The sequence below is a fragment of the Ursus americanus genome, chromosome 11 (genome assembly GCF_024610735.1).
Source record: "Ursus americanus isolate L20-20 chromosome 11, mUrsAme1.1.p, whole genome shotgun sequence".
NCBI classification, from domain to species: domain Eukaryota; kingdom Metazoa; phylum Chordata; class Mammalia; order Carnivora; family Ursidae; genus Ursus; species Ursus americanus.
Window position 1 is genome coordinate 58021241 of NC_142137.1, and position 243793 is coordinate 58265033.

General features: G+C 35.4%; 1 protein-coding gene across 5 annotated transcripts; it reads left to right on the forward strand.

The window, feature by feature from the left end:
• The first annotated feature begins 77026 nt into the window (after nt 1–77026).
• On the forward strand, nt 77027–241303 carry STXBP5 (syntaxin binding protein 5). 5 transcript variants are annotated; one of them, XM_045805295.2, is made up of 28 exons: nt 77027–77312; nt 78594–78691; nt 102584–102665; nt 106170–106270; nt 128801–128935; nt 130670–130733; nt 135624–135707; nt 145851–145974; nt 157262–157340; nt 168337–168491; nt 169476–169548; nt 172624–172771; nt 172981–173048; nt 173317–173357; nt 174539–174759; nt 175652–175830; nt 179268–179393; nt 181078–181229; nt 187598–187663; nt 192526–192585; nt 192683–192730; nt 206726–206776; nt 212622–212861; nt 214322–214691; nt 215740–215905; nt 226043–226154; nt 233708–233928; nt 235681–241303. In XM_045805295.2, the coding sequence occupies exons 1-28, from the start codon at nt 77160–77162 to the stop codon at nt 235720–235722; spliced, it is 3459 nt and encodes a 1152-aa protein (XP_045661251.1). In that variant the 5' UTR covers nt 77027–77159; the 3' UTR covers nt 235723–241303. The 5 variants fall into 5 exon arrangements, with proteins under 5 accessions (XP_045661251.1, XP_045661252.1, XP_045661253.1 ...); XM_045805296.2 differs by having other exon boundaries at nt 187601–187663; XM_045805297.2 differs by lacking the exon at nt 192683–192730.
• Nucleotides 241304–243793: the final 2490 nt, after the last annotated feature.

Below are 243793 nucleotides of genomic sequence, written 5' to 3' on the forward strand. Positions count from 1 at the left end.
CCCCTCCCACACTGCACGCTTGCGCACTCTCTCTTTCTAAAATAAATAAATAAATCTTTAAAAATAAAGAATAGATTGTTGATATAGAAGACTAAAATACAACATGGGGTCAATGCAATGGGATAAAGATAGCTCCAATTCTTTGACACTCATTCCTTTGACAGGAGGGATCTATTTCCCCCTACCCTTGAATCTTTGTTCTGTGACGCTCTAAGAGTATGGCAGAAGTGATGGTTTGCCAGTTCTAGGCCTAGGCTTTAAGAAAACTTGCAATTTCTACTGCCTGTTCCTGTGTACATTTTCAGAGTTCTGAACTGCAGTGTAAGAAGGTTCAATAACTCTATTGGAGAGGCCATGTGGAGAGGCCCTGTGCTACATGGATGGAGGGAGAAACCCATCTGAGCTTAGCCTCCCTGGTTTCCTTGCCAAGGCATCAGGCACCTGAGTGAAGCAATCTTTTTATAAAGATTTTATTTATTTATTTATTTGACAAAGAGAGAGCACAAGCGGGGGGAGTGGCAGGCAGAGGCAGAGGGAGAACCAGGCTCCCCACTGAGCAGAGAGCCTGGCATGTGGGACTGGATCCCAGGACCCTGGAATCATGAACCTGAGCCAAAGGCAGACCCTTCGCTGACTGAGCCACCCAGGCGCCCCCTGCCTGAAGCAAACTTAGCCTCTCCAGGCCACACCAACAACCAACTGAATTCCACCACATAGAACCAGTCAAGACTGCAAGAAGCAAAAGAATGACCCAGGCAAACTCTACCTGAATTCTTGACCCACAAAATCATGAGACAATGAAATGGTAGTTGTTTTAAACCAGTTTCTGTATTGAGGGTACTTTGTTACACAGTCAAAGATACATGAGAGCAATAAATAAAGCCCAAGTTGGCTCTTTGAAAAGACTGATAAAATTTGTTGATAATCTCTAGTGAGATTTTCCAAGGGAAAAAAAATAAAACCAAGAAAACTAAGAAAAAATATATTAAGAAAAAAAGGATTATACAACAGGGAGATGATTCTGGATTCAAGCCACCAGGCAGAATCAGGACAATTTGATGTGGTAGAACAAATACTTGGTTGAGGTACGTATTCTCCCACCACTTAACTTTGGGCAAGTCATTTAAGTCTATTGGACCCCAGTTTGATTACAAAACAAAACAGAAAACAAAAGCTCCTTTCACACATTGATTTCTGGATGTAACTTCTCAGTGTATGTTTAGTCCCTGCTATTTAGTGGAATTGTACTTAGAAAATGGTGGAATATAGAGCAAGGGACGAAGTGGAATTCAGAAGGCAACCAACCATCATGGCTTCCTCTCTTTGCTTAAGATGAAAAAAAAAAAAGTGGAGAATGACATGATTTTTTTTTAATGAAATTTCAGTATGCATATTCAGGACCTTCTCATGGTAATAAAGTCAACAAAAATCTGTTGAATTAAATTCACACAAACACACAAAAGAGCTTTTTCCCAGTGTAAAAAAACCACCCCATTAGCTTGTTTGATAAACATAATGCCTATAATTAAAGAACTAATACTTACTCTTATATATTCTATAAAACACTGTATTTGAAAGATTTTGCAAGATTTGGGGACTCATACAAAAGACTTGTGCTGTGATACGATGTAGAGTACAAATGGAAGTAAGTACTTATCAAAAACAACTTCTACCTTGCTCTACATTTTCAATGGTAACTTAAACTTCTTCTAAGACTTGACAAATTATTTATGTCTTTCTGAGGGTTATTTAACATGGAATTTAGCTAATGAAGTTTTGTAGCGTGTTCAATCTTTGCTGATATTTTGGAATGATTTTGAAACATATGGATAGAGGGGGTGGGAAGGGCCATAGTTCTATCAAAATGTTCTAGCTTGTTACCTTAGATAAAATTAAAAGCTACATCATGTTATCACCTTAGTTTCTGGTGAAGAAGTTGATTAGTTCAAATGCCTTTTCAAATTCCAAAATGAACTCAATTCTGAAATTTACTGTATAATAAAAATCTAGACCAACTAACATAATGAACAGGTTAAAGGCTGCAATGGAAAGATTAGGCCTGTCTAAAAAAAGTTATGATTAAAATTTTTTAAAATTTCATTTTAAATTAGCAAAGCCATTTCATTTATTCAGTTGTTTTCTAATGAGGATAAGCATTTGCATGGTAAAATAAACATTTATGATTTAATGTACACAGTATAAACATGAGAAGCATCATACCCATTAATAGATACAGATTAATCTTTAACTTCTCCACTCTGAAACATAAAAAAAGTCTTTAAATAGACACAGCTATACAATATGACATATTTATGTAAGAGTTCTCCACATTCTTATTAAAATTAAGATCAGGGCATCCATCATATCCTTTACCCATTACTATTTCAAAAAATAAAAATAAAAAACCCTAGCTATATGCTTTTTTTTTTTAAATTTCAAAGTGTCTTTATCTTTGTGAGTTACCTAGGTACCTACTACAAGGCATTAGTAATTCTTTTCTTTCCAAGTTATTTTTAGGGTGCTTAAGCTTTATCAAGATGTCCACCAAATGCTACAACATTAAACACTGAGTTTCCTCTTCTATGTCTACCCCACAGAGAGGAGATTTCTTGCTTCAAACCTCAGTGCACACATGTAAACACAATTACTCAAAACAAGGCAACAAGTGAGAAGCAGGGTTAAAATAAGAACTCAGACAATCTGACTCACAATCCAGCATTCAACTCCCTATAACTTGCTGTTTTCCTTTGTCCTCTTTGCTGTGAACCAAGATACTTGTTCTTTAGCAGGGTGTTTCTGCTGCAAATCCAGTTGCTACTGCATTATGCAATGAAGTCAGAAGCCTGAGCTTGTGACATCAATATAGGTTGCTATGGTAACTCTTTCCATAAGTATTACAGGTTCATTGTAGGCTCAAAAAAGAGGACTTCGGCACAGTAGCAAAATAGCTGGCATTAGTCAGCCTAAATTACAACCATAATTGAGGCAAAAAAATGTTTTATACTAGCTATAATAAATACAGATTTTTATATTTATGCTTTGTGTCATTATCAAAAGTCGTTTCTCCAATACATTAATTTTTTTAATGAAATTCTCCATAGAAATAGCATTGCTACTGACCTTCTGATAAAATAGATCCAAAGATCCAGGAAGAAGAGAGTCTCACCGTAACATAGCTTATTATTCCTTGCCTAGTGTCATTCCAGAAGTCAAGTAATGTTATGCATTATCTGTTTGAAATTCATTCATAATAGAATGATTTAATTCGTTGTCAGATTACAGAAATTATAAAAAGATTCCAAGGAATTGCACAAATGAAAGCAACTTCAGGTGAGAAGTTTTCCCAGGGAATGTGTCCATTTTTAACATAACAATAGTAAAGATCACTTTTTATTGCACCTGTTCACCCTTATTTCCCTAGAATATTTTTTGTCAATGCCTCAATTCAAATGATTAAATCCACCTCCCCGCGTAGGAGATATTTAGAAAGATTCTTTTACCATTACATTTTTTAAATCTAAATTCAAAGCACACGGCCGAATAATTACAAAGCCTGAATTCCTTTCTTCCATGGCTCCTTTTAGGTTGTTTAGCACCCACCCTCAGCGGCACAAGGATCTTAGTTCAGTTCTGTAATCACGCCTGGGCTAGGCATTGCAGTGACATGTGCTGGGCTTTAGGTGTAAGATGTATCAGATACATCCCTTCCATACAAAGCTCATACAGCTAATGGCAACATCATAACAAATAGTACTTACTGAGTACCTGCCCTGTGCCACACACCATGCAAAGCGCTTTCCGTTCATTATCTTATTTAATCCTCACACTACAGTGCGGGAGGGGGGTGCTGTTATCCCCATTACCCAGATAAAAGAACTGAAACTCGGAAGGATAGTCACTGGTCTGAAGTCACACCTGTAGTTAGGAACACAGCTGGCATTTGAATTTAGGATGAACAGGCTCCAAATATTTATTTTGTGACAGATATTAATGATAATTTCTTGTTACCATGGTAAAAATTGAAAATTGGATCATAATCCCACTGAGCCGGGACTGCTTGACATAGAATTCACTGAAGCAGACAGCAGACGCTAGTCTTCAGATGGACTTCATAAACACTTTCCATGACTGACTTCTCTGTTTTTGTAACACTCAGCAGTTTGGAAAGTGTTTGCCTGCAGACATTCTTATTCCCCCAGGGTTATAAATGAAAGTATCTCTCAAGAGCATTGGTTCTATCACTTTTCTTAGACAGCTGCATTGCTAGTGTACTATGCTCCAAGCTACTATACTATCTCGAGATCAGGTGAATATATCAGCACGTTAATGCGTACAGTGTGTTGCATTTTACAAATCCTACCAGTTACCCATTCAGCACAAATGTATTGAGCCACTATTATGAGTCAGGCACTGCGCTAAATGTTAGATAGGACCCTACGGCAAAAAGTTGAAAGGAGCATGTAGTCTTAAAGGAGAGAAAGTCATTGATCAAAGAATAATAGAAATAAATGTAAAATTAAAACTGTGTCCATAGAGTAGAAAATAAGAAACACTGAAAATAGATCATCTAAGCATTCAACCCTAAATGATACAAAGAGAACAGAAGAAACACAAAGAAGCAGAGAGAAGAAAAAAAGAAGAAGAAAAGTAAAGCCTAAGGAAATGCAATCCAACATACAACAGGAATATCAGCAATTTCAAAATGTTCTCTGAAAAGGTGAATAAAATTGACAAACCTCTGGCAAGATTGCTCAAGAAAACAGACAAGGCACAGGTAAACAACATTTGAAATGACATAAAGGGCGGAGAGATACAACGGAGATTGAAAAAGGAAATAAGATCAAATGAACTTTATGCCAGTTTGGAAGCATAGATAAAAAGGACAGACAAAAATTGATCAAGAGGAAACAGAAACTTGGATAGACACAGACAATGAAGAAATTGATTTAGTGTGGGTCATAGGTCAGTTCTCCTTTTATCTTTTGAGGAGCCTCCATATTGTTTTTCAGAGTGGCTGCACCAGTTTCCATTCTCCCCAGCAGGGCACAGGGTTACCTTTTCTCCGCATTCCAGCCGCACGTGTGTCCTCTTGTCTTTTTGATAAGAGCAGTTCCAACAGGTGGGAAGTGATATCTCATTGTGGTTTTGATTTGTAGTTCCCTGATGATTAATGACATTGAGCGCCTTTTCATGTATTTGGCAGTTTGCATATCCTCTTTGGAGAAAGGTCAGATCTGTTCAGGTCCTTTGTCTCTTTCTTTAGATTATTTGATTTTGTTGTTCTTGCTGCTGCTGCTGCTGCTGCTGCTGCTGCTGCTGCTGCTGCTGTTGTTGTTAAGAGGTATGAGCTCTTTATATATTTTGGATATTAACTCTTTATCAGATAATGGCTTGAAAATATTTTTTTCCATAGGTTGCCTTTTAATTTTATTGATGGCTTCCTCTGTTGTGCAGAAACTTTTTAGTTTGATATAGTCCCGCCTGTCGATTTTTGCTTTTGTTACTTGTGTTCTTGGTGTTATATACAAAAAAAAAAAAAAAATTACCGAAACCAACGTCAATGAGCTTTCCCTACGTTTTCTTTTAGGAGTTTTATAGTTTCAGGTCTTACACTTAAGTCTTTAATCCTTTTCAAGTTAATTTTTGTGAGTAGAATAAGATAGGGATCCAATTTCATTATTTTGCTTATGAATATTCAGTTCCCCCAACACCATTTATTGATGAGACTATTTGTCCCCATTGATCATTTTTGACTCTCCAGTCAAATATTAGTTGACAATACATGGATGGATGGACTTCTGGGCTCCTGATTCTGTTGCTTTGGCCTATGTGTCCGCTTTTTTATCTAAGTATCATACTGTTTTGATTACTACAGCTTTGTTATATAGTTTGAAGTCAGGAAGTGTGATGCCTCCAGCTTTGTTCTTTCTCAAGTTTGCTTTGGCTATTCAGTTTTCTATGGTTCCAATCAGATTTTAGGATTATTTTTTTCTCTTTCTGTGAAACACATTGGAGTTTTCACAGGATTTGCATTGAATCTATTGATAGCTTTGGGTAGTATGGACATTTTTAATGATATTAGCTCTTTTTGATCCATGAACACAGGATGTCTTTTTATTTATCTGCATCTTCTTCAATTTCTTTCATCAATGACTTAGAGTTTTCAGTGTACAGATCTTTTATCTCCTTGGTTAAATTGATTTCTAAGTATTTTAGTCTTTTTGATGCTACAGAAAATGAGATTGTTTCTTTCTTAGGTAGTTTGTTGTTAGTGTATAAAAACACAACTGATTTCTGTGTTTTTGATTTTGTAACATTATTAAATTGATTTATTAGTTCTATGAATTTTTTTGGTGGAGTCTTCAAGGTTTTCCGTATTAAGATCATGTCATCCATGAGCAAAGACAATGTTACCTCTTCCTTTTCAATTTGGTTGTTTTTTATTTCATTAACTTGCCTGATTTTCTGGCAAAGACTTCCCGTACTATGTTGAATAAGAGTGAGGAGGGTGGGCACGCTTGCCTTATTCCTGATCTTCAACCTTAGAGGAAAAGCTTTCAACCTTTCACCATTGAGTATGATGTTAGCTATGGACAGGTCATATATGGCCTTTATTATGTTGAGTACATTCCTTCTATACCCACTTTAGTGAGACATTTTATCATGAAAGGATGTTGAACTTTCTCAAATGTTTTTTTCTGCTTCTTCTGAGATGATTATGTTATTTTTATCATTCATTCTATTAATGTGGTGTATCACATTTTTTGAATGGCATTATGTTGAACCATCCTTATATCCTAGGAGTAAATGCCACTGGATCATGATGTTAATCCTTTTAACGTGCTGTTGAATTTGACTTGTGAATATTTTGTTGAGAATTTTTGCATCTTTATTCATCAGAGATATTAGTCTGTAGTTCTCTTTTCTCGTGGTGTCCTTATCTGGCTTTGGTATCAGGGTAATGTTGGCCTCAGCAAAATGAGTTTGGAAGTGTTCCCTCCTCTTCTATTTTTTGTAAAAATTTAAGCAGGATTGGCATTAACTCTCTCCCAACAGTTTTGTAGGGCTGCTGACTTGCTTCTCTACCCTGCTACCCACAGGATATACTCCATAGACCCCCAGCATTTCTGGTCAGGTTTCTTGGTTCGGGGGGGCTGGAGGCTATGCTCAGCAGTTGGGCAGGGCTGGTGAATTACTTCCCTGTTTATGTGTGGATCTAGAATGGGCTGTGAGGTCAGAACAGATCTATAGTTGGGGACCTAACGTAGGCAGAACTGCTCACCAAGTTCCCCAACCAGACGGGGCCATCTATCTTTACCCTTAAAGCTTTGTTACTTGTCATTCTACCCCAGTCATAGTCTCTGTATTCCATTTCTGTACAAGCTTGATTTCAGAGTTCCGCCTTTTTTAACTCAATTCAGAAATTCAGGCAATATTTTTAGAAGTTTCCTTTATTTTAAGTTTTCATTTTAATTCCAGCTAGTTAACATATAGTGTTATATTAGTTTAAGGTATACAATATAGTGATTCAACAATTCCATACAACAAGTGGTACTCATCACAAGTGCCCTCCTTAATCCCCACCAACTATTTAACCCATACCACCCACCCCTCCTCTGTTAACCATCACTTTGTTCTCTATATTTAAGAGTATGTTTCTTAATTTGTCTTTTTCCCTTTGCTCCTTTGTTTTGTTTCTCAAATTCCACATATAAGTGAAATCGTATGCTATTTGCCTTTCTCTGACTGACTTATTTCACGTAGCATTTACTCTCTAACTCCATCCATGTTATTGCAAATGGCAAGATTTTGTTCTTTTATATATATATATATATATATATATATATATATATAGAGAGAGAGAGAGAGAGAGAGAGAGAGAGAGAGATCTCTATATATTCCACTTCTTGTTTGTCCATTCAACAATCAGTGGATGCTTGGGTTGCTTCCATATCTTGGATAATGCTGCTAAAATATAGTGATGCATGTATCCCTTTGAATTAGCGTTTTCGTATTCTTTGGGTAAATACCCAGTAGTGTAATTGCTGGATCATAGGATACATTTATTTTTAACTATCTTCCACAGTGGCTGCACCAGTTTGCATTCCTGCCAACAGTGCATGAGGGCTCCTTTTTCTGCACATCCTCATCAACCCCTGCTGTTTCTTATGTTGTTGATTTCAGCCATTCTGACAAGTGTGAGGTGATATGTCACTGAGGTTTAGGATGATTTGATAGTTATCTAATTGTATTCGTGGGACAAAGCCAGCCTCGGGTCCTCCTACTATGCCACCATCTTCTCTCTGGGAGGTTCCTTTCATAAAGTCTCGTTTAGTGCCTGAGGAACATACTCATTTGGCTTCCATCACACTTACAATGCAAAATTCTCCTGAATTTCCTACTTCTGCTCTCCCAAAACTCTACTTTCATCTCAAAACATTGTGTTTTTGAAAACATTGCATCTTTCAGCTCAAAATCTATTTTCTCATCTCCTTTATCCAGTCTGGTTTGGGGTTCATGCCCATCCTTTCAAATTTGCGATCCTCCCTCATGTATTTTCTTCCTCTCTTCTCTTTGCTACTAACCACATCTGAGCCCTCATCACTTCATGCAACAAGTGTCTCAATAGCTTCCGGCAATGATTCTCTCCTTTAGCCTCTACCCAAAGAGTTCAAGGTGCAGATAACTATAGATTTACTTCCTGAAACATCTAAAAATTTAACTTGATCACATTGGAGCTCCTACACCATCCAAATACTTTTAGTCACTCACCTTGCCAGGAAGTTGAAATTTTAACCCTTTAACCTGACATTCCAGGCTTTTAAAAATCTGACTACAGTCTAACTCTTCAGTTTTTGGAACCATCACTGGCATGTATGAATTATCTCCCAAACCAAATGCATGAATTACTAGTCTCTAAATATGCATTTTTTCACCTCTCTGCTTTGTCCATGCCATGTCACCACTAGAATGTTCCACCCCTCCTCCCCACCTCCCTTTACCTTTTAAAATTCTAAACATCCTCCTAAGCTGAGTATGAATTATTGACTGGAGAGTAGTGCCGTCCTTTTGTTTGTTTGTTTGTGTGTGTGTCTGTGTATGTTTCATCTTCTCCTCTAGACTGTAAGTTTCTTGAGAAAAGAAACTATATCCTTAATCTGCTACAGTATGATACAAATATTAGTTATCACTAATTTGATGTCACATCCCAGAACAACAAAAACTTATTCAGATATTTGCTCAGGCAGATATTTGCATCACTAATTGTGTGACCATGGCGTCCTTGGAAACTTACAGATTCAGATTCTTCTGTTTGTTTTATTAAAAGCCTTATATTTGGGGCTCCTGAGTGGCACAGTCATTAAGCATCTGCCTTCGGCTCAGGGCGTGATCCTGGCATTCTGGGATCGAGCCCCACATCAGGCTTCTGCGCTGGGAGCCTGCTTCTTCCTCTCCCACTCCCCCTGCTTGTGTTCCCTCTGTCTCTGGCTGTCTCTCTCTGTCAAATAAATAAATAAAATCTTTTAAAAAATAAACAAATAAAAGCCTTATAACAGTAGAACATAGAATAAGATTTCCTGCTTGACTACATAGAGCAAATAATTTACCTGATATATATATATATGACTTTCAATGCACTCTCCCAAGAAAAGATAGTAAGAACTATGAATTATTGCTTGTATTAGTCAAGATTCTTGCAGTTAAAAATAAAATCTAACTTACAATTAGCTTAAGCAAAAAGGATAAGGTATTGGCTCATGGAATTGAGAAATTCATGGCTATATCTGGTTTTATTTATTTTATATATTTTTTTAAGATTTTATTTATTTATTTGACAGAGACAGCCAGCGAGAGAGGGAACACAAGAGGGGGGAGTGGGAGAGGAAGAAGCAGGCTCCCAGCGGAGGAGCCTGATGTGGGGCTCGATCCCAGGATGCTGGGATCATGCCCTGAGCCAAAGGCAGACGCTTAACAACTGTGCCACCCAGGTGCCCCTAAATTTGGTTTTAGTACCAGTTAGATCCAGAAGATTCACTGGTTTTAATAAGTCATACTCTCCTTGTTCTGAGTGTTCATATTATTCTCTGCAGCTGCAGATAAGCCAACTGTATGTGGTAAAAAGCAATGCTAACTACAATTTTGATTTCACATTATGCCAAACTGGCAACCCCAATTAAAGAAGAATTTCTCTCTATCTCTTTCTCCCATTCCATAATCATAGAGAAAGTTCAGGGACAACTGTTGAACCTAAATAGGTCATATACCTATCTTAATAAAGTCACTGGGCCAGAAAGAAGAACACCTGAGAATAATTCAACGTGAGCATGAGTTCATGCCAGTGGCCAAGATGGTAGCCAAATATATTGACAGCGTGTGTCTCCAAGACCACATGGTGTTGAGGAAAGATAAGGACCAGTTGCTTTCCAAAAGGAAGGAAGGAAGGAAGGAAAAGGAATGGAAAAAGAAAAGAAAAAAAAAAAGGATAGCAAAAATAATCATTTCTCCCTTTAAGTCAGGGAGATCCTTTGGGTCCTGAATTATTTAGATTGACTTTAAATTCTGAGGTGTTAGTTCATTCAATTATCCTCCAATATTTATACTGTACCTAGTATGTGTCAGTCACTCTATTAGGCACTGTTGAGGATAAAAGATTATTAGCTTTGATTTACAGGAGTGATAAATGTAATATACTAATTCTGATCCAAAGTAGGATTTGGTATGTGTCATAAAAGTGGGGCTAAAGATAAGGATTTAGGAATCATACATATAGAAGCAATAATGTAAGCACTGTAAACAGATGACACAAATTTTGAGGGAGAGAATAAAGATGCAAGAGAAATGGAGACTAAAGAGAGAAAGAACTTAGAATAAACTTTCATATCCATGTTCAAGTTGTATTCTATAGAATGTGAGCTCCTTAAGAGTTAAACTTTAATCTTGGGGCCCCTGGGTGGCTCAGTCAGTTGAGCATCCAACTCTTGGTTTTGGCTCAGGTCATGATCTCAGGGTCATGGGATTGGGCACCACATTAGGCTTCACGTTCAGCGGGGAGTCTGCTTGAGATCCTCTCTCTCTCCTTCTGTCCCTCCCCCACCTCTCTAAAATAAATAAATAAATCTTAAAAAAAAACTTTAATCTTGCTTTGAGCAACAAAAATATTAATAGCAGAGAAATAAAATAACAATGTTAATACTGAGTAATATTTATTGTTTACCATGATAGAAATTGTGCTAATTTTCCCATTCAATCCTCAAAACAGTCTTATGAATTAGATAGTAATTTTAATGCTCTAATTTTATGGATAAGAATACTGAGATCCAAAATGTTCAATAATCTGCTTAAGCAAATGGTAGATATGGCTTCTTATCAAGTCCAGAGTGTGACTCTTTTTTTTTTTTTTAAAGCTTTTTATTTTTTTTTAAGATTTATTTATTTATTTATTCGACAGAGATAGAGACAGCCAGCGAGAGAGGGAACACAAGCAGGGGGAGTGGGAGAGGAAGAAGCAGGCTCATAGAGGAAGAGCCTGATGTGGGGCTCGATCCCATAACGCCGGGATCACGCCCTGAGCCGAAGGCAGACGCTTAACCGCTGTGCCACCCAGGCGCCCCCAGAGTGTGACTCTTAATCAGTATATTATAGTAAACATTTTCAAAGATTGTGTCTTCTCACATGAGCCAAGGAACAGATTCAGATTAAATTACCCAGAAATGGTGTTCTTTGAGCTTTTAGGTAGCCTCATGTGATCTCAGCTTCTTGCCCAATGTAAATCTCAACGTCATTCTCTCCTTAGATTCATCCAGCAGACTTTAAAATCATTCAGGAACTCTGTTGTTTAAGAGGAGAATGAATGGGAAGACCAGAGGAAAAAAACGTGGTTATAGCATGGTTGAAGCTTTGCCTTTGTAGTAGCAAAATAGAACTCAGAGATACTGTTATGGATTGATATATCACCCCAAAATTAATATGTTGAAGTCCCCACCTCAAGTATCTCAGGATGTAACCTTATTTGGACACAGAGTCTTTAAGAGATAATCAAGTGCAAACAAAGTCTTTAGGATGGGCTCTAATCCAGAATAGCTGGTGTACTCAAACCAATGGGAAATTTGGACACATGAGCATTCACAGGGGAAAGACTACATGAAGAGATATGAAGGAGAACACCATGTGAATCTGAAGACAAATATTGAGGGTGATGTATCTACAAGGCAAGAAATAGCAAAGATTGCCAGAAAACCACCAGAAGCTAGGAGAGAGGCCTGGAACAGATACTCCTTCACAGCTCTCAGGAGGAACCAAACCTGCCAACACCTTGGTCTTGAAGTTCTATCTTCCAGAATTATAAGACAATAAATTCCTATTGCTTAAACCACCCAGTGTGTGGTGCTTTGTTACAGCAGCCCTAGGAAATTAATGTAAGTATCTTCAAGAAACCTGAGAACAAATCTAGGGTTCTTGCAAATGAAAAAAAGCAATTCCCAATTCTTTCTTTCATGGGGGTGCCATGTTAACAGAGCCAGTTCATAATGAAAAGAGTTGGATCAAACTTCTACCTGTGATTTTTATAGCCTCATGGGGAATGTTTGCAAATAATTTTACATAGATTATACATTTTGTGTTTTCTAATTTGTTGCCATCATTTGCTAAAAGGTTAATATTTTTTCTGAAGAGAATGCTTTTCTTTCTTCCAGAAAGCTGACACCTGATTCATAAGTGACCATTTACATTTCTTATTCTGGCTTCTAGGACACATCTAGATACTCGGAATAAATTGTTGACCCATTGTTCATAGGTCAAATTCACACTAAAATGTTCTCAAATATCAAGAAAATGTTTTTATTTTAATAACAATCAGCAGCTCATCTAATTGCTAATTATAAGGGGTCTTTTGATAACCATGGTGGAAGATCCTTATTTGAGGTTTTGTGAAGAAGTTAAAATATGGCATGAATCATAGTTGGGATCTATATTCATAGCCACATTACCAAAGAGCATACAGAACGAAAAGTTTAAACATTTACTATGTTCTTGAGTAAACTGAGAATGTGAGTAAAATGTATCAAAGTTGAACACCACAGTCCCCTGAAGGAAAAAGTCATAAGAAAATGTGCCCCTGTGGGCTTACTTTTCTAGACTCAGTGGGACTTGATGGACATTCTAAGCCAGCAGAATTGTGACCCATGTGCACCCTCAGAAAGAAGCATGGCTTGTAGCAAAATCTAACAGAGTCACTGATCCTGTTCTTGGACCTGATATGTTTGCCTTCCTCCCTTTCTGCCTCGCTTCTTCTTTCCTTCCTTCCTTTTCAGTATAAATATGTTTTTCCTATTAAGGTAATGCATGTTTGGAGTTATAAAGAAGCCCCATTGTTTTGGGCCCAGCTCTACTAGAATGAAGGAGCATTGTGAAGCAGGAAGCTTGTCTCTCATTTTCTCAATGCGGAGTATGAACTTAGCAGCATCACGTATAGGTTAGACGCTGATTTAGAAGTCAAATGGCCCTTGTTTTAAACTGACAAGTCCTCTTATTAGCTGTATATAATTTTAGGGGTACTGCTTAGCTACTCTATGCTTCCTCACCTGTAAATTAAGGATGATCATTGCACCTCTCTCACATGGTCTGAGAACAAAACCAAACCAAAACAAACAAACAAACAAACGTGGCACCTGAAGAGCAGATAGCATAGGGATAACCCACCTGGTGAATACTTAATAAATGTAGGCTAATAATTATGCTTATCAAGAAGAGTAATTATATGACATTCTGGAAAAGCCAAAACTATAGCAAGGGCAAAAAAGAACAATGGTGACCAGGGATTTGGGGGAGGAGGAGAGTTAGGTGAGCATTGAATACATGGAACACCTTTCAGAAGGTGGCAAAACTCAATTCTGTATGATACTGCAAAGGTGGATATATGACATTATACACAACAAAATCCCCAGAACTTTCTAGCATAAAGAGTGAAACTTTCTTTATGCAAATTAAAAAAAAATAGTTTGGAGGTCAGGGTACCACAGGATGGAAAGCAGAATTCGATAAAACTACGTCTATTACAAATGTGTGAAATAAATCTAACCATACTACAAATATATGAAGCAACCTTAAGTGAAGGGGGTGCAGGGAAAAGGTAACCTAAGTAATTTTGGAAATGAAGGGAATCTGTGAACTAAAGGCAAAATAAACTATATATAAGTACTGTGGTCAGGTTGATAAAACTGTTTCTCTAGGGGATACAGTTAATTTTGATACTGCTGTACAAATACACTGGAACTGAACAATTAAGTAACTGGGTCCTAGATGTTGGGAGCCAGGTCTATCAGTGTTGCAGTGGAAGATTAAAGAGAGCAAGGGAGGAGGCTAGAATGAACCACGTGATGATTGATTAGACTTGGAGACATCAGTATGAACCCATGACTAGCTTAGGATACACACAGATGATTACATATAGAAATAATTATAGGTATGCATATATGAACAGGCTGATACCCACACATAGAACTCCTTGCTCTGTCAGTGGAGAGGGCTTAGAAGCAGTGACATCTCAGTACCAACAAGCACACCTACCACCCAGATCTTGTTTTCTAATGCCATTTTCCAATGAAGGGAATCAGGGTTCCCTGGGGAAAGGGCCAACTCTAGGACTGGGGCAGAAAATATATAAGATGAGCTCAGAGTACCTTGTAGTGCCAGAAAGTAAGGAAATGCCTTTTAAAAAATGGTGGTGTATGCAAAGGATATATTAGACAGTTAAAAGAGCCCCCAGCGGTTAAAGCTACAAAATTTGAGCAACACAATAAATAAAGTAGTATTGGCTTATAATTCAAAATAAAAAATAAATTTTTGATTCCATACTGATTCAGATAAATAATCAAACAAATAATAAATAAGGGAGAATAAACAAATCTTCCATGCAGAAGAATTCTAAATAATTAGTGGTACCCTGTCCTCAAGGAGGTGAAGTGGAAGTCCCCACCGACTTCCTTCCAGAGTACATATAGAAAAGGGAAAAAAAGAGCAATTTTACAGTGGATAAACCTCATAAACACTAACTCAGTCAGCTGGTCAAGGTAAACATCAACAGTGCTAAGCCAAGTTGATAGTATGTACTCTTATGATATGATGTGATGAAAATGGTACTTTACATGTATGGTCTTCCTCCCAAAAACCAAAATCAGACAAATACCAATTGAGGAACATTGTACAAGACCGTACAAAATCAACCAGTAATTTTCTAAACTGTCGAGGTCACCAAAAACAAGGAATATTTGATAAACTATCACAGCCAAAGGGAAACTAAGGACACATGAAGACTAAATGTACTGTAGTATCCTGGAGAGGACCCTCAAACAGAAAAAGGATATTAGGTAAAAATCAAAGAAACCAAAATAAATTATAGACTTTAGTTAAAGTAACATATCAATATTGATTAAACAATTGCAAACAAATGTAATATAAATGTACAAACATAAGACATTAATAATAGGAAAAATAGGTATGGGGTATATGAGAACTCTGTACTATCTTAAACTGTTTTGAGATTTCAAATTTCTTTTAAAAAGCAAAAATGTAAAGGTAAAACTATTGTAGTAAACCTGAAAACAAAAACATTAACCAGTATTACTAAATATTATTATTTTTTATTTGGTAAACTATTAGTACAAAAAATACCTGGCAACTATTAGAACTTTATTAAACCTAAATGTTTTTAATTATTGTTCCAACTAACCCTGGTTCAATTCTTATACTTTATTCAACTCATGTTGAATCTCTTCTTAAAATTAGACCCTCCTTGAACTTGATCTGGTACATTCAACAACTTTACTGCCCACTCAATTTACCTATGAGGAAATCTTGTGGATGTCAGTGACTTTTATATTCAATAATCAATTTCTAACACTCTAAATGCTCCATTATTCCACACTCTTTGATTTATAGATTAAAGGACAAGTTGCCCTTTTTAATCAGTGAAAAACCACCCAAAAGTAAGAGGTTAGTCACAAATTACATTGACCTATTAGTCACACAAATCCCTCCACGACTATTTTTCCTAATAAAAGTAGATTTCACATCATTTATGTCTCCCATGTTTAGTTCTTTGCTTCAGAAGTCAGAATTTACAGATTTAGCTTTTTTTCAAGTAAATCCTCTTCTAACAAACTTCCCCATGTATAGTAGATTTTATGTGTCACTGTTTTCTTTTAAAAGATAGGTAGGTACCAATCCAGGCTATAATAGGGATAACTAAAAGACATTCTTAAACAATATGAGTGGGGCAACTGGGTTGCTCAGTCAGTTAGTTATCTGCCTTCAGCTTGGGTCATGATCTCAGGTCATGATCTCTGGGTCCTGGTCCCGGGATGGAGCCTCACGTCGGGCTTCCTACTCAGCATGGAGTCTGCTGCTCTTCTCTCCCTCTGCCCCTCCCCACTGCTCATTCTCTCTCTTTTTCTCTCTGTCTCTCAAATAAATAAATAAAATCTTTTAAAACATAAAGAAACAATATGAGTTTTAAAAACAATCATATAATAGTTTCCTGTATACTCCCAGCAAGTTGCCCCTTCCCTCCCTACTACAACATAGAAATGTACGTCCCTGAATCAAAGTGTTCTATGAATCCTGTGCTTTGAGAGCTTGAAGGTGAATAATGGGGCAGAGAGATTACAAGAAACAGTAGAGACAGGTAGTTGAGCTCCTCCCATCACATAATGTCATGCCATAAATCCCAGTCAGCATTCTTAGGACTTGTGTATCAAGATCTGATATGAGAATGATATAAGCATAATCTAGAATTTTATGGTTCCTCACAAGTTCCTAAAACATACAGTGACAATGGCCATTGATGCAGATGGGGCAGGTGGAAATACAGATGAAAGAAAATTAAGAAATCTTACCACTTCTCAAAGTGCTCAAAACCATTAAGTTCAAAGACAACTCATTTACTCTTGAGCTCAGTGGGCTTTCGCTCTACACCAAAAGTCTCTGTGTACCTACCACCCTGAGCCAACTTTAACCTGTATTTGGAAGATATGGACCATTATTTTATTCAGTATGAGAGTTCCCTTTGCTCTTCATAGTAAAATATAAAGTGATGTGGTAACTTGGTGATCAGCTCAAGGCTCCTCCCTACAGAGTGTGCGTCCTGAGAGAAACGGGAAAAGCAAGTGCAGCCAATTTATATAGCTGATAATTCTTTAATATATCTGGTAATTCATAAGTCTTACAAAACTTTATGCACCTGAAAGTTTGGGGTCTATGTTGAATGTGTGTGTGTGTGCGTGCGCGCGCGTGTGTGTGTGTGTGCGTGCGCGCGTGTGTGTTGGGCTGGGTTGCCTTTTTATGCATCTAAAAGTCAGGTTCTGGGGTACCTGGCACAGTTGGTTAAGATCCAACTCTTGGTTTCATTTCAGGTCGCGATCTCAAAGTCAGGCTCCACGTTCAGCACAGAGTCTGCTTAAGTTTCTTACTCCCTCTCCCTTGCCCCTCCCCACCTCTCTCGCCCACGCTCTCTTTCCTCCCCCTCTTTCTCTCAAATTAATTAATTAATTAACTAAAAGAATTTCAGAGGAAGTTAAGCTATGATGTGGTACTCAAACTTTTTCGACTGTAGTATTTGTGACAACTGCTGTGTATTTTATCAAATGGCATGGACTTAAATTGAGATATATTTTTAAGCTGCTGTGTCTTTTTGAGTTTAAATGTAAAAACAAGGTTACACACATGGGAGCTGTTGGATCCCATGGAACCATAAGGCAATGTGGTAGAGTAGACAGCATAGCTATTTAAACCTTGCCTCACCTCCAATTCCGGAAGCTGTCTTCTGGTCTCAGGTATCTCATTCTATTCCACAGACACCCTGTAAATCTTACTTCAATCTCTGTAAGGGTGAGATTATCTTATAGTCAAACCTCAGAAATGTGTCTACCCTGGGACAGACTGAGCAATCCAAACAAATTTAACACCTCAGCTTTCCCAACCATACCAGACCTAACCTAAAATTGCATTTGAAGCTAAGACCTAACCTAAAATTGCATTTGAAGCTAAGACCTGTTGAAGTCCTTTGGATACATGACCGTTCCTTTATAATGCAGTTCTGAGGTTGGCTTTTCCACGGGGTGAATTTGAAATGGATATTTATGGAGATAGGTCTTACCTCCAAACCTCTCTCCAGGTTGGTTTGTTTGTTTTTTCCCAATCTTTTTTTCCTCTGTCTCTCGTTCTAATCTTCCGCTCTTTCTACCTCTCTGTTTACAGGTCACTCCCCTTTTCCTCTCTTCCCTTCCCCTTCTCCCTATGTCTTCCATTTCACTCTCTTTCTACCTCTCCCCCATGGACCTCTTGCATTCCCTGCAACGTTTTCCTTGACTTTCTAAAAATCTGTCTGTCTGACCCACGGTGCTGCCAGAGCTTCTGCTCTGACACTTCCCCTATTTCTCTTCCTCCTGCGAAACAAATTGAAGCAAAACTGTATTGTTTGTGGAATTTAACAAATGAAGTCTTATATTTGCTTCTCTAACATAGTTATATCATTCTTCGCTTACTTTGGTCCCTGAGTTCTCTTTCTGTGGGTCTTACTGAGAAAAAATTGAGGTATGCCGTGTTATACACATACATAATATGTAAATATTTGAAAATTTTTACTTATTGTAATTCTCTTGAATGTGTGTCAACGTTTTTTGTTTTTGTTTTTCTTTAGAGAGAGTGCGTGCGTGAGGGTGGGGGAAGGGGCATGCGAACTTTAAAACACAACACTGTATTTTATACTTGGAGGAAGCATGTGGCCCAGTTAGAGATGAATTTTGACTCTGATATTTTCAGAAGCAACATTTTAGAATTTATACGAAATGGAAATGAACTTTCTTCATCATATGCTTTTAACTGCAATCTCATTAATGTGTTTCAGTTATTTTCTCTACAATAATAGTATGCAATTATCTATACTTATTATTGAAGCCATCTTAATAGAACTTTTATTAAAACTGGGAAGGCTTAGACATAATAATAAGACATACTGAAAATATTTATTTTCAGTGACAGCCTTTATTAGAAAGAACATACTTTTCCTCAGAAAGGAACTCTGTACAGAATTATTTTGTATTAATTTCAGTCTAATAAAATCAAAGTACATTTTACAAATTAATACATAAAGTAACACATTCTAGTGGATTATTTCTAAATTTAGTTTCGATTTTCTTCAATGAAACCAGAGGTTTGAAACGATCCTCAAATTTAAGAAATGACTTGAAAAAGACTGAGTAAAGATAAGAAAGACCAATATTCTTTACCCAATGACAAAAACAGTTAAGTAACGTCCAATGAGACTCACTGTAAAGGCATTTCCCCCCTTTCTTTCTCATTTCAGAAATATGGTAAATACTTGCCTATTTATCTGGGAAGCCATTTAGTGACAAAACACATCCTCAAACTGATGAAACTCCTCCTTGTTGAGATGGTATTATGGCAGACATTATTGTTGAGCCAGAGGCTTCCTTTGTATGCTCATGCAGAGCATTCTATCTTGCTTATAGCTTTGACCTATTGGAGGTCATATTTGACCTTGTAGCCTGAACAGATTTTTTTTTTTTTCCTTAAAAAGAAATGACCAAAGGTGAAATCAAGAGTCCAACACTTACGGGACCAACCACTCAGGTGCCTACCCCCTTTTTTAAATATCTCATTTGGTTTTGATTTACATTCCACTGATAACTCATATGATGAACACCTTTTTGTATGCTAAGTTTTCATCCGCATGTTTTCATTGAGAAATATCTGTTCAAATCTTTTGCCCATATTTTAGTTGGGATATTTGTCTTTTTATTGTTGAGTTGTAAGTGTTCTTTATGCCTTTTAGATACAAAATCTTTATCAAATATATAATGTACAAATATTTCATCCCATTCTGTGGTCATTTTTTTACTTTTTTGTTAATATCATTTGAAGCACAAAAATGTTTAATTTTGATGGAGTACATTTATCTATTTCTTTCTTGTGTTATTTATGCTTTTTGTGTCATATTTTAAAAACTATTGCTTAAGCTTAGGTTACAAGTATTTGCGCCTATGTTTTGTATCTAAGAGTTCTATCACTTTAGCTATTTGTATAAGTTTAATACATTTTTAGCTAATACTGTAGATGGTGGAGGCAGGGTCCGGCTTCACTCTTCTGTGTATGAATATGCAGATGTCCTAAAGTCATTTGCTAAAAACACTATTCTTTCCCTCATTGAATTGTCTTGGCACCCTTGTCAAAAGTCAGTTGACCATAGATGTGTGGGTTTATTTCTGGACTCTCGGGTTAAATATTATGTGATCTTTATGTCTATCATTATGCCAGTACCACACTGACTTGATTACTTGGTAGTAAGTTTTGAAATCAGGAAGTGTGAGTCATCCAACTCTGTTTTATTTTATAAGATTGTTTTGACTGTCCTGGGTCCCTCGCATTTCCTTGTGAATTTTAGGATTAGTTTATACAGTATTGTAGAAAAAGGAGTCGGAATTTTAACAATATTAAGTCTTCTGACCCTTGAACGTGGAATGTCTTCCCATTTGTTTAGGTCTTCTTTAATTTCTTTCAATAACTTTGTGATTTTCAGTGTACAAGTCTTGTCCTTCTCTAGATAAATTTATTCCTAAGTATGTTATTCTTTCTGATGCTTGTAAATGAATTGTTTTCTTAATTTCATTTTAGGATTTTTCATTGCTAGTGTACAAAAATATAATTGAGTTTTGTGTATTGATCTTATCATGCAACTTTATTGAACTCTTATTAACTCTAATACTCTGCACGTGTGTGTACGTGTGTATTCTTGGTGTTTTTATATATATCTGCAAATATGAAGATACTTTTACTTCTTCCTTTCCAATCTGGATGCCATGTATGTCTCTTTCTTGTCTAACTGTCCTGGCTCAAATCTCCAATAGTGAACAGAAGAGGTGAGAGTTTACATCCTTCTCTTATTCTTGATCTTAGAGAGAAAGCATTCAATCTTTCATACTGACTATTATCTCAACTGTAGATTTTTTTGTAGTTGCCCTGAATTCAGTTCAGAAATTTCCCTACTATTTCTAGTTTGTTGACTATTTTATTCTGAAATGGTATAGGGTTTTGTCAAATGTGTGTTTTATTCTGTTTTTTGTCTATTGACATGATCATTTTTTTTATTCTCTTAATATAGTATATTAAATTGAATGATTTTCTTGTGTTAAAACACTGTTGCATTCTTGGAATAAATCTCAAATGGTCATGTGTACTCTTTTTAGAGTTGGTTTGCTAGAATTCTGTTGAAGATGTTGGCTTCCATATTCATAGGGGATATTGGTCTGTACTTTGCTTTTCTGTAATGTCTTCGTCTCATTTTGGTATCAGGGCAATACTGGCCTATAGAATGAGTTAGAAGAGTTTTCTCCTTTTCTTTTTTAGGGGAGAGAGGTGGAGAAGTATGTGAAAGGTTGATGTTAGTAATTCTAATGTTTGCTAGAAATCACCAGTTGTAGCTGCTTGTTTGTTTAGTGACATTTCTGAACTAATTCTGTAAAGTTCTATTTTTTTGTCATGTGAAAACTCTATTTAGTTTAGGGATGAGCTAGTGATGAGACAAAATACCAGAAACAATAAATACCCCAGTGTTTATTGAGATTTGTGGACATGTTGGAGCACACCTCCAACACTCAGTTTACAACTCGGCCTTTGCTTCCTCTTCCTGCTTGTGCAGAGTTTTAAGGTAAGCACAGGTGAGATCCTAGGGCCTTCTCAGGTCCTTCCTGAGTACGTACACAGCACTACGCATGTGAATGAAACCCAGATTCCCAGGGAATATGTCAGAGCTCTCCAAAACCTGTATGGACACCTCTTTCCTCAGCTTTTTCTTTTAAGCTTTTTGGTTAGCCAGTTGTTTGTGCTGATTGTTAACCATCACCTCAGTCATGGTAATTTTAAAGCATTGCCTGGAAATACTTTTCATAAATGCCCTCTGGGGAGAAGCTTTTAGCATTGGGCAAGCTTGAGTCAGGTGAAATAAAGGCAAACCTTTTCAGTTGGGTCTTCCAAGGAACCATCTAACAGAACAAGCAGTATCAGTTCTTTGGGAATGAAGCTCTGGAAGAGCTCCAGCTCTGTTCCACCCCCTCCAGTATTGGGAAAGTGGGTTTCCCCCCCCTCCCCCCGCGGCAAAGGCTGAGCTGGAGAGTGAAAGACGGGAATTGCTGTTTTTACCAGCATTTGACAGTTTTTCTTAAATAAATGCTTCCTGCGTTGCTACAAGCCTTTGGCTAACTTCCAGAGATCTGAAAAAGTGGATTCTGACTATTTTGCTACTTTTCTGTTGTCGCTTTTATGGAGAGATACATTTTTGGATGTCCTTTTCACTACACATAACTATTAGCAGTAAATTAACCGTACCAAAATTGAACTGATAGAGTACAGTCAGTTCACCAGTATTGACCAGTAATTTTGTGACAACTCAATCTTCAGTACTAACAGAGGAAGAAAATAAACTAAAATAAACAAATAAAATAATAAAATAAAACAGATGAACAAATAAAGAAACAAGTAAATAAAGTACGTTGAAGCAAATCAGGCATCTCAACCTCTAAACTCTGAAATATGACTGCAGGTAATAACAAAAGAATATCTTCTCTAAAGGTGAAGAACAGTGAAGTGTCTGCAGACAGGTGGTACGTATTTGGGTCCCTACTTAAGAGAAACATTCTCGGATGACAGCTCCAGGATCTGAAAGATTTCATCCCCTTGTTTTATATTTGGACAACAAATTAGAAGATGCAGCTAATGAATTAAGAGTAAAGTCTACTTGTAGGGGCGCCTGGGTGGCACAGCGGTTAAGCGTCTGCCTTCGGCTCAGGGCGTGATCCCGGCGTTATGGGATCGAGCCCCACGTGAGGCTCTTCCGCTATGAGCCTGCTTCTTCCTCTCCCACTCCCCCTGCTTGTGTTCCCTCTCTCGCTGGCTGTCTCTATCTCTGTCGAATAAATAAATAAAAAATCTTTAAAAAAAAAAAGAGTAAAGTCTACTTGTAGAGTGAACGCATCAAAATGAAAGCAAAGGCTCTTTTTAGGAAGAGGCTGTGTAAGAACATCAAGATCACTTTGCACTTAAACTCTCGCCAAGGATGATTGATGATACAAGAAGAAACTAAGAGGTAACATGTTTTTGTGGCTGTACTTTTATTTGCTGACACTACAAAAAGCCACATCTCTACTACACAAAGAATGAGTTCACAGTGGAAAAACACCAAAGCACCTCCATGGGCGTCTATACGGTACTAAGACAAAAGCTAACTCAGAAAACGCTTTCTGTGAATACCAAGTTGCCTTACTCATATCGTGTTGATATCTCCGCATTTGTTTCCATCTATCAAGTAGTTTTATTTTTAAATCCAGTCTTCTCTCACTGCGATAAGGTCTTTCAAATCATATTCTTCTTGTGTGTCCTCAGAGCAATCGATGGGGTAGATGAGATAAATAGGACTATTCTGGGAGACACGGAATTCTTAATTATAATATAAAGTATGTCTTAAAATGACAGGGACTAAGTGTCTTTCAGTTGGGTCATTCGGTGTTTAAAAGGCCACTTTAATTTGGTACCTGTTGGGGCACAGACAACAAAGACATTTAGTTAATGATTGTGCATCATTATAGAGGGCAATTTAGCCGTGTATACAGAGCCAAACCCTCCCCAGAGAGTCGTCACAAACCCCACGATTATACTTAGACGACTACCATTGTCCTTTAGATGACACCGCTTGGCTTTAAAAAGCTCATGTTCCCTGGAAGAGTTTGCCTCTCTCTCGGGCTATGGGTAATCCTTAATCACTCATTTATCTGACTTCCTATTGCAATTACAGTAATTTCTACACAAACGAACATTCTATTATCCATGTTAGCTTTATGTGCTTTAACCCGGTCTTTTATTTAGATAATCTGCAGCTAGATTCCTGAATTTCTGTATCCCCCTCCTCCTTTCTTCTCCTCTCTTCTTTCATTCACGGGCTCCTGTCCTGATTCCATCTCATCCCAGCTCTTCACCGGGCAACAAATGCCACATCGCCTCCCTCTACTGTAGCAATTCATCTGAACTGTCTTGAAACCATCAAGCCTTCCCCAATGAACTGAAAGAAATTGTTCAACTTTACACTGTTTCTGCCCTGTTTAAAGATAATTTTGAGAGTTTCTCCTTATTTCTTATTTTTAAAAACTAACTGTCTGGTCTTACATCTGTAGAAGGTCGTATGTTTTGCTGTCTCCACTCCTCATTATTTGGTCACTGAAATACGGATTCTATTCCAACTCTTCCACAGAAACAATGCACACTTTACAAACTTTATCTTATTGGAAGTTTCTGTAGCACTTGAAATATTTGACCAATTTGTACCTTGAACAATAGTCCTTTCTCCCATATACTGCAGACTCATCTCTTGTAACTCTCCATCTTGCACTTGCTTACTCCCGCCTTCCAGAATGTCTTCTTGTCCTTCGAGATCACTGTGCCCTGGGCTCCTCTGTGCCTTGTCATATGCTCTTCTGTCCTCTCCCACCCTAGCCCCTTCCCCGTTGCTTGGACTGTATCTATTCATCTCTAAAGTTTCTGTTTAGATGCTCCCTCCTTAAGGAATTCTTACCTGATCTTCCAGGTCTGGGTTTGTGACATCCTGTGAGTTCTCAGAACACTCTTTACTTCCCTTACAACAGCACTTCTGTTATGATATTGTAATTACCTCTCCTCATCTGTACATTTTGGGAGATCAGAACCATGTTTACCTCATCCATCTCATGAATCGCTCCCATAATGCTTAGGACCACGTTGTCATCATCATTATCATCATCTTCATCGTCTCCCCTCCTCTTCAGCTAAAAAGGAGACACTGAGCTAAGAGCTTGACATATTTAAACTTCCAACTACCATATTTTGCCCATCAGGAAAATGAGGTTCAGAGAGATCAGAAGAGGGGTCAGCTAAGAATGAGAAAGGAGGATTTGAACCTGGGGAGTCTAACTCTAGAGCCCACTCTCTATTCTTCCTTCTTGGGATAACAGTGTTAACAGCACCCAATTTCCCTCTGGAAAACCACTCCCTGTCCAACCATTCCCCACCTTCCTTTTTCTGAGATTTCACTTTTTACATTACCCCCCCCCCCCATGTACCTGTGGCCACACATTTTGTGGCCTATGGGAAAGATTTGATTGTGATCTGCAGAAAGGTGCAAAGCCTATCACAGGTACCATTCCCAGTTCACCCAAGCATCTCCCCACCATTCTCTGGAGAGACTATCCCGGGTCCTTTTCATGGCACGGGCAAGAATGGGCATACATTAGAAAGAGAAGAGCTATCCTTTCTAAGGATTTAAGTGATTATGCCTCCCTCCAAATTCAAAAATCACTAGGTTTTAAGAGTAAAAAGAAGAAGGGACTCCTGGGTGGCTCAGTCGGTTAAGCACCTGCCTTTGGCTCAGGTCATGAGCCTGGAGTACTGGGATCGAGTCCTGCATTGGGCTCCTTGCTCAGCAGGGAGCCTGCTTCTCCCTCCCCCTCTGCCCTTCACTTTCTTTCTCTCAAATAAATAAACAAAATCTTAAAAAAAAACAGTAAAAAGAAGTGTAAGTGTACTATTTAAATTTGATAAATTAATAAAGCTAATAGGAAAACAAACAAAACTTATCTGAAATATAAAAACGAGACGTACAGCTGTTCAACTATAAAGTCCATCTCCAGGCACTCCTGACACTTGCACACTCCCTGTTGCTACACCAGTTACTACTCTGTTTCCTCAGCATTTGACAAGCTCTGTAACTCTTAAGCCCAAAGACTGTTTTCATCCCCGGAAGCTCAGCCTCCAGAACAGTTCCCAACATTACAGTGGTACTCAAAAAAAAAAAAAAAAAAAAAAAAAAAAAAGCAGTTGTAATATAATACAATGTAAGCCAATGAAGAAAATATATATTTCCATCAAAGGTTTTTGTTCCCTCTTCACAAGATAGTTTAAAAAGAAATGTGGTTGAATAATTTTAAAACTGAACTTGAATCTGTCTGACCAGATGCAATTGTGAGTATTTCAGAACCAAAAGGGAAAGTTAAGTTGTCCTCTGTTCTGTCATCTTCAATTCTCTGAAGCAGAGATTTATATAAACTGTCACGCTGCCCCATATTCCATCCAAATTTCATTTTGCTGCCGTACAGGGCTCCTCTGCCTTTGGGGTAGAGCTCCCTTATGCCTCAGTCAGCTTTCTTCACTCTGGGACAGGCTGTGTTCAGCCCCTCCTTTTACACACAGGCAGGCATCTTAACACCGGTCAATATTTCCTAGCGACAAGGGCACCAGCCCCCTCCTACGGTGGAGCAGAGAGCAAGGGTAAGGTGAAGGACAGACCCCAGGGCCTATGTGCCATCACTCGCTCTCCTTCCTTAACCAGGCAGCGGGTTGCCCTGGAGAACCGGCGCACAGATGCTTAGCCCCCTGCAGGAGCAATCTATTCTTGAGACGGATGAAGTTTTTTTTCCAGTCAGCACTGTGATACTATAATGAGTAGACTCCGGCCTCAAAATTAAAGCTTCCTGAGAAAAGAACATCCTGAAGATTGTTTGAACTATATTACTGAAATTCTTCTTAATGCATGGTGACTCAACCCTGTTTGTTCATTGCAAACATAAGCAGGGATGATTTTGAAGGGTGTGCCTGGTTAAACATATTGTATACACCCTCTATATTAAGACCAACACCTGGTTAGAAGCTGCAATTTATTTTGTGTAGAGTGTTTAGTTTTCACATAGAATAGAAATTGAGAAAGCAGAAATTAAATAAGGTTGGCAGATGTCACATCATGAATGTCCTCCTATATCCTGCATTTTTGCTATAAAGGACATTATTGGGACAATGGGCAAAACTCAAATGGAGTCTGAAGATTAGAAGGCAGTCATGTATCATTGTTAATGTCCTGATTTAGGTGGTCGTGTCATAGCTATATTGGACACAGATGACATTCAGGAACTGTGAAGTACAGAACAAAATGTACAAGAATTAACTCAGGTTGCTAACAGTGTAACAGGAAAGATATCAGGGGCATGGAAAAGATGTTGAAAAATACAAAGCACAGTGTCATAAGGACCAAAATCCAGACAAGAATCTATAGTTGTCAGTATTTCTCTACCAACGACATTGACTCTAATACTCACTCTTGGAGATTCATGGAGGTCTAGACCCAAGTCACTGGGAGATGGATATAATCCCATTCCTTTCCTCTCTGCTGAATGAACACTGGAAGAAGCAGGAGTAGCATTATTCTAATATTAGTTTAGAATTTATTCTAATTTAATATTAAAGGGTAAATGACTGACCATCTCGGTGACATCATCTCTACCTAATTCATCTCAAAAACATTTCAGTATACTCAAATTAATAAATGTTGAGTAAGGGCTGATATTTAAATGGGGCAATGAGTACCATTACCACCCCTTCCCACTGTCCCCCTCATTAAGAAGAAATTCCTGCCCACTCCACCTCAAAAAGCAACAGCCACAAACTTTACACTGGTAAATCCTACTACCTCCCACTTTCTCAGTAGTGCTTTCCATGTGTGCCAATAACACCGTGATAATAGATTCTTGGACAATTCTCAAGCTTGACATGTATTCGTCCACAATTATGGAGAGCGCTAAATAGTGAGAGAAAGATGCTTACAGTTTAGTGGAGGGAGATCATAAGCACAAGCAAACTCTGAAATACGTACTCACCAAATACACGCAGATCCCCTTCCCTTCGCCCTCACTGCAAGATTCGGAATGTCCCAGCTCACCTTCTCTCTCCTCTGACTTGTAACAGAATCTCATTTGCCCCCAGCAAAAAAAATGGGGAAATCAACTTACATGGGGTCAGGGAGATGCATTTTATAGTAGTAGCAAGTTTCCTGACATCCCTGAGTCTATTTCCACATACCTAAAACTGGGACAAGCAAACCTAGCACCTGGAGAGACTGGATCAAATGTGATCATGAGCATGAAATACTATACTCAAAGTATTCCTCCCAGCTCTCTTCTCTGCTTCTCTCAGGGTGGGTGGGTCTACAACCAGAAATGCAGTGTATAAATAGGAAAAAAACCTGATGATTAGGAGGGGAAGTGCGATGGGGGGGCTAGGAGAAGGTTGAAGACCTCTCTCCTCCACCATGGCTTTTGGTACTCCTAACCCCAACTGATCTCTCCATTTTTCACTTCCAGGGAAGAGAAAAGCCTCTCTGTTTCCTGGTCTCCGTCTGCCCTCCCAGCATCAGAAGTAGAGAGGCATCTGGCCACCTGTTCAGGTGCTTTTCAGTTCCTTGATTATCAGAGAGAGCAGGCTCACTCAAGTTGGGTGGATATTGATTTGCCCCAGAACGTTCGGATTTCTGAACTGGCATGTTCTCAGAATCCTCCCCATTCCTTCCCCCAGTACCCTCCAGGGCTGGACTCCAAGCTGTGGTCCAGTGCAAAGACAGGAGTCATCTGTGTTTCCTGTCAAGCCACCCAAGGATCCTGGAGCCCCACCTAACACCCAGATACCTGCCTGCCCCAGCCCCAACCGCAGCTGTGCTCAGGCAGGTGGATGGGCTGCATGTTGGAACTAGGTGGGAACAAGATGGTATAACAAGGCTGCATCTTTTCCAACTCATCAGCAAACTCCCCGTAATTCTTAATTCTTGAATCTTCTTTTCCTCTCCCATCCACTTTCACCAAACCCAAGAGTTACTTCTATAACTTTCCCAAACTGCTGAACCCTTGGGCCCTTCTCACATCACAAGCCAAATGAACCCTCCTTAGAGAAAGGCATGAAAGACAAAGAGGGAGGGAGGGAAAGAGTGAGAGTAGGAAACCAGAAGGAGTATAAGTTGGAACCCCTCATGTGATATGAGATTTCAACCAGTCACAAGTGTCACTCTCCCTCTTCCTTGAATACTGCCAGCATCATCCCCAGACCCCCACATTGGCACACACTAGTTCTCTGTTGTGGCGGAATGTCTCACTCCCAGTGGGGCAACAGCAGGAAATCTTGCATAAATACTCTAGAGTCATTTCAATAAAACAGGTTGAGAAGGAATTGATCAAAGACTTATCTTTGCCCTCTTCAGAAGTTTCTGGATGTCACTTCAGGTACTCCTGAGAAAAACTTGTCTATAGTCTATAGTTATATATTTTGTGCTATTTCAAGGTACTTACAGAGTTTGGTTTGTTACGTTGGGAAAGAAAATACATACTACTGTATTTTAGTGGTATATTCATCAAAGCCTGTCAATTCTTCCTTTGGTTTTCTAAAACAAAATAAAGAACCAGCCTGTATAACATTATTTTGGGGACCCCAAACTTGGACTTATGGTACATGAGCTGGCCCAGTCCTTACTCTATTAATAAATTACTTGTCATGCAAATTTTGGGGAACATTGACCTGTCTCCTTCTTGAGGTTATCATGAAATCATATTAGATGATATGTAAAAGTAGTTTGACAAAATATAATATGCAATATAAAAATAAGGTGTTATATTTAAAGAAATTACTAAAATAGAGAAAATCAATGCAAAGCCTATGAAAAAGAACCCATGAGACCTTTTGCCTAGAATTGCCTGATTTTTCCAAAAGCTTTAAAGAACTCAGAATGGGAAAGTGTCTCTGAATCTTAAATTCTTCCTTAAAAGTACAAAACCTTCCTCTTTTACCATGTGATATTTGAATTACATCTGTAAGTAAATCTAACCCAGTAGGTGTTAGACCGCATTCTTTATTATTTGGTATAAAGATCCATACCACAGTTGGAGTTGAAGCTATTCTCTGGATAATTTGATCAATTATTTCTTAAAACATTTAGAAACGAGATATGATATAACCCAAAGACTGACTAGCTGGCTGGTTGATAGACTAACATCACTGATGGAGGGAGCCTAACTGGATAACTGGGGACCAAAATGGATACAAGCACGTGGGCTCCATTTATTTTTTCTGTACATAAAGCTTAGTTTGTATGTTTCAGCCTTTCACATCACTGAAGTAACTCACAAGAGAATAAGGCCGTTACTAAAAGATATAGGACATTGTTCACGCAGCACACCATAACCATTTTAGCCTTACATTTAATGCACTATTCCCTTTTAGCTCATACAGTAATCCTTAGCTCCATTACCAGAAAACCACCATACAACACACTATGTATTTGACATTGTTATCTTTTCTTCTGCGATGCTTATATTCTCAATATTACCTATTGTACCATAATTCTCAAAATTTTTAAAGATTAAGAACCTTAGGTTTTGTGTTTTTTTTCTTTTGGTCTAAATATTGAAGACCAGTTTATTCAAGTAGCATAGGTTAGATGAGTTTTCTGAATGATTTATTTCTTTTTCTTCATGTGCTTTTTAGTTTGGCCAGGAAAATGTATAAATAATCCACCAAGTCACATTACAAGTCATTTGATTACTGGTAGCTGGCATGTGGAGCAATGAAAATGCAGTTTAAAAAAAAATTAAATGCTGAGCGGCTACTACCAAGACACCAGGCAAATATATATAAACAAGAATCCTGTGATTTTACCATAAGGAGGCTATTTGTCTTACTTATTTCTGGCTTCCAGAACTGTGTCTGATCATAGTAGCCACTAAATAAATATTTGTTTAACATAAACAAATGAATAGAAACACCCAGACAAAATCGCTAGATCCGAGTGTGGACTGAAATAAGTTTTCTTGTTTGCTGTTTTTCGTTTCTTTTCTAGAAGCCAGAAATGGTTTCTACACAGTTCATTCACTATAGCAAATTTCCAAATAAACCTAAGTCTCCTTAGAATGTTACATGGAGAAAGTCACTGTTCACAGGAGTTAGAAAGCATGCTGATAATGCAGACCACAGCTTTTTGAAAGGGATGTGAAGAAATCCGAACCCTGCACAACAGCCTCTTACCCCAGACTGCCCTGTACAGAATTGCTTCTTACAACACTCTTTTTGGAGATGAACAATCACCAAGAAAGAATAAACTAAACATGCCACCATTTTGCAACGTGAGTTGTTTTTATATCCTGATCGAGTTTCTCTAACAGACAATTTATAATACTCTCTAACTTCACTATCAACACTGAAAAATGAACCCTTAAATATTTCTTTTTCCAGACAGTATGTAAAATTGATGCAAGATCTTTGCTGACTGTGGTATGAATTCATCTAATGATACTGCAAATTCTTTAATTTTCTTCCCATCTCCCCACAAAGCATTATCAAACAAGAAGAATTTTCAACTTGAACATCATTATAAATTTAGGGGAGGTGGTAGAGACAAATGACAAATCTGAATTAAAATGCAAATACCGGGGCCCCTGGGTGGCTCAGTTGTTAAGCGTCTGCCTTCAGCTCAGGGCCTGATCCCAGGGTTCTGGGATCAAGCCCCACATCGGGCTCCCTGCTCTGCTGGGAACCTGATTCTTCCTCTCTCACTCCCCCTGCTTGTGTTCCCTCTCTCACTGGCTGTCTCTCTCTGTCAAATAAATAAATAATCTTTAAAGTAAAATAAAATAAAATAAAATAAAACAAAATAAAATAATAAAATAAAATAAAATAAAATAAAATAAAATAAAATAAAATAAAATAAAATAAAATGCAAATACCGACAGAAGGTCTGGAAACCATTGCTGTCCATTTTTCATTTGTTTAGGTGGATGGTTGTAGGTTGTGAGGCCGGGAAGGAAACGCAATAAGCAATGTCATGATGATCCAGTTATGGCCAGAACATGGAGAAGTCGGAAGCCTTACCAGACAGGTGTGAACAGGAACCATCCAAAGGAAGGCTATTCCAGGCTTTGAAAATGCTGGTGCAAGAAGGGAAAACCACAGAAAACAACTGAGTAGCAAATAGAGGCGGAAAACAGAAAAATCAAAGATAAATATGTCCATTCTAAAAAGAAATTCCCGGGACCAAACACAATAATCCCACCCAGTACATGGCCAGGAGTGGCCCAAAGCCCTCCTAATTTATCTTTCAATTCCCAGGGGCTTACCTTCTCATGACCCTTTGTCCCCAACCCTTGCATCTATGCATGATGTGTTTATTTCATCCATGGCAACCTAAGCCCGAACCTTCCTATCAAGCATCGTCATCAATTTTCATAAAAATAACACTCACCCTTAACATTTTTGAGTTTAGCAGAAACTGACTGATGCCCCTAATGATCAGAGATGACTGATGAAGAGAACAAAATCCACATCACATCACACTCTGGCATTTTACTGGCCTCCGCCTGTCTTCCTATCATCTCTTTCTTTTCAGGAGCAAAACACAAAATCCATTCTCTGTCTCACTCGGAACAACTTACCAAAGCCTCTGAAACCTTTGTACTAACAATAATCAAGTCTCTGGATGTTGGAGAAAGGAGAACGTTGTAGGTGTCTACTTTCTATCAATAATTGTCAATGCTTTCTTCCATAAAAAGTAGAATGGTCTGAATAATGCATCACATCATTACATGTATCAAACAATTCTTAGAGATCTTTTGCAGTCACTAAGATCTTACTTTCAAAGAATATTTATGAACGTAAAATGCTTATGATATGGTGAGACATAGGCTATACATGTGATACAACATTTTTTACAGAAGTCATTTATATTCATAAAAATGACTTCAGAAAAATGTAGTAAAATATTAAAATATCTTTGAATAGTGGCATTATGGATGATTATAACTTTCTCCTTTATAGTCTCTCTATAAATGTTTTGTCATGGAAAGGAACTGTTTTTAAATCAGAAAGAAAAACATAATTCTTATTCTTAAAGATGTCTTGGAGTCACACTCAGTAAAATTGCTTTTAGATTAAAGTGATATCTGGTAAGTTTGAGCTACAAAAGCAGGTGAGAGCATTGTGAGTCTCCTTTTAAATGTGAAATACATACTTCACTTGTCCTTGAATCCCAAGCAATTTGATTCTTTGAGAAACTGAATTTGATTTCTCCTTGGGGAACTCAATCTTTTTCAAAATTTAAGTCACACTCTTATGAAATTAATACATTAGGTTAAAGGAACAAGAAAAAGAGATTATAAAAATAACATGAATTAAAGATACAGTAGCATATGTATTTTAAACACTTTCTTTCAATAAAAAAAATTATTAGGAAGGATTTAAACAAGTTATTTAGTTTTGGGACTTGCATATGATCTTCTGAAGTTGGGTACCTGAGGGCCAGGTTTTTAAAAAGTTACTTTTTAAGTGCATGCTGTATTATGATGGTCTTCTGTTGATATTTCCTGTCTCTTTAAATGATGTCATGATTACCTGTGACGCAAGGCAACTACCACAACTTCTCTTCCTGTCTCTGAAATAGAGATCCAATGTACTCTGCCTAAACCCCTTGCTAAGAAATAAGTGCCTGAGTATCTTCAATTTTTAAAATAAACATATTTAGGATACGCTACTGCCATTGATTCATGTATTCACATATTCACAACAAATATATACCTGTGTCTAACATATACCAGGCACTGTGTTAGGCTCTAACAATAATGAAGTGAATATGAAAACTCCCCGCCCTTAAGTACTTCATATTCTATGGGAGACACTCAAGATACTGGTAGAAAACCAAACTACACAGTTGCTTATTTGCCCTGATTCCTTAATTGCGATTAATGCTTTTTCCCTCTGAAAAAAATATTGTTACTGCTTTGATGGAATCATGCCCAGTTTTTTTCTCTTTTTTTCTTTCTTTAGCTCTCTTTTTTCCTTCCTTTCTTCCTTCATTCCTTCATTCCTTCCTTCCACCCTTCCTTCCTTCCTTCCTTCCTTCCTTCCTTCCTATAAACCCTACCAGCGCTGTGCAGTAAAACAGCCACTAGTCATGTGGTTACTGAGCATGTGTGATGTGGCTAACCCATATTGAGATGTATGCTAAGTGTAAAATACTTCATTTCAAAAATTTGGTATTAAAAAATGCAAAATATCTCATTGTTAATTTTTTCATATTCATTACATGTTGAAACCATAATATTTTATACATAGTGAGTTGGACAAAATATTTTAATTAAAAGTATTATTTTATTATATATTATATTTATTATTATATTATATTTATATATTATATATTATTCATATAATTATATATTATATTTATTATTATATTTATTAAAATTTTTATTTAATTAAAATTAAATTCGCCTTTTTATTTTATTTTTTTTTCCAACTAGGAATTTATTTTTTTATTATAATAATGTTTTTTAATATATTATGTTAGTCATCATACAGTACATCCCAAGTTTTTTATGTAAATTTCCATGATTCATTAGTTGCGTATAACACCCAGTGCACCATGCAATACGTGCCCTCCTTACTACCCATCACCTGCCTATCCCATTCCCCCACCCCCTCCCCTCTGAAGCCCTCAGTTTGTTTCTCAGCGTCCATAATCTCTCATGCTTCATTCCCCCTTCTGATTACCCCCCCTTTCTTTATCCCTTTCTTTTCCTACCAATCTTCCTAGTTCTTATGTTCCATAGATGAGAGAAACTATATGATAATTGTCTTTCTCTGCTTGACTTATTTCACTTAGCATTATCTCCTCCAGTGCCGTCCATGTTGCAGCAAATGTTGAGAAATCGTTCTTTTTGATAGCTGAGTAATATTCCATTGTATATATGGACCACATCTTCTTAATCCAGTCATCTGTTGAAGGGCATCTCGGCTCCTTCCATGATTAAGCTATTGTGGACAATGCTGCTATGAACATTGGGGTGCACATGGCCCTTCTCTTCACTACTTCTGTATTTTTGGGGTAAATACCCAGTAGTGCAATCACCTTTTTAAATTCATTTTAATAAAACTGGTTAAAAATTCTTTTTTTTTTTAAGATTTTATTTATGTATTTGAGAGAGAGAGGCTGAAAGAGAGGGAACACAAGCAGGGAATGGGAGCGGGAGAAGCAGGCTTCCCGCTGAGCAGCAAACCTGATGCGGGGCTCGATCCCAGGACCCTGGGATCATAACCTGAGCCAAAGGCAGACACTTGATGACTGAGCCACCCAGGCGCCTCAAAAATTCTTAATTTTGTATGTGGCTTAAATTATACCGTAGCGCATGTGAATTGAACTAAATGCACTCAGTTTCTTACCCTGGGGGGAAAATAGAGAAGCTTACGACTTCCTAAATCATATTTGTACAAAACGTCATGACATATACTTTAGTTTTAGTAGTCAATTATGAGGGTCAGCCCATGTGAACATATAAACACCCTTCAGGAAAACAAAAATCAAAACCAAAACCAAACACACTAGTGTGTGATCACTAATAGTTTTTGTGTATCTTGTAATCATTATAAAATACAGCAGCATCTAGTAACTTCCCTCTAATTTTTACCTTTGGAGTGGAAGAGACGTTCTTTTCTACCTCGGTAATTTGTTTCATATTATTCATATCACATACTCATTACATAAGTACTATATAAACAGATCCATTTTTGTGGGTTTTGTAATTTACACTTTGTAATAGGATTAAAAGATATTTAATCTATTAAATATGTAAGAGTCTACATACATCTAGACATGTGCTTATACCAGAGAAGATGAAGAAAATATTATTTCTATTTTCTCCTTAAGAGTTGAATAAATCTAATTCCTTTCTTATTTGCTGTGATTCCGTGTGTTTGTAGTCTCTAGGTGAAATGTGTGGAGCTCAATGAAATATCACTAGAATTTTTCAAAAGCCTCATTATACATAAAAAAAAAGATTTTAGCAAGATGATTACTAGAATAATACCTTTTATTTAATGTTTTCTTTAATTTTCATAAAAGGGACAGTCACAATTTTAAATTTAAGTTTAGTTTAAAAATTTTAAATGGCTTATATTGTTTTTCTCAATGATACAACTTACAGTGTCTATTTACAATGTATATCACATTATAAAATATCCCACATAACTTTTCAATGATCATATTTTATAACGATATATCTGAAATATAATAAAGGTGTTTCTTAAACGATTTTGAATATAATAAAGTTTGAGCTAAACACTCCTAAGTGTATCTCACCAGAATCTACTCATCACATCTCACCTTAAATTACTTTGCAATGAATCATAATAGCATGCCATATAGTACACAGCCACACGTCCATTGTATAAAAGATACATGTAAAAGGAAAAATATATGCATACTTTTCTGTCTAATGGTATCATTGCCTTTAACACTAGATCACAATAAATATATTGGTTTTTTGTTTTTCTAATACATCCTGCCATCTTTCTCTCTTCGGAAGTCCAAAACTCCTAAAATTTCCATCTCTATGATTTAGCCATTGAAAATTTGATTAAAATATTGCTTTCATTTGCATAAACATTGAACAGAAAAACAACACCTTTATTCACTTTTCCCACGCATTCATCCATTGAATAAATTTTTACTGAGCAGCTACTATGTGTCAGACACTGTGTTAGGCCCCCTTGGATATGATGATAAGCAACATATTATTTTCCTTACTTTCATACAACTTAAAAGGATAATTAGACATTTCACAAATAATCTCACAAATAAAAACACAGTTATACACCCTGAAGAATACAATGAAAGAGAAGCACAGGTTTTATAAGAAAGCTTAGGGACCTGTATGTTCTTTCCTTGTTTCCTTTTGAATTTCAAAACATGGGGATGTATTACCCGTTCAAAAATCAGTCATTAAAAAACAAAAACTAGGGTTGCCTGGGTAGCCCAGTCAGTTGAGCGTCTGATTCTAGGTTTCGGCTCAGGTCATAATCTCAGGGTCGTGAGATCGATCCCCCCTCAGGCTCTGTGCTCAGGAGGGAGTCTGCTTTAGATTCTCTCTCTCCCTTTCCCTCTGCCCCCCCCCAAGTGTATGCTCTCTCTCTAAAATAAAAAAAATCTTTTATAAATAAGTACATACATGCATACATAGTAAATCCAGCAAAAAAAAAAAAAAAAAACTGAAGGAAACACAGGAAAATAAAAGTGGTTATTGGCATTAAGAGAGATGGTGAACTGGGAGGATGGACGAATAAGAGGAAAATTTTTCACTATATCTCATTTATTTTTCTTTTTATTTCGAACTGTGTTAATCTATGTATTCAAAAGTTTAAATAAAATATATTAAAAAGCTAAAATAAATAATTTTTTTAAAAGAAAGCTTAGGGGGATTACTTTAGCTGAGAGAAGTTAAGGAAGGCCTTTCTGAGGTAGTGACTAGTTTTGGCTGGAAGAAGAGCTAGGTTGCGCTGAGACCATTGGAGGAGTGTTTGAGGCAGAGGAAACTGTACATGCAAATACCTCAAGCCAAAGAACCGCACGCATCTGAGGTACTGAAAGACAGCTGGGGGATGATGGAAGATGAGGCTGGGGAGACTGGCAGAGGTCAGGTCACACCTTGCCTCATGTGCTCTTTTTTGAGACAATGGGCACCATCTAAGTGCTGATTACAGAGTAGTAATGTTAATTTCATGGTTTTGATGGTTATAGTTCGATTGTGCGGAAGAATGTCCTTGTTTGCAGGAAACACACCCTTAAGTATTCAGGGTTGATGAGGCATCATATGAGCAATTTACACTCAAATAGTTCAGAGAGGAAAAAAGTTCTTTGTCTGATACTTGCAACTCTTCAGCAAGCTTGACATTGTTTCCAATAAAGAAACCAGAAACAAGATTGGATAACAAAAGTTCCTTTCTCCTCATCCTCTAATAGTTTTCCATTCCATTTTGTTTTTTTAAAACAAAACAAAATATCTGAATGAAATAATTTGGATGTATTCAAGGAAATACAATTTCTGGGACAACTTATCTTTCTTATTAGATACAGATCCATATTATGTGTTTCGCATACAACCAAAAATAAGGTATTGGGAAGCAATCATTTTCAGTTTAGTCCTAGAAGGGCTACAGCGAGACACACACATACTGTGGGTACAGGTAGTTTGGGACAAAGAAAAGGTAAAACAGGTTCTTCTCGGGTGAGTTACTGGTACAGCCCATTTCTTTGGCCTGAAAAGTTCAGTCTTCCCTGCTTCCAGCCCAAGCTCAAACACAGGACGGGCTCTACCAGGCCTGCTCTGATATGTGAGGAACAAATAGGGGCCCACATACCAAATGTTGAAATACTTAGAAATTATAAATCAAGCTAATAAAGTTAATTTAAATATATTTTTGTCCTTATCTTGATAGTATACCTTCATAGCCATCTAGAAGGTGAATTCAAAATTTATAAATAAAAATTCAAAATTCCAACTTCTTAGACTTCTTTCTGGAATATGTAGTTCAGGCGAGAGAGGCCCACTCCCCTTCTCTTCCCACATCAGGCTCCCACCCACCTGCAAAGCCCATCCCTCACACATGTATGGACACCTCCACAAAGAGCTGCTCCCTCTGCCACCACCCCTTGGGTCTAGGAATCAGGTGCAGGTATTCCTTCAGTGTCTCAGTGATTCTCTTGAACTTTCCATCATGTGATTTTTTTATATATTGTTCCAGAACTTCGCCTAACATATATTCACATCTAATATTTGCTAAACACTAGGTTTGCTAAACATCTATAGTATTGTTGGCATAAGTTTTTATTTCTTTTTACATGATATGAATCATAACAGATGTAACTATTATCTTCAGCTTGTTTTGTTGCTCTACAGTAAGTCTTAGAGATCTACCCAACTTTATCTATGACTTTGCTTTGAGAAATCATAGCCATCATTGTGCATGTGAGACTGAATGTACAGACAATGGTCAGACCATATACAAAAATGGAACTCTGACATATAATCTGCAGCAACCAGCTCAGGAAACCAACTCATTTGTTACAATATCCATCCGAGAAAGCCAGCCTACCAACTATAAGTCAGACTATTATCTCCAACAATTGGTCCAAGAAGACAAACAATAATCCCTGTAACACTGAAACCAAAATGTCCAGGACTTGACTAATAACTGTCAGTTTCCTTAACTTTTGTCCTCCTTCCATCTTAGGACCAACCAGAAAAAGCCAAATATGTACTCCTAACCGATCACATTGGATTCCCCACTTCTAGTTAGCCTACCTACAGCTTCCCATGCCAACAGCCCCCAATCAGGGCACACCTGAAGTCTTCCCTAATTCAGTATAAAGCCTTCCAGCTCCTGTGCCTGTCTTTGAGTCTCTGCCAAACACACGTAATGGTGGCTGATTCCTTTGTAATAACAAGCTTGGGGTAAATAAAATGTTCTCATTTGTTAGTCTTTCTTTATTTCCACATGTAGCAACCAATGATAGTTTTCATGCTTAACATCATTGATTGCAATGAAGCAACTGGCAAATTTAACTGCAATATCTGTTTGGCTAATGTGTATTTATAATTTGCTAATTTAAGTAAGTAATTTAATAAATAACTTTATTATTTTATCATTAAAATTTCAGTTGGACTTGTTTCTTTTATAGAACTAGCTGTGGCTCTAAAAAAAATGGAATGTAGACTGATTCAGGAAAACATTCACAAGGCTTTATTCATTTCCTGAGTTAGCAGCAAAAGCAAATGTTTCATTAGTAATTTATGCAGTAAATGGTAGATTCTTTGAGTTTTGCATATAAGGATGAGTCATCACCAAAGGGTATTTTATATGGTGAAAAACAATGTTCATATCTGTGAAGTCTTTTTACATAATTTAGTTAACAAAAGGATGTTAAATCTGAGAATATAATTGATTTTATTACTGCAAAAGCATTTGGTAAGAGGAAGAAAAAGGCATGATACTTAGAGCAATAGAATTCCTAATCAACAGGGTTGAAAAGTGATATAAGTTCCCAGATATCTTCAGTCCTTACAGTAGGCTGTTTTTGAGGTCTGTGATGTGAAGATACTTTAAAAGTCAAACCATGAATCAGAAGTCATTTTGAAGACAGATAAAGTAGCTGGCAAATTCTAATTCCAGTGTTTTCTGTTTTCTGCAGAGAGCAGGAGAGCCATTTCCAAATGTAGCTCTCTGTCCCTCTCTCCTCCATTGAGTACGCATCTTCCTCCCGCCTTCCAGGTCCCTCCCAAGTTCATTTCTCCAAACTCTTCCTTCTCCCGTCATGCCAGTAATTCCTTGAGGTGTAGATGTGAGCAATCTAGAGCAGAGCCATCAAAAGGTGCCTGTCACAATGCAGATTCCTGGGCCCTGTCCAGACCTTCTGAATCAGAATCTCAGGGAGCAGAGCCAGAGGAATGTGTGTTTTCACAAGCTCTCCAGATGATTCCTATATACACCTGAAGTTGAGAATTACTGTTTAAAGCATTTATTGACCTCAAAAATCTCACCAAACCTCTTGGATTCAGAGAAGGCCTAGTAGGCTAATGACAATATAATCTATATTTTTAACCTTAGCTTCTCATTTGAAACTCAACTGGTTTCTCTAACTTCTGATAAGAACAATTTATCAGATAACTTACAGTCAATCCACAGCTCAGGAAGAATAAAATCAACCTTGCATATTTGCCACAAAAGAAGCTCCTCCCTTTTCTTCTATCGGTGGTCCATCAGCCTCCTAGTTATTGACTATTTAAAAATTTAAAAGTAAGAGTCATCTTCGACCTTTGTTTTCACATTGTAAATCCAATTGGTCACTAATCATGTGGCTTTTTCTCTCATTAAAGTGTCTAACTGTAGCCAAATCTATCTTCAAGGCAGTAATTGTTAACCTGAGTACCTACTATGTGCTAGGAAATAGTGATATGAAAATAACCAGACCTTATTCTTGGTTCGAGATACTTCTACTCTAACTACCATGAGAGTCCAATAACTAAATCATCCTCTGTGCTAAGTGCTATGGTGTAAACATGGCAAAAGAACTGACAGTACACAGATAAGGTACCAATGAATGATTCCTACGTGGTCTGTGAAAGGTACAGAGAGGAGGCAACATTTAAGCTGGTGTTTACTGAAGGGTAAGTGGCTTCCCAGGCAGCAAGGAAAGGACATTTAAGAGCAAAAACATCTGGGTGGCTCAGTCGGTTAAGCATCTGCCTTCAGCTCAGGCTGAAGTTCGAGTTCTGTGTCAGGCTCCCTGCTCAGCGGAGAGTCTGCTTCTCCCTCTCCCTCTGCTGCTCCCACTCTCTCTCTCACTCTCTTTCGCTCTCTCTCTCTCAGATAAATAAATAAAATCTTAAAAAAAATAAAAAGAGCAAAAACAATAGAAGCAAGAACACCAGGATGTGAAAGTGAGTTGGACAGAATAGTCCTTTGCCTGATGAGTGCTGGGGAGTGATTGTGGTAAAGCCAGAAAGGTAGGTTATGCCCAACTTATTGAATATCTTGTGTGACATGCCAAATAGCTTGGACTTCTTCCTTAGGCATTGAGAGTCACCAAAGGGTTGTTTTCTTTTTAATTATTATAGTTATAAATATATATATATATATAGGATTTTCAAATTCAAATATTACAAGGCTTAAAATAAAATCAAAACATTCTCTATTCCATCCGCTCCCTCTCCAGGCCCTGTTCCTCTCAGGCATCTACTTTCCATACTTAAAGCTGTTACTTTTAGTATTTACCGCCTTATTTCAAAATAATATGGGGCGTTGAAGAAATTTCATTGTGAAATCAACAAATATCGGTGTCATTGAGTCTTTCCTCTCAGCTGATCTCTTCTGTGAAGAGGAATTTTCTGGTCTGCTGCCTGAAGGCACAAGGTCAAGTGCAGGAGGCTTCACTGCAATCACCCTATGTTCTCGTTACTTGACTTTTCCCTGGACAGTAGTCTTTGAGGCTTAACACATCCAGAAGACTTTCTTTGATCTGAGGTTATGTCAATTACTTCCTATCAAATAAATCATTACATTAATTTTAGCTTTATACTTTGAAGATCCCAAGCTACCTAAATTTTTTTGTAGCAGTTGAACCTGGTTTCTATCAGACAGATGAAGAAACTGAACAGACTGAAGTGAGGGTAAAAGTTGGTGACTATTGAAGTCTTCTAAAGCAGAGGTCAGTAATCAACAGTCCATGGGCCAAATCCAGTCTCCCATTTTTGTACTGCACACAAACTAATAATGCTTTATATTTTTTAAGTAGCTAAAAAAAAAAAAGCCGGAGGTGAATACTATTTTGTAATGCATGAAAATTATATGAAATTCTGATTTTAGAGTTTGTAAATAAAGTTTTATTGGAATCTTACCAGGTTTAGTTTTTACATTTTGTCCCCAGCTCTTTTCATGCAGGAGTAACCATGTAATTGTGTAGTTGTGATAAAACCCACGTGGCTTGCAAAGCCTAAAATGTTTACTCTCTGACTCTCTGCAGAAAAAGTTTACAGACCCTTATTCTAAAGCAATTAGCTGGGGCAATGCAAAGAACATCAGGTAAGAGGATTAAAGCCAGGTAGTCTGGCCAAGAGAAACAGAGAGAGCCCTATTAGAGAAAGTGGGAGGAAAGAAAGTAAACGCGTTTTCTGCCTGTAGGACTTCCTTCAATTCTGGGTAATGGAGGCCATAGAATATTAAGCCTCAGCAAATTTCAACTGTTAATACTTCTCCATGGAGTTTCCCATTTCAGCTTCCTATCTCACTCTCCTAAATCATTATTGTCTGTACCACTTGCCAATATATCTTTAATTATCGGCATAGGTACATGTACACGATCTGTTCCTCAAATAAATTTTAAGCTCCTGCTGACTTTAAAAAGAAAGAGAGAGGAGATGCTTTACAGTCCCTTGTATTCCTGTTTTCCCAAGACCTAGAACAATGTATCATGATCCCGAGTGCTCACGAATGTTGAGGATGATTATCTGCCAGGCATTATCTTCACTTTTCTTTCTCTGGAAAAAAGAAAATAAACCCCTACAAAAATGTATTTCTACATTCAAAGAATTTTAACAAGATAGACTTTGAGGCAGCTTAAGCTATCAGATGCATAGCACAGTCTGGGAACTTGGAATTCCGATAAAACGTGTTCTTGGTTGAACCCATCAGTTCAAAAAGAGACCTTTAGAGCTCTCTCAATTTCCTTCTTTTCTGGACTCCACCTTCTCCAACACACACTTGCACCCGTGCCTCAACCATCCCAGCCTGATATATTCAGAATCAGAGGATAAACTTCTTGACAGTGAAAAAAAGGTAGAGAAGAGATGTCAGACTAGCATGTGCTAAACCAGAGCAGAAAGAAAACAAAATCGGAAAATACTTGAAGCCAATGCAGTTTGCATCTCTAAATTTCACCCCAGGCTCTGGGGAAAGGGTGAACGGCAGGTTTCATTTAATTCAGTGAGACACCATTCGCAGGGTTAACCTTTTCCCGTTTGTGTCTTAGGTGATACAAATTGATTTCATTAGGGCGTTAATGGGCTGGTAGTCTCTATTGTAACCTGTTGCAGGAGTTCAGTAAACAAGTGGTCAAGATGCCGTTAACTGTGGTTTAATGTTAGGGGGGGAAAAAAGGAAGCAGGCCTATAAATAATTGCTTAGAAGCTCTGTCTGAATAGAAAATCCAGAAACTTGAGCGATCTAAACAGAATCATAGATTACACACCTTTTTAATCCCCGATGAAAGAATTGAAGATATTCTCGAACCTTACTCAGCAACATCATCTATGTATTGTCTGAAGTAAACCTCAGTGTATTTGACTTTAAAACATTTCTCTAATGTGACCAAGGAAGGGTAAAGTTGGAAGAAAGGGAAAAGAAGCGTGGCACATGGGCTGAAGAATTCGCCAGACAGAATGCAGCAGAATGCCAAAGGCTCTGAGACAGACTCTGAGGAATGAGAGGAGGGGAAGAACAAACTGGCAATTTTTCACAAAGAATAATAATGAGTACTTTCAAATCTCATCATCCCTTCCCCTGCAGTGCCAGCAGACTGATGATGCAGAGAGCCTAAGTGACTAGGGAGACACTTATTCTAGCCACAAACAGTGTGCAGAACAACATACATCTAGGACGCTTGCTACTTTGCCAGTAATTGTGGAACTCAAATGTGAGGCAATATTCCTTCGGTAATATCGGTAACCCCATTCAAACCACAAAATAGAACAACGAGCACATTGAGCACCCTCCGTCTCCATGATAACTTTGGCTATGCCTCATTGTTCCGAGCTTGTAAATTACAATAAGGAAGCTGAGGAGCTGGCATTTACTAGGCACTCGGTACATATCTTCCGGATGAACCAATAGGTAAATATCTGGGGGTTTCAGTGTATGGCTGCACAAATCCTGAAGATGCAGATAAAACAAAGCATAAAGGACTTTGTATGTATCACGGATAAAGGCAAACGTTTTAAGGACTCAGTGAAAAGCAGACTTGGTTATAGAATTCTGTGCAGGAGAGTTCTTGGTGAACACATCTTCTATTCCAGAGAAGATCAAAATGTTAGCCAAATAAGCAGAAGAGAGTTTCCAAGGCAATATTGTAAATCCCTCTCTCTGAGAATGAAGTCATCGAGCCTCCAGTGACTACACACCATGGTATAAAAATATTTCTTTTTGTCATTTTATCATGTAAATAGGATCCAGAATTTGGAAAATATGGTAATCTACATGAACGTTGGGGAACTTGCTCAAGAGCACATAAAAAATTAGGGAAGGGCCAGAATTATATGCCCCAAGGTTTTAACCTGCTCTTTAGTTCTTTAGCTCAGAATGATGCTCTGCATTCATCCTAACCTTGTGGATAACACACCAGAAATAAATGCCCTTCTCACCTAAGAAACCACCCTTCTGAAATTCCCTTTTGTAAGTTTGAATAATTCTTCGTTTCCGATACTCTTTGGAAACAATATTTTTGTTCAAATGTCACAAAATCACATGTGTACAGAAGCCAGGCAAGTAAAATACACAAAAGAAGTGGAATGTATGAGGTGTGGCAAATGGTGAGTGACCCTCGGCCCTGGTTTCTGGGGACTCAGATGCCGAGGACTGCAGGAAATTCAAGACTCAAACCCAATGCAGAGGCTCCAATTTTTTGAGAAAGAACAGAAGTTCAGATTGGTATATAAGGCATTTAAATTTCATTGTGTTTATTTTGGTAACTAATTAAAATGTAAAACACTGGCCAGGCCAAAACCACAGACAAAACCAAGCATGTCTGTGGGCTGCGTCTAGCCAGAGGGACAGCTCACTTCCTTTATATGTTGCCAGATGGACCTGCTGGGGGTATGTCACTCTGTTTGGATTGGCTTCTAATGTATCAGCAATCAGGCACATTAAGGAAAGTCCAAGAACATTTTTAATAATGCCAACATAGATGGAATTATACAGCCTCCCAGGATGGCTTACTCTGTAGGACAAATAATTTAAGGTTGAGAGTTACGTTGTGTCCTAGCTAAGAACATAGGCTCTGGAACGAAGTTGCCTGGGTTTGAATTCCAGCTCTTTCAGTTACCAGCTCTGTAACCTTGGGCAAGGGATGTGATTTCTCATTGCTCAGTTTCAGGTCTGTGAAATGTAGATAATGACAGCTACATGAATATACACATATGAATATATACATATGAATATATACACGTACATATATACACACAAACACTTAAAATAATATCTAAATTAGTGCTATTTAATTACTTGCTACTATTATTCACAAATCATAACATCGGTTAAAACGACAAACTCTACATGTCTATCTCACATTAGACAGCTACTGATCCCATGAGTGACCTCAGGAAGCTTGCTTCTTCAGACAGAACAGGTGGGGAAATCAGGTTCCCTGTGGTAAATTCCCACTGCTTTGGCCTGAGTACTGATACCATCACTTCTTGGAAATGGCATAATTGCATATTTCAATGAGATGAATATACATAGCAAATTTTTGAAATACTAAAAATGCTAGCAGTTAATAGTATGTCAATCTATCTTTCCATTTTTTCTTTCTTGGAGATCATCCATTTTAAAGTCGGGGACATTCTGTTCCAGAGTTGGAAGGCAGAAAAATCAAAGGACTTTTATTTTCCTCTTTTATGGGTTAGTGAAGCATGAAACTTATTGGCAGATGCTTGGGCTAGATAAGTTGCCATGCTATTCATTCAAGTTTATTTTCACATTAAATGATTCTAGAGGTTTTTGTATTTTAAAAAAGGTACCCCAATTTTTTTGACTGCCTAGAAATAGAGAAAACAGATGGTCACATGACATCTTATCTACTTTACTGAAATAACCATATGTTTGTGAATCGTCAGTGATGACACAAAATTCACTTTCTGTGGCACCAGCATATTTTCTCACCAATGAAAATCAAGATACACTCTGCCCTTTAAAGATTCCATAACTTTTCTTTTTCATTTCCAGTATTCTGACAAATAAATAAAAGGCCCACCATGCTTTCCCTCCACCCAATTCTTCCTTCCTAAGGCAGGAGAAAACAATTGTGAACTCTCAGGAATAATCTCATGAAGGGCTGTTTGTGGCTTTGTGCTCACATGAAACCCAACCCAGGAGCTAAGAGAAGCCAAAGTGCAGAAGCACAGAATCACAAACGATGGGAAGGCATCGTAGAAAGAATGTTGTCTACACGCGACCACCACCACCATCCATTTAACAACAAGGGGTCAAAGCTCAAAGATAGGATATACAAAATATGCAGCTGGGTACACAGGAGCCAGAAGCCAAACCTAAAATTGTCAATGAATTGAACTATCTCTGTATTCTGAATTCTGTGTCTATTAGCTTCTAGAAGTATTAAAATTAGAGATGCATCATATAACATTTACTGTTTTTCCTCTTATAACTATTTCAAAATTCTCAGTTTTCCTCAAATATGATGGAAAGATCACCAGCCTCAAAATCACCTGAGGTCTACGCAAATGACAGATTCCCAAGCTCACTCCAGACCTACCGGGTGAATTTGGGTACTGGCAGTTTTAATACACAACTCAGAGGATTGTTACAAACAATAAAGTCTGAAAACCACTAAAATTCAGAATCTGGGATGTACATTAATACAAGTGGAATTATTGGAGTAGGGAAAAACTTTCCCACTTCATTTATTTGAAAAGTGGATATCCTTTAAAATCTCAAACTTGCAAGATTAATTTGCTATAAAGAATCCTTGGGTTATAAATTCCAAATGCGCTTTCACATATGTGCATCAGTGGTTTTTTATCATAGAGTCACTTCCTCGTCTGGCTTTGTATCCTGGGGACTGACCCTAGAATGAGTCTTATTCAATGTCAGTGAAAGCACTTGGCTTATGTTAGGTGTGATGAGTTATATTTTGCTGCATTTAAAACAGAAGTACAGCTAGCGTTTTGTCTTGTGTTTCTGAACAAAGACTGTACCTACAGGGCTAGGGCATTTCAAACCCAAAGAATGACATAGAAAATAATGTGTGTCTCCATATTCCCATTTAATTTATTCTTTACGCTAAAAGGAAAAAAAACAACTAAAATTAAACATGAATATAGCTTAGAGTTTAAATTGTATAACAGATTTAGAAACATGACAACTTTTAAAATGCATTAAACCAGGAAATGGCATTTCAAATATAGACGATCCACAGATAAGCTTCTAGAATTTTATCTTAAGTTTGGTTCTCTTCCTTGTCCTACAGCCACTATTTCCCCCTTAACATGGTTCAGTACTAGCCTGGCACTCTACATACTATGTGGGTGAATTGAGGCTTTTTCGAGATTCTATTTTAAGACAAAAAAAAAATCTGTTTTAATTTGAAACAGAAATCTGCTTTAATTTGAAACAGTAATGATGGTAAATCCCCAAGGATTCATGCCCAATGTTTCATTACAAAGGAGCTATTTCTCCTTGTTTTCTGATAATACTATGTTGTTGTTGTATTATTATTATGCTGCAATAACTCTGCCTGTTACATTGTTTCGTATGCATAGTTCATTGTTATTATTGCCACATTAAATTGGAATTGTGTTCTCCACGGAAGCTACTTTTAGTCAACCAAATACCCTGTACTCTACTACTCCTGGTACTTACATCTTATAGGAAATTATCAATGTCCTCAGAATAATAGTAAAAATTAATTTAACAATAGTCTAGAAAGATGAAGAAAGTGAAAATTATCCTTCTGAACTATTGTCACCAGTCCATTTAAGATAACGAATATCTAGGAAGTAGAACTTACTATCCACTAAGTTTTCATTACTTTTTCTATGCACTTCTTGTCCATTGTCATGTAAAGCTAGATCCATATGGTCATGCATTTCATTCTCCATAATATTAGGACATAGGTTAGGTTTCAATGATAGCTTTAGGCAAATATTTGTGGAAAGACTTGAAATAAACTAGGTAGGGCTGGTTAAATGTTTCCTAAATTTGTACTAGATTGGTTCTACAATGATTCATCAAAACATTGGTTAAAAATCTTGTATCTAAAATTTTGTTGAGAAACGACAGGCAGAGAAATGCCATCTGATTGGCTGATATTTGCTGGAAATTAATGACCAACGATAACCCACCCCCATGAGACAAACGCAAGGAACCAGATCCTTTCATACCTGGACGGTTCTAGGAATGCAGAGATGACCTGCTGTGAAACGCTACACCTGGGACCACAGTTTTACACCTGGTCAGCTTCACACCTCTTATCAGTAATCCTTTCTCCAAAGTCCATGCTGAGCTAAAGATCAGAGCTAACATTTACTTCTACATTTCACATTCTTTGGGTCCTTATTTGGTGCCAGGAGTCGTGCTAACTGCTTTACGATTCTGTTTGCTTGTATAATTATTAAATCCCATTTTACAGTTGAGAAAACGTTTAGCCTGTGCTTTTAATAACTTTAGCGTATAATTGGAAACATCTTTCTTTTTTAGTTTGGTAAATATTTTGATTTGCTATTCTTTTACATTTAGTTGAATTCTTTTTCTTGTGTTAAAAATCTTTCCTAGGTGCATATGCATAGATACATGCTACCATATTGTAGACAAATAATTTCACTTGTCTCTCCTAAATTCCAAAAGTAGATATTTGTATCTTTCTGGGAAGGGGAAGCACCCTTTCTTATGTAGACAAAACTAGTGGCTACTAATGGCTACTTCGGACTGAGAAATACTTCCAGTCAATCCTAGCCAATATTCTACTGTAGAATATTAATAAGGCCTTATTGTATATAAACCCTTAACATTTTCAAAGCGAATATTTGATTATTACAACTCCAAGGTAAGCAGGAAAGAGATTATGATCCCTGCCTTAGAGATGAGATAATTGAAGGGAGGGGAACGCCAGTCAACTGATTTACCCAAGATTATGTAGTTAAATAATGGCAGAGGTTCGTCTTAGAACCTTGGCCTTCTGATGACTCACTCAGTGTTTTTCTAGTAAAATGTCCCTCTAATAACACTGAACCTTCTGGTCATTCAAGTCTTTATAGCTCACAACTTTTATGAATGTGTTCATTTCTCCAGAAATAAACAACTCTATGTGGGATACGAAACTGAACTGAAAGAAAAAAAGACATGGAGATTCAAAACAAAGATGTAATAAGTTCCAAACTATGTCATAAAAAATCACAAAAAAAATATTACCTGGAGAATTAGGTTTCAGCCCTCAAAAAATTTGTTAGACTGACCTTCAGAAGACAAATTCTTTAATTTATAATTTGTCTAATAGCAGCATTTGAAACACAGACCATCTTTGCAAATACTTGCTTTTGTTATTCTGTGCTAGCTGTGAAAAGAAAATATTTGTGTATGATAACTAGTTTTTGGACATTCCCATTCTGGACCAAATAACTATAAGAAAATCTTAGTCTCAGTCAAAAATGATGTCAATTTCAGCTATTTTAAATATTTCAAGATGAATATGTGTAAAAGACAGACCAGCATCAGGATTCCTGTGGAGTTACTTTCTTAATCAGTGCCATTTGAGTTTTTATTATTTACTCTAACTTCCTACAGTTAAAAAGCAAGTCAAAATACTATGGGAAAATGGGGTTTTTTTTCTGTCATTTACAGAGATTTTCTGTAAATGTAATTTACCAAAATGTTTGAATGAGTGAATCCAAGCTCTAATTCACAAGACAGCTGCTCTCTTGCTCGGTTGAATTGAATAGTCTCCATTCCGTTTCTCTCCGATCATCAATTCTATTCTCCTCTCTGAAGACCCACTTTCTCTGCTTATTCATTATCACTGTTTTTCCAAATTTTGCCTTTGGTTTTATATCTGAAGGGTCTTCTTCTTTTTTTTTTTTTCCTTTCTAAGGTAAGGCATGGACTCTGGTCCTAAGTTTTGATGCTTTGCAAGTCTAACACACATATTAAACCAGCCATAGTTTTGTCTCTTAATTCAAATTTTCAATATATAAGACAAACTGACTCAGCCCAATCTGGAGTCATGTTTCATCAGATATGATAAATAGGGTGAAGACTCATATATAAATAATGCCACTAAAGCCTAACAAGTCAGGATGGAAAGCCCACCAAGAAAGGAGAGTAGGCCAGGAAAACACCCTAGTTTATTATTAAACTATCATCCTAGTTGGCCCAATAAAGAAAAACACAGGGTGTTAGAGATACACATAGAGCGTGCACTTAGCCTAGACCGGAAAGCATTGTGGAAAGTTCCTAGAGCAGGTAATATGTGAGCTGAGATTTGAAGGATAAATGAATAAGAGTTGGGGAGAGACAATGAGGTAGAGTATTTAAAGGTTTGGAATCAACATGTACAAATATAAGAGGTATAAAAGGGTCTGGCCTCTTGAGGGAACTGTAGGTTTTTCAATGGGACTGAAGAACAAGGTTTGATGGAGAGAACAACAACAAATAAATCTGGAGAGTTTGGTAAGGACCAGATTATGGGGTATTAGTTAGGCTTACTGAGGAATGGGCTTTTATCCTAGAGGCAATTATAATCCTTCAAGGAATTTTAAGAAGAGTTTTGACATGAAAATGCTAATAATAGTATTAGCAACATATTTTTGAGTACCCCTCTATCTCAGGAACCACAGACAATACTTGGCATGCATTATCTCAACTAATTCTCACAAAAACTTAGTGAGGTAGACACTGTTAGTATCTCTATTTTTCAGATGAGATCATTGAGCTTGTAAGTAATAGAAATGAAGCCAAGGAAGACTTTGAGGCGAGCAAGATTAGAAACAGAAAAACCAGTTCTTAGATGGCTGCATTAATTCTGTCTGAGAGGGACTGGGACTTCATCTGAAGCAGACAAGAGGAAGAACTAGATGGGTGAACAGTGAGGGAGTCAGAATCAAGAAGTTGTGGTTCAGGTTGGCTATGGCCAAAAAGGGAAGGAAGCGGCCAATAACAACTCCCAATGTTCTGTATTGGTCATCTGGGAAGGCAATAATTCCTGAAAGGAGAAGCAAAGTTGAAGAAAAACAGGTTAGATTTGAGGCATCTGTGAGATACAAAAGTAGAAATATCTAGCCTGCAGTTGAATGAATGACTAGGGTACTCAAGAGAGACACAGAAAAAATGTAATCGCATTTCTTACTTCTGTAAAATTCCAGAGCAGGTATTTCAGGTTGGAGGGTGGCTCTCCCTCAGAAAATAAGAGTGAAAGTTTGAGGCCAGACATTTCCTCTTAAGCAAGTGTGGAGGAAGTTGCATGTATCACTTCTAATGCTAGAACCACCATGTGTCCATACCTACTGCAGTGGGGCTAGGAAATGCAATCCGTAGCTTAATTGACATAAAACGGTTAAAATTCTATTATTGTGGAAGAAGAAACAGCTATAGGATAGTCATTGGAGAGTTTAGAGCCATGGTAATGCATTAGATTACCTAGGAAGAATGTTGAAAGTGAGAAGTAAAGAAGGCCAAGAATGAAACTGACATATTTATAGACCTTCTCAGGCTACATAAGAGCCATCGGGGAGATTTCCTTGGTTTTTTTCTATCTTGAGTTGCACTTCTTATCTTGCCCTCCCCTCACCCACTGCTTTTTTTTAAGCATTTGATAATCTGACTCATGATTGTCTACTTCGTAACATAAAATACTGTGGTAGGAGATAACCCCGTTTCCAGTTACGATTCCAGGGTTCCCCCACTACCAACAGCACACTGCAGTCCTGACCTTCTGCTTTATCTGTGGAGATCAGCCAAAGCACATAGAAGGCATATTATAAAACTTTTTATAACAGATAATTTGTAGGGACAATTAAGTATAAATAAACCAGAATTAAAAGAGTTTGAAGGGAATGAATGATGGTCTAGTACTAACAAGATACAATTTTATAGGAATATACACAGTAATGTTTCAAAAAACTAAATTCATGAAAAAAGAGGTAGCTTTGCTCAATAACAGTTAATAGGAATACTTCAATATTTGCTGAACAACAGTTAATACAAATACCTCAAATTTTATTTGACCACAAGATCAATGTTCAGGAACACTGTTATACAGCTGCTAAAAAAGTAATGTCATCTCAGGTTTTATTGGTAGGCTTGGCACACACAACAAAAAATGGTACACAAAACATTTTATACCGAACTCTTGGGAATGCCATATTAACATTATGGTCACCTGTGAGTTCCTTCTCTCCCTTTACCCCACATCCAATTAATACCAAGTCCCATCTCTTCTACCTTTTAAATATGTTGTGACTCTTGTGGTATTGAGCTGGAATTGGAGACATCAGTATAAACTCATTGTATTTATAATAGGTATATTATATATAATCTATAATTATGGAGCACACATATATTACATATACAATTTCACAGAAAGAGGTATATACATATGTACCTCTGTGTGTGTGTGTGTATGTGTGTGTATATACGTTTCTTAGGTCTGTCAAATAGGTGGGCCCAGAAGTAAAGATATGAAAAGAGCAAACAGCACACGTAACACCCAGATCTTTATTTCTAAAGACGCTTTTTCACTGAAAAGACCAGGGATCCTTAGAGAAATAGTTGAGTCCAGAGTTGGGACAGGGAAACTATAAAATGAGGCTGGAACGTTTTGTTGTGCCAAAAAGTAAGAAAGTGCTGAAATAGAAACATCTCAAAAAAGACAGGATCCAGCTTAATGAATACTAAAATTAGTGGATGAAATTTAGTTGAACAAAAAATTTACATGATTTCAGAGTAATCACCAGAAATTACTTATTAATGACAAAGAGGAAAAAACTATCCTGGGGATCACTTCATTATGCTTAAAAATATTGAATAACTTTGATATATACCTGAAACTAAATTAGATGCTGTATGTCGATTATACTTGAATAAAAAAGAAGAAACCCAAATAAAAATTTAAAAATAAATATTCTCCCTAATATGATTAAAAAAAAGATTCACATATAGAAGATAGGTCATTTAAATCTTAGCAACTTTTTTTTTTAAAAGATTTTATTTATTTATTTATTTGACAGAGATAGAGACAGCCAGTGAGAGAGGGAACACAGGCAGGGGGAGTGGGAGAGGAAGAAGCAGGGTCCTAGCAGAGGAGCCCGACGTGGGGCTCGATTCCAGAACGCCGGGATCACGCCCTGAGCCAAAAGCAGACGCCTAACGACTGCGCCACCCAGGTGCCCCAAATCTTAGCAACTTTTGTCTTAACCCAGGAGAAGCATCAAAATCTATGTGTGTATATAATATTGTGTATATATATATATATATATATATATATATATATATATGCATGTATTTGTGCATATATATTTCATTTTACATATTTCTGTCAGAAAATATTTACATGGCTAAAATACTTCATACTGTGCTATATATATATATATGTATTTACTGTGCAACTGTTAACAGAACAAAAATAATTTTTTTCTTGTTTTCAGGGGTTATATTTGAAATATAACCTAATTTGTTTGTTGCATGCATATCTCAGAAGGAAATTGTACATAATTTTTAGAAAGGTTAAAGCAAAAGAAAAAAGAAAATTTTAAAAGGGGAAAATCAGTAACTTTATAGTAGATTACCTAACAAACACAAATTTCTTTAAGTTATCAAGGTCAACATTGGTAATAATGAGGCAAATCGACATTATGTGCTTCCTGATATGATATGCTGAGGACACGACATCGCTTTAATGTTATTACAATCAAAAATACACAACCGAAAGCTACTTGTGAGGAAACATCAAAGAAATCCAAACTGAAGGAAATTCTGCAAAGTTACTGGCTTTACTCCTCCAAAACGTCAAGATCATGAAAGGAAAAGGAAGGCTGAGGACCTGTTTTTAAATGAAAGGAAACTAAAGAAACAACAATTAATACAACCTGTGATCCTGGATTGTATCCTGGACAAGAAAGCAAGCTATATAATATATTATTGGAACAATTTGTGAAACTTGGAGAAGAACTATGAATCAGATAATAATATTGTGCCAATGTTACATTTCCTGAGTTTGATAAAAATACTTGGGTTATGTAAGAGATAGTCCTTAGGAAATAGATATTGAAGTATTTGTGCATAAAAAGGAGATAGAGGGAGGAAAGAACAAATGCCACCCTAAATGAGGCAAAATGTTAAGAATTGTTTGGTAGAGGATAGAACAGAGTTCTTTACAATATTTTTTGCAAGTTTTATGGAAGTAAGGAATTGCATCAAAATTTGAAGCTAAGAGGAAAAACTCTCAAATCCAACCCAAGCAGTTAGCAATAGATCATTTTCAGAATCTAGTAAATACTTCTAATGCAAGAGGACCCATTCTTAATCCACTAATCTAAGAGCTTCCATCTGCTATATAAAAAAAAATGGAAAATGTTTGTAAAGTCTTTTGTTTACATTAATGCTGTGCTGTTGTTTGAGATAACTTCTGTTTTAACATACACCGAGGAGATCCTGTTTTCATCCACAGTCATTTGGGAGGTCAGCTTTCAATAATGGAACTTCCGAGAGTAAGAAAATTATAACACTAGATCTAAAAGATGTTTTAGGATACTAAGTGTGATCTCGAATAAGCTAAAAATATGCCATAAGTGTCACAACGTCTTGGGCAGTTCCATCCTTAGGATAAATCTGCCATAGCTAACAGCGAATGCTAAAAAGAGAATTCTCAGCAGAGCGCTCCAGACTTAGAGTTATAATTCAGCTCCACCAGTCACTAGCTGAATTTAAAAAGATACCATTTATATATTTAGTATATTTGTATTCCTAACAAGAACACTACAAATACTATTATCCCAATTTGACAAATAAAGACACTAAAGTGAAGAGATGTTGAGTAATTCTCCAAGCTCACACAGCCTGCAAGAATTTGAACTAGGACTCAAACCCTAAAGCCACCAAAAATAATGCCTTTTCCTCTATCCCCTTTCTACTGCTGTGTGAACGACATAGAGACCCTAAAGACTATGAACATTCCCGAGAGAGAATTTGCTCAGGCATGGTAAGTTAAACAAACAAACAAACATATAGAGTTAGAGTTATTGTGGCTATCCTCACACCCAGGAATGCTCTTCTAGGAATTTACCTTTAAGAAATAATCAACATTTCAAATCAAAATTTATATTCAAGAATGTATTCATTCTGGCAATTCTATATATATATATATATAAAAGCTTTAACTATCCAATAATTGGTTAAATAAGTCATGGTAGATACAATAGTATAACAGTATAGTATATAATCATATAAATCATCAATGACTATATGAAAATGAATACCATATAATGTTTCATAAAAAAGAGCTTAGACAGTATGGTTCAAATATATATACCTGTATAATATACTTAGTATATATGTCTATATATACATACATATGTAAGAGGAAGACAGAAGGCTATAAATCAAAATGCTAACATGTTTATCAGTGAGCATTGTGGGTGACTTAGGTTTATATTTAATATCTTATCTTTATTTTCAAAACTTTCTATGATTAGTTTTAATCACTTTTATAATTTAAAAAAAGCCACTAAGTAACATTTAAAAGAAGATTCAATGCAGCCTTTGAAAAGATAAGAAGGAAAATAAGAAAGAAAGTAGAAAGAAATCTGGTGGACTGGGTGCCTCCTTTTGCCTATATTCGTCAAAAAACCATGAAGCAAAGGGAGTCTCACCAGCAGTAGGCTCTCCAATGAAGAGATAACGGTGAGTCCCTGATCAAAAGAGAGTGAACAATATAGGGGAATTGCCTATTTCACAATCACAGTCACACAGGTTGCCAACGGCGCTCCGGGTGCTATATTCTAATAAGGGATGGCAAAAAAAAAAAAAAAAAAAAAAGAAAAATTCAGGAAAAGTGTAATGCATTCACGGTTCATAAAAATGTTCAGGGAAGGGGCACCCAGGTGGTGCTGTTGGTTGAGCGACCGACTCGGTTTTGGTTCAGGTCCTGATCTCAGGGTGCTGGGATCCAACCCTGCTTAAGACTTTCTCTCCCTCTGCCCCTGCCCCACCACGCCCCCTCAAATAAATAAATCTTTAAAAAATAAAAATAAAAGCATTCAGGGAAAAATACTGAAGTAGTAAGTCTTTGAATCTAGAATTTAAAAAGAAATAAAAACAGAGCACAGAAACTAATTCTGTACAGTACGATAATGGCAGATACATGTCAGTACGCATTTGTCAAAACCCACAGAACGAATAACACCCAGAGTGAACCCTTAATGTAAACTATGGACTCTGGGGCATAATGATGTGTCAATGTCGGTTCATCTATTGTAACAAATGTATCACTCTAAAGTCAATAAAAGGGGAGGTTGGGTGTGTGTGTGGAGGCTGGGTGTACAGGAACTTTCTGTACTTCCCACTTAATTTTGCTAAAATTGTTCTAAAAAATAAAGTTCATTAAAAAATAAAAAAGAAATGAAAATGGAATTTTCTTTAAAATCTAGCACAATTCTCTAATCATTCCAACTTTAAGCTGTGAAATCACTGAAGGAGATTTCATTGGATTAATTTAATTTAAATTTATGTAATCCAATTTGATTTAATTTAATTTAAATTTTAATACAGGAGTCTCCGCTCATCCTCACACTATCACAAGAAGGGTAAGGACAGTACCATAAGATATTTTCAGAGAGAGAGACCACATTCACATAACTTTTATGACAGTACATTGTTATAATTGTTCTATTGCATTATTACATAATAGTTATTGTTAATCTCTTACTCTGCCTAATTTATAAACTAAATTTTATCACAGATATGGCTATATCAGGAAAAAGCATGTTGTAATTTCAGGCATCAACTGGGAGTCTGGGAACATATCCCCTGAGGATAAGGGGGTACTACCCTCTATGCCCCTATATTTTATGCTTGTATTCCCTAGGAGGTGGAAAAATTAATTTTTTAAGGAAAGTATGTGGCAGGGTGTGTGGGTGTATATGTGTGGCAACATAGATAAATGAGAGAGAGAGAGAGAGATAATAAATACTATGCATTTACAAAACACCTGGCTAGGCACTGATACTAACTCCTGGAGATAAAAACAATTAAAGGCGAATTCTTGACCTTTAAGAGACTGTAGTCTAGCAGAGAGACAGACTTGCAAACAGACAGGGCCCCTCTCTACTGACATGCATGCTGTGTACTGCATTAACCCCGGGGAGGGGGGGTGTATCCTCATAGTAAACTAGGAAATGGATGATACAACTTGGAGTTGCTTGGCAGTCCTATGAAAAATTACAAAACAAAAAGGGATGGGTCCTGGGGGCATAAATGACCGGGCACCCACTTTCTCTGTGGAAGTGATGGAGCCTTCATAGATTAGATGACGCAGTACTTGAGACTAATGGGATATGAAGAAGGAGGGCTTGTTCCAAGTATGAGCAAAAGCAAGATTACAAAAGAGAAGATAGTGTTCCATGTGTCCGGGAAGTAAAGTGCAAGGTGAGTAGTGACAAAACATAAACTGGAGAAGTAGGCAGAGATCCCGTGGGGAGGATACAGAGAGTAACAGTTTTCTACTGGAGCAGGGAGTGAAGAGACCTGAAGTGCTTTGAATAAAGACATGACATGATCAGATTTTTATATTAAAAAAAATAATCCTTGGGTAACAAGGACAGACTCCATACTAAAGACAGGAAGATAGTGAACTCAATACTGCAAGAATCTAAGGGAAAACAATGAGGGCCCGAACTAAGGGTCAGGGGTGGGGTTGGGGTGGGGGCAGGGCAGGGGGAGGAGGTAAGAGACCAAGAGCTATTGAGAAGGTGGAATCCGGGGAGCTGGTGTCTAATTGAATATGGTGGTGAGAGAGAAGAAAAAATCTCCAGTGACTGCCCAGGCACGGGACCTGGCGGCTGGATGCCATCTTTCTGAAAGGAAAATAGAAGAAAGGGATCACGTTCCAAGGAAGAGATGAGAAGCTTCGTGTAAAACATGTTGAATTAGGAGTGCCTGTGTTGGGCATCCACACGGAAAGAGTCAGACAACAGCTAGATGTTCGGGTTGTTTCCTTTTCGCTGACATAGAAGAAGTGGTGCTTTCAGGATCTATAGCTCCCCTGTATTTGCTATGCGGACAGACATCCAAGGACCATTCAATCCTGTGGAGGGAAATGTGCCTGTCAGCTCAGAGTCAGACTTCACCCAGAGGGCAGGGAAAGACTGATGCTGGTCCCGAACTCAGGTGAGCAGAGTTTCCTCTCTTCTAAGGCATCATCCCTTTGCTGTCAGCCTGCTCTTCTGGAGAATCCGGCAGTACAGAGCGGGTGTCGTATCTGATTAGGAGTGCGCGTAGCGGGTGTCTTCATACATGCAAAGAACACAAATGAAATTGAATATGTATACATTCAATTAAAAGCATCCAACTAAGAAAAACAAATCATTAGCTATCTTCCTATACTGGTGTCAAAAAAATTATTAATAACATGGCCGGATAAAGCTGTCCGGTAGGCATTCCATAAAAGTCATGAATGTCCATCATCCAGGAGATTTTAGAGAACAGCAATTCAAATATCAAACGGCAAACAGACATAAACGTCCACCGTCAGGCTTACCGTGACTCAACATGGACAAATATATAAATACCAAAGTATGTAGTCTGAGGAACGGGAGCTCAGAAAGTTGCGCAGGGAGGCAAAAATACAGAAAAACGGTCACCTCCCTTTTAAACCATCAGGGAAACCTCCACTGAGTTCACAGTAATTTAGTTGTGTGTAGAATGGTGAGCTTGAATTTCTGAGAATAGAAGTTTCTGCATCGAAAAATAGCCTGGAAAGATTTGTAGGAAGGAGTGGGATAATTTGGTGATAGGAGAACTGCGTTTGTTTTCTTGGGGAGAGGTAATACACTGGATCTTGGAGGTAGGGGGTGGAGATTACGGAAGAAACTTTCCATGGGAAGCCATTTGGTTGCCTCCTGCCTTAACATGTGCATTCAGCAACAGCAACGGCTACCATGAACCAAGTTAGGAGCAGGTGCAAAATCACCCCCTATTGTGGCTTATGAGATAGAAGGGAATTTCGACCTTGTCACAGTTTTATTATGCATTCTTCCCAGGCTTAAGTTGAATGTTGTTATTTCTATTGTTGTAAGTTTCCAGTTTTCAAGTATCATGACCACGTGCTTATGCACGCATATTTTAGAAATTAAAAATAGATTTCTATTACAGGTGAGAGAAATAAACTGCATGGGAAGAGGAACTCCTGAACAGCAAGGAAATTATTTTCATCCAAATGTCCTGAGTGATTAAAAAATGAAAAGAGATTAAAAGGAATCCAGAACAATTGCAATACTATAGTATTTCTGCCACGAAATGTTGATGCAATGGGCACTGTTTTAACTGCTACCAAACCACCTTTACCACAGGTAACTATGAGCACAGGACAGGTTTTGCAAACTACAACTTGGAAACAGAAATTTCCCACGCTAGAATTCTTTTAATACGTGTAAAAATTAGTTATGATGTATATTTTAAAACAATACCCCCCAACAGGCAGTGATTTAAATTTTTTAACGTACAAGTCAGAAGGACAACATCAATCCCCATTTAGAATTTTTAAGTCTTCCTCAGTCTGACCTGGGGGGGATTCATTTCCGTACTCCACTGCATGCCAGATAATAATGAAAATAACAGCAGTAACAAAACAATTATTACTGAGCACGTATTATGTGTAAGGCATTGTTCTTAAGTGTTTTTCATGTGCCGGGTTATCTAAACGCCACAAATCTCAGTGAGGAGGTACCTTACGTGATGGAAAAAGTCAGCAGTATTTACAGTTTCAGACCCTGAAACTTTTCCAGTAAAGATTATTTAATGTGTGTTGAGTATTAACAAGAAACAGGACACAGTCAGTCTAAAGGAACCAATTCCTGAATTCAGATATTCAAAAAGATTTTAAGAGTGTACTATAGGCTCGCCATATTAATTGGACTTGAAAAAGGATTTTAAGGAGGAAAGGAAAATTTGGCAGGTGGAGAATAAGGAAATTTTACAGCTGAGTTAGAGTTAGAGTTGGCCTACAAGAAGAATCCGCAGGAAAAGAGATACTGAAGGGAATAGGGAAAATCTGGTTGAGGACCGGGACCAATCTTTAAAGCCCAAACTCAACATGTTCTCATAATCCTGTGTTTTGTCTTTTTATTTTTATTTTTTTTTAAAAGATTTTATTTATTTATTTGACAGAGAGAGAGAGACAGCCAGCGAGAGAGGGAACACAAGCAGGGGGAGTGGGAGAGGAAGAAGCAGGCTCATAGCAGAGGAGCCTGATGTGGGACTCGATCCCATAACACCAGGATCACACCCTGAGCCAAAGGCAGACGCTTAACCGCTGTGCCACCCAGGCACCCCTGTGTTTTGTCTTTTTATAACTCAGACTAGTCACAAAGGCAGTGTGGAGCGGAAGAAGGGATTCTGCACAGAGAGAGGATCCAAGGGGCTGAATGTTCACCTTTGTTCTGCCATTTAGTTGTTGTGTGACTTTTACAAGCCACTCTTCCTCCCTGAGCTTTATTTCCTCAATCCTGAACTAGGGGCAATGATACGTAGGTATTGTTGTGAATATTAAACAGGTAATATGCTTTCAAGAGTGCAAAATACTATACAAATGAAAGATATTGGCTGTATTATTTTCAGGTTCAGTCACTGAACATTATTCTTCCTTTTTTTGATCTTTTGCCTTGTTGGCATAACAAGGTATCTTGGCATCAGCTGAGAATTCAGTTATGAAATTCTTAAGTAAAAAGGCAGTTAAATGACAGAAAGAGAACATGGTTTTGAGCCTGAGGCAGGACTGAATTCCTGAACGCACACTTCATGACTTATACACCAAGGTCACCAAGTTCTAAATCAATGGACTCTTTCAGCCACCCCAGCCCATCAACCATCATGGAACTCTACCCTTGCATAGCCCCAGGCAAGGGATGAGCATGAATTTGGACTCAAATACAACCTAAATGGAGATAATGCCAAAGACCAGCTTAATAAATCTGTGTGGTGGTAAAAAAGATTTTATTTTCTGATCCCAATATATAAATCTTGCAGGAGTTTAGGTGTACGTAGGTGTACTGGTTATTCTGGCTAACTGAAGTTTATAGGTCATAGGTCAATCTTCCTTCTCACGGTCATGTCATGGGGAACTCAGCTGCAACAGTCTCCGAGGTTTGGTGTGGCAAGTAGGGGAGGCAGAGGTGGCCCGTCTGTGTCTCCCTAGTTACAGCGCTGATAGCTGGAGTCAGTAGAAAAATATGGCAAGTTGTACCAAAAGGAATGTAAGTCCAGAACTAGGGGTAACTAGAGAATCACGCAATGTATCCACTGGGGGCAGAACAAAAGCCTGAGCCAAGGCCCAGAGGGAAATAGGACTGAGGAATGCAGCCAGTGAGGGTGGGATGTGACAGCTGGTAGGAAACCAGCCTAACAGAATTTGGGTTTTCTGTGCTGGCACCTAGAGTAGATCCATTAAAAGAGGCTACGATAAAAGAGGGAATAACTAGAGTGAATATATATATGTGTATATGTATATTCCTTTTTCTAACACTTTTAATAAATACCTCTCTATATAGACATTACAAGAAATAATTAATTATGAAATTATTGGTAATGGGGACATCAGCATTAGGTACTGTCTCAACATCACGACAGCCACCAGATATGATGCTGAACCTTAGGACTGTTACAGTCAGTTGAGTCTTCTAGTCATTTGGATGGTGACCAGTCAAGGGAAAATGCAACATTTTCAAAACTACTGATTTAGAAAAATCAGTCATCAAAAAAGTAAATAAAATGATAGCTCCAACAAAGTAAAATCACAAAGACAGAGATAATAAGATATTAGGAGGAATGATATTTATTCCAGTACTTGGGTAGAAAATCAACCAAAAACTTTGACCAGTGAAATACAATGAAAATCTGCAAAAAAAGATAACTGGCCCCTGGATAATGGTTTACTAAACCTAGGAGGAAAGACAAAGTCAAGGTGAATTAACGGAATATTTGCTATTGATGTAGCTTATAAATTTGATTCAGAATCTTGAAATTTTCATTGATAATTTGTATCCCTAAATTCTGATCATCTCTACAAGGTTACAAACTAATGTAAAAATTTGGCACAATGTTTTAAAACAACACCTCAAATGATAGTTTTTTAAAAATGCAATGGGAGACAGAAATTGAAAAGTGGATAAAAAGAGATAATGTTCATTCATAAATTCCTACCTACCCCTATCCTAGGTAAAATGAAAGGGAAATGATGAAGGCCTAGAGAGGCGAATGAGTTAAATTCTCCAGAGGAGCATTGTCTCAGAGTTACTATGTGGAGGAGCTGGGCTCTCAGGCAGAAGTGACCACACCGTCAATGAAGAAAGAATCTTTCATTATTCATGTCAGAGCGTCTTGGTCTGTTATGGAAAAGGAATGGGATGTTATGTAGCTGAGAGCAGACCTTACCTTACCTTGAATCCATGAATTTGGATAATCTGGATGTTGATATTTTTCCCCCAAAGGGAAAAAAACAGAGTGACACTTTTCAAAGTATGTGGGAGAGAACCACACTGAATGTGGGTAACTCTTAGGATTTTTATAATAATACTTTAAAACAAAATTGATGACTTTCTTCTTCCTGGAGTCTATAAAAACTTACACCAAAATAATAATAATGATATTTATAAAGATGTGGAATACAATGTCATATGGCAGGATAAGAAAACTCAAATATTTATCAGCATGATTTTTCTCTTACTCATCATCCACCCCTCCAACGCCCGCCCCCCCCCCCCCCCCCCCCGCCTTTAGGCTCAGAGAAATGTGCCCTAGTTTTCCCCATTGGGAGATTATGAAAACTTTGCTGGCAATCAAGTGAGACATCTCAACGTGTAAGCTTTAATTGAATTTAATTTTTTTAAAGATTTTATTTATTTATTTGACAGAGAGAGAGAGAGAGCACAAGCAGGCAGAGGGGCAGGCAGAGGAAGAAGGAGAAGCAGGCTCCCCCATGAGCAGGAAGCATGATGCAGGACCCTGGGATCATGACCCAAGCTGAAGGCAGATGCTTTACTGACTGAGCCACCCAGGGGCCCCTGTAAGCTTAAATTTTAAATAGAAAGATTTAAGAGGCATACAAAAATGGTCAGGGGGGAAAAAAAGGAATTCTCTCTGCTCTCTCTGTCCTCCCCATGGAGATATGAGAAGGGAAGGCAGAAGAAAAAAGTGGAAGTTTTAAATATAAGTATGGAGAGCCCTATGCCTTGTACCTCCTTCCTCAAACATAATGGACAGTTGGGGGTGGGCACCCCACAAACATAGTTGTCTCTTCAAGCCTCTTCTTTCTCCCTTTGTTCCCTTTAGGTCTGATGAGCCACAAGTAGAGAATCTGTGACTTCTGCTCTAGGGGAGGTCCAGGGAAACTGCAAGCTGCCCAGAAAAGAAAGCACCCTCTTCCCCATTCAGTTGGTGCAGGCAGTAAACTGCAAATGTAGCGGGACAGTAGGCAGGAGAGGCCCCTGCCCTAGTTTGGGTCTTCGCACTGGACCACAGGATGTCATATTGGAAGGATATGGCATGGACGTGGATAGGGCATGTGCCTTGAAATCTGTTGAGTCCACTGCTATATCTTGGCTGTCTCCTGCGGGAAGTCAAATTGGCTTCCCCAAACTATCTTTTTGCATTTTGATGGATTGTGATTTATTACCTGAGCTGAGGACGTGGCAAGTCACACCAAGGAGAGAAGAGTGAGAAGTCAGTACACAGTTTGCCACCATGACAGCATTGTAAGACGGGGGCAGAAAGAAAACATCTTGAAAGAACTGAGTGTAAAACCTGAAATGGCTTAAAGAAAAAGAAAAAGCCCTAAGCTTACCTAATGTGATAAGATCGATTTTCTACAACAGGTTAAAAAAAAATTGAGGGTAAGTTTCAAGTCGGAAAATAATTGTAGTCTTTTAAGATGAAGAAAGTTTCACTTCTTGCACACTGTGAACTTTGTGCCTGCTGTAACAATAATGTATCAAATATGCTCTTTGGAGGATCTCTGTCCCTCTCTCAAATATGCTCCTGGATAATGATTTGGCTGCTGCTAAAGCAGCAATCTGAGTTGTATGGCAGCCAAGAAAATCTCGGATCCTATGTTTGCTAATTGGACGTAACAATTCATGCTCAGGGGCAGCAAGCAAAATGGGCTTTACTCTGCCAGAATTGTTTTGGCTTCCATTTTTTTGGTTAGCCCCAATCCCTCTTTCCAATTTCTCTGAGGCCTGAAACTACTTTCCCGGTGAATAGTAATTCCCTACCCAGGTGTAAGAAACGCTCATTCCACTGTAGCCGGAGAGGCTAAGTCTTCCTGTGTGAGAAGATGAGGGTTAGCAGTTGGAGAGAACTTTATATTTCTCTGAAACTTGATCACTTTAGAATTAATAAGAGCAAATATTGGAATTAATTCACAAGGAAGTAGAAGTCATAAACACTAGACAATAACATTCAGGCATATGACCTTTCCATTTTAGGTAGCCTATAAATGTAAGTCATAGCTTGCAAATCAAATGACTAAGAGAAAAGGTGGGTCAATGATACAATTCTAGGTTTAAGTAATTAAAATTTAATGATATTTGGCTCTTAAATTATAGAAGAGAGGGCCAAATGATGGCCTCTGCCTGATCTCTGCAGTGGATGTTTAGATTATTAAAAAATGTTTGGGAAAGGGGAAATCAATTAGATTGAATCTTCATAAGATCTCTGAAGATTTCAGTTTTCCCCCCTCTATATGCGAAGTCTGAAGCTGAGAAAATGACCAGGAAGAGGAAATTACTTTGGTCATTTAGAACTTTGAATAAGTCAAAGTTCTTTGATTTGAAGAGTTCTTATATTTTTCTGAAAAGAGATTAGGGTACAACCATTAACAAACACAACTTTTATTTCTATTACTTTTTACAGTTTTTGTTTTTGTTTTGAATTTACCATTCGATCTGATCTCTATAGCATGCCTTATTTTTTCCCATTTTAGAAAGGGACGTTTATAATGTGAGTGGTTAAGTGAAATGTTAAGGGTTATACTGACTTACTAGAAGCCAGAAGGAACTCCTGCCTTCTGGCCCAGAGCCCATTGATTCATTCTTTTGCAAGCAACTGTTCTATGCCCCAGGGACACAGCAGAGAAGAAAACAAAATCCCTTACAAAGAAATGTCGTGTGTCAGTGGCTAGTGCCATAGAGAAAATGAGGCTAAGTAAGGAGCCTGGGGTGGGGATGGGAAATGCCTGACTGTGTGTGTGGGAAAGTGGGGGTGGAGAGGTTAAAACTGCTCCTATTTCATGGGAGAAAGTCAAAAAAGGCCACAATGTTAAGGTGACATTTGTGACAACTGGGCAGGGATATGAAGGTGTTGGGGAGCAAGAATGTCCTATCCCCTTCAAGGTCCTTCTAGTTAGACTAAGAATCAAATTGACATGAAACAGATTAATAGAAGAAATTCAAATTTATTTTTGTACATACTGGGAAACCACACAGGCATGGAAATTCTAAAGATAAGCAAAATGAGGTTTATGTGTAATTCTGAACTAAGAAGAAGGTGGTAGGGTTCTGGGACTTCAAAGGGAAGAAATGCAATTCACAGGAAGATGAAAAAGAGTAAATGTTTGATAAATAAATGTTTGCTGAGCCACTCAGAAACAATGGGACACAGAAGACTTTCATCAGAGAAGCCTTGGTAGGTTTCTCCCTATCTACCATCCTAGTTCATAGAATAATGTAGTTATCTATGGTGATAGCTCTTTTCCTGCAGCATGTCCTCTAAGTCTTTAGGCAGGTGTGAAGGAGCTAAAGAGCTTTTCCTAAATCTGCTGGGGTTTGATTGCTTTTTAACTAAAAATGATCTTCATAACAAAGTGACCCATCTAGGAGTGGCCTGCCTTTGGCCTCTACAAAGGAAATTTGGGAATGTATCACATGTAGAGATCAAATGTGAGAGAAGAGAAGTATTGGCCAGGGGCGGGCCAAATTCTAACCAATGAAGTTTTATTGGAACACAGCCATGTCCAGTGGTTAACATATTATCTATGGCTCCTTCTGTACTACAACGGCAGGGTTGAATAGTTGTGACTGAGGCCATATGTGGCCCATAAAACTGAAGATATTTGCTATCTGGCCATTAAAGGAAAAGTTTGTGGACCACTTGTTGATGCAGAGAGAACAACAAATGCAAAGTCCTAAGGCACAAGTGTGTTTACCATATTCGAAGAGTAAAGAAATCAAGTGTGGCTATGGTGGAGTGAACAAGGAGAGAGAGAGGACAAAAGGACAGAAGCAGCATAGGGAGCAGATCTTGCAGGGCTTTTCTAGGCCATTCTAAAGGATTTTGAGCTTTACTTAGAGACAGGAAACCACTGGAGGTGATTGAGTACAGAACTGACATGATCTGATCTACCTTTTAAATTGTTCACTCTTCTTAGGATAGATGAGAGGAGCTTAGTCTGGTATATAGTCCAATGATCCAAATAAAACATGGTTCTAGCTTGGACTAAGGCACGAGAAATGGAAGTTGTGAGAATTTGTCAAATTCTGAATATATTATAAAGATTGAGCTGATGGGATTTGCTGATGAACTTGAAATAGAGCTGTGTGTGTGTGTGTGTGTGTGTGTGTGTGTCTATGTGTGTGTGTGTGTGTGTTGGGGGATGGTGTGTGGGGAGGTGAGACAGTAAGCGTAGTGTTTACTTGTGTGGGCCTTAACATGTAGAGGATAGGAATGCCATTAACATACGAAAGGCAGATTGTGAAAGATGTAAGGTGTAGTTTACTCCTGGAAGTGAACAATTCAGTATGCACATTAAATTTTAGATGCCCTTTGAATATCTAAGTGGAAATGTCAAAGAGGCACACACACATCACATCGGGGGTTCAGGGGAAAGGTTGGAAAGGGACAAATAAATTTTGGAGTCGTCAATGTTGACATAACATTTAAGTCACAAGGACAGAATAAAATCACCTAGAAAGTGGCTGTTAGCAACACAGGGGAATGATTTGAATAGCTACCATTTAATTTCAATATATGCAACAGGCCCTGAGCTAGGAACTTTATACTCTTACAACATGTAGGTAGGTACCTGTACACCTATTTTACACATGTGGAAATGAAGACTGTAGCATTAAATGACTTGTCTAATGCCACTCAGCTAGTGACAGAATCCAGATATGCCTGCCTCAGTGGTCTGAGCCATCCCTCTCTCATGACATAAGAAATAGAAAAAACAAAAGACTGAACAACGGCTCTGCATGTTTAAATAGTTAAAGAGGCAGTCAAATTACCCAAGTGGGTTGCACATGAACTCTGCTCGAAGTTTCAACTGCAGGAAGATGCCTCTCCAAGGAAACCGCTAGACTGGTGAACCATGATAATAATATCGTGGAACTTCCTCCTCAATTTCCTGATTTGAACAACAAACTCTCTTGTCACGAATAAGCAGAACATGCCTAGTTTATGAGCAGATGAAGAGGCAGCCACTGCAAAGGAATTCATGCATCGATGCCATGCACATTTTAAGGCAAAATAAGGTTCTGGAGGTTAGATGCTCGTACAGGACACTGGACAGATCCTTTATTAAATGAGAGGAAACAAACCTCCTGCCTGAAAACCAGGTATGAATCACATGAAACAGCACTGAGACAGAGAATATTACTTAGCAATCGATGTGACTCCCCCCTCCCAATGTCATTACATCCTTCTAGTGTGACATTTAGCCTCACAAATGCACTAGGCCTAAGTGAAAGTGTTTTGGTTGACTGGTAGTCTCAAACGACTCTGCTTCCATGGGCTTCTCAAAAGTACAGTCACTCCAGCTGTTAAAAAACAATGAGGAGCCACAAAACGCCTGGTATCCTCCTTCCTTTTCTTCAGATACGCCCGTCCTGAAAGAAATCATCACAATTTTCGCAGCAGGCATCAAAAGAGACTCATCACGTTATGCTGAAAGGTAAATAGGAACTGAACTGTAAGCAAATGTGAGAACCTCCACTTACCCCAGTTAGAAAGCCACACCTTGAAGTTACACCCGCATCGTGGTTATAAGGAAACCAAGGAAAGGAAGCTGTATTGGGGGCCTGTTGAACAAGATTAAGTCTTGGTGGAAATATGTGGGTCATGCTGGTCTGGAGGAAGCTTAGTGGGAGTAGCCAGAGGTTTGGAAAGCATCACAAGGAATTGAGTAATCCCAGCGTCTTTTCTCCTCCACCCCATGTTTCCCAAACCCCAGGTTTGCCTCTAGGGAAGCCCATTCCCTGGGACAAGGTGCCACAATGATGAGTACATATTCAATGGGAGAGCATTACTATGGAGGGTTTAAAATGATATATGGTGATAAGCCTCAGGAGAATGAAAAGATGCGTTCAGCATTGGTTCCTACCGTTGTTTTTAGGGATTTTGCTCCCTAATGCCCTCTTACCGAGTGCCACAACCAAGTTGTACCATCTTTGTATTCCCGGAAACACCCAACAAAACACTTGTCACACTGTGGGCATAGAGTCATGTTTCTGGAACGGAATAGTAATGATCACCCTGTTGGTAGATAAGCATAAGCGCCAGGATGCAGATTCTTGATCTTCTGTTTTGGAAATTGCACCAGTACTGCGCTCTCCTTGTGGTACTCCCTTGTTTTATAGACTACAGTCATTTTGTGTCCTCTGGATCTCTGGATGTATTTCTGGAGCAGGAACAAACTGGAACTAAACTACTGAGGTATACATAGTCACATTCATTGTCCCTCCCTTGTGAAGAATAGTCTTTGTGCTTTTGGGTTATTCAGGACTTTTTTTTTTCTGATTAGATGAGAATACTAGCCGAGTGTCAGAGAGAAGGGAGTAGACAGTGCTACATAAGAAAGTATATGGAAAAGAACTGTCTGTAAGGTTTGAGGAGGGGGAATTTGGAGGTAATGAGTAAGCCATCCAGCAAAGGCTGGGCTTTCTAAGGAGCCCAGGGCCCTTTCTAAGAATCAGGGTATTGGAATAACTGCCATGAGGTAGGGAAGAATGAGGCGAGGGGGGTTATAAATAGGTGAAGAGAATTTTGAGGAAGTTGTCTTATGCTAAGTGTTTTATCTTCCTTCTAAGGTTATCTTAAGAAATCATTCAGAAAATATCCAAATTATTATCCAATTCTTTGGGACTTTGGTGTGTTATTTTGCTGAGAATAAAAAGGCTCTGTCTTATTTGGGGTATAATCATTATCTTTTACACTGACTTGACTAATGTTTTAGTTTACTAACATGTTAGTGGGTTACTGAATAGAGATATTTCACTAAAAATTGCATGCCCAGGGGCTCCTGGGTGGCTCAGTCCTTCTGCCTTCGGCTCAGGGCGTGATCCCAGAGTCCTGGGATTGAGCTCTATACCGGGCTCCTCCGCTGGAAGCCTGCTTCTTCCTCTCCCCCTGCTTGTGTTTCCTCTCTCGTTGGCTGTCTCTCTCTCTGTCAAATAAATAAATAAAATCTTAAAAATAACTAACTAACTAACTAACTAACTAACTAACTAACTAAATAAATAAATAAATAATAAAAATTGCATGCCCAAAGGAACTTAGTTTCTGCCATTGGTCAAAGGATCAGGTGGAGTGCAGTGGCCACTGGAGGTAGAATTGAGACTGTGGGTGTGTGAAAAGAGAATAAAAGGGTAACGTCAAAATAACAGATGGCCATGAGGCCAGAGGTTACCTAAAAGCTGAAGATGGTTGGCCCAGAGCTGGGGAAAGCAGATAATAGTAGCTCCTCCTACCGTTGGGGGATGTGTTCCAAGACCCCTAGTGGATGCCTGAAACCAGGGATATTATCAAACTATATATATATATATATATATATATATATATATATATATATATATATATATATATATATATAATGCTTTTTCCTATACAAAAATGTCTATAATAAAGTTTAATTTATAAATTAGGCACAGTAAGAGATTAATAATAATAACTAACAATAAACTAGAACAATGATAACAGTACACTATAATGAAAGTTATATGAATGTGGTCTCTCTCTCAAAATTTCTTACTGTATTGTACTCACCCTTCTTCTTGTGATGATGTGAGATGATAAAATACCTGTGTGACGGGGTGAAGTGAGGTGAATGATGTAGGCATTGTGATGTATCCTCAGGCTACTATTGACCTTCCTATGTTAAGTCAGGAAGATTGTCTGCTTCCCACTGTGGTTGACCACGGGTGACTGAAACCACTGATAAGGGGTGACTATTGTACTACAACTGTAGGTCTGTCGACACATTGTTGTTAGACTAAGTGTATGGTGTTGGCTAAAAACACAGTCAAGGAATCCATTCTGAGTGTAAAGCTAGATACCTGGTTCTGTTTTGAGGAATTCCATCCCTGAGGTTGAGACTGTGCTTACCCACCTATATAAAACCTCTGAGAGTTAGTATCCCTTGCATGTTTTCATGTTCAGTCCTAGTATGTTGCATGTTAGTGCTATTCTCTTGCCTCTGATAGGTCTTTGGAGAGAGGATTGCTCCTATTCTCCTTACATTTGATCCTTTTTGATTTCTCAGGGTGTATTCCTTTTTTTAAAAACGATTTTATTTTGTATATTTGAGAGGGGGAGGTGAGAGGGGGAGGTGAGAGAGAGAGAGAGCAAAAGAGAGAGAGCAAGAGAGGGAGCAGAGCAGGGGGAGGGGCAGAGGGAGAGGGAGAAGCAGACTCCCCACATCAGGGAGCCCAACGCAGGGCTGGATCCTAGGACCCTGAGATCATGACCTGAGCCAAAGGCAGATGCCCAACTGACTGAGCCACCCAGGCATCCCGGGTGGTGTTCTTTAGGGTTGACCAAAAAGAAAAGAAAGTCAGCATCTAAAAGTTCTATAGCCAAATGACTAAGAGATGTGACACAGCTCTATGTCCAGCTCAGAGTCTGAGAAGGAAGGCCCTGTCACATCAGTCAGCTGCAATTGACATTATCTCATTGGGCTGCCATGTCAAGCAACTCTGTCTGAGGTAAAAAGTGTTCAGTTTTCTGTTGGTATGCTAGCATTTAGTTATTGACCTGGTGCTGAATAGTGTTTCATTGAAAAAAAAAGTGTGGCTTGGCAATTCCCTCAGATTCACACTTGGTATGTATGCTTGATCCCCACTAAGGGAATACTTTTTAGAAGTGTTATGATATACAATTCTCTTTTGTGTGTGTGTGTTGCAGGAGTTGGAGGGGGCATTGGGGGGGGATTCAAGGGTGGAGCAGAGAGAGGCAACAGGGTGGGAGGATGGAACAAAATACTCACTTTAACTGCTTTTCAATTCTTATTCAGTCACTACGGTGTATTAACCATGAGTAATGGCATAAAGTACAGTAAAGTACAAACTTTGTTGCTAGCTCTTCAGTCCACAAATCAAATTATAAGGAGTTATTTGAGAAGAAGAGCTGAACTTCTGGTAAAAGTTTAGCAAAATTCTCAAAATTTTTACAGTAGTATTTAAATCCTAAAATTAGGTACTGAAATTGAAACTACTATGAGTATCATTCCTTAGCTCAAATATTGTGCCCATTGTAGAAATAGCATTTGAAATATATGAGAATTTATTGAAGAACTCCTGATTATCCAGTGTCTTGGTTTTAAGAATTTGATAATATTTTTCACTCTTATCACATTAATGCCTCATATTTTACATTTAAGTATTCATTTGGTCTAATTAGTTTTGTTTTGCACTTCTGGAATTTTCACTTGAACTTACTGGTCTTTATTTAGACATTTTTATATACGGTTTAATGATAGTCGTACAAACAATATTAAGTAGTGACGGGGTAATCTATGGAATAATGAAAGCTCACTAAAATTTTCCTTATTTGTTTTTCTAGAAAGGCCAGAGCCTGACAAAGAGCACAATGTAGTGGATCCTGTTTGTTCCCAGACATGGCTTGTTTATTTAGCTGATGATATTTGTCCAGTCTACTCAGGTACAAATGGTAATAAAATTATCCAGGATTCATAAATGTGGAAATTAAATTGCAACACCACTCTTCGAAGGGCTCAGTCCAAAACTCCGAGGCATCATCCTTGTCTCTTCCTTTCCCCCCGTACTGTCAGCAAATCCTCTTGGTTCTACCATTAAAGTAAAATCCAGGATCTGACCCTTTCTCACCCCAGCCACTACTTTTAACCATTCCACCCTAAGCCACCAACTCCTGGCTGGATTATTGCAGTGTCTTCTTAACTGTAGGGAGAACTGTGAGCAGAAGGTAAAATTATCAGTGAAAGATGGCTATAGTATACTCTATAAAGTATACTCTCGTATACTACATTCCTTTCTATTTGAGGGCAGGTTGTGTCTAAATTTCTGTCAGAATATTTGACTGTCTAAATTTCTGTCAGAATATTTGTCAGAATATCTGCTAAGAACCAGAAACCCATTCAAACTCATTTATACAAAGAAGGAAAGAAAGAGTAGCCAGTTTTCATAAGGAATAAGGACTGGGAAAATGGAAAGTCAGGAATGGAGACTCTGCTCTCCACTTCTCCATAGAGTCAATTCTCTGTAGGTGGTATGTCTGCTTCATTCTACTATGTGCCATCTAAGTATGGGCACACTTATCTTCAGTCCCAGCTCCACATGACTTCCTAGTTCAGACTGATTAGCTTTGTCTGATTCAACTCCAAGTCCCCAGAAGAAGATGATCTCTTGGCTTGGCTTACTTCAGATGTCTGCCTCAATCTGTTTGGACCAGAATACATGATTATCTGTTCAAAACATCTGGTCCAGCAATTTTGCAGGACTTAGCGGACCCATTCAGATAAGGGGGCCTGAACTGGGCAAACTAACTAATTAATATCTCTGCTGCAATTTACGAATAATTTAAATTCAATATTCTGTTAAATGGTGTAGTGAATCAATCACTGTCACACATACATCCTTTGGGATTCAATAAATTGGAATGAAGTGGATATAAATAAATGCTGGCAGGTAAGGTAGATTTGGTCTACTTCCAGAAAGTTTATGCTGGTAACATAATTTCTTATTAAAATATTTATTTTCAGTGTCTTTTTTATTCCTCTCGATCAGCATCCAGCAGCCCCTATGAGACCAATCACAGAGCTTTCGTTAGCCTGGTAGCCTTTAAACAAGGCAATGAGGAGTTGCAGATTCTGGAATGTTATAAATCTCTGGTCTTTGGCTTTCCATGCTGACTAATTAAATGAGGTACCTTTCTTTTTCTATGTTGATTTTTCTTCTTCTTTTTTGTCTTTTTATTTTCATTGTATTAGTTGGGTATTGTTTCCAGCTGTGTTGACTCCGCTAAATGTAACATAACTACCTATAATTTGCCAGTGATATATACTATTACATCATCTCCTGGTCCATTCTTCCAGTGGGTAAGAAAGAATTCCATATGAAAGAATACTGCTTGCCCAAGGGCAGAAGCTACTGAATTGTTTGGAATCAACACACTGATTCATTCATTAAAACAAACAAAAATAAATCTTTGTTGAGAGATTATTAAGGGTAAAACTTTGTGCTAAACTTTAAATGCATAATATAAATTAAAATTTTAATCATTTAATTCTTAACTTAAATTTTTAATTAATTTAATTTAATTCTTAAATTTTATATCTTAATTTTTTCTTTTCTATCTTAATTTTAAAAATCAGTTGATCAATTGGAACTGACTTACAAGAAAAACTGTGAGTTTGAGGATCCATTATTTTATTTTTGCTATCATAAGGTAAATATTTTGGGGCACTGTTGTTTTTTACCTAAAATAATTCTGGATATGTGCTGGTCTCCTCGAGCTTGGAGAGGATGGATTGCAAGACCACAAAGCTAAACGCCATTAGCAGGTATGCCCCACATTCATCTAAAACATCATGTGTCCTCTATGAACTGAAGTTTTGGGAATGCCAGGATGAATTCATAATCTGATTAGAGGGATGAGGCATGAAAATCAAAACCAAAATTATAGAGTAAAAAAATGGGGGACTGGCTTAAATTGGTGATCTCTTGAACTCCCTTTCACCTCAAGGACCCTGACAATAGGATGGAAAAACTGACATTTTTGAGTATCTACAGAGTGCTAAGCAACACAGTGCAAACTTACATTTGTTTCTAGTTTACCCTCACAATACCCTAAGAAGAAGGTAGTATGAATTTCATTTTACATATGAGGAATCTGGCCCTTAGGAAAAGTAAAGAATTTGCTGAACGTTGCACCTTATCACCAAGGCCTGGATTGAAATCCATGTCTGGCAGACAGCAGAACCAGGATTTTTCCACTGCACCACAAGTCTTCTGGGCAAGAAGCTGTCCCTTCTCCGAAGAGTTTTGTAAATTTATTTCCAACTTAGATGAAAAGGTGGATCAAAAAATTATGTGGGGGAAATTATCTCTTTTGCAATTTTCCTCTGTGGACGTTTTGGTATTTTAAAGAAGCTCTCCAGGTACTTTTGATAACCTCCCCACCTACCTTCTGATGCCCTTCCTCCTCTTCACCTGGTCAACTCCTATTTATTCAACTGTCGTGTGTATCACTGCATCTAGGTCTTCTCTGGCTGGTTAAATCACTCTCTTTAGTCCTTGTGCAAGATTCCATCATCTTAATGTACGATTTCTCTTTATGTGAGGTTTGTCCCCTTTAGGCTGTGGTGAGTTTGTCGAAAGCAAGTATTGCATTTTTGTGTCTTCGTTACCTAGCACAATGACTCAAACTCAAAATGTGTTTCAGAGAACTAAATTAGTAAACAAAAACTTCAGAGCCACTTGGAAATGGCTTAAGAAAATTTGTTTTATTATCCGTTGTACCCAGTGAATTAACTGAGTGATTCAATAAAAAGTAAGCAACAAAACAATTTTACAGGTTCTAAGTGTCCCTTAATGCGGAAGCTCCAGAGAGAACTACATTTCCCCAAATCCCTAAGCCCCCGTCGTAGTTGGTTTGCTTAATATTAAAGACCTGTCACATCAACTAATAGCGTGGCGAGAATTTCCCTGAACCCGGTAGGAGGCCGCCAATCACAAAGAAGAGGGCGGGCGCTTCTGATTTCGGTTCAGGAAACCCCTTGTATCTTTTCCTTGCGTCTTCACAGGACCTTCGGAGGCGAAGTTAATTAACCCGAGAGAGTGTCCTCCCTTCCCACCCCCACCCCAAGAATTAGAATTAGTCTTTATGCGCCTCCGTCCTTTCTTACGTTTTCCCGTTTCCACATCCTTTCCAATCAAATGCCTCTTGCTTCCCATCCACATTTCTTTCTTTGAACACAGTCTCCGGGGCGGGGGGTGCGTAGTATTCCTAAGCATGAATCTCTACCTTTTCAAACTTGAGCTAGACATTTGTCTCTACACCTCCAGCGAGGGGGGCCAGTGAAGAAGCGGAAAAGTCTGAGCAAACACTTCATCCTTCCCTCTTCCCCTCGCAAGAGTGGAGAAGCTATTGGGGATTACTTAGTGCATAATCAGTATTACAAGGAGGATTGTAGGTTCTGAAATTGAGTGGCAGTGCGGTGTTTACTTCTACCTTTGCTCCCGCCTCCATCCCCACCCACCCTAGCATGCGGACTGAATCCAGGGGTGGTGTGCCACTGGCCCGGGCAGACACCCAGCCTTGGATCTGTTCCTCTCTGGCAGTCTGTTCCACTCCAGCAGCTACCTGCCATGGCCATGCTTTAATCTGACCAACAGTAATAGATTCAGGAAATACCCACCCCCCCCCCGGTTTATCTCCTTTCTTTTTCTAGTACCTAAGTCTGTCATCCTTTTACCACAGACATAACCGTTGTCTAGAAGCTCTTTTTCAAAAATCAGATCCAAAACAATCCAAAACAAAGCCCAACAGTAAAGCAATATTGGACCCAGCTACCAGGAGCGTGTACCTCCGTAAAGGGTGAGAGCATAAAACCCCGCTTTAATGACCGAATTTAAAATAAAGGCTTCCTGCTGCTCGTTAGTCAACATTTTTACTATCTCAGCTGCAGGAGAAGCAGCTGCATACTCTGGCCTGGCTATTGGGGTGGGAGAAATTTAACCATGGTCTGGGATTTTCGCAGAGGGTAATTTAAGCCCCAGCTCCGCTCCCGCGGAGGGGGGGCACGCGGCTGGCGGGGGGGCTGCGATGCGCGTGCGCATGCTCAGCGGCCCCGCTCCGCGGAGGCCCAGCTGCCACCACCGCCGCGGCCGGCGCTGTAACCGCGGCTGCCGCTGCTGCTCGGGGCGGGCGTTGGTGTCGTGTGCCGAGGCGCCCTGTCAGGCGGGAGGGAGCGGCGGGGCGGGAGCCTGGGCGGCGGCGGCGGCGGCGCCTGAGGAAGGCAGCGGGGGCTCTGAAGGAGCGAGGGCGGGCTGGTCCAGCGGCGGAGGAGCGAGGCGGAGAGCGCGGGGACCCACCCCGGGCGCCCTGCGTGCGATGCTGGGCGCGCAGCGGCGCTGAGCGGCGGGGAGGCCGAGCGGCGGCCGCGGACGGAGGGCCAGCGACCCCCGGGAGGAGGAGGAGGAAGCGCAGGAGCGGGAGGAAGCGCCGAGGGACTGCGGGACCGGGGCGGGCGAGAAGTGGCGGGGCCGCGGGCCATGGACGCGGCGGCGGCGGCGGCGGGGGCGAGCCGGGGCGGCGGCGCGGCGCAGAGTCAGCCCGCGGCCAGGTGAGGCTGGGCAGTGCGGGCTCCGGGCGCCGCCGCCACTGCTGTGCTGCCCGGCCGCGGAGCGAGGCGGCGGTGGCGGTGGCTGAAGCGGCGCCACAGCAGCCGCAGCGAGCGGCGGCGGCCTCGGAAGAAGAGGGGTCGCCGCCCGGGGTTCTGGTGGCCCCTGCTCTCTCGTCGTCGCAGTATTTCCTGTTTGGATTATCTTGTGCTTCTCCCCAGCTGCCTCCTTCCCCTCACACTCCCACTCTGCCCCACTCCTCCGTGTCCTCGGTGGAAGCTGCCCTTGGCTCGGGCTCGTTTCCCGCGCCGGGGGACGCCCCTTACCTCCCCTCGCGGGTTGCGGGGGAGCCCCTCCGAGACCATGAGGAAATTCAACATCAGGAAGGTGCTGGACGGCCTGACCGCCGGCTCGTCCTCGGCCTCGCAGCAGCAGCAGCAACAGCAGCACCCGGCTGGGAACCGGGAACCCGAGATCCAGGAAACGCTCCAGTCCGAGCACTTCCAGCTCTGCAAGGTGAACGGAGCGCGCAGCCCCGCGAATATTGGGGTCGTTTTAGGGGGCAGCTCGGGCATTTCATGGGAGTGCGGGGGGAAAAGAACGGCAGTAATAATTATATCTCGAATGAAGGGCTCACTCCTCAAGCAAACATTTGCTTAGTGGGTTATTTTGGAGATTGACATCATCTTACTCTTTTTGGGGTTTTTTTTTTTTTTTCCTTTCCTCTTTTCACATGCAGCAGTCATTTCAAGGTTGCTTCTAACGTATTTTACCGACCTTTATTTACTATTCTTAATAACCTTAGGGCCTTTATTTTCAAGCATTTTAATGTAATTCACCAACTTCGAAGTTTCCTTTGGAAACAGTGTCTAATGAATATTGTTCATAGAAAAGCCAAACCTGTTCAACTGGATATTTGCTTATCACCTTCCTCTTAAAATGTGGTAGGAAGCTTAAAATACGAAATCACAGGGTCCTTTTATCATTATGTTTGATTAAAAAGTTGGTACTGTGATTTTAGCCCATTAATGGCACCATTCCCATAGCGGTCTGTAATTCGGAAAGAATGATGCAGCGAATTAATTCACTGGCTGCTCAGTGCGAAATACAAACTTGTCTTGATATTAATTCCTGCCATAAAATACCATGTGTTCCTATGTCAGCTTCTTAAAAATGTCTAAAAACATGTTTTTGCCCTAATGCCCTAAAATTAAGGGTTTAATAACAAAATGCAAAAATATATGTTGTACTTATTTAAATTCTGTTACAATTGCAAAATTTGGGTATAGATGTTTGATAATTGCTTTACTGAATCCTTGACAAAAGTAATTGCACGAGAGCTTTTTTTTTTTTTTTTTTTTTAGCAGTACTCGGCATTTAGCATCCAAATAAAGTAACAAAGTTATCACACTTGAAATAAAGCATGAATTGCATTTTTACATTAATTTACAGAATTTTTGACTCTGGAAAACTTTAGTATTTTGGTCTCAGACATGATAGTATAGAATGTTAATAAAAATGTTTCTTCTATATAATATCTGTATTATGGAAAAGCAGAAATTAAAGTGTAACATTGGGAGATATACACACACTTTTTTTGATTTCGGGTTCTATGTGAATAAGTTTTGTTAATGTAGATTTTATAGTTTTGTTTTTTTTTTTTAAGGGAGTAAGTGCATGTGTATGTGTTCTCCATCACTTATAATTGGTTCTAGATTCTAATGCCTGTATTGACTTTTCTGTTTTTAAATTCCGCTTGCTGCCTTGGTTGCTGTGATGTCATTTGCCCATCCCTAGACTGTTCGCCATGGATTTCCCTATCAACCTTCAGCCCTGGCCTTTGATCCTGTACAGAAGATCCTGGCAGTCGGAACTCAGACTGGTGCTTTAAGGCTGTATCCTTTCATTTTTCCCCCCCACTATTACTGTATTCTCTGCAGTCCTTCTGTACTGCTGATTTGTTGCTTTTCCTGTTTTAATTCCAAAGAAATGGTATGATCAGGTATATATATTGTGAAATCGTGTGCTGTTGGCTTTTCTCTTGATTATACATCTATTCAGGCTGTATGTTGCTGGGGTGTTTATCATCTCTAGGTTTATAGTAGCTAAATACGTATCCACATACAGTTCTAAAGTTTTGCTGTAGTAACTACTGTCTTTGCAAGGAGCTAGAAGTTTCTAATGGGAAATCTATCTGCTTATATATACTAGAGGTATTGGGTATTTTGAATGTAATATGGTTTGGAATGAGGTTTAAAAGCAATAGCGTAGGACACACCTTAATTGCTTTTAAAGAATATTATGCATTGGTAGGTATTGAATTTATGACCTATCATACTAATGAATTAGAGGTTGAATTTGATTTAATTGTTTCTGACTTGCCCATTCAGAAAAAAACATTAGAAGACAAATCCTGTAAATTAATTTTATATAAGTAGTTATGAAGTGTTGATATTTCTAGAAGTTGTAGAGCATTTTGTTAGTATAATGCAAATGGATAAGTATATTCTCTTGATGTTTTCCCTTTTGTAGCCTACATTTATTATGTATATGTAAAAATTGTTAAGTTAGCTGTACTCTGAAGCATTAATATAAGGAGAACTATTTTTCCTGACTATGCATGAACTATAATAGCTTTGTCATAGCATAGTTTTTCCAAATTCCTATTCATTCTTCAAGATCAGTTTCTTAGTCTGAAGAGTGGAGAATACTTCTCACTTTTATACTGTTGAACTTCGAATAAAATTGTTTGCTTTTATCATGAAATTTAATCATACTTTACTAAAATACCTTTATTTTTAAACTTAAACATTAGACTTTTAAAAGTAAATGCTTTGTTTATCTTTAGGATATCTGCTTCTACATATTGAAGTAATGTGTTTGTAAATTAAAAAAATCACTAGATGATCACAATAGAATTACTGTTGTCAGTAAAATAAAGAGAAGGAAGGAGCTTTACCCCTTACCTTTTAGATTTATCTGGCTCCTGAGAAGAGGGGAGAGGAACCTACATTTTAGTTAAACATCTGCCTTGATTTTCCTTATAATCTTTTAAAATCTTTATTTCAAAAAATACTGTGTATGGTGTCAGGATATGCCTTAAGTTTCACTTACGTTGTGTGTTATCTTTCAAAATACTTATGAAACTTTTCGGATGGGCCATTGATATGTATTATTGAGAAGTCTACATTTATAGTAAATACCAGTAGTGCACACATTCCTGTTAAAATGGTAAAATCTGACCAGGCTAGAGCTGAATCTGTGAATTTCTAAGAGTATGTTTAAAGGGCTCTTGCCCAAATATCTAGATACTTGAGATTAGAATATTTTTGGCTGCAAGTGTTAAGTTGTTTTTATTCCTGAACCCAGTGATCATTACCTTCTAGTTTCAGGTTCCTATTTTAGTCTCATGAAGATGGGACAAAAATTTAATTTTGTCAGTGTGGGTACAACGTATTCAGCAAAAATCCATGTAGTGACAAGAATAATGCATTGTTGGATCTAGGTGGACTGTTTGGAACTAAAAGCAGATTTTTTTTTGCCCCCCCCCCCCGCAAAAATATCACTGGATTAAAAGAAAATAAAAAAAAGAGTTAAATTAGTTATTTTTAGATTTTGCTTTTCTTTTATATGGGCTCAGCTTTTACTCTTGTCTCAGTGTAGTCTCAATTTTCCAATGGTATATAACTTTTTTTTCTTTTAACAGTGAGTCTGCCCCTTTTATTTTTAATGCAAGTGAGTACCACCAGTGAGTCCAATTTCATAAAACCAAATATTTTTCTTAGACAAGACTGTTAACCTTAATGCATTTGAGTAATTAGCAAGTTGACACAAAGAAGTTAAAATATAGGCCTGATTCTAATTGCCAAATAAAAGCAAGGATCGGGTGTCTAAAATCCTCACTTGTACATGACTTGCTTATACATTTTAATAGCTAAACACTAACTGAAAGTGAACCTGTAATTATAGTTTACAGTTTTACTCTAATTTTTTTTTAATTTTAGAATCTCTCTTACTGTATTGAGAATGAAGTAAGGAAAGCTATTTACCAAACATGCTTCTACTTTTTAATGAGATTTATATGAACATTCCAGAGTGATAAATTGGTTTGCCTACCAGTAAATACCAGCTAGTCATTTCTTCTGTTTGGTTTAAGTATTAGATAAGCTTATAAGCTTTATTTATTGTGGCTTTGATTTATAGAAAATGACCAAAACCTTTTTATTTTTTATTTCCACATATGTAATTTAAGATCTGTGTTTCTATGTTCTTTGTTATTTTCAAAGCTAAATTAAAATTAATAGTTTCTAATTTCAAAGCTTTATATTGGCTTAACATGCAGACTTATTACAGGTATATTCTGTTGCTCTTGCTCTTTTATATTTCTTGTTATTTCAGTTGGTTTCTTTTAGTCCTTTTCTTTATTTTCTTCTCATATTAGGCTCTCGGAGCCTGTAATAAATTTGTCCTAAAAAGTGACTTTGAAGCAGAAATATACTTGTAGATAAAGTGTTTTCGTTCCTTTGATTGTGGAGCAGAAAGTAGGAGATGTTTTCAGAAGTAGGATTGGGCTATTAGAATTTGCATTACATGTCTAATCTGACTTATAGAATGTCTTCCTGAATGTTGGACTATACTAAACTAATCTACTTAGAGGTATTTAAAAAACTAGATGAGAAAGTTACATCTGATATCTAATGTTTGCAGATAAGAATTAGTGAAAATCTGAATTTTGGAATAATTTTCTAACCAGTAATGAGGCAAGATAAATTTAATAGGTTTCCTGCATTAACATATAGCAAGTGAATGATACTGTAAACATGCTTTATGTTCAGTTTTCTTGGCTTCTGGAATGAATATGAGGTTGGAATGTACTGATGGGAAGCAGGAAAACATAATTTTATATTCTAAGTCATATAGTAGTGATGTGATTTAATTATCTTAATTCCTCTTCTTTTTGTTATGTAGAAATAGGTATAATTTGATTCTTATGATTAATCCAGGTTTGAAAATTATTGGGATAAAATATATAATTATTTTCATATCAATGTCTACAAAGGGAAAAAGAGGTTTTAACTAAAGAATGAAGGCATTTCTAGTAATGTTATTGTTGTCCTTATCTAGACTCCTGGTTTACTAGTATAATTTTGAATTACTGTAACCAGGGGCTACCCTGATATTTGTAATGTATTTTTGTCTAAATACAATGAAGTCATTTTATGTGTGACTATTTCAAGGACTAAGCAGAAAAACGAAACTTCAAATTTATTGAATTTTTAAAAAAATTGTATGACTTTTTGTTATATTTATCAACATTATTTTAAAACCTCATTTATTGTCTTCTTGACTTGTGGAAGATACAGTAAAATAGGCATCTCTGATAAGGCTTGGATTATCTTTTTTATTTTAAGGCATGGATTGTCTTTTAAACTGCAGTGTAATGTTGCTGAATGCAGGCTCACAAGTTGATTTTTGTACATTGGAGTTCATTTAACCAATACTTATTAAGTGCTAACATTAGATTATAAACCTGAATTCTGGTTCTTTTCTTGCCACTAAGGAATTAGGTGTCTTTCAATGTGTTTTTTTTTTTTTTTCCTTTTAAAATGAAGATGCTGTATTAGATGATTTCTTCAAGAAACAATTCTGTAATTTCAAGTGGCTACATATTGTTCTAGGTGATTATACAAAAGAAATGGAGAATGTGATTCTTCAGAAAGTTTCCAGCCCTAACTGAAGGACTAAACTAGTTAAACAGTTGAATGTGGAGTATTATTTAGGACTCTACTGACATTCTGCAAAGTCAGATTGCAGGAAAAGTCATTGCATTTGATGACACATTAGTAGATACGGATCACATAGAGTAATAGGGAAGGGGGTCTAGGAAAATTATTCTAGGCAAACAGTATGGGCAACAGTAGAGAAGCGAATTATGATAGTCAAGAGGAGTACTAAACAGCCAGTTTGGAATAGTGATCCTAATTGAATTGGAGACAGAAGTAGGAGCCAGTTGGTGGAGAACCTTGAATGTTGACCTGAGTTATCTTGAGTGTTATTCGGTGAGGAATCATTGTAATTATCTATTTATTCTTGATCAGTGTCTCTCAATAGTGGTAGCATTTTGGACCGGATAATTCTGTGGGTTTGTCCAGCACATTGCAGGCTATTTAATATCCCTGGCATCTACCTACTAAATGCCAGGATTGCGCCTGCTGTCAATATGGCAGCCTAGCCTCACATAGTTCCAGGTGTTCTGCTGGATTTAGCCCAGGTTGTTCACCAGTTAAATAGGATAATAATCCTACTGAGGTCATGAGGTTAGCATCAGGATTAAATGCAACAATGCGTATGTGTAGCTTTAAAGGCCATGCAGAGACCGTTTTGGTGAATATTCAATATATGATATTATGAAAGTTTTCTGTAGTTTTAATATTCAGGTCTGTCATTATTTTAGCAATACTTGCTGAGAGGCAACTAGGTGCCAGGCACTATTTAAGAAGGCCTTAATTTCATTTATTTTTGTAACTAATGCAATCTTTTAAAAACATCTTGAAAAAGTACTGTTCTTTTTTTTTCTTTAAGAATCATTGAAATGACTTTTTTTCCTCAATCACAAGGTTGCAACATTGCTCTTGAGATATAATAGGATAATATATGTGAAAGTTTCTTGCGCATAGAAGGCGATAAATGTTTAGTGATTTTGTACTTGTAAGATAGCATTAGAATGTTTGACTTGCTGCTTATTAGTTTTATTTTGCAAAACAATTACAGTATTGGAAAAATTTAGAAATCTGATTTTTGTTCAAACTAGTTAAAAGTGAAACAGCTAAAAGTGAAATTTACCTAGAATTAAGCCAGATTTTTATCTCATCTTCTTCCCTGCCATCCCTTTTGTCCATGGAAGAATTCTAGTCATTTGGAATGCTAGCTCCAGAGGAGAAAGGAGGACTTCGAAATACTTTTACTTCTCAACTCTTAGCTCTTTATTAAAGAGGACTTTGTATAAAAGGAAGAATGAGTACTGTGTCAGCAGCAGTAGGTTGTGATTCTCAGCGTGAACTACTGCAGCAGGAGGAATAGGCACTTTTACATTAGAAACAACCAGAAAGGATGCCTGCCTGGAAGCAGTTACTTTGCAGTGAATTTCTTTTTGAGGGAAACAAGGTATGATAGAATCTGAATGGAATTGAAAATTAGTAGGGAATCAAGTCTGCTTAATAAGCCTTTCTGCCTTAGGTAGATGGGTTTTTATTTGTTTGGTATTCTTTGTTTTCCATTTGTTTTTTTAGTATCACTTACTTTTAAAATCATAACCTGATTTTGCCATCCTGAAGGGAAAAGGTAAAGGAATTTTCAAAGGATGACTTTATCTTTAGAGGATTTGTGTTCTAGTGTTCAGACTAATTTTGGTGAAGCCAGGCAAAATTTAGTCTGGGCTACAGTCTCCTTTCCTATAAAATGGGGAAATTGGGATGTGTGATATCTGGAGTCTTTCTAGCTCTAGGATCTTAGAATTTCTTTTTCTATGCAGGATTTGGCCATGCTCTGAACCATTTCTGTTTAGAGCCGTCTTCTGATTGATTGTTCTGAGTGCCTATTAAAGAGGATAAAGTACTGGACTCCATCCCATTGTGGGGCCTTTTACTTTGTGTCCATTGATTGCATTCAAAATCCAAGTCAGTAGATGCACAAATGTAAACCTTTGTTTACAAAAGGGAGCAGGAAAGAGCATATGAAAAACATGCATTTTTTTCATTGTTGAAGCACAACTCATGTTGAATACTTAAGATACTAGGTTATTGCATTTTTATTGTATGACAGGTAAAGTGTCATTATGACATAGGAAACGTGGGTATTTTAAAAATACTGTTAACCAAGTTTACTTACTTTCCTATCTTGGGTGTAAATAGTAAGGATATAAAGTTGAAATGAAATTACGTAAAATTAATACTGAGTTTTGTTAACCTTAAAAGTAAAACTGTCAGTTTTTTACCAGTAACAGATGGGTTTATTAGAAAATAAAAGAATTGCAACCTGGAACAAACCAGCTGCTGAAAAACTGTAGGCAGGTGCAGGGAACAAAGGACAGGAACACTTTTTTAAGGAGATAAGGGGTAAGTTGGGAAGACAGGAAGTACCTAGTCCATTGGAGTAAACCCAAGAGTTCAAAGTGTTGTGGCTTCTCATTTGTGGAGCTGTTGCCTTAGGGGGGTGATGAGGAAAGTGTCTCCTTCTCTGGCTGAAGTAGTAGAGTAGTATCCACTGCATGGTCAGGTGCATCTCTTCCTGTTAGCTCTGCAACTAACCACAAGTGGTAGGGCATGAGAACTTCCCTGCCAAAACCTTCCAGCTCCTATTTTAGTGAGGTTTCCCATTACTAATTTTCACAGTTCCTAATCACATGATTTTATTAATTTTTATATGAGATTTAATATAGAGACTATTGAATTGCTGGTATATAATTTGAGTGCTAAATTTGGTGATTGTTTAGTAACTTGAGTAGTAGTAACTAGTAACGTATGTGTAAATAATTGGGCTGTAGGGGTGAGTATCACTAAATAAAAGGTAAGCTTTGGTTGTTTTTGTTTGGCTTTAACTTCATGCATTGGAAGTTAACATGTTATTTGTAAGAAGAAAATTAGTAAAGCGTCAGTATTGTTTCGTAATGTTTAAATGAGAATTTCCTGCAGTGATTTGGCATATTATCATCATCAGAAGGTACAGTACCTTGGGATTACAGATAATGAAATGTTTTTGGTTTGACGTAAACAGATCTGTTGAGAATATAACAGAATGATACATGGAAAAGGGCATTTTACTATGTACCACCTTTTATGTTTGAATGGCTTTTATTAATATAGATTTTAATCATAATAAAGTACCTCGAAACTTCTTGGGAAGTAAAACAAGGTAATTATTCCCTTGATTTGTATGAAATAAACTAAGATTTCATGAAGGACTGCTGAAAGGTACTTGATACATCTCTCTTCCCTTAGTCACATATGACCTAAATAATTCTAAGAAGCAGTACCTTCTGATTTAATTACTCAGACTTCTTTCTATAAAGATGGTTATGTTTATAATATAATTATATTATACTTCAAGGTGAACGTATTTCTAACTTTTGTTTGCAACAATAAAGAAGAAAGATAACCAACTTATCTTCCATATATTAACGTTATAACTTTTAACATTTTTGAAGAATTTAAATACCTAGTAGTTACTACTTTTGGATTTAGTAATCCCAGTTGCTTTAATCTCTTGCTTTCTTGTGTCTCATTTTGAAGAAATTTTGGACACTAGTTTTGTTTACTGCATAACTTTTTTTCTCTTTTGGCTGTGGAGGGTAAGTAGGGGAAAGAATTGTTGACACAGTTCGCTTCTTACTACTTTCTGTTCCACAAAGGGCCATGTGTTTAGTGATTCCTTCAATCTAGAATATTTTTTTCCCTGTTAAAATAATTCTTATCTTTAAAACTCAGTGCCTTTGTCTTTGTGATTATATATTTGATTTAATTCATTCCCAGTTCCACCCATGTAGCCATCTTTTTCTTAATTCAGCATTTAAAATCTAAGTTTCCACGTTACCTGTCTTTATAAGTTATATGTAGACATTTTTAAATAGCTCAAATTAGACCTTTTTGAAATTATAGCTATAATATTGAGTGGTATTTTCTTTTAAAACAAACTGTCAGAAACATTTCCACATATGAGAAGATGCAGTGGAGTTTAAAGCAATGAGAAACAGAATTAACCAGTATCGTTTGTTTTATCAAGAGTCCAGAAACTGGACAGTAGTTGGTATACAATTCTAAAATCACAACGGAAGGAACACAGAGTCTTTTTTTTTTTTTTTTTTTTTTTTTTAAGATTTAGCTATTCTAAAGTGAGGAGGAGGGGCAGAGGGAGAGAGCGAGTCCTGGAGCGGACTCCCCGCTGAGCGTGAAGCCCCACGGGAGGCTTGATCTCAGGACCCTGAGATCACCACCGGAGATCAGCCGCTCAACAGACTGAGCCACCCAGGCACCCCAGGAACACAGATTCTTAAATGATCAACTTAATAGGTTCTCTACTAAAGATCATATAGAAGATGGGTGTGTGTACGCGCGCTTGCATGCATTTAAAATCATGAAGATCTAGATTCTTAGTTCAGGAGTCAGCAAACTTCTTCTGTAAAGGGCTAGAGAGTAAATATATTAGCCTTTTAGTTTCTGACACAACTACTCAACTCTGGCGGTGTAGCACAAAAGCATCCATAGACAATATGTGAAGGAAGGAATATAGATGTGTTTTAATAAAACTTTATTTATAAAAACAAGCAGTGGCCTGGATTTGGCCCATAGGCTAAAGTTTGTCAATCCCTGTTTTAGTTCATCAGGCTGCCTTGCTTTTAAGTCAGTAGTGGTGAGGAATGCTCAGGAAGGAACTACTACAGGCATTTTTATAGTTAATGCAAGTATAATTTGTGAAACTTATACGTTTAAATTTAATCTTTTAGTCATAAATAGAAAATGGTTTAAGAAAAAATAAGTAATTCTTAATGATACATAGTACTTCTATATGCCAGGTTAAATTACTTTCATAAATATTTTTTGGTCCTATGGAAAAGGCTTTTTTTTTTGGTGGGGATTAACATAACAAAGATGCTTAATTAGGCATCTTTCAGGGACAGTTCAGTAATCATTTCTATTAATGAAGTATTTAGCTTGAGACCCTTACTACCTAATTTTAATTAAAAATGTTTGCATTGTAGCTTTTTAATATTTTCATTAATATTATATAGAGATGTAGATACATTTAGATAGATACTTCTATTTTTTTATTTTTTTAAAGATTTTATTTATTTGAGAGAGAGAGCACACAAGCAGGAGGGGAGGGTCACACAAGCCGGAGAGTTGGGGCAGAGGGAGAGGGAGAAGCAGGCTTCTTGCTAAGCTGGGAGTCCAACGAGGAGCTCTCAATCCCAGGACCCTGGGATCGTGACCTGAGCCCAACACAGACACTTAACTGACTGAGCCACGTAGGTGCCCATAGATAGAGAACTTTTAAAGATAAAAGTGAATGTAAGCATTTTACTAAAATACTGCAATTTTGTAGTTGTGTGCAAATTTTGATGAAAAAAAATAATCAAATTTCATTTGTGGAAGAAAACAACCTGAAAAATAATGTATTAAAAAAACAAACAAACAAACTCATAAAGTTCCTGGAAGCAAATTCAAGTTAATGATTACATTCTTAGAGTTGGATATATTGCATGTCCCTTGGGAAGAATGTGTGATACTTTAATTGGAAACTGAAATTAGATCTGCTTTTTGAAAAATTTTTGTAGTTGCTCACTGCATCATTTTCAAGTAGCAATAAGTATTTTATTCAGTAAATAAGGCTAATTTCTACTTGATTCTGTTTCTCTAACTGGTGTTAGTCACCAGTAGAAGTTGTTACATAAGACAAATAATGATGGCATGCTGAGCATATTTCTTTACTGGTGCTGTGATTTAAAAATGAGTGTTGAGGGGCTCCTGGCTGGCTCAGTCAGTAGAACATATGACTCTTGATCTCAGAATTGTGAGTTCAAGGCCCACATTGGGTGTGGAGCCTACTTTAAATAGATAAATAATATTAAAAATGAATGCTGTTCTAAAGTAATTTAGATTCCCTTAAAATGGAAAAAATAAAGCGGTTTGAACTAAAAAATAGCTAATACTTTTGGTTTTATGTTCTTCATTTGAAAATTAAGGTTTGCTTAGCACATGTTACTTGTAAAATATATAGTCTTAGAAATTATATGGTAGTTTCTGTTTAAATAACAAGATTTTTAAAATTTTAAATTAGGGATTTTGTATATCCCTAGTTTAAGTTTTGTTTGTGTTTCCCTTTCAGTAAATGCTGTCTAGAATTTTTGACGTTTTCTTGGTGAGGTTGTCTATTGAAGAGTGATTAATCCTACCCTTTCTTGAAAGTACATAATCTTTCCTTGTAATAGCGGTACCTCTGCTTTTTCACAGCAGTACTCTGTCAGAGGTGACTATAAATCTCGTGGCATCAGCTATTGCAGTACTTTCTGCTAAATTGCTTTCCTTTTGTGTATTTTTTTTCTTTTTGTCTTTTGAAAAGGAGAAAAAGTGTTTCAACAGACTTTCCCATCTATTCAGTCTCTGTACTATATTTTTCATAATGGGTTGTATTTTTCTTTTAAAATTCACTTTGTCATACTTGAGAAAAGAACTTAGCCATTAAGCATCTGAGAATGGATGCTGGGATGAAAGATTGTTTTTACCTGATATGTCGGAATGTACATTCTTTCTTGTTTCTCTAACCTAGACCACTATTTATGCCTGTATTTCTTATAGACTGAGCAAGTGGTTCATTTCAAAGTATATTTATATATCAAAAGCTATTCTAAATAATTGCCTGTGATAATAAATGTAATTCATTTTACCCCTGTAGAGACAATCCTAACCCCAAAGCAAGGAATAGTAAGAATGAATATTTTTCAACAGCTCTAATTTGTTTACCAATAATAAAAAATTCTTACTCAAAGTAATAGTGGAAGAGGTAACTAGTGAATACTAGAAGTTAGTCTAGATGCTGCAGTTACTTTTTTGTTTTGATATTACTTTCATTCACATGAAAAGAAAGCAGTTAACTGACATAATTTTTCAAGTACCATTGGAAATTTATTGTAAAATATTAGTTATGTTGCATTAAGGAAGTTTTAAGTGTTGATCTATGCATCTTCCACAGTTATTTTTAGCATTTTATTAAATTTTTACTGCAGAATAGTACATTATAATTTTGCTTAAATAGCAGACTAGCAGAATGTTAAAATTGTGAGTCAGCAGTAAAATTATGTCCACCCTTATAATCATGAGTTAGCCACATGACTAATTTCATTTATTAGTATTAATTTTTAAAATAGACTATTTTTTTGAGCAGTGTTTGGGTTCAGCAGAAGGTACAGAGTTTTCCCACATTTCCCTCTCTGCACTCAGCATAACCCCTCCATTATCTACATCCCCCACCAGAGTGGGACATTTGTTATAATTGATGAACCTACAGAGAAACATTATCATACAAAGTCCGTGGTTTACATTAGGGTTCACTCTTGCTGTTATGCATACTGCGGGTTTTGGCAAATATATGGCATGTATCCACCACTATAATATCATACAGTATAGTTTCATTGCCTAAAGATCCTCTGTGCTCCACCTATTCATCCCTTCCTGCCTTTCACCCCCCAACTCCTGGTAACCAATGTTCTTTTTATTGTCTCCAGAATTTTGCCTTTTCCAGAATGTCCCTGTAGTTGGAATCACAGTTTTTAGCCCTTTCACATTCGCTTCTTTCACTTATTAACTTTCACTCTGTGTCGTTTCATGACTGATAGTTCATTTCTTTTCAATGCTGAGTAATATTCCATTGCCTGGATGTACTACAGTTTAGTTATCCATTCACCTACTGAAGGGCAAATTGGTTCCCTCCAAGTTTTGGCAATTATGAATGAAGCAGCTATAAATATCCCTCTGCAGGTTTTTGTGTGGATATAAGCTTTCAGCTTCTTTGGGTAAATACCAACAAGTGCAATTACTAGATTGCATGTATGGTAAGAGTGTATCTGGTTTTGTAAGAAACTACCAAACTGTCATCCAAAGTAGCCGTACCATTTTGCATTCTCACCAACAGTGAACAGGAGTTCTATTGATTTACATTTTTATCAGCATTTGATGTTGTCAGTTTTGGAATTTGGGTATTTTGCTAAGTTTGTAGCAGTAACTCCTTGTTTTAATTTGCATTTCTCTGGTGACGTATGATATGGAGCATCTTTTCATATGCTTGTTTGCTATCTGTATATCTTTGGTGAGGTGTCTATTAACGTCTTTGGCCCATTTTTTGATTGAGTTCATTTTCTCCTTTTTTTTTTTTTCAAGATTTTATTTGCTTATTTGAGAGAGAGAGTGAGAGAGAGCACAAGTACGGTAAGCGGGAGAGGGAGAAGCAGACTCTCTGCTGAGCAGGCTCCCCCTTCCCCCCCCCCCCCCCCCCCGCCGCAACGCTGGGCTCTATCCCAGGAATCTGGGATCATGACCTGAGTCAAACCAACTGGACTGCCCAGGCACCCCTCATTTTCTTCTTGTTGAAGTTTGAGTTCTTTGTATATTTTGGATAACAGTCTTCTATCAGTTGTGTCTTTTATAAATATTTTCTCCAAGTCTATGGCCTGTGTTCTCATTCTCTTGACCTTGTGTTTTACAGAGCAGAAGGCTTTAATTTTAAAGAAGTCCAGCTTATCAATTTTTTTTTTCATGGGTGGTGCTTTTGGTGTTGTAACTGAAAAGTCATTGGCATACTCGGGGTCATCTAAGTTTTCTTCTATGTTATCTTCTAGGAGTTTTATAGGTTTGCATTTCACATTTAGGTCTGTGATTCATTTTGAGTTAATTTTTTGTGAACAGTACAAGGTTTGTATCTAGATTCATTTTTGGTGGTAAGGTGTGAGGGGAGGAGAAGCGTCCTGTTGTCCTATGATTAGATCTTAGTCTTTCAGTGAGCCTGTGCTTCTGAACTGTGAACTTCACAAATGATTCTTAGTCACCCCTTCCCCCCACCCCCAGGTGAGTTAGGATGGCTGGAGTGGGTTGGAGGGGGGTATTTCCCTTCCGCTGTGTCAGTTCAGCTCTGACAAACCCCCAGCTGTTTAGGCTCCCATTAGTTTCTCCTGAGGGAAGATCTTGTTAAGAACAGAATGCTCAGTGTATTTAAAAATCGTTGCTTTTCCCCACCCATTGCTGGAAGCAGGAGGGGAATTTTCTCATATGTTTGCTGTGGGAACCCGGTGGAGCTCTTGGAGGTAAAACTCACTAAAGTGTAAGGATTCCCCGCTCTCCCTTCATGAAGAGGTCCCCCTGGAGTCTTCAGCCTCTGAGGTCTTGCAGGCAGGCGGTCGTCACATGGATCAGGTGGAGGAGGCAGGGGAAGCGATCCCAGATGAGAAAGCTGCAGCGCACATAGGTTGTCGTGTTTAGCACAGATCATTTGAAATATTTCCATTTTTTTGAATAGGATAAATATATGATGTACTGCTTCTTTTATTTGTTGACTCTCACTTATTTCTCATATTGTGGAATAACAGAAATGAAACCTCTCAGCTGCTCAAGGATTGTTGTTTATGTTTACACTAAATGGTGGGGTTGGTGTGATGCTGAAGTTCCTCCTCTTCATTGATAGAATGCTCTCATCAATATTCTTTGACCACATTGTGGTGGTGTTTAGATTTTAACTTTATTATTGAAAATCATCACACTGTGGTTAAGTTTCTTCAAGACTTAAGCCATTAAAAATAAAAATCATCTACTGAGCTTTTATTCAGAGTATTAAGCCGGTTGAGAGTAGCAGCACCTTGAAGTATAAGAATGCACTAAAATAAATGGTAACAGAAGTTAGTGGAAATCATCAGGGTTTATGATGGATAATTTTAATCAGGGAGGAACAGTTTACCCTTCAGAGTCATTCTTGGTTTGTTAGCAGAATATGTGTTCAATGAAAGTTACTTTCACACAATATTATATAATTGAATTTATGATACTGTGGGGTAATTTATTAGTCACTTATGAGTTCATGAAAAGTTCATTATCTGTATCCTCATCTTTAAACTTTGCAGAATATAAATGTATTTTCAGAAACTGCACAGGTTATCAAAGTTCTCCAGTTGCTTTTCATTTTATATGTATTCCAGTCTTCTATTCCTAGTTTGGAAAATTGAATGTGTCACTTCTGTATAGGTTGGAATAATGCCAATACTATCTTTGGCCTTTTTTTCATTGACAGGAATTGATGAACAGATTCTCTGAGAAGATATATAATCTTTAAAAATCTTACTAATTTACTAAATATATACTGTCGTGATATTACCTCATTCTTCATAAAAGCAGAGGTTGCCAAAATATGTGCACAAGACACAGTGGTAGTAAGAGCAGTGAAAACTTGCTTAGAAGCTGTACTCTCAGAATTTACCACTGGCTGGGGTCCCATTGCCTGCTTCTTTGACTGTTTTTTTCTTCTGCTTTGCTGACAGTACGGTAGAATTCCCAGAAGGCGGAATAAACAGAGGAACTATTGCTGTGATTGTAATAACAGCCTAACAAATGATTGGAAGGTAAAATGAATAGGCTGAGCTTATAGATTAATGGAATTTTAAAAGCTTATAAAGGGTCTTCTTTGTTGTGTCTCATCTGTTAAATACTTCCTGTGTTTAAATCTTGAATGAAATAAAAATATTTAAAAATTGAGTGCAAGACAGACGGAAATAAAGAGCTTAATTGCAAAAATGCTAAACTGTAGTGTGATTTTTTTTTTTTACCTGTTACTATGCTGCATTTCAGTTAAGTTGCTAAATAGTTAAATTCATTCACTGCTTGTGAGAGATGCTTTAAATCCTAGACGAAAGGGATTTTTAAAACTATATTTAAGAATATAATGTTTTAATTTGTTTTATTAATAATTGAAGTCATTTTTGGCCTTAAATTCAGTCTTTTGTTTTTGCCTATTTGTATCATCATTTATCATTCATACGAGCTGATTCTTCTTTTTTTAAAAAATAATTTTATTGAGATACATTTACATAGCATAAAATTTACCCTTCTAAAGTGTGTGGTTCAGCGCTTTTCATTATATCCATTGAGTAATGCAGTCATCATCATTTCTTAACTTCCAAACATTTTCTTTACCCCAATAGGAAATCCCATACCTATTTAGCAGTTACTTTGCCTTACCCTATCCACCCAGTCTTTCACAACCATTTATTTACTTTCTATTTCTATGGATTCATCTATTGTGAACATTTCATATATAAATGGAATCATGTAATATGTAGTCTTTTATGATTGGCTCCTTTTACTTAGCATAATGTCCTTAAGGTTTATCCATATTATAGCATGTATTAGAGGTTCTTTTCTTTTTATGGTTGAATATTTCATTGTATAAATACACTGCATATTATTTATCCAGTAGTCAGTTGCTAGACATTTGGATTTTCCTCTTTTTTTGGCTATTAGAAATAATGCTGTGAACATTTGTGTAGAAGTTTTGCATGTATGTTTTCTTTTGTTTATATTCCTGGGAGTGGAATTTCTGAGTCATATGGTAACTCTGTGTTTAACATAGAGGAATTGCCAATTATTTTCCAAAGTAGTTGTACCACTTTGCAGTCCTGCCAACTAATTGAGAGTTCGCATTTCTCCACATCCTTACAAACTCTTATATTGTTTTTTGTAATCATACTAGAGGAGGTGAAATGGTATTTCATTGTGGCTTTGATTTGCATTTCCCAGTGACTAATGATGTTGAGCATTTTTTCATGTTTATTTTGGCTATTTGTGTATCTTCTTTTGAGAAATGTCTATTCATATCCTTTCTCTATATTTAAATTGGATTATTTTGTTGTTGTTCATTTGTAAAAGCCCTTTATTCTGGATATTAAATCCTTATTAGATATATGATTTACAAATATTTTCTCCTATTCTGTGGACTGTGTTTTTCACTTTCTTGATGATGTCCTCTGAAGCACATAATACTTTTAATGTTAATGAAGTCCAGTTTATCTATTTTTTTTCTTTTGTGGCTTATGCTTTTGGGGTTATAGCTAAGAAGCTACAACCTTATCTGAGGTCACAAAGATGTATGTTTTCTTCTAAGAGTTTTATAGTATTAGCTCTTGAATTTAGGTTTCTATTTTGAGTTAATATTTTTTATATACTGTGAGATAGAGGTCAAATTCATTCTTTGTCCCGTAGATATCCAGTTGTCCCAGGGCCATTTGTTGAAAAGACTATTCTTTCTCTATTGAATGTTCTTTTTTTTTTTATAAGATTTTATTTATTTATTTGAGAGAGTGAGAGAGAGCACAAGAGCAGGATGAGGGGCAGAGGGAGAAGCAAACTCTTCACCAAGGAGGGACCCTGATGCGGGGCTCAATCCCGGGACTCCTGGATCATGATCTGAACAGAAGGCCGCACTTAACCGACTGAGCCACCCAGGCACCCCCATCTATTGAGTTTTCTTGACATCCTGGACATCCAAAGTCAATTGATTATAAATGTTTATTTCTGGATTCTCAGTTCATTCTGTTGATTTAGCTGTATAGTAATTATGCTAATACCACACTGTCTTGATTACTGTAATATTGCATTAAGTTTTGGAATTGGGGAAATGTGAGTCTTCCAACTTTGTTCTTCTTTGTAAGGATTGTTTTGGCTATGCTGGGTCTCTTGCATTTCCACATTACTTTTAAGCTCATTTTAGGCTCAGCTTGTTAATTTCTACAAACAGCTGGGATTCTGACAGAGATTGTGTTAACTTTGTAGATCAGTTTGATGACTATTACCATCTTTACAATATTAAGTCTTCTGTTCCATGAATATGGGATATCTTTCCACTTACTTAGATCTTGTTTCAACAGTGTTTTGTAGTTTTCAGTATACAAGTCTTGCATTTCGCTGGATAAATTTATTCTGAAGTATTTTATTCTTTGTGATATTGTAAATAGAATTGTTGTCTTAACTTTATTTCTCAGATTGTTTATTGCCAGTGTATAGAAGTACAGTTGATTTTTGTGTGTTGATCTTGTGTTGTGCAACCTTACTAAACTTATTTATTTGTTCAAATAGGTGTTTTTTAGTGGATTCCTTAGAATTTTCATATACAAGATCATGTCTTTTATGAATAGAATAGTTCTATTTTACTTCTCCTTTTCAGTCTGGACACTTTGTATTTCTTTTTCTTGTCTGTTTTCCCCAGCCAGAATATCCTGTATATGTTGAATAGAAATGGTGAGAGTGGACATCCGGTCTTTTTCCTGAGCTTAACAGGAAAATATTAATTTTAGTCTTTAAGCACTAAGTATGATGTGAACTGTAGGTTTTTCATACATGCCCTTTGTCAGGTTGAAGAAGTTCTCTTTTCCTTGAGTGTTTTATCATGGAAGGGGGTTGCATTTTTCTGTGTCCATTGAGATGATCATGTGATTTTTGTCCTTTATTCTAATAATACCATCTTTGATTCTGTGGGCTTTTGGGGGACAAGGTCATTTACTCACTTAAATATCTTGCTTAGCTTTGCTAGGAATGGTTCCTCTCACATAGCTGGAGTCTCTAAAATGTTTGTAGGCTGTGCATTTTACATGAATATATTTGTAACAAGTCAGTCTCAAAATTTCGACTATAATTAGAATATAGAACTCAGCTTTTTGCTTATTCTGCTGTACACAGCGAATAGTGCACTATTATTAAAATTAATAGATATTACCATGAACTAACATGAAAGATGAGTCTAGAAAAAATTTTTTGATTGGTATATTGCTTGTGCCCAATTGGTTTCATAATGTCTATTTGCTACTGACAGTTGCATTTGCTGTAGTTTTAGAGTTTTATTTATTTATTTATTTATTTATTTATTTATTTATTAAAGATTTTATTTATTTAACAGAGATAGAGAGGAAACACAGGCGGGGGGTGGCTAGTGCGAGAGGAAGAAGCAGGCTCATAGCAGAGGAGCCTGATGTGGGGCTCAATCCCATAACGCCGGGATCACGCCCTGAGCCGAAGGCAGATGCGTAACGACTGCGCCACCCAGGCGCCCCAGTTTTAAGAGTTTTAGACCAGAGTTTATTTCGTGCTCAGATACAAAATATTTTAAATCTTCTTCTGTAATTTCATCCTCTGGTTTTAAAATGACTTAAAGCAAGTCAGGAAGTGACATTTACATTATAACCAGGTCCCATGGGTGCAAGAGGACCTAGCTCTAGGGGTCCCAAAAAGACTGCTGACAAAATCAAAGCAGAAAGACCAGTGGTGGTGAAACAAGAAAGGGATTTATTTCAGTGAGGCCAACACCCAAAAGAAAGCCGACTAACATCTCAAAGACTGTCTTCAACGTGCTGAAAATAGTTCTATGTTTATATAAGGAAAATGTGGGACAAAGACCAGTGGGTACATGCAGGTGGGCAGTAAAGGTCAGGTTGATCATTGTCTTGGGGTCAATCATGTGACAGCTTGCTGGTATTGGAGCAGTCCCGATTGCTTGAAGGGTAGTTGATCCATCACAAGATGCTTTGCCCACTGGGCTCTTTGCCTGAGTTAAAAGATAAGCTGGAAAGAAGAACTTAACCAGTTAGAAAGTACAAATTAGGGTCAAAATGGAGATAAAGTCCCGTTCGTCTGTTCTTTCTTTCTTTCTTTCTTTCTTTCTTTCTTTCTTTCTTTCTTTCTTTCTTTCTTTCTTTCCCTTTCTTTCTTTCCCTTTCTTTCTTTCCCTTTCTTTCTTTCCCTTTCTTTCTTTCCCTTTCTTTCTTTCTTTCTTTCTTTCTTTCTTTCTTTCTTTCTTTCTCTTTCTTTCTTTCTTCCTTCCTTCCTTCCTTCCTTCCTTCCTTCCTTCCTTCCTTCCTTCCTTTCTTTCTAGATTTTCTTTATTTTTCAGAGAGAGAGAGAGCGCGTGAGCACAAACAGGCAGAGCAGGCAGAGGGAGAAGCAGGCTCCCTGCTGAGCTAGGACCCCGATGTGGAACTCGATCCCAGGATCCTGGGGTCATAACCTGGGCCGAAGGCAGATGCTTAACCGACTGAGCCACCCAGGCGTCCCTCAGGTCCTCTTTCAACATGTGAAAATTGGCTCTTTTTTTGTGCAGTAAGTCTTGATGATTTATATATAAATGGTTGTATGTGCTTGTGTATGTATGTACTGGAGTTAGACTGCTTGGGTTCAAACCCCAGCTTCTTTACTAACTAGCTGAATGGCTTTGGGCGAGTTATTTGGCCTTGTTTTACTTTAGTTTCCTCTTTTGTAAGCAACAGAGCCTATAGAAGAGGTAATCTTGTAAGCTAATATGTATACAGTACTTGCCACATATTGTTTAATAAATCTTAACTGCTATGATGATGTTGATATACTTCAAAGCTTCCTAATTCCTCCTTTCTTCCCCCCTTTCCAAAAACAAAACAAAAAACACCATTTAGACAACTGAGTGAAAGTTTATTTCGAATTTGATAATACAATATTATAAAAGGCTTAACTGGTTTTGGTCTTTGTTTCTGCTTAGTAATTTCTAGTTTCATCATGTTATTTTTTTCCTTAAATATTTCTTTTCCTCCTATTGCTTAATTAGAGGATGTCTAAATTCAAAGATTTTTACTCAGAGACTTTGCTCTCAACCCGTTTTAACCTTGTCTTCTGCAACTCTTATGCAGGATTTATGATGGTGCTTTTCTGGACAAAAGCCATAAGTAGTTGTGCAGGAGGTATGTGGCCTGTGTCATGGGCATATGAATTCATTGGTTTATTCCAGAGACAAAGTTGACTAGTAGGGTTAGGTAGATACCCTAGCTCTTGATGGGCAGGCAGTAAAAAAAAAAAAAAAAAAAACTAAAAGTATCTGATAGGAGGATAGCACCATTTTTAAAAGGGTACGTTGGTGTTCAGAATTAAAAGGTAAAATATGTTGACACCAGAACTACTCAGTGGAACCTTAGAATCTGGCTTTGTCTTACTGTTGATTAATGCATATATAAAGGAGCAGGCATTAATAATCAATATTTCTTTAACAAATATCTTTGTAGAATTGTTCAGTATATAACCTTTTCTTCTCGGTTTTCTTCATTTTGTACATAGCCACAATAGGAATAATTTACAATGCAGATCTTTGTTACAGTGTTTGACTATTGTCTAATAAAACTGTTAACTCTTAGTAATAATATTAGGAAGAACCATATATGCAAGAAGCAATAATCATTACAAAAATATGAAAGGATATGAATATTTGCCCCTATGACATGCTGCTTAGTGATCTCATATAGTCAAAGTTGTTTTCTTACATTATGGCATATCCACTATATGGTATCTTTAGTTCTTGTTAAAGTAATGAGTATACTAGTTAAATAATGATAATGGGTGGGTACCATTTGGTGAGTACACTCTCAATAGTTTTAATTCTCACCACAGCTCTGCAAGCTAGACTAGATAAGTATCTGTATTTTATAGACAAGAAAGTGGAGAGGTGTAATGATTCTCCTCCGGTCACAGCAAGTACTGGTGGAGTTGGCATATGAACTGACTTGAGAGTAGATGTCTTAATTCTCAGCTGTGCCTCAGGTGTTCCTGTGGCCCATCATCAACAACAAAACAAAAAGGGATACCTACCCAGGCTGCTTCTCAGGCAATTTGGGATTAGTAAATTTGCAGTAGCGCTGGAATTCTGATACACTGCCAGGAATGAGAACTGCTTGCTCTGGAATTTGTATTCTTTCAAACATATCTTTTGATTATAGGTAAGTAACTTCCATTCCTTAAAATGTAATTTTAAACTTTTTGTTATTATGAAATAATGACTGACGATTTTTCCCCCAGTCCATAGATAGGGCTTTTGTAGTATTAAGGATCCTTCAGGCTGCCTGCAGCATAGTGCTACCCTATCCAAAGGAAAAGGGAGAGAAATCAGTAGTAATTGAGAAAAATCACTTCTTTGAGCCTCAGAATTATCATTTGTAAAATATGGATAATAACTACCTTTCAGAGTTACCCTGAGGATTAAGTACAATTGCATCTTTAAGACACAGAGCCTGAAACTTAGTAGATAGTAAGTGGTTCTTCTTTATTATATTAAGAAAGTATTTTTATTATCTTAGGTGTAAGTAAAGTGACTATATTAATAATAATGTTATAAAAAATACAGTTTTGTCTGGAGTAGTTCCATGTATAGATAAGAATAAACCTTTCTTGGCCTCCATGTAACTGACTTCCTGGATTTACAGACCCTTTCCAGTCTCTGTGAATAAAATTTTGATTGATGTCCATAGCATACTGAAGTTTTCAGACTGGAAGGCCCAAATTAGTAGATCTATTTGCTTATGTTTTACTTAACTGATAATCAGTTTTGTGTATTCCCACATCTGTTTGTGCCTGTCATATTTGATACTATAATTTAGTAATTAGTTTACTTTAAGAATATATAATGTGAATGCAAAATAGAGGGGTTTTTAAAAATATATAAAAATGCAAGATGAATACTTTGGGAAGACTTCATGAAGTCAGTCACTTAAAATTTTTCCAATGTTGTGTGACTAACAGTAAATGATCAGAAAAGAAATAGTAAGATTGTATGTGAATTTTGCGTTTAGAATGCATTGCCAATATCTCTAAAGTTCCATTTAAAAAATTAAACTACTTGGGTGCCTGGGTGGCTCAGTCAGTTGTGTTTGCCTTCAGCTCAGGTCATGATCCCAGGGTCCAGGTCATGATCCCAGGGTCCTGAGATGAGTCACGCATCATCAGAGTTCCTGCTCAGCAGGGGGTCTGCTTCTCCCTCTCCCTCTGCCTCCGCTTCTCCTCTCTGCTCCTGAGCTCATGTGCGTGGGCGCTCACTCTCTGGCTCTCAAAAAGGTAAAATCTTAAAAAAAAAAAAAAATGAATAAAAAAAAACCCCTACAAATTTTATACCTGGATAGTTATGGCTATGTTTTATTTATTTTTTTTTTAAAGATTTATTTATTTGAGAGAGAGCAGATACACACATGAACATAAACGTGGAGGCAGGGGCAAAAGGAAGGAATCCTCAAGCAGACTCCCCATTGATTGCACCTGTTGTGGGTCTGGATCCCATTACCCATGAGATGAGGACCTGTGCGGAAACCAAGAGTCGGACGCTCAACTGACTGAACCACCCAGGCGCACCATGGCTGTATTTTAAGAAAAACCTGGGGGCGCCTGGGTGGCACAGCGGTTAAGCGTCTGCCTTCGGCTCAGGGCGTGATCCCGGCGATATGGGATCGAGCCCCACATCAGGCTCTTCTGCTATGAGCCTGCTTCTTCCTCTCCCACTCCCCCTGCTTGTGTTCCCTCTCTCGCTGGCTGTCTCTATCTCTGTCGAATAAATAAATCTTTAAAATAAAAAAAAAAAAAGAAAAACAGTCCTGAATCTCATTAATAGATCCATACTTAAAGAAGATAATATCACAAGATTAGCAAAATTACGTATGATTTCTGAAAAAAATAATAAGGTAAGTAGAATTTTTATGATTCTTCATAATAGCTCACATTTTTTATTAACTTAGTTTTACTGATCTGGTTAGATGAGAAATTTTTCTTCATGTAAAATCACAATTATGGAATATGCTAATTGGTCCCAGAAAAACTAATTTAGCTGGAAAGATTAGAATTAGGCTCCCTTTACTAGCTAAAAAAGGCATCCTGTCAAAAGAAATGGATGAGTATAGATGTAGGTCTTTCTTTGGCCAACCAGGTGTGATTTGGTACTACCAAGTTACAATAGTAACAGTTCGAAATCTAGCTTCCTTTAGGTGCATTTGGGCAATTGGTGTAGTAAAACTAGTACTACTAATACTGATGATGATGATGATAAAAGTTTGAGATGTTTGCAGAGTAGGGTACTATAGGCTAAACATGCACGATTAGTCTGTTTATGAAACAATAGAAGAATTAATTGCTGGCAATAAAATGAAAAAATTCATGAAAAATAAATATCACCTTGAAAAACTTTTAGAAATAGGAAGGAAAAAGTGTATAGAAACTAGGAATTTAACCTTAGGTGTGATTATTTTTACTTAAGAAGAACCTTAGGACATGTATGAAAAGTATATAGAAATAGTCTATACACCTGAATATGAATTTGTAAAAAAAAAAAAGGCTATAATTTCATTAAAGCCAATCACATTTTAGTTTAAGATTTAGCTTTTTATTTTCAATTACTATTTATTAACTAGTGAAAAGTAGATTAGTATAGCAGCATGTTAAAATAGCTAATTTCTTGTTTCAAGTTTATGAGGATAAAAGCATGTAACAATGCCTGGCACGTAGGAAGTTGTATAAGTGTTTGGGTTTTTGTTTTTTTTGTTCTTTATTTAGCATACCTTATTATTAAGAGTATCGACTCTGGAGCTAGAATGCTTATTCAGATCTCATCTCTGCTGCTTTCTAGTTGTGTGACTTACAAGTTGCTTGATTTCTCTGTTTCAGTTTCCTTATCTGCTTATGGGGGGAAATTATATATTCTTCATAGATTATGGGAATTAAGTGAGTGTGAGTGTGTGTGTGTGTATATATATTATATACACACACACACATATACATATAAAACATAATATAATGCCTAAGACGGAGAATATTGTGTGTTTATTGTTACCATATGCAAATTATAAATTTGCATATTTTGAATTCAGGTCTATTGTAAAAGATTGATACATTCATTGGCAATATAACATCATCATGCTATAATTACAAACATAGTTATTTAGTTCTTCATTATATTAACTTACACTATTGAAAAATAACACTATGGAATGAAAAATGCCAGTAAAAAGATTGGTTCCAAAAGCATTATTCCAAAATGACATGTCTCTGCTTTTCACATTTGTTTGCTGCCTTGGGCAAAATTGGATGCTCTGCAGATCAACTACCTTATCTCTTTTTATTTTAAGTGAAAGAAAAAAACTTGGACCAGAGTAAAGTGTATTAAACCTATTTTATGTTCTGTATATTGTTGTTTTTGATAGTTCTTTTATATTCTAGAAGGAACAGTTATTTCTTTTAGGCCTGTAATCTCTGAGACTTCTGATTATCAGCAGGAGCTAGCTGATGTGAAATAAATGTAACTCTGAATCTTAATCTCAATAAATAGCCTGTATTGAGTATCGGGTCATTGGAATATTTATTAGTCTATTATGTAACTTAACAATTGCTATAAAAAGCCCACAGATACCGTAGACTCCTTAATGAAATTAATGGCAGCTTTGGTCGTCCAGGAGTAGAATGTTATTGCCAACATGATAGTGGAGCTGCAGTAATCCAACTTCAGTTCCTGATTAATGAGGTTAGTGAATTGCTTTAATCTGTCCTACTTATATATGAAATAGGGGCACATCTGGTCTTTCAGATTTCTTGCATGCATTCATATTTAAATATTTGAACAAAAGTGAATTTCTTATAGGTCAGAGCTAATAGCAGTTCACTGTAAGGCATCATCATGGGAAGTTACATAAATAATGCAAGATGTTTCTCAAAACAGTGTTCCAAATAGAATGGTATAAGGTAAATCTTTTTGGTACGAGTTCTGCATTTAAATTTTATTTCTTGGATACTGAAAGTTACGTAACACTAAAATCTATATTAAAATTTTTTTAGAGATTGAGTTTATTATAAATAACAAAATATACTTTTCTAATGACTTGTTTGAAATACAACCAGGAAATAAAAATCCGTTAGAAAAGAAAACTGGTTCTTGTCCAAAATTCTTGTGTCACTTACTGGTTGAAGTAATTGATGATGTCTTTCTTTTTGGTAGAGTATAAAGTTAGGAAGACCTCAGGAAACAAATACTATTTTATCAACAGAGTAGATAACATGCTTGCAGGTTTTTAAAAAGTATGAGCATTTGCAACAACATGGAGCAAGAGAGTATAATGCTAAGCAAAATAAGTCAGTCAGAGAAAGACAAATACCATATGATTTCACTCATGTGGTGTTTAAGAAACAAGCAAAGGGAAAAAAAAGAGAGGCAAACCAAGAAACAGAGTCTTAACTATAGTGAACAATCTGATGGTTACCAGAGGAGAGGTGGGGGGATGGGTTAAATAGGTGATAGGGATTAAGGAGCACACTTGGGATGAGTACTGAGTGTTGTATGGAATTGTCGAATCACTATGTCGTACACCTGAAACCAATATGACAACTAATTAGAATTTTTTTAAAAAGGAAAATAAAAAGTTAATTTAAAATATGCACAGCTGTGAGAATAGATGTTTACTGTATGCAGTGATGAGCAGGAAAAGCTGGTCATTAGAAGAAAGAAATTACTCCAGAAAAGGCTCTGCTGTCTTTAGTTGTGATAGTCTGTGGACATTCTTTTTGCCTTCAGGTCCTAAGGTTCCATGGCATAAATTCTTTTTTTGTTTTTTTTTTTTAAAGATTTTATTTATTTATTTGACAGAGATAGAGACAGCCAGCGGGAGAGGGAACACAAGCAGGGGGAGTGGGAGAGGAAGAAGCAGGCTCATAGCGGAAGAGCCTGATGTGGGGCTCGATCCCATAACGCCGGGATCACGCCCTGAGCCGAAGGCAGACGCCTAACCGCTGTGCCACCCAGGCGCCCCCATGGCATAAATTCTTAAATGTGTGTGAGAGGAAAAAAACAACACTCGATACCTCTGACCTTTTGTAAAATGTTTTTATCAGAAGATTAATATGCAATTATGTAGGTTTTTCAGGGTCAGAAGTGTTTTTTAAAAACTGCAGTATTCTGTGGAGAACTGTATAATAGGCATTGTAAAATGTTAAAATTCAAAAGAAATCACAATATAGAAGGTTGTTGAGCCCATTTATGAGGACTCAAGATTATTTTTCCTATTTAAAAAAAATTTTGTTGTGAAATAATTCTATTGGCAGTTACGTTCAAAATAGGTTCTGTGTGTACTTCCCCCAGCTTCCCTCTCATAGTAACATTATGTATAACAATAGTATAGTATCAACCAGGAAAATGATATCCATATACTACTATTAGCTAGACTGCAGACCTTATTTAGATTTCATCACCATGAACTCTTTTGTCAGTGTGGTTGTGTAGTTTTGTGCATTTTTATGACACATAGATTTGTGTAATGACCACTATGAACAAGATACAGATCAGTTTTATCATCATAAAGGAATTCCCTAAGGCTCCCCCTTTATAACTGGGCCCCCTCCTGCTCTCAGTCCCTAATCCCTGGCAACCACTAACCTATTCTCCATATTTATACTTGTGTTAAGATTATTTCTTAAAGCAGTACATGAACCAGTGTAAATAACATTGCAAATTGATTACCTATACACCTAAATTTTAGAAATCATAAGTAAATTATGTTGTCATTCATGCAGGTTTCTTTTCAATAGGATTCATCATAGAGTTCTTAGATATGACTGTTTTTATTTTACATGCTTAAATGTTACATTTTGAGTACTTAAAAATGATGTTGCTGTTTTAAAAAATGCTTAGCAAAATATGAATATTTAATTGGGGATGCTACAGAAATCTGACAATTGGGAGTAGCTATTTGCTTTTACATTTAGTAGACCGTATGTAGGTAAAGGAGCCACCATTGGAGGTGGTCAACTCTCATTGCTCTTTTGGCTCTACATCTCTTCTTTGAGATTTCAAGATGGTGTGCACATCTTCAGAAAGAAGTTGATTATGGTGGAAATAGGAATGAAGAGTACAAATCTTTGATACTCTGAATCTTTGAGTTTCTCTGCTTCAAAATGATATAGATAAGAGGATGCTTTCTAGTGAAAACATATGGGCTTAATTCTGCTCTCCGATAATTATGCTGTAGCAGTAGGAATCACACCATAGAGCAGCCCTCATAGAATTTGAAAGGTGGAAAGGACTTGGAGAGATCATTTAATATAAATTTTCAGAACTATTGTAATCTTCTTTGATAAATGAGAAACTTAGTTTAAAGGAAGGAGATTTTAAGATTTCTCATAATAACCTAGATGAGTAGAACTGCAAATCCTTTTTTGAAATTAACATAAGTTTTTCATGTTGCATTTTTTATCTTATTCTCTCAGTATAGATGAAACGTATCTGACTCCTTTGAGGAAACACATGCACATGTCTTAATAAATCAGCCTTAGTCTAGAGATTCTTAATCATGTTCACATACTGGAATCACCTCTGAAGATTTTTAAAAATATACTTGTGTAGGTCCTTGCTCTGAAAATCTGGTTTGTGAGGTCGGGGGTGAGACTGACCTCCTGTGTGATTCTCATATAGGGCCAGAGATTCTTCTCCATACTTAATAGTATTTAGTAGTGTTAGATGTTTTAACCTTCTAAATTAGTTGATTATTCACCCCTTTGGATATTGAAGTTATAGTGTGCTGAATGCTACCTTTATTTTCTGTATCATTCTGTAGTAGAGTTATGATCTGGGCATACTACATTCCGAACAATTTTTCTTAAGCCAAATAAAATGGGAAAGTTACTTCATATTATATTTTTCTTTTAGTCAAGAAGATGTACAATAGTGATCGAGTAACTTAATAGTCTGACCTCTAATTTTACATAGCTATCAACCATAATATCCAACTAGATCCTAATATATTTATAGTTTATAAGATACTAAATTATACTTTAAATTGAAGAAGTGAAAGCATTTTTTACATATACATATAACACACTGTATTACATCTGCTATTTAGAATTTGGGTGAGACAAATGTTTCTCAAAACTAAATCTATTGGCTGAAAGTTTTGAAATTTGGGAAGGTTTTTTTGGCAGCTCTTTAGTAGCTTTAATGTTTGTAAGATGTATTTTATATAAATTATACTTTATTTTTAAGGGAGCTCTTGTGAGTGCCTTGGCTGATGACACCTTACATTTGTGGAATTTACGTCAAAAGAGACCTGCCATACTACATTCACTTAAATTTTGCAGAGAAAGGTAAGAATTCTCTGTTACCTATGTATAAGGTATTTGCTATTCTATTTTGAAATATTTTCTTTGAATTTTATTCTTTGATTTTATTTTTTTGTGATAGACTTTATGCACAATCTAAAAAGTAATTCAAGAACTTCAAAGGATACATAATAAAAAGCAAATTTCCTTCCTTTCCAGACCCATTTTCCTCTCCAGAGACAACCACATAAATTTCTTTTGTGTCCTTCTAGAAATACTTTGTGCATATAGGCAGAAATCTTTCTAGATAGCTTTTTTTTTTTTTTTTGCATAAGAGGGAAGGCGTTATTTTTCCTATAATTCGTGTTCACTTAACAATATATCTGATAGATTGTTTCATATTGGCACAAGCCAGTTTTCCATAATTATTTTCATAACTGCATGATATTCTATGACATGGAAGTACTGTAATTTAGTCAGTCTTCATCATTGGACATTTATCCTTTTTGGTCTGCTGTTCATTTTGTTCTGTTGTGATAGTGTAATACATATATTTCTTCATCCATTTATACAAGTACATCTCTGAGATAAATTTATAGAAGTACAACAGTTGGTCACAGAAATCTCTTATATGACTTGTGAGTTTTGTACTTTGATTGGAAAGACCTTTTCTCTTTTTTAATTCCAGTATAATTAGCATACAGTGTTACATTAGTTTTAGGTGTACAATATAGTGATTCAACAATTCTGTGTATTAATCAGTGCTCATCATGATAAGTGTACTCTTAATCCTCTTCACCTGTTTTACATACTCCCCCATCTACTCCCCTCTGGTAAGGAGTTTATTCTCTATAGTTAAGAGTCTGTTTTTTTGTCTTTTTTTCATTTTTCATTTGTTTTGTTTCTTAAATTCCACATATAAGTGAAATCACATGGCATTTGTCTTTCTTTGACTTATTTCACTTAGCATTGTACCTTCTAGATCCATCCATGTTGTTGTAAGTGGCAAGATTTTATTCTTTTTTATGTCCGAGTAATATTCTATTGTATATTGAAAAGACCTTTTTCACCCTAGTTTTATTAAATATGCTCCCGTATTTTTTTACAGTGCTCTTAAAGTTGCATTTTTTATGCTTAATCTTTAATTCATATGGAATTTACTTTGGCATGAAATATGAGCAAGAAATATAACCCCACCCATTGCTTATGAAGTCTGTTTTTTGGTGTATATATGAACATTTATATATGTGTGTGTATATGTGCTCATAAGCATGAGCAGATGTGAGTATATATGAGTATGTGCCAAAGTTAAGAAATCTGGGTGTATATATAGTATCTAGATGCAGTGGGGTTAGTGTCTTTAGGACCTGTCTTCTGTGAAAGTCAGATATCAGACTGCCCAAAGCATATCCAAGGATCAGACCATTTCTTCTTTGATACATGTTGATCTGTTCAGGTTATATAAATAGGTCAGTTTGTAAGTCTCGGTTTTTGCCCACAGTGGCCCTCCAAAATAGGCAGACTAAAAAGGCTGCTGAGAACATAGCAGTTCAGACTCCTTTAGCCAACACCAAGACATGTCTACATTGTATGGTGGACAGAGACCAGAGTTGGCAGGGGGGCAGTAGCAAAGTTTGCTATTGGGCTGCCTCTTCCCTGGGAAGATAGATCTTCTAAATAAGTTGGAATCATGGTTCTGCTTCAAGGAGAGGGACAGAAGTGAAGGAGTTAATGGAAGGAGGGAGGGTTGACATAGGGGTTAAAAGGCAGACAAAAAGGTAAGGTTCAGTTGTTTTCTACCTACTAGGAATAGGGCCAGCCTCAACTTGCCGGGCAGAGTTCCTTATTCTGCTTGCCACCTGGATCTCAGGGGGAGCCCTGCATCAACTTCAGATGCCACCAAGCAGGTGGAGATAGTGAGAGGAACCTTAGTCCCGGAACACACCTTGTCAGTCTCACACCACCTGCTGGAAATAAAAATATAGGTCTAGCAAAGTGATTGTCATCCTGGTGTGATTTTACCTTCCAGAGGGCATTGGACAATGTCTAGAAACATTTTTTGGTCACAGAGGAAAGTGGAATGAGCTACTGGCTTCTAGTTGATAAAGGCCGGGGATGCTGCCAGATATCTTTCAATGACAAGGCAGTCAGTTCTCCATAACAAAGAATTTATCTGGTCCAAAATATCAGTAGTGTCAAAGTTAGGGAACTCTGGGCTCTAGCACATCAAAATGATATCATTTGGTCCATGTAGTGCTGTAGAATTTCTCTTAACTCTCTACCACCCATTGGAAGGATTCTGTCAGGATATAGAATTCCAGCAGAAGAATACTTCTGATACCTCATTTGCCAGTGGCCTGTCCATATTTCTCATTGGGACACAGGAATGTAGCAGTATGTGGTCCAAATTTAGAAATATACACTATAGGTTATTATGGTATATCTTCAGGGAGAAAGGGTCAAAGCTTAAGGAGTCCCAGAATAGTCAGGGTTCCATCATTGTCATGTATGATGTAAGTCTCCTCAATAGTACCTCTAAGGATGGTCTCTGGGAAATTCTGGGAAAAATGGGTAAGGAATGGCGAGTTAGTCTATAAGGTGCCTGTAGTCACAGTCTGACAAACTTTGTGTGAAGTATATCTTTGTGTGAAGTACAAAAAAAGAGCCTTTCTTCTTGGTGAATACAGCCTCAGGGTCCACAGTTCCCCTCCTTGGTTGGGTGCTATTATGCAGGGCACATTCTGCACAATTGTATGCCATGGTCATAAAAGTTTCAAGTGAAATAAGCTGATAGAGTTCCCAGTTTTGAGTTTTGTAATAGAGTTTATCCAGCTGACCAGTAGAAGCTAGTTGGTCCCATTTGAAGTTCAGCTTACTCTTGGTTTTCATTAAGGTTAACAGTAAAGAAGGAACCATAGCATGATACTTCTTCCTTGAGTATCTCCTTAGGATGAAATCCTCTAAGATAGCTACAAACTTGTATGGCAGCCATTGGACCTAAATGCTAAGGAATGGGCCTGTTGTCTCGTGGATGAACCTACTTACCTTCTCTCAAGACTAAAGTTCAGATTTCTTCAAGTGTCAGGAAGGAGAGAGAGGTAGCATTTGGGAGGAGCCTCATTTTCCACAGCACCTGGCTATATGTGGGAAGAGAAGGGCACAGTAGGGGCTTCATCCAGCTCTAGGAACCTGCCCATGGTGGTTAAGACTTGTTCTGCCCCTCAGCCTGAACTCTGTGTCATTCAGGACTGTAATCTGTACCCTGATGGAAACCTTAGAGCAGCTGTCTAGGGACAAACTGTCTGAGGGACAAAATCCTATCATTCCCTGCCAATCCTTCCATCTTCCTCATTTGTAGAAATCCATCCCTTTCTTTATATAACTGCTTTACATTCAGTTTTTATATCTGTGTCAGTCAGAATAGTTTGCGTTATGCTATAATCTTAATGACTTGATACAGTAGCAGTTTATTTTTGCTTACACTATATGTCCTTTGTGGGTTTGCTGGAACTCTCTTCCTTTTCATTATCTTTATTCTGGAACCTGGCTGAGGAAACATCCTGTCTTTACAATATTGCCAGTCACTGTAGTAGAGAAAGAGAATGTGGTGGAGCATGTGTTGGCTCTTAAAGTTTCTGCCTGGATGTGATACGTATCTCTTACACTCTCATTTTGTGGGCCACGGGAAGGCATGTGGCCATCTCTAATTTCACTCATATAACCAAGAAGCAAAAAAGCAGGAAATCTTGTGAATATTTGTAATGACTATCACAGTGCTTATTATTGTTGACAAAATATAATAACCAATGACCTAGTTGGTTTTCTCCTTATTTCACAGTGGATTTGAGCTAACTTAATAAGTTAAATTATTCCATTTCATTTTTATGCTATTTGCATTTTTACTTCTGAAACTGGGAAAGGTAGGAAAAATACAAAAATTTGTAAGTAGCTATTTCATTAATTTTGATCAGTTGTTAAATAATGTAACCTTAAGTTTTACCATAATATTTTTATAAGTAAAGTTTCTTAGAATAGTAGAAATTTATAAGTAGAAACTATATGTAGTGATTTAAATTGTATTTTTTCATAATGTGGATTTTTTTCTAGTTTGACTTAAAAATTGTGCTAAAATACATAGAACATAAAATTTTCTGTCACAACCATTTTTAAGTGTACAGTTCAGTAATATTGAGTACATTCACATCTTATACAACTATGTAATATGGGTATTTTGATAGAATTTCTCTTTTATGGTATTTAAGGAAAAATACAGAAATTGGAAGTCTCACATCTTGGTTTAACTATATGAAATTGGGCAGGTTACTTCACTGTTTTGTGTGTTGGTTTTCTAATTTGCGGAAAATTTTCCTCAGTGATACATGTAATCTTTATCATTCCTTTCTCTCACATGTTAAAACAGCTTCCTCTTATCCCCATTTATTCTATAGGTAATTACAGAATGCTAATTTTGTGCCAGCTTAATGCTAGCTGCTGAGCATGCATTTGTGAAGACAGACTTGGCCCTTGCCATTAGGATCTTGGTCAAAGTTAAGACAAGCTTAGCTTCCTAGATGCCCCCCAAAATGACATTTTTTCATACTAAATAAATCGGTATCTCAATTTCCGTAGAACAGTTTTGAGCTGGGGATAACATAAACTTATCAATCTCCTCCTTGGTTAGCAGACAGCTTGTACTAATTGTCAAGTTTAGTTCTTACTGTAATTGGTTATTTAGCTTGAGATACGATTTTCTCTATCTTGAAAAGCAATTTACCTGGGGCGCCTGGGTGGCTCAGTCATTAAGCGTCTGCCTTCGGCTCAGGGCCTGATTCCAGGGTCCTGCATTGGGCTCCCTGCTCCGCTGGGAGCCTGCTTCTTCCTCTCCTACTGCCCCTGCTTGTGTTTCCTCTCTCACTGGCTGTCTCTCTCTCCCTGTCAAATAAATAAATAAAATCTTAAAAAAATAAAGGCAATTTACCATAGTGGTTAAGAGTTCAGACTCTGGGCCAAATTGTCAATGTTGAATCTTTTTTTTTTTTTTTGAAAGATTTTATTTATTTATTTGACAGAGATAGAGACAGCCAGCGAGAGAGGGAACACAAGCAGGGGGAGTGGGAGAGGAAGAAGCAGGCTCATAGCAGAGGAGCCTGATGTGGGGCTCGATCCCGTAACGCCAGGATCACGCCCTGAGCCGAAGGCAGACGCTTAACCGCTGTGCCACCCAGGCGCCCCGTCAATGTTGAATCTTAGTGGATAGGCCCATCACCTGCTAACTATATCAGTTTTGTTATCTGTAAAATGGATAATTATTATCTCACGAAAGCCCTAAGATGCATATTATAAAGTTAATATGTATAGAATAAATAGTATATATAAAGCACTTAGAACAGTGCCTTAGAAATCACCTGTATTGTTTTTGTTTTTAAAGGTATTGGATTTACTTAAAGTAATAACTTGTAACTTGAAATATCTGCGTTACCAGAGATTTTACTTAGGCAGTCTTTATAAAAACAACTGATTGACATTGGAAAATCATTAGAGCCAATAATATTGGCTCTATGTGGCTTTATACGTGTAAGGGACAGGTTCTTTGGCTTTGGTGGAAAATGAGAATTTGACAAGTAAAATTCTGTATGGTAGTTTTTGTGTTTTTTAAATCAGAGAATGTTCCATTTAGTTTGTGGGTTTTTCTTTTTTTCTTTAAAGAAAGTTTAATTGGGAGGAATTCATGAATTTATAAGCAACTACAACTATATGCTAGTCTTTTTTTCATCACCTTGTTACCATGACCAGTATTCTCAGCCATGTTAAATTTTTGCATAACAGTTCTTAAGTAAAAATATGTGGAACATTTTAAGACTGAGGACTAAATATATCTGGGCTTTCCTATTTAGAACCTACTATTTTCTTATAATTACATTTCCAATTATATAATTCTTTATTATTCATAATACACTTTCACATAAATGTTATTTAGTCTCTGGGTTCAAGAAAAATTTCCCTAAGTGAAATTTCAAAGAATAGAATTTTTCTCTATAAATATGTTAGACACCTGAATAGCTGAGTCTTTAATATTGAAATTAATACATTTCTTTTAAGATATATTTTTCTTTTATTCTAATACATTTGTATCTATTCGTTTGATGATAGATGCATGTATTGGTTTAAAGAATAAAATATGCATGCATGCATTCTAAACTAATGGTTAGGAGAATACAGTATCACTAGTAATCAGAAAGTTCCTCCTAACAATTATCAATGGTGCATCAATGTCCAAAGTCCTTAAGAAAAAACTATTTGACAAATGGAGTAATTCATTCAGGAAGTGACTGCTTCAGTAGCATCAGATTTTCTTTTTTTAATTTTAATTTTTATAGAGAGAGCATGTGTCAGCACGCAGGAGCGGGTATTGGGGGGGAGGGAGAGGGAGAGGGAGGAGAGATGTAGGACCCCCCCCACCAACCGCTGAGTGCAGAGCCAGATGCTGTGGGGCTTGATCTCATGACTCTGAAATTGGGACCTGAGCCAAAACCTGGAGTTGGAAGCTTAACCATCTGAGCCACCCAGGCGCCCCCCATCAGATTTTCTTAGTAGCAAAAGTAAATTATTGTAGAAACAAAAACTAATTTATCCCATTATACTCTTATTAAAATATTACCTAAATATTGTGCTTTGCATATTTATGAGGCTTATAATTTGCCCGGTATGCACGTGAACCACTGTAAAAGAATATTTGGCTAGATACCAGCCTTCAAAAAAATCTATACAGGTCTTCCAAAGATTTTGAATTAATTCAGTGCACATATTTAACAAGAAAAAAATTAATCATAATATTGGAACAAATTAGAGACCTAGGATTACAGGTTTTGTGGTAATTGCATCATATTGGCAAAATATTTTCCTTAAAAAGTAGCTTAATGAAAGTGTACAAGCATTAGAAATGAGAGTGATTTCGTGTGATGAAATTCAGGACTAGAACACAGAAATGGAATGGAACACAGGCTGTTAGGCAGCCTTTCAGAGGGATATACTATTCCGGATCTAATTCTAATACACGAAGAGAATTGTTTTGGAATTCTATACATGTGATGAGTCACCTTGGGAGTTTATAGGGAACCAGCTCCTGAGACAAAATTTAAAAAGAAAGAAGAAAACTGTCCGTGTTCAGAGGGAAGATGATTGTGATTTGACGACCTTGAGACTGTAAAAGGAAAGATGGTCAGGAAGTGTTGGATAACTTCCTAGAATAAAATAATCCATAATAACAAAGAAATTCTGACAAGGAAATTGGGAGAGACATCCAAAGAGACTGGTCTGGTTGCACAAGGTCCTTATAATGTATTCAGGTATAAAAAAATTATGTGGAAGGAGGGGGATACATAATCAAAGGTGAATATAAGAGTCATTTATCTCTCTTAATAGACACAGTGACCTAAGGCATGTGAAAAATAATAAAGACAAAATAACGAATGAAAACAGTTTATTTTTTATGTTTAGGGCAAGAAAGCTAGGTAGATTAATGGTAGGTAGAGTTAGGGCATATATTATTCCTCTAACTGTATAATGCAGTACTGGCTCAGACAAATTGTGTCTTGGACTGCTAAGAAAGGGTTGGCTCCTGTAACATTATTGATTGGCCTAGGAGGAATATACAATGGGAGCAGTGCTTTAAATTTGGAAATGAAAAAAATACATTTTAGAAGGTGAATACATTCAGTTCACCAAACATTGGGTGCCTTCTATGTGCCAGGGATTATGCTAGGTATTTAGGATAACAAAGATGAATAAAATGCTTGAATAGCTTACATCAGAGGCCCAGACATAAAATAACTATGACACAATATGGGTGAATGCCATTTTAGAAGTTTAAGTTAAAAACTCATGATAGAATAACTAATCCAATCTTTCAACTTTTTTTTTTTTTTAAGTATACTGATTTCTTTTAAAGGAAGACAAAAGTCAGTCATGAGGAAAATGCCAACTACAACCAGATATCACTACCTACCCATCAGAAAGGCTAAAATACTGTCTTGGATGTGACACAATAAGAACTTCTCATAGTCTGCTGGTAGGAGTGTTGTTAGTTACTTGAGAAACATTTTTTGCAGTATTCACATATTCCATGACCCAACAGTTCCCCTCCTAAGCATACATGTATGGTAGGCAGAATTTTAAGGTGGGTCCCAAGATTTCTGCTCCTGGTGTCCACATACCATCACACAAACACTAATCTAGGTGAAGGCATTTTGTAGATGTAATTGAGATCCTAATTAATTGACCTTAGGGTAGGGTGATTATTCTCAGTAAACCTAATTGAAGCAAGTGAGCCTTTAAAAGGGACTAGACTCTTCCTGGCAAAAGGTTCAGAGCCAGAGAGCGATTCAATGCAAAGGATATTGAGTCCTACAACCATAAGAGACTGATTTCTATTAGCAACCTTGAAGAGCTTCAGAACGGATTCTTCCCTGAGCCTCCAGAAAGGGACACAGGAATGCATCCTGGCTAATGCTTGTATTTCAGCCCTGTGAGACTGAGTAGAGGCTCTCAGTCATGCAGTGCTTGGACTTCTGACCTGTAGAAACAAAGAATAATTTTTTTTTTTTTGGTAATCTGTTAGAACAGCAATAAAAGACCAATACAGATTTTGGTACCTAGAAGTGAGAGGCTGCCATATCAAATACCTAGAAATGTGGAAATTGCTTTGAAACCAGGCAGTGAATAGAGGTTGAAAAAATTTGAGGAACGTGATAGAAATGTCTAAATTTCTTTGGGTAGGCTGTGGGGCTCTAGATTTGGAAACTGCTGCCAATGAGGACTTAGAAGGGAGAGAGGAACATGTTTTTGGAAACGAAGTGGTTCCTTGTTATATAATGGTGGGAAGCATAACAGAAGTGTCTCCTGCATAATGTGTGATTAACTTGGATATTTAGCTGACGAGATTTTCAAGGAAACGGTTGAAGGAGCCACCTGATTTTTTGCTTGCTGCTTTATAATAAAATGCAAGAGGAAAGAAAGAAATTGAGGGAAGAATTATTAAAGGATCAGGGCTTGATGATTTAGGAAATTCTTACCCTGATCCAGCTGGTAAAAAGATTGTTTCTCAGTGTGGCTTAGAGAAAAACATGTAAGTGTGGCTGAACAACTTTTTACTAAAAATCTTCTAAAGACCAGAGGTCAAAGTATTTAGCTACACAAAGGACTCTTTTTAAGAGATCGTCGGTGTGCTTCACAGATCTTTTCAATCAAACCGAAGAACCTCTAGAATGCTTTAAGATGCGCAGTTTGAGAAAATTGTATAGCCGAATATTGCCAGCATGGCCTGAAAGACAGTACAAAATGAAAGGAGGCTGCGGCAGCAGCAGGCTGATGAAAATACCGGCTCCAGGCAAGTGCTGTCTTGGATGAAAAAGCAGAGGGTGGAGCTGAGAGCTACAGGGGATTATTCCCAGACTTTGAAACCTAATTTAAGAAAAATCCAACATTTGCCCAACTTGATTTCAAAACTGTTAAGGACCAGTGACTCCTTTTTACCTTCCACTTTTCCCTGTTTTGAACAGGAATTTCTATAACTGTTATCCTGTGTTTGTCTCACCACTGAATGCTGGGAGTCTTGGGGGCAGATGGTTTGTCTCTTTAGTTTCATAGGTCCACAGATGGAGTGGAATTGTGCCCAAGAGCTTATACTTAATGGGTTACAGTCAAGACTCTCATCTACAAGAAATTTAGATGAGATTTGGGATTTTTGAGTTGATAATATTTTAATGAGATCTTGGACTTGATATTGTAGTTGGTTGAGACTTTAGAGATATTGGGGTCAGGTGAATGTATTTTGCATTTGGGAGGGATGTGAATCTTCAGAGGCTTAAGGGCAGACTATTAGAGGCAGGATTCTAAGATGGTCGCCAAGGTGTTGACCCCTGGTATACACACACCTTGTAATTATTCAATCAATTCTAATCAAGGTGTTGCTGTGAAGGGGTTTTGCAGATGTAGTTGAGATTCCAAATCAGTTGACCTTCATACATGGAATGTATCTAATTGGTTTTAGGTTTGGATTACCTGACTTAAAATGGCAGCAAATGCATAGAATTTCCCCGGTTGGTTTGGCTCACCTCTGGAACTCAATTTGGTTTAAGTGTCTCCTAAAGTATATGGGTAACTTGAGGAAGATATGGGCTCTAATGAGCATCTGAATAATGTTAGGAAGAAGTGGACTGAGGAATGGATGTTAGGTAGGTAAATGACTAGTGTCCACTGTATTTTACTGCTTTCAAAATGACGTTGCTAACTCTTAAATCCTTAGCATTCCCTAAAAGGTCTTTTAAGGTCTGGACTCTACTTATTACCATAATTCATTTCACTATGCTTCTCCCTCTCTTTCTGCATTATAATCTAGTCACCCTGACTTTTCCTTTTTTTTTTTTTTTAATGAATGATCCTGTCTCCTCCCTGTTTGTATGAGCTGATCCTCCTGCTCCAAACACACTTAAGATTCTTGTTCCATGGTTAACACGTGTTTGTCATTTCTTTTACAGGTTTTTCTGTATATTCCCTAGTCTGGGTTTTGTGCGTGTTTTGTATTGTACCATAGTAGGATGCTCTTTCCCTAAAATAGCACATACCATGCTTACTGTAATTGCCTTGGTTCCTTGTTTGTCTTATAGATTAGAATGTAAACTGTTTGTTTCTTTTTTATTTCCAGCAGCAGTCTCAGTGCCTGACATCTAGTAAATGCTCAAAAAATTATGGATTGATTATTACCTCATTGCCTTTGCAGAAACAGAGGGGAATCTCTTCTGTAGAAGGCATGGTGCTCCACAGACTGTGTGGGTTACCTGGGAGATAAGCTAAGAAGGAAAGTCTTGAAACAGAAAAAAATAAGAGTATTTTCTCCAGGCTAATTCTATATTTAATCTTTATTCCCCTCCTCTAATAGATCCCAAACTAGCTAGGTTGTTTGATTATCCTTAGACGGCTACTTGGTCCTTGGCCCATAGCAAGGCTTTTAAAGTGTTTGTTTTGTTTTGTTTTGTTTTGTTTTGTAAAAAGAGTGAGATGAGAGAATAAAGAACTTTGAGCAATAGATTTCTTTTTACTAAACCAGCATGCCTGCAAGGTACAGCAGAATTCCATCTGTATTAATTTGGCAGTGATTTTGTAGGTGAAGGTTTTATTTTCCTTTTTTTGCTTTACTGTATTAGCAAAAATTTACAGAAGTGTTCAATGATATTTTCCATAGGAAGTATCTTTTTCTTAGTAATAATTTTAATAATAGTACTTCTAGGGTTTTACTGTTAAGCATGATATAGGATGTTGGTTTGAGATAAAATTGTTTTTTCCTCTCAGAGTTGGTTGTCAATTATGGAAGTTAAATTTTAATTGAATGCTTTTTTAGCATCTTTTTAAAATTATTGTGTGATTTCTTACCTCCCTTTTTTCCTATTGATCTGTGACATTAATAGATTTCCTAATATTAAGGATTCTTGTATGGTTGTGAAAATTTTGGAATAGCATTGACAGTTCTTTTATTATATTGTTAAATATGATTCTTAATATATCCTTAGGACTTCTATTTTAAAAAAACTAGGGAAATTTATTATTATTTTTAAAGATTTTATTTATATGCACGTGCAAAAGGGAGAACACAAGCAGGTTGAGGGGGGGAAAGGACAGAGGGTTAGGGAGAAACAGACTCCCCGCTGAGCAGGGAACCTGACACTGGGCTCCATCCCAGGATCCCTGGGATCATGACCTGAGCCAAAGGCAGACGTTTAACTGACTAAGCCACCAGGTGTCCCAAGACTTCTACCTTTGTTTGTGAGATTAGAATATAACTTTTTTTCCTGGTATATTCAGTTTTGGTATCAGAGCATGCTTCCTTCCTATAATGAATTGAGTATAATATTTATAATATTATATTTATAATATATAATATAATATTTATAATATTTATGGTTAATATTCAATAATATTTATAATATTTATGATTCAGAATATCATTCCATTAAGATCAGAGGCTGTATCTTATTATATTCTTGTGTGCTTATATTCATTTTTATACTCTTCATATCCCTTTTCTCTCTTTTACCATATTTTGGTTAATATGATTTGTCAGAGGTTTGTGTGTCTTTTAAATGAAGTAGTTTGTGGGTTTATTTTATTTTTGTCTTTTATTGATATCCAACTTACTGATTTTTATCTCGATTCTTCTCTCTGCTGTTTTGTTTTTAATCTCTTGACTTAAAGATAAAACTCATTTATTTTAATTTAAGAATTTAAATACTTTAAGCATGGCAATGATAAGATAAAGGCAGAGGATGGAAATTTGAGCCTATGAATTGTAGGGATTTCGTGGTGAAGACAGGAGAAAACAGAGCAATGGAGAGAGAAGTAGTGATCAAAGGCATAAAGAAAATTTTGTGGAGCTAAAATATCTTTAGGTTGAAAGGGCTAACAAATGCTCAAAAAACTGCTGACATAATGGAATTAAAAATACCTTTATAAATTATGTTCTGACAGTGTCAACTGTGAAAGAACTCAGAAAATAAGATGATTATCTGAACATTCCTCCTCCTCCCCAGATAATCCTTCTTTCAGACCTTGCTAGAGAGCTGTGAAGTTAATGTGTCTTAGTGTGCAAGGCTAACTACTAGAAGGATAGAAAATATATGATACTAAACCTTTGAGGAGAAAAAAAGGAAATGAAGAAAATAGAGATTAGGAAAAGAGAAAATTACAGAAAGAAAGTTAATCAAAATGGAAAAAATAAGTTCAACTATATTAGTAATCAAAATCGTTATAAGCTAAATTCACTGAAATTTTGAAATTTCTGACTGGATTAAAAAACAAAATACAGATATTAAGCTATTTATAAAAGATATACCTAAAACATAATTACATAAAGTTTGAAAGCATATATATGAGAGGAAAAAAGCACACATCTTACAACAAAATTTAGAGTGTTCCTAGAAATAACATTAGCAAGAATGTAGAAGATTTATGTGGGGAAAATTTTAAAACTATTGAAGGAATCAAAGAAGACTTAGGCAAATGGAGTGCTATGTCATAGAAAGGAATACTCAAGTTTTAAAATGTCACTTCCTTCCAAACTAACCTTATAAGTTTAGTACTATCCCACTCAAAATTTTAACAGGGTTGCTCATAGGACTTAATAAGCTGATTCAAAAATTCATATGGAAAAAAGAAAGGCCCAGAATAACCGAGATAATTTTGAAAAAGAAATGTGAGCTGGTGAGACTTATTTTATTAGATATCAAAAATGATTTAAAGCCTTTAGAAATTAAAATGATATGGTAGTTACAGAGGGAAGACAAATGGATCAAAACACAGTGAGCAAACTCCTCAAACATATATATGAAAAGAAACACACACACTTTTGATATATGACAAAGGTGGCATTGCAAACAAAAAAGGATACAGTAAATAAAAAATGCTGTGATGACTGTTAGCTAAATGGGAAAAGTGATTCTTACCTCGTAGCTAAAATAAATTGCAAACCAGTTAAAGATTTTAATGTGAAATGACCACAGAAAAATTACAACTTTGGGAGAATGTTATACAGGAAGTATCTGTAAGATCTGGGCAGGGTGTGCTTAAACAACATACACAGAAAAGCACCGACTCTATTGGAAAGATTAAAAGTTCTGTATAATACACTTACCATAAAGTTAAAACTCAAAGCCCATCTGCCAGGTACTGCTGGATAAGAACACAAAATTCAGAATAATTTGCATAGTACTTTTTAAAAACAGTGACTCCCTCCCCATCCCCAATTCTTCTTGTCTTACATGTGTATTTTATGAACATTAAGAAAAAATATGAAAGGATATGTTATTAATATGACATAGAATACATTTTAGAGGAGAGGCACACATGATAAAAAAAATTAATAAAAAAATCTTTGGAGAGGTTCCTGGCTGGCTCAGTTGGTGGAGCATGTTGTGGGTTTGAGCCCCATGTTGGTTGTAGAGATTACTTAAAGTCTTAAAAAAATCATTTTAGATAGTAAGTTTGTATAATGTACAAATAATGTCATATTTGTGTATATATATCTTGCTATATATATATATATCATAGTTGCGTGTAACACCCAGTGCTAATTACCACACGTGCCCTCCTTAATGCCCATCATCTGGTTACCCCATCCCCCCTCAGCCCTCCCTTCTGTTACCCTCAGTTTGTTTCCCAGAGTCCAGTCTCTCATGGTTTGTCTCCCTCTCTGATTTCTTCCCCTTCAGTTTTCCCTCCCTACCCCTATGGTCCTCCGTGCTATTTCTTATGTTCCACATATGAATAAAACCATATGATAATTGTCTTTCTCTGCTTGAGTTATTTCATATTTCACTTAGCATAATCCCCTCCAGTTCCATACATGTCTATGCAAATGGTAGGTATTCCTCTTCTGATGGCTGAGCAATATTCCATTGTATATATGAACCACATCTTCTTTATCCATCATCTCTGCTCCTTCCACAGTTTGGCTATTGTGGACATTGCTGCTATGAAGATTGGGGTACATGTGCACCTTCTTTTCACTACATCTGTATCTTTAGGGTAAATACCTAGTAATGCAATTGCTGGTTCATAGGGTAGCTCTATTTTTAACATATTGAGGAACCTCCATACCGTTTTCTAGAGTGGCTGTACCAGCTTGCATTCCCACCAACAGTGTAAGAGGGTTCCCCTTTCTCCACATCTTCGCCAACATTTGTTGTTTCCTGCCTTGTTAATTTTTGCCATTCTAACTGGTATAAGGTGGTATCTCATTGTGGTTTTGATTTGCATTTCCCTGATGGCTAATGAAGTCGAACATTTTTTCATGTGTCTGTTAGCCATTTGGATGTCTTCTTTGGAGAAGTGTCTCTTCATGTCTTCTGCCCATTTCTTGACCGGATTGTTTGTTTTTTGGGTTTGAGTTTGAGAAATTCTTTATAGATCTTGAATATAAGCCCTTTATCTGTAATGTCATTTGCAAATATCTTCTCCCATTCTGTGGGTTGCCTCTTAGTTTTGTTGACCGTTTTCTTTGCTGTGCAGAAGTTTTTATCTTGATGAAGTCCCAAAAATTAATTTTTGCTTTTGCTTCACTTGTCTTTGGAGACGTGTCTTGAAAGACGTTGCTATGGTTGATGTTGAAGAAGTTACTTCCTATGTTCTTCTCTAGGATTTTGGTGGATTTCTGTCTCACATTGAGGTTTTTCATCCATTTTGAAGTTATCTTTGTATATGGTGTAAGAGAATGGTCCAGTTCATTCCTTTGCATGTGGCTATCCAATTTTTCTAGCACCATTTACTGAAGATACTTGTCTTTTTTCCATTGGATATTTTTTCCTGATTTGTTGAAGATTAGTTGACTATAGAGTTGAGGGTCCATTTCTGGGATCTCTATTCTGTTCCATTGATCTATGTGTCTGTTTTTGTGCCAGTACCATGCTGTCTTGATGATCACAGCTCTGTAATATAGCTTGAAGTCAGGCATCGTGATGCCCCCAGCTTTGGTTTTATTTTTCAACATTCCCCTGGCAATTTGGGGTCTTTTCTGGTTCCACACAAATTTTAGAATTGTTTGTTCCAGCTCTGTGAAAAATGCCAATAGTATTTTGATAGGGATGGCATTGAAAGTGTAGATTGCTCTGGACAGCTTAGATATTTTAACAGTGTTTATTCTTCCAATCCATGAGCATGGAATGTTTTTCCATCTCTTTGTGTCTTCCTCCATTTCATTTGTAAGTGTTACGTACTTTCTAGAGTATAGATCCTTTACCTCTTTGGTTAGGTTTATTCCTAGGTATCTTATGGTTTTTGGTGCTATTGTAAATGGAATTGATTAAATAAATTTAAGTAATTACATTAAAAAGAAAACAACTTGAAATGCTGTGTCTGGTCCCCACTGCTGTCATAAGTATCTCTTGCCACTTAGGTTTCCTTGAATGCCCCTGTCAGCAGAAACAGCAACAGAAACATGGTCTGTGCCTCCCTTTTGCCTGCAAATGTCAAGCACATCAAATTGGTAGAAACTTAATCTCATCTGGAACTTTAGCTATGGAAGAATCTGGGAAATAGAAGTTTTAGCTTTCTAGTATCTGCAGAACAAGAAGGCATAGAGGAGAATGTGGAAGAGGATACTGAGTACTAGTTGACCAAATCCAGCACACTATAACTCTACACCCTTTTCCCAGATAGACGTACCACAAGGTGTCTCTAAAAATTTAGGAAGCATTATGGTAGAAGATAGGAAGCCATTAGGTTCTTCCAAGTAAGACTATGATATGATTTCTCTTGGCTTTGAAAAGATAACTCTGGGTGCAGCTAAGAATTGATTTGACTTAAATTAGGCCCAAGCCATGGGGATAGAGAGGGAGTAAGTCAGGGATATCTGATTGTTTTGTTAAGTAACATAATAAATTCTCACATTTCATGTAGTTTATTCATTTAATGAGTTAAGTACTTATTAGGTAAAAGTGTGATACTGGCTGAGAATATAAAAGTGATGGTGTATTTCCTGTCATGTTGGGCTGATTTAATGGTGATATAGCCATATAGATGAGCCTATTGGTTCATATGTCCTTACGGATTAAATATACATGTGTATTTTTTTTTTAAGATTTTATTTCTATATTTGACAGAGAGATAGAGAGCACAAGCAGGGGAAGCTGCAGGCAGAGGGAGAGGGAGAAGCAGGCTCCCTGTGGAGAAGCCCAATGCGGGGCTCGATCCCAGGGCCCTGGGACCACAGCCTGAACTGAAGGCAGTTGCTTAACCAACTGAGCCACCCAAGTGCCCCACATATGTATTTATGCCCTTGTTTATGGATGATTAATTTCAACATTACTTAGACTGTATGTATTCTTCTGTTAAAATTGGTAATAATTAAATATTCCAAATTTGATGCTTGTTGACTATAGTAGTACTTGATAGACTGCTGCTAAAGCTGAATAGTGAATAGGAGATATATATCACTTCCTAACACATAATCTGTTACATTTTTTAATTCCCTTAAGCAAATACAGAAATTATTGTGTCCCTAGTAACAACTTTGTGTAGAATAAGGATATCGATTTTTTAAGTCCTGTAGAGGGAACTAGAATACAACTCCATTTAGTGACATTCTGACGGAATTCAACTTGATTATCTTTGTATTTCTAATACATTTGATTCAGTCAGACACTTTTTTTTTTTTTTTGGCTCCTTATTCATTTTAAGGTACCTTTTCAGGCTCAATTTAATTTACTGTTCTTATAATATATGATCTTACTAGTGAGTCTCAACTATGTTATTTTAATTATTTTTAGTATAACATTTATGCTTTAATATGTCAGCACATAAACTTAAATTAACTTGGTCTCCTGGTCTCAGTAAAAACCGAAGTTACTATCATTTACTGTGATCTATATCACCTTAAAATAAAAATTTTTATAATAAAAGTGTATGAAGAACAATAGTCATGAGTTTCAACCAAAAATGTTTGAGCTTCATAGTAAATGCACTGGTGGCATTTAAAAAATTTTCCTGGGGTCTTTTTAATTTAATTCTAAGAAATAGAAGAATTTATTTTTCCTATATGTTTTCATAACTTTTCAAATAAAAAGATTTTGGTTGAATGGATTATATTAAATAACATTGTCTATTGCTGCATATCAAAACATCCCAAAACTTGAAAGGCTAAAATAACAGCCATTTTGTTTGCTCACAGTTCTGTGAGTCAGCACTTGGGTTGACCTCAGCAGAAGTGGTCTTTCCCTGTAGTCAGTTATGCAACTGTAGTTATCTGGCTGCCCAACTGGATTGGATGATTTAGCTTGCCTTACATGTCTGTTGGTTGGTGCTGGCTCTGGGCTGGGCCAGAGTCTCCCAACAGGTTAGCCTGGTCTTCATCACAATGGCACTTGGGTTCTAAAAGCATAAGAAAGAGGGCAAGCCCCAATGTGCAAGTGCTTTTCAAATCTTTGTTTGTGGCAGAGCTGCTAATGTCTCAGTGGCCAATGCAAGTCACAAGATCCTAGAATTAGTGTTGGGAGAGACTATACAAAGGGGGAAAACACAGGGAGGGAGAAGAGATCTCTTGGGGGACGTTACTATAGTAGTATAGTGATATTTAGTTCGTTGTTGAAACTTTCTATTTTCAATGTTTCTTTGCATCTGTTGATCTAAACAAATTTGAAATCTCTTTGCCCCGTGGCTATTCAGTGCTATTTGTTTCATAACTGCTTTTACTGAAAAATACTAGCTTTCTATTATGGATCACTTAGAATCATTAACAACAAGTCTGTCTTTCTCTATGCACACATGCACACATATACATATATACATATGTCTACGTATGTATATATATATACATGTTATATGTGTATATATGTATAGTTTTAAGTGCTCCAATTAGGGTGACTCCTTTTAAATAATGTAATTTTTTCATCAGTTTATTACTTCAAAGCCTGCATAAGTTATGCTTGAACTATTCTTTAAAGTTTCAGCAAAGAAAGCTAAGATTTTTGTTTTATTTTTTTAAAAGATTTTATTTGAGAGAGTGCTCAGTATAAGTAAGGGGGTGCAGAGGGACAAGCAGACTCCCAGCTGAGCAAGGAGCCCAATGCAGGGCTTGATTCCAGGACCCTGGGATCATGACCTGAGCTAAAAGCAGATGCTTAACTGACTGAGCTACCCAGGCGCCCCAGATTTTTATTTTATTAAACAAGGAAATATAGTCATTTTGTATAACAAATATTGAAAGAACCCATTAAATATAATAAGTCCAGTTTGTCTCAACAACCAGTTTTATATTTTGGTGACTGATTAAATTGCCCATAAACTTATGATCTTGCAGTTCTTAGTAGGTCATGTTGATTGAGTTGCTTTTCTAGTAGTATGTTTTGGGGGACCACATTTTCTTATTGGCCTTTCCCTAAATCACTGGCATGGTATTTTATTTGGTTGGAATATGGAATTTCAGTTTTCTCACTATTCCTATTCCCATTTGCTCAGAGCCATTAAAATTTGCTAATTAAGAAATTCTCAATTGTAATAAAAGCCATTTGACTTCCCCCTCCTCAACTGAGTCAAATAATGAGGGTAGTTATGGAGCAGAGTAATTTTTAAATGTGGTGCATTGTATAAATACAGTCCTGTTATTTCTACATAAGACTCATTCTAGGGACCATATTAAAGTCTTGGCGATAGACAATTAAATGAACATTTTAATTAAGTTCCTTCTTAAAATGTTAAATGGTGGTTTGTTTTCACTTCCGAAAAACAAAGGTGCTTAAAATTTTTCAGCAATGTAAGTTGGTTTTACAATTGAGAAAAAACTTATGATGGTAACTAATATTGAAAAAGTGAATCTAGAAAAAAGTTCCAGATTTTTTGCTGAACATTGAAGAATTTATTCTTACTTTGTTTCTTTAAATATTTGAGAAACAGTTGCAGTATGCTGTTGCACTGGGAATAGAAACTATTTTATGAATAGATCTAAAATCTCTGCCGTTGAGGAGATAAGTTTACGTTTTTGAAGCATATTATGTAAATAATTCTGTAATCAGTAACTACTGCTTTGTAGAGTGAAGAATAAAGGAGAATTGCAAAGTAGTGGAACAGATCTGGAGGTTGGATATTTTGGAATTTTTTTTTTTTTGTTCATCTCATTATTTTGGCTTATTCATGTTGAAATTATTTTTGAATTTTCAAGATGTTTTGCTCTATTCATGTTTTAGTTTACAACACATTTTGAATGAAATGGTTGCCTTATGTTTATTGCATTGTTCATTTTATACCTGGCTTGTTGTTGCTACTTTTATGTACTTCAGATTGTTAAAATTTGCCTAGAACTTCTAGTTGGTAGACTGTCACTTAATAATTAGCTAACATTTATTGAACACTTACCTGTTTCAGGCCCCATTTTAAGTATCTACCATGCTTTGTCTTATTTGATACTCAGGGGAACAGTGTCAGGTGGATGTCCTTTATTGCTTAGGAACTGAGGCTTTGAGAGATTGAGTGGTTTACCTAAGTTCTCATGCTAATGAGCGGCAGAGCTAGAATTAAATACAGGCAGTCTAATTCCAGAGTTTATGCCTATGTATTATCAGAATCACAGTCTGTTTTCATAATTGCTAAATCCATAAATCTCTAAAAACACAAAATTTTAAAACAGCTTTATTTAGTGTATAACTAGCATACAATAAGCTGCACATACTTAAAAGTGTCAATTTGATAAATTTGGACACATATATACACCCATGAAACTGTCATCATAATAAAGGTTACAAACATACAAATCACCCCAAAATGTTTCCTTGTGGTCATCCCTCCCCTCCTCTATTTCTAGCCTCCGTCTTCACAATCTCCAGGTAACCATTGATCTGCTTTCTGTTACAATAGATTCGTTTGCATTTCCTATTACATATAAATTGTATATGAATGGAATCATACAGTGTGTCTTTTTGTCTGACTTCTTTCCCTCATGTTAAGGATTTTGAGATTCATCAATGTTGTCTTATGTATTAGTAGTTTATTCCTTTTTACTACTAAATAGTATTTTGTTATAGGTATATAACAATTTGTTCATCCATTTACCTGTTGACGGTCATGTGGACATTTGGATTGTTTCCAGTTTTTGGCTATTACAAAGCAGCTGTTGAACATCTGTGTATAAGTCTTGTATAGACCTATGTTTTTCTTTTTCTTGGGTAGATACCTAAGAATGGAATGGGTCTGCCAGTGACTATAGTAAATAAATAATACTGTATTGTATATTTGAAAGTTGCTAGAAGAGTAGGAGATCTTAAAAGTTCACAATAAAAAAATATTTCTAACTACATGTGTGGTGATGGATGTTTCCACTGGGCTTATTGTGGTGATCATATTGCACTATGTATACACATATATTGAATCATTATGGTGTACATTTGAAACTAATATTATATGAAAATTATATCTCAATTAGAAAAAAAAAACCCTGCCAGAATTATACCTTAAAATATTTAATGTGTTTATGAGATACTACTCCCATTTTAGGTGATATACAAAATTTGCATTATGTACTTTTTTAAAATTTGGAAAATTCAGAATTCTGAAACCTGTATGGCCCTAGGATTTTCAGAAAGGTACTGAGGACATTGCCATGTGATGTAATAAGGTACTATAAAGTGTTTTTTTTTTTTTTTGATGCAGTAGACATTTCTGTGCTTTAAATTTCCCTTAGAAAGATGACCTATTATTATATAAAACCCTCAACAAAAAATACAGATGATGAATCTTAAGTAATTATCCAAATGAATATTCCGTTGAGGATGTAGACCATGAGTTGCATGTATATTTATTTGATAAGTATTTTCATCTTGAAAATTTTCTATAATGAAATTATGGTAATGGGAATAACAATATTGTGTGTGCTATATCTTGCCTAAAACCTAGTGTCCATATTGACAGTCTAGCACTGATTATCATTGTGTATTATTCGAAGTGCTGTTCTATGGAAATTTTAAGTAGTATATTTTGAGAGACACAATAGGTAGTCTGAAAAAAAAGACCATTATATGATTTCATAACATACTTATTTTTTTTACTAAAAATAATTGCTACAAAAAGGACAAGATAATGTCCATTCTTGATCATGAAGTCAAACGAGCTAATAATAGAAAGTGTTTGAAATTGTTGGAATGATAATAAAGTTTAATACATGCATGTAAATTATTTGTTAATGAAGGCCTATCATATCATCATGACATAGGAAGAGATAGTTAGTTGTCTAAGCCTCAATATGGAGGATCTCTGCCCTCCCTGAGGCTTATAAGTTAGTGAGGAAGGTAGACCATACCTGTCTTAAAAGTCTAGCCTAGTAGAGATACAAAGTATTGGGATATCAATTTGAATAAAGGTGATATTTGAACTGAATCTTGAATAAAAGAAAAATATGAGCTGGAGGAGCATTTTGCCTGGAAGGTATAGTAAGTGCAGTTGATGAGATGGATTAGTGTATTTAATAATTCCTAAGAAACATAATAGTACCTTGGGGTCATGTGGGTATTAGACCTAAGTTTGTGGCTTAGTGGTTAAATTTGTGATGTGCCTCGTGTTGTGATGAGCACTGGGTGTTATACGTAACTGATGAATCATTGAGCACTACATCTGAAACTAATGATGTACTGTATATTGGCTAATTGAATTTAAACTAGAAAAATGAAAAAAAAAATTTGTGATGTGCCTAAAGTAGCACAGATTTGAAACTCTAACTTTATTTTTATTTTTATTTTTTTTTTGAATTGTGAACACTTTATTATTTAAAAATATAATTACCCTTCCTTGTAAATCAGTGTCATCTTATGAAACTCTAACTTTAAAGCTCATCTTCTTTCTGTCAAGCCATGCTATTTACTGTAAGGGCTTATGTTTGACATGTAAGTTGAATTTGCATATTAAATATTAATCACAATGAGTAGGTAAATCTGGTTGTATGTCATTTTTGCCTTTCCTAAATTATGTGTCATGATTAACCCTCAAATACAATTAATAAAATTTACAGACATTTTTCTAATTACCTTTCTGGATATATTTCTCTTGCAGGGTTACATTTTGCCATCTGCCTTTCCAGAGTAAGTGGCTCTATGTGGGCACTGAGCGAGGTAACATACATATTGTCAATGTGGAGTCCTTCACACTCTCAGGCTACGTCATTATGTGGAATAAAGCCATTGAACTGTGAGTTGGAGCACATATTCCATATCTGAAAGTATCAGTACCATATATGATACCTTTATATAATAATCAGTAAATTCATGTGGAATTAAATATGTCAAACATTGTTGTTGTTAAACACAGTTTATTAACCTCTTCTAAATATTATCCTATTAGCAGTTTGTAAGTTTAAAGGCTTTATAGACAGATAGTTAAGTTTAAAGTCTTTATAGATAGATAGATGGATGGATGGATGGATGGATGGATAGATAGATGAACGTATGCATATATGACATGTGTATGTATGTACAAACTGTAGCACAAGTTTAATGAAACAATTCTTAGGTGAAAAACGCTCCAGGTTTTTTTTTTCCCCCTGTATTTTTATCTTCTGGTTATTTTTCTTTTGAATGCTGCTCATTCATTGATGGGTTGCCATCAATGTTTAGAAAACATTGATCTAAACCACTGCTTGATATGTTTTAATCAACAAATATAATGTAAATGTTTGCAATGTAACAGAGTATTTGACAGTTAATTTTCCTTAATTTTGATATAATGATTGTTTTCATTTAACAAAAACAAGAACAGGGTTGAACGGTAAGGCCCTAAGGTTCCTTAGCACTAACTTTGCACTCTGTGTTAGAATCTTATCTTTGTATCTTATCTCAAGATTTTTCTTATTTTAGACATAAAAATCAAAATTTAAGGATATTGACAAGGTTCATTTTCAGTGTTTTTTTTTTTTTTAACAAATAGTTCTGTATTGTTTCATTCCACAGAATTTGACATTAAAGCTAAATTTGTCACATCTCTCTTAAGTAATGTCTTGGTGCACCTGTGGTAATGTATTAAGCCTGGGTTTCCTTCCTGTGGCAGGGATGTTATCATATCTCAGTCCCTTGGTACAAGGTGTGGGTTTTTGCTCTCTGTTCCGTGAGTTGATCACAACATTTAGTGGGTAGGCCTAGTGCACATGTCTGTATGGTTTCACAGAGGTCTCTCATAAGTGGACTGGTGTCTCAGCCCTCAGAATTTATGAAGAGGGAGGTGCTCATTCCTACTGTATGGGCATAATTTCAGCTCCATTCTTGGCTGTATGACTTATTTTTCCTCTGTGCAAGTACAGTGGCATTACTTTTTTGACTTTTTAAAAAACATGGAGTTTTTCCTATTTTTCGTGTGAACTATGAAACTGGATGAGATGCCCCAGTTGGAGGTTAGAGTTGAGTAAAATAAGATAGCAATATTTTAGATGAATCTTTATTTAAAAATATTAATTCTGAGAATTATACCATGAGAATGTGGGTTTTTTTTTGTGCTAAAATACTAAATTGAAGATTCTTTCCTTATATAGAAAGTATACTTAAAGATTTTGCTGACTTTTACCAACGTCACTATTTTTTTCCAATTCGTATTTTTTTTTTTTTAGCTTTTATTTAAATTCCAGTTATTTAACGTACATTGTAATATTAGTTTCAGGTGTTCAGCACTTCCATACAATGCCCAGTGCTCATCACAAATGCACTCCTTAATCCTGATCACCTATTTAACCCATCTACCCCCACCCATATTTTTCTTCTGAGTCCTACTTGATCCATATTAAGAACTATACATCTCTAATTGATCACTTACTGAATTATTTTCCTCCTTTATAAATATATCTTTATTTTCCATTCATTGTTCTCATTGTGATGAATATATAGTTGTATTGACATTTTTAATTGAGAAAAAAAATCTTACTATATTCTATTTTAGGTCATCTAAATCTCACCCAGGACCAGTTGTCCATATAAGTGATAACCCAATGGATGAAGGAAAGGTAGAATTTTTTTCTAAAAATACATATTTATTAAATGCATGGATTTTGGTAATTTTTAAAAATATGCAAACTCTTCCAGCACCATATACGTTTACCTTGCAAAATTGAGATTTCTAACAAAGGTTGGTACATCAAAGATGCTTACTGGTTTATTTATATGTTATGAAGAACAGGTGAAAGAATTAGAATCATTTACAATTTTAAAGAACAAAAAATCCTAAGTCAAGTAAAATTTCATAAGTACAAGTAAAATTTATTATTTTTGGCCTGTTAAGATTTTCTGGTATTCCTGGCAAAAACTGGTTTCTTTTGATTTTGAATTATTTTTAACACTTTAGTTATACAATTTTTGTAGCATTTATCACATAATGCCTTATGTTAGAGTTGGTTGTATCTCATTTCCCTTAAGTTTTTCTTCATAGATAGTTAGATTAATAATTAGAGTTTTTTAAAATAGAACGTCATTTTTTATATTCAAACCAGTTTCATAGTCAGCATCTAGTTGTTTAGATTTAATACATTTAAAAATAATAAAATTTCCTTTTCCATGAATCTCTTAACTAATTTAGTCTCTTAAGTAGTTCTATTTAATGATATTTTTCTACTTACATAATTTTATATTAGCCTACATAAACACCAGGATGTTTATCACTATCAGAAGTCGGTGAAATGAAATTTCTAGTGTTTGTGAAGATTTTTTCTTCCCTCATTTGGTGGGAATGGTCTAGCCTGTATGTTGAGTTAACACTATTCTCTTATTTGCCACTAGGAAAATAAAAGGATAGTTATACTGTTTGGAGTTAGCTTATAATCATACAGATGTATGTTTTGAGAGAAACTTCACACGAAGCAAGTTATAGTAACCTGTACCTCCACTTTATTTTCTTTGCTTCAAGGTACTTGTTTAGAAGCCAAGACTTGGGTGGGAGGCATGGCAAGAGAATTGAAAACTTCCCTCCCTTCTACCTGGATTCAGTCTCTAAGTCATTTCAGTCTTTTCTTTGCAGTGTCTCTTTTCTATTCAGTCTCATTATGACTGCTAAAGTTCAAGGCGTTCCAACCCATTCATGAGCCATTTCCACATCATTCTTCCTAGAGTGCTGTTTTAATGTTATTGCTCTCCTGTTAAAAAGCTTTCAGTGGTTCTATAGTAGTTAACAAAATAGTTTCCTCAAAACATAGCCCTAGGTTTCATTGTCTTTCAGAACATCTTTACCTGAATGCTATGCTGAAGTAAATAGTTATTTTCCAAATGTGAGCTGCTCGTTAATGTCTCCATGCCTCCTTTATGTGAGTCCCTCTGTTTGGAATGTTTTCCCACTATTCTCTCTCTGCTGAATACCTACCCACATTTTGAGGCTCAGATTAAATGTATATCTTTCGTGATATCTTTGCTGATAATCCTGACTAAAAATGCTTTCTTTCACTTTTAAATTCATTAGCACCTTAGTTGTACAAGTTTTACAGTATTTGTCACATATTGCCATGTATTAGAAATATGTGCATATCTCACCTCCCCCAAACTTGAGAAAGACCCCTTGAGCATAGAGATAATATTTACAAAGGTTTATGTTTCCCATAATACCCAACATATAAATAGTAACGCCTCAATATAGACTCATTTTATTGTATAAATAACTTGTATATAACTGCTTATTATCATCCTCATTTTTTAAAAACCTGACATTATGTTATTCTTCTTAGTTTCTGGAGTTAATCTCACTCAAACACTTTTGAAATACTAAGGTACTAGAATAGATTATATTGTCTAACCCTTGATTTCTAATAGAAAAATCCACTTTATAACAATGACTCTCTACTGCTACCAAAGGTCTTTGTGACATTGTGTCTCTAAAGAAAGGTATAAGGTGACAGGGCAGGTTCCTCCAGTATTAACCTTACGGTAGATGTCACGACATGAAGCCAAGGTCTTAGCTAGGGAGGGTTAGATATTAGTATAAAATTACTTATGATGGTAACGGTAATAACTGCCACTTAATGAATTCTACTTTGTTTTAGGCACTGTGCTTTCTACTTTATATGCACTATTTTATTCGATCATCTTAACAGTTTTTAAGTTAGTTATTTTCCCTAATTTACAGATGATGAGGCAGAGACTTGGTGCGATTATGTGTTCCAGAGGTACAAGGGTAGATATTGGTGCAGCTGGGATTTTGAATTCTGATTGCTCTGATTTCATCCCCAGAGTTATTGATGTTGTTGAGAGTTATATTCATATTCAGTGTACCCACTAGTGCTTTTTATGAAAGAAAAAATAATAGTCAACAATATAAATTAACATCTCTGAGTTATAAAAGATTCTAGTAAGAATAAACATTGAAAGACTTTTCCAAGTTTAAATACCATATCTTTAAGTTAGCTCTTTGATTTTTTAATATGTAGGAGATTATGTGGATTAAAGCCTAACCTGTTGGCATCAATTTCTAACATTCTTAGGATGTTAGAGCTGGCTAAAGGGGTTAAAGCTTACTATAACCCTCTTATGATATTAACATCTGGATGGGTAAAATTATTTCCTTAATGTTACACGGCTTCTAAGTAACAGATGTAAGACTAGAGCTTAAGTGACCTGTGTTCTGAGCAACCCAGTGCTGTTTATACTGTACACAACTTTTTTTTATATAGAATACTTTATTGGTTTAATTGTTACGCTATAAACATAAATGTTTTTTCTACCTCTGTGACATTTTATAAATCAAAGGAATACATCATTGAAGTCAAAGGACTTAGATCAAATCTTACACTGTACATCAACTCTTAAATTTTATCCTTTTCCATCTCTTACTCCTGAAGTTTCCCTATTACTTCCCCATCAAAGAATGACATGTCATATGTCTAAGATATTTAGAAGGACTAGGCAAAGGTAAAGGAAACAAATACCACCTTTTCCTAGAAGGATTATATATCTCCCATTGCCTAGGTAAGAACAGTTTGTATTAGCAAAATTAACTGTTCTTCCTACAAAGGTGGAGAAAGTTTCATTAGCTTCAGTGATTGCCCCTCCAAGTGCCTCTGTAATCTGAAATCCCGTAAATTGCTATTTCATTAGAATTACTGGGTCTGCCCCAAGTTTGTTCATATCCCCAGATTACATGAAGAAGTATTAGCTACCTACTATTCATTTATGTATTCATTAAACAAATCTTTATTGAATGTTTCCTGTGCACTAGGCAGGATATTAGAGGCATAAAGATGAAAATGGATATGCTAACATAGGAGAAGGAGGGTCTTCATCTACTAGAAGAATTGGGGGTTGGCTTACCCAAGGGAGCAATACTAAATTGAGACTTAAAAATGAATAGGTGATCACCCAGTGAATAAAACGAAAGGAGGTTTCAAGCAAAGGAAATATTGAGATTTGAAAAATGTCAAGGTGGAGGGTTGTTGGCAGCAGAGGTTAGATAGTGGACCGTTTGTGAAGCAAGAACATGCATTCCCATCTGGAATTTATTCATTCACAAAAACAGTATTAAGTCCCTACAACATATCAGTTAGGCTGTCTGTCTTATGGTAGGGGTGAGCAATATAAAACCAGTCCTTGCCTAAGCAGACCAGTGTTATAGTCAGTAAGAGAATTCAGCTAAGGAAAAGGCCATTATTGTGTACTTACCCTTTAGATTAGAATATGTACAGAGTGCTGTTGGAGCACATAGAAATGGGACTGACTTACATACATTTGGTGGGTCAGGAAAGGCTTCCCAGAGGAAGTGATAGCTAAAACAACATCTGAAAAATTAGTAGGATTGGTCAGGCAAAGAGGATGACTTCAAATATGGCCAAGAAAGACAGCAAAGATAAGAGAAAGCATGAACTGAAAGATGTGCTGGAGTGTATTGAATAAGAGGAATGTGGCAAGGGACAAAGCTGTAGCGGTCAGCAGAGGTCAGACAATGATAAATCTTGTAGGTCATATTACTCAGTTTGGACTTTATCCTAAAACTAACAGTAAGACATTAAAATTTTTTTAAAGCATGCATTGCATGATCAGATTTGCATTTTAGAATTGTTAAACATTAGCGGCAGTAGAGGGTGGGTTTAAAAAGGAGCAAGACTGGAATCAGGGAGACTAAGACCAGAAAAGAGAACTTTGTGTCTTGAACTAGGAGAGAGGTATTGGAGGTAGGGGAAAGTAGAGAGCTAATAGGATGTACTTTTAAAATTACTTGATGATTTTACCTGAGGAGGGAGAGACTAGAATTAAGGATGACGCTCCCAAGGTTTTTGTCTAAGTGGCTTAATGAACATTAAGATAAGAAATACTGAGAGAGACACTGCAATAGGGAACACCAGAAAATGAGGGTAGGGAAAAAAATAATTCACTTTTGGACACATTTACTTTGAGGTTCTTGTGGAGTAGGTAAAGGGAGCCGTCATCTCTGGAATTATGAGTCTGAATCTTATGAGAGGGATCTAGGCTGGATGTAACTTGGAACTTTTCAGTAGATAGATGAGTAAATGACATTGCCTGATAATGTTTTGAATTAGGAAAGTTTGTAAACTCTAAAGCACATACAAATGTTAATTTTTATTAGTAATTTATTAATGAAAATATACACTCAGGACTTCAAAATGGCACTATTTTCTTTCTTTTTTTTCATAATAATATTTTTATTATATTATGTTATTCACCATACAGTGCGTATTTTCTTTCTCAATAATTAGTTATATATGTTAAGTCCCTTATTATCAAAGACATATAAATATGCAATGCAGTATTCTCATTTGTCATTCTTGTGATTAGCAATGCATATGTTTAATTGTAACTTTATGCTTGAAGCATATGAATTATAATAGTTATCTTTATTGTCAGCAAATAAGTGGTTCACATAATATCATTCCTAGGTCATGTGACATTTTTTTTTATTACAGCTTTTGATTGGCTTTGAATCTGGAACAGTAGTATTATGGGACCTCAAATCAAAGAAAGCTGACTACAGATACACATATGATGAGGTAATATTATTTTTGCTAATCAAATATTATTTTTGTCATTTTTCTAATTCAGAGCACTTTAAGATCTTAACTGGTGATTTGAGTTGAGGCAACCTTTGTAATTGCAGTAACACCTTTTATATATATATTATATATATGATCACACAGCTCAAAAGATTTTTAAAAATCTCTTTTCCATCACTGTTATTTGGCCATCTTATCCCCTTACCTCTGGTTCCAATGTTACCAGTTTCTCATGTATTCTTCTAGAGGTAGTCTGTCATTTACAAGCAAATAATAAATGTGTCCTAAGTAAATCCTATTTTTGTATTATAGACAAACGATAGTGTACTGTAGACAATTATAGTTTTGCTTGCTTTAAGATCCAAATAAAGATTGACTGTGATTGATTGATGTCTTCTAAGTCGACTTCTTTCAAACTGTAGGTCTTTCCTCTTAGTCTTTGCCTTCCCTTTCTTACTTCATTCCTTCTTTTTGGCCATGCATTCATCGAAGATAGTTTGTCAAAGACTAGATTTTTCTGGTTCCATCCCTCCGTGTTTAACTTTTTTCTTTTTTTTTGCCCTTAGATTTCCTGTAAAATGGATAGTTTACTGAGGCTTGAACAAATTCAGGTTCATTTTTCATTTTTAGCCAGGCTTCTTAAATGATGCTGATGCTCTTCTGTCAGTTGGAGGGTTAGTGTCCGTAAGGTTAGCAGCCAGTGCTGTTCAAAGCCTGGACTTATTAATGCATAGAGGTTGCAAAATGAAGATGTTCTAATTCTGTAATTCCTTCTCTATTTATTAGCTCAGACACTTTAGTGTAAAGAGAAACTTCTCAGCTACTATTTGGTTAAATAGTAGTATAGTTAATAAAGGAGAGAATAAATGATTCTTTCCTTTTATTTCAGTATTTACTCTAAAGGGGTTCTGTAATAATCCCTGGTGACCAATTTGTTCTTGCTTTTAGTTTCACTATGTACTTTAAGATTTAAACATATTTGGTGTGCTTCAATACACTGAAGTTTTTATCCTTATTGATTTTAAAATTCTCCTATTTTGGTCTACGAACCTCCTTTTGGTTCCTGAGTTCTTTGGTGGTAATAGTATTGGATAGCTTCCCTGCTATCTGTTGTAGAAAAGTGTAACTATTAATCTCATATATTTTTGTTTCAAACTTAGAGTAAGATTTTTTCCATATAAAATGTGGCTTCTTTCAGTGTGAAATGGTATCTGGTAACTGTAATCTGGGGATTATTAGTAGGGGTCATGATTTCCAAATCAATGAATAGAGCTAGGAAATGTATAAGTGGTTTTGCTTGTTTTTAAGCTAAAATATGTCATGTGTTCCTACTGATGTTTTCAGTTACTTAAAACAGATTATATTGGGTAACTATAATAATACTTGGAATACTTTATAAATGTTTGCATGTGGTCTTTGTAAGTATGGCTAAAAGAGAATTTCCTTTGTTTTCATAGCTGCATACTTTTTGTTTTTATTATTTTTCGTACTTTTTATTTTTAAAGTTTTTAGTTACTAAGCACTGTGGTTCACTAATCAAGATCTTAAAAGTATAAAAAAGAATATTTTTAATAAAGGGGTCTTCTAATTTCATTGGAAGTTTTTACCTGTAAATCTATTTTCTATACCAAAATCAGAGCAGATTTTAAAAATTCACTTTTTTTTTGTTTTGCTTCTTATAAATTTAAATATTATCTTGGCTTTAGCTGTTTACCCTCTTGCCTTAAACGAATATACTGGAAAAGTACATGAAACAACAGTTTTTAGAAATTAGATAGCAGGTAGTAAGAACAGAGATTCCTTAGAGAGGAAACAAAGAAAGTGAGCCATTTAGTTGCCTTAGCTTATGGTCTAGAGATTTTCCAGGTCTCAGTACATAAAGGGGAAACCTAGGCGGGAACTGAACAGTCTCTTTGAGTTGGGGATACAGAATTGAGAATTTGGGGAAGCCAAAATATTTGTAGCCTTTGAGGCAAGGTACCAAAGAGTAGGGAACTACCTAGAGAGAGAGAAAGAGTTAGAAGTCTACGGGGAACCTCCCCACCCTGAGTCTTCAGGTAAATACTGATTAGTGTGTGGGTGTGAGGCTTGGAAATGATCCACTAGAAAGGAAAGGGTAAAACAATTGTCATAGCACACAAGGCCAAGAGTACTTCACATTTGCAACAGAGCGGGGAAACCTTATAATGCACGGACATCAGAAAAAGTACTCAAAAGGTATTGCTTTAGTAGTGGAGCTGCACTAACACTAAAGATGCATCTGGCTGGCATAACAAAGCTTAAAAGCAAGCCTTGAGAAGTCTAAACTGTTTTCAAATAATATACCTACTCCAAAAGGCTCAAAAGTATTCCAAAGAATATAATAGTAACCCACCACAAAGTTTACAAAAGTTAGCATCCAAATAAGAAAAGAAGCCAGAAAGTATGATGCAAAATGAAGAGAAAATGCAGTCAATAGAATCAGACTCGGAAATGAGACAGATGATAGAATTAGTAGACAAGGATATTAAAACAAATGTTACTGAATAGGTTCCATATGCTCCAGAAGGTAAATGAAAGCATAAACATGTTTAAAAGGGTTTTTCAATTCTTCCTTGTCCTAAGTGGAATTTTTAGAGATGAAAAAATAAAATGAGATAAAAAATACTCTCTATTGGTTTACCAAAAGATTTGATTTTGCAGAAGAAAAGGTAATGAACTTGAAGACAGCAGTGACACTACTCAATATGAAAGGTGGGCAGAAAAGGAGCAGAACATCAGTGAACTGTGCTTCAACTTCAGGCAGACTAATGTATGTGTGATAGCCCCAGAAGAAAGAACATGGACAGAAAGTATATTTGAAGAAATAATGACCCAAGTTTTTCCAAATTTGATGACAACTATGAACCCTATAAACTAATAGGATATATAGATATCCCAGAAGTTCTGTGAACTCAAAGCAGAAGGAAAATGAAGGAAAGCTATATAAAAGCACATATTTCAGTTGCTTAAAACTAGAACCAGTGATACAGAATGTTTTAAAGGCAACCAGAGGGTGTGGGAAGGGAACACATTAAATACAGAGGCACAAAGATAAAAATGACAGCAATGGTTTCCTTACAAACAGTGCAAGCCAGTGCAAGTAGAACAACACCTTTATAGTACTGAAAGAAGAAATTGTCAATGTAGCATTTTATATTCAGCAAAAATATGTTTTCAAAACAAAAGAAAAATGTTTTACACGTATTAAAAACTCAAAGAATTCATCACTTGCAGACCTTCACTGCAAGACATGTTAAAAAGTTTTTCATACATCAGGCAAGTGATATAAATGGAAATATGGGTTTACTCAAAGGAATAAAGGACACCAGAAATGATAGATATGTAGGTAGATATAAAAAGCTTTTTAATTTTTTAATTCTCTTTAAGAGGTAATTATGCAAATCAAAAATGATAAAAATGCATTGTAGGCTTTCTGACATGTAGAATTAAAATACAGACAACAGTAGCACAAAGGTTAGGAGACAGAATCTTTTGTAAGGTTATTATACTGTACCTGAAGTGTTATCATATTACTTGAAGGTGGACTATGATAAGATAAAGATATATGCTATAAATTCTAAAGGAAATACGAGAGGAACAACAGTAACCCAGATAGTTACGCCAAAGAGGAATATAAAATGAAATTTTAAAAATATTCAATCCAAAAGGAGGTATAAGAGGAAAAGGGGAACAAAGAACAGATGGGGGAGATAGAAAAAAAATAGGGCGACAGATTTAGACCCAGCTATGTCAGTAATCATATTAGATGCGGTCATTTAAATACCCCAAATAAATGGCAAAGATTGTCAAATTAGACGACAAAGCAAGATCAAGCTCTTTGCTATCTGTTAAATACCCACTTTAAATATAAAGACCCAGAAGTGTTAGCAAAAAGATGGAAAAGTAATGTTAGCACCAAATGAGAAGAGTGCTTGAAACAGCTGTATTAATATCAACAAAGTAGATGTCCAAGCACTCTCCTCAACACCAGAACACCGTTCTTTTTAAGGACATGTGGAATATTCACCAAAACAGACCATAGTTTGTACCATAAAATCAGTCATTATAATTTTAGAAAAATTGAAATCATTAAAATCATGTTCGTTTAGTACAGTAGAATTAAATAAAAAATAATAAGGTGTATGAAAAATCTACAAATATTTGAAAGCGAAACAATATACTTTAAAATGACCCATAGGTCAAAGAAGAAACAGAGAAAATGAGAAAGTATTTTGAACTGAAAAAAGTGAAAATAGGACATACGGAAGTCTATGAAATGATGCTAAAGTATTCAGTAAAGCATTGTTTATATTACAAAACAAAAGAATCTCAAATCAATGGCCTCAGCTTCTCCCATGAGAAACAAGAAGAACAAATTAAATCCAGAGTAAGCAATAGAATTGAAACAACAAATCAATGAAATAGATGACATTAAGACAATAGAGAAAATTGGTAAAATCCTCATTTTGTGGAGATCAGTAAAATAGGTAAACACACAGCCACAGTGATAAAAAAAAAAAAAAAAAAGAAAAGACACAAATTACCATAACAGGCATGGAAAAGAAGATATTACTTCATTTCTACAGAAATGCAGAGAGACTGGTAAGGAAATATGTGCAGTTTCATACCAGTAAATTCAGCAATTTAAACGAAGTGGACAAATGCCTTGAAAGATACCAAATTCCTTGAAAGTACCAAATCCCCTTCTAGGAGAAATAATTTATCTGAGTAGCTTTATATTTATTAAAGAAATTGAATTTTTAATGAAAATGTTTCCCATGAAGAAGACTCCAGGTTCAGAGGGCTTACTGCTAAATTTTACCAAATCGTACTCACTGTACCCAAACTCCTTCCAAAAATGGGGGAAGAGGGTATACTTCCCAATTCTTCCTGTGAGGGCTGCATTATCTTCATACCAAAACCTGAAAAGAAAGCTACAGACTAATGAACAGATATGCAGTAGAGATGCAAAGTCATAAAACTTATTCTTAATAAATAGTAACAAGTATAATGACTAAATCTTACATTTAAATAATAGCGCTGTAGATGTAAGATCTAACTTCTAAATTGACTTGTTCTAAGCTAAACTGAGTGAAAAATTTCTGGCTATATTTCCATGAGTTCATGCTATTTTACGCTCCTGTTTCATATAAAAATGCTTTATATTTGATTCTTGATGCAGATTGCCAAGTGCATAATTTTAGACATTGAAGAAATTATTATAGTTCTCACTAGTGAAGGTTAAAACTTTAAGACCTTCACAAAATACCACCCCAGCCCCTCTTCCCCCAATATTTACTTTCTGTCAATGGTGTATTACTTCAGTCAAATTCATTTTTATTACACTGGGGCAAATAAATAGCATTATGATATCAATTCTGAGAATTTCTAATATAATAAAAGTTTTTGGTGCAGTTTTAATTGTTCATTTGGTTTCTTGGGGATGATTGAGATGGGTGGGAGTAATGGAAACAGAAGTTCATCTTTACCCTTAAGCTTTTGTTGCTTTGTGTAACCGTAGTTAGTACTTTTCAAATTGACAAACTCACCTGGTTTTATGTCTAAATTATAGACTTTGAGTGTACTTGAGGTAGTATTCCTAATTTTCTACAGGTATTTTCTGCATAGGATATTTTAATCTATATAAAATTATATTTCTTCAATGATGTTTCATTCCTTTCAGGCTATGAATAGTATTAAGATATTAGTACTCTTTCTGTAGGAACTAATGTGTTGGCAGAAGTGAAATATAGCATTATTGATGTTTTAAGACCGTAATTTAGTACTTATCAAACTATTTCAGTGGTTATTCTTTGTCATGTCTAGAGTCAATCAGTGACTTTTGTATTCTGGTTTCATGTTGTTTTTTCCTAGTAGACTGAGAAGCCACAGATAGAAATATAGGTATACAAGAAAATAATAGTTTGTATATTGCTAGCACTGTGAGTACATTTATCTCAAGACTGTCAGTCTTTTATAATTATTGAAATAATGTGTTTGTAACTCACAAAATTGGAATCAGTAACAGCTTTTAAAAAATTATGTTTCACCCTATAGATATTCATTGAAGGATTTTATTCCTTTAAGGTCGTCTTTTCAATGTTTAGAAAGGTGCTTTTAGTTTTTAAGACTGCTTATTTATCTCTCTTATACACACACACACACAGATAAAACAATGCTTAGAAGAATGAATAATTTGTTTACTTTTTCAAAATATCTAAGAGAGTTTCATTTGGGTTTTATTTTTAGTGGAAATGGCGGTGTTTTCAATTTATGCCTGTTAACATCTTTAGAGAAGAGAAGCTATAAATCACTTAATATCCAATATATAATAATTTTATCAGCCATTTTACAAAAATGTATGATTCTATATTGTCTTACTCAATTAAACAGTATTACTGCTGTCTCTCTTCTACAATGGAAATAATATTAAAATGTTCATAAGTTAAAATACTGGGGCCAAAGCTGTACAATTTAATGTATCATTCATATATATAAGAAATAATTCATCCAGTACTCTAAGCATTCACTTTATTATTTGATAACATGAGAATAATAAAACTAGAGTGTTTTCAGTATTTCCTTTCCATGTATTTGCAAGCATTATAATTTAAAATCAAAGTCTGTATTGTAAAATTTTTTTTTTATCATTTCAGTGACATTTTCTAAGGTTTTAGGAATAGTAATTAAACTAGCAAGGTTGCTTTTGAATATAATATTAAGATCTTATTTTCTAGGGGAAAAGAAATTATTTTTGGTGTAAATCTGCTAAAAAATGTTAATCAGTTTATGTATAGTGTAGGAATAGCTGGACTAAGATTTATATACAACTTATATACAACTGATCAGTTTGCAAAACAAGTAAACAGGGAATCTATTTAATTTCCCCCGTATTTTGAGTAGGTGAGTGTAAAATTTGATAGGTAAATAGCTAGCCTGTTATCTTTCAAGAAAATTATTCTTAAAGATGCTCTCTTAATTGATAAGAATAGCACAATGCGTCATATGTACTCCTTTTGCCAGAGCCAAATAATTAGATATCACAGTTTAAAAAAATGTATCAGAGTAGACAGTGCTCATGCTTTTCTTTTAATTCTCACAGATGAGAATACTGTCCTACTGTTAATCCATTAACTGCCTCACGAGCTTTACTACAGTTATGGTTTCTTATCAGACACTGCATCTTTTAAAGAATTTTTTTTTAGATTTGTATATACTGTTCCTGTGGCGTAAGCCTAGCTCTGTCATCTTCTCTCCCTTTTCTTCACATTTTTTCTCTTACCCTGAATTCATCATGTTTCTCTATAACTTAAGTATATCTCTCATTTATTATGTTAGTTTCCATTCATTTTGTCCTTGATCTCTCCTCCTATTTCCCTTCATCTGTATCTGTAGTTTCCCATTTTTTAAAAAAATGAAGTAACCTCTTAATTTTCTGGAAATTGCATATGTTGGAAAAATAAACAAGCCAATTTACATACAAAATTCCTCAACCCCAGTTGTTGCTACCTACTTTATATCTCATATAGTCTCCCATGAATTACTCAGTTTTGCTCCTAACCCACCTTCTGATTCTAAACACGTGCCAGGTTTGGTTAGTTAGATTTCCTGTTCCCACTTTGTTTACATGAATGTCCACTTCATTTTCTCAAAAGGACTAAAGAAAAAGTAAAACTGCATGTTTTATATATATATAGTTCATATGTGATATATATTATTCACATATACTTTATATATATACATAATGTACATATGTACTACTTAAGCGTATATCAGTATATATACTTACCTATATACTATACTTAGATAATATATACATATCTACATATAATACAAACATACTTAAGTAGCATATGTGTAGTATTACATGCAGTGGTATTAGAGAGACTATTAGAAAAAAGTGATATCTTGTATGAAGTTGAATTTGTATTTAGAAAATTGCAGAAATAATTGAAAAAATCGTGTATATTTATTGCATGCAAAAGTTTGTATTTGGTTATTCTTTCGTAGAGTATTTTCTGGTATTTGTTTCTCTCTGTTATCCAAAATAATTGTGATCCACTGGTCCCTGTAATTAGTATTCATTTTTGGAACAAATAATAATTCAATACTATCTTTAAAGTAAATGGTACTTTTAAACAAAGAAGTATATGATTTTCTTTAGCAAAGTAGAAATAGTAATTCTCTATAAATATCATATATTTATGTATATGATATACATTTATATAGATTAAAATGTTTTTATTTATATGCCCCAGACAACACTGAAGCTCTCTCTTTCATTTCCCTTATCACCTTAAAAAAATATTTAAAGGCTTTGAATAGCTCTTTAGCTCTACTCATATTTTACAGAAATAATTTCATCTGTTAAGGTTATTAAGGGATTATTTTAAGATTGAGTTTATGGAATATCATATGTGTATCTTGGAATAAGCTGATTACTGTTGTAAGATTTTATTTAGGGGGCGCCTGAGTGTCTCAGTCAGTTAAGCTTTTGACTCTTGATTACAACTCAGGTCATGATCTTAGGGTTGTGAGATCAAGCCCCATGTTGGGCTCCATTCTCAGCACAGAGTCTGCTTGAGATTCTCTCTCCCTCCCCCTCCCTTGTGTGCTTGCTCTCTCTCTCTCTCTCTCAAATAAATGAATAAGTCTTTAAAAGATTTTAGGGGTGCCTGGGTGGCTCAGTCGATTAAACGTCTGCCTTCAGCTCTGGTCATGATCTCAGGGTCCTGGGATCGAGCCCCAAGTCGGGCTCCCTGCTCAGCGGGGAACCTACTTCTTCCTCTCCCTCTGCAGCTCCCCCTGCATGTTCTCTCTCACTCTCTCTCTGTCAAATAAATAAAGCCTTTATAAATAAATAAATAAATAAATAAATAAATAAATAAATAAATAAACAAACTAATGATTTTATTTAGAAATTTGTTAGAGATACTTTGAACTCGAAACATTGTGTTAAATATTGGCATTTAGAAACATAGCTAATTGTCTTTATCCATCTTCATTTAAATTTTAAAATATGATCCATAATGTTGTTTTAAATATATAAGCATATGTGGAGCCCAAATAAATGGGCATTAAGACGATAGTAAATGTTGACTTGTACATAAGTGGAACTCTTAAGTTCCAGTTACATGGTTTTGTGCTGTCGTGAGCAGTTCTGCCTTCCAGTAAGACAGCTTTTAAAATCAGTTGACCATTAAGAACTAGAAGTGTATCAACTTGAGTTGAAAAGAAATAATTTAAAGAGCAAAAATCACCCAGGAGAATGATTAAAAAAATTTTTTTTTGCAGGCAAAATAAATAATATTAGAACAAAAAAATTGAAAGGTTATATACGTTGGTCATATGAAAGTATTTTTCAGATAGTTTTAAAGTGGCTCAGAGGCATAAAATAAATATCTAATCAAAAAAGGGTCCCTTCAGATTTTAAAAATCATCTCATTACTGTGAGAAATGGATAACATGTCTTAAAGCTCTCAATCTGAGGTATTTTTAATTGACCCTAATTCCAAATCGACATATTTGTTTCAGAATTTCAGTTAATTAAAAAAATTTGTTCTAGGGGTGCCTGGGTGACTCAGTTGGTTAAGCATCTGCCTTTGGCTTGGGTCATGATCTCAGAGTCCTGGGATCAAGCCCTGCATCGGGCTCCCTGCTCAGTAGGGAGTCTACTTCTCCTTCCGCTCTTCACCCACTCATTCTCTCTCTCTCAAATAAATAAATAAAATCTTTTAAAAAATTGTTCTGTCTAATGCAACCAGTTTTTCTGATGAGATACTTGTTGTAATTACTTGGTAAATTACGTTTGGGTATAGTTTATCCTCAGAATCTATAAGAATACATTTTGTTTTTCTGGACTCATTAATAATACATATATCACTATTATAGCATTCTTATGCTAGCTTAAGGAATAAAGTAAAAATAATTTAAAATACTGTCAATACTATATTAAATCTCATTTGCATTAAAGAGGGTTATGGGAATGTGAAGTTAATGTGTTGACTTCAGCTTGGGAAATATGAAAAAGTTTAAAGTGAAAATTATAATACTGATTGTGTATAGCTTGGTTTTTAGATTTTGTTTCTAAAAATGGAATTCTTCACTCCTCTTCTATAGGCTATTCACTCTGTTGCTTGGCATCATGAAGGAAAACAATTTATTTGCAGTCATTCAGATGGCACTTTGACTATATGGAACGTGAGGTCCCCAGCTAAGCCTATACAGACAATCACTCCACATGGTAAGAACGTATTCCTTTTGAACACTACACAAATTGTGATGTACAATAAACTGTTTTGAGTTTGCATTTGGATTTATTTGTTTTTGAGGATAAGAATGAGTTTTCTTTCATTTTGAGGAAATTAAAAATATTTATACATATAGAAATAAAATGTAACAACCAGGTAATAAAATCTCAATTTAACTATATTTACAATTGAAATTTAAATTTGAACTTTGAGAAAATGAATGATACATTATATTCTGAATATTGTTTGTCTAGTAGTCCAGAAAGTAAGTAATTTTGTGAATGATACAGGACTTGTCATCTTAAAGGTATCAATTGCAAGTTGCTAATACACACACACACACACACACACACACATAACAGTATGCGGAAACACTTTGAACTCTACAGAAGGTGATTTTATGCGTTGAAGTATTATGTCAGGAGTGCCCAAGATTACCTTAGGTTTAATGATTTATTAGTAAGACTTAAAGGATTCAGCAAAAGGATGAAGAGCAAAATCAGCAAAGGGAAAATGTACATAGGATGAAGTCTGGAGGAAGCCAGACTCAAGCTTCCAATGGTCCTTTCCCAATAGAGTGACACAAGACATGCTTACTTCCTCTAGCAATGAGTTATTACCAGATGTGTGAAATGTTGTCTATTGTGGAAGATCATTTGAGACCAGGAGCCCAGAGTTTTTACTGGAATCAGTCCATAGGCACTATCTACTTGTAGCATGCACCAAAATTTCAGATGTCCAGAAGGAAATCAGGGATTCATCATGAATTGTTTTGTTCATACAAACAGTTTAGGCACAGTGTGCCACCCTTATCAGTCTGGGAATGGTGGAAACCATCTCGAAAGCTAGTTACCAGATGCCAGCTAAGAGCTAACCTTGCAAGCCAACCTTTCTAGGGATAGCAGTCTCAAGCTTGCTTGTTCTTTTCTACGCAAGAGCTATTTATAAAACCTCTTAAGTTTTATTAGGGTGTTTATGAACAGATTATGAAGGCCTTCCTTGAGTTTTGGATGAAGTTTAGGAATTTGCATTTCTTTATTAATCTGCATTCTCCAAAAACCCTAAGAGACTCTTAACCAGTGGATTTAGGGAGATTAAAGGAACTGTTCTTTACATTGGTAGTCTATTGAAGAATATCCTTGTGGTATTGCTAATATTTCATTGTTTGCTTTAAAATTATCAATGCCCACTTTAAAAAAGTATTGGTCCATCCTGAATTATTGCAATGTAGAAATTAAATAGTAAAATTAAAGATTTATCTATCTGGCAGGATGGGTTTTTAGAGTTGTTTTTTAGAAAAAAAGAGTAATTCATAAATTGTGGTATACTTTACCATTGCTTTGTGGTAGCAGTCATCTGGAAAAGCCCTTATTTTAAATTTGCTATGGGTCTATTTATGCATGCATCCAGAGGATAGATAGCCCTTATGATTGAGGTTCCAGTTTTTCTTAATATACTTTCATTCTTTATTCATTCTTTCATTCTTGGTGATACACCTGAGAATTACCATAAATTTTAGAATTTCCTAAGACCTCTAGAACCTAAGAATCCTGAAAACCAAAAAAGTAGATGATTGGTCTTAAAAACTTTCATTTCAAATTCAGAGAAAATGAACCTAGTATCAAAGGCAGTAGAGATATACAACATTGGCTTTGTAGTTTTAAGTCTATCTAAATTTTTATCTTTTTTTATAAGAATGGTACGTTTTTTTCTTTTGAATCACTTGAGAGAGAATTGCTGACATACTGCCCACTCACCCGAAAATATTCTAATATCTATTTTTTACAAACAAGAACATTCTCCTGTATCACCAAGTTTTGCCTCATATCAAAAGGGTCTATATGCAGATTACATTTAATTGTCCTGTTTGAAACTGAAACAGTTCTTGAGCCTTTTCTTGATTTTTATAACTGACAAATTTTGAATATTCTAGGTCAGTTATTTCATAGAATGTGCCCGCATTTGGTTTTGTCTGATGTTTTTTCATGCTTAGATTCAGGTTTGGAATATCTTAAAACGATTGATGCATTCTTTTTGCTGCCTCTCAAATGGAACTTGTGCTTGATTTGTCCAAATTGATGGTGTCTTATACCTTGATCCCTTGCTTAAACTTCTGTCTGTTAGATCTATTACAATGTTCTTTTTCCTTTGAAATTAATAACTATTTTTGATTTGTATTTATAATCAATAAATATTTGGATTTGAAGGAAGTACTCTGAGACTCTATCAACATACTGTTCCTCCTCAAACTTTTATCCTCTGGTTTTAGCACCTGTTGTTGTTTCTTGGCTGGGTAACTTTTATTATGGTAATTGTCAAATGGTATCTTCTCTATTTAATCTTGACCCCTTTTTATATTATCAAAAACTTAGATCTTTGGGAACAGACTTTGAGAAGTGGCGTAAGTGAGTTTCTACAGAGTTTATTGTATCTTAGCAAAAGAGGGTCACTAGCTAAAATTACTTTTAAACAAACAAGAGAAAGAATATTTGATTTAGTATGTTTTTTTTTTTCAAAATTAGAATCCAAACAAAATGTAAATAAATTTTTTCTGTGGCAGGTGTTAAGTAGGATGGCATTTATTGCATATTATAGCAGTCTAAAAATGTAGATGATCAGATGTACTCTTTATTTATAAAATATGAATTATTTTTGATAGTAGTAATGTTTACTGCTTATTTTTAGTGGTAGGTAACCTACCAGAGTTAAATTTATGTTGATAGCTGATTTCAGTGACAAAACTAAGTGCATTTTTACATATCAAAGTACAAAAATGTGTTTTTCATGCCACGACAAGGTGTCATATATTCCATATATAACCAGACTTATGGTATATAATTTTGGTATACTAAATGTCTGCTTTGATGGATTGAAGTTTGTATTCTCATTACTATCTTCTGTTGTGGTCTCTTCCTTTTACTTTTTGGCAGTTATGGTAAATTATTTTAAATATACTAGACTTAAAATTTTTTCCATTTTGGGTTTTTTTCTTATTTAAACCCATTTAATGGTTGTTTGAGTATCTTCTTCTTAAAAAAACTTTGTAAGTATTACCTTGATAGCGAGGAACTGATAGTACTTTAAGACTCCTACCAGTACTTCATTATGTGATGTTTAGTGTTAAGAATAATTTAAGATGTCCTTGAATAATCTGTTCGGAAAATATAATATGACATCAGCCTAACATGGGGGTTTAAAACCAGAAGACTTGTGGTCAAGTCCTGGTTCCATAGTATCTGGGTCTGTGACCTTTGGGAAGTCAGTTAACTTTTCTGAACTTCAGCCTTCTCATCTATAAATGGAGATAATAGTTAAATTTAGTCTTCTCATGTGGTTGTTGTAGAGATTATTTTTATTTATTCAACAAATATTGGATCTACCATGTAACAGGCACTGTTCTACATCCTGGATGAAATAAGCAAAATGTAAGTGGAAGTACCTGAAAATTGTGATGTGCTATACGTATGTTGATCATAATAAATATAAATCTGAGTATGTTATTTATTTGGTAGGGTACAACCAAAAGATTGTTAGTGTTATATATTTCACATATGAATTTTTTGTATTTTAATGAGCTTTTCGGTGAAAAGCCACGTTATAGTCAAAGATTTGGAAATGCTGAATTAAAGTTGATCATATTCTTCAGTGTAAGACTTCTTAACTTTAATGTGTACTATGAATTTCTAAGAGGGAGGATATATATACATATATGTATACATACATATATAAATATTATTTATACTGTTTTATATGTACATTTATTTTGTGTGGCTTTTCACAAATTTATTTGACTTTAATGTCTTTTATTCAGAAAACATTTTGTGATTCTCTAGTCCTCTATGAAATACACTTTGAGGAATGATGGCCTTGAACTATAATTGAATCATAAGACAGTTCTCCAGATTTGTTAGCAGTGTTCAGTTTATCCTTGGATGACATCTTTCATTGCTTAAGTTGTTTGACAGCAAACTCTTATTCTGAGGGGCAGAGTAGTTATCTAGATAGTGATGATAAAATAGCCCGCAAAGGAAATGATTTGATTCATTTAAGATAATTTTTTGATATAATATTGGATAATTTTACAATGCATATAAAAATGGTTGATAGTTATATTTTCTCAGAAAGTTTTTATTTGTGTGTCTGAAATCCTTAACAGATTTTTTTTTTTTTTTTTACTAACTCAAGTAGTGATACCTCCCTTTAATCTGGGTTTTATGAATATCAGAGAGCATTTCCCTGGCAGTGAGACAACCTGGAATGTAACTAGCTTTGCTATGTGTGGAAATACTTTATGGAGATAATTACTGTTCTCTGGGACTTTAGTTTCATCATCTGTAAAATGGCAGGATTGAACAAGGTGATTTTTAAGGTATAAAATTTTGTGAACATGTAGAAATTAAGCAGGATCTGTTCCATCTATTAACTGCAAAGTCATTTCATCTTGGTGGGCCGCAAATTTTGTATTTCTGTGTGGTAAGCCTAGGGGTGAGTTCTTCTCTCCTTTTGACCTGTTTCTCTCCTCTGACAAACAAACTTCCATAATTTAGGAGGGAAGAGCTTGATAGTCCTGGCATGGCTCATACATTTACCCTGAAGCAGTCATCATGGTTCAGCGATTGCTGGCTCAGGGCACCACAGGATCTCCCCTGTAACCCTGGGTATGTGTGTGTAAGAGTGAGATTTTTCTGATTGTCGTCTTCATCAACATCAGATGATTCAAGGAAATGGAGTGAAAGATGGTCAAAATCCATAGGTGTTCATTATAGGAAATGCCAGTTTAAAATTTAGTTTCTGGAGCTTATTCATCAGTATGATCAATCTACTTATTAAGGAATAAACCAAGATTGGGGAACTTTAACTCTATTAAAGTGTCACTGAAGAAAAAAATTTATGTAAGTAAAAGTGTAATATTTTACGGATGTAACATACAAAAATTTCTCTTAATCTACTTTTAAGATTCACTTGAGCATAAAACATTCAATAAATAATAAAACCATACTTCAGTTCTTTATATAGTTCATTACAAAGTTTTCCTCAGTTTATGAATTTGAAAGGAACTTATCAGACTCTACAGAACATATGCAAAGAAAACTTTTATTTAAAGGCAAAGGATGTCCTGCAGCAGGAGAAACACAATACAGATAAGCATTCCAAGAGGCATCCCACATGCAGGCTCCCACAGGCACATGTATACAAGGATTGTGCCGAGTATTCAGCTCCAGACACCAAGATCTAGCTTCTGAGGAACTCAGTTTACCGTTTCAGTGATCAAGCCCGTCTTGTCATGCCAATTAAGCCAGTTGCCAACCATCAATAAAACTGTTACACTCGGGGTCACTGGGGGAGTTTTGGGAGTTTGGCATCTTGAACAAGTATATCATAAATCCCACTGCCCTTGGCCAAGGGTCAAAAACCAGGTATCCAGGTGTGTCTCGTCCAGCTATAAATTATCTCTGTATTCGTACTTACTAAAGAAAGAACACTCCTCATTTTGGAGTAGTAGTATTAACAATGTCATTCTCCAGTTTGTCACTTATTTTCTCGAATAGAACTGTTCAATAGAAATATAATGCAACTGCATATGTAATTATAAATTTACTAATAGCTCTATGAATAGCAGTTTCAAAAGGTAAAATTAGTTTTAATAATGTTTAATTCAAAATATCATTTAAACATGCAACTTACAGACTTGATATATTTCACATCCTTTTTTTGCACTCTTTGAAACCTACTGTGTACTTTATACTTATGCCACATCGTGGACCAGACACATTTTAAGTGCTCTATAGCCATGTGTGAGTAGTGGCTACCTACTGGATAGCCAGCTCTAGGCTGAAAACGTAATCGCTGTGTAACGACTGTATCAGTTAGAAAATGTGTTCGACATTCTAAATATCAAAATCAAAAACAAAGGAAACACCTGTTTTTGTCAGTGATCCTCACTCATTTTTGATGCATCTTCATTCATTCATTCATTCATTCATTCATTCATTCAATAGGCATTTATTGATCACCCCCTATGTACGAGAGATTAAATACTGGAAGTATATTTCCCTTGAAGAACTCAGAATCCAGTGAATGAAAATGATCTATTAATGGATTACTAAAATACATATTATAAGTGCTGATAAAGCATACAGGATATGCTATGGAAACAGACTTAGTATGTTTTTGGATGAAGGGTGTAGGAAGATTTCACAAATTCAAGTTATATGAGCTTGGTCTTAAAGGATGAGTGGGGTGTGAAAAGATGGGAAAGAGCAGAGCAAGGCTATTTTAGTCAGAAGATACAGAGACATAATCAAAAGCAGGGTATTCTTGGAAAACTGCTAACAGTTTAATATGGCCAGAGTTTAAAATACCTTCAGTCAAGATGCAGGAAACAAAGGCAGACTGCATATAGAGGCAAGAATATACATTGTAGCATGTTAAAGAGTTAGGACTTTGTGATGGAGACCTAAATGATTTTACAATGAGAAACATAAAATTTATATTTTGGAAATAGTACTTTGATGGTAGTGTATTAGGTGAGCTGGGGGCAGAAGAGGGAGACAAATTAAGAAGCTTTTGTAAACAATAAATAAGATTTCAATCGTGACAGCAAATGGGAAGAAATGGACATACATGAATACAATTCTGGAATTTAATCAAGAGGACTGAGGCCATTTTTGTGACTGGGTGGTTTTAGGAATGGCAAGCAGGGCATAGTAAAACATAAGAAATCAGATGTGACTTGGAGGTATGTATGATTTATTAAGTTGTTTTATAATTAACCAGTTCTTTTCAATGACTTATCAAGGTAGTTCACAGGTATTTAAACAAGCACCAGTTGAATAAGCACAGGTTTTGCTGCTCAGGTGACAGCAAGTAAGAAGTAAAATGACATCTAGTGGTGAAATCAGCTTATCTTCTAAACATCCTTTAATTTACATGTGCTTTATAAAAATCTTAGTAAGTGCCTTATTACTTATTTTAATTTAGAAAATGGTTAGTCTATGATTACAGAGGAATAAATTTGCCTTTCTGGAATGTAAGCAATAATTGGTGTCATAATTTTAAAAATCTGAGTTGAAAAAAAATCAGATTATGCTGATCAAAAGGACTCATTAATTTCCAAGCAAGACTCCTGAAGACAAGATCACCATAAAAACTGCAACATTTTTGATTTACAGAGATAATAAAACTACTCTGTTAGCATCCTTGTAGGGGGTGGGGAAAAACTTTACTTACAAAGAAATAAAAATCAGACTGGCTTTAAACTTTAAGTTTAAATACTGGACATAGGAGAGAAAACATAGAAGACTATTGAGCAAGACAAAAGCTAAGAATTTTGTACCTAGCCAGGTTTTATGTGTAATATATAAGCTCAAACTTGTAAAGATTCAGTAGATATACTACCCATTGCCCTTCTTTAAAAATTGTTCTAGCCACTGAAAGATTGGTGGTAAATATTGGAGTAAGTTGAGTTATAACTGAATAATTGTTTACTTCATGAAACAAAATGCATACAAAAAATGACTTGTGAAAATAAATGTAAAATTTGTGTCTGTAATCTCAAGTTATATCAGTCTGACATTCCCATTAGAGCTTTGGGTGGTAGAAGGAGAATAAAAGCCTGATGCTGGCCTTCAGAGCAAACATTTAAATTCTTTACTGAAAGCTCACATATTTCTGAACAGATTGAAATAGTGGTTGAAGTTCTATGTTCCTTGTACAGTGTGAGGGACTACTTTTCAGATTTAGGCCTCTTTTTTCCCTGCCTTTCTTTTTTTCTCAATTTCCTTCCCCCTGCTCCCCGCCAACAAACCAGTCTTCTCTCCCAGCAGTGCAGCAGTCCAGCAGTCCTCTCCAGTCCCTTGGTTTGGTGTTCGACTTAAACTCTATCACTGGCCACTGGATTTTTGTACATTTGGATGCCAATTTAATTAGAGGTTCAAGTTTCATTGCACTGTCATTTCGTACAAAATGGGGAAAGAGATGATCCCCTGGGTTCTTGAGGCAGGATTAGATGCTCTAAGATCAGTTGACAGGGGTGTATTTATAAAAATTTAATGTAATAAATTTGAAAATACTGTATCAGTGGGGAAAGCAATGATGGTTCAACAAATAGTGCTGGCAGGTGCATACCTTTGTCACAGCTCTTCAGATCGTACATTTTAAATAAGTGCACGTTATTGTCTGGCAGTCATAGCTCAATAGAACTATAAAAATAGCTTTGAAATTATTAGAGGAAAAATACCTTCCCTATGCCAAAATATACTTCAGAAAATAATTAAATGTAATAAGTGAAACTATAAAGCAATTTTAAGAAATTGCAAAAAAAAATTGATTTTGATGTGGTAAAGAACTTCCCAATAAGTGTGAAACCAAGGAGGGGAATGACAAAAAAGGGCTGATAGCTTTTTTTCATACAAATACATACATATTATTCATAAATGGAATCATATCTTACCGGTCCCTTCTCCCTCAGCCTTCCCCCACATTAGCAGCCCAGTGACCAGGTACACTATGTCAAAAATCTTGCAGGTGTTCTTCAAAAATATATTTCTAAAATTATATATATTAGTACACACATGTAAATATGAGTGGTTTTGCCATTGTTTTGCATAAAATGGAATTATATTAATCTTTTTTGTATGTTTTCTTAATCCACTCTACTTGAGGAAAGTCCCTTCATGTCATCAGGCTTAGCTCTAATTCCTTCATTTTCATGGTTGTGTAATAGCCAGTTTTGTTCCCAGTTTTTCACAAAGCATTCAGCCATTCCAACATAATGAGCATTCACTTTATTTTCAGTTATTGATCACTACAAGTTATGCTGTCATTACCATCTTGTACATATTTGATAGGCATTGGTCCTTTTGTTTCTATGGAATAAATGCTTAGGAGTGGAATTGCTCTTCCTAAGAATTAGAGTTTTAAGTATTTCTATTTTTAATTAATATTCGCAGACCGCCTTCCAAAGAGACTGTATCCTTTGCACATTTCTTTCAGTCATGTATGAGGACCTCTTTGACAGCGATCCCGCCAGCATGTTATAGCCCATTTCACTTTCTGTATTTTGCTTTTTTTTTTTTTAAACTTCCTCTTTTCTCAAGGTTTCAAAGTCGACCAGAGAGGAATGACTGGGGCTTTCTTCTTTCTCAGGTATTTTCTGGGCATGCACATGACCTTGCACATGTGTGTAACCTTTTAGTCCTGGAGTGTGTTCAGTTTTTCAGGATTGTCTTTTAATTCTTGCCCAGGCTTTTATTTGACTCACCTGAATCCACAGCCTTAGGCAGCTGTGATACTGCCAGCAGATTGCTATTATTTCTGTGATGCCCTGCAAGTGAAAGGCCTTCTGTCCCTCTGAGCTGATGTCTGTGTCAAATGAAGTTGCCACAACACCCTGGGAATAGAGGTTTCCAGGGAGCTGCATTGGGACAAAATACTGATTGTGGTCTAGGGAAGCTGGTTTTAACAGAATTGCAAAAAAAATTTCAGCCCTCTTTGTTGGCTGATACTATTACATTTTCATGTCTGCCTAGCCACCTAGCTGGGAAGTGAGGAGGTTGGGAATAACACTTATCAGACTGTTCTAGTCCTCCGTCTTACAGAGGTTCGTTCAGTCATTTCTATTGGGTAGACAATGTTCCACTTGTTTTGTGGCTTCAGTTTATTTCCAGAGTTCTGAAGTGGCTAACTTTAGTTGTTTTGCTAGTATTTCAATTTTTGTGGGAGAGGTCCTTTTGGGTTTACAGAGGTACTTACTTTGTCATTCCGGAAGTCCATTTCCTTTCCTAGTTTCCTTCACTATTCATAGGTAGTGACTCTACCATGTGAACTCTAAGGTCATTCTTTGCAAAAGCTGTTGGAATTCTAATTATATTAAATTTATGAATTAATTTTAGAATTGACATTTTAGGATTTTAAGTTTTCTTAACTGGAAACGTTAAGACTGATGAAGACTTCATTATTTAAATGTATAGTTCTGTGCAGTTTTAAAATTTTTCTAATAATTCGGTCATAAATGGTACTAGGAAAGATGTTTGTAACATATGCTGGATACAGTATTAATGACCTTTAAATATAAAATTTGTTTTTAAATGTTAAGAAGATAACATACAAGCATAGGTAAAGCACATAAGCTATTTTAAAAGAAGAATACAGATGACCAGAAAGTCGAAGAATATTGTTAGAGATAAAAACAATACAAATTAAAATTAGATACCCTTTCCACTTAAAAACAACAGAAAAATAACATTGTTTGGGAAGAATGTGGCAAACTGTGGTCTTACACAGCTAATGGAAGTATGAATTGGTGCAACCTGTTTGGAATACAGTTTGACCCAGATATCACTTTTCCTAAGAATTAATCCTAAGGAAAAATCATTAATTTTTTACTCACTTATTAAATAGCTACTGAGCACCCACTGATATGTCAAACAATGTTCGTCACCAGGGATACATCAACAGAAAGCACATATACACTTAAAAACCTTTGCTTTCACGGAATTTACATTCTTCTTGGTGAGTCAAACAACAAACAATGAAATTTAAACAAAAGTTTATTAGGATGAGCTAGGTGTATTATGGGGGGGAAAGCTTGGAAAGAAGTACTGGGATAGGGGCATGTGTCTGGGATCTCCAGAAATAATATGTTAATATTGAGAATGATTAATTTCTAAAAATGAAGATATGTTTTATTTTCTTTTTCTGAGTTGTTTCTAACAATGAACATGTAGAAATAGCAGAAATCAAACTTTTTTTTAAATAATAAAATTCTTTATGAGTTTCTGACATTTTATAGAGGTTGGTTTATTTTAGCAGTCTTTGGGCATTACAATGGATGGATTTTACTTTAGGAGAATAAATATAAATGAAGTTATTAGCATAGGGTTTAATTTTGCAACTGTCACACTTGGGTGAAAAACACGATTTAGAATTGTTTTTCTCAGATCTAGCTATTTTAAAACTTGAATTCATTTAGAAAATTAAAATTCTGCTTGCTTATCTGCAATTAAGAACATTGGGAAGGCTATCAATTTCTTTTATAAGAATTTTGTCACATACATGTCATTACTGAGTTACTCATTTACTTTTCAGCGCTGAATTTCAAACAGTAGATTTACTTCATTATTTTAAATATTTTATATTAAATACTTCTTTCGAAATCATTTTAAAATGTTTCATGGTGTATTTCATTATATTTTACTTTCATTTTATATATAAACCATCAATATAAGAATTTAGAGTAACTTAGAATTTTAGAATTTAATGCAGGAAAATATATTCTAGGAAAACAATTAAAGGATGGGAAGAAGCCAGAACCATGCAAACCTATCCTCAAGGTGGAATTCAAAACGACTAGATCTGGGTAAGATTTTACTTCATTGCCAATATTCATTTTATATAATTACTCAAATAGCACTAAAGGCTATTTTATCATTGTGTTGTAAAGCCTGCTTTAGAATGGTCTAGCTCGGTCTTAAATTTTATGCATTCTTTATTTAACAAGATAACTAAAATTGGTAAGTTTAAGATAAAGTATTTCTTTGTATTCTCTTTGTCTTTAGTGGTTTTGTAACGTATCTTGGAAAATTCGAATAATCTTTCTTGTCAAATGTTATACATTCTGTTAAATTAGTCTTCAGTAACAGTGTTATTTATTCACTACTGAAAATCGTGGCATAAGCAGTGAAAAAATATTTAAAACTTAACCAACTTATGCTGTCTGTGTTAATTATGAAAGATAGATGTATTCTTCAAGAATTGAATCTCATAAGAATATTCAGCAATTACAAAAATACATACAGTTTAACACTAAAGGAATTTTGTCAGTTGTATTTTATATTTTTTATATGTACCAACTGTTTAAAAATATAATAAAGGAAAAAAGTTATAAATGTTTCTTTGAAAATGTCACATTTCATTAACCCTAAAAGAAGCCTTTTATTTGTGTTCTAGTTCCCTGGGAAAAGTGTGTGGTTTTGTTTACTATAGCTGTGTAAGAGAGTGAACTTAAGTAGTATCTAGTGCATCGGTTCCCAGATTGTGGTCCTTGGGCCAGCAGCATTAGCAGAGAACTTGTTAGAAATGCAAGTTTTCGGACTCCACCCCAGACCTTCTGAATCAGACACTCTGTGGCTGGAGCCAACCAAACTGTGTTTTAATTAGACCCATAGGAGATTCTGATGCATGGAAGTTTAGAACCACTGATGTATGTTTCTGTATACCAGTTTATGACCACTGGTTGTTATAACTGGCCCACTTCCCTTTGTAATTTGCCCTTCTTCTAATCATAATCATTTCAGCCCTATTCTCATTTGAGAAAAGACAGTAGGCTGAAGAATTGTTAAGATTGCTATTATTTGTCCTTGATCCTCATTAATCTTCCTCTGGGATTCAGAAGATATATTGTGTTCCGAAAAGAGGTTGAATGAACTCCAAAAGGAATGGCATCTGTTTAATTGACTGTGGCACCTCACTGTGTAACCTTTGGCATAGAGTTACTTGATGTCTTTGTACTTCAGTTTCCTCACTTATGACATGAATATGATAATAGGTCAGAAGGTCATTGTGATGATTTAAGTGAGACAGTCATGTATTGAAAACATTTTACAGAGCGCCTGGTACATAATAAACTTTCTATAAGTAGTTGCTCTTATTGTTTCTAGGAAACTTCCTACTACCAATTGATTTTTTTTTTTTTTTGCCATAATTTGAGTACGGCAAAGGAATGTAAGTAGGAAAAGAAATGACAGCAAGAAAAAAAAAAAGGGTGTGTGGGGAACCAGGAAAAAAACCTGTTTATAATGTAGCATCAAATGAATTGTCTAAACATTTAAATTAACAGTGTTTATTGTCTTCTGAATTATCCATTCATTTTAACAAGTACTGATTGGCAACAAAGATAAAAGTCCAGGGAAGATTTTTTTTTCTTCTCTGTGCTTTACCTATTCCTGTTTTCCATATTTATAAATAGTAGTACTTATGTTTTCATTTTCTTCATGCAGCAGTATTTTTTCTTCCATAAGATCAGGCATGAAAAAAAAGTCTAGCTCTTCTGCATGCATTTGTAGATACCTTTAAATAGATCGATAGAATCACTCTCTGAGAATGATCTTCACTAGCTTTCCAATTTCTTTTTTCACCTGGGATAGGACATGCAGTAAATTAAAAGGTTCTTTTTTCATCATGGCCTCCTTCCTTGAGATAGTTCCCTAGAATTCCAATGTGTAGCCAATGTTGAGAACTACTGCACCCCCATTGCATCTAAAGCAGAGTCACCCTCTATTAAATAAACTTGTCAGCTCTTACCTTTTCCTTTTCCTAGCAAGTGTCTTGGGCAGGTGCCAGCTAAAAGGATTTGGGTTAGCAACAGGAATTGTTGGCAAATTGCCAGATTTTATTAGCAGAGCCTTCCTCTCCTCCTCAAGATCTTTTGCATTTTCTTCTTTTTACCTAAAAATCATTCTAGGCAGAAAGATTCCCTTTCATCCTTTATAGCTTAGCAATATCACTGCTTTGAGGATTTTTGGCCATGTTGTCTAGGTTGGGTCCCCGGTAATATAGTGTCAAAGTATGCTATGTATTTCCCTTCTAGAATTTGTACTTGTCATTAATAGTGAAATTATTTGTTCAATGCATGCCTTGCCCTTTAAATATTAGCTCAGTGAAAGCATGGGACATAACCTGTCTTACTTCTAATTGTCCTAGCATAGTGTTACTGCATATAAGGAAGAACATAGGCTGTTGTTTAGAAAAGTGTAGCCATGAAGAATTAGCCGTTATAGGTTAACGATAACATATAATTTAACTCTGAGGGAAAGGTAAACCCTGACAAAAAATGGAATCAAGATCTGTGTCTAACTTTTATTTTCTAGTAAAATAAAAGCATATATTACTAGGACAATTAGAAGTGAGAAAGATTATGTTCTAGTTTGCTGACCCCCCCCCCGATATGCACATATGTACATGCATGATATATTTAAGTTTATCTGTAAGCAAATTTGCCCGCCCAACTGTGGTGCCTGAATTTGTTTCCAACTAGTTTAGTACATGATTTCTTTAATTTCATATGTGCACTAAGAGCTGTAGGTGGATTGCCTGTATAAGAATATGAAAAAAGCACAGGGGCGCCTGGGTGGCTCAGTCAGGTGTCTGACTCTTGATTTTGGCTCAGGTCATGATCTCAGGGTCGTTAGATTGAGCCCCATGTTGGGCTCTGTGCAGGGTGATTCTCTCTCTTTCTCTCTCCCCCTCTGCCCCTCCCCAGCTGGCATGCACACATTCTCTCTCTCTCAGAAAAAAAATTTCTTTTGAAAAAAAGAAAAACAGACTAATAAAAACTTGGTACATTTGTGATATTCTGGTTCTGAAAATATCTAAAAGTCTATTTCAGTAACATCCACAAGTTGCTTCCACTGAGTTTCCCCCCCACTGCTACTAGAATATCCACTGAGAGAATCCTCTCTGAAGCCCAAAAACAAACTCCTTCATGCAGAAAGGTTTTTTCCCAGAACACAGACTTACTCTCATATATTTTTTCCTTCTCAGCTATAGATTTTTCTTAGATAACTGTGTCTGTGTAATAATCCATAATAACACTTACGCTGCGCTTACTGTGTGCCGGAGAGTATTCTGAGCACTTTATACATCCTCATTTATTTAATCTTAGCAGCCACTGGATGAGGCAGGTATGATTACCTTTGTCTTCCAGGAGGAAACTGAAACGGAGACGTTGAGTGACTTGCCCAAAGTCATACAAGTCATAAGCGGAAGACCCCAGATTTAATTAAGTCTGTACTCTTAATCACTTTACTTCCTTTTTAATGAAACCTATTCTCTGTTCACATTAACCACCAATCCCCAAGATCATATTCAGCAGCAATTGCTCTGTGAAACTATCTGATAAAACTGTGATGAAGAAACTCACCTTCAGTTTAGTCACATATGTTGACCATTGAGAACAGTATTTTAGAAACTAGTCTTTACATCAATAAATATGTTTATATTGTCATCATCTATCATGCATGGAGCTTTCTCTTTTTATATTCTTGCCACCAATGTATTAGAGTCAACAAATGTTCCATACTCATTCTCTCTCCATCCCAATTCATGGTAAGCCATAGCAACCAGAAGAGAGACTCATTCAGATAGCATGCCCACTTTCAGAAGCAGAAGTGGTTCCTTTTTGTATTGTCCTAATAATTCTCATAGCCTTACTTGAGATGAAACTGGCTTCTTGTCTTTGGAACTCAAAACTCTTACTTAGATGGCTTGGCTTCCAAGCACCAAGAAGAAAAAAACCAGGTGAACATCCATTATTTGCCTTTTATAAGCCAGGTATTCTATGCAGTTTGAATGCATTACCTTCCATAATTCTCACAACAACACTGTGAAATAGGCACTTTTATCATCTCCGTTTAGAGATATAAATAATAAGGCTTAGCTTAAGTTAACTTGGCTTACAGAGTAACAGAGCTGGAATTTGGGCTCAGGTTGACTCCAGAGATGGAGTTGTTTATCAGTACACTGACCACTCTCACAGTTAAGATGGGTTAGGATAGAATCGTCCTAATGAGTCACAAGTCACTTAGTTTGCGAAGAACTGATTTCTTTTTCTTTCTTTCTTTTCTTTCTTTTCTTTCTTTCTTTCTTTTCTTTCTTTCTTTCTTTCTTTCTTTCTTTCTTTCTTTCTTTCTTTCTTTCTTTCTTTCTTTCTTTCTTTCTTTTTCTTCCTTCCTTCCTTCCTTCCTTCCTTCCTTCCTTCCTTCCTTCCTTCCTTTCTTTTTTAAGGATTTTATTTTTTTTTTAAGTAATCTCTACATCCAGTGTAGGGCTTAAGCTCACAATCCTGAGATCAAGAGTCGCATGTTCTACCAACTGAGCCAGCCAGGTTTCTCTTTTAAATGTGGTAGTTTATCAGATCATCTTCATAAATTTAACATTAAATCATACTCAATACAAGTAATCATATTAATGTGATCTGAGAGGAGATTCTGTCTGTGTCTCTCTAATAGGCTGGATAACTTGTAAGTAACCCTAGCTACTCAGAGGACTAGAGAGCTTCATAGATCACTTCTAGGCTACAAATTCTAATTTGATGAAGTCCAGTTTTAGGTTTTATGGTATCCCCTTGTGGTCATGGCACTCGATCTTTTTTTTTTTTTAATTTTTTTTTTTAAGATTTTATTTATTCATTTGACAGAGAGACAGCCAGTGAGAGAGGGAACACAAGCAGGAGGAGTGGGAGAGAAAGAAGCAGGCTCCCAGCGGAAGAGCCTGACGTGGGGCTCGATCCCAGAACTCCAGGATCACGCCTTGAGCCAAAGACAGACGCTTAACGACTGAGCCACCCAGGCGCCCCATGGCACTTGATCTTAACACTGTTTAGGAAAATATGTAATGTCACTTAATCTTTACAATAACTCTATGAGGTGGATATTACAGAAGAGAAAACTGAGGCTCAGATCATTAAAATTAAATTGTTCAGTCCTCATAGGTACAAAGTAATGGAGCTAGGATCTGAACATAGATAGCTTCTTCCAAAGCTTGGGTTATGATCCATTGTGCTTCTCTGTATTCAGTTCATTATCATAATGACTTATTCTTATGCTACCCTGTTATTTTCCTCTTTACTCAGGAAGGTCCCTGGTGAAAACTTGTCGTAACTAAGCAGTATGTCTCTTATCAAACATGCCCAGTTAAAGAATTCCATGGCTTCTGATGTAACTTGAGTGTGAGAGAGTATGGGGCCTTGCAGTGAGGTCTTCAACTACATCCTCACATTTCTCCCTGATGATAGGGTAGGTCAAAGCAGTATCCTTAGAAGGTTCAACTTTATGTTCTCTAGACTAGTACTAGTCGAAGTATGGTGCATGAATGGTTCCAGTCTGCTAACTCTCTGAGACAAAATATCATACAGAAATCAAAAGTGAAAGTATGGAAGCTTGATATCATTTGACATTACCACAACATCTGTGCACACATTTAGTTGTTTTTCTTACAAAACATGGATTTTCAATGAATTGAAAAATTTTTTAAATAGTTCTTGACCACAGATAGTTTGAGAAGCATTGTTCGAAACTATAGCATTACCTAATTAGAAGAGTGCTTTTAATTCATCTCCCTATATTTTAGATTTTCTTTATTGCTTTTCAGCCCTTAAAAATTGGTGTTTTTGATTATTCCATTCTGATTTGATGGCTCAAAAAACTTAGTAGAACTAGGAATTCATAATTACTTTTTGAGTATGCTCCACAGTTTGCTTTCCACTCTAACCATGTGTGCAGATAAACCTATTATAATGGCACATAATCAGCAAAATCTAAGCTTTTAACTTTTATGTGAAAAGTGAACAATTTGACACCAAATATGAGATCATAGTTGTATAGATTTCTGTTGGACTATTCAAATTAAAGAATCATAATTTACATTTGGAATTTGAACTGAGAATCTTAGAAGTTTGATGTAGAGTCTCATAAAAATCATATGTTCATTCAATAAAAGGCTAAGCACTGGGGGACGCCCTGGTGGTTCAGTTGGTTAAGGGACTGACTCTTGATTTCAGCTTAGGTCATGCTCTCAGGGGTCGTGAGATGGAGCCCCGTGTTGGTGCTGGGCGTGGAGTCTGCTTAAGATTCCCTCTCTCACGCTCCCTCTGCTCCTCACTACCCGCTCCCCCCCCCCCCCAAAGCTGAGCACTGACGTTAGAGTGGTAAATAGAAGATATTTGTTAGCTTTCAAGAGCTAAGGTAAATTATACCCTCTGTTTCCTAAAGGAGCTCGCAGTATAAAGGGAAAGTAGATAAACATAATGGCAATTCAGTGTGGTAAAAATGCTGAGAAGCAGGCACAGGATGCTAGGAACACAGAAGGGGAACCCAACACAAAGTGGATGGATCAGGAAAGGTTTTTCTGAGGCGATAATAATTGGACTGAGTGTTAAAGGTTTTTTTTTTTTTTTTTTTTTTAATTTTATTTATTTATGTGACAGAGAGACAGCCAGCGAGAGAGGGAACACAAGCAGGGGGAGTGGGAGAGGAAGAAGCAGGCTCCCAGCGGAGGAGCCCGATGTGGGACTCGATCCCAGAATGTCAGGATCACGCCCTGAGCCGAAGGCAGCTGCCTAACGACTGCGCTACCCAGGCGCCCCGAGTGTTAAAGTTTTAAAGTCAAACAGAAGATGAGGGGAAGTGTATCTCAGGCAATAAACAATGTGTGCAAATGCTATTACAGTAATTTCAGCTGCAGGCTATTAGGGTCAGAACTAAAGTCATCATGGGGCTGACATGGAGGAGACAAGTTCTTGAGATCCTAATAGAGGAAACAGGATGCATTTTACAAGATTTGGAGTTGTGTCCTCTCTTATTACATATTGCTTTACTCACTGCGTTGTGGCCCCACTGGTCATTTAGTTCCTCAGATATACCAAACTCATTCCCGACTTGGGGTCTTTGCAGTCGTTCTTCCTGCTGCCTAGAATACACATCCCTTTCCTCCCAATGCCAAGCTCTTTGAGTGGCTGGCTCCTCATCATTCTGGACAGCTCATCTGTCAGTACTTCAGGGATTTTTTCTGACCACTCTTACAGTAACAGCTCTGTCGCCCCCTCACAGTCAGCCTACCACTCCACATTGTTTTATTCTCTTTGTAACACTTGTCCCAATGTGCTTGTTCATGTAGGCCAGACATGAGAGCACTCTTTTAGTTTCAGGAATACAGGTGCTCAGAATAAATTTGAATGAATGGGTAATGTTGCAGAACTGAGTTGAGCAAGTTGGTTATAAAAATGGCTTTTGGGTAGCCGTGCCTTCTTTAACTGAAGAGTGTTTCATATGAAACACAACTTGAGCCAAACCACTTACCAAGGCCAGCCTGGGGAGGTGAGTCAGAAAGACAAAGGAATTACTTAAAAGTGTCCAGCCTCTTAAAATTTCAATCAGATTATGAAAGGTCTAGGGGCATCTGGGTGGCTCATTCGGTTAAGTATCTGACTCTTGATTTCAGCTCAGGTCATGATCTCAGGGTGATGAGATCTAGCCCCACATCAGGCTCCATGCCCAGCATGGAACCTGCTTCAGATTCTCTTTTCCTCTCCCTCTGCCTGCCCCTGTATGCGCACATGCATGGCACTTGCTCTCATGAATGAATGAATGAATGAATGAATGATTGAATTAAATGTCCAGACACCTTTCTAGTGCAGGTATCTTCACAAAAATGACAGTCTTGAGGAGTACCCAATATCACTAAAAGAAATCCTACTGAAATTCTACTTAAAGTTGTGGGATAAAAATTATATTACCTCCAGGATTTATTATAACATCAAAAAAGCTAACCTTGTGTTTAAAAACAGTAAGATTCTCCACCTCCATAATTCATATGCTACCTAGAAATAATCTAGATTTCTAGAATTTTTTATATAATTCTAAATGCCAACAAAACAATTTATATAATTTTCACTATCTAGTATTAAATATTTATTTTATTGTATTGATGACTATTTTCTTATAAAATATTCATCTCATTAATATTTACTCTTCCAAGTTTGGTTCTTTATAAAGAAAAAAATATAACCTGTTGGGTGTTCATAAGTTAGGTGATTCCTGCGTGGAACACTTAGATTTTTTTTTTTTTTAAACAACACATAAGATAAAAAGGAAAAAAAAATATGGATTTAAATATATACATATATGTACGTATTAAATAAATGCATACATATATGCATTTATTGCTAGATTTGAGGAACTTTTATTATGAAAAAGAATATTACCTTGGTACTTCTTTGAAACCGTTTCTTACTCATATTTTTTTTATTCTTATGTTTTTATGCTTACTTTTTTCATCATATATTTTTTCTCTCCTGAGTTTGGAAAAGAAGTGTAGGCAACTTACGAGGCACTGAATACACACTTAGTTGCCTTTTGAGGATAAACCGACCTAATTGCCATGGTGTTATTAAATACTGTATTAACAATTTATCTAATAAACTGGTGACTTACCTGGCAAACCTACCTGGTATTTCCATGGAAATTTTATTCTGTAATGTCAGCATCTCCCTGTTTCTGGTTCTTATATTAACAATGCTTTTTTTTTTTTTTTAAGTTGGCTATGTGTAAAAACATTTATCAGACTATTTTTGAGATATTACGTAAAAAATACATGGCCCAGGCCTCCCGTCTATAAAAGATGAAGTTGGATTCTTCATCCTTCCTTCTAGTATTCTATATTCAGTTGTATGCTGTATTTCAAAGTACACAAGAGAGGAAATGTATCCTATTTATTCATTATATTTGGAAAAAAAGGAAAGAAAATTAAATATGCTTTCCTAGCTACAGTCATAATAATAACATTATGCAAAGAGATTGAAACAATGTATTGGTATAGTTCTGTTTGGGAATTTTAGCCTCAGTTACTGTCACTGAGGTGGAAAAATAAGGTTAACCAAATCAGTTCAATGGCGAAAAATCTAAATGATAGTAAGCTGAAGAGCGGTTAGTGTAACATACATTTCTGTTCATTCATTCATTCACTTACTCATTCTATTAATTTACTAAGTTTTGGATACAGCAATGAACAAAATGAACAACTCTCCTTGCCCTCAAGGAGCTTACATTTTCATGAGAAAAACAATGAGCAAAATAAATAAGTTTTAATGATAAATGCTATGAAAAAAATAAAACAGGGATACATGAGAGTATAGTTTAAAGTAAAATACTGTATACACACACATATACATATGTTATTTTATATATTAAAATAGTAAAATGTTTAAGTATTAAAAAACAATTGAGTTATTTGGCTTAATATTTATATTTCCTAATAAATTACACATTGTACTACTACTTTAAGTAAATTTTAGTGGAGTTTATTTATTTTAGAGTTTATTTTAGATAAAAATAAGTATCATTTAGAAATTTTAATGTTTCTTTCCACATAGCAAAAGAAAGGAAACTTTCATGATGGATAATAACAGTAATTTGATGATAATATTAATAATAGGTAAATCTTACCAAAGGTGTACTGTGTGCCAGACATTGACCCCAGTGCTTTGTGTATATTAAATCAATAATTGTCTGAGAGTAGGTACATACCACTCGGTCTCCATTTTATAGAGGCAAAAGCTTGGCACAGAGAGGTTAAGCAGCTTTTCCAGTATCACACAGGAAGGAAAACCAGAGCTGAGATTTAATTTAAACTCAGGCAGCTTAGTTCCAGAACTAGCACTTTTTTTTTAAAGTAACAAAATATTGCTTAAATCTAATTGTCTTATTATTCATAGCATAAACAAACAAGCTTTAAGATAAATATAAGAAGTAGCAGTTTAAAAAAAATAATAAGTAAATAAATAAGAAGTAATGTTTTTAACAATTGCATATTATTACATACTGCTTATACCAGATGTGAAGAGGAAGATGGATCTATTGACCTTAGAGTCAGAAACTACCTAAAAAATCATAAATGAAGATTAAGAAAATCATATATCAAACTTTTAAAATCATCTGTTTAATGTACCATAAACAACTTCCTCACCAACAAATGGGGAGACACATAGCAGATCAAAAGCTAATTCCTTAGAATGCAACAAACTCTTACTGAACAATTAGAAAAGGATTACTAATCTAATGAAAACATGGACAAAAAACATGAATAATCAAGACAGAGATAAATACAAGCCAAAACATATGAAAAGATATTTTGTCTTTTGCATATTTAAGACATGCAGTTTTAAGAAGTGGGTCTAGGTAAATCATTAAGTAATGGCTAATAGGGAGACAGATTTGTAGTGGTAATCAGAAGTGGCAAGCTGGCAGCTGGTAGATGTACATGGGAGCTGTGGCTGGAGAGCATACCAGCCAAAATTCCAAAAGCCCTACGGAAAATGATTTTGAGTGACTGTTTTCTCAAGGGTGATTTATAGCTAGTACATTCCTGATACATCAATGAGAAGTTAATTTATTACATAAAGTGGATGCCTCAGGCTATTAACATTCTCTCTTAGATCTTCTGTTGAGAAGACCTGGTTATTAGGATTGGAAATAAACGCAGTACATTCAGGAGACCTGACCAGTAGAAACGCAGAGATAATTTTTTGACAATTGTATAAAGAGGATAAAAGAAAAAATTTTAGGGACCAAGGATAAGTATGAGAGAGTCAAATGTGGTCAATGTTCTTTCTTATTGTAGGTTAATTTTCATGAATTCACTTGAGTCTTACCTAATGCAATTTAAAAATCCACATATGAATATTCAATTCATGCATTAAAGTGTTAGAATTTGTTATTTCACTAACTAAAAAAATTACAATACAGCAAGAAAATAGTCTCCACTATGCTATTTATAATCCTGCCTATGTATTTTATTTTCAGGGAACCTTTCATTATTTTATCAGGAGGTTTGTCCTATGATACTGTAGGAAGAAGACCCTGCTTAACAGTTATGCATGGAAAAAGTACTGCTGTGCTGGAAATGGACTATTCAATTGTCGATTTTCTAACGCTGTGTGAAACACCATACCCAAATGGTAATAAGCTTTGCATCTTTAAAACTCATTCTCTATAGAGATCTGCTATTCAGAACAAAGACTTACAGGTTTTCCAAATAGTTTCCTTATCCTCGTATGCTATAATTCTTCTGGGGGAGAGATGCTGTCTTCATAACTTTGCAAGTTTTATCTCAAGAAGTTAATTTTGGTTAATAAGCTTTATCATACAGCTTCATACAGTTGTGGAGGCTAATAAGTCAAATTCATTGAGCAAGATGGCAGGCTGAAAATTCAGGAAAGAGTTGTTGTCTTGAGGCAGAATTGCTTCTTTTTTAGAACCTGTCTTTGCTCTTCAGGCCTTCAGCTGATTGAATGAAGCCCACCCACATTATATCTGATAATCTACTTTACTCAAAGTCTACTGATTTAAATGTTAATCCCCTCTAAAGAATACCTTCACAGCAACATCTGGATTGGTGTTTAACTGAACAACTGGACACCAAAGCAGTGATGAGCTGACATAAAATTAACCATCACAACTAGCATATATTCTTTCAAGAGGAATTTAAATCTGGATCTGTTTTACTTCATTTGAAGCTAATTGAAATGTAAAGCTGTAATGCATTTTATGGTTAAACAGATGCATATAAAATATCTAAGAAAGAGATTATAGTAGTATAGTAGTACTCAAGTTCCTATGAGATCCGATAGTAAGAATTGTTCTTACGGGTGTTCTGATTTAAATTTTGGGTTTGTTGTCCATGCCCTGCCTTGGATTTTGCAATACCATAGAAGTTACTGTGAACTTCTTGTCTTAGTCATTTTTACAAAACTGAAATAATTTTGTCTGAGTTACTATACAGATTTATCTCATTTAAAACAAAATAGTCTTAAATTACATGAAGAATGTTACATACTTGAGAGAATGGAACAAAATAAAAAAACGAGCAAATTTTTATTACCTAATTTGCTGTCTTCTTGCATATTTAAAACTGTTGTTCATGCATCATTTGCCTGTTCCAGATTTTCAGGAACCATATGCTGTGGTGGTTCTTCTGGAAAAGGATTTAGTACTTATAGACCTTGCACAAAATGGGTAAGAAATAAAATTTGGTGAGAGATTATTTTAGCCATGTGGTGAAAAAGACTTTTTAGCATAGGGTTGGCTATTTCTTTTATTTGAAAAACGCTACATTTATATCCATAATCTTGACCTCTTTTTACAGTTCCAGACACACATTTCTAATTACCTGCCAGACTTACCAGATCTAGTATGTTGCTCATATAGAATTTCCATTTTTTAAGTCAAAATTTGTTGAATTTCTGAAATTTCATATGATTCAACCTAATACTTGAGCACCCTGGGGGCACACAAAATAAGTCCAAAATTGATCCCATCACAGTTTTCCTCCAGATAAGCTCTGTGGTCTCCCCACCCCCATGCATTCTCTGTGGCACTATCCTAAATATCGTTGTTGGAGTAATTTTACGTGCAGCACCAAGCTTGTCACTGTCCTGTTTTAAGAGTCTTACACTCTACTGACAGAGCCAACTGGGCACCCTTTAAACCACTTTAAACCACTGTGGTCTCTGCTGTTTGATTTGAAAGCACCTTCTCAGCCTGCTACTCTACACAGTAGAAACTTAGGATACCTTTCCAACCTGATTTCTCACTATCTTCCTACAGGTGCCTTACTCCCTAGAAAAACTGAACTGTGATCATATTTCAGTGCCTTTTCTTATATGGCTCCCAACAACTGCAAACTTCACTTGCTTCACTGCTATCAAAACGCCATATAATTTTCAAAGTCAGCCCTCATTTCCTCTCTAAACGTTTCCCCTTTCTCTTACACACACACACACACACACACACACACACACACACACACACCCCTGATCTATGAATTGCCACCATAGCTCCTTTGTAACTTTTTGTGGTATTTGCCATATTCTGCTTTTTCTAACATAGATGATAGTATGTTTACTTATAATTTCTTTGAATGAAAAGATGTTGTATTATTTATTTGTATCTCCTGTGAGATAATCATTAAATATTTAATTGAGTTTACCCATTCAGTATTCAGTGTTTCTCAATTAGGAGCAGTTTTACCACCACCAACCCCCCCCCCCCCTTGACAATGTGTAAACATCTATTATGGACGCTACTGGCATCTAGTGGTAGAGGATAGGGATGCTGCTGAACATCCACAGTGCACCTGAGAGTCCCTCATAATAAAGAATTACCTGATCTAAAATGTGAATAGTACCAGGATTGGGAAACCCTGAAGTATAAGTGAACAGTATTATTTACCTTATTTTAAGGCATTCCTAGATTTACATCAGCTCAGTATGTGCTACCTGTAATTATCAATTGGGTATTTTTTTTTCCTTTTTTAAAAATTACAAGACCATAGTGGATCAAAGGAATTAAAAATATTATTTCTAAATGACAGTCCTGGGGACACCTGGGTGGCTCAGTCGGTTAAGCGTCTGCCTTCAGCTCAGGTCATGATCTTGAAGTCCTGGGATCAAGCCCTGCATTGGGCTCCCTGCTTAGTGGGGAATCTGCTTCTCCCTCTGCCTGTCCCCCCACTCATGCTCGCGCACTCTCTCTCTCTTAAATAGAATCTAAAAGATAAATTAGCAATAAAAAAGTAAATGACAGTCCCAGAATAACTTATTCTTTTTTTTTTTTTTTTTTTTTAAGATTCACTTCTTTATTTTAGAGAGAGAGAGAGTGCAGGGGCGGGGGTGTGCGGAGGGAGAGGGAGAGACAGCCCTAAGCCAAGCCCGCTCCACGCTGAGGGCAGAGCCCAATACAGGGCTGGGTCTCACGACCCTGAGCTCAGGACCTGAGCCAAAACCAGGAGTTGAATGCTTAACTGACTGTGCCACCTAGGTGCCCCTAGAGTAACTTATTCTTAATAGATTTTTTTTTCCCTTAGCTAAGTTTTCAAATATTATGTGAGACTTTTATGTGTGGTCTGTACCAAAATTTAAGTTGAAGAAAATACTGTGTGAATAACCTGTGACTAGGTATTTTATTTGGCAAATGGACCAGTTAAATGTATGATAATAGTAGGATCATTGAGCCTAAGGATTATAAAGTTCATTTATAAAGAGAAAAAAAGCTACCTGCTGTTTTTTTAATTCATGTTTTTGTTTGATTTTTTTTTCCCCTGTGTTTTTATGTGTGGTTGAGGAATGAGTAATGACAATTTGGTTCATTTTGAAATCTAGAAAGGACTTTTCCAAAATTATTCTTCTCTAATTTTTAAATTATTATCAGTAGTAGACTGATAAATACGTCTAATTTTTGCAGATGAGCCACTCTGAACTTTTTAGACTTTTTAAGCCATATTCTGGTTTTCCCGATATTTTTAAGTAACCATTCTCAAGAAATTCAAACCAGAAAAGAAATATCATTGTATATTTACTTAATTTTACTTTAAGATTTTTGAAAGCATTTTTTGCTTTATTTAATGAAATAATTTCGTATCTAGAAAACCTTTAAGGTAGAATTTTATTTAGATTATCACTGAAAACAAGAGAGCATCTCTAGATTTAATATTGTACTAGGTATCACATTGATGGAGAAAAGAGAACTGAAAATTTGTATTAGCTCTACTGACATAAAAATGAGGCATCTGTTGGTTGAGAACCTTATACCTTAATGGTTAGGAGCACAGTTTAAATTCTGCTTCTTCTTGCTAGCTGGCGTGCCTTTGGCACATTACTCTAAGTGTTTGTTCTTCAGTAAAATGCCCACATCATAAGTTTCAGTGCAAGAAGTAAATAAGATAAATGTATACATAGAGCACTCGGTCCAGTGTGTGCCACATGGTACATAGTTCTAATTGCAACTTTTCTGTTTATTGTTCTGAGCAACTTGCATTATAAAAGATGCCAATTTTTTTACATATTTGCACGAAGTAAATCTTAAATCTCTATGGGAAAATGTATGTAATTTCTAAAAATACGGAGAACATTGTATCTCAAAAGTTACAATATAAATTCAGATAATACATTATATGGACCTTCAGAGGATGTTATCTTTAATCAAAGTTAAAAAATTGTTTTCATCCCAAAGCTGTAAATATTTTTTTAAAGTTTTCATTGTTGTATTAACTTTGTTAAATTAATAAATATTTTTCTTTTCTTGTTGTTAAAGATATCCTATATTTGAAAATCCCTACCCTTTGAGTATACATGAATCCCCTGTTACGTGTTGCGAATATTTTGCTGATTGTCCTGTGGACCTTATTCCTGCACTTTATTCTGTTGGAGCTAGACAGAAACGGCAAGGTTACAGCAAAAAGGTATTGAACACGAGTTTTAATATTTAATGTCACATTTCAGTATTTTACATTTATCACCTTGAAGTATTTGATAACATTGATATCTTTTTTAGAGAAAATATATAGAAAGTCCTTTTTGGAAGCAAAATATGTTGTTTACTGTTGTCATAGAAATATGTATGGAGATGTATGGTTGGAAGTTGTTTTATACAATAATCTTTTTTTTATAGGAATGGCCCATTAATGGAGGTAATTGGGGCTTGGGTGTTCAAAGTTACCCAGAAATAATTATTACGGGGTAAGTAGAATCCTGTTTTGCCATTCAATCACTAATAGCTAAATATAATTAAGACTACATGAACATTAATTAATTAGGCAAGTAGTACTTTCCTTTATGCTGTAATGTATTAAGAAATATTGTTGCCTAGAACCTGCCAACTTACCCTGAATTTTACCTTTCTTCATTTGGTTGCTATCTTTTCAAATAACAGTATACTTCAAAGAAAGAAAAAATGTGATTTTTTTTTTTTCTTTCTTCACAATTTTAACTCATTTGCTTTTCATAGGCATGCTGATGGGTCAGTTAAGTTCTGGGATGCTTCCGCAAGTAAGTATTTTGAATATTATTGTTATATGTTATACAATCATTGCTTCTATACAACTTTTTTTATAATAATTGTGTAACCAACATTTAATTTAAAATTTGGAGGCTATAAAAAAATAAATAAAATAAAATTTGGAGACTATAAAATTAATACATGATTTATCAAATATATGAGTTTAGAATTTCTAATAGATGTAAGATATTTTTAAGGATATTAACCAGTAAATTAAGAATGATTCTCAACAGAAGTAATCAAATCCTTTCTTCAAAATTTCCTCAAGCTTTCTCCCTTTTTTTTTTTTTTTCTTCAAACTTTCTCTTTTTAACTCCAAAATAAGAGAGGGAATATATTTTGGGGCGCCTGGGTGGCGCAGTCGTTAAGCGTCTGCCTTCGGCTCAGGGTGTGTTCCTGGCGTTCTGGGATCAAGCCCCACATGAGGCTCCTCCACTAGGAGCGTGCTTCTTCCTCTCCCACTCCCCCTGCTTGTGTTCCCTCTCTTGCTGGCTGTCTCTCTCTCTCTGTCAAATAAATAAATAAATAAATAAATAAATAAATAAATAAATAAATAAATAAAATCCTTAAAAAGAAAGAGAGAGGGAATATATTTCAAATCAGCATAAATTTGTGGAATAATTTTAATGCCTGATTATAAGCTAACAGTAATTTGTGCTGTCTTTGCGAAATATATATGTATGGTGGTTACACAATAGCAAAAAAGGAAAGAATGCTTTGAATTGTCAATGTTTGCAAAACATACATAGTGAGCAGTGAGAATCCAGTTAACTCGGGATATTTTTGTGTTTCATCATGTAGAAGTGTGAGATAGTATTAGTACCTTTTATAGAGAAAATATTTAGAAAATCATTTTAGAAAGGAAATTTGTTCTTTATTATTTTCATTATATTTATACTTTTTTTTTTTTACAAAATCTTTTCATCAATAATATTTTTCAGGTTACCTAAATTCATCATCACGATGCATTTTGTTTTTTAATGAATACAATTTTTTTGGTCAATAGGTACAGTGATTACATTATCTAAAGGTAAAATAGAGAAATGTAGACCTGGAAATAAAAATATGGTTCAAATAAATATAGGCTATTTTCCTTAGATAGTATGTCTGATTACATGTTATTTTATATTTGTTGTATTTGTACTAAAGTATCTAACATGTTTTTTTCTAGTAACTCTACAAGTATTATATAAACTAAAGACATCTAAAGTATTTGAAAAGTCAAGAAATAAAGATGACAGGCCAAACACAGACATTGTAGATGAGGATCCGTATGCCATTCAGATCATCTCCTGGTGTCCAGAAAGTAGAATGCTGTGCATAGCCGGAGTTTCAGCTCATGTTATTATTTATAGATTCAGCAAACAAGAAGTGATTACAGAAGTCATTCCGGTAATAGTCTCTTAATTATTTTCAGTGTCAGATGTCTGACATTTTTAAAATTTTTGAATTATTTAGATTATTTGGAGTCAGTTTTATCTAGAATTTTTAAGAACACTTAAGTGTTTACATTGCCATCTATCTTTTGTGGAAAATAGCATACTTTATCTTTTTAGTGAGCATTTAAATTTAAGTCCTTATGTATACTATATGTTTCATTTAAGGAAAGTTAATATGAATATAAGCATACTTTAATTTGGTATTAACAGGAATGCCGTAAATTCTAAAATAATTGTATGTGTGTGTTCTCGCATGTATACACACAATCATTTTTTAAAAACTGAGTCAGAAACATGTTTTTATGGTTTCACTCGTTTATGGAACATAAGAAGTAGGAAGATCGGTAGGAGAAGAAAGGGAAGAAGAAAGGGGGAGTGGTAAACAGAAGGGGGAATGAACCATGAGAGACTGTGGTCTCTGGGAAACAAACTGAGGGCTTCATAGGGGAGGGGGGTGGGGGAATGGGATAGGCCAGTGATAGGTATTAAGGAGGGCACGTATTACATGGTGCACTGGGTGTTATACACAAGTAATGAATCATGGAACATTGCATCAAAAACTAGGGATGTACTGTATGGTGACTAACATGATATAATATATAAAATATATTATAAATATATATATATAATATATAAATATATATATAAAATATATTATAAATATATATATGTAATTATTATAAAAAAAGAAACATATTTTTTCTTTGCTAAATCTTAACCTTTAGAAATGTTACGTTTTTACCTTTAAAAATGTTATTCCCACAGAAGCATATGTGGGTGTGTGTATAAACTGTATAAAATGAATAATTATTAAAAGTAGGTGATCTGTCTTTCTTTTACAACAGATGCTTGAAGTTAGATTGTTATATGAGATAAATGATGTGGAATCCCCAGAGGGCGAACAGGCACCGCCTTTGCCAACACCAGTTGGGGGCGCCACTCCTCAGCCCATGCCTCCTCAGTCTCATCCTTCTACCAGTAGCAGTTCATCTGATGGGCTTCGTGATAATGTCCCTTGTTTAAGGTAACTTATTAAAAATACAGATATCTTGGAAATTATTTTTTTAATTTAGATTAATTATAAGCTTTTTACGGTAATATTTTCCTGTGACATAAGATCATTTCTTTCTGTGTGTTGCTGTGGTTAATCCAACTCATTTTTCTGTGGCATCAAGAGGAGTATGATTGAATTCTGTGATTTTTATCTTTAAAGTGCTAAGATTTGATCTTTACACATACTGGTAGAATAGCATGGATCTTTTCTGTATATGTACCTCAATCTTCCAAATCCATGGATGTTTTCTAGTCTGGATTCATATGTGGATTAAATGTATATGTAGACTGCTTTCTATATGTAGACTGCTTTTCTACCACTCTGAACATTGTACACATAAAGTATTATACCCATCTATCCCCCATTTTGCGTTTTTAACCTATCCTGCCATTTCTTGATCCAATTTCTGATTTTGGGGGCCAATTGGGGATTGCGCAGCAGGCATGGCTGGCTTATTTTTGCTTAAGAAATTTTTTTTCTTCTTACTAAGTAAATTAAGAATTCCATGAGTTCTATTTTATTTTATTTTATTTTGTTTTATTTTATTTATTTGATAGAATGAGAGAGCACAAGCAGGGGGAGTAGCAGAGGGAGAGGGAGAAGCAGGCTCCCCGCTGAGCAGGGAGCTGGATGCAGGACTTGATCCCAGAACCCTGAGATCATGACCTGAGCTAACCGCAGCTGCTTAACCAACTGAGCCACCCAGGCTCCCCCCATGAGTTCTGTGTGTCTTCATCACTGAAGTTTTAAATGTGCCCATATACGCACTTCTGATATTTTCCTAGAATGCTTGTTTCTGCTCTAATCTAATGGGCATGTTAAATATGCAAAAAAAAAAAGGTGAACACTTCTTTGAACCTTACCTAAGTTATCCATAAGGAGAAAATAACACACTCAGACTCTTCTATAAAAAAGAACACTCAAGTCTTCATTTCTGTCTCTTGAGATGGACAGCTGCCACTGATTAGTGGTATTTCCCTGAGAAAAATGAGAACTTCTACTCAGCCAGCATACAGTTCTGAGTGTAGTGCCTTACAGACTTTGCGTGAAGTGACTGTAACTCAGTTCATATTTGGAGTACCCTTAGTGATTCATATTTACCTTAAAATTTGGACAACAAATTTGGTCAGGTGTCATGGTCTTCTTCAGTAGAAGTACCAACTAAATGACTCAAAAGCATCCTTATCTCTGAGTTTGGTGTCAGGAGATTTAATATTGAGTAGTCTTCCTGCTGTCCTTTTATTACACTGTCACTCAGGAATTATTGAAGTAAGCAGGCTTTGCATAAGTTTTACAAGAGCAATTATTAGAGAAAAAGTCTGAGCAATCAAAAATGTTCTCACCTTAAAGTAGATTTTTTTTAATAGTAAAAGTAGTCACACACAGAAATATACTACTCACTTTAATTTTAATTGATGTAATTAATAAATTAAAAAAGGAAAATTTTATCTTCCAAATCCACTCGAAGTTTTCTGATGCAGATATTACAGGTGTTCTATCTAAGTGTCCCTCTCCCTCTGCCTCTCCCCCCTGCTTGTGCGCTGGCTCTCCCGTGTAAGCTTGCATGCGCTCACTTTCTCTTTCTCTCTGTCAAATCAATCAATCAATCAATCTTTTAAAAAAATAAGTGGCTGTATTCCTTAAGTCTCACATTCTTATAAGCCCCACCCTTACGCCCCCTAAGATGTATATAACAAGTTTAACTAATAAGAAATTTGTATGAGTTTACTCAATAAAGTGAGGTTTGGGAATACATTTATCTTTTTGCTGAGTAGTTCACTTGTAAACTGTACCATCACCTCAAACTTACCACATATTCTTGCAAAACTAGCTCTTCATCCTGACACAGTTTTCTTTTTCTCTTTTTCTTTTCTTTCCCTGTCTCTCTCTTTTTTCTTTCTTTCTCTCTCTTTCTCTTAACTTAGAATCACTCTAATTTTCTCCCCTAATCTCCCTCTAATGATCCTTCAGCTCGTTCATTCCTTCAAATATTAAGTACCTCCTCTGCACTAGAGTGTTAAAAGTAACTACAAGGTTTCTGCCTTCATGAAGTTTAGAAGCATTTTTGATTCTTCATAATAATGTGTTTCAAATCTACCGTTTTCTTATTGTTTTACAAAATTACAGGCAATTTTTAATTGTTCTCCTATTCTACTTCATCTTGTAAACCTCCACCAAATTAATCTTAACAAAGTATTTCTTATAAACCTTCATTGGCTCTTAATTCCTTAAAATAATGAAAATATATTTTGCATAAATTGATCACTGACGGCTCTTTCATAGGCACAGCATCCTCATACTGTGATTAGGTAGTAATATTCCCTTTTTTAGACAAGAGGACAACTGGAAAATGGCAGAGCCAAGACTTAAACTCTAGCTTTTCAAAAACCCTCAGTTCTTTCTACCAACATCAGACCTTTCCAACCAGGCCTTACAGACCCTCTGAAGTCTGACCTTAGCCTATCTTACTATATTGATTTCTCACTGTTACTACACATGCCTCCACTGTAGGCAAACTTACACTCTTGTTAAAATCTTGGACTGTGGGTTTCCTACTTCTTGTTTGCATGTGTTTGCAAAAGCAATATATTTTGAGCACCTATTCAGCAATTATTGGGGAAAGAGTCTACAATCAAAATTACCCAAGAGTACATTTTTTTAATAGTGAAAGTGTCATGCACCCAGAAATAAATTTCTCACTTTTTTTATTTTTATTTTATTCATTTATTTATTTATTTATTTATTTTTATTTTTATTTTTTTTAAAGATTTTATTTATTTGACAGAGATAGAGACAGCCAGCGAGAGAGAGAACACAAGCAGGGGGATTGGGAGAGGAAGAAGCAGGCTCATAGCGGAGGAGCCTGATGTGGGGCTCGATCCCACAACGCTGGGATCACGCCCTGAGCCGTAGGCAGACGCTTAACCGCTGTGCCACCCAGGCGCCCCCCTCTCACTTTTTTTTAAACTCATTATGTTTTTGGCCATTTTTCATTTTCTTACACTATATATTTAAGTCTACTTTTCCAACTTGCATTTTTTTTCTAACTTGATTTTTTCTTCCTCTTCTTAATTCTTGGGCTTCTCATTCTCCTCATTCTTCTCTCCATTCCTCCCTCCTCTTCCTACCCATTCTATTTTTTCTCCCTCCCCACTTCCAACCCCCCCAATTTATAATGGGAACTTATATATGATTTCTTATTTTTGTTATTTATATACATGTTTTGTCTCCAACTAGATTAAATGCCTATAGAGAGCAGGATTCAGTTTTTTCATTTTTGTATATTTAATACAATTTTATATATAAAGTTACTTTTTGCATAGTTATTTATGCATGACTTTATAATTACATAAGCTAATAAGGTATGGAAGATGAGTTAAAAGGTAATATGTTTTCCTTTATTACAGAGTTAAAAATTCACCACTTAAGCAGTCTCCAGGTTATCAGACAGAACTAGTTATTCAGTTGGTATGGGTGGGTGGAGAACCACCACAACAAATAACCAGCCTGGCAGTCAATTCTTCATATGGATTGTAAGTAAAATTTATGTGTTTCTCAGTCTCTTCATAGTATTCTGTATATTTTTTATTTTTAAAAATAGGATGATCTTTATTATAGCATCAGTTAAAAAGTTGTGTATCTTTAATTTCAGATCAGATTTAATGTTTATTTGGAAAATAATTCTGTTCCGAATAATTTACTCTGGATACGCTTATAGTGCTTCCCAATGAATTAAGATAAATGTTTAAAGTCAATATGTCCTCTCCTGGATATACTCTCAGAAATGATTTCCTTATTAATGCTCAGTGTAATGGAGGTCTAACAGCATCAACTCAGAAGACTTTGTTAAGCTAATTCTGTAAATGTTGAACCAAAGCTATATAATTTCTTTTTTCTACTTCCAAAGTTCACTTATATAAATTATAAAGGCATAGTAATAGTTTAGTAAGTATTTATACTAGAGTTGTATCATCAATTCATACCTTTAAGTATTGACTATTAACTATACATACTTTTTATTATAATTTGGTAGACTTACAAAGTATTTTTGTTTGTTTTAAAAATCAACATTGTGGTATAAGAGAAGCCATACACTATTTAGTCCCAGGGCTATTTATTGGTATGCGGGTCACTGTCTTCTTTTATGCTAGCCCTAGGGACTCATTCATCTTTCTTCTTCCTCCTGGAGCTATTACCATTCACTCTGTCTTTTACAGGTGTATACCCAGCTAAGACTGGCTATAGTCTGAGATCATCATGTCTCAATGTCTTTTATTTGCTACCCCACGTGTAAGAACACAAACCTTCTCTCTTTTAATATTTCACTGCCCTCAACCATAAAGAAAGAGGGAATAAGAAAAAGAACCAGTAGGAAATTTGAAAGGAAGTTGCAAATCAGTTGATCACAGGTTCATGGACTCACAGTTAACACTTTTTTAGCCCCTCCTTGTATGTTTTTAATATTTGAACTAGCTGCCAAGATTATTTAACGTGAAATCCATATTTAGAGCTTTAACTGAAAAATCTGATTACCTGGCCCATTGTTTCCATTCCTGCTTGGCAGCGGTCAGCATGAACAGAATTGAAACTTTTCCTCTTTAGATGGGTCATCCAAAGTCCTTGTCTGGCCTGTTTGTATTACTTACAGAGTCCCTCTGTACATTTCAGTTTTCGACTTCTGGCTTAAGACATGTTAAAAGAGTCAAATTCCTTTATTCATAGTGCTTGGTTTGTAGTTCCTGACTCATAATTGGGAAGGTACTTGGAGTACTCCAAAGGGAGACCTCCAAGATTATGCTTTCTACTTTTTATTCTTGACTGTATAGATTACTAAAACTTTCCCAGAGATAAAATCCCCCACTTCCCTAGTGGAATAGAATAAGTCGTCCCCTGAGCTGCTCAAAATGCCCCTAAGTCAGAAAAATAGTGGTCACATTTCCTATGGTGGAGTTTTATGTCTGTGATCAAGTTTCACTTCCTATGCCAACATTTTTTTTTAATGATAACGACTTTTAATCATTAGTGTCTGCTGAAGATCTACATAGTTCCATGAGAAGGCTTATATAACCTGTATTTTCCTGTCTCTGATAGTTTTTAGTTACAGCAGGAATTTTCTGAAAAACCCATCCTCCTTCTTTTCAGCCTTATAGACTACAAGTACATTTCCTTATACATTACTTATTTGTGCTAAAATATTTGCTCTTTTCCTATTCCCAGGGTAGTTTTTGGCAATTGTAATGGCATTGCCATGGTAGACTACCTCCAGAAAGCAGTACTCCTCAACCTGGGCACTATTGAATTATATGGCTCCAATGATCCTTATCGGAGAGAACCCCGGTCTCCTCGTAAATCTCGACAGCCTTCAGGAGGTACAGAGAAAACAATCCTGAGTTTTAGGATTTCTATAAATACTGAGTTACTTCTGTGAATATAAATACTTCAGTAAGATAAATAAATAGTCTGACTTTGTCTATATATGTAAACTGTCAAAACTAGTAAAAGGTTTGAGGCTTCTTTTGTGTTGTGTTGTTATTAGATTTTGCTTTTGTTTTTAATATCCTAGGATTTGAATTAACATTGGGAAAGAACTACAGTGGCAAGCTTCTTCAGCTAAATTATAATGAGATGAAAATTTGTCTCATTATTGTGGAATAAAAGTTAATCTCAAAGTTTTGCCCCTTTTATTGTTTGGTATTATAAGACCAAAATTCGTTGTTCCAAACGTGTTATTTAAAGGGATCATTTCCCATATGATAAAAAAATTGTAAATGCAAAAGTGAACTTGATTTCTATGAAAATACAGTGCTCTTAGGCAGCCTTGATTCAATGCAAACCCAGATCTATTAAGAATTTTCTCTGTAGCGTTCTTTTGTGGTTGCTAGGTAATTAGTCTTAATTTTTTATAATTTTTAAATTTTTTAAAAGGTTTTATTTACTTATTTGAGAGAGAGCATGAGGGGAGGGGCGGAGGGGGAGGGAGAAGCAGACTCCCTGCTGAGCAGGGAGCCCAGATGTTGGGTTCCATTCCAGGACCCCTGGATCATGACCTCAGCCAAAGGCAGACATTTAACTGACTGAGCCACCCAGGCGCCCAATTAGTCTTAATTTTAAATGTTTTAATATGTCTAGTTGGTGGTCTTTACCAGTACTACTCACCATTTTTTTTTTTTTTTAACCTCATGGCATTGGATCTCTGGCGCTTGGGGGTATATTAGTGAGGCCTTCAGCAGTTACTGGCCTGCAGGCTCCAGTCTCCTCAGGACCTGTTCAGCTGGACCAGGGATTGGGGGATTGAGGGGAACCCTGTCTTGGGGAGACTTAGCCCATTTGCACAATGCCACTGTGCAGTGAAACACTGGGAAGCTCTGGTCTATACTTATAACTCAGTCTCTCCAATTTTCAGTTCTTTCCGAGATTCATTTCTCATTTGCTCTCATGGCATAATTAGCTAGTACTACCTATATCACAGTTCATGAGAGAAGGAAAAAAAAAAAGTGGTGGGGTATAGACCCTACTGTCACTTTGGCTTGATGCTTGGATTTTCTTTTCCATTTTTGTTTTTGTATGTGATCATTTTGCCATGTGTTATCTTCAGCAGAAATCGTCCCAACCATACCATTCTAGTACCTTTGTCTCCTTTTTTTTCCTTCACTTTTCATTGCTTCACTAAGGCATGCTGATTGTGACTTCTTGCATGTGCGGCCTTTCTAGCTTATATTCTGAATCTGTGAAAAAACTCCGTTCTTCTTTAAGTAAGTTATTTATTCCATGTCAGTAAAGTCATGGCATGTTTGTTTGTTGTCTGTAAAATCATTTTTTTCTCATTTATTTTTAACAGAGTTTATTAAAGCATTATATATCTAAAATGGTATGCTCATTCCTTAAATTCATCATCTATGTATATGAAAACTAGTGAAATGTTTGTGTCCCAGTCCAGTTTCTTTATAAAGCAAAAGAAATTGGTATTTAGTGTTAGAAAGTTAAAACATTGTCATGATAGAGGAAACAAGTACTTTTAGCAATTCTACCACAAACTTGTGTAAAAATTTCATTGCTCCTAAAATTAATTTCTCTTCTCCTTGATACCTCATAGTAATTTCATAAAATTGCTAGAAATTAAATACCTAAGCTTATCCAAGGATAGAAACCAATTTTTCCATGTGATTTCAAAAATATTTTTTTCTTAAATTTTATTGCATCCTGTATCCTGTAGTAAATCTCATAATATTATTTATATTATTTGCTTTAGTTTGTATTGAAGAGTTAGATGTTTAGGCAGAGGAGCACTATTTGAGTTTTTCTTTATTAGTTTAAGATATTATTATGCTCACTTGTAACAATATTTAGGATTGTGTCTTAAATAAAAATTAAAAGAAAGTTATTTTATTTTATTTTTTAAAGATTTTATTTATTTATTTGACAGAGATAGAGACAGCCAATGAGAGAGGGAACACAGGCAGGGGGAGTGGGAGAGGAAGAAGCAGGCTCACAGCGGAGGAGCCTGATGTGGGGCTCGATCCCATAATGCCGGGACCACGCCCTGAGCCGAAGGCAGACGCTTAACCGCTGTGCCACCCAGGTGCCCCCAAAAGAAAGTTATTTTAAAACGTGCTTTAACATTTTAAGAATATTTGTGCCTTAATTCTGAAATATGTTTCAAATAAAATTAAATATAAAATAGCTGGTACTAAAGTTCTTTAATTGCACTGACAAAAAGGATATTCTTGCAGAAGCATGCATTTTATAATATGTTTTGGAAGTGTAGCCCAAATACCACCAAATTCTATCTTTTTTAAAAATTGGCTTGGAGAAATGTTTTTACTACAAGTAGATTCTAATATGTTTTCATAAAGAGTGAGGTGTCACTCATGAAATTATTTTATAAACATTGTGTTTTACAGCTCTATTAAAATACAGTTGAACCCATTACTAAAATATGTACAGTGCTTTCATAGTAAAAATTTTGAAGCTGTTACAGGGACATTTAGTGATAAAGTATTTCAACTACCTGTGTATCTGCTTGCTGAGAGTCTTAATTATAACAAAAGTGAAACATGATAATATGTGTCTTGTTTTGCTGACTACTTTTTCACTCAGTGAAGGACACAAAAGGGAAATTTCTATTCTGAATATAATTCTAAACCCCAAATAAGATCTTCTTAATGACGTGAAAGTGATAAACCCATGAAAAGAAAGTTAGCTTAGTCTTGGAAGTTGATAATTTTAAAGAAGGGAATTAGAGGGACAAAGTTGTGCATGACTTTAGGAAAGATATTTTTTGAAACTTACAAAGAAGTGGCTCTAAAAATGAAAATATGGTCTATACAGTTGCAATTAATTTCAAGTCTTCAATATATTCAGTAGAATAGAAAAAGAGAAGTAGCTATCGAGCCGAGTAATACTAGTTGATATTTCTGAGTGTGTGTGTGTATACTGTGTATGTATATATTATAAGAAACAAAACACACTGTATAAGAAATGAGGGATATAATCAAGGATGTATAATAAATGTTGCATAAAGCATTAAGTACTGTTTTGAATATAGGCTGGTCTTCAAAAAATGGGCTAGCAAAATGTCTGGTTTCAATGAAAATATATTTAAAAAAGGATTAGGACTCTAGGGATCATTTGAAATGATAGTTGAAAAACAACGTAGAGCTAAATAACTTTGTTTCTCAACCCTTCATTAAGAGGAATGATTTATCTTTCTGGAAAGTATGAAAAATAATTAAGAGAAATGAAAATCTAAGCTATATTATATATGTAAGGCTGACCTTGGTAATAAAAAGTGATAAAGTAATAAAAACATATCAAGAGAATTTGTGAAGGGAATTTGTAAACAGTACCCAAGTTGATAAATGTCAAATAAATCAGTAAATTTGATGTACAAACCAGTCAAAATTCTAGAATCATATTTGTGCATATTGAAATGCCTTGTATGCATACTGAAAATAGAGCTATCAATTGAAGGCAGCAGGAATCCGCTAAAAGTAAATTGTACCAAAATCGGTGTTATTTTAATCTCGTAACTGCATTGATGGCTCATAGCAGCCTGTTGACATAATGTTTCCTGAAGTTAACCAGATACATAATAAAGAATTCCATGTATGTTTTTTATGAACTAGGTAGATGGAAGTAACCTCGTCATTTTGACAATTGCAAGATTGGTTAAATCAAGAGTCAGCAAACTACTGTCCCTGAGCCAAAACCGGCCCACTGCTGGGTTTTGCCAATACAGTTTAATTAGAACAGCATCATGCTTATTTGCTTAGCTGGCCTCAAAACCAATTTAGACCTTCACAGAACACGTTTGCCAACCCCTGGATTAAACCATGGTATCTAGTGGGTCAATTTGTAGCCTACATTAACTTTGATGTAGTGTACCTCAGTAGATACATTATGTTGAATAATATATGATTATGCTTTGTTGAACATTTTAGATAGTAAATTAAGCTTCCTACTTAAGCATGTGAAAAAGAAGGATGCTTTTTGTCCATAAAGGGTAACTACTACATTTGATGGCAAAGACCCAAAAAGATATTTGTAGGTAGAAATCATAAACCATATACAATAGCCACATAGTATAAACCATAGATCAGTCATGTAGGGTTGGACTTGACTTTTACCCAGAGCCAGCTGGAAGGTTTAAAATTTCAAAATCGATTATTTTTATTCAGTACTAGGCTCACTGTAGTACTAGAGTATACTATCACTACTATTTATTATTGAGGTATAATTGGCATATAAATCATTATATTAATTTCAAATACCAATTTGATATTTGTATACTTTGCAAAATGATCACCACAGTAGGTCTAACAGTCTTTATCTTAAATAGTTACAAAATTTTTGTCCTTGTAATGAGAACTTTTAAGATCTACTCTTAGCAGTTTTCAAGATATCTAGTACACTCTCATTAACTATAGTTATGCTGTACATTACATCCCTTATTTATTCTATAACTGGAGGTTTGTACCCTTGACCCCTTTTACCCATTTTTCCTACCTTCCACACCCTGCTTATGGCAATCACTAATTTGGTCTCTGTATCTATGAGCTTGTTTTTGTTTTGTTGTGGGTTTTTTTTTTTTTTTCCCTGGGGGGTGGGTGAGTTTAGATTCCACTATATCATATAAATGAGATTATACAGTAATTGTCTTCCTCTGTCTTATTCTATTTAACGTAATGTCCCTGGAGTCCATCTATGTTGTCACAAATGGCAAAATTTAAATCTTTTTTGGCTGAATATTCCATTGTGTGTGTGAACGTATATATGTGTATATGTATATACATATATATATATATATATACACACACACATATATACATATATACACATATATATATATATGTTTGTGTGTGTGTATGTGTGTGTGTATTTACCACCCACGTTTTTATATGTGTGTGTATATATATCTACCACCCACGTTTTATAAGAAAACCCAACATTTTCTTTAGCCATGCATCCATTGATGGACACTTAGGTTGTTTCTGTATATCGCTACTGTTTTAAGACTTGCTATTTTAGTCAAGAAGGAGTTCATTTATATAAAGTATTTTGTCAAAGATTAAATGCATACCTAAAATTCCATCCATCATCTTTGAACTATAAAAACTAGTTTTTGGTTTTTTTCCCCCCCAGAACCATTAGTTCAATAAGTGTTAAAGAGAAAAAAATTGCTGGTTGTCATTCAAAAACTTCCTAGTGAAGAAAAATAATATATAATTCAAAATAGAAAGCCCTTCTTATAAACCCAATTCAGTACTCTGTGTTCTCTGAAAATGTTGTTGTAAAAGCTTTCTTAGTGACTGGATGTGACATCATGTCTTTTACCAAAGGATTGGAAAAGTAGATAATGGTCATATATGCACATATGTCAGCATAATAGCTAACTTCTTCTGAGGCCTAAATACGTAGTCCCCGTCTGTTGCCCAGCTATCCCAAACTCTTGATGTGTGTTTACTTATAATTTTTAAAGAATTTGAAGGAATTCTTTTCATTCCAATCACGAAGCAACTTAATATCTGTCCTATTTACTCTGCATATTGCCATGTCTTTTAATTCTTGTCTGCGTGTAAAATACCTTGCTTTGTTTTCTCCTAAGAATCTAGGCCTTCCTATAAAATAGTTTTATATAATTCATATAACTCTGTGAAAAAGAAGTATTTCTTTAGAGCTCTTTAAAAATGCGTGGTATAGCTTTTAAGAAGTATAGTCCTACAAGATAAGTAATGTACAATATTTTAAATATTGAATGTGGAGGCACAAAATATTTTAATTATTATTTAAAAGTATTCAAGGAAGGTGTTTGAGATGTACTTAGCCGAAACCACTTTGAGGTTTGAGAATTTCTATGATGTAAAAATCACCAGGTTTACTACCAAGTATTTATTTTCCCTCAAGAGAAACCCAGTGAGTCTATCATATACTCTCAAATTAATGATTTTAAACAAGTCCTACTTCATGTCTAATGTCCTTGAAGAATAGAAAATTATCTCTTAGAAGTTTCCTTTTTGCTTAACTAGTGACTGACTGCTATATTATTTTGAGATATTTTACTATCAAAATGCTCTTATTTCCTATCTCGATTAATGGGCACAGTATCAATGCCAGTATAGTCTATTCAGCTGCTGGGTTTTTAACAATGGGCAGTCATTAAATGTGTACTGTAAATAGAACATAAAACTGCACTTACATAAATTTGTGTTGTGATTTGGTTTCTGGTTTTGTTTTTTAGCAGGTCTGTGTGATATTAGTGAAGGGACTGCAGTCCCAGAAGATCGCTGCAAATCTCCAACTTCTGGTAATGTGTTTATTTCATTAATAATTATAATTCTATAAAAACCAATACAGTGTATCAAAATTCCTTTTTACAGATAAGCATTTAAAATAACACCTACAAGGAACTTTTGTGTCACATATTTATTCTTAAAATGGTAACTATTTTTTGCATTCTCCTTAGGTGAAAAGAATTGCACTAGTTAAAACCCCATAGCTATTACCTGTTAAGAGTCATATAACTGTTTACTTAGCTTTCTTATATTATATTTTTTAGGGAAAATATATTTTACTCCTCACCATTGGATCAAATGGTTTGGTTAACCTACAATCTTGTCTTTGCTCTAGGCTTGCCTGGTATCATCTGGGAGAATAGTGCTCTAATTCTTGAGTAGTGTCCATTTAAATATTATCAAAGATTTTGAACATTTATAATCTGGTGGTAACTGTAGACAGAATAATTTTAGACCAAATGTATGTGTTTTTGTTTTTGGTCAAAGTGATATTTGATATAATTTTATGCCTATATTAAAACAGTTGTCCTTTTTTGTCCATGTAATATAGGTCTATATGTGATCTATGTGTATATTAATATTTTAGTGGAACATAACTTTTAGTATCTTTTCAGTCTCCTTAAGATTAAGAGGATTGTGATTTTATTATTATTTTAAGTGGATAGAAACTTTGCCAGTCTTTGCTACAGTTGACTTCACAATTTTAACTACCATATTAAATCATTCTGGCCGGGGATATTTATCAGCTTTCCACTGGAAAGATTGTTCTTAGGATAAAGTAACACGGTTCTTAAATAGATTTTGGTCCTTCCATAGCGGGTTCTACTACATCAGAAGTCATTATAAGCATGGGAAATATTGAGAAGTGCATTTTACTTTGGTCTCTCATATTTCAGTTTAGCATTTTATTAGACATAGAACTGTAAAAGCTTTTGTGATGTTTTGTTTTTGAAATTGCATTTTCCTGATATTGCACAAATTATCCCTTAAGATATATCTACCTTCTGGTTTTCTTAATCTTTAAATTTCATATTTAAATTCACTCATTAATGGAACATGGAGCTATAGGAATTATGTAATTAACACCTAACGTTAAGTCTGAATGTTGGTACAGTAAAGTTTGAATGAGAAATATGGAGCAAATAACTGTACATCTGATCTTACAGAACTAGAGTTATTTCTGAATTTGGAATTTAGAGCTGTAGTATCTTTTCATTATTGCTGTTCGTTGTCCATCTACCTACAATAGTATTCTAATCTTCTTACCGTCTCTAAAGGCCATATGAATGCAGTTGTCAATATGTTAAGGCTAAAAGCCAGACTGAATAATTTGGACATGTAATTATTCTTTAATATATTAAATGACCATCAAAAGTGTTTTAACAAGACTCAGCCCAAATAAATTAATACTCCTCATTATCCTAAGCCAAACTATGAATAGGTATATACATCTATCAATTTGGAATAGCCAACAAGAGGTAATTATAGATAAGTATTTAAGTATATTAAAATCTGAGTATTTAAATATAAAAAGTGCATAAAAGTAGAAACCCTCCAAATCTTTCTCTGAGAAACTCAAACATTTTTGAACATTTTCAAATATATTATTTTTTGATCCACGTGAAAGGACATATAGTTTTAACATACAGAAATTTATATGACACTAGGTATTGTTTCAGTGAGTTTGAACTGCAAAGTAAAACTATGACTGCAGAAATCATTGCTAAATCAGAAATTCTGATCTTAGATAGAAAACTCTTAACTTATTTAGTTTAGTCTTTGATTATGCCCCGAAAGATATAAGAATTTTCTGAAGAATTGTATGCATTCCTGCATATCAGAAAAGACAGCTTTATAAAAAACAAATCAAACTTTAGTAGATAGTAGTTGTGTCTGAAACATGTTTCATAGAGCAGGAGATAGATGTCACTCATATGTACTAAACATACACTAGAAACTAGAATAAAATTCTGAAAAACTAATCCTTTGACACTACATTCTTAACAGCTGTGTCTTTCACTACTTGTCCATTTTAAAATAGTAGTAATTCTTGCTACCCATCTTGGGCCAATTGTCTTACTCTTTGCACATTTGTAACTTTTTTGCCTTCATTCTTGTTAGCATTCGGAAATAAAAGAATAATTTAGTATCATTCCTCTCACCAATACATGCAAATTCTACTAATTTAGGATGGTCAAAAAAAGAAAAACAGGTGGGGTAAGTTTGAGATGAATCAGAAGAACCACAAGGTGATGATGTTATTAAAACCATCGAAAGTAGTAATTAAATTACTAGCCTTAATACTTTCTGCAGTGTGGTAGGATATAAATAAATAGTTAAGTGATACAATATAAATTATAAAACCAATATAGTTAATAGAAAACAATGTATCATGAGAGAAGAAAAAACATGTAAAAGTGGGTTGGGAGTTCAACTTAGTCACTCCTAAATACTAAGAGGAGGACCACTATTATAAAAATGAAAAGTGGCCATACAACCTTTATCAAAATCAATGTGTTTATTCAAAATAATAATATAAATGAGCAACTTTTTGGAAAGCATTTAAGTCCCATAATCAAAATTGGTAATCTCAGCAGTTTAGCTGATCAGTATCAAAGCTCAATTCAAAAAGCATCCTGAGAAAATCCAAGTAATGAATATAGTTTGTTTTTTTCATTTGTTTTTAAATAAACCAGCAGTGTCTCTGAAATAGAATATTAAATTCTGTCATCCTGAATTAACATAAGAAATAACTTCTGCTATCTCCATTTGGTCTCTGCATTTCAAAGAACTCAGATTGCTTTACTGAGCACTTTAATAATATTGGAATTTTGTTTTAGTACTGCATCAGAAATGTGTGTGTGTGTGTGTGTGTGTGTGTGTGTGTGTGTGTGTGCATATGTGAAAATAATAAAAACATTTGTTAGGTTATTTCAGTTTGAAGGAAACCCAGGGCCACATAGACCATTATATAAATGCTGCCTTCAGGAGTTGCCATGTGCCCTAGAAAAAAAACAAGAAGCTGTAAATATTTTCTATGTTTATTTAATCATAATTATTTGGTAAATATATTCAAGTGGGATATGCTGAAAGCATTTTTGGAACTTTGACAAAAATTCTGAAAACCAATGGTAGGAATTTTCAGTTTTGGGAAAAATAAGTCTTTTCTTTACATTTATGGCTTATGTTGGAAATTTCTTTTGGAAATACTAAAAAACATTTGTATAATTTTATATTCATATTTAGATATGTAGCTATTGCTCTAAGATGAAATATATCAAATAAAAAAGTATTAATAATTTTTTACATTCCTGTGGCTATTTAATATCAGAGGTGACTGTGATATTTTAAAATATTTATAACATAACTATTATCTTCTTTGAAAAACAAGTATACGCATTTCTATTCCTGAAAATATCACTGAATCCAGTGTTACTTATGTGATATTTTTTGATAAAGGATTTATGAGGATCCATAAATGCTACTTAGCAAAAATAACATCATTTTTAAAGAGTAATCTTTTAAGACTATTATAGAAGTAATTGGATGCTGCCAATGTTGCAGGTTTTACTTGGTCTATGGAGAGATTCCAAGGATATTTTCCACTTAGCCAAAGAAAGTATGATTTTTCTGGGGGAAGAGAAGGTCAAACTTTGACCTTATTTATTAAGGTTCAGTACTTTCACTGGGATAAAAGAGAAAAACAGTACAGAAAGACTTTTTTATTTACTTCCAGTTATGTTTCAGGTATTTGCTTCTATCAGAAAAGCTTTTTATTCATTCAACAAATGTTTACTTAGCGATTGCTGCATACAAAGCACTCTACTGAGTGCAAGGGGGGGTGCAAAGATGAATCAAATGGGGGCCCAGTTTTTAGAAGTGCAGTGCAGTGGAACAAGTGTAAACTTTTTAAAATATGAGATTTTAAATGATGAACGTCATAAGGGAAGTGTACAGATAAAGGGCTATTGGAAAAGGGAAACTGATTTATAGCAAGGAGATTGTGAAAATTTATGGGCGCGATATCATTTGAAATGTGCTATTATAAAGAATAGATCCTTTAACAAAAGTTGTCAACTAGAATACTACTTAGGATTACATTTATAAATAAAATATTTTTGTTAGAAAAGAAATGCGATGAAAAGTTAAAAACACCTTTTTTTTAAGGAAAAGAGGCAACTAAAATCTGTATGGTGACTAACATAATATAATAAAAAATATTATTAAAAAAATCTTAATTATAAAAATATTAGATAAACTTATTGAAAGTCACAGCCAGAATAAAGTTAAATATTTCTTGCCTCATTAAATGTAAGTAAATATTTGAACATACCTAAAATTATAAGTATTATTCTCAGTATTTTAAAGATCTCTCTGGTAATGATAGAATTTATATGATTTTGAAGTTTGTATCTAGAAAGTTAACCCTAAAATAAATTTTGACTATACTTCTTGCACAGGATTCTTAGTTCAAGATGAAGCTTATTCAGTTAACTAGTGTCAAAGAATTTTTGCATTTTCTTTCAGAAACAGTTAATTGCTGCCTATATTTTTCTTTATCTGTTCTCTAACAGCTATACCAAGATTTTTCTAAATGGTTGTAACTTACGGAAAAATTGTTATAGATTAAAGTTAATATTTATATATACTGGGGATCTCTCTAATGTGAAAGATAATGCACTACTGTTTGCTCTTCTTACTGTAATATTATAAGAGTTGTTACTAATTGTACGCATGACATTTTCTTGAGGCCAATAATATGGAAACTTATCTTAGAAGTTACCAGATTATTTTGTTTGTACTTTTCCCTATGACAACTCCGTGTTTGTGACTGACGATGTGCCTGTTCCTTCCATTGTCTTCGTTTGTGTAGGTTCTTCATCACCACACAATTCAGATGATGAACAAAAAATGAATAATTTTATAGAAAAGGGTATAGTATCTTTATTTTAAAGTATTTTCTTTATGTTTAATTCATTTAGTTTACTTTGAATAGATTTTGACATTTTATATCAAAATATTATTTTCAGTGAAGACCAAAAGCAGAAAGTTTTCCAAGATGGTAGCCAGTGATATAGGTAGGAAATAGAAATTTCTCTTTTGTTTCTAATCCTTGCTATATGCAGTGTTATTCAACACCAGAAAATGATCTAATGCATTGCATTTTGTATATATTAATTTGTTATTTCTGTGCTAAACAATAATCTCTTGGGCTGTTTCTTCTAAACTCATTGGGGCAGTAATTATTAAAAATCAGTTAAATTGGGATTGCAGTTCTTCTTCTGACTTACAATGTGAATTCTATTTTTATTTTTGCTTTATTTAAAATAAAGCAGGGTTCAATTTATGCAATAAGTAGTACAATTTTATACTTCCAGATTTTGAGATCTTTTTCCTTTATAGTTTTGTTTGTATTTTCTCCTACCTTTATTCCATCTTTCTCAAATTTTCAAAATCCCCAATTTCAAGGAAATAGTTCTCTAAAATATTGACTTTTGTTCTGTAATCTGCACTACCCTTGAGTTAAATGGGAATTTTCTTAAGACTCTTCCCTTCCCCCCAAGTAAAAATGATTGATGGAGAGTATTTTATATTAATCCTTTGACTGTTTTTATGAATATACTTTGAAATGAATTACCCAGTCCAAGGTTTTCAGTTTAAAATAGGAAGACAAAATAGAATCAAATTTGAGGACATAATCAAACTCTTAAGATTTTTTGGTTGGTCATAGAAATTTGAATATTCTCTGAAGATTTTTAAAGGCTTGAGAAACACTGTTTTACAAAAAGAGAATAAATCTTTGATTTAAATACAAAATTTTTATTATACGGTTATTATGTTATTTCCTCCAAAATGCCTACCATATATTCCTTGAATTATATTAAATGATATGCATTTCTAAGGCCGCTGAAATAGATTTACCTTTTCTTATGATAAAGCTTAATATATAATCAAATTAAATTTCAAAAATTTAACAGAAGTAGCATCCATATTGTCTGCATGTTGTAAATTGAACCCTGTTTAGTCATATTAACGTTGGCTGACTGTTAGCACCTCTGGTCATTTTTAAAATAAGATGGTTTATTCTTGGGCAAAGGGCTCTTCATATATGGCGAGTTGATTATCTCTTTGTGGTTTTATAGTGAATCAGTTGGTAATAGTTAAATCACTTTAATTATGTACTAGCACTATAGCATAATACTTTTTCAACCAAATCTTTTTAATATTTTTTCTTAATAGTACTTATTGTCATATAATGTAAAAAGTTAGAAGGGACTTTCCTACATACCCTTAATCAAAGAACTTTTAGAATTTAATTATCTGGGATTTTACCTTGCATGAAGGAACCTTGTGTATATAATTAAATTTTTAAAAATAATTTCTCTGTCCGATTTTTGATCCTGGGGTTGTATTTGCTTTGTTAAATGTGGTGACTATCTCCTCTCTTTTTTCTGTGTTTTGAATAGAATATGTAACATGAAGTATCTGAGCCTGAATATTTGAAAGTCTTCAGTTAACAAATTTCTTAGATGAGGAACATTATTGGAAGTTCTTTGGTGATGTTCTTGCTTGCTTTTTATGTTATTGGCAAGTTTTTCTTTTTGTCGTGCCAGTTTTTATATTTATAGTTTTTGGGAAACGTGTTAACTTTATTCAGTTTTTCAAACTTAGGTTAGTCACACAGTTATACATAATTATTTTGCTTCTTCAGAAACTACTGCTCTGGCTCCTTTTTTTTATATAATTTTGTTTGGTTTTGGTGGTAATCTTTCAGTGTGGTTTTTAATCCCAACATAGGTAAAAGGAAAACTCACTTCTCAGTTTTTTTCTTCATTCATATGGAGACTGCTCCATTTTTGACTATAAAATTTTTACAGTTAAAAAAATGAGTTTCTCTCTCTACATTAGTGTCTAGTTTTATAATAAGAGTTATAAAATATGCTATTGAAAAACATATAAAATAATATCAGGAGAAAAAATACATAGACTCTCCTGAAGACCTCTCTGTCAAGACGTGTTTTCTGTGTAAAGATTATGGTGTCAAAAGTAAAGGTTTCTGGGGCGCCTGGGTGGCGCAGTCGTTAAGCGTCTGCCTTCGGCTCAGGGCATGATCCCGATGTTCCGGGATTGAGCCCCGCATTGGGCTCCTCCGCTGGGAGCTTGTTTCTTCCTCTCCCACTCCCCCTGCTTGTGTTCTCTCTCGCTGGCTGTCTGTCTCTGTCAAATAAATAAATAAAATCTTTAAAAAAAAAAAAAAAGTAAAGGTTTCCTTGAGGAGTGCTTGGGTGGCTCAGTTGGTTAAGCATCCGACTCTTGACTTCAGCTTAGGTCATGATCTCAGGGTCATGAGATTGAGCCCCACATCGGGCCCCCACTCAGTGGGGAGTTGGCTTGAGATTGTCTCTCTTGCTCTCCTTCTGCCCCCCTCCCCGTGCTCTCTCTGTCTCTCTCTAAAATAAATAAATAAAATTTTTTTTTAAAAAGTGCTAGGATTTCTTGAGCATTCTGAGCTCACCGTGTTCCTTATCATCCAGTCCTGTACTTCCCCTGAAGTATTCTGAGCCTCATAAAATTATCACCTCTCTCTTCCTCAGTCTACAAACATTTATAGCTTCAACTGTAATTGTAGTGATGCAGTGGCCTAGTAAGGGAGGGCATAAGAATTTAAGCCTAGACCCTGAAGATTGACACTAGTAAGAAAGCCAACTTGCTTGGAAGGCTGACTGAAGTGTCTTGGCTCCAAAACTTTGTTTCCGCAGCTGCACCTTTTCTTTGAAAGTAATTGCTGCTGATATTGGAGGGGTGAGGTGCAAAATGTCATTCCTTAACACTCTAACCCAAGCTTGGAAAATCAGCCTCTTTTTTACTGCCCAACAGTACAGCTGAGATAGCTGAGATGATAACAGTTTTTTAAAAACATATATATATATATATACTTAACAATTACAATTTTTCTGACACCATGCCGTGCCAGCCTTTTATAAGTAATATTTCTTATTTAATCCATTTGATGTGACTACAGTGAGCTACTTACTATTACTTCCCTGTTTTACAGATGAGGAAAAAGAGAGGTAGAGTGTAAGTAATGTATCTTGTGGTTACACAGCTAGCAAATGACAGAGCCAGGATTCCCACCCAAGTAGTCTGACTTCACTGTTTGTCATTCAGCACTGTAGTATATTACCTCTTAAGACAATTTACTAAAGTCTGTAAGGATTCAAAAACAAGTCCATTGTGTGATTTGTAACTAGATACTCTGGTTATGGGCCTGTTCTATCTACATAGTAACCTAGAAAAAAAGATGGTTCCTGTTAAGTTCTGCCCTACCACCAGATCTTGGTTGTCGTGTTGGTGCCTAACACCCAAACATAATATACAGTGCCTGGAAGTCTACCTTCCTCAAAGACCAGACTCAAGGAAAGTAACTACAGCAAAGAGCAGAGACCCTAACCCATCTACCCAAAGCCTAGCTTCCTTGTTTCCTGGCTGACAGCTAACTCAGGTAAATGATGCTGACAGTGACTTCCTTGTTCATGCATTGGAAGAGCAGCCTAAAAAGATATAACTTTAGTTTTGTGAGTTTAACAGCAAAAATATAGCAGAATATAATGCAATTGCAGCATCCCTAAAGAAAGGTATATGCATGTAATACACATATAGTGATTTGTTTTGCCTGTTTAAACTTGATTAATTTTTGTTAGTAAAATCTTAGTGACGAGCATTTCCAAAATCAATCTTTCCTGTAGTATTAACCATTTCTGTAAATCATTTAGAAAATAAGAATAGTTATCAATTTTTAATTTGCTTATTATTTATATTTTATAAAACTTTGGAAATATAAAATTCTGTAAAGCTTCTTGTTAAGTTTGTAAAAAAAAAAAAAGTCCTTAAATGTGTATCTTTGTTAAACTGTTAATCAAATTTTTCGTGATACCTTATGAATAAAATATGGTCCAGATGCTAGCATTGTTTGGTTGATTTTGAAACTACATGATCAACCTTTTCTAAAGATTGTTAATTCTATTTCATTGATTCTATTTCACTGTGAAAGTAGATTTCTAGCTGGATACGGTGGTCTACAAGCCCATGTCCCATATTATTACTAATTTTCATATAGAAGAAATGATTACATGAAGCTGTGAGGGGGAAAATAATAACTAGAGATTAAAATATAGACACTCAAAAATACAGTGACTTACTGAGCCAAAACAAATAGAAACTTGGCTCCATTTAATGAGTACCTTCCAAGCTCCAGTCACTATAGATACTCTTCAGGTGGTATTTGTAAACCTAGGGAGGATTGTACCTCCATGGTCCTTTTAACTTCTCAGACTCTGAGTTAGCAGTTACTTGGGTAATGACTAATTTTCTTTTTTAGCAAAAACTGAAGTAATTTTTGAAGTCAATTTAAATGAAGATAATGATCATTAGTCTAAATACTGTTTTCATTAGTTCTCTTTTACCTAAGACCAATGATTCCTTTTTTAAATTAAGGAGTTCTAATGCAACTTAAATAGGTTCTTAGTCATTATTTTCTAAATCACTAACTAATTAAATCCTACAATTTTAAATCTGCTCAAGCCCCCTTATTTTTCAAGAAAAGATATTGAGCCTCAAAGAAGTTAAGTTGCACATCCAAAGTAATGTCCCACAGTAATGACCTAGTCAGGACCAGAATCCCGGTCTCTTGACTCTTATTTTACTATAGCATATCTCCACTCTCATGCTGTAAGTTCTCTTTTTCTTGTGCTGTCTTCCCAATTCTTTTATATTTACAAGTTGAAAAAGAAATTCTCAGAGGTCCATTTGGAGTTTGCCATGTGAATAAAAAGGTATGTATCAAATTAATTAAGTAGAATTTTAAGTTATAAAATTATTCTAATTCATTATAAAAAATTAGTACTGACATTTCTACTTTATATTCCCCATTATTCAATCCCAAATGTGTGGCTGTTACTTCTATAGACGTTCATCTTTATATTTAATCCAAATATGGCTACTGAAAAATAGAAGCTCATCTTGAAAGAGAAGATGAGTCGAGTGTGCAGTAGTACCATTTTTACAGGTAAAATTACTCTTAATTTATGAAGAACTAAATTTCACAGTCAGGTACTTAAAAACCATTATACAAGTCTGAGGTTTTCTAATTAATTCTTTTTCTTTTTTTCAGGATGACTAACATCTGAAGAGTATAGCATAGTGTGTATTGGATTTTAATTTTATTTCAGAATGTATTTTCTGTCAAATTTCCTAATAAAATCTCAGCAAAGTCTGTTTGTCTTTTGTATCATAGTACTTCCTATGTATGCATTTCTTACTCCATAGAACCATCTTTTTCTTATACTGGAAGAATGTAAAATGATCTTTCTGGAAATAATTTATTGTTTGATTCCTAACATAAAGTAAATTAGTCCAATTGAAGTTAAATCACTGAAATACTTTCTTTGTCAAGTATTGTTTGAATAGAACTGTTAATGTGGCAATCCTGTTCACGAAGATGGTGCTGAAGGCGAAGAAGGAAGCCGCTGACCCTCTCAAACCTGAAGCCAAAGCAAAGGCTTTGAAGGCCAAGAAAGTGGTGCTGAAAGGTGTTCACAGTCACAAAAAAAAAAAAAAAAAAAAAAAAAATCTGCACGTCACCTGCATTCCGATGGCCCAAGACACTGCATCCCCAAAGGCAGCCCAAATACTCTTGAAAGAGCACCCCCAGGAGAAACAAGCTTGACCACTATGCCACCATCAAGTTCCCCCTAACTACTGACTCATCCATGAAGAAAATAGAAGACAACAACACACTTGTGTTCATTGTGGATGCAGAGACAAAAAGCACCAGATCAAACAGGCTGTGAAGAAGCTCTGTGACATTGATGTGGCCAAGGTCAACACCCTGATTAGGCCCAATGGAGTGAAGAAGGCATATGTTCAACTGGTTCCTGACTATGATGCTTTGGATGTTGCCAACAAAGTTGGGATTATCTGAGCTGAGTCCAGCTGGCTAAATCTAAATTTTTTCACCAAAACAACCAAATAACAATGTGGCAATTTATGTTCTACCATTACTTGTATTAGTTTGCAAGTAGCTGCCATAACAAAATACCACAGCCTGGGTGACTGAAACAACAGAAATTTATTTCCTCTAGGACAGCTCTGGAGGCTACAAGTCCAAGATCAAGGTGTTAAAAGGTTTGATTTCTTCTTGGCTTGCAGGTGGCCGCTTTTTCATTGAGTCTTTTATAATCTTCCTTCTATTCTTCACAACTGTGGTGTTTGTGTGTTTAAATTTCCTCTTTCCGTCAGTTGAGATGAGGGTCTACCCCTAATGGCTTCATTTCAACTTAATCACCTCTTTAAAGGCCCTGTCTCCAAATTCCTCATATTCTGAGGTATTGAGGGTTAATGTTTCAACATACAAATTTTGGAGGAACAGTTCAGCATACACCTTTTTTTTGTAACACCTTTTATGCTATAGAAAATGCAGAGTTTATTATGATATCCTAGACGATAAGTTTTATGAATTTACGGAAAGCAAATAGAAATGGGAAAAATATTGAAGACTAAAGGTACAGGAGTTCAAGAATTAGAAGAATTTGCTATAGCTGAATCTTTAACAGATACTTTAAAGATTCCCCTTCATTTCAGGTAATGTATATGTGTTCCATATATCAAAAGTGATCTGTTTGATGAATAGGCCTGTGTTTAATTTGCCCTTTTTTTCTTTATTTCATCTGTGAGAAAATTAAGCTTCTTTCTGTAGAAGTAAAATTCCAGTGACTGTGCTTATTCATTTATTTATTCATTCATCAGCATGGTCATTGACCACACGTTAAGTGTAATACACATACACAGATGCAGAATTTTGCAGGATAAATTTTTATCTCCAAACTCATGGAATTTATATTCTAACATGGGAAATATACATTGATAGACATTGATATTATTAATTCTAATGGCTATTAAAATAATGTGTAATAAGTGGCAAGAATTTCTACTTCTTCATCTCACTTTGCCGTTGGTATCTTTGCCATATCCTATAAGCTAATTTTTAGTCTTGTTACTACTCTGATTTTTAAAATTTGATATGGATACATTTCAACATTTTACTTTAAAAAAGTGGCATTGGATCTCTGCAGATGGTGAAAAAACTGATATGTTACCTTCTTTTTAATTATTGAACCTCTCAGTATAAACAAAATTTGGTTTTTTGGCATCTTCATACTGCCGTAATAATAAGTCATTTTCCCTGTTATTGTTGGTATACTGTTTCCTATAAAAGTCACTTTCCAAAAAGCAGAAGTTACACTTCTGTTTTCCTTTCTTTTAAGAAACCTTCCATAGAAAAATCAGATGTGGGGGCGCCTGGGTGGCTCAGTCGTTAAGCGTCTGCCTTCGTCTCAGGGCGTGATCCTGGAATTCTGGAGATCGAGCCCCACATCGGGCTCTTCCGCTGGGAGCCTGCTTATTTCTCTCCCACTCCCCCTGCTTGTGTTCCCTCTCTCACTGGCTGTCTCTCTCTCTGTCAATAAATAGATAAAATCTTTAAAAAAAAAAATTAGATGCGGAACAAAGTAGATAGAAAAAGGAAAATTATAAAACATCAGCTTAATTTCAGAGAAGCAATATGAATCTCCATAATTGAGAAACTTTACAGGGATTGGTATAGTTGCCATGACAAAACTGTCATCTGTGGTAAGGAGGTCTAAACAGTGCTCTTGAGATTTGTTTCTTTCCTTGCTGTTGAAACCATTGCAGACATGATTGTTGTGATCGTACATCACTTCATTATTCCTAGCAAGCAAATGAAGCTCTTTACTGCTTACTCAGACAGTTAGCTTGATATCTTCATTCCAGTTTATAAGAAGAGAGTAGAGACTCAGGTTTACAGCCTGCCAAGACATACCTGATACCAGTTTTCTTCAGATTGAAGAAACTTTATTGTCATTCCCCTCGTTTCTGCTGTGGACAAAGGCATAGGAAAAGAGAACTAGTTTATAATCTCTAGTGACAGAAGATTTCAAATCAAGGAAGATAAATTGAGTACAAGGAGCAAGAGTTGAAGAAGACACAGTTGAAGAAGAGAAAGACAACTTGTCTTCCAAGAACTCATTTCAATTGTATGTCTTCAGTTTGAAAGCCTCAATGGGAGTTGAGTAACTTCAAAGCATGAGCAGAAGTTTCTTTATACATGCAATGAAATCAGCTTACAAGGTAACTGGGTTGGCAAGTGCTTCTGAGACTCCTAAGAAGTAAAAATACGATCACCAAAAATTGGTGGATAAAGTCTATGACTGCTTCATCCACAGAATTATACCAGGGTGCAGAGTATATGCTAGGAGGATTGAGTAAAGGTTTTCCAGAGGTGGATCTCCCTGTTGTGGACCTGCCATCAAGGAGGTTAACTAAACAGACCAGAAAATAAGTATATTCCCTAGAAGTCACAAAATTAAAACATAAAAATATATGGCCTAAATTTCAACTTTAGACCTTAGGTTTGGGACTTAGCCTTCCACAGAAAACAACTGTAAAACTAGTCAAAATATCTAGGCTCTTCTTTCTAGACATTGAGCAACAGGTAGTCTAGGGCTGCCATCCTTGAGAGAAAGGAAAAATAGGAGGTGAGCTTCATGACCAGGTTTCTGCCATGGAACACTTTCCTGTTGCAGTGCAGGTTGGGTAGAACTCAGGAGGAGCTGCAGTCTTACCAAGCTAAGGCAGCAGGGAGTGGAGTTCTGGGCTGCTAAATTGACTAGAATTTGTGAGATAGTGTTCTAGAGAGGAAGGAACTGCAGAGAGGGGACTTCACAGAAGTCTGTGTGTAGGGTTAACTCAGGTTCAACTCCAGGCTAAAGTTATACATGAGCTGGGCAAGACTCTCTAAGGCCTAGTAGCAACCACCTGCTATGAGTCTGAGAGCTGGCAAGGATACCAGCAGTCATGCAGTACCAGGAATTGCTGCCATTAGACCTTGCTGAACACCTTGGTCCTTCTGGATATCCCAGAAAGGCCGCTCCTTAAGAGTAAGGATCACTTCTTAGCATAAATGCCATATCCTAGAACTAAATTCAAACTGATACAGACCTACCCTAACAAAGAAGAAAACCAAACCTGATAAAACCAAGGATCCACCAGTAATTTAATGGCCAGGCAGAGCAAAGCTCAACACCTACTAAGGTGGATGATATAATACAGACTCCCTTCAACACATTATCCACTCTGTCCTGTAACCAATCAAAAGTTCCTAGGCATGTGAAATAAAGATTCAAAATCAAAAGTAGGAAAATGTGACCCATAATTAAGAATAAGAAAATTAGTAGAAACAGACTGAAAAATGATTTAGATACTGTAATTAGCCCAAGATTTTTAAAGCAGCTGCTGTAATATGTTTTAGTACTGAAAAGAAAAAAATGGTCATAATGAGTGAACAGATAGAGAATAGCAGCAGCAGCATAGAGAAAATAGCAACTTTATAATGAATAAAATGAAAATTCTAGTACTGAAAGTTCAATATCTGCTATGATAAAACCATCCAGATGAGTATCTATCACTGGATAGAGACTACAGAAGAAAGGGCTGTGGAGCTTGACAGCAGATAAATACAAATACGTTGTGGAATGCCAAGGATCTGAATCCTTCCCCACCCCCTCCTTTTGCTCTTCCCCTTGCCATAAGTATCCATAAAAAATAGACAAGTTACATTCGAAAGTAGGTGATAATCAGCCTGGCTTTAGATTTCTCAGCTACCCACAATGCTGAGAGAAAATGGAACAACTTGAGTTTTGAGGGGATATAGTTGTGGGCTGGGACTTGTACATATTACCAAATTTCTCTGATCCATGTTTGTCTTTGTTTTCAGCTAAACAGAAGTTTGTAAAATGTTATATTCATATGCCTTTCTTTTAAACTTGAAGAAAAAAGCTACCTCTTAGAGACATACTTTAGAAGACCTTGGGATTTGGGAGTTGTACTAGAAATGACTGTCCCCTATGGAACTCTTTCCTAAGGAAATAATCAAAATATATGAAAATATTTTTGTACATTTTTATTGCCTTATTTATTGGAAAAAATCTTATTCAGGAAGTGTTCATATAAATAAATATGCAGCCATTAAAATATACTAATAACTGAGGAAAGAAAATGCTTCTTCTGGTAGTGGAAAAACAGGATACAGATTTGTATATAAAATAAAAATGGATTTTAAAAAGTTGCAGGAAATAGGCAAACGTCTTGCCTCTTGATTATAAGCATTCGTGGTGGCCATGTATTCTGTTTCTCTGTTTTCCAAATTTTCTGTAAAGGACACACAATTCAAAAAAGCTTAAAGATAAAATGCATATGTATGAGGGGACAGTTAGAAGATGTTAATCTGTTAATGCCTGTGAATCTATTGCTTGAGACTGTGTTTTTCATCTAAAAATTCTAATTTTATACATTGAAGAAGAAATGTAAGCTTTAAAATACTTTGGGAAGAAGATAAAGAACATTGTCCCAAGTGAAGGATGCCTTACACAGGAGTTTATACCATGTAATTTCATTCATATGAAGTTCTAGAATAGACAAAACTGATTGATAGTGGAAAAAAAAAAACCCATCAGAACAGTGGATATTTCTAGGGATGAGGACAGGAATTGATTGGGAAGAATATGCATGACATTTCTTGGGATGAATTTCTATATCGTGTTAAGGGTTTGAGTTACATAGGTGTTTGTCAAAACTCAATATGTATTTAAGATTTGTTCATTTGTATATAAATTTTATTTCAAAAGAATACTGTCAACAAGTGAGGAACATACAGTTTTGTGAAAATGTACAAAGTCTGAGTTATTCCTTGATGGCTTTATCTTCATGTCCCATGGTCTTAGATGGGTATTCCAGGGTAAGAAATTTAGAAGTTCCGTGTACTCTAATTGGCACCTTGTGCATGCATCTGTTACTTGGTACATTGCAGTGGAATTTTTTCATTCCTCCAATGAGCTGTGAACTCTTGGAGGCAAGAAATCCCTGCCTTCTGGCATATGGCCGGTAATGTGCCCAATAAATATTTAATAGGTAATAAGTATGCCTCTGCTCTTGCCCCACCTCTATGTGTAACAGAAATGTTTCTCTGTTCATTAAAATTATTAGTTCTGTATCTTTTTTATAATATTAATTGGTAAGTGGAATTAACACAAAATAACAAAGGTTAATCTTTTAACATTTGTCATTTTAAGTTCTGTGTTCAAGGAGATTGCTCAAAATTATATCAAAGTGTTACAGAAGTGTGGCTTAAATATTTTGAATGCTATGAGTTCACGGTCGGCTTGTGGGTCTCCAGTTGCAGAGTGTTCAGGAAAAAATATTAGACCCCATAATTAAATCATTTTATGACATTTATAGTAAATTCAGAAAATCTGCCTAGTCTTTTTTGTGTGCGATTTTAACCTCAATAAAATGTCAAAATTAGACCAACTGAAGAATTACTTGAAAGTTGGTTATATTCAGGGTTTTTTTTTAACATGATAAATAGTGCTAGACAAAAAAAAATTATGTTTTATGGGAAAGATTAACTTAAATTTTTTAAATATTTGAGAATTTATATAGAAGAATTTCTAGTAGAAAATCCTGAGGGAGATTGAAAGCATACACTTAAGAAATTCAAAAGGAAATTTCATGCTAGTGAAATTTTTTGGCAGAAATAGGTATATGCTTATTGAATGAAAGCTTCAACGGATATATTTCTAATTGACAGAATTTTTACTTAATGTATTGTCATTAATGAGGAATAAACTTGAGGTAGCTTGTAAATTATTCAAGTTATTTCTCTTCTTTGTTATGTTTAGCTGTATATTGAATTTAGTTTTTGAAACAAATGAGGTTGAGCTTAAAGCGGTGCATACCATTCTATACTTCATGTCCTAATGTTTTGGGGTTTTTTTCTATTTTCTTGTTTTAGTTCCTTGGAATATTATCGTAGAATAAAGGAATGCTGGGTTGTTTACAAGTGTATTAATAATTCATTTGTATAGCATTTTACAGTTTATTTAGAAATCGTATTTCATTTGTTTATTATTAATAACATTTATCAAATCCATATTGTGTGTCAGGTATTATGCTCAGTGCTTTGCTTACATCATCTTGTATAATCTTCACAGCTGTGAAATTGGCATTATTATCTATCCTCATTTAACAAATGAGGAAATTTCAGGTTTAGAGAGGCAAAGTGATCGGCCTAAGGTCACACATCTGGTAGTTGGTTGAAGTGGATTCCATCTAAGGTTTGATCTGATGCCAAATATAGTCCTAACCACTATTCTTTACCCTTCCACATTTTACAAACCTAGGTATTGAAGCTTGTCCAGGGAACATTTGTTATGACTAACTGATTATGCATACTGGGTTTGCTCAATTAGTTTTGGTTGCTATCCTGAAGTTTCTTTTAGTCTAAGGACCTGTCTGCCCAAAGTGTGGTTCATAGACCAGCAAGCAGCATTGGCATCTTCTGGGAGTTTGTTGGAAGTGTAAGAGCTCAGGCCCAATCCAGGAGTATAGAATCAAAATCTGATTTAACAGGATTGCCAGGTGATTGGTGTGTACTTTTAAGTTTTTGATAAGCACTGGTCTGAAAGAATAACTGGATTAAAGCAGAGTAGTGGAGTCTAGAGAGGCATCCACATCATCTGATTAATGTCTTTAGACTCTACCAGACTGATTTTTCTACTTCAGATAGCATCTAATATTGTATAGATATTATTTATCAGTCTGTGTACATTGTACCCATGGTATTTGGTGAAAACCTCTTTGAATTCTTTTGAGAGTGTTTAATATTGCATTTTAGAAGATGGTTTGGGGGTATAATATCTCCTAATTTTAGAGAATTATATATTAAATACGATGGTAACCATTTATATGAAATCAGCTAACCACAGATTTCATTGGCTTGTTTTGTAGTGCATTTTATCGATTAACTGATACTGATTATGTCTCGGTGAAAATGGGTTAGGACTGATTGTATATTTGACTCATTCTTGATGTTTAAAGGATGATGATTAGATTGATGAAGTTTAGAAATGAAAACTTGAATCCCCCACCCTTTCCCGGTTTGCCTAATGCCTCTTTCCTAATACTGGATTTATCATTTTTTTAGATGTGGAAGTTATATACTATGACTGGATTTCTCTTTGTTTACATGGCGCCCTTATGGACTAGCAGGGTCTGTGCTTTAAGTATCTCTTAACAGCCCAAAATTTAACCCAATATATGCATTCATGTATTAACAAACAAGTGCTTGTTCAAGATTGTGCATAGGGAGCACTAGTCTGTCACGCATGCATTGCCACTAACATAATAGATATAGTTAAACAGCTCCTAACTAAATCACTTCCTAGATTAAGGCAATAACTGACTTTGAGGATGGAAAGTGAATTCCAGTAAGTTTATACAGAGACTTTTTTATTCTGGTGCAAAATAGAAATCGACATATAGTTTACATTTTTGTAAATACTATAATTTTAGATTGGCATGACTTTGTTTCGTTTGTTTTTCACTGACAGGTAAATAATGGTGTTAACTTGTATCAAGAATAGGCGAATCCAGATAGTTGTATGATGTAATCAGATACTTAAATTTAATCTTAGATGGAAGTTGTCCTATATCCTAGAGATTAACTTAAAAAATAATGAACCCAGTAGCTATGAAGATGAGGAACTGGAAAGATTTTATTATATCAGCTATCCAAACTCCATCTTCTGCCTCTATTGTCCTTATCTGCAACACCTTCCTTCTGAGAAATGACTCTGCTTCTCTTAGAAAAGCCTAACCCTTTCCTGTGAGCCTAAGAAATAATTAACAGTTAGAATTAAAAAGCTTTCTTGAAGTAACAAATTCAAGCACACAAAGATATTACATCAAGTAAGTACAAACTTTTAAAAAGTTGAAAACAAGTTTTACTTTCCACCTATAATATTATTAATCATATTTTAATTATCTTAGCATCTAGATTTAGTAATAAAAGTATTTACTTCTATCTGGACAAGCAGTTGGTATTAATAAATATGAATCAAATATGCTTCAGAACTTTAAAAATGTGTTTTATTTTTCAGCAAAGATGTCAAGGAAGTTAAGCTTGCCTACTGACCTAAAGCCTGACTTAGGTAAGTAAAACAAATAAATAAATAAAATCTATAGTAGTTAAACTCCCTCCAAAGGGAAGACAAGGAAATCAGAAGATTTAAAATTACCATAGACTATATTTTTTATCAGAAATCAAGTTTAAAATGATTAAGATGTTTAAGGATCAATAACCTCTAGAATGCCATCTATAAATTATTAAAGATTATAAATTCAAGCAAACCAAAATAATACATTTTCTCAGCTCTCATACTTTAAACAAGGTTTAGTATAAGACTAAAATTTGTGCAGTTTCAGATTAATTTCTATTAAAAGTTGATATATCCCATTTAACCATCTGAAAGCTTACTGAACTTTATAAACTTATAAGAATTTAACTTTTTCACAATAAATTAGTTTTCTGTATTACAATGCATTTCTCATATCAAAAATCATTATTACGTCTTGGTGATAATAAGTTGGGAAGTATTTCTTTTTCTATAGTACTTTCTATGCAACTAGTCCACTAGGAAAGCAGAGTGAACATATTCACATATTCCCCTTTTGCTTTATCTTCAGATCAAAAACACCTCCTTGATATCACAGAATAGGGACAAATGACATTTCAGTAAAGATAAAAATAAACTTGCAGCGTTTCTTTTTAAACTCACTTTTTTTTTATTTCAGAAATTTTGATGGTCTTTAATGAATTAAAAAGACTGACTGAAGAGGGTTTCACCCATCTTTGTCTTAGAAATAACTAGATTTCCTGCCTTATGTTTGCTCACCCCTGTCATCTTCTCTCTAGGTTCCTTAACTGCCTTCTTATGCATAATGCAAACTTAGGTATTGTTCATTTCACCATACTATTTTTAGCATTTCCAGATCATAGTCTTACCTCAGTTATACCGATAGAAGTTATATGATTATCAGTGAGTAGGCATACTATCTTCCACTGTCAGCAGTACAAGGTTCCATTCCTGAACATAGGAAAAACAATTTTGTAGAATTCTGTAGTAGGACTGGTGTTAAGGGAACAAGAGTTAATCTAGAATATAAGGTAACATATGTTTTGAGAAGGGAGTAGCTCCCTTTACTATAGAAATGAAAGATGTAATTTGACACTAAGTGTATCTGAGGGGCAGAGTTTTCATCAGACTCTCAAAGACGCCCGTGATTTTAATAACACTAAATACTGCTAGTTAAAATGGTTTTGTATCTTCCAGTATCTTAACAATCTGAGAAAACATATGGAAGGTACTTTTACAATTAGTGAAAATACCACAATTATTTTTAAAAGGAATATCACACTTATACAAGTAATTTAATCAGCAGGTATATTCCCTGCTTGTATAGATCATCTTTATTCAGTTCATGTTTTAGCTTATATGCCTATGTATTTCAGTGCCCTAAGCCAATTACAACTGATTGATCCATACCTTGGAACAGTCTCCATGCTGCCAAGTAATTTCCCTTCAAGTCATTGTACTGCTGAACTATGTTTTGATAGAGATTCTTAGCTGGTAATTGTTTTACATTGGCTGGGGAGTCAATGGGGAAAAACAATTTTATTGATAGGCTCAAACTACCAGATGTTCCTAAAGCAACTGAGACTGTTACCATCCTACAGCTCTGGGAGCTTCTGTGACTAGCATTCACTTTGGCTTGTGAGGAAATCTTGCAACGCTGCACTTTGACTATAGCTTCACCAGCCCAGATTCCATGGCCCAGCCTCAGAAACCATGGGTGATATTGTTAGGCTGCTGATGTTACTTTTCAAGTGGCCACAACTACAGGAAAAAAAAATCAGACTTTTATAACTAAATGTGAATTAGTTTTTTTGTCCTAAAGTTTACCCTGACCAAATTCAGCTCTTGGTGTGATGTTTTGACTGGGGGAATAAAATGTTGTTGCGTAAGGCTCTGTGTGGGAAGGAAAGGGTGATATATATGGGTCGAGTGTTCTAGGCATCCAGAGAGTAACATGAAAGCAATGATCTTACGACATGCTTGTAACACCTACAGCTGGATTGAGGCATTAATGATAAATTTTATCTGAGTTTCGAGCTTCCAGAAACATCACATGTTCAAATATATTTTTGTATGTAAAGACTGAACTTTAATTCTCAATAATAACCAAAACCCTCCCCTTGATTTTGGTGGTTTGACTAATCCCATGTCTATCTGGAGTTGCCTGAGAAAGTTTTAGAGTTGGACATGACACAAGTCCTGACTCTTCCACCAATTAGCTTTGTCATCCTGGGCAAGTTATTGAACCTAAGTGTTTAATTTTAATATTCATTAAATTGTGATGATAATACTTTTCACTTGTTATATGGATTCAATGGAATGATAAATATAAAGTGTTATGAGAGTGTGTATCACATGGTAGGCCTTGCTTAGTGGTAGCCATTTTCATTTCTGCTCTTATTACTAGAATTAAAATTGAAATTTCTGGCCCATTTGTTTAGCTTGCCCAATTTCTAAACTTTAAGGCACAGAGATCCACCACATCTGACTTAACAATAGTCAGTACAAGTTGTAATTCATGAACTGCTAAAAATTCTAATTTGTTTTCAAGCAGTTCTAGGCAGATAGAATTTTGTAAGTTTAGGATTGATTCTAATTCATTTCATTTTAACATATTGAACTATACTTAGGAGTTTCTTTGGTAAGCTAATTTTTGTAGAGAAGTCATAATAAAAATGCAGTTGTAGTTTATGAATTTTATATAGTTAAATTAGTCCATTAAATTAAAACACTGTTTATTTGGCCTATGAATTAACATTCGAAGTTCAGATTATTGTGAATCACCTGTTGTAATTTTAATAGATAAGAGTAAGAATTTTTACACAGATTAATTTATAATGAAATTTATATTTTCAAATTTTCTTATATTATCAAATTTATATTATAAAATTTTCTTTTAAAAATTTTTTTACTTATTAGAGCAAGGGGAAGGGGCTAAGGAAGAGGGAGAGAGAATCTTAAGCAGACTCTGCACTGAGCACGGAGCCAGATGTGAGGCTCACTTTCATGACCCTTGAGATCATGAACTGAGCGGAAACCAAAGTTGGAAGCTTAACCAACTGCACCACCCAGGCACCCCTCAAATTTTCTTAACAAATTTTCATTGATTTCTATCTTTGTCACTGGGTCACAACTGAAAATATATGTCAGTCACCTTGTATGTGTATGGTTTAGTAAAGTAACGAATATTTTTATCATTGGAAACTACATTTAAAATTTCTACTATTGGGGTCCCTGGCTGTCTCAATCAGTAGAGCATGAGACTCTTATCTTGGGGTTGTAAGTTTGGACCCCGTGTTGGGTGTAAAGATTACTTCAAATCTTAGAAAATAAAATTTCTATTATTTTACTAAAATAACTTTAAAAACTGTAGAGTTAACATTTGGAATCAGTTTATATATTTAATATTACACACTCATCCAGTAATGAGCTGTTGCTTTTGGGAAAATTGTTTCATTTATAAGAAATAGTTCTGTTTTGCCATGTCAAAATCTTCAGGAGGAATTACAGGCAAAAAAGAGACATTTTTAGGCACTATAGTTAGAAATTACCCATATTATTGCCATAACTAGTAGCTTTATTATTTTCAGAGGCTAGCTATAATCAAAATTCTGTTGTATGTAATTATCATTTGGGGAAATATTTGTCAATCTATGAATTTAAATTTTTTAAAGATTTAAGGGAAAGAGAGATCACGTGTGTGCAGTCAGGAGGGGCAGAGGGAGAGGGAGACAAGCAGACTCCCCCTGAGCATGGAGCCAGACACGGAGCTCTATCCCAGGACCCTGAGATCATGACCTGAGCCAAAATCAAGTCTGATGCTTAACTGACTGAGCCACCCAGGCGCCCCTGAACTTGAATTTGATTATAAAAGCTTTTAGGGGGTATAGTTAGGATTCGATTATACCTTTTTTATTTAATAAAATGCAATTTAGAAGACTTGACTGTGTTTTTTTATTTTTTATGACATGAAGTCATTTCTTTCATGATAGCACTGAAAGCATGTGATTTGAGGACCTATTTATTAGATGTGAATAGTAGAAACTATGGGAAATTTTAATATATCCCAAAGGTGTGGCAGCAAGACATCAGTTTAGATACTTTCAACTATAGACCTCTCTTCAGCAAGTACTTATTGGATACTTTTATAAGGCAGGTACTATGCTCAAAATGACACAGCTCATTTCAAGAAACAGAGTTACTCTAGAGTGAGGCCTACGACAAGTCAGGAAGAACTACAGAACAAATGTACTATTAGTGCCACGAGAGAGAAAAAACTATCAAGATTCAAAAAAAAAAAACATATTGGGTTTTAGGAATCAAGATAAAACTTCGTGAAAATGATGGTACCTGAGATGGCAAATAAGCACAGTCTTGATAGAGGAAAGGGTGAGGCACAGGAACTAATCAGAAAATCACAAGCAAACATCTAAAGTAGGGTGAGCACAAGATACACCTGGAGAACAATGAATGACTCAGTTTGTCCCCACAAGGTCCTGGAAAACAGGGTAGCATTGAAGATAGGGCCAGAAAGGAGAGTTGAAATATTTTGTGGAGAGTCTTAAAAGCCAGCCTGAGTAAGATATTAAACATGATCAAATAAAGAGGAACCACTGAAGATTTTTTAAATAGAGGTGATAGAATTATGACCGTATCTTATAAAATTCATTTGAGTTGTGTTAAAACAGTGACAGAATGAAGGTGGGAATACCACTTATGAATTAGTGAATGGTGATGAAGGCCTGAATGAAGGGTAATAGAAGTTGATTGGTAATGGAAAGATGGAAACAACACTGGAGTAAAATAACATAGGACTTGGCATCCCATCAGATGTATAGGTAGAGTGAAAGGGAAGAACCAAAACTGAAAGTCATTTTAAGTGTTGTTCCCTAGAACAGGGTTGTCATGAATATAAACAGTTCAGTGCCATTAGAAGTTAGGACTGTGGGGAAATAATGTATTTTGATTTTACATAGTGAGACATAATAGGAAAAAATTCCCATAAATTTGGAAATGCAATAGCAGGAGAAAAGAGGCCAAGGCTCAAGGCAAACACAATTGGCCACAGTGAAGAAGGCAGCTGAAGACAGGAGAGGGTTTATTAGTATAATTTTGAAGTATCCCTGTCATTATAGAGTCAGGTAAAGGGAATATACCTGGTATGAAATTAAGTATGAGCCAGATACCATTTATGCATTTTGATGTAAAATGCCTTGGATGAATGTTGATTACAGTTAAAAAGTCTTTCAAGAAAAATGAAGGCTTAATTTTTATGGATTAAAGGCTTTCATATGGACAGATTTTGAAAAAAAAATCATTCAGCAAATTTGAAGGTAGAGTCAGAGTACTTCTAAATGGATTTTTTAAATGTAAATAATTGAAAATGCAGCAGAAACTTATGATGTGCTATATGCTGGCTAACCGAACATAATAAAAAAAGGAAGGAAGGAAGGAAAGAAAAAGAAAAGGAAGGAAGGAAAGAAAGGAAGAAAAGAAAAACAGAAAAGGAAGGAAGGAAGGAAAGAAAGAAAGAAAAAGAAAAACAAACAGCATCATGAGAAGAGAGGTTGGTGAGGTCTAAGATTAGAATAGCAACCAGGATATGAACGAAGAGCCACACCAAAAACCATATAGATCACACATCCAAAAATTCACTGGAATCTCACCCAGCTCACTTCTGAGAAGTGTTAATTTATCCATTTGTATTTTATATTTAAGCAAAGGAAAAAATTATTAACATAAAAGTAAATTGTTTTTAATTAAAAACTATGCTATAAGTTTTGTCTTTTTTGCAGATTAACTATGTGGTCAAAGTTTTATGATGTAATGGGCATTCTCACAACATTTTAATTCATTTCAGATATAAAAGATAATTCCTTCAGCCGATCACGGAGTTCCAGCGTAACCAGCATTGATAAAGAATCTCGAGAAGCAATTTCTGCTCTTCATTTCTGTGAAACTTTTACTCGAAAGGCAGATTCATCTCCCTCCCCGTGTTTGTGGGTTGGTACTACATTGGGAACAGTGCTTGTCATTGCACTGAATCTTCCCCCAGGAGGAGAGCAAAGACTTCTTCAGCCAGTTATTGTCTCTCCAAGTGGTATGTATGCTTTCATGCTGTACTTACATTGAAGATCTGACTTGCTATATTTAGTAGAAGCCTTCGCTTTTCATTTTTGAATTGATCTATGAATTCTGAAATGTAAACTAATTGGAGATGTAGTCTTATGTTTTTAATGAAAGAATACATGAATAAGATTCCAGAATATTGTTTATTTATACAGCCATTCAGGTTTTGCATTTTTTTAACTCTAGGATCATGTCTAAAATGATTACTACATTAGAAAATTAAAAAAAAAAACCTGTTCTTCTAATGCATTCTAAGATACCTTAAAAATGCTACGTTCTATAAGCAAAAGGATGGTACCAGATTTAGGAGAAAAAGCAAAAAGTATTTTTTTAAACATCGTATAGTTGGCTATTTTTAATATCTAAATGTGAAGTCTTAAAATGTGTTATTCTCCTTTGAAGTGTTAGGAAAAGGTGACTTAATAGCAGATTTTAAGAAAAAATTTGTGACCTTCTTATTTGAAAATGAGATTCAATTTCACCAAATATATGTGGAGTCTGATAGATCTGGAAATAACTGAGAAATCTGGTTTCCATTACTAATTTATGCTGATTTAGATAGGAAAAAACATGATTGTGCTCATTAGTGTATCCCTTGTTTATACGTGGACTTTAACATTACTTGGAATTTAAAATTAAAATGTAATTATGATTTTAATGATAATTTGTGAACTATCTTTACATCAAAGAAACTGATTTATTCATTCAACTCAATAAATATTTGAGTATGTTCTGTATGCCTAGTTGTTAGAAAAGGTTACATAATGATAATATTCTTACTAATCTCCTTTCTTATAGTAAGAATGTGTATAGGGAAAAAAAAAGCCTGGAAATAAGATAAGCCACATAAAGAATGTTCTGGTAGCCATATTAAAAAATTTAAAAAAAAAGTGAAATTAATTTTAATAACATTTTATTTACCCTAACATATCCAAAATACTATCATTTCAGCATGTAACCAGTATTTTTAAACTGTTAAGATATTTTACTTTTATTTATTTATTTATTTATTGTACTGAGTCTTCAAATCTGGCATGTATTTTACTCTTACACCGTGCCACAAGTTGCACAGGCCATATTTCAAGGGCTCTGTAGCCACATGTGGCTAGTGGCTGCCATATTGGACAGCACAGCTCTAGACTCCATCCACTTGCTCTCACACTTGTTGGTAGCACACTTGGCTTATATGAGAGAAGACACAGTTCCAGGCACCCCAGTATTTATCTGTTTGGGGCATGTAGTTCTGATTTCTTTTTCCGGACTCAGATACATGCTCAAAGGTTGAATCCCTTCAGTAGTAAGCCGGTGTACAATTTCAGTTTAATATACATTCTGCATGTTGTTGAATGTCTACTATGTATCAGAGTTGGAATAAACATATTTGCTGTGGGGGTTAAAATACTTGTTATCTACTGAACTTACTCATTTTAGGTACTATATTGAGGTTAAAAGGGGCGATCCTGAGAATGGCATTCCTGGATACCACAGGCTGCTTAGTGCCACCTGCATATGAATCCTGGAGAGAACACAATGTTCCTGAAGAAAAAGATGAAAAGGAGAAATTAAAGAAACGACGGCCTGTCTCCGTATCCCCCTCCTCTTCTCAGGAAATTAGTGAAAACCAGTATGCAGTGATATGTTCTGAAAAGCAAGCAAAAGTCATCTCACTGCCAACTCAGAACTGTGCTTACAAGCAAAACATTACAGAGACCTCATTTGTGCTTCGTGGAGATATCGTAGCGTTGAGTAACAGTATCTGCCTTGCCTGTTTCTGCGCCAATGGACATATTATGACTTTTAGGTAAGAGTTACACATTTTTAAAAGACACAAAAATGGCATTTACACCCTTAAAACGTAACACTACAGAATTATATTCCAATTAAATGAAATGCTTTTGTTTAGAGTCTTATACACTGAGAATTTATTTTCATTCAGTTAATAGTGAACAAGTTTATGAAGACTACAAATCCGTTTTATCTACCTCTCAAGTATACTAAATCATAAGGTTTATAGTTCCTACCGTTTTTGCCTTCTATAATACTTTGTTCAAGACTGAAACCTACCTTGTTTATTTTTGTTTGTTTTATTTCCAGTTAGTTAACATACAGTGTTGTATTAGTTTCCGGTGTGCATGATAGTAATTCAACACTTCCATACATCACCCGGCGCTCATCATGACTGGTGCACTCCTTAATCCCCATCACCTATTTAACCCATCCCCCCATCACCCTTCCTTCTGGTAACCATCAGTTTGTTCTCTATAATTAAGAGTTTATTTCTTGATTTGTCTCTCTCTCTCATTTTTTTCCCTCTGCTTGTTTGCTTTGTTTCTTAAATTTCACTTGTGAGTAAAGTCATGGTATTTGTCTTTCCCTGACTTATTTTACTAAGCGTTATACTCTCTAGCTCCATCCATGTCATTACAAATGGCAAGACTTCATTCTTTTTTATGGCTGAATAATATTCCATTGGTTGTGTGTGTGTGTGTGTGTGTGTGTGTGTGTGTGTGTATATAAATATATATATATATTTATATATATACACATGTTTTTATATATAGATACACACACAATATATATGAAAGAAGATGTAAATCTTCTTTATCCATTTATCAGTCAGTGGACACTTGGGCTGCTTCCATATCTTGGCTATTGTAAATAATGCTGCTATAAACATAGGGGTGCCTGTATCCTTTGAATTAGTGTTCTTGTATTCTTTGGGTGAATACCCAAAAGTGTGATTGCTGGATCATAAGGTGATTCCATTTTTAACTTTTTGAGGACCCTCCATACTGTTTTCTAAAACCTGCCTTGTTTCTTATTAACAACTTTTTAATATTTTTCTCAAGTTTGCCAAGTTTAAGGCCTCTACTGGATGTGTATTACTTGCCCCTCACCAACATGCGGATAGCCAGAACATTCTGCTTCACCAACAATGGACAAGCATTATATCTTGTTTCACCTACAGAAATCCAGAGACTCACTTACAGTCAAGAGACCTGTGAAAATCTTCAGGTAAATAACAAAAATATTACTATGATTTCTTCAAAGGTGAAATATTCTCTAATCCCTTACTTTTGTTCATCTCTTACACTCTCAGGAGTATACAAATGACCCTGTATGGGAAAATCCAAAGCCTGACTTTCAGAGCGTATGCTTTGAGACTTGTCATAAAGTAACTTCATCAGACTCTTGTTTTAAGAGGGACTTATCTCACTGATCCATATTTTTTCTACCCAGTAATGGCACAGAAATATGAAATATTACATACATTTTATACCCACTCTCCACGTATAATTATCAATTATATACACAAAGAAATCCTTTTTAAGGAACTGTGTTAATGTGGAAATAATTATATCTGCACATTGTGTCATCCCCTCTCATATACTTTGTAGTCACAAGGATGTATATACGTATAAGAAAAAAAAAGTTTTTATAGTTTTACTCTGAATATTTTTATGATCTGTTTGCAAGAGACTACATTCTTTAAATGCAAAACTGTTTATTTTTTTAATATTCAAGTGCCTTATGTGCTTGTATATACAGTTGACCCTTGAACAAGATGTTTGAATTGCACAAGTGCTTATACAGATTTTTTTCAATAACTACCGTATAGTATTATAACTATTTTTTCTTCCTCATGGTTTTCTTAACATTTTCTTTCCTCTAGCTTACCTTAATGTAAGAATACAGTATATAATAAATATAACATATAAGATAAGTGCTAATCCCTTCTTTATGTTATCAGTAAGGCTTCTGGTCAGCAGTACACTGTTAGTAAACTTTTGGGCAATTCAAAAGTTACACATGGATTTTTGACTGTGCAGGGTGGTTGGACCCCTAACCTTCACACTGTTCAAGGATCAACTTTATATTAGAAATGATCAGTTTAGTTTCACCTTTTAAAATAAAAGTGCTCTTATATTGAGCTAAAACATTAAAAATAAAAATATTAAATATTATATATATAAATATTGATACTTAGAGGAAACCATTATTAAGGGAACTTTATTTTAAGAGAACATTTTAATGAAAGTTTTTACAGTTAGCCCTGTTTTACTGTTTGTAATGAATTAGTGGCTTGTTTTTAGAATATGAGCTTTAGGGTGCCTGAGTGGTTCACTCGGTTAGAATATGAGCTTTAGAGTCAAGACTGAATTTAAGTCCCATCCTTGCTAATAATTACACAATTATGTGACCTTACACAAGTTACTTACTGTCTCTGAGCTTCATCATCTTTAAAAATAGGATTAAAAATAATATTCATGCCAAAGGATATGGTGTGGATTAAAGAAGACAATGCATGTAAAGTGCTAAGCATAGTGCTTGGTACAGAGTATGTGCTCACTGTCAGATGTTAGTATTATTTCAGTAAGCTAAAGTGTCCTGGAAATATACTTCTAATGATATTATTATAAACCTTGAGAGTGAAACAGAATTACAGATCTTTTAGATATAAATTTACATTAACATTTGGGTGGAGGTGTTTTTTCAAAGATTCCTAGGTTTCTGAATTAAACCTTCACTTTTTATAGGGAAGATATAATTTTTCTTTAGTGTTTCCTTTCACTAGTTAAATGTTACTGTATTAAGAAATAATATGGACAACTGAATATATTCTTAATTCACTTTCATCTGAAATGTAGTCTTAATTCAGTTACTTAAAATTTTAAACTTCATGACTTTTTTGGGATCAAGTCTATTCTTTGGTCAGTGTTTTATTTTAGTAAAAATAAATAGCAGCAGCCATAAACTTTACCTATTTATTTTTAAATGAAATGGTCATTTAGTAACTCAATTTTAATAACTATCTGCTATGTGCCCTCATGATAAAAGATAAATGAAAAGTGAACTCTAAGCAGTTTGTGATAAAATGTTTTCTTTGAGCATTATTGACATTTTTAGTATTTCTGTATTTTCAGTGCCTAAAAATAATGCTTTGGTAAAAATATGTTGTAAGTACCATGTAAGTACCATGAACTTTATAAACACTGTTTCTTGGTTTCCAGAGTACCCTAATTGTGCATTCATTTAACTTTAACCAAAAAAATAAAGAAGATGCCTATAAACATTAATGGAATAATGTTTGTATCCCAAATGGAATAATAGGGACCAGACTAACCCTCCTGCCTGAAGCAACCCCCAAAAAGCAGACATAAACATGAAATAACAGTTTTCAAGATCCTGAACATTAAGCAATGAAGGAAAGTAATCCCTGAGAGAGAGGAAACAAAGGAAGTGCTCCAGCTTTAATGCCTAGATAGAGTTTCCAGGGCATGCTTAGAGGGAAGGTACCAAGGCAGAACCTGACCAGCTTCCTGTGTTGAGGAGACAGAACCAAAAGTCTGAGTAGACCAAGTGAGTTAGAGTTCTTAGAAGAGAGTACCAGAGAGAAGAGAGCTATGCAGAGAACCCTGCACATCTGCAGAGGGTCCAGCCAAGAGTATTCAGTAGAGTACTGTTAAACACATGCATGTGGATACTCCCTGGCCTGGGAAAGAACCATCGGAAAGGAATAGAAAATTAGAGGGAATTGTGCCTGGTCCCAACAGCCAAACTAAAAAAATTGATAGTTCATGAGTGTGTTAATTTCCTGAAGCTGCTGTAACAAATCACCACAAACTTGGTGACCAAAAATAACATAAATTCATTCTTTTACACTTCAGGAAGTCAGAAATCTGAAGCAAGTTTCACTGAGCCAATATCAAGGTGTTGGCAGGATCATGCTTCCTCCAGGGGTCTAGAGGAGACCTTGCCCTTGCCCCTTCTATCCTCTTGTAGCTGCCAGCATTCCTGGACTTGTGGTTGCATTACTCCAATCTATGCTCTCATGGTCACCTTGCCTCCTCTTGTGCCTGTGTCAGATCTCTCTCTTATAAAAACACTTGTAATTGGATTTAGGACCCATCTAGATAATCAGGATAATTTTCCCACAGCAAAATACTTATCACATTTGCACAGACACCCGCTCCCCCTTTTTTTTTTAACAAGATATAACATTTATAGGTTTCAGGGATTAGAACCTGATTTTTTTTTAAAAGATTTTATTTATTTATTTATTTATTTATTTGCGAGACCAAGCATGAACGAGGGGTGGGGCAGAGGGAGAGGGAGAAGCAGACTCCCCGCTGAGCAGGGAGCCAGATGTGGGCTAGATCCCAGGGTTCTGGGATCAGGACCTGAGCCGAAGGCAGACTCTTTTGCTTTTTTTTAAAAATTTTTTTATTATGTTAGTCACCATACAGTACATCCTTAGTTTTTGATGTAGTGTTCCACGCTTCATTGTTTCAAAGGCAGACTCTTAACCAACTGAGCCACCCAGGTGCACCTAGAACCTGATTATTTTGGATGGCCATTATTCAGCCAACTTCAGTGAGTAATTCGGTAGAGTACTCAGGAGGGTCTGGGCTCATTAGTTGGGGAATAATTAGCCTAAAATGAGCACTGCTTCTGACCTGCCTAACAAATTATGAAAGTGAGACCCAAAAGGATCAAAATGTTTCCTGTTATCCCAGAATGAAGCTCAAGACAACTTAGCAAGATGAGAAATATCAAGTACTCAACAAGGTAAAAATCAAGATATGGCATCCAGTCAGATTGTCAGGAAAATATGACCCATAATGAGAAGAATAATTAATCTTCACAAAACCAAACCAGAACTGACACAAATATTTCAATTAGTACAGAAGGACATCAAAACAGTTATTATAAATGTATTCCATACATTCAAAAAGTTAACTGGAGACATGGAAGATACAAAAGACCAAAATCAAACTTCTAGAGATGAAAACCTACAGTGCTGGAGATAAGAATATACTGGATGGGATTAACAACAGATTAGACATTGCAGAAGAAAAGATTAGGTAACTTGAAAGCATAGAAATAGAAAAAACAGCTGAGTGTTTAAACTGGACACATTCAGAGCACTAAACCACCTGGGTTAGAAGAGAAGTTCTTACCAAATCAGTGACCTCAGCTTCCACCATAAGAAGCTGAAGGAAAAAAAACCCAAAACAAATGAAACCCAAAGTAAGAAAAAGAAAAAAAATAATAGATACCCAAGTGGAAAACCGTGAACAGAAATAGAAAAGAAGGAAACAATAGAAAAACACCAATAAGGCTAAAAGTTTGATCTCTGAAACCAATAAAATTGATCTCAAGTCTGATTATGAAGAGAGAAGTTACAAATTACCAGAATCAAGAATGAGAGAAGTGGCATTACTACAGATTCTACAAATATTAAAATGGATAATGAGGAAATACTATGAACAACTTCATGCCAATAAACTCAAAAACTTAGATGAAAATGGGCAAATTCCTGGAGAGGCACAAATTACCAAAGTTCACTAAAGAAAAAATAGAGAACCTGAAGAGTACTGTATCTAACTGAGAAGAAAATTCCAAACCCAGGTGGCTTCCCTGGTGAATTCTATCAGTGTTTTAGGAAGAAATAATACCAGTTCTACACAAGACTCAAAAATTGAAGTGGGGAAGTCCTTCCCAATTCATTCTAGAAGCTATAATTAACATGATATGAAAAATAGACAAAGATATTACAAGAAAATTATATATAGACCTATATATTTCAATACAGATGTAAAAATTCTGAACCAAAGTTTAGCAAATTGAATCCAACGGTATATCAGAAGGATAACTCTGGTCATGATTAATTATCGTGTCATTTATCCCAGGAATGCAGGGTTGACTTCACATTTGTAAATCGATCACTATAATTCACCATATTATAACTTAACTAATAGAAAGCAGTTGACAAAATCAAACATCCTTTCCTAATTAAAAAAAAAGAAAAATCTCAGCAAAGAAGGAATAAAAGGGAGCTTAAAGAACATCTAGGGAAAATCTACACCTAATACTTAGTGATTAGTTACTGAATTATTTTTCCTTAAATTCATGAGCTAGAAAGGGATGTTCACTCTCAACACTTCTGTTCAGTGTTGTATTTAAGGTTCTAGCCAGTGCATTCAGGCAAGGAAAAAAAATCATCTCAACTGGAAAGGAAAAAGTAAAGCAGTTGTTATTCACAGATGACATGATAATCTATCTAGGAAATCTATCCAGAAAGCTACTAGAAATAATGACTGAGTTTGACAGGGATGCAGGATATGAGATCAATATTAAAAAAAAAAAAAAATTCTATGGGAGCAGTGGACATTTCGAAATTAAGATTTAAAAAAACATCATTTAGGGGCACCTGGGTGGCTCAGTCAGTTAAGTGTGGCTTCAGCTCAGGTCATGATCTCAGGGTCCTGGGATCGAGCCTGACATCTGGCTCCCTGCTCAGCGGGAGTCTGCTTCTCCCTCTGCCTCTGCCCCTTCTCCCCACCCCCTCTTGTGCTTGCTCTGTCTCCCTCAAATAAATAAATAAAATCTTTAAAATAAACAAATACACCATTTATTATAGCAACAAAAATAGAAGCTACTTTGGATAAATCTAACAAAAATATGAAAGACTTCTACATTGAAAATCACTAAAACACTGAAAGAAATTTTTAATAACCTGAATAAATTGAAATATGTACTTTGTTCATGGGCCAGAAAATTTAATATTGAAATAACAGTTCTCCCAAAATTGATCTATAGATGTGAGGCAATCTCACAAAATCTCAGTGGAAATTTTTTGGGGGAAATTTATTCTAAAATTCATATGGAAATGCATGGGACCTAGAATAGGCAGAACAACTCTGAAAAAGAATAAAGTTGAAGGGCTTACACCACCTGATTTTAGGAATTACTTTAATGCTACAGTGACCAAAAGAACATGGTATTGGCATCAAATAAGATAAATAGATCAGTGGAACAGAGTATAGAGTTCAGAAATAAACCTACACATACATGGACAACTGACTTGATGTAGACAATGCAATTGAGAAAGGATTGCCTTTCCAACAACTTATGCTGGAAAAATTGGATATTAAATATGTAAAAAATGAGCTTTGATCCATGTCTCACAGTATTTACAGCAATTGACTCAAAATGGATCATAGACCTACATGTAAATCCTAAAATTATAAAACTTTTAGAGGGAGCCTAAGAGAAGATCTTTGTTAACTTGGGCTTGGCAAAGATTTCTTAGTTACAACACCAAACTCACCATCCATAAAAGAACAAATTGACAACTTCAACAAAATTTAAAACTTATGCCCTTATGTATCTGTAAGGGGCTTATATCCAGAATATGTAAAGGGCTCTTAAAAGTCAAAAGAAAGAAGATAACCCAATAAAAGCATGGGCAAAATATTTGAACAGATGCCTCACCATGAAAAGATGTGCAGCAGTGTTAGGCCTTACAGAACTGTAAATTAAAACCACAATGAGATACCATTAAACACTTACTAGAAAGGCTAAAATTAAAGAGAACACCATGCCAGGGCACCTGGGTGGCTCATTCAGTTAAGCATCCAACTCTTGATCTCAGCTCAGGTCTGGATCTCAGGGTCATGAGATCAAGCCTGATGTTGGGCTCCATGCTCAGAGGAGTCTGCTAGGGATTCTCTTCCTCTCCATCGCCCTCTGCTCTTCCTCCTACTTGCACTTGCGCTCACACTCTTTCTCTTTTTCTGTCTCTCTCTCTCAAATAAATTTGAAAAAACATACCATGTCAAGTTCTCACAAGGATGTAAGGGTCTAGAACTCCTAATATACTGCTGGGAATGTAAAAAAACAAACAAAAACAAAAAACAGCACCATCACTTTGTAAAACAGCTTAACAGTTTAAAAGTTAAACATTCATAAACCAAAGACCTAGCCTTTCTATTCCTAGTTTTTTAACTTAAAAGGAAATTGATATTCCTGTTTTATTTTTACTAGTCAAAAAACTGGAAACTACCCAAGTGTCCCATCAACAAATGAATGAATAATCAAATTGCAGTGTAACCATACAGTAGAATACAACTCATCAATAGAAACGAATGAACAGTTGATAATATTCAGTATCATGGATGGATCTCACAGTAATTGTGCTGAGTGAAATAAGCCAAGCAAAAAAAAAAAAAGTTTACAATACTGTATGACTCCACTTATATAAAGCTAAAGAAAATATAAATTAACCAAGGTTGAGAGAAAGCAGATCATTTACTTGGTGATGGGGGTTCGAGAAGGAGTACCTAAATTCATTTCTACAGCATTATTCTAACCATATCTTGAGTGAAAACATGAGCAAAATGGACAAGTTATTTTTTCAAATTGACAATTTGTTTTTATTTTTGAATTTAAGTAAAAAACATAATTTTAAAGAGGTGGAACATATGAATTATTTCAGTTTAAACAATTTATAATTGTCCTAAGCACCTTAATATTGTAATTTATAAACAAACTGCCAAGTACTCACAGTACAAAATTTTTGACAGTTGAATTATTTAGCCTCTCTTAAATGTCATACATTCAATATTGAAATTTATTGCTGTGCGCATCTTGGAAGATATTTATTTAGACTCAGTATTTTTATAACATAGGGTTTTCTTAATCAGAATTATTAAAATCTGATTATTTGATGTATTAAAAAGTTTTGTGATAAAGCACATATATTGACCATTCATGAAATCAGTCCTAAATTTTACACCGTAAGTTTGTTAACATGATGAGTGAGATCTAAGAGTCCAACGTCAGACAAGTATATTCATATTTTGTATATTCATATTTTGGGATAGTTTAAAAGTTCCAGATACTATTTCAGACATACAGTTTACTGTTATTAGATGTAGAAAGATACCATAGAAAATACAAATCTATTTTAGATTTCATCAGCATTATTAGTCATTAAAATTAATCATTCTCAGTAAATTTAATGATAGGTAAAATCCTTATTTAAATACAAGCAAAAAAAATCTGGAGATACTATTTAATGTTGTTGTAATATATGTTTTTTTTAATATCAGTATTTCTCCCCAAATTTTAATACTGAGACTACAGACTCTTAGAAATCCCTACTTTTAAACTTCCTTTAAACATAATCTATTGTATTACTGATCTATTGATAAATGATTTCCATATTTTCTAATTTGTTTCATATTTTGTGTGAAAGGAGTTTTTCTCTTTTAGTTTTTTTTACCATTGGGTGTCTACTCTTGGCACTTTATATATTCATTATTTTTAATCCTGGGAACATTCCAGGGGTAGGTATTATTATCTCTTCTTTTTAAAGTTGAGGAAACCAGTTCTCTGAGAAACTGATTTGCTGAAAATGCCTCCGTGAGTAAAAGGCAAAGATGAGAATCGAACCCAAGTCCACGTGGTTCCAAAGTTCATACTCATTCTAGTCATTCCTACACTATAAATGACTCTGTTTATAAATGTAATCTGTTTTTTTTATATTTCTTATTTTGCAATTGTAAAATTGTAACTCATTAAACACCAAATAAATTAAGAGTTGTAATAAAGAAAGGGGGGGTAATCAGAAGGGGGAATGAAACATGAGAGACTATGGACTATGAGAAACAAACTGAGGGCTACAGAGGGGAGGGGGGTGGGGGAATGGGATAGACCGGTGATGGGTAGTAAGGAGGGCACATATTGCATGGTGCACTGGGTGTTATACACAACTAATGAATCATCGAGCCTTACATCGAAAACCGGGGATGTACTGTATGGTGACTAACATAATATAATAAAAAATCATTATTAATAAAAAAAAAAAAAAAGTAAAATAAAATTACTTTGTTAAAAAAAAAAAAAGAGTTGTAGTTCTAAAATAAAGTTTAAAATGCATATCTTTATACTATTGTTATATGTCATGTTACTCTTTTGATTTAGCATAAAAGACACTTGAATGGTAGCTGTTTGCCATTTTTGTTGTATCAATTTAGTACATATAGTTTAAATTGCAGTCTTTTGTAGTATAATATAAAAATAATTGGGAATATGCCTAAAATCAGCTTTGTTATATAGTGTAATGTAAATTTGAATTAAATAATAGTTATCAGTATATTCTTTAGTCAGTTTTAGCAAGTTTGATTTATTGACTTCAGGAAATTTTTCATTCCAGTTTTATTCCACTTTGTAGAATTTCAAAGGAAAGAAAATAAAATGTATAGGCTTCAGTCCACTTCAACATTATAAATGAAACTTCTGTTTATATTGTGTTAAAAATTTTCTATTCCCATTTATAATCTGGTTGGAAAAACAACATTAATATGAATATACTTAAAAGTAAAATCCTCGGACATCCTTTATTAACTTTCTTAGCCCAGCCCTAAAGAAACTAAAAAATACATGCTTCATCTTCAACTATAATCATGTAAAACCAGATACAGCAGAACTCCTACCTGGAACCAATAATGTACTTGTCTTTTGTATCATAGCTACTGCTCTTAAGTGGGCAGAAATGCAATTCCAAAGCCTCACTATACTTTTATTTTGATTCTAAAGCTTCCCAGAGCTGCTTTATAAATAATTTTGCTGCCATTCCTCTCTTAGAGAAATTCCTCTTCCCTCTCTATGTATTATTTACAAAGTCAGTAACATGCCAGCAACCTTTCTTGTCTCCTGAGTTAGTTTTACAATTTCTGTGAAGAAATAGTGACATTCTCTGAAGAATAGTGACAGTAATTTCAGACAGTACAGAAAGAAGCCTCCCATCTCCCTGCCATGTTGCTGGAATTCCAGGTGTATGTTGGCATAATTCTCTTCCTAGGCTATGTTTATGAAAAAAGAAGTTGATGTGTCTTTCTAAATTACTAATTTTCTGACTCAGCTGAAAGTGATGATTCCAAGACTGTGTATCGTCATCATTACACTAAACTTTTCAACTTACTAGTAGCTTTTCTTCTTTCTAATGTAAGAAGACTTAATTACTAATCTAGTTATCAATTTTTGATAATAAGAATTATGGGAAAATTTTGTCATAATTGGAATCTTCTTACAGTTAAGTGAGATTATCGTCTTTGCTTGAAATGTAAGGAAAATAATCAGCCAAAGTAGCAAGCAGCAAGTTAGTCTTAGTAAATTTAGTCTTAACTGTTTGACTAAGTCAGTAAGTACTGGATCTAGTCACTTGAAATATGCTCATTAATTGTTTGTGAATCTCAACAGGTAATGTTATAAGCTTAAGTTAGAGTTTACAGTGATGGTTTTGTGAATTATAGTTTAGTTTCCCTGTAACTTTACCAATTACAGTTTGTTTTGATTTTAAAGGAGATGTTGGGTGAACTCTTCACTCCTCTAGAAGCACCTGAAGCACCAAACAGGGGATTCTTTAAAGGCTTATTTGGAGGTGGTGCACAATCTCTTGATAGAGAAGAACTGTGTAAGTTGATTTATTTAATTTGGATATTGTATCTATAAAACTGAAACATTCAAGCCATTTAAATTCTTCTTATATGTATAAATTCTGTTCACCTTTTTCCTCTTTGTCACAATTAATATGTCCATGTTTTGAGCAAAAATACATAAAAGTTTTTTTGTGTCATTCTAACCCAAATTGGGGGAGCATTTTACTCAGGGAACCGAGATCAGAATAGCTTCAGGTGATTAAAAAGGAGTATTCACAACTTTAAATGAATAGTTTGGAAAGTATTTTATTTTCATTAAATGTGATCCTTATTATTATTTCAATTCTATAATTTACCATAATTGATGATCTTAACTTTGAAAAAGTTTTTAACCTAAACGTTTATTTTACAAAACCTCCAGAACTACTATCATTACACCAGAAGGTGATTTAAGGTAGCAAAATATGGTTTATTTACTACCTTCCACATAATTGGCACAGAGTAGAAATTGGTCCTTGAATGAGCTAATGCGTCAATGATTGTTTGACCTTTCTTTCAAAAAGAGCTGTTATCTGTCCTTAATTTTTTTCATTTTATTCTCTTTCTGTTTTATTCTCTTTCTCCAACAGAATGTTCAGTTTTGCTAAATTTTCCTTTTGTGTTTGTTTGACTAATTAGAAAAACTGTAAGATTGAATATCAGTAAGTAGCAGTGCAGTGCAATTTAATTTTCAAAACTTACCCAGATTATTGATCAGTCATCTTGGTACTGAAGAACAGTCAGTTTTCATTCATTTTTAAAAATGAAGACTGTTGTTTAAGTTATGGGGAACTGATATTTTGGAATAACATTCTCACCAAGGATAATTAATAAAGTTACACAAAATTCAAAAAAATGTATATATTTTTTTAATTCTTAAAAACATCAAAGAGCTAACAGTATAGTAAGGACATGGGGAAAGATGGGAACCCAGAGTGCTGAGTCTGACAAACTGAGTCCACTTTTACCCTGGAGTACTTTGCTAATCTGAAGCAGAAGGATGAGATACTAAACTGTGTTCATACTCGCAAGGTGGGCTCCTTGAATGGGCAAGGGTAGGGATCTTGTTATACGACTTCTCCTCTTTGCAAGGACCCCAAAGTCCACAGCTTATGAGTAGAGGTGAACTGGAAATAAATCAGCCCTCATACACACAGACTGAGCTCAGCTTTAAATTATCTGAATGTCCCAGAAAACTTTCAGCCTTAATTAAGTATTTTTTTACAGACTGTCCAAGTCCCTAGCACTTGGCAGAAGCAAATGAAAATATTCTCTAAAGGAAGATAACATATTCCAAGTCCTCAAAGTATTTGTAGAAATAATTTTTCAAATATGTTGTCCAAGTTAACCAGGAAAACTAGTAACCAACACCATGAACAATAAAATAGAAAAGGCAGAAGAAGAATCACAGGTACTTCAAATATTAGAATTATCAGATATAAACAGTAAAATAGTTATGTATATTATAAGTTCACATTCACCATGCCTGAACATTTTGTCAGATAACTGAAACCTATAAAAATCGGTACAACAAACGTGTAAAAAACTAAAATGAAGTTCTGGAATTGAAAGATTCAAAAAACAAAAATAAAAACTGAGTGGATAAATTTAACCACAAATTAGACTAAAGAGAAAATTATATAGTTTGAAGACAAATAGACCATCTAAAATGTAGTACGTAGTACAGAGAAGCAAAAAAAAAAAGATGTAAAATACAAAGAAGATAAAAGAAATAAAAGTTGCAGTGAGAAAATCTAACATATGTTAGACTTCTCAAGAAAGCAATAGGAAAGCATGTAAAGAAGAATCAATATATAAACATATATGGCTGGAAAATTTTCAGAATTGATACCAATTCACACATTCAAGAAGCCTAATGAATTCCAATGATTTTTTTTTTTTTTTTAATTCACAGCGAGATGGGTGTCTGGGTGGCTTACTCAGTTAAGCGTCTGACTTTTGGTTTTGGCTCAGGTCATGATCTCAGAGTCATGGAATTGAGCCCCGCTTCAGGCTCAGTGTGGAGTCTGCTTGAGATTCTCTCTCTCCCTCTCCCTCTTCCCCCTCCAACTCACTCTCCTTCTCTCCCTCTAAAATAAATCTTAAAGAAAAATTCACAGCTGGATATGTTACATGAAAATAGAGTATATCAAAGACAAAGAGAAAAATCTTCAAGGTGACTAGAGGAAAGTGAGGCATTCTTTTAACAAGCTATAGACTGCTCAACAGCCGAAGATAGAAAATATTCTTTAGGAATGAGACATATTTAGACAAATGAACAAATGAATAAGACTTGCCATCACACTAAAAGGAACTCTAAAGGATGTATTTCACATAGAGGGAAAATAATCCTCCATGGAATGTCAGAGATGTAGGAAACAGTGTTTTAGAAAGAAAGTAGCAAGTGCATGCATAAATAACATCTTTATAGACTGTAAAGCAAAGTTGTATAGTATGTGTATACACATATACACGTATGAATAGTGTAGCCCCCCAAAAAAATCACATAAAATCAAGGGAGTCACAAAGGGTAATGGATTTAAGGTGATCTGAGATCATGCATTTTTTGGGAGACTTTAAAAATATCTAGTATCATTAATAAGTTAAGGATGCATGTTAAAATTTCTAAGGTGACCTCTACAACCTAGTATATAACTTCCAGGTGAATAGCAGGAAAATTACAATCCTTCCAAAATAACGCAAGAAAGGAAGAGAGAAAGAATACAAAACAGGTGAGATAAATAGAAAGCACATAAAGGACTGTAGACTTAAATATAAATAACCGTAGTAACTATGTCCCATTTAAAAGGCAAAGATTATGCAACTGAATTTAAGAAGAAAGAAATGTACATTGTTTATAGAAGACATATTTAAAACAGAAATATTAAAATTTTAAAAGATAGAAAAACATGAACACAAATGAAGAATCAGCTGGTTTAGCTATATTAATATCAAAATGTAAACATTAAGGCATTATTGAATGCACCTTATATTTTCACTTCAAAATATATAAAAAACAAATACATAACCACTAGAAGAGACCATTTCCCAATCATAGCAGGGGAACTGCTAATATGCCCATTGATTGAGATATAAAAGCAGACAACAATAAGTCTTATAGTAAAGGATACAGAAGACATAAACAACACAATTAATGAACTTAAATCTAATGAACAGATATATAACATTGCAGAATACATTCTTTTCAAACACCCACAGGATGTTCATAAAACATATTTTTAGGGAAATTACATATGTATACTGAATTATTTTGGAGTAAAATGTCATGTCTATAATGAATTTTGAATATTTTAAAATTTTACATGTAGACACTCACACATAGCAAAAAAATGTTATTACCAAAATTAGATCACGAGTGTATGGATGTTTATGATACAGTTCTTTTACTTTCCTATATGTTTAAAACTTGCATTTTAAAAAGTTGGGGTTTAAGTTGACCATATGTTAAATGATTTTTAAAAAATGAAATTTCAAAGGATTAAAATCAATTAAGTGTTTGTGATCTAATCACAATGCAGTTATGCTTGTAATTAATAACAAAGCTAATTTTAAATCCCCGTGTTCGAAAATTAAGAAATAAACTTTTGAATAACCCATGTGTCAAAGAATTCATAATCATTGGTATGCATCTAAAGTAATAGGGGATTATGCTAAGTGAAGTAAATCAAGAAGAGAAAGACAATTATTATATGGTCTCATTTATATGTGGAACATAAGGAATAGCATGGAGGACATTAGGAGAAGGAAGGGAAAAACGAAGGGGGGAAATGAGAGGGGGGGATGAACCATGAGAGACTATGGACTCCAGGAAACAAACTGAGGGTTTCAGAGCGGAGGGGGTGGGGGGATGGGTTAGCCCAGTGATGGGTATTAAGGAGGGCACAGTATTGCAATGAGCACCGGGTGTTACACGCAAACAATGAATCATGGAACACTACCTCAAAAACTAATGAAGTATTGTATGGTGACTAACATATAAATAAATAATTAAATAAATAAATAAATAAATAAATAAATAAATAAAGTAACAGTGGTATTTATAGCCTTAAATATATATACAATATTATTAGAAAAAACAAAACAAAACAGGAAAATGAGTGAACCGAGCAGGCATTTCAAAAAGGTAGAAAACACAGCAAAATAAACTAAAGAAAATAGAAGATGATAAGGTAGTAATGACTTAGTAAACAAATACAAAATAGAAAAAAAAAATCAACAAAGCCAAAAGTTAATTCTCTAAAAATCTAATAAAATCAATAAATCTCTGGTGAATCTGAGGGGGAAAAAAAAGGAAGGCACAAGTAAACACTATCAGGGATGAAAAAAATAAGAGAATGTGATTGCCCTAGTTAAAGCATCAAAACCAGCAACTTTGTTGAATCTGTTTTTCCGAAGCCATATCTCTCTCTCTCTGCCCATAGCTGGAAAGAGCTCTTTGCTTGTGATTATATTGGGTTCACCTGGGTAATCTGTCTCCAGCTCCTTAACTTAATCACATCTACAGCTGTTCCTTTTCCTGTGTAAGGTAAAATAATCATAGGTTCCAGGAATTAGAGTGAGGTCATCTTTTAGAGGAATGGGGGCATTATTCTGTCTACCACAATCATAACAAAACAAACAAAAGAAGTCAAATACTTAGAAATAAATCTTAACAGAAGATGTTTAGGACTCTATGGGGAAAACAGATAATTCTATAATTTTGTTGACAAAAGTTAAAGACCCAAATAAAAGAAGTATACTATGTTCATGCAGAAGATTCAGTTAAAGGCATCAATTCTCCCAAAACTGATTTGTGCATATGCAGATATACACTTAATGAAGTCCTTATCAAAATCACCTTCCCCCCAAAATTTTATAACTGATACTAACCTTTAGATGAAAATACAAAGGGTCTTACCTCTTCTCTTTAGCCTTATATTAGAAGTTTTAACTAGGACAATTAGTCAAGAAAAGGAACTAAAGGTCATGCAGATTGGAATGGAAGAAGTAAAAGTCTGTATTTGCAGATGACATAATCTTGCAAATGAAGAATCTTAAGGAAGCCACACACACACACACACACACACACACACACAAAATACAGCTAACAAACAAGTTCAGCAAGATTTCAGGCTACAAGATCAATATAAATAATTTCATTTCTTCTATGCAACTAGCAATGAACAAATCATATATTAAGAAAACAATTCCATTTATAATAGCATCAAAAAGATAAAATACTTAGGAATAATTTAACAAAAGAAGTGTAAAATGCACTAAAAACTTCAAAATATCATTTAAAGATATTAATTCATAGATAAATGGATTGACATCCTATGTTCATGGATGAGACGACTTAATATTGGGAAGAAGGCCATGCTCCCCACGTTGGTCTATGCATTCAACACAATCCCTGTCAAAATCCCAGCTACTTTTTTGAAGAAAGAAACAAACTGCTCCTGACATGTATATGGAAATGGAAAAGATCCAAACAGCCGTACATACACAGAAATTTTTTTAAAGAAGAAAGTGATGGAGAACTCACATCTTTCAATTTCTGAAGTTACTACAAAACTGTAATTATCAAGATAGTGCAGTACTGGCATAAAGAGAGATGCACAGACCAGTGGAATAGAGTTGAGGATCCAGGAATAAGTCCATACATGTATGGTTAATTGATTTTCGACAAGGATGCCAAGAAAACCCAAAGGTAAAAGAATGGTCTTTTCAGCAGATGGTGTGGGGACAACTGGATATTCACATGCAAAAGAATGAAGTTGTATCCTGCCCTCCCACCATTCACAAAAATTAACTCAAAATGGATCAAACCTTAATGTAAGAGCTAAAACTATAAAAGTTATAGAAGAAAACAGAGATAAAAATCTCTGTGACCCTAGATTAGGCAGTGGTTTCTTAGGTATGACACCTAAATCACAAGCAACCAAAGGAAAAAGTAGATAAATTGGATTTCATTAAAATTAAAAAAGAACACTGTCAAGAAAGTGAAAAACCAGATTGTGATAAAATATTATCAATCATATTGGATATATCTGAAATCTGATAAAAGTGAAGAATCTTACAACTTAACAATAAGAAGACAAATAACCCAGATTTTAAATGGGCAAAGGGTTTGAGTAGACATTTCTCCAGACAAAATATACAAACAGCCAATAAACACACGAAAAGATATACATCATTTCTCATTAGGGAAGCAAGATCAAGTATCACTTCACACTAGGATGGCTGTATTCAAAAAGATGTTTGCAAGAATGTGGAGAAATTGAAACTCATACATTGCTGGTGGAAATGTAAAAATGGCATAACCTCTTTGGAAAACTGGCAGTTCCTCAAAAAGTTGAACATAAAGTTATCATGTGACCCAACAGTTCCACTCCCAGGTATATACCCAAGAGAATTGAAAACACATACTCACACAAAAACTTGTACAAATATTCATAGCAGCATTATCCATAATAGCCAGAAAGTAGAAACAACTCAAACGTCCATCAGCTGATGAACTGATAAACAAAGTGTCATATCTCCATACAATGGAATATTATTTAGTCATCAGGAAGAATGAAGTGCTGATACATGCTACAACATGGTTGAACCTTGGCAACATTATTTTAAGTGAAAGAAGCCAGATGCAAAGGCCACATATTGTATGAATCCATTTATATGAAATGTTCAGAGTAGAACAATTTATAAAGACAAGAGTAGATTATTGATTGACAAGGGGGGTAATTGGGAGGTGACTGCTAATAATTAGTGTGGCGTTTTTGTTTTGGTTTTGAAGAAAATGCTCAGGAATTAGTGATGATGGTTGCACAACCTTCTGAATAAACTAAAAGTTACTGAAGTGTTCAGGGGCAAATTTATGGTATGTGAATTATATTTCTCATGAAATAAATGTATGCTGAGGGAAGAGGGAAAATCTGACCTCATTCTTTAATATAATTTAAGACTTTTGCAGTAATCTAGATATTAGGTAATCAAGGTCTGGATTATGTAGGGAAAGGAAGCAATAAATTCCTGAGATCTTTTGAAGGAAAAGGTCTATTTGTAAGTGACAAGATAAATGGAAAGAAAGGGATGTAGCATATCTACAACTTATGGAGACTGAAATAGAATAATGAATAAATTCATTTTTCTTCTAAGCTTAAGCATAGTATTTAAAGTATGAGAAAGCATGGAATAAATAAACTAAATCATCTTTAGTTTTTTGAAGACCTAATAGTTATTTTTACTGTTATGTAAACTGGTATCAGTATGCCCATTATTCATTGCAACAAATAATTACTAGTCCCTTTTTACACAAATTTTGTTACATAAACTAATACAGAGTAGAAAATTAATATACGTTCTGGTTTTGCATGTTTAAAAAACTAAAAATTATTAAAATGATATAAAATTAATTATGAAGTGAAATATATAAATATTTCAATTACATTGTTACTCCACCTAAAAATTGTGTTTTAATATTATATAGTAGGATTTTTATATTAAAATTTTCATTTGAATTACTTTTTCACTTATCAAATCCATTCAGTTGGAGAATCATCCTCAGGAAAGGCCTCAAGGAGTCTTGCACAGCATATCCCTGGCCCTGGCGGCATTGAAGGTGTGAAAGGAGCAGCATCTGGAGTTGTTGGTGAATTAGCACGAGCCAGGTTGGCACTAGATGAAAGAGGGCAGAAACTCGGTGATCTGGAAGAAAGAACTGCAGCTATGTTGTCCAGTGCAGATTCGTTTTCTAAACATGCTCATGAGGTATGTCTATCAAACAAATGTTTAAACAAAATAACTAGGTAAAGCAAGTATGAAAATTGTTGGATTTTTTTTAGTAGCTATTATATTTCTACACAAGAACTTTCATTTATCCTTTGTACAATTGCAAATTCCTGATTTTTGCCACCAGAGGGAGCCATTACAAGACTATGTTGCAGTAGCCTTTGGTCTCTCACTGAAGTTTACAAATTATGAAGGAACCCGCTCACCTTCAGGCTTTTTGTAAACAAAGCCAATGATTTTTCAGCTGTTTTTAGGGAATGCAGAGGCCTCATATTTTACTACTAACTTGTAAAAAAGGAAATAATTTCCCTCTCTTGATTCTTTAGGTTGATCTAAATAACTAAAAGTGGCAGACATTTTTATTCAAATAGACAATACTAAATCTATCTGTAGACAGATTTACACAGAGGATGAATGAGATGCATTTTTGCAACAAATTCGTCATGATGAATGCAGAAGTCATGGTGGACCTTAGAAATGGATGCTGTAAAAAAGGGATCCGTAGCTGGCCTTACAAGTATGCTTCATTGGCCAGAATAGTAACACTTTAAAAAACTGACCTTAAAGGCCCTTAGGTAGAATATACATCTTCATTTTGACACATAGGTCTGCCACTGCATGATGCTTTACACTGGGCTACTTCACGCACTTAGTTCCTAGCCTAGCCCTTGAGGATATTTTTAGTTTGTTATCTGAAGAAAACATATTCAGGTTATTTTTATATTTGAGTACCCAGTCTATCAGTCATAGCTCTTCAGATTTTTCAATCAAAACTCATCTTTTCCTTGCTCAGAAATACTGCCACTGGAATGCATGAAAGAGGTCACTTGACCTGGGAGAGATTTGTCCAGGGCTTCAGAGAGATTTGGAGATCCCTTGTGAGTCCTTGTACTAGGCTAATACACACCTCAGATAGAGGCTAGTGACCTTGGTCGAGAATTTTGTTGGCACAACCCTGCATCTGACTATGATCTCTAATGCATCTAACACTTCAGCCAATTCAGAATATAGTCACACTCTAAGTATTTAGCAAAGAGCTCAGAGTTAAACTGATAGCTTTTCCCTTCTACCAAACGATGTTTGTGAGCCATATTTGAGAGTCTGTGAAGATGATGTATTGAGGTGGTTAAGCTCACGGGTTCTTAAATCAGACAGTGTGGGCTCACATCCCACTTTCACCATTGTGTTACCTTGGGTAACCCATATAAGCCTTATTTTCTTCATTTATAAGATGAGAATAATAATCTCTAACCCATAGAGCTGTGAGGACCAAATGAATTCATGTAGGGAAGCTGTGCCATATGGTGCCCATCGCCGAGTAAGTGCTCAGTAAGTTTTGGATGGCAGCAAGAGTACTGTTTTCAACCTTTTATTCACCAGGTTCTTTAACCATTATTTTTAGTTCAAATCAGAGAACTGAAAATTACCTTATTTGTAAGGTATTAGCTTAGGTCACCAAAGAATATACTGAGCCAAAGTTTAATATTGTCACATTTCTAAAAAAATAAGAGAACCTTCTAGGCTATAGTTCTTAATAGTTATGGTCTTTTCTCTAAATGGAACAGTTCTTACTTACTGCTTTCAATATAAATTGATCAGAAGTAAGCAATATAGTAACACTGTAGAATGTTTCAGGGTGATACAATGTTTTGGAAAAATATAGAAATCAATTACAAATAAATATTGTCGTTCCGGCATTTTTAAAACATTTTTGTGTTTTCTCCCCTTTAGATGATGTTGAAATACAAAGATAAGAAGTGGTACCAGTTCTGACAACCCGAAATCCAACTCAGTCTAACTTCAGCTGGAAGGAAAAAGAATTTTCCTTTTTTATTTTATTGATTTCACTTTAGGAAAGTTAACATTAAAAGGATTGTTCGACACTGGATACCGTTCTTTCCTAGCACAATCATGCACTGTTTTACCTCAGTCATGTGGCTTGAACTGAGGAGTGTGGCACACACTCAAAGTGGAGTATGTGGTGTGTGCGGCTATGAGTTGGCAGTTTGGGAACTAAGCAGGTCACGTGTTACAGATGAAGAAACAAAGGGGGATGTTGAGACCTGGCAGGGACGATTCCTGGATCATTCCTGTATTAAACTCTCATATGCCAAAAGATTCTGTGCTGTTGTATCTGCCATCAGTGTTTGACCTCTTTGAGGGAGAGGCAATAAGTCACAAGTCCTGAAGCTGAAATAGTTACGTTTGTGTCATTGACTGACTTATAAACAGCTGTCTTGGGCTTTCCCTCCCTTAAACTGAATGGTCATCAGTATCATTAGTGAAAAAGAAACAAACTGTTTGTTACCATCACTTTAGACAGATAAGCTGAATGGTGGGCTTTAAATAATAAAAACATACACATAGTTGACTTGTGTATGGGCTACTCTTGGATTCTTGTTATTGTATATTTGTGTTTAGTCCATATTTTGTCAAAAGCAAAACAAGGCGATACATCACTTTTCATTGAAAAGAAAAGTGTAGAGCATGACTGAACTGCTCATCATTCTGGGAGTTTCCATGTAGTGGCTATACAGTGTGGAAAGTGAGAAAAAACCTCCATTGTGGTGAGGAGAATACTTCAATGTCCCTTGTCCTTGTTCTCATTAATTCAGCTAAAGGTGGATTTGACCAAAATAGTTAATGGTTAAATTTGTAGAAATGTTGAAATTGGCTAAGTTTTTAATTTTGCTTGAATTTTTATAAAATGTTTAACCAAATGTACCTTTGCATTATTTAATTAAAATTGCTAAAAAAAAATGTTTCATTATTTCAGTAAAATGCTCAGCTCCCTTTTTAAAATGCCCTTTATTTGCTAACAGTTCCAGTACACTCAGGTGATGAGCCAATTAAATCTTAGTGCACATGCTGTCGCATGGAAAATTACAAGCATCTGTTGTCAATAATTATCTATATAAGAGTCTAGTCTGATGACCTACAAAATATTTTCTGTAGAAATATACTATAAATCTGTACATGTCCTTTCAAGGTTTTAAAAAGCCAAAAGGAAAGGAAAATATGTGCATTTTTGGTAACTAAATTTTTTCTGTATTGGAGTATAATGCAAACGAGACCATTAGTGGATAATAGATGATCGGTTCCTAGAAGAGCATTGCAGACAGGGGGGAGATGACTTAGTAGACCTGGAAGTAAGTGATCTCGTAATACAGGCTCATCTGAGGTGACTATTGGTGGTTCTTAAAGCAACGAAGGAAGAGCAAAATAGAAGCATTACACTTACTATTAATGAAATTTAAATATTTTCTTCTATAAAAATTGTTTAAAACAGTTTTCTTTTTTCATTAAGAGATAATCAGAGCACAAATTGATAGCAAACTTGATGGTTGTTTTTTCTATTCCATATGATCATTAAAGGTATAGAACACCTTAATTTCACACAGTCTGTTATGCATCTTTTCCTCTTTGTTCTTTTCGTTAATAAAGCTTTTATGTTTACATTTTATAATGTGCAGTATGGGATACAAAAGTTTACATTAAATTTACTTTGACTGTCATTAGGGAGGGACTAAATATATGTGATAGAGATAATTGATCGAGCCAAAATAAATATTTTAAAAGTAATCATTTTCAAAAGGTTTTGAATTTGTAAAAAATACCTATAGATAGCATGTTTCTGTTTAGTTAATGTCAGCTATATGATGAACTCAGCACTTTACAGATGGCTTAATTTGTATCCTATGTTATCTAATTAACCCGTTGTTCCATGATCTGTCACAGGAAGTATTAGGCCCTTTTTTAAGGTACAGTTTTGAGAATGTCATCAATAAAATCAACAGTTACGGATTTGAAGTTGAGAAGCATTAAGTAAAATAATATACTGGTGGATTCCCCATTATGTGGAAGGGCATATTAGCTCCAATTATTTAATTTGCTGTGTTACTTTATGTTAATTGTATATCAACTTTATTTCTATGGTCATTTGTCCTGTTGTATATAAAATGAACTAATCTTGTAATTATTTTCAAATAGAGAAGTAGATACATTTATCTGAGATGGATTTTATAAGAAAATGTTAAATCAATATTTTGAGTTATTTTATTTTGTTTTTAAATTGATCTACAGATTATGCACAGCAAACCTAGAAACTCACTTAGAACTAGAAAGCTTGAAGTATTTTTGAGAATAGGAAATAGCTTCTCCGAGTTCTACTTGATTCAGTCTGTAGATAAGAGACAGTCTGCAGTAATAACTAACCCAGGGAATTTATTGTAATTTGAGAGATAACATCTCTATTTTTTTCTTTTTAAGTGCAAAAAGTAACAGTCACCAGCAAGCCAGGATTTCAGGAAAACAAACCAAAAAAAAAAAAAGTCAAAAATAGAAAATATTAGAAAAATGAAAGATTTGTGAGTGCTTCCTCCATATCCTCATTTGAGAACATTATTCTTTGTTGCATTTGTCCTTGGCTCTAAAATCATTGAAGTATTCATTAATTAGCAGCTTGTCAATAGGAAGTTGTTTCCCCATATGTTCCACATATTCATTTCACTCTTCAAACTAAAATTCATATGTGTTTAGAAAGTTATTTGAAATCTTAATACTCTGACAAATTCTGTATATTACATCCAGTTGAAGGTTCGCATCATCTTAATCCCCTGGGTTTGCATTTAAATTGTACAAAGTGTTTCCAAAAATGGTTATAGATATCACTGAGCTACGATTGACTTCTTAATTTGCTTTTCTTTATGGATGTGAAAAAAAAATGCTGCTACTTGTCTATGTTATGTGTAGTATATTACAATTTAAGTACAGTACTTTATAGTAAAGAAAGAAGCATTTCTTTTGCTTAGACCTTCTTAATTGTAGGTTTCTCTGAAGTTCTTTTGTGTAGATATGTGAGTGTTTTAAACAAGTCTGAAAGTGTTACACATTTTTAGGTTACAAGAGGTGGTGGGGAGACTGCTGAGGAAAGGGAAGACAGGGGGGACCCCCACAGAGTGCAAAGTTTTACCCTGAGTTCCAGATTCCATATATGTTTTGCTGAAGGCATTTTCTCAATGACATTAGAAAAGCTATATCCAAAGGTAGATTTTTTGTGGCAAAGATTTGTTTTACATTTTAACTTTGGGGATTTTGTTTATTTGTTTTTGCAAAATAAAGAGCACTGAACTTTAAACTTGAATTTTTTCTGCACTTTTTTAGGTAATGAAAACTTTTTATTATCATTTAATCCACATTTCTCAGTTAAAATTAAGTGATACATATGTATAAAACATACCAAAATCATGAATATGCTGCTAGCTGCACCTTAAACAATTAAACTGGTCATAGTCTTAAAACCTTTAATAGGGCTTTATATAGTTTTCAAGGAGAAAAATAGTAAAATCATTTGCTGTATGTTTCAGTGTTCTAAGGTCTTAAATTATTGCAACACTTTCAGATTTGTTTTAAGATCATACAGTAACATGTTATATTTATACATACTGCTAGAGAATATACTTTTAATTTTAAAATGAAATTTTTATAAATGTACTCTTTAATTTTAAAAATGGTGAACTTGTTAAGTTTAAGTCAAAGTACTTAAAAAGTATGTATATTATCCATACAAAAAGTTATGTTTTACGCTTATAATAAGAAATATTGGTATCTCATATCGAGATACAATTAATTTTAGAGAATCATACATTATTCAAAAGTCTTCACGCATTGACAGGAAAGATAATCATTATTTTGGTTTAAAAAACCCTCTATTGAGCATTTTCAAATATTAATTTTATTTTGGGGAAAATGCCCACAACAATAATTGCAAGATCTTTCTCACTAGCTGCAGCTTACTGTCGGATGCCTACCTTAACTATTGTTTTAAAATATATATATATTTAAAATAGTTTTCCAGGTATTTTCTTCTACCTTTTTTAAAAATAAATTTCCAAAAATGAAAACAGAGTTTATGTATTTTTGTCAATGAAGGTTTTTATTTTGTAGTTTATAGAATTTGTTCCTTATCAGTTTGATACTTGATCACTATTCCTAGACTTTTTAATCTGTATTTACTTTGAAAAAGAGCACTTCTCTATCTTAAGTGTCCTCCTTTTTTTTCTTTTCCTTTTTAGAGTGTTTGTTCTCTTGGTTTGAAATTTATGCCCACAAATGATTTTTTTTTTCATTTGAAAATGAATGTGAAGATACTGTTTACAGCTTTTGTTAATCACACTTTTCATCACTGATCAATTGCTTGTAAAGTGCTATGGGGATTATTTTTCCTGTGAATATTAATGATCTTATTACTGCCACTGAAGTTTTAAAAGTTCTGTGGACAGAAAATAGTTGTAACAAAAGAACAAAAATTAAAGGGAAAACTTTAGTTTACCTTTCTCAGCTGAATTAAATGGTTTTAATAACTTCCCAGTTACCAGGGTTATAACATGGCTTTTTTTTTTTCAGTTATAATACAGTTTTAAATTACTAGGCACAATTCATTTACAGATTGAGTACAGTAGTCCAGGGCTACATGTAATTGCTCTTTTTATTGCATATTGCACTCTTTACATCAGAAAAATCATGAATGTCAGTTTTGCTGGTATTTTGCAATGAGGCTCATAATTTAAATTAAAATTTTATAGTGTATGAGATGTAAATAAGTCAGTACTAATTTATTGTAGGTTGTTTGGCTCAGGCATTTAAAATGGACATAGGCTAATGGCATGGAATCCTATTTGATTGGGAGTTTCATTTTTTAAAATATACTTTTGCTAAGTGTTTTGTGTTGTTCGAACTTTGCTTCAACTCAAGACAACGTGAAGAGTTAAAAACAGACTCAACATGTCAGTAGAAAGCAATGCAAAGAGAGTAAATCATATTTTAAATTTTTTTAATTTTTTTTTTGTAAATAAATGGTACTGTGATACTTTAGGTGTGACCTCTGCTTACATGGTAGTTAGAACCAGAAAAACATTTCTTTCTAGTTATACTATTGGTTCATTGTAAATGCATCACCAAAACAATATTAAAAAGAGCAAGGATAAGTTTTTCTAACATTGTCCACTTCAGGGGCAAGCATGCTTGGTATAGAGCTCTAGCTTGTGTCTACCTTAAACCCGCAGGCAGTTTTCAGTTGCTGCACTTTTTTTTTTTTAATTTTGCTCTGTCCAGTAACTATCTCAAAGGTAATTGCTGGAATATGTATTTTAAATACGGTAAAAAAAAAAAAATCTGTGTACTGTTTCATTTTAAACAAAAACAAAAGCACTATTGCAAACACTAAAAATGTGTTAAACTTTGTAGTTATTTTGCATTCCTGTACTTCACAAAATGTCATCACAGCAAAAGGTTTAAAATTAGGTAATGAAATATTTTTGTAAATAAATACCGTTAAGCTGGTATTTTAAAAAAATGTATTATAATGTTTCTGGAAAATGTTCATATATATGTATATGAATGTCTCTTTATGCTGAAGGGCTCTGATTGGGCAAAATAAAATACTCTAATCTCTCCTGAAACTAAACAAGCCCTTTTTTCTGGAAAATCTGTTTTAATTTTTTCTCTGAATTATGGAATTAATCCCATTAGTTTAACCTAAGCAAATAATAGATAAAATAGATTTCTACATTTGCAAAGATAAAGTCAATTCGAGTAAGACAATATTTTTCTCAGCTAGGTGGGCTTTTTGGTAAAAGTCACCTCCCCCGCATCGAGTGGGGTGAGATGCCCTACTGTAGGCACTTAACTGTAGATGAACACGTCTTGGCCTGTGGTGTGTATGGAATCCCCTGGGTATCTTGTTAAAAGACAGATTTGGATTCGGGGTATCTGAAGGGTCTGACTGCATCTCTAACAAGCTCCCAGGCAGTACAGATGCTGCTGGTCTGTGGAACGTACTTTGAGCAACAAGGATGTAGAGAATTTCCGTAACTGGCATTTTGCCAGTTAATAGTAGTGCCCAACTACTTGTACCAAGAATGAACATCATATTAATGGATTTAGAATAATATAACTCAAAGAAGACCAAACAGTACTTATTGTTTCCATTGTATTTCCAAGCAACGAATATGGTAATTCTCTTATTAAATTGAAGGTTTACTTGATTTTGGAATCTATGATTTTACTGCCCACATGGTGGCAGTCATGTCTCACCTATTGTCTGAGCCTTGACCAGGCGTTTAGAGTAGTATGTAACGGGAAAACCAGACATTTGCAAAGACTAATTTTCATTATAATTAATTTTTACTCAGAGAATTATTAAAGTCTTGGATATGGAACAGAAAAAAAATGTCTTCCTAAGCTATTGGTTATAAAGTGATGTAGAGCATTTTGTAGAATGATCTAGTTTGTTATCAAAAATTACAGTGTTTTTCCAGAAAATCTAGGCATAAAGTGATAATTTTAAAAACTAAAGAAAGATTGTCTTCACGTCTCGGTTCATGGTCTTTTAAAGAACCTCAATCAGGGTGTGTACTGTGTAAATGGTACAGTGCCAGCCACCGTTTTATAGAAACATACTTGTCACTCTTCACAGGAGTTTATAGGAAGATTCTGATTATTTTTCATTACTTTAAAGATAATATGATTGCTACATCATTGTACTTTTTTCAATTTTTGTACAAATGTGATCTTTTAAAGAAGAAAAAATTGCTCCAAGTCATTTTATTTTTTCATATTTTATCTGTTTCAAATCAATACTCAATATTCACTTAAAACTTATGGAAATATTCTAACCCTTAATTTTGGTCATATTATCTAATTTTTTACTATTTATAAAATAAAGCACCATAGTTTTTCATAACTGCTTTTTAAACCAACATAAGATACATATTTCATTAATAACAAACTTTCAGATAGCACAGAAAATGTTAACTAGCAAAGAAAAGTGGAGAAATATCAAACACCGGTTCTTCATTTTCTTGTCTGTTGCAATTTTCTGTCATCCATGGAAGACCTAAAGTTCTGCTTAACAGATATTCTGAGGGACAATCAACAGCTTTATGATTTCAAAATGAGTGTGTGTGTGTCTTCCCAAACAGAAGACCCCTTTGTGCATCTCTCCCTGATATTTATCTCTGGATCTTCTCTCCCTCCCTTCCTACCTCCTGCAGTTCAGTTCTGTCCCTCTATCCCTGATGCCTGTCACCCCAAATCTCATTACTTTTTAGTGTTTATTTTAACCAAACACATTTTGCCAATTTAGGGGTGGGAGGGAATACTTTAATTCTCAGACGGTTCCCTCCTAAACACTGGGTGGGTTTGTAAATAGTTTTTATAAAAAATAATGCTATCCCTATTCCTTGCTATAACCTCCAGACATTCAAAATCTAGGCAGACAAATCAAAAAACCAAAACAGTGTAGCACACAGAAGAAGTGCACTGAAGCAGAAGTTTCGGAAGCTAAGCCCAGGAGGATGGGAGGTAATAGAAAGCACCGTGCTGGCAGCCCTCGGGTCCTGTCCCAGCCACTTCACGAGGGTGTTGAACCGGATGTCTTCCCTTTCAAGACCAAAGTGTCCAAGAATTCATGAGCATGCATTATATGCATGGGTCTAAAAGAAGACCACATTTTAGAAAAGGTTACCCTCTATGTTCCTTTACTAATAATGTGACTACAGAAACCATTAGTCTAAGCAGGGATTCTCCAACCTGAACATCCAAATCTTCCCGGAAACCTTGTTAAAACACAGATTGCTAGACTACACCCCCAAAGTTTCTTACTAAGTCTGGAGTGGGACCCAAGAATTTGTATTTTTAGCAAGTTCCCAGGTGATTCTGATGCTGTTGGTCCACAGATCACACTTTGAAGACCCGATCTAGAGCAATGCTGGAGAACCAGTGTCCCTTTTATCGCACAGGTATTTTGGACGTTTCCTTCATGATGCTCTAATGAAGCTCAGAT

Coding starts and splice junctions, on each gene's coding strand:
- STXBP5 (XM_045805295.2), top strand. CDS start 77,160: ATGAGGAAATTCAACATCAGGAAGGTGCTGGACGGCCTGACCGCCGGC. Junction 145,975..157,261: donor ACAGACAATCACTCCACATG/GTAAGAACGTAT, acceptor AATATATTCTAG/GAAAACAATTAAAGGATGGG. Junction 212,862..214,321: donor AGTTATTGTCTCTCCAAGTG/GTATGTATGCTT, acceptor TACTCATTTTAG/GTACTATATTGAGGTTAAAA.